Raw genomic sequence first — 288,358 nt, 5'->3', positions numbered from 1 at the left:
ATGACTGTGTGGCTAGGCATAGCTTAAATACCATCTACAAACTTGCTGACGATACAACTATTGTTGGTAGAATCTCAGATGGAGATGATAGGGCATACAGGAGTGAGATATGCCAACTAGTGGAATGGTGTCGCAGCAACAACCTGGCACTCAACGTCAGTAAGATGAAAGAGCTGATTGTGGACTTCAGGAAGGGTAAGATGAAGGAACACATACCGATCCTCAGAGAGGGATCAGAAGTGGGGAGAGTGAACAGCTTCAAGTTCCTCAGTGTCAAGATCTCTGAGAATTTAACCTGGTCCCAACATATCGATGTAGTCATAAAGAAGGCAAGACAGCAGCTATACTTTATTAGGAGTTTGAAGAGAATTGGCGTGTCAACAAATACACTCAAAAACTTCTACAGTTGTACCGTGGAAAGCATTCTGGTAGGCTGCATTACTATCTGGTATGGTGGGGTTACTGCACAGGACCGAAAGAAGCTGCAGAAGGTTGTAGATCTAGTCAGCTCCATCTTGGGCACTAGCCTACAAAGTACCCAGGACATCTTCAGGGAGCAGTGTCTTAGAAAGGCAGCGTCCATTATCGAGGACCTCCAGCACCCAGGGCATGCCCTTTTCTCACTGTTACCATCAGGTAGGAGGTACAGAAGCCTGAAGGCACACACTCAGCGATTCAGGAACAGCTTCTTCCCCTCTGCCACCCAATTCCTAAATGGACATTGAACCCATGAACACTACCTCACCTTTTATTAACATACGGTATTTCTGTTTTAGCACATTTTTAAAAAATCTATTCAACACATGTAATTGATTTACTTGTTTATTTATTATGTTTTATTTTATTTATTATTATTTTTTTCTCTGTCTGCTAGATTATGTATTGAATTGAACTGCTGCTGCTAAGTTAACAAAAATTTCACGTCACTTTCCGGTGATAATAAATGTAATTCTGATTATAACTCAGGTCCTCCAGACCCAGCAACATCCTTGTAAGTTTTCTCTGTATTCTTTCAAACTTGTTTACATCTTTCCTGCAGGTTGGTGAGCAAAACTGCACAGAATATTCCAAATCAGGCCTTACCAATGTCTGATACAACTTCAACATAACAACCCGCCTCCTGTACTCAATACTTTGATTTATGTAGGTTAATGTGTCAAAAATTTTCTTTATGTCCCTTTCTACCTGTGACAGCACTTTCAAAGAATTATGGATCCTGACCCAAATCCCTTTGTTCTACCACACTCCTCGGTGCCCCACCTTTCACTGCATAAGACCGACCCTGGTTGGTCCTACCAAAGAGCAACAACTCCCACTTGTCTGCATGAAATTCCATCTGCCATTTTCAGGCAATTTTTTCATCTGGTCCAGAGCCTGCTGCAAGCTCTGATAGTCTTCCTCACGTCACCCCCAGTCTTGGTGTCATCCGCAGATTTGCAAGCAAGCAGCATCTAAGGAAAGGAATAGACAGTTGATATTTCAGGCTGAGACTCTTCATCAGGACTGTAAAGGGGTAGGGGCAGAAGCCAGAATAGGATGGTTTTGAGATCTTGAGCCTTCTCTGATTGGTCCCCTCCGTGGTCCCTGCTGCTTTCTCACTCTTCGACCACGTACTCATCCAGAATTGCAATTTTTCCATCTTACTCTGGCTTTTGCCTTTTTCTTTCCACTCCTGATGAAAGGTCTTAGCCTGAAACATCAACTGTTTTTTCCTCCATAGACACTGCCTGACCTGCTGAGTTCCTCTAGCATTGTGTGTGTGTGTGTGTGTGTGTGTGTAACTCTGGATCTCTGGATTTCCTGCATCTCCAGATCCTCCCGTGCTTCCGCTCACGTAACTTATTTTAAATGATTACAAAAGGAGAAATGAAAGTATCCAAATCATTCTTTCTAAGTTTTGATGTAAGGTTGAAAGAGTACAGAAAAAATTTGCAGTGATGTTGCTGGGACTTGAGGACCTGAGTTATAGGGAGAGGTTGAATAGGTTAGGAATTTATCCCCTGGACCGCAGGAGAATAAGGTAAGATTTAATAGAGGTAGTATACAAAATTATGACATGTATTAATAGGGTAGGATTTTTTTCACTAAGATTGGGTGAAACTAGAGCTAGAGGTCATGCGAGTTGGATTTCAACATTTAAGAGAAGTTTGGATGGGTACGTGGATAGCGGTGGTTTGGGTACAGGTCGATGGTAGTAGGCAGTTTAAATAGTTTGGCACAGACTAGATGGGCCACTGTTTCTGTGCTGTACTGTTCTATGACTCTATGATTTTCATGCTCATGAACTCCTGCTGTCGTGGTGACCAGATCCAGAGGAAACCCGACCCCTGTGGACATGTACATTGCCCTCCTGCTGTGATGATAGAAAATTCAGGTTGGTAATAAAATTCAGTTTGCACCTTGCAGACAAGAGGTCCAAGCAGACCTCTTTAACACTGAATGTATTGTCCAACATTTGAGAACTTTGGATTTCAAATGTATAGAAGATATTTGAGTGAGGCTGGGAGAGGGTGGGAGAGAGAAATACTGAAAACAAAGAACAACATTGATGTTAAACAATACATTGAATGCTAGACTGCGTGATCCTTCACTGTAGAAAATGTGAACATAGACATAGATATAGACATAGAACAGTACAGCACATTACAGGCCCTTCGGCCCACATTGTTGTGCCAAACCTCAAACCCTGCCTCCTATGTAAACCCCCACCTTAAATTCCTCCATATACCAGTCTCGTAGTCTCTTAAACTTCACTAGTGTATCTGCCTCCACCACTGACTCAGGCAGAGCATTCCATGCACCAACCACTCTCTGAGTAAAAAACCTTCCTCTAATATCCCCCTTGAACTTCCCACCCCTTACCTTAAAGCCATGTCCCCTTGTATTCAGCAGTGGTGCCATAGGGAAGAGGCGCTGGCTGTCCACTCTATCTATTCCTCTTAATATCTTGTATACCTCTGTCATGTCTTCTCTCATCCTCCTTCTCTCCAAAGAGTAAAGCCCTAGCTCCCTTAATCTCTGATCATAATCCATAATCTCTAAACCAGGCAGCATCCTGGTAAATCTCCTCTGTACCCTTTCCAATGCTTCCACATCCTTCCTATAGTGAGGCGACCAGATCACAGATTTATATTGCTGCTTAAACTCACTCATAATTAGGATGAGGGTAAGAATAGGCAGATAAATATGTGGCTGAGGAACTGGTGCAGGGGGCAGGGGTTCAGATTTATGGATCATTCGCATCTCTTCTGGGGAAGGTACAAAAGGGATGGGTTATACCTGAACCAGAGGGGGACCAACATCCTTGCAGACAAATTTTCTAGAGTTGTTTGAGAGGGTTTAAACTAATTTGGCACAGGGATGGGAACCAGAGTGATAGTGCTGAAGATGAGATAGTTGGTTTACAAACAGAGGCACAGTGTAGTGAAACTCCCAGCAAGGACTGACTGATGGCAAATGTCACTCCACTCTTCACTCTTCCCTTTCTCTTCACCATTTACACCTCGGACTTCAACTACTGCACAGAGTCTTGTCATCTTCAGAAGTTTTCTGATGACTCTGCCATAGTTGGATGCATCAGCAAGGGAGATGAGGCTGAGTACAGGGCTATGGTGGGAAACTTTGTTACATGGTGTGAGCAGAATTATCTGCAGTTTAATGTGAAAAAGACTAAGGAGCTGGTGGTAGACCTGAGGAGAGCTAAGGTACCGGTGACCTCTGTTTCCATCCAGGGGGTCAGTGTGGACATGGTGGAGGATTACAAATACCTGGGGATACAAATTGACAATAAACTAGACTGGTCAAAGAACACTGAGGCTGTCTACAAGAAGGGTCAGAGCTCTCTCTATTTCCTGAAGAGAATGAGGTCCTTTAACATCTGCCGGACGATGCTGAGGATGTTCTATGAGTCTGTGGTGGTCAGCACGATCATGTTTGCTGTTGTGTGCTGGGGCAGCAGACTGAGGGTAGCAGACACCAACAGAATCAACAAACTCATTTGTAAGGCCAGTGATGTTGTGGGGATGGAACTGGACTCTCTGACGCTGGTGTCTGAAAAGAGGATGCTGTCCAAGTCGCATGCCATCTTGGACAATGTCTCCCAACCACTACATAATGTACTGGGTGGGCACAGGAGTACATTCAGCCAGAGACTCATTCCACCGAGATGCAGCACAGAGCGTCATAGGAAGTCATTCCTGCCTGTGGCCATCAAACTTTACAACTCCTCCCTTGGAGGGTCAGACACCCTGAGCCAATAGGCTGGTCCTGGACTTATTTCCTGGCATAATTTACATATTACTATTTAATTATTTATGGTTTTATTGCTATTTAATTATTTATGGTGCAACTGTAACGAAAACCAATCTCCCTCGGGATCAATAAAGTATGACTATGACTATGACTAGGAAGGGAGAGAAGCAGAAGAAAGGAAATTAATGGTCAATTAGTCTGACCTCAGTGATTGGGAAGATGTTGCAGTTTACTGTAAGGATGTGGCTTTGGGGTACTTGGAAGCACATGATAAAATAGACCAAAGTTAGCATGGTTTCCTCAAGGGAAAATCTTGCCTGACAAATCTGTTGGAATTCTTTGAAGAAGTAACATGCAGGATAGACAAAGGAGAATTGGTGGATGTTGTGGGCTTGGATTTTCAAAAGAACTTTGACAAGGTATCGCATCTCAGACTGCTTAACAAGATCAGAGCCCATGGTACTATAGGACATGGCTGATTGGCAGGAGACAAAGGGTGGGAATAAAGAGAGCCTTTTCTGGTTGGTTGTTGGCGGCTAGTGGTGTTCCACAGGGGCCTGTATTGGGACCAATTCTTTTTAAGTTATACGTCGATGATTTGGATGATGGAATTGATGGCTTTATGGCCATGTATGTGGATGATACAGAGATAGATGGAGCAGCAGGAAGTGTTGAGGAAGCAGAAAGGCTACAGAAAGACTCAGACAGGTACAATAATAGGCAAAGAAATGGCAATTTTTTGGAAAATGTATGGTCATGCACTATGGTAGAAGAAATAAAAGTGTAGACTATTTTCTAAATGAGAAAGAATTCTAAACTCTGAGGTGCAAAGGGACTTGGGATTCCTTGTGCAAGATTCCCTTAAGGTCAATTTGCAGGTTGAGTCAGTGGTGAGGATGTTAGCATTCATTTTGAGAGGACTAGAATATAAAAGCAAGGATGTAATTTTGCAGCTTTATTAGGCACTGGTGAGGCCTCACTTGGGGTATTTCAAGCAGTTCTGGGTTCCTTATCGAAGAAAGGATTTGTTAAAATTGGAGACAGTACAAAGGAGGTTCATGAAAATTATTCCAGGACTGAAAAGTGTATCATATGAGGCTCGTTATTTGGCTCTAGGGCTGTAATCACTGGAATTCAGAAGAATGAGGGGGAATTTCATTGAAACCTACCAAATGTTGGAAGGGTGGATGTGAAGAGAACATTTCCTATGGTGGCGAGTCTAAGACCAAAGGGCACAGGCTCAGAGTAGAGGGACAACTATTTAGAACAGAGATGAGGAGGAATTTCTTTAGCCAGAGAGTGGTGAATCTGTGGAATTCATTGCCACAGGTGGCTGTGGAGGCCAAGTCATTGGGTGTATTTAAGGTGAAGGCTGATAGGTTCTTGATTAGTCAGGTTATGAAGATTTTTGGTGAGATTGGGTCTGAAAGGGAAATAGATCTGCCATGATGGAATGGTGAAACAGACTTGACGGGCCAAATGGCCTAATTCTGCTCCTATATCTTATGGTCTTATAATTAGTGACAACATAGGTACAGTTAAAACATCAGCTAGAAAATACACTCCCTAAAACCTATAAAAATAGACATGAGAGTGTCCTGGATGAGACCTGCAATCTGCTGAGGGCCTGATCAGTAGTGTTCATGTCTGGCGACCAAGAGGGATACAAAAGGTCCAGGTATGATCTCCAGAAAGCCATCTCACGGGTGAAGAGGCAATTCCAGACAGAACTTGCATCAGTGAAGGATGCTCGACAGCTGTCGCAAAGGCTTGAATGCTGCTACCTCTTACAAAGTGACATAGGTGACAACAAGGCTTCACTTCCAAATGAGCTCAAAGCCTTCTAAGCTTCCTTTGACCATCAAAACATGGAGAAACCTTCAGGAGCTCCGACAGCCCCTGATGACCCTGTGATTTCAGTCTTTGAGGCCAACGTGACAGCATCCTTTAGAAGGGTGAACCCATGGAAAGCATTAGGCCCAGAAGGGGTACCTGACTGAGTATTAAAGACCTGGCTAACTAAATTGCTGGAGTGCTCACTGATATCACTTTGGCAATCTGAGGTACACACCTGATTCAAGCAGGCTTCAGTTATACTACGACGAAGAATGTGGTAACACCCCTCGATGACTTGAAAATCTGCACATGCTGGAAATCCAAGAAACACACACAAAATGCTGGAGGAACTCATCAGGCTAGGCAGCATCTATGGAAAAGAGTAAACGGTCGATGTTTCATGCAGGGATCCTTCATCAGGACAGAATGCAGTCCCCTCAGTGACTATCGCCCACTGTGATAAAGTGCTTCGAGAGGTTGGTGATGAAACATCAACTCCTGCTGAGAAGAAACGTGGATCTGCACCAATTTGTCTACTGTCACAACAGGTCCACAGCAGATGCCATTTCATTGGCTCTTCACCCAAACCTGGAACTTTGGGAGAAGAAAGATGCAGACATCAGGACGTCCTTTATCGATATCAGCTCGGCATTCAATACTATCATCCACTCGAAACTAATCATTAAAATTCAGGACCTTCACCTCAATACCTCCTTGTGCAATTGGATCCTCAATTTCCTCACTTGCAGACTCCAGTCAGTTTGGATTGGCAACAACATCTTCTCCACAATCTGCACCAGCACGAGTGCACCACAAGGCTGTGGGCTTAGCCCCCTGCTCTAGGTCTGTGAGGCCAAGCACAGCTCCAAAGTCATACTTAAGTTTGCAGACAACACCACTGTTAATTGCTAAATTAAAGGTGGTGACAAATCAGCATATTGGAAGGAGATTGAAATTCTGGCTGAGTGGTGCCACAGCAACCACTCTCTCAATGTTAACAAGACCACAGGACCAATTACCGTATTAGTTCAAGAGAAGAAAACGAGAGTCCTCATTGGGGGAATCAGAGGTGGAGAAGGTTAGCCCCACTTGTCTGGCTGCTGATGACTAGTGGTGTTCCACAGGGGTCTGTGTTGGGACTGATTCCTTTTACATTATATGTCAATGATTTGGATGATGGAATTGATGGTTTTGTTCTGAAGTTTGCAGACAATATGAAGATACGCGGATGGACTGGTAGTTTTGGGACAATAGAGAGGCTATAGAAGGACTTAGATTAGGAGAATAGGCAAAGAAATAGCGGATGTAACATAGTGTTGGGAAGTGTATGGTCATGCACTTTGGTAGAAGAAACAAAAGGATTGACTATTTTCTAAATGGAGAGAAAATACAAAAAACTGAGATACAAAGGGACTTGGAAGTCCTTGTGCAGAATTCCCTAAAGGTTAATTTGCAGGTTGAGTCTGTGGTGAGGAAGGCAAGTTCCTCAGGGTTATCATTTCATCGGGATTGCCCTAGGTTCAGCACCTAAGTGCCACTATAAAGAAAGCACGGCAGCACCCCTACTTCCTTTAGAGTTTGCGAAGATTCGGCATGACATCTAAAACTTTGACAAACTTCTATACATGAGTGATGGAGAGAATATTGACTGGCTGCATCACAGCCTGGTATAGAACCACTAGTGCCATTGTACAGAAAATCCTACTATACATAGTGGATACAGCTCTTCCCACCGCTGAGCACACCTACACGGAGCGCTTTCGCAGAAAAGCGGCATCCACCATCAAGGAACCCCACCATCCAGGCCATGCTCTCTTCACACTGCTGCCATCAGGAAGAAGGTACAGGAGCCTCAGGACCCACACCACCAGGTTCAGGAACAGTTATTACCCATTGACCATCAGGCTCCGGAACCAGTGTGAATAAATTCTCTTAACTTCAGTTGCCCCATCACTGAACTGTTTCCACAACCTATGGTTTCACTTTCAGGGAATCTTCATCTCTTTTTCTTGCTATTTATTGATTGTTTATTTTGTATTTGCACAGTGTGTTGTCTTTTGCACATTGGTTGTTTGTCCGTCCTGTTGGGTGCATCTTTTATTAATTCCATCATGTTTCTTGGATTTGCTGTGTATGCCCAGAAGAAAACAAGTATCAAGGTTGTATATGGTGACATATATGTACTTCGATAATAAATTTACTTTGAACTTTATTAGCTACACCTGTACACATGCTCAAGAATGGAAATATCTAATCAGTCAATCACACGGGAGCAAATCAAAAGATTAAAAGCATGGAGACATGGTCATGAGGTTCAGTGTTAACACCAAACATCGGAATGGGGAAGAAAAGTGATCCAAGTGACTTTGACTGTGGAATGATGATTGGTGCCAGACGAGGTGGTTTGCTGATCTTCTGGGATTTTCATGCACAACAGTCTCTAGAGTTTATAGAGAACGGTGCAAAACACAAAATCCAGTGAGCTACAGTTCTGTGGGTGAAATGCCTTGTTAATGAGGAAGGTCAGAGGAGAATGGCCAGACTGGTTCAAGCTGACAGGAAGGCGACAGTAACTCAAATAACCCGTTAAAACAGCGGTGTGCAGAAGAGCAACTCTGAATGCACAACATACTGAACTTTGAAATGGATGGGCTAAAGATGCAGAGGACCACAAACTGACACTCAGTGGCCACTTTATTAGGTACAGTAGATACCAAATAAAGTGACCACCGAGTGTGTGCATGGCAACTTCAAAACTTTCAGAGTAACTTCGTGTTACTTTCAAAAGATTACATCATTGAAATTTCATGTGGTGATACAAACGATTTTGAAGAATAAGGAAGACATTAAGAATATTAGCATACTTTGTCATGATTATATGGTGGGGTATTCATGGACCAACATATAGATCTAGATTAGATTAAATATAGATTATTTACACAGGTCTATGTTACGTTAATACCCATTGTAATCCACATCATTTAAAATGTTCCTTCAGCTGTTTACATAACTATTTTTTGAGTAAGCATTGGATACATTTTCAGAATGGAGGAACTTGCTTTCAGCAGCCAATAATAATTCCAATTCATAACTTGGAACATGGGTAAATCCTACCGACTGGTCAACACAATGCAGTCCGTAACTGTAGATGATGGCAAACGAAAGGAGGTAGTAATAAAATGGTGCACAAAACACTGGTTAAATTAACAAAAGAACGATATATTTAATACAATTACAGGCAGTTAATGCCCCTATTTTCTGGCAACACACAAGCTGGTGTCCTGTAATAATTCCACTTAATTTCTATGGCAATATGAACAAAAATCTTTAAAAATTCTCTGCCTTCCTGGCATTGTAGTAGTCGAACTCGTAGTAATCGAACCGGCACCGTGCATCCAAGAATCAAGAAACAGCATGACGATGCTGTCGATGCGTTTTTGCTGTGGCAAATGTTGATTCGGTGGAGGAATTTTTAAGAGTACATTGAGTCATAGATCACTACAGCACATAGACAGGCATTTCAGCCCACCTAGTCCAGCCAAACTAATAATCAGCCTCGTCCCATTGACTTGCACCTGGACCATAGCCCTCCATACCCTTCCAATCCACGTACCTATCCAACTTTCTCTTAAATGTTGAAATTGAACTGGCATCCACCAGTGCCGCTGGCAGCTCATTCCATACCCTCATTGACCTCTCAATGTCATGGTCCCATCTGGCTGTTCCCCCATCCTGCTTCTATCTCCTTGATTATGCCTTAATTCTAGTCGTTAGATTCCTAATTGCTGTTAGTTCACTTAATTACAGCACATCTGGTTTCCATCAAAGACTGCAGGATAAGAACTCTGGTGTCACAACCATGGGTCACCAGTCCGTTGGTCAATTCCCGTGTGTTAACCTTGTTTCCCGATCTCTTAGGACCGTTAGACCTAAGTTCAGCTCCAGTCTCTAGATATTCTACAAAAACCTTGTCTCTGGGTCAAGACTCCCCTGGTTATCTGTTCCACATTCGCGACTGTGCAAGCACCTCTCAACCCTATCTCCGTGTGGGTGTCCTGCACTTGGGTTCGCCTCCCACTCACTCCTTGTAACACTCAATGAAGAAGTTCCCCTTCAGTTTCCCCTTAAACATTTCACCTTTCACCCTTAAACCATGACCCTTAGTTCTACTCTCACACAACCTCAGAAGGAAAAGCCTGTTTGCATTTACCCTATCTGTGCCCTGATAATTTTGTATACCTCGATCAAATTTTCCCTCATCCCCCTACGGTCTAGGGAATAAAATTCTAACCTGTTCCAACTTTTCCCTGTAAACTCAGGTCCTCAAGACTTGGTAACATCCTTATGAATTTTATTTGCACTTTCTAGTAGTAATAGTAGTAGTAGAATTAGGCCTCTGCAGGCCAGATTCGGAGCCACCTAGCTGTCTAGATACGTAAGCCTGGGCAGTACGATATGGAGAGCAAGCTGTTGTCCATGCAGCAAGCTCCCCCTTTCCACACATCTGATGAACCCAGAGGAATGGCAGCTTAGCACCAGCAGTGCCACAGGAGTTGCCAGTCAATGTTGAACTCAACGTAGGACTGCCGTTGGGACTCCAGCTCCAGATTTATCCCTCGCGGCTTACTCCCAAAGCCTTCCCCATGAGTGGGTGCAGCGGCAAGGCAGCGGAAATTTGAGATCAGAGTTTTCCTTCTAGATGAGCTGCCAACCAGCGCTGACGAGCCCCACCCAAGTGGGAGCTTGTCCCCATTATAACAACCTTAAGGAACTTTTTGATTACTACCTCTTTATTTCATTTCATTGATCTCTTTAGACCATTGAATCTCGACCAGCGTATATCATCACTGATACACAATGATCACCTTATTAGGTATACCTAATAAAGTTAATGCAAATATCTAATCAGCCAATCATACGGCAGCAACTCAATGCATGCAGACAGGATAAAGATGTTTAGTTGTCATTCAGACCAAACAGCAGATTGGGAAGAAACGTGATCTTAAAAGTTACAGCACAAGACCACTCTTCTACCTAATAAAGGGTCATTGAGTGTATGTTGTCAAAAAATACGTGGCAGCGGTAAGGCATAAACAATACCATGTCACAATAAGAAATGTTTTTAAAAATGTAAACAGAGAGCTAATTATGGGGCAAAAAAGCGAGATGCATGATTCTCCAATCCACCTCACAGGCATCGGGTGCCTTCTTCTGGGAAGACACGCAAACACTTTGTTTAAATCTAGCGTTTATACCACCTCAGCCAGGGGCTAAAAACACAAAGCTGCATTCGGCGGCACCTTCCAGCATTGGAAAATCAATCGTGTCCATCTGTAGCAAGGGCATAAACTGTATTTATCTAACAGCAGCTGAATTTTCACATCTGCCTGTAGATGACATGAGGACGTGAGGGTGAATCTTTGCTAACGTCTGCAAACTAAAATGGAATTCAGATAAAGAGCTTTGCCGCTACTAAACCTGGCGGAACTGTTCCTACTGACAGGAGAAGGGACAGAGGTGGGTTACCGGTGCATTAAAACCAGTCGCTTCAGGCGGATGGGGCTCTTCAGCCATGGCAGGCAGCTCATCTAGGAGAAGGAAACTCTGATGTCAAACCTCTGCTGCCTCGTGGCTATACCTACTCGTGGGGAAGGCTTCGGGAGTAAACCCGGGGGGTAAAATCCGGAGCTGGAGTCACTCAGGCTGTCCTACATTGAGTTCAATGCTGACTGGCAACTCCTGTGATGCTGCTGGTACCAAACTGTATCAGTCTCTGATGTTCCTTTGGGTTCATCAGTTGCGTGGAGAGGAGGAGCTTGCTACATGGGCAACAGCTTGCTCTCCATATCGTACTGCCCTGGCTTGCCTATCTAGACAGCTAAGACGCAATATCTATGGTCAACTCTGACCGACAGGGGCTCTCACACCTCACACGGTCAAAAAGTAGTGTTTGTATTGGAAAGTTGTTGAGATTGACAGCTGATAAATTCCATAGATTCAAATTATTTCTCTCGCAGGGTTTTAAAAGAGATGCCTTTAAGGATAACGGTTACTCCAGTTACTACCTACCAAAGTTCCATGACTTGTTCCCATGGTCTGAAGACAAGTGAGTGTGACCTCACTATTGAAGAAAAGTTGAAAAGGGAAATGTCATAGTGCGGACACTGGTGGAGGACCCAAATCCAAGACACAGACACTGAAGTACTAGGAACAGGACCAGATGTGTCAAGAAAGCAAGGGAAGTGAGGAAGAAACGACGCTGGACAAGACACAGGCCCTGGACAAGGCCAGGATACAGGGCCTGGGCTAGGACTAGACTAGGAAAGCGGGACCTAGACAAGGACTCCGAGCTAGAGACTGGACAGGGACCCAGAACCTGACTTGACTTGACTTGACCAGGTCTTGACACGGGCTCGGACTCCAGATCTAGGCGAGGACAAGGCGTGGCAAGGCAACAGGACTGGATGTGGCGGCAGGACATGGGACTCCTGGGCAGGACGTGGGACCAGAACTGGATGAGACATGAAGCTGAGACTTGGACTTGGGAGACTGGAACACAGAGCCTTGGTCTTGGGAGACACGAATGCAGAACACAGAGCCTTGGCAATCTTGGGAGACAGAAACGCAGAACGCAGAGCTGGGACCCCTCCTTGGGAACAGGACGTAGGGCCGGGACTCATACACAGAATGTTGAACACGATGAGATGGTTCTCAACACAAGGTAGCGGCAAACGGCTGGACCTACCTGGTGAAGGCATGGACATAGCGACGGTTTCCAACGCTAGATAGTGGCAAATAGTCGGACCTACATAGCAAAGGCGTGGACATAGAGACGGTTCTCAACACAAGGTAGCGGCAAACGGCCAAACCTACATAGCGAAGGCGTGGACACAGAGACAGTTCCAAACAACGACAGACAGTTCCTTATCTGGACACAGCAAGGCTCTGGTCTTGCTCCGGTGGTAGAACCTGATGGTGATACAGGCAAGGACGCAGGCAAGGTTACAGGCAAGTCTTCAGGCCAAGGCTTCAGGCAAAAGGTAGCAAGCAAGGCTACAGCCAAGAGCTACGGAAGGAAGGGGAAGGGAAGGGAAGGGAAGGGAAGGGAAGGGAGCGGGAGGGGAGGGGAGGGGTGGGACGGGACGGAGAGGGATGGGACAGGACGCTGAAGCTGAACCCAGGAGCTGTTTATGTAGCCATCCCAAAATGAGAATCATGTGCCTCAATTAAGGCATCAACAGAACAAGGGACTAAGGTAGTCTCGTCATCACTACGCACCGTGTCCTATGACATGGTTGATCATGGTCTCATGGCCATGATTGTCCTTAGCAAATTTTTCTGCTGAAGTGGTTTGCCATTGCTTTCTTTTAAGCAGTGTCTTTACAAGAAGGGTGGCCCCAGCCATTGTCAATACTCTTCAGAGATTGTCTGCCTGGCATCAGTGGGAGCAAAACCAGGACTTGTGATCTGCACCGGCTGCTCATACGACCATCTACCGCCTGCTCCCATGGCTCTACATGACCCTGATCGGTGGGCTAAGCAGGTGCAACACCTTGGCCAAGCGTGGCCTCCGGGCTAGCGGAGGGAAGGAGCACCTTACCCCTCCTTTGGTAGAGAAACCCCGTCTAGCAATCCAAAAAGTGGGTCGGGGGGGGTGGTTATTGGTAACTGTTACTTCTTATGTTTTTATGTAAGAACAGTGGTGTGTACGTGGTATCCAGGAGGGAGTAGCACCTCTGGTGAAGGCAGTTGTTGTGTCCATTCTGGGGCAGCTCACTCACCTTTGGTCCCACCAGACAGTCAGTTCTCCCTGCAGACGCTGGAAATCCCAGCCACTCGCACAAAATGCTGGGGGATCTCAGCAGGCTGGGTAGCACCTATGGAAAAGAGTCCTGCCCAAAACATCGACTGTACTCTTTTCCTAGATGCTTCCTGGCCTGCTGAGTTCGTCCAGCATTTTGTGTGTTTTGCACCATTCTCACCTGTGGCTCCAAATAGCTGTTTGCGTGAGGCAGTGGCCGCGCCCCAGTACACCGCTTTGGCAGGCAGGATAAACCAGGTGAGGGTAGCCTGGGGGTCTCATACCCTGGTGAGACAGCTCCAGTTGTGACGACTACTCGTACCAGTGGACCCGAGCTTCCGAGCTCGCTAGAGTTCAGCCAGAGCAACCGCTCTTCCACTTCTCTCCCGCACAGGTCTCCTCGCTGTTGGATTCAACAGCCAGCCAACACGTAAGAACAGTAAATATGTTTAGGCAATCGAAGGCACCACTATACTGCAACGCGTTGGCTTCTAGCTGCCTACGTCTCCAACTACCCATCCCCTCCCCACACCATCCGATCGGACATCCACTCGCGCTGCCTGCAGATGCTAATGTTGAAGTTGTATAAGACGTTGGTGAGGCCTAGTTTGGAGTATCGTGTGCAGTTCAGTTCACCTTCCGACAGGAACCTGGCACAAACCCTTGTGGTTGGCTGGTGCTCCCCCATGCCTTCGGTATGGAGAATTTACCTCTGAAACTGAGGGACAGGTAGGCAATGCAATGAATAGGCGTAGCGGTAGCATAACCTATTACAGAGCCAGCAACGCAGATTCGACCCCTGCTCTGTCTGTAAGGAGTTAGTACGTTCTCTCCGTGAACACATGGGTTTCCTCCAGGTGCTTCGGTTTCCTCCCACAGTCCAAAGGCTCGTAGGTTAATTGGTCATTGTAAATTGTAGTAGCAGGCTGCTGGGTGGTGCGGCTCATTGGACCTGAAGGGATTATTCCACACTGTATCTCTAAATAAATAAATGCTGGGGGGAACTGTTCGGGCAAATAAAGAGATGGAGAGTCAACGGCGTCCATCGCTACGGTGTTCATCAAAATGAATCAGGACCCACTTCATTAGCAGCCTCCTGTACATAATAATGTGGCCACTGAGTGTGTGGTCGTGGTCAGTCTTCTGCTGTAGCCCACCCGCTGCAAGGTTCGACGTGTTGTGCATTCATAGACGCTCTTCTGCACATCACTGCTGCAACGTGTGGTTATTCAGTTCCTGTCGCCTTCCTGTCAGCTTGAACCACTCTGGCCATTCTCTTCTGACCTCCCTCATTAACAAGGCGTTTTCGCCTACAGAGCTGGATGTTTTTGTTTTCCCACCATTCTCTGTAAACTCTAGAGATCAGAACCTAAATCAGGTTTAATGGGCCAGCAAATGCCATGAAATCTGTTGTTTTCCGGCAGCATTTCATTGCAATACATAACAATAAAACTATGAATTAAATAAGCAGTGCAAAAAGAGAGGGAAATACTGAGGTGGTGTTCACAGGTTCATTGTCCATTCAGAAATCTGGTGGCGAAGGGGAAGAAGTTGTTGCTGAAACGTTGACTATGTGCCTTCAGGCTCCCATACTCCCTCTTGATTGCAGCCACGAGACAAAGGCATGCTCTAGGGGATGGGGGTCCGTAATGATGGACGCCGCCCTTTTGAAGCATTGCTCCTTGAAGATGTCCTCGATGCTGGGGAGGCTGGTGCCCGTGATAGACCCGACTGAGTTTACAACTTTCTGCAGCTTCTTCCATCCATAGCAGACAGTGATGCAACCAATAGAGACAGTTGTGCATGAAAATCTCATGAGATCAGCAGTTTCTATGATACTTAAACCACTGCGTCTTGCACCAAAAATCATTCCACCATCAAAGTAACTTAGATGACATTTCTTCCCCATTCTGATGTCTGGTTTGAACAACTAAACCTCTTGACAATGTCTGTATGCTTTTATGCATTGAGATTGACTGTGATTATATGTTTGCATTGACGAGCAGGTGTACAAGTGTACCTAATAAAGTGTTTTAATATGTGTTTTAATGATAAGTTTACTTTGAACTTTGAACCCTAATACTGTACACAGGGAGAAATGGAAGAATCAGAGCAATTTCAGTCTGTCCCATCAATAATCAGGCTGTAGCCAAGCCAGTCCAGCCAGAAAAGGGCCAGTAGCATCACGAAGAATCTCACCCACCTGCTCATAAGACCATAAGACATAGGGGCAGAATTAGGCCATTCAGCCCATCGAGTCTTCTCCACCATTCCATCATGGCTGATCCTGTATCCCACTCAACCCCATATACCTGCCTTCTCACCATATCCTTTGATGCCCTGCCCAATCAGAAAAATGATTAACTTCCACCTTAAGTACACACACAGACTTGGCCTCCACTGCAGTCTCTGGCAGAGCATTCCACAGATTCACTACTCTCTGGCTAAAAAAATTCCTCCTTACCTCTGTTCTAAAGGGTCACCCCTCAATTTTGACGCTGTCCTCTAGTTCTGGATACCTCCACCATAGGAAACATCCTCCCCACATCCACTCTATCTAGTCCTTTCAACATTCAGTAGGTTTCAATGAGATCCCACCGCATTCTTCTAAATTGCAGAGAGTACAGGCCCAAAGCTGCCAAACACTCCTCATATATTAACACCTTCATTCCTGGAATCATCCTCATGAATCTCCTCTGGACTCTGTCCAATGACAACAGATCCTTTCTGAGATATGGGGCCCAAAACTATTGACGATACTCCAAGAGCGGCCTGATTGGTGCCTTAGAAAGGTTCAGATTTATCTCCTTGCTTTTATGTCTTGTTCCCCTTGAAATTAATGCCAACATTGGATTTGCCTTCTTTACCACAGGCTCAACCTGTAAATTAACCTTCTGGGAGTCTTGCACAAGGACTCCTAAGTCCCTCTGCACCTCTGATGTTTGAACCTTCTCCCCATTGAGATAATGTTCCGCACTATTGTTCCTTTTACAAAAATGCATTATCATACATTTTCCAACACTGTATTCCATCTGCCACTTTTTTGGCCATTCTTCCAATTTGTCTAAGTCCTGCTGCAATCGCATTGCTTCCTCTGCACTACCTACCCCTCCACCTATCTTTGTATCATCTGCAAACTTTGCACAAAGTCATCAATTCCATTATCTAAATCATTGACAAACAATGTGAAAAGCAGCAGTCCCAATACTGACTCCTGAGGAACACCGCTATTCACCAGCAGCCAATCAGAAAATACCCCTTTTATTCCCACTTGCTGTCTCCTGCCTGTCAGCCAGTCTGCTATCCATGCCAGTATCTTTCCTAAAGCGCCACAGGATTTTATCCTGTTTTGCAGCCTCGTGCGTGGCACCTTATCAAACACCGGACTCTGACCAGGGAGGAGGCCATGTAACATCCACACCAGGGCCACCAGATTCAAAAGCAGTTACTTTCCACAAGCAGTAAGGCTGATCAACACCTTCTCCCATTAACTCCACCATTACTTTATCATTTCCTGTCAGCACCTTGTGTACAGACATTCCTGTGCCTAGCGTCACTTTATGGACATACCATCTATGTATATAAACTATCTTATGTATTTATATTTATTATGTTTTTTCTATTATTGTGTTCTTTATCTTATCAGGATTTTTTGTGCTGCATCGGATCTGTAATAACAATCATTTCGTTCTACTTTACACTTTTGTAATAAGAATGACATTAAACGTTAAACAAACGAACGAATGAAAGAAACAGTTCTCACAATGAGACTTTCTTAACCCGTTAGTTGCCGGATTTGTGCCAGGTTCCCAAAAGCCCATTGCCCATAACGCACCTGTCTGTATAAAATGCTATGGTTACCCACGTTAACGCTGATTCCATAAGCACTCTCTATTATTGGAACGTACCTGCACGCCAGGTAGGGCACCGGGGAAATAGGCGATGTCGGAGGCAGCGATAGTGGAATTATTCACAGATGCTCTTGATGAGCCATTCAATTAGTTATGAATGTGGAAAAAATAACTTCTTGGACAGAACGTGTAAATTATTTATTTTAATTGGAGATTCAGTGTGGAGCAGGCCCTTCTCGCCCAATGAGCCACGTCACGCAGCAACCCACCTATTTAACCCTAGCCTAATCACAGGACAATATACAATAAGAACATAAGAAATAGGAGCAGGAGGAGGCCATCCGGCCCATCAAACCTGCCCCACCACTCAACAAGATCATAGCTGATCTGTCTGTAAACTCAGCTCCACCTACCTGCCTTTTACCCATAATCCTTAATTCCCCTACTATGTTAAAATCTATCTAATTATATCTTAAATATATTTAGTGAAGAAGCTTCAACTGCTTCCCCGGGCAGAGAATTCCACAAATTCACCACTCTCTGGGGAAAACAGTTTCTCCTCATCCCCATCCTAAATCTTCTCCCTTGAATCTTCAGGCAATGTCCCCTAGTTCTAGCCTCACCCACCAATGGAAATTACTTTCCTACTTCTATCTTATCTATCCCTTTCAAAATTTTGTATGTTTCTGTAAGATCCCCTCTCATTCTTCTGAACTCCAGAGAGTACAGTCCCAGGCGACTCAATCTCTCCTCATAGGTTAACCCCTTCATCCCTGGAATCAACTTGGTGAACCTCCTCCGCACTGCCTCCAAAGCCAGTATATCCTTCCTCAAGTATGGAGACCAGAACTGCACACAGTACTCCAATTAACCTAATAACCATTGCGCCTTTGGCCTGCGGGAGGAAAACAGAGCGCCCAAAGGAAACCCACGCGGTCCATGGGGAGAACATGTAAACCCCCTTACAGACGTCGCCGGAGTGGAGCTTCGAACTCCAGAACGCCCCAAGCTGCAACAGCGTCGTGCTAACCACTATGCTACATCCGACGCTTCGTATCGGCTTCTTCCATACTCGTGCCATTTGTTTTTCCATCATCTCCCAGAATTCCATTGTTATCAATCTGTTTAAACCCTTTTAATTCATAACGGAATTAAAACGCGACACTTGGATCCATTAAGCACCAGGCCCAGGGAAAGCTCCTACCCTGCTATCATAAGATTACTGAATGGTCTGTAGTACAGTAAGACGGCCTCTTGACCACACAATCTAGCCCATTATCATCTTGCATCTTACTGTGTGCCTGTACTGCACTCTCTCTGTAGCTGTAATGGTTTATTGTGCATTGTTACTGCTTTATCGTCACTTCCTCAATACACTGTGTAATGATCTGATCTATATGACCAATATGCAAGACAAGCTTTTCACACTATCTCGGTACATGAAACAATAATAAACCAATTCCAATTCCAGTCAAAGTACTATTAGTATTAGCATGGATAGAGCATTGGTTAACTAATAGAAAGCAGAGAGTTGGGATACATGGGTGTTACTCTGGTTGACAATCAGTGGTGCGCGGTGTGCTGCAGGGGTCGGTGCTGGGCTCACAACTGTTCACAATATACATTAACGATCCGGACGAGGGGACCAAGTGTAGTGTATCTACGTTTGCTGATGATACTAATTCATAGTCATAGTCATAGTCATAGTCATAGTCATACTTTATTGATCCCGGGGGAAATTGGTTTTCATTACAGTTGCACCATAAATAATAAATAGTAATAGAACCATAAATAGTAATACGTAAATTATGCCAGTAAATTATGAAATAAATCCAGGACCAGCCTATTGGCTCAGGGTGTCTGACCCTCCAAGGGAGGAGTTGTAAAGTTTGATGGCCACAGGCAGGAATGACTTCCTATGATGCTCTGTGCTGCATCTCGGTGGAATGAGTCTCTGGCTGAATGTACTCCTGTGCCCACCCAGTACATTATGTAGTGGATGGGAAACATTGACCAAGATGGCATGCAATTTAGACAGCATCCGCTTTTCAGACACCACCGTGAGAGAGTCCAGTTCCATCCCCACAACATCACTGGCCTTACGAATGAGTTTGTTGATTCTGTTGGTGTCTGCTACCCTCAGCCTGCTGCCCCAGCACACAACAGCAAACATGATCGTGCTGGCCACCACAGACTCATAGAACATCCTCAGCATCGTCCAGCAGATGTTAAAGGACCACTGTCTCCTCAGGAAATAGAGACGGCTCTGACCCTTCTTGTAGACAGCCTCAGTGTTCTTTGACCAATCCAGTTTATTGTCAATTTGTATCCCCAGATATTTGTAATCCTCCACCATGTCCACACTGACCCCCTGGATGGAAACAGAGGTCACCGGTACCTTAGCTCTCCTCAGGTCTACCACCAGCTCCTTAGTCTTTTTCACATTAAGCTGCAGATAATTCTGCTCACACCATGTGACAAAGTTTCCTACTGTAGCCCTGTACTCAGCCTCATCTCCACTGTTTAGGGGTGTAGCTTTAAAAGATCGGCATAGGCTTCAAAGACACAAGTCGCACAGATTTCAAAAATGTGGACCTCAGCAATACCGAGATCACTTCATGGTCTCAGAAAGTGCTTTCTGTTATTTACAAAAGCTTCTTCGAATTGCTTAGTGGAGGATTCGAGATGGTTTATTTTAAATACAGTTATGGTACAGTCTATTAACATTTCTACATTGTGATTTATATAAAACAATATTACAATAATCTTAAATAACCTGTATTATTCTTTGGCCATGCAGGCCAGTGGGGTGGAAGGCCATAATTAGCCTATAAGCGGAACGAGCGCATTGTGACGCATTGGTTTAAAAGTTAGATTTTCATTGTTATCATTCAGAAACGCCAATATTTCTTTTATGATAAAGCTTTATGTATATAATTATACAATTTAAGATATATTTTATTTCTCACATTTCCGAGTATCTGATGGTGTGTGTGCGTGCGCGCGCGCGTGAACGTTTCCGTGTGTGTTTGTGGATGCGTGTGAGAGGGTGGCAGTAGTTGAAGGGGGGACGTGTAGAGTTCGGTGTGAAGAGGTGGGGCGGCATGGGGAATGCAGCTGGTTATTCCACCCCTGTGTCGAGATCAGGGGAAAGAGAAAGAGCATCACCGGACCGAACGCACAACACACGTCCACGCGTGTGGACAAGCTCCTACCCAGAGCCCGCTACAACTCGTCGCATGATGCTAAAACATTTTAAAATTACTCGATATTGTAACTTTGAAATAATGATTTTAGCAAAACTGAATCAAACAATCCACTGTCTAATACAACGGATGTGTTATTAAATGTATAAGTTACATCATTACGAATTGATAGTTGAAAGACTCTCTCGTTTTTTTTTGGTTTAGAGGCAAAAGATGTCAGGCTCACAATGAACAGAGGGAATGACTGTACAAAGTCCATCCATGACTCTGTCACGGGGTGCTCTCGAAGGGCTGGACCCAGGAACGGGGGAACTGCAGAATCCCCATGAAGAGACGGAAACAAGATTCTAGAAATAGGAATAACAACAGAGCCTCCGCGGAGCGACACTGCGAGGCAATTCATTCTCTCCATCACAATGGCTTTGCAAAGGCACTGAACGAGAGACTTTCGAAATAATTATAGCCTTCGGGAACCACAAGCCAGTCATAATTAACTGGACAAGATTAAACCGAAAGCACATGGGCTTACCGGCTTTAGTTAAGATAAGGAACAGTAAATACATGAATCCTAGCACCTCAACGCTCTATGGCAAGCTGAAAAGCTTATGACAATAACTCCCCAACTAAGGCAGGCACATGACCGCCCAGGGAACTTTCAAGGCAGGTTTGAACAACACAAGGCAGACCTGGTGCTCGAGGGAGCACTGGAAAATCCAGAACAACTCTGAAGCTCCCAAAGCAGTCTCCCCATGAAGAGATGGAAACAAGAGGCTAGAGATTGAAACCCCAACACAGCCACGGAGGAGCGACTGAGCGACACTGGAAGACAATTCATTCTCTCCAACAAAATGACTCCGTTGAGGTACTAAATGAAAAGTCCTCTTCAAATAATTATAGAATGCAGGAACAATTAACATGACAAGAGTAAACCGAAATCACAAGGGCTTAACAGCTCTAGTAAAGAGAACAATTAGTAAATAGAGGTGCTCAAGAACCCTAGAAGCTCAACGCTCTCCAGCTAACTGGGCTCATGACAATTTCGCAACTGACCAACACTTCATTTCAAAGTCCCATCATCTAAGGAGACTTCATGAAATGATCTTTGCTATCATTTGGAATCAGGCTGATCTGACCCTTCTTAACTGCCCTCAGGAGATAAGAGCGGTAAAATTCAATGGCAAATGAACAATGCAAAAATGCTTCATATCCGATATTGCATCATATTCACACCGGATATTTATAAATCACACTCCTGGATTCTCTCCCCCTAGGAATAATTACTTACTGTCATTTTAAAAAATGTTTTGACCTATTTAGTGTCAGGCCTGGCCTGCATATGAAGAAGCCTCCCAGTCTCCACTCAGCTAATAGGATTCACCTGCCCCTTGTTCCTGACTCATCACCTGCAGCCTATTTAACCCCAGTTCTCATCCGCAGTCTGTGTTCACTCATCGAACCGGCCAGCCTCAATCCATTTGTCCTTTCACTCTCCCCGCCTCAGGTTTACTGTGTTGCCTTGTGTTTAGTTTCAGTTCTCTCTTGCTTTGTTGCCTCTCATGGTTTGTTATTTTGTAGTATATTGTTAAAGATATCACTCACTGCTAAATTGTCTCCACCGCTCTGCCTTTGGGTCAAGGCTCCTCTATATTAACTGACAATTTGAACCGATGTATGTTACATGAATAAACAGGATGGAATGGCAGGGAAGATTTGATGGACTGAGTGGCCTAATTCTGCTCCAATACCTTATGGTCTTATGATTTATAATGTCACCTATCACTGATAAATTCAAATGCTTAATTCAACCTTCTAACAATAATGCCTCTCGTTTTAATGGATGGCCGTCTTTCTAAGCAGAGTACTATCATAGGAAGAGGAGGAAACTATTCAGTCCTCATAAACACAAGACATTCTGCAGATGCTGAAGGGCTTGAGCAAAACACACAAATGTTGGAGGATCTCAGCAGGTCAGGTAGCATCCACAGAGGCTGGGAAACAGTCGATGTTTCGAACCAAGGCCCTTCATCAGTACTAGAAAGGAAGGGGGAAGAAGCCAGAATAAGAAGGTAGGGGGAGGGGAAAGAGTAAAAGCTGGCAGATGATAGCCCGGGTGAGGTGGAAGCTAGATGGGTGGGAGAGAGGAGGTGATGTGAGAAGCTTTATTAGTAAGACCAATAATTTTACACCTGTGGATGTAACTTCCCAAGCATGTGCAGTTGTCTGAAAACAAGTTCCAGACTTCGACTCTTCTTCATGTGAAACAAGAGTATTACAATTTCAATTCCAAAAAGCTCACTTAGAACCATAGAACCATAGAAACTACAGCACAGAAACAGGCCTTTTGGCCCTTCTTGGCTGTGCCGAACCATTTTCTGCCTAGTCCCACTGACCTGCACACGGACCATATCCCTCCATACACCTCCCATCCATGTATCTGTCCAATTTATTCTTAAATGTTAAAAAAGAACCCGCATTTACCACCTCGTCTGGCAGCTCATTCCGTACTCCCACCACTCTCTGTGTGAAGAAGCCCCCCCTAATGTTCCCTTTAAACTTTTCCCCCCTCACCCTTAACCCATGTCCTCTGGTTTTTTTCTCCCCTTGCCTCAGTGGAAAAAGCCTGCTTGCATTCACTCTATATATACCCATCATAATTTTATATACCTCTATCAAATCTCCCCTCATTCTTCTACGCTCCAGGGAATAAAGTCCTAACCTATTCAACCTTTCTCTGTAACTGAGTTTCTCAAGTCCCGGCAACATCCTTGTAAACCTTCGCTGCACTCTTTCAACCTTATTTATATCCTTCTTGTAATTTGGTGACCAAAACTGAACACAATACTCCAGATTCGGCTTCACCAATGCCTTATACAACCTCATCATAACATTCCAGCTCTTATACTCAATACTTCGATTAATAAAGGCCAATGTACCAAAAGCTCTCTTTACGACCCTATCTACCTGTGATGACACTTTTAGGGAATTTTGTGTCTGTATTCCCAGATCCCTCTGTTCCACTGCACTCCTCAGTGCCTTACCATTAACCCTGTATGTTCTACCTTGGTTTGTCCTTCCAACGTGCAATACCTCACACTTGTCAGTATTAAACTCCATCTGCCATTTTTCCGCCCATTTTTCCAGCTGGTCCAAGTCCCTCTGCAGGCTCTGAAAACCTTCCTCACTGTCTACTACACCTCCAATCTTTGTATCATCAGCAAACTTGCTGATCCAATTTACCACATTATCATCCAGATCATTGATATAGATGACAAATAACAATGGACCCAGCACTGATCCCTGTGGCACACCACTAGTCACAGGCCTCCACTCGGAGAAGCAATTCTCTACCACCACTCTCTGGCTTCTTCCATTGAGCCAATATCTAATCCAATTTACCACCTCTCCATGTATACCTAGCGACTGAATCTTCCTAACTAACCTCCCATGCGGGACCTTGTCAAAGGCCTTACTGAAGTCCATGTAGACAATATCCACTGCCTTCCCTTCATCCACTTTCCTGGTAACCTCCTCGAAAAACTCCCAACAGATTGGTCAAACATGACCTACCACGCACAAAGCCATGTTGACTCTCCCTAATAAGCCCCTGTCTATCCAAATGCTTGTAGATTCTGTCTCTTAGTACTCCCTCCAATAACTTACCTACTACTGACGTTAAACTCACTGGCCTATAATTTCCCGGATTACTTTTTGATCCTTTTTTAAACAACAGAACAACATGAGCCACTCTCCAATCCTCTGGCACTTCACCCGTAGACAGCGACATTTTAAATATTTCTGCCAGGGCCCCCGCAATTTCAGCACTAGTCTCCTTCAAGGTCCGAGGGAACACCCTGTCAGGTCCCGGGGATTTATCCACTTTAATTTTCCTCAAGACAGCAAGCACCTCCTCCTTTTCAATCTGTACATTTGCCATGGTCTCACTAATTGATTCCCTCAATTCCATAGATTTCATGCCAACTTCCTTAGTAAATACAGACGCAAAAAACCTATTTAAGATCTCCCCCATTTCCTTTGGTTCCGCACAAAGCCGACCACTCTGATCTTCAAGAGGACCAATTTTATCCCTTACAATCCTTTTGCTCTTAACATACTTGTAAAAGCTCTTTGGATTATCCTTCACTTTGACTGCCAAGGCAACCTCATGTCTTCTTTTTGCCCTCCTGATTTCTTTCTTAAGTATTTTCTTGCACTTCTTATACTCCCCAACCACCTGATTTACCCCCTGTTTCCTATACATTTCATACAACTCCCTCTTCTTCTTTATCAGAGTTGCAATATCCCTTGAGAACCAAGGTTCCTTATTCCTATTCAATTTGCCTTTAATCCTGACAGGAACATACAAACTCTACACTCTCAAAATTTCCCCTTTGAAGGCTTCCCACCTACCAATCACATCTTTGCCAGAGAACAACCTGTCCCAATCCACGCTTTTTAGATCCTTTCTCATTTCTTCAAATTTGGCCTTCTTCCAGTTCAGAACCTCAACCCTAGGACCAGATCTATCTTTGTCCATGACCAAACTGAAACTAATGGCGTTATGATCACTGGAACCAAAGTGCTCCCCTACACAGACTTCCATCACTTGCCCTAATTCGTTTCCTAACAGGAGATCCAATATTGCATCCCCTCTAGTTGGTCCCTCTATATACTGTTTTAGAAAACTTTCCTGAACACATTTTACAAACTCTAAACCATCTAGACCCCTAACAGTATGGGAGTCCCAATCAATGTATGGAAAATTAAAATCCCCTACCACCACAACTTTATGTTTCCTCCAGTTGTCTGCTATCTCTTTGCAGATTTGCTCTTCCAAGTCTTGTTGACTATTGGGTGTTCTGTAATACAATCCCACTAATGTGGCCATACCTTTCCTATTTCTCAGCTCCACCCATAAGGACTCAGTAGACAAGCCCTCTAATCTGTCCTGCCTGAGCACTGCTGTAATATTTTCCCTAACAAGCAATGCTACTCCCCCACCTTTCATTCCTCTTGGAATTTTAAACACAAGAGATTCTGTAAATGCTGGAAATCTGGAGTCACACACACAAAATACTGGACCGAAACCCTTTGTCATGAATTTTAAGATGGTTTTAGCTGTGACCCAGTGGCACGCTCACCTGAGATGCCAGTTTACTGGCTGAAATTACATTACGGAGACTCACTGTCCTGCCAAAGTTCTGGTCAGCTTGTACTATTAGATGACCTTCTTTCAGATGACTCCTTCAAGTAGTGTTTAGATGGATACATGAATGAGCAGGAAATTAAGGATATGGACATTGTGTAAGCAGAAGGGATTAATATTATTACACCGTTCCAGAATCTGTCTCCTTGTCTGCTCCTTGATATCCCTGTTACTATTGGGTGGTCTATAAAAAACACCCAGTAGAGTTATTGACACTCTCCTGTTTCTAACTTCACCCACAAAGACTCAGTACTCCAGGACTTCCTCCTTTTCTGCAGCTGTGACACTATCTCTGATCAACATTGCCACGCCCCCACCTCTTTTGCCTCCCTACCTGTCCTTTCTGAACATCTAATGCCTGGCACTGTAAGGAACCATTCCTGCCTCTGAGCCATCCAAGTCTCTGTAATGGCCACAACATCATATCTCCAAGTACTGATCCACGCTCTAAGCTCATCTGGTTTGTTCATAATACTCCTTGCACTAAAATAGACGCATCTCAAACCATTGTTCTGAGCACATCCCTTCTCTATCACCTGCCTATCCTCCCTCTCGCACTGTCTCCAAGCTTTCTCTATTTGTGAGCTACCAGCCCCTTCTTCTGTCTCTTCATTTCGGTTCCCACCTCCCAGCAATTCTAGCTTAAACTCTCCCCAATAGTCTTAGCAAACCTCCCTGCCAGGATATTGGTCCCCCTCAGTTTCAAGTGCAACCCCGTCCTTTTCGTACAGGTCATGCCTGCTCCAAAAGAGGTCCCAATGATCTAGAAATCTGAATCCCTGCCCCCTGCTCCAATCCCTCAGCCACGCATTTATCCTCCACCTCACTCTATTCCTATACTCACTGTCGCATGGCACAGGTTACAACTTTTGAGGTCTTGCTTCTCAACTTTCTTCCTTAACTCCCTGTAGTCTGTTTTCAGGATCTCCTCCCTTTTCCTAACTATGTCATTGGTACCAATATATACCACGACCTCTGGCTGTTCTCCTTCCCACTTCAGGATATCGTGGACGCGATCAGAAACATCCCGGACCCTGGCACCCGGGAGGCAAACTACCATCCGTGTTTCTTTCCTGCATCCACAGAATTACCTGTCTGACCCCCTAACTATAGAGTCCCCTACCTTTTTTTTCCCTACCCTTCTGAGCCACAGGGCCAGACTCTGTTCCAGAGGCATGGCCACTGTTGCTTCCCCCAGGTAGGTCATCCCCCCAGCAATACTCAAACAGGAGCACTTATTGTCAAGGGGGGCAGCCACAGGAGTACTCTCTAGTATCTGACTCCTGTCCTTCCCTCTCCTGACTGTTACCCATTTATCTGTCTCCCCAGGCCCCAGTGTGACTACCTGCCTATCGCTCCTCTCTATCACCTCCTCACTCTTCCTGACCAGACGAAGGTCATCGAGCTGCATCTCCAGTTCCCTAACCCGGTCCCTAAGGAAGCCTCATGGACTTCCCACATCTGACACCCAGTGCAGAACACCGGCCTCACTACAATTTTTTCTATCTTGGCTCTACATATTTAATTTAATTTTTATGTGTTTGTGTATATATATATTTACTGCAATTTACAGTTTTTTTATTATATATTGCAATATACTGCTGTAAACAACAAATTACACAAAATATGCCAGGGATATTAAACCTGGTTCTGATTTTGATTACTGTGCTGTACTTTTCTGCATTCTAGGTTCAATGTGTTAAAGAATGGTGCTGGTAATATTCTCAAATGGATTTTAAATAACCTTGGTACTACTTCAAAGAACAAGGGAGTGCTCCCCAGTCAAGTTAATAGTTAGCCATCAGCCAACATTATTAAACAAATTATTTACTATTGCTTCTAACAAAGTGCAACTCCACTGTAACATTTTTAGACTCCAGCAGTAGTAAGTACAGCACATTATGGAAGCCCAGCTATACTTGCTGCAGAAATCGGGTTACCTTTTTCAAAACTATTATAGCCATTTGGAAACACGAGATTCTGCAGGTGCTGGAAATCCAGAGCAACACACACAAAGTGTCGGAGGAACTCAGCAGGTCAGGCAGCATCTATGGAGATGAATAAACAGTCGACGTTTTGGGCCGAGACCTTCCATGGGGACAGGAAACGAAGGGGGAAGATGCCAGAGTAAGAAGGTGTGGGGGGGGGGGCGGAGAGGAAAGGAGAACCATTTGGAATATTTTAAAATACCCTTTTCCATCATCAATAAACCATCTTAATTCAAGAGTTATCCACAAAAGCTATCCTCATAACTTAACTCTGGTATGGATGTGATAAATCTATACTTAGTTACCGTAATGGCAACACTGACAATTTCTTAAGGTGTTGCATTCAAACTTAACTTCACCCATCTGACACAGAATCTCCGGACCCACTTTCAATGGCATCTCATGTTCTTGATATTTATTGCTTATTTATTTATTTAGTCATAGAATATTTTGTATTTCTAACATTTATATTATAGATGTTGCCTTTATAACATTTTTCTGTATTTGCTCAGCTCGTTGCCTTTTGCACATTGCTTGTCCATCTTGTGTGCGGGGGTTTCTCGTTGATTTGTCTATACTGTGAATGCCCGGAAGAAAATGAATCTCAGGGTAACATATGGTGACGTTTATGTACTTCGATCATAAATTTCTTTGAGTGTTGAGACTACAGATAGGATGTGGAATGATCAAGGTTTTGAGGGTCTTCAAATCATGTTATGACAATTTTGATTTTTTAAGAGCTCTTATTATGATGTTTTTGTTTTATTTAGCAAATAGTTCTATTTTGTATCTCTTGCAGACCTTTTAGTTTGCAGTACAGTTGAAAAGAAAATGGCCAGATCTCCGCTTCTCGCTTTGCAACACCCAGGAAGTTCTGAAGTGGCCCGCCTGCCTTCTGCTACCATTGGGTCAGAGATGTGGCTAGAACGGGAGGAGCGCGGCCGCTCCGAGTGGTGAGGCGGTGCTGGGGCTGGACACTCACACACGGTGAGAGGCGCTGCTGGCAATATGATCCTCAAAGCGGGGCAGAACGAGGATATGCTGCCCGGGCTGCTTCTTGTCCCTTCAGTGAAGCCTGACCGTCTGCATTTTATCCCGAAGCAGCATTTTACCCTCTCCATGCAATACCAGAGCAGCGGAGACTGTTCAGAATGTTTGACTGGCGCTCAATTTTTGGGCGGGCTTTCACCCTCCATAATTGTCACGGACATTAAGGAGAACAGCAGTAAAGCAAAATTTTAAAATTATACTTTCAATCAATTAGCCGCTACATTGCTGTAATCACTGCCACCGAAGCGTAACTCCTCGGAAAACGGAGCTTGAATGCTACAGTAGATATTAAATAAACATATGGATGCATGGTTAAATGTAGTAACTTGATAGATGCCTTTGAATGACTCGCACAGATCGAAGAAGAGTTAACCAGCTTAAGAATTCGCATCCAATCTTCTGTCGTAAAAGTCAAATTGAGTTCCTTTCCCCAATCTTGTTTAATCTTAAATAAAGGATGCTTATCCCATTGTAATAGTAAATTATAAATTCTTTCAATGGAACCCTTCATCAAAGGGTTCATACTCATAATAGTATCTAACAGGTCAGCATCCAATATGTAAGGAAAATTACTTAAATATTTTTGTAAGAAATATCTAAGTTGGAGATTTTGTCAAAAGTGTGAGTATGAAAGAGAATATTTATCAACTAATTGTTCAAAGGACATCAGTCTACCTTCTTTAAATAAATCCAAAAAAGAATTAATACCCTTATTTTTCCAAAGTAAAAAAATTGGATTACTCAAAGAAGGCTTAAAAAGTAGTTTTGATAAATTAAACTACAAAGCTTTAAGTTTTTTAAGATTAAGAAAATTGTGGAACTGAAGCCGTTTGTAAAGAATGCTTAATCACAGGGTATAAATTTAAATTAGCAACTTTAGCTAATTGTATAGGCAAAGCAACTCCCAATAACGAAGTTAAATAAAACTGTTTCACAGCTTGCAATTCCAAATCTACCCAGATAGACCAATCCTTCTTATCAACCCAATATAACCAAAAGGACATCACTGTACATCATTACCACTTAACAAAGGAGAGATTGTCTAAAATATTCCCTAATGTTGATAGTTATTGTGATAGATGTAAAACTGAGATAGCTACACTGACACACGTTTTGGTCTTGCTCTATACTGGAACACTTCTGGAAGTCAGTTTCTTCGACAATTTCTAAAGCACTTAAAATTAATTCACAACCTAACAAATTAGATTAGATTAGATTATTAGATTATGAGGACACGCAGTCCCCTTTTATTGTCATTTAGTAATGCATGCATTAAGAAATGATACAATATTCCTCCGGTGTGATATCACAAAAACACAGGACAGACCAAGACTGAAAACTAACAAAACCACATAATTATAACATATAGTTACAACAGTGCAACAATACCATAACTTGATGAAGAACAATCCATGGCACAGTAAAAAAGTTCAAAGTTTCTCAAAAGTCCCGCATCTCACGCAGACGGGAGAAGGAAGAAAACTCTCCTTGCCCTGCCCGACCACAGTCCGACTCTGAGTTGTCCGAAAACTTTGAGCTCTGATCAGCCCTCCGACACTGAGCACCGAGCACCATCTCTGCCGAATGCTTTGACTTCAGCCTCGGTCGCTAGCAGCAGGCAAAGCTGGGGATTTTGGGGCCTACCCTGTGGAGATTCTGGATGGCAGCGAACTGGGCATTTCAGAAATTTCTCCAGATGTTCCTCTGCTTCTCACGTCTGTCTTCATCAAATCAGAATTGTCCATGGCCCCTATTTAACAGATACAATATCATTTCACCGGAGAGCTGCGCGCGCTGCATCACGCTGCACCTTCTCCTCCCGCCCATTAACTGTGCTCTTCGGAATAATTCCTCAAAATATCCATGGTATCTCTGTGTCTGACCAATATGCTATTGCATTTGTTACATTGATAACTAGGACGGTCATTTTGTTGAAGTGGAAGGGTACATCGGCTCCCACTTTGTCACAATGTTTCACTCAAGAGATGCTCCGTCTTAGTTCGGAGAAAATTAGAAGTCGAAGTTTTGAACCTATGTTTGATTTTGAGAAAAAAATGGGGTTCATTTGCTTGTCGTTCTCATTTGATTTAATTGATGGACTGTCCACAATCTAAACGTAAACTTTTTTGGTACTTTTTTTTGCTGGCGGTTTGATGTTTATCTTTAGAAGCTTTATGTATGACGCATGGCTCTAAAGTTGAGCACCTAATGGGATTTTTCTTCTTTCCCACTTTTCTTGCTTAGTAGGTGTTTTTTTTCATCACAAAATTTTTTCAATCTTTATATAATAGTTTTTTTCCTTGCGATATTGTAAGTGTTTACTTCGATGTACTCGTGTTTATTTTGGAAAAAAATAATAAAAAGATTTGAAAAGAAAAAGAAGATAAATGCCTCTTATTCGCTGCAATGTTTGTTTTCTTTAGAAATACTTTGTGTAGAAGATTTTACTAGTTATTACAACTGAGGCTAATTTGCAATCTACCTTCACAAAACATACAGGAGGGCAAAACTGATTATTCTTACTTTTATGAGATGTGAATATAAGCGCAGTGTGCAGAACGTGCTCTAATCTCCCACCGAATATCCAAAGTACAAGTACACAATAAATTTATTGAAGAAGTACGTATATGTCACCCTGAGGTACATTTTCTTGTGGGCATTTGCAGTAGAACAAAGCAATGCAACAGAATCAGTGGACAAACTACACACAAAGATCAGCAAGCAACCAATGTGAAAAATAAGACAATGTGCAAATACAAAATAATAAATAAATAAATACTGAGTCCGTGAAAATGAGTCCATGGATTGTGGAATCAGTTCTGAGTTGAGGTGAGTGAAGTTATTCACGCTGATTTAGGACTCTGATGGCTGTAGGGTAATAACTGTCCGTCAGCCCGGTGGTGTGGGGCTAGAGGCTCCTGTACCTCCTTCCCGATGGCAGTAGCATAGCCTGGTTGGTGGGTGTCCTTGATGATGAGATTGCTTTCTGGAGGCAGAGTTCCTTGTAGAAATCCTCCGTGCATTTAATCACTGGATGAGTTTCTTTTTATATATATATATAGGGAGCTCAAGAGAAAAATAATCAGAATTTGTATCAGTAGAGTGCGAAATGGTATCAAGTTTTGACTTTTGATTTCGGCTTATTATTTAAGCAGTGTTAAGCAACATTCATTACTGTCATGATCTGGTCCGTGAAGTCCGCATTTCGGTTCACGGTCCGGTCCATCGATCCTTGTTCCGGGTTTTCCTGTTTTCTCCCTTGTTCTGTTGGGTGCCTTAATTGAGGCACCTGATTCTCATTTCAGTCTGGCACATAAATACCTCTGCAAACCAGGGATTGTTTGCTGGACTGTTCCCTTCCCTTCTCCTTTCTTCTGAAGCCTTCACCTGAAGCCTTGCCTGCAACCTTCGCTTGAAGCCTTCGCCTGAAGCATCGCCTGCAACCTCGCCTGCATCCTCGCCTGTAATGCCGTCAAGTTCAACCTCTGGAGCAAGACCGGGGCCTTGATGTGTCAAGATAAGGAACAGTTTGTTGTTGTTTGGAATTGTCTCTTTGTGTCCTTGCCTTCGCTAGGTAGGTCTGGCCATTTGCCACTACCTTGAGTTGAGAACTGTCTCTGTGTCCTCACCTTCACGAGGTAGGTCTGGCCATTTGCTGCTGCCTGTGCTGGAGTTCCCTTGTCCTGTCCAGGAGTCTCACGTCCTGTCCTGTAGCCACGTCTTGTCCTAGCCTAAACTGATTCTAAGCCAAGACCCAGGTTCCTAGTCCCAACCAAGAACCAGGTTCTGGGTCCTTGTCCAGGTTCTAGTTCCAGAGTCCCGTGTCCCTAGTCCAGGTTCCTTGTTCCTAGTTCCTTGTCCGGGTTCCGTGTTTCTTGTCCATGTCCTAGACCAGACCCTGCATCCTAGTCTCGTCCAGGGCCTGTGTCAATGTCCATCATTCTTTCTTCCCCAGTTTCCTTGCTTTCTTGACACACTGAGTCCTGTTCCTAGTACTTCAGTGTCTGTGTCTTGCACTTGGGTCCACCATCAACGCCCCCCCCCCCCGTATGACAATTACGTGCAATGGCCATTTTATTAGGTACAGGAGGTACCTACTAAAGTGTCCGCTGAGTGTATGTGAGTGCCTCATGGAGCAGGCTCAATGGGCTGAATGGCCTAATTATGCTCCTATGTCTTTTGGTCTCTTATCTGTTGCTGTAGCCCATACTCTTCAAAATTTCAACGCGTTGTACTTTCAGAGATGTTGTGACGCATGGCTATTCGAGTTACTGTTGCCTTCCTGTTAGCTTGAATCAGTCTGGCCATTTTCCTCTGAGCTCTCACATTAACAAGGCATTTTCACCCACAGAACTGTTGCTCATTGGATTTTTTTGTTTGTTTACACACCATTCTCTATAAACTCTAAACACTGTTGTGTGTGAAAAACTCAGGAGATCAGCAGTTTCTGAAATACGTACTCAAACCACCCCGTCTGGCACCAACAATCATTCCACAGTCGAAGTCACTTAGATCACGTTTCTTCCCCATTCTGATGCTTGGTCTGAACAACAAATGAACCTCTTGATGATATCTGCATGCTTTTATGCAGTGACTTGCTGTCACGTGATTGGCTGGTTAGATATTTGCATTAACGAGCAGGTGTACAGGTCTACCTAATGAAGTGGCCACTGGGTGCATATTCACAAATTTACCAAAAGATGACTATATTTACTGCTCAATGAATCTCATTGAAACCGGCAAACTCCTTTTACGTACTACAAAAAAAACAAAATGCACATCTTGGAGGTAGAAAAATGCTGGATGCTGGATCTGTGGATCAAATCAGGCAACAACTGTGGGTGATACAGACGAGGAGGTTCCCCAGGATGTTGTCTGGATTAGAGGGTGTGTTTTATGAGGAAAAGTTGAACAAGCTAGAGCTTTTCTCTTTGGAGTGGAGGATGAGAGGTGATTTGATAGAGTTGTATAGGATGATAGAGGCATAGATCGAGTGGACAAGACAGAAACTTTTTTGGGGAAAGTATGGGGGATGTCAGAGGTAAATTTGTTTACACAGAGAGTCGTGGGTGCGGGGAACACACTGTCAGGGGTAGAAGCAGATATATTAGTAGACTTTTAAGAGTCTCTTAGATGGGCACATGGATATATGGGAGGGAAGAGTTAGATTGATCTTAAAGCAGGTTAAGACATCGGCACATCTCAGTGGACTGAAGGGACTGTACTGTGTTGTATTATTCTACGTTCAAAGAGTTGCTTTTGAGGTCTGAACTTTTCATGGGATAAAGAGATTTTTCACTACCAAAGCAGACAGTGGGAAAGGCTGTCTAATTCTGAGGAAGAAATCTGACTGGGTGAAATAGGCTTTGAAAGGATTATGTCAAAATCTCGTGAATACTCAAGAAGAGCCACTTGGGGTGATGATGGTGAAATCACTGAGCCGATGCATTGGGAGTGCAGAGTTGCCCTGGATAAGCTGCAGAGAGTTAGAATACCTGACAAACTATCCTATCACTCAACCCCTGCCAAATCTGGTTCAGATCCAGATTCATTTATTTGTCACCTGTACGTTGAAACATACACTGAAATGTGTCATTTGAATTAGCAACCAACACACCCAAGGACGTGCTGGGGGCAGCCCACAAGTGTCACCAAACTTTCCAGCGCCAACATGACGTGTCCACAGTGTTCAGTAGAACAACATAAGTAGCAACAACATCAACAACAAAACATCAAATGCAAAACAATTGTTGACACTCACACACCCAGAAAGGCCAACAAACCCAAGACATGGCTCCAACCATCAGTCCTTGGCCCTGGATTCTGAGACTTGGAGTGACACCTGGCCTCCAACCTCCCATTCTTCGTCCAGACTTGCAGACTCTGAGACACCAGGCCTCTGAACACACTAACCCAGGGACTTGGACCCTTGTGCCTCTACCTATGGACTCGCCAAGTCTGGTTTTTGACCTTCAGGCTTTGACCTCCAGACTCACCAATCCCTGGACTTCAAACTCCAGACTTCACTGACCTCTGGGTGTCGACCCCAGGAGCCGCTGATCATGGGATTTGACTTTGACCTCTGACATCTGAGGAAGAACCTGTGGCCTCCCACGGTGGCCTGACCTGCTGCCTCAGAACCTACTAAAGGAAATCAACCTCAGTGCTGAGATTCCCTAGAGGAAGATTAGGGCAGAAATTATGCAAAACTGTAGGGGGTCATGGTCGAGTGGTCAGCGACTTGGGCCGGCTCCCCCACCGGAATTAGTCTGGTGAGGAGGGTGTGAGGACACCAAGCAGGACTAAAAAAAACAAGACAAAGGGCGGATGAACTCCTTGTGAGCCAACGACCATCTTCCGTGGAAGAGATTAAAGCCTCACCACGTATCTACGAATCGAATGCTATGCACTTAGTTAAAAGAGACATGATGAATTTGGGCATTGCACCGTGTGCCTGGACCTACCCAAGGCCTCCGCCTAAGGAAAGGCCAAGCTTGAAGAAGCGGCCACGGCTGGAGGCCTTGGGCTCGAGTTCAGAGGGGGGCGGCAGCAGGCGGTGCCAAGGCGGCCAGTGAGAACAAACTGGAGGAGAGGTTGTACTCGGTGCTGTCACAAGATCGAAGAAGATGGAGGTGCATAGCCACCAACCCCAGATTTGGGATGGCACCCACTGACTGACTGACTGTAGAAGATTGAGATGTCTTTCCCGAATAGGCCACATTACATTTTGTAACTTCAAAACATTAAACTAATTTAAATGAAGACACAGGAGTCCAAAATGCAGGTCTAACTTTGAGTTTACTTTAAGCGAGGCGCCCACGTAGCACGTAGAAACTTGCTGACATATGCAATTAACAAATAACTCATAACTCATATAACATAATGAATTATTTAAATGAACAAGAATGCTGAATCAACATATGTATATTTACAAGGTGACTCAAATATTATTGAAATATTAAATACACAACACTCCTCCTTGCTTAGTTATAACTCCAACTCAATATAGGATGCATTTCAACTATATACACACTTTTCTATATAATACAACTACTATACAGACAGCAATTGTATAGACATCCACAGTATACAAAAATTTTAAATTGTCCCATTCAGGCCTACAGATTTAATCACTGTGGAGGATTTCTTACACTTGTGGGATACCATTTTTCCTGACGGGGGGTCACTCTGCTCAGCAGGTGAGACGTGTGGCTGTGAAACATTCTCAGGTTCTGAGGCCTCCCCTGTGGTGGTTGTAGGAGTTGACTCTGAGACTGCAGGAAGTGGTTCTGACAGCTCTGGACACCTTTCTTCTCCTTCCTTAGGGTTTGTGCATCTTGATCTTGGGAAGGTGCATTTAGTTCACTTGAGAATTCTCTTAATGATCCTCTATTGCTTCCTTTACGATCTGATCTCTCTCTCTCTCTCTCTCCTCTTGGTTTCCTCATCCACAACATCACCTGATGAATCCTCTGTTTTCAGATCTCCATTAACTCCTTTCTTATTGACCTTCCATACACCCAGCTGGCCTGTGGTCTTTGTATCTACTTTTACGAGCAGCTTTTTGTCTCCCACTTGAAGCTCATGCAATCACCTTAATGCACACAGAGTAGATTCTGGTTCTTCATACTCACAAAAGCCAAATGGTTACAACCTTCCTGAAATTCCTTGAACTCTCTTTCAGCTTAAAACTAAGTCACATTTTGCAATAACTGCCTGAATAACACATCAGAAGCTCACTCAGATATGTTGCCTACAAAAACTGTTGCAGTCAGACCAGTGCTTTCGTCAGTTTCACAATTCCTCTGAGCAGCATAGTCCTTCCTCAGTCCACGCTTTCCAGTCTGAGGCACAGAGCTCGGCACTAACACCTGTCTGGCCTCTGTTGGACAACAGTTCATGGTGTACAGCATGGAAGCAGTTGAGGCATCATCCAGTACCTTTCTTAGTTCACTTTCTGGCCACACACACAAAATGCCGGAGGAACTCAGCAGGCCAGGCAGCATCTATGGAAAAGAGCAAACTGTCACTGTTTCGGGCCAAGACCCTTCTTCAGGACTGATGAAGGGTCTCAGCCCGAAACGTCAACTGTTTCCCCTCTCCATAGATGCTGCCTGGCCTGCTGGGTTCCTCCAGCATTTTGTGTGTGTTGCTTGGATTTCCAGCATCTGCAGATTTTCTCCTGTTTGTTAATTCACTTTCAGTTGGCTTCATTGCAGATGATAAAACCTATTGAATATTGAAAGGCCTCGACAGAGTGGACGTGGAGTGGATATTTCCTATAGTCGGGGAGTCTAGGACCAGAGGGCAAAGGCTCAGAATAGAGGGGCAGCTGTTTGGAACAGAGATGGGGTAAAAATTTCTTTAGCCAGAGGGTGGTGAGTCTGTGGAATTCATTGCCACAGACGGCTGTGCAGGCCAGGTCATTGGGTATATTTAACGCAGAGGTTGACAGGTTCTTGATTAATTGGGGTGTCAAAGGTTACAGGGAGAAGGCAGGAGAATGGAGTTGAGAGGGAAGATAAACCACCCGTGATGGAATGTCGGAGCAGATTCAATGGGCTGAATGAACTAATTCTGCTCCTATGTGTTATGGTAATAGATAGATGGTGGGGAGCTAACAAGAATGGTTGATCAGATTAACTGCCTGAGGGGAAAGAAACTTTTAAAATGATGTGTATGTTTCTTCCTCTAGGCAATTAATCTAGATTTAAAGTGCTGTAAAATTCTCTATCAGGCAAGTGAGCTTTTAGTTTAAAACATATGCAGGGCCCTTAGCATTGTCAAGGATCTCTCCCATCCATCCCACAATCTCTTTGACCCCTTACCAGCAGGTAGGAAGTACCACAGCATTAGGACAAGGACTGTTAGGATGGGAAACAGCTTCATTTCCCAGGGTCTAAGACCACTGAACTCTCTGACACTACCTAGTTCTCATCATATATAAAGTGCCAGTAGCGTTATACTGTTTACTTTTTAACTGGAGTCATAAATGCACCTTATGCTAAATGTCAATCTGCTGGAACCTATTTTATTATTTGTTATTTATTAGCGGTACTATTACTTTAGCTGCTGTGTGTGAGTTATGTGTACTCACACCCTCAGACAAAGGAGCTGGTGTTGTGTGATGGACTGACCTCTGCCTTGCTGACACCTCCTCTTACTTACCCTTGGAGAAGATCCCACTCTAGACCATCAGCAAACTGTCTCCGACACCAGCACTGACTTCATCCACTCTGAAGAACTCCCATCCACCGCCACCAAACTCATAGTTCCCTTCCCCTGCACTGTTAATTTCTACCTCCAACCCAAGATCCCCAAACCAGACTGTCCGGATAAGCCTGTTGTCTCCGCCTGCTCCTGCCCCACCAAACTCATGTTGTCATACCTCGATTCCATTCTGTCCCCCTCGGTTGAGTCCCTTCCCACCTACATCCACGCCACGTCTCATGCTCACGATCTCCTCAGTAACTGGCCCTGTACACTTCTATTCCCCATCAGGAAGGCCTCAAAGCTCTCCGCTTCTTTCTTGACAAAGGACCCAAACAATTTCCCTCCACCAACATCCTCCTCCCTCTGGCAGAACTGGTCCTCACTCTCAACAATTTTTTTCTCTTCAGCTCCTCCCACTTTCTCCAAACTCAGGCAGCAGCCATGGGCACCCACGTGGGCCCAGCTATGCCTGCATCTTTCTTGGCTGCGTAGAACAGTCCATGTTCCAAGCCTCCCCAAGTAATGCTCCCCAACTCTTCCTCCTCCACGTGGATGACTGCATTGGTGCTGCTTCATTCACTCATGCTGAGCTCATCAACTTTGCCTCTAACTTCCACCCTGCCCTTAAATTCACTTGGTCCATCTCTGATACCTGCCTCCCCTTTCTCAAACTAACTGTCTCCATCTCTGTCAACCAGTATCTTTTATAATCCAACCAGATTCCATGGTTATCTTGAATATACTTCTTCCCACCCTATCTCCTGTAAAAATGCAATTCCCTTTTCTCAGTTCCTTTGCCTCTGCCACATCTGTTCCCAGGATGTGGCTTTCCTTTCCAGGACATCAGAGATGTCCTCCTTCTTCAAACAGTAGGGGTTCCTTCCCTCCACTATTGATGCTGACCTCAGCCGCATCTCCTCCATTTCCCAAACATCCGCGCTGGCCCCATCTTCCCACCACCTTAACAGTGATAGAGCTCCTTTTGTCCTTACCTACCACCCCACCAGTTTCCACATCCAGTGCATCATCCTCCGCAGCTTCCGCCATCTCCAAAGGGATCCTACTGCTAAACATTTCCTTGCCTCTCACCTCACTCCTCCCCCACTTTCTGCAGGGGTTGCTGCCTCCACGATTCGCTTGTCCATTCATCCCTTCCCACTAATCTCCCTCCTGGTACAAATGGCCCAAGTGCTACACCTGCCTATACACCTCCCCCTTCACCTCCTTTATTCAGGGCCCCAGACTGTCCTTCCAGATAAGGCAACTCTTCACCTGAGAATCTGCTTGTAGCGTATGGACCTATTTCTTTCAGCGCAGTGACTCCCCGTAGCACTAATCATTGACCGATAACTTACCCATGTGCAATGATTTGTGGTTCTCTCCATAAAGTGAATATGTACGTTAGCTTCTCCTCTGAGTGTGTGCCTTTATTTAGTTGATATGTATTTGTACAGACACAACAAATTGGTGACGAGTACGAGCAAATATCACCAACTGCACCGACAGTCACGAAATGACAGAATTCAGAGGAAGACAGACAGAGAGAGAGAGAGAGAGATAGAGGAAAGAGTGAACCGGTACAGAGAAAGCGGTCACAGATGCTAGAAACGGGCACATGAGTACCAGTGCACAGTGAGAGATGCACAACTAGCAAAGCTAAAGTACAAATAGCATGACAATGGCCTTAGTCTGGAAAGTTGATGAATTCAATAGTGATAATGAGGACTGGGAATCGTATATCAAGAGGGTTGAACTGTATTGTAATGATAATGATGTGAATGAGGTAAAGAAAGTCTCCACATTTCTTAGCTTAATGGGTGCTAGAACGTACAGTCTCTTACGCAACCTAGTAGCTTTTGAATAGCCAGCAAGCAAGACAGTCAACAAAGCTGTTGCAATTTTGCAAAATCACTTCAGCCCATTAGTAATAGCTGAGAGATTCAGATTTCACAAAAGGAACCAATCAAAGGATGAAAGCATTTCTGAATACATTGCAGAACTGTGCAAATTTTCCCAATACTGTGACTTTAGAGATGGACTTTCTGATGCATTAAGGTACAGACTTGTATGTGGCATGCATAGTTAAAGCACTCAGAAGAGGCTACTGTCAGAAAGAGGCCTAACCTTAGACTGCACATTGACCATTACAATATCATTAGAGACTGCAGCAAAGAATACAGAAGAACTAAAGAATAAGAGTTCATAATGTGAAATGCACAAAATGTCTCTAAATGGTGCAAAAAGCCAAAATTTTTATCAATATGGCAAATCCCCCCATGATGCAAATGATTGTTGATTCAAAGAAAAAGTTGCAGGAAGTGTCACATACAAGACCACATAGAGAGAGTGTGCAAGTCTGACAAACAAAACAAATGCTTGAAGTGACTGAATGTGAAACTGAATCAGACAACAGAGTCTGACAAAGGTGAGCTGTTATGCCTGGAAATGTATAGCATTACTGAAGCAGATTGCAAAATTGTATGGATTACAGCAGATGTGTCTGGTGTAAAACAGAAAATGGAGCTGGATATAGGGTCAGCTTCATCTATAATTTCAGAGGCTGACTTCAACAGACTGCTTTCTAAGCTACTATTAGAAAAGACCTTAGTGATGCTGAAGACCTATACAGGCAAAAAAGTGTCTCCCAAAGGCAAACTGAAAGGAGGACAACACAGCAGTTAGAGCTTTATGTGTTGAAAATTGAAGAGGCAGCACTTTTCAGACATGAATGGTTGAGAAAAATCCAACTGGACTGGCACACAAAGTTCTCAATGTGTCACCAACAGGCAGCTGCAGCCCAAATAGTAGTACTAACTGTCACAACTGCTGAAGGCCAAGGAGAAGGTGTTTGACAAGGGTATTGGTAAACTCAAAGGCATGAAGACCCGAATTGAACTGGATGAAGCAGCAACACCAAGATTCTATAAAGTATCTCACGCACTATGTCCTAAAATGGATGCTGAACTTCGGAGCTTGGAGGCATCTGGAATTCTCTCCAGGGTTGAGTGGAGTATTTGGGACACACCCATTGTCCCAGTGATCAAGAAAGGGAAGGCCGGAGCTGTTCGCATACGTAGGGATTTCAAAGCGAGCATCAACCCGGTGCTGTGCACTATGCAGTACTGTATCCCCTGCCATGAATAGAAGACATTTTTGCATCTTTGGCAGGTGGGGAGAGATATCCAAAGATTGACTTATCACAAATCTATCTGCAAGTGGAGATTGAGGAGTTAAGCAAGAAGTTCCTCACAATCAACACTTACAAGGGACTGTCCCAGTATAATTGTCTCATCTTTGGCATTGCATCAGCTCCAGCAATTTGGCAAAGAGCAATGGACCAACGGCTCCAAGACATCCTACAAAGACAGTGTTACCTTGATGACATCATCGAGACTGGCAAGAATGATGAAGAGCACCTCAGAACCTTGGTACAAGAGAAAATCGGAGCAGTGCTACAGGTCATACTTGGGCCTTGTAAACTACTACCACCAGTTTCTCCCAAACATGGTTACAAGCTGCACCCATTGAACGCAATTTGGCAGACAGGAGTAAAGTGGGAATGGTCAGAAAGATGTGAAAGAGCATTCAAGAAAATAAAGAGACTAATAACATCAGATGAACTGCTCGCTCATTATGACCCATCTCTGCCCATCAGACTGGCATGCGATGTGTCCACTTATGGCATTGGTGTCGTTTTGTCACGTATCGTGAAAGGGAATCTGAACACCCAGTTGCGTTTGCTTCAAGATCACCGATGAGCACAGAATACAATGACGCACAGATCGACTGAGAGGCCCTTAGTCTAGTATGGGGAGTAAAGAAGTTCCACCACTACCTCTACAGACAAAAGTTTACACTAGTGACAGACCACCAGCCCCTTGTGCCCACTTTCAATCCCAGGGAGGGAATTCCAGTGATGTCTGCTACCTGGTTGAAACGTTGCGCAGTTTTCCGAGGAGCCCACTCTTATGACATAGAGTTCAAGGGCACCAAACAACACAGCAATGCCAATAGCTTGTCACGTCTTCCACTGTTGGCAACTGAAGAAGAAAAATCTTCAGACTGTGACCCAGCTGAAGTGTTCCACACTGCTTTGGTGGACCAGTTGCCAGTAACAAATTCAGAAATACAAAGGGAAACAAAGAATGACCCAACATTGTCAAAAGTCTATGACATCACCATGCAAGGGTGGCCAGCTCATGATGATCCTATGTTTCCAGAGTTCTCAGTGAGATGAGACCAATTGTCCATATGTCAAAAAATGCTGATCTGTGGACCTCGTGCTTTGATTCCTTCTAACCCGCACCAGAGTGTTAGAGAATCTGTATGAAGGACACCTGGGTACAGTCAAGATAAAGAGACTTGCTGGGAGCTACATATGGTGCCCAGTAATAGATAGACAGATTGAGGACTTGGCCAAAAACTATTCAGGGTGCTATTAAGTTTGAAATGCACCCCCACAGGCACTGTTACACCTGTGCGAGTGGCCATCTTCACCAGGACAAAGAGTGCATGTCGACTTTGCTGGATTTCTTGTTTCTGATTGCTGCGGATGCTCACTTGGAGTCGCCAGAAGTCATACCAGTGAAGTCAACCACCTCATCAAGGGCTGTCTCTTCCCTCAGGACTACCAGAAATGGCTTACCCGAACAAATCATGAGCGACAATGGACCACAATACATGTCAGAAGGGTTCAGACTATTCATGAAGAAAAATGGCATCAGACATTTCAAGTCAGCTCCTGACCACCCAGCAATGAATGGTTTAGCTGAAAGGTTTATCCAAACCTTCAAGAAGTCCATTAAAGTAACGAACAAGGAGGACATTTCTCTGCAGTGTAAGGTGGACAACTTCCTTTTAGAGTGTTGGATCTCTGTTCATGCGATGACAAATCAAACACCTGCAATGCTGTTCATGAACAGGAATCTGAGATCTCACACAGACCTTCTGAAACCAGATCTACAGAGGGAAGTGCAGAATAAACAGTTCAGCTAGTTGCCAAGTAAATCAGCAAGGATCTTCAAGGTTGAACATGAAGTCCTAGCGAGTGATTACTGAGAAGACAAGTGGTCACGCGGTAGAATAGCTACAAGAGCTGGACTACTGATGTACACAGTGATGTTGGAGATCAGATATGGAGATGTCATGTGGACCAGATACTGGAGGCTCAGCAGAAAAACACACCTGAGTCAACTGCATCCAACAAGATGGACACATTACAGTCACTGGACTTACCTCTCAGTGATGACCATGTCACTGACAGCAACGTGACATCTGCAACAGAGAAAGTTGTCTTTGACAAGACACCTGCCAAACCTGATGCCACTCCACAGGTCCAGAGGCACCATCCTGAGAGAAACCGAGTACCATGTAAAAGATTGAATCTTTAGAACTATGAAGTGAGTTATGGACTGTTATTGTGAAAGCATGTTTATGTGGAATATGGGGTTGTGAAAGGGAATTTGAATGTTTTGTACATATATAGTTTTATGTTGCATTAATCTAAAGGGGGAGGAAGTATAATGTATGGATCTATTTCTTTTAGAGCAATGACTCCCCTTAGCGCTAAGTATTGACTGATAACTTACCCACGTGCATTGATTTGCTGCTCTTTCTGCAGCTTTTCAGGATGTATATTATATACATTTCTCTGACATTATATTGAACTTATTGAAGTGAATATACCTCTTAACTTCTCCTCTGAGCACGTGCTTTTATTTATTTGATACGTAGTTGTACAGACACAGCAATGCTGGTGTCGTCTATTGTGTGCAGTGCTCCCGGCGCAGCCTCCTCTACACTGGTGAGACCTGTCATAGATTGAGGGACTGCTTCACTGAGCACCGCCACCCCTTCTGCCAAAACTGGAACTTCCTCGTGGCCAAACGTCTTAATTCCGATTCCCATTCCCATTCCGACATGTTGGTCCCTGGCCTCCTCTTGCGCCACAATGAGGGGCCACCGGCCACCCTCAGGGTGGAAGAGCAATACATTACGTTCCATCAGAGTAGCCTCCAACCTGATGGCGTAAATATTGATCCATTCTTCCAGTAAAAAAATTCCCTCCCCCTCTCCTCTTCCTCTATCCTCCACTCTGGCCTCTTACCTCTTCTCATCTGCCTCTACAGACATCCTACCCTGCAAAAACTCATTTCAGGGAGGTAGCACCCCCGCAACCCTATATCCTCTTCCCCCCCCCCAAGGGTGTATGTAATACTTTGTTTAGTGGTTCGACCTCCAAGGGTGTATGTAATACTTTGTTTAGTGGTTTTGTCTAATCTGTAAACCAAGTTGGGTATATGTAGAAAATGTGACATTAAAATATGTACTAATATTATATTATCATGTTTATTCTATTACAGCTTTAAGCAAGTCTACAGGGAGTTTGGCCTCATCACGTAGGACATCAATAGAGTAGCTCCTTAGCAGTTAGCCAGCTCGTTTAAATAATGTTAGCTGTGCTAATGAACGAATGACACCCGTTAAACTCACTTCAACATGTCTTTTACATTTTAACCCACCATGGGCAATGGAAAAGTCACTGTTGCAAACAGTGCAGCGAGCAACACTGTCACTATTTTTGAGGTCGACTGTAAAGCCTGCCTACAGAGAAAACTGATAGGTGTACTTAGCATGAAGAGAGACCAATCCGGAAGCTCGCTCTCGCTCTCACTCTCCCTCTCGCTTTCCCTCTCAAAAAATTGATTTGTGGGATATTGTATATAATTTCCGGGTATCAGGGAGCCTCTATCAATATATGGGAGACTGCCTCTAACCTCCTCCAGTGCCCCTCCTCCTTCGTTTTCCCCTATGGTCCACTCTCCTCTCCTATCAGATTCCTTCTCCAGGCCTTTACCTTTCCAACCCAGCTGGCTTCATCTATCACCTTCCAGCTAGCCTCTTTTCCCTCCCCCTCCCCCTCCCCTCCCCCTTTTTATTCTGGTGTCTTCCCCCTTCCTTTTCCCGTCCTGATGAAGGGTCTCGGGCCCAAAATTTTGACTGTTTATTCATTTCCACAGATATTGCCTGATCTGTTGAGTTCCTCCAGTATCTTATATGTACTGTCTTGTGCATCTTGGTCTGGAGGAACATTGTTTTGTTTGGAGGTATACATATGTACAGTTGAAAGACAATAAACTTGAACTTCATTCCATTGTGTTTCTTTGTTTTGTGGCTGCCTGCAAGAAGATGAATGTCAAGGTTGTATAGGATGCCCATGTTTTGATAATAAATGCACTTTGAACTTTAATATGCTTGAATTCTCGTCTTTTGCATTTTGATGTAGGGTGGACATTTGAATGTTACTCTACTGGAGGAGAGCGGAATTTAGATTAAAGGGTATTATCAAACAAAGGGAGCGCATCTCAAACGTGCTATTGTACCCTTCGATTTGGGAATTATCCTGAGAGAAAAATTGCTCCCCCCTCCATCCCCTCACTTTGGGGAGAGGCTCTGCAGACCGCCCGGAAGCTTTGTACACGGGCCGTTTCGGCGTGACCTCAGGTTCCGCGGCGGAAACATTTACAAGTTACAGAGGAAGGGAGGGAAGAAGCCGGACTCCCGGAGTCGGCAGTGGCTGAGGAGATGGCGGGCAATTTCTGGCAGAGCTCGCATTAGTGAGTGTTTGATGCAAGGGCCCGACATGGGGAGGGCTCATAGATCCCGCCAGCGTCGGCCTGGACGTGGAGGGTGTTCACTCGTCCTCAGACCCAGTCCGTACCCCTCACCTCTCCCCTCCTGCACCCCAATCGGTCCCCCTCACTTACCCCTTTCCGTCCCCCTCCCGCAACCGATCCCGTCCCCCTCACACACCTTCCTGCATCCGAGCCCGCCCCCCTCCCGCAACCCAACTAGTCCCCCTCACATACCTTCCCGTCCCCTTCACCTCGCTCGTCCCGCAACCCAACCAGTCCCCCTCAGCTCTCTCCTCCCGCACCCCAATCGGTCCCCCTCACCTCGCCCCTCCTGCACCCCAACATGTCCCCATCACACCCCAATCGGACCCCCTCACCCCTCTCTTCCTGTATCCCGGTCCGTCCCTCTCCACGTTCTTTACATTCGCCGTACAGTAACTCGGCCTCCCCCTCAACCCAACCCGGATCTCTACCCCCTCCACTCCTCCTCTCCCACTTCCTCCCAAACCTGGCTCCCATCCACCCCTCCCCCTCTCACCAATCCCATACTCCTGCCCCCCATTTTCCAGAACCCCAAATTGTCCTTGTCCCTTCCCCTTCTCCCACTCCCAGCCAGCTGTGGGGGGTTCAGTGGCTGATCCTCATAACCAGCCAGTATCTCAATTTGGTCCCAACCATACCCACACCGCCTGGAAATGAGGAAGGTGTTCACTGGGTGATCTGGACAGGAGGAGGGGGTTTCACTGGGTGACCTGGATTCGAGGAAGGGGTTTCACTGGGTGACCTGGATACGAGGAAGGGGTTTCAGTGGGTGACCTGGACACGAGGAAGGGGTTTCAGTGGGTGACCTGGACATGAGGAGGGGGTTTCAGTGGGTGATCTGGACAGGAGGAGAGGGTTTCAGTGGGTGATCTGGACATGAGGGGGTTTCAGTGGGTGATCTGGACATGAGGGGGTTTCAGTGGGTGATCTGGACAGGAGGAGGGGGTTTCAGTGGGTGATCTGGACATGAGGGGTTTTCAATGGGTGATTTGGATACGAGGAGGAGTTTCAGTGGGTGATCTGGACAGGAGGAGGGGTTTCAGTGGGTGATCTGGACAGGAGGAGAGGTTTCAGTGGGTGATCTGGACAGGAGGAGGGGGTTTCAGTGGGTGATCTGGACAGGAGGAGGGGGTTTCAGTGGGTGATCTGGACAGGAGGAGGGGGTTTCACTGGGTGATCTGGACATGAGGGGGTTTCACTGGGTGATCTGGACATGAGTGGGTTTCAGTGGGTGATCTGGACATGAGGTGGGTGCTCAGTGTGTGATTTGGGCATGAGGAGGGGTTCACTGTTCTCTATAGTTGGTCCTACCCTCGTCTAGCATGGACACTGCCCGATTAACTGGGCACTTCCCTCTCAATCCCATTCTCTCTGGGGCTGGACACAATGAGACAGTTTACTGGGTTCTGTCCTTGTACTGATTCAAAGAACCTTCACACTTTGGACATCGTGACATCATGAAGGATCCCACACACTCTGCTCATGGAGGAGGCTGCATAGCATCCACACCAGACTCAAAAGCAGTTACTTCCCCAAGCAGTAAGGTTGATCAACACCTCCACCCACTAACCCACCCCTCCACACCCCCACCACCACTACTTCATCATTTCCTGTCAGTCACCTTCTGTACAGACACTCCTGTGCCTTGTGTCACTTTTTACAATCAGTCTATGTATGGAAGCTATAATATGTATTTATTGTGGTTGTGCTGCATCAGATCCAGAATAACAAATATTTCATCCTCCTTTACACTTGTGTACTGGAAATGACATTAAACAATCTTGATTTAATACAGTCCTGAATCTGCGTGGCTACCTGTTGAGTGATTTAGATAGTTGTCAGATTCAGTACCACACTTAATCATTCTGGGCAACTTCTTTACTCAACCCTGTTACTGGTATTGTCTGCCCAACATTGACTGACTGACAATCTCCTGTCTTGGAAACTTCATGGCTTTTAGTGTTAGACATTTTTTTTGTGATCCTAAACTGTGTATTTGACCGAATTCACTTTTCTTTTCTTTCTTTTTGAATGAGCTTGGTTTAAGTAAAGGAAGGGAAGATAGGGGCACAGGACTTTTTTTAAAGTTTGGGCTGTGGTAGAATATTCAGAATCTTCAAGGCTTGTAAGTGAATATTTTTATAAAGAAGGATGTACCAAAAGCTTAGTTCATCTTTGAAAATTACTATCTTACCTGAGGGGACTTCTTACAGAAAAATTTGTGGTTTTGGGATAGTAATGAGATTAAGGAGGTGTTGGATTCTGATGTATTTGATTGAAGGTTCTTTCAGAAGTCAGGAAAGAGGTACAAAATTTGTTGCTTCACGACCATTTTATTGAGAGTTGAAGGAACAAAAGAAAGTTGAATAGACAGTGATAGAGGTCTACTGAGCAAAGAGAGACAGGAGCAAAGACCCTAAGAAGATGCGCTGCTTTCTGTTTGGCTATTTTATATCCCTAGACCAGGAAAAATTCCATTCAAATATATAGATAAGAGTTAACCAATGAGAAAATCATTATTCAAACAATGCAGAACAGAGAAGCTTACAGAGCTGTCCAGAATTATACTTTGTATAACCCCTAGAGACACATTAAACTTGTGGGTACATATAGCCACAAGGAAATATAGTAAGCAGTTAATAAGTATACAAAATATAAGCAGATAATTGGGTAACTGCAAAAAGAAATCAACGAAACAGTCTAATTTAAAAATTAAAGAGTTGGATTCAGCAAGGGCACAAGAGGAATTTGTAGCACTTTGGTCTAAGACCTGCCATCAAAGAACAAAAATAACTGCCAAGACCATTTTGAAGTATCTACTGAATTGTGACATTTGTATATTTGCTGTTCTTTTAATTTTTCAATGCAATAATATAAATGATGTATTTAGATCTAGAAAGTAGCTTACAGTTACACTTCAGACATATGTTTTTAAACTTTAAATATATTTTAAATTGTAACACACACAAAAAGCTGGGGGAACTCAGCAGGTCATGCAGCATCTTTGGAAATGTTCGACATTTTGGGCCAAGACTGAGAAAGGAGGGGAAAGTCACCAGAATGAAAAGGTGGTGGGAGGGGAAGGAGGCTAGCTGGAAGGGAATAGGAGGTCATCTACTGTGTATGTCACAACTGTTAGCAGAGTTGTATTTGTACAGAAACAGAAAATTGAAGTGTGGTCATTGTTTAAATCGAACATGTATGGGTAACCAGTGGTTATGGAAATATGGGTGTTAGTGTCTTAAGAGATGCAGGCAATCATTAAAGGGCTGGCTGTGAAATTGATAGGGTTCTACATTGCCCTGAGAGAAATAAGAATTGCATTTTTACAGGATCTTTTGTGGTGTTGTGAATATAATTAAGGAGGCATGGATGGTTGAAAAGGATTACAAGTGATAGTGATGCAAGGGGAATAGGAAGCTGCTGAATCGTTTATCAGTAGGGTGGTATAATAAAAGAAAATGTTGCATTTAAAGTAACCTTGCTTAGAATGCTGCAGATTGCATTCCTGTCAATGGAAAGTTCTTAATGTATAAAATGTGGCATTGCTATACCGCATCTAAACAATATAACTACCTGATAATAAGATTTGGATGTAGTTCATTGCCAGGACACTGGGGATAACTGTCCTTATTGTTCTACTCAAGTACCACAGGATTTTTTGTGTCATTTGAGAAAGCTGGTAGTTTAATTTCCCATGCATTGTATCTATTGTTTGGTATAAGAGTGGAGCTTCTGACTTGGGCAAGGGTGATTCCAAATGAGCCATGGCCCTATAGTTTTGGAGAAGTGCCTTCAAGTTTAATTGTCATTCACCCATACACATGAATACAGCCAGATGAAACAGCATTCTTCGGGGGCCAAGCTGCAAAACACGGTAGCAGTAGTCGCACACAGCAGAAGGCACATATAGCACATATGATATCAGCAAAACATACAGTCACACTAAAAAAAAATAATGTAACCCAAATCCCCGAGAGTCATGGGCTGTAGATTGATGTGCGTGGAATGATGTCCTGGTGGTTGATCTTAAACAGTGTACACAATGCCCAAGGTTTAATGTTGTGAGTTAAATGCTCTCATCAGTTGAACTGAGAGTCATACAGCATGGAAACTGATCTCAGGTACATGGAGTCTGTACCAATCATCAAGGACTCATCTGTAGTTTTCCCATTTGTTCTCTCCACATTCCTATCTACCTCCAGCTTCCACTGCACACATGCTCACTGGGGGCAATTACAGTGGGCAATGTACCCATCAACCCATATTGGAGGAAATCACGTTGGGCCAAACTTATAACCGACTCTAACATCAATCTAGCCATTCCCTTCCACATAGCCCTCCATTTTTCTATCATCCATGTGCCTTTCTAAAAGTGCCTCTACCACCACCCCTGCAAGGGTGTTCCACAACTCACCACTCTCCTCTACTTTCCTCCAATTATCTTAAAATTACATCCCATTGTATTAGTCATTTCTGTCCTGGGAAAAGGTCCACTCGATCCATGCCATTTCCATTAAAAGAACATAGAACACTTCAGCATACCACAGGCCCTTTGCCCCACGATGTTGTGCCAGACTTTAACCTACTTGAAGATCAGTTTAACCCCTCTATTGTACTTATTTTGTGTAAATCCCTGCAAATGTTTGTTTTAAGGCAATAATAGTAATAAATGCAGGAAGTGTTGGAAACTTGCAGCAGGTCAGGCAGCATCTTGGAAAGAGAAACAGTTAATATTTTGAGTTGAAGACCTTTCTTCAGAATTCCTTGTAGCCATTGGTTTTGAAGAAATGTTACAGCTGTTTCTCAATACACAGTTGCGATCTTACCTGCTGAATGTTTCCATCACCAGATATTTTAGATTCAGATTTTTGACCTTTGAGTATTTAGCTGATGTAATAATCTATCTAATCCCTCTAATAATTGTACTTTACATTTAATTTCTGAGCTGTGCAATACGATTTCACCCGTTGTCTATTTGAAACTACAAGTTTGCTTGTTCTGTACCAGCCTACAGTGGATTCTTGACAAGCAAGATGTGATGAAAGAACGACAGAAAGACTTGAAATTTCTGGCAGAAGAAGAATATTGGAAACTACAAATATTTTTTGCAAATGGTAATATTATTTACTTGTATTTTTTGCAACTGTCACAACAACATATATATATGGGTTTCTTGGGAAAACTGAAAGATTTAACTTGTATTATTTTTATTGCTGTCATCTTGCAGGACACTTAAACACTGAGGACAAGAGCAGCAGTAGGACATTCAGTCCCACGATCTGCTTTGTCATTCAGTAAGGTCTTGGCCTAATTAGCCTATAGGTTTCTGCTTTCTGTCTCCCTATCGTGAACAGTGGTATTATATTTACAATTTTGCAACTCTCTTGGGCCTCTCTAGGATCCAGAGAAGTTCAGTAAATTACCACCAACACAGTCATTATCTCTGTGGCCACTTTGAGGAACTAGTATGTAGGCCAGCTTGCTAGTTCCATGGCAAGTTCCCTGAATCTTAGCCCTTATTAACTGAGTGTATGCCATGCTGGTAAAAATGCTACTCCAGTTATGGGAAGAGAGTTTTAAGCTATACCCACAGTGGAATTATAGTGTATAACATTTCACCTTGAAACTATTGTGATTAACAAACTACAAACTCATTTTCAAGGACTCTACAACTCGTGTTCTCAGTATTTATTTTTCCTCGTACAATTTGTCTTTTGCACATTTCGTTTGTCAGTCTATGTATAGTTTTTCATAAATTCTATTGTATTTCCTTATTTTTGTTATTGTCTGCAAGAAAATGAATATTAAGGTGGTATATGGTGACATATATTGCCAATAAAAAGTATTCACTCCCCTTGGATGTTTTCATGTCTTATTGTTTTACAACATTGAATCACAGTGGATTTAATTTGGTTTTTTGACACGGATCAACAGAAAAAGACTTGTGTCAAAGCAAAAACATCACTACAAAGTCATCTAAATTAATTACAAAAATAAAACACAAAATAATTGATTGCATAATTATTCACCCCCTTCAAGTCAGTATTTAGTAGATGCACCTTTGGCAGCAATTAAAGCCTTGAGTCTGTGTGGATAGGTCTCTATCAGCTTTGCACATCAGAACACTGAAATTTTTTCCTATTATTCTTTACAAAGCTGCTCAAGCTCTGTCAGACGGGGTCGTGAGTGAACAGCCCTTTTCGTCCAGCCACAAATTCTCAATTGGATTGAGGTCTGGACTCTGACTTGGCCACTTCAGGACATTAACTTTGCTGTTTTTAAGCCATTCCTGTGTAGCTTTGGCTTTATGCTTGTGGTCATTGTCTTGCTGGAAAACAAACCTCCCAAGTCACAGTTCTCTTGCAGACTGCATCAGGTTTTCCTCCAGGATTTCCTTGCATTTTGCTGCATTCATTTTACCCTCTACTTTCACAAGCCTTCCAGGGCCTACTGCGGTGAAGCATCCCCACAGCATGATGCAACCACCACCAGGTTTCACCGTAGGGATGGTATGGTTTTGATGATGTTTGGTGTTTGGCTTATGCCAAACATAACATTTAGTCTGATGACCAAAAAGCTCAATTTTGGTTTCATTAGATCTTAGAACCTCCTTCCAGCTGACTTCAGAGTCTCCCACATGCCTTCTGGCAAACTCTGGCAGAGATTTCATGTGAGTTTTTTTCAACAGTGGCTTTCCCTTTGCCACTCTCACATAAAGCTGCAACTGGTGAAGCACCCAGGCAACAGCTGTTTGTTCAGTATCTCCCACCTCAGCTACTAAAGCTTGCAACTCCTCCAGAGGCGTCATAGGTCTCTTGGTGGCCTCCCTCACTAGTCCACTTTTTGCACAGTCACTCAGTTTTTGAGGACAACCTGCTCTAGGCAGATTTACAGCTGTGTCATATCTTTCCATTTCCTGATGATTGACTTAACTGTACTCCAAGGGATATTCAGGACTTGGAAATTTTCTCGTATCCATCTCCTGACGTGTGCGTTTCAATAACCTTTTTGTGGAGTTGTATGGAGTGTTCTTCTGTCTGCGGGGTGTAGTTTTTGCCAGGATACTGACTCACCAGTGGTTAGACCTTCCAGATACAGGTGTATTTTTACCACAATCAATTGAAACACCTTGACTGCACACGGTGATCTCCATTTAAGTAATTATGTGACTTCTAAAACCAGTTGGCTGTACTGGTGATGATTTGGTGTGTCATATTAAAGGGGGTTGAATAATTATGCAATCAATTATTTTGTGTTTTATATATGTAATTAATCTAGATCACTATGTAGAGATATCTTTTCACTTCGATCAGTATAAAAAAAGCCAAATTAAATCCATTGTGATTCAGTGTTGTAAAATAATAAAACATGAAAACTTCCAAGGGGGGTGAGCATTGTACATACTTCGATAATACATTTACTTTGAACTTGGATTTTAAATGTAAAATTTGGATTAAGATATATGGATGAACCCAAACTCGGTTTAATAAATTTAAATAAATTTCTAAAGGGCAGGGGAAACTTGTGAATAAACATTTCTGGTTTTCTTACCAATAGTAATTCAAGCCCTGGGGGAGCACCTCAAATTGAGGCAGCAGGTGATTGCAACTGCAACAGTCTACTTCAAGAGGTTCTATGCCAGGTAACATTACATTTCCATTCAGTTTTATTCTAAACTGTTCATTAGTATAAAGTACCAATCATAATACAGCAGGCTATTTACACGTACTAAGATTTGCGAATGCTTTCTTGCTGTTCCATTAATACATACAACACTGAATGCATAAGCGGTATTAGTGCTGATGTACACTCAGTGGCCACTTTATTAGGTACAGGAGTGAAACCCGCTGTGGTAGCCCACCTACTTCACGATTTGACATGCTGTACGTTCAGGGTGCTTCTCTACATTGCCACTGTTATAACTCATTGTTAGTTGAGTTATTGTCATCTCCCTGTCAGCTTGAACAGGTCTGGCCATTCTCCTCTGACCTCTCGCATTAACAAAGTGTTTACACACACAGAACTGCTGCTTACAGGAGGTTTTTTTGGTATTTTGCACCATTCTCCATGAACTCTTGACACTGTGTGAAAATCCTAGAAGATCAGCAGTGTCTGAGATACTCATACCACCCCATCTGGCACCAGCAATCATTCCACAGTGAAGATCACTTAGATCACATTTCTTTCCCATCATGATGCTTGGTCTGAAGTACAACTGAACCTCTTGACCGTGTCAATATGCATTAAGTTGCTGCCACATGATTGGCTGATTAGATATTTGTATTAACATGCGGGTGTACAGGTGTACCTGATAAAGTGGTACTGAGTGTAATTGACAAGTAAAACCACCACCTAAAGGAAACTTATTTCTCCGTTAACTTTCTTAAAATTGATACTCAGCATCTACGTGTACAGTATATAAACATAGACTTATTTTCATATAAACTGTCAGTTATGCACATGAATAAAATTATGGCCTTGCTTGGGACTTTGTGTCAAGTGGCTGGCTAGTTTTATGTTGTATATTCCCTGATCTCCCAATTAGAGATTTATGAATAATTGTGATATTCTTCTGTTGCATTCTGTAAAATGTTTTTCTATTTTACCTATGGGGATAATATTTTATTAATTTTAAATTACCTATTTAAATTATGCTACTAGCATGAGATAGTTTTCTATTAATTTTAAATCATGTCTTTGTGACTATCTCGATTTCTGGTGTAATTGTTCCTGAATTAATTTGGACATAATGGCACCTGCTGTGAATTCAGAGTATTTCCAAAACTTCAACCAAAGAAATAATTGTTTTTTTTTGTAGTCCCGACACTGTTATTATGTGCAGTCCCAATCGTGCAGACAAATTAAAGCAAATGATCAGAAAATCTGTTTTGGTAATCTTTCACTGAACATACCTCAGGGAAATTTCTTTATTTTTCTTTTACTAGTGCTAGAGAGATGAGAGAAAACAGTCAAATTTCAATGACTCAATTAAAAGTATTCTGTTTTCAACATTTGTTGTCTTCATTCATTTATTCATTTAAACAAAATCTTTCTTCTATTATGAGCAAAATTTTATTGAAATCTTTTTATCATGTTAGGTACTCACTGAAGAGTATAGATCCAGTACTGATGGCTCCAACTTGTGTATTTTTAGCATCGAAAGTAGAGGTATATCAATAATTTTTATTACTGTTTAATATGAACCAGTTTTGATTTATTGCTGTACACACAACAGGAGTATCATGGAGGGATATTTAGGAGGGAAGGGTTAGATTGTTCTTAGAGTAGATTAAGAGGTCAGTATAGCATCATGGAGTGAAGGGCTTGTACTCTGCTGTAATGTTCTATGTTCTAATTACTAGAGGTTGATGGATTTATTTAATATATTAAGACATTGTGCATATATAGAGTTTTAGAGGGGACATTTAGTAATGCAAGATTGACCGTTAAGTACTACATGTGGAGACATTCAGTTGATACTTCAGTTTTGTTGTATAACTGAACCAACTTCGACACTATATCTGAACTTAATGCACGATTATGGTGATTTTGAGAGGTTTATTCCTTGTAACATGTGACCTAAAACAAAATGTAAAAAGATCCATAGATGTCCATATAAATATATCCAAAGATCCGTATAAATACCCATCGATGAAAATAGATGAGAAGTGTAATTTAAACCAAAACATTCAGTTCAGTTTATACCATGCCTTATATTGGATGAAACTTGACATAATTAATTCTTTTGTTTTTAGGAATTTGGTGTGGTCTCAAACACACGTTTGATTTCAGCTTCCACTTCTGTGTGTAAGTACAAAGTCTTTTTATTTGTTGTTTCTTGAAACTTTCCAGCTAAATATTCCATTATTGTTATACACTTAACAGAAGATTGGCAGAAGGCAAAAGTCAAGCAATCCCCTCATTATGGGATGTTGTCTTTCTAGAAAACTGCCTGCATCACCATGTTTTCCATAATACAAACCCACATAATCTGCACATGTCAAAAACACTAGATGGGGAAAATGTTCATTGTTTTTACTATTTTTCTTCACATAAATTCAGAGAGAGTAAATTATATTCAGTACCTCAAATTTTTGGGTAGTGATTTCTGTTACCTGAATGGCTATAATATGGGGTTCACTTGTATGTGAAGTGTTAATTCTTTTTATTGCATGAAGGAAGACAATGTCATCACTTTTTAACGGTAAACAAGGATAGGCCATGGAGGCAGCTGCTTAAGTTGAATAAATCTGCTAGTTTGTGCTTTCAGTGCATATTAGTTACTGTATGTCGAATTAGGGTGTACGTTATCCCTGTAAGTGTAAGTGTTACACCTGTCCCTAAACCTCCTCTCTTGCCACTATTCAGGGCCCCGAACAGTCCTTCCAGGTGAGGCAACACTTCAGTTGTGAGTCTGTTGGGGTCATCTATCGCATCCGGTGCTCCCAGTGCAGCCTCCTCTGCATCGGTGAAACCTGACGCAGGTTGGGGGACCGCTTCATCGAGCACCTCCACTCCGTCCGCGATAAAATACAGGATCTCCCGGTTGCCACCCACTTCAACTCTGCTTCACATTCCCATTTGGATGTGTCCATACATGGCCTCCTCTACCGCCATGATGAGGCTAAACTCAGGTTGGAGGAGCAACACCTCATATACCGTCTAGGTAGTCTCCAACCCCTTGGTATGAACATAGAATTCTCCAACTTCCGGTAATTCCCTCCCCTTCCCTTCCCCTATCCCTATTTCACACTGCCCCCTCCCCCAGCTGCCTATCACCTCCCTCATGGTTCCGCCTCCTTCTACTACCCATTGTGTTTTCCCCTATTCTTTCTTCACCTTTCCTGCCTATCCCCTCCCCCACCCCTTTATCTTTCCCCTTACTGGTTTTTCACCTGGAACCTACCAGCCTTCTTCCCACCTTCCCTCTTCAGTCCTGACGAATGGTTCTGGCCCGAAACATTGACTGATCTTTTCCACGGATGCTGCCCGATCTGCTGAATTCCTCCAGCGTGTTGTGAGTGTTGCTTTGACCCCAGCATCTGCAGAGTATTTTGTGTTTAGGGTGTACAATTGTTATTTTTTAAATTATTTTCCCTGCTTGACTTTCGTATGCCTGCTTATAATTTTTATACAATCACTTCTGTTTTATCTAATCTAATCTTGGAATAGTCCCCTCTGGCCCTTTCAGCCAAGCTGCCCAGCAACCTAATCACGGGACAATTACAATGAGCAATTAGCCCACCTGATATGTCTTTGGAGTGTGGGAGGAGACTGGAGCACCCATGCATTTCACAAGGAGGACGCCGGACTGAGCTCCAAACTCTGACTTGGCAAGCTGCTGAGATGTAATAGCGTAGCGCTAACTACTATGCTACCATGTCACCCTTTACATACAGTACTTGTGTAATTGTTCATAAAATTTTCCAGTAATTTTTATATCTTACCAGATCCAACAGTTACAACTTAAAACTGGGCTTCTGGCCTCTTACCTCTTCTCTCATCTGCCTATCCCCTCCCCCTAGTGCTGCTCCTCCTTCCCTTTCTCACATGGTTCTCTCTCTCTCTCTCTCTCTCTCTCTCTCTCTCTCTCTCTCTCACACACTCTCACTCTCTCTCACTCTCTTTCACACTCTTTCTCTCTCACTCACTCTCTCCCTCTCCCTCTCTCATTCTCTCATTCCGCGCCTTGTAAAAAGACATCATCACGGACACACACAGACATGCATCCACACGCACGCAGGCACACGCCGAAACAAAACATCCACTGTTTATTCATTTCCATAAATACAGCTTCACCTGCTGATTTCCTGAAGTATTTTGTGTGTATTAAAAACTGTTTGTTCATATTAGGAAGCTGCAACACACAAATGTTTGGGACCATTATTTTATCATCTGTATTTTGTATTTGCTGTTTGATTGCCCCAGTGCAAGAGTTCTTGTTAATTTTCGTAGAAATTTTGTTTGGTTCTCTGCAGAAAACACGAGAGATTCTGCAGATGCTGGAAATCCAAAGCAACACACACAATGCTGGCAGAGCTCAGTAGGTCAGGCAGCATCTATGGAAAGGAATAAACATTTGATACTTTGGATTGAGATCCTTCATCAGGACTGGAAAAGGAGGAGGAAGATGACAGAATAAAAAGGTTGGCGGGGGTGAAGTGAGGAGCTGGGAGGTGATAGGTGGAAAAGGTAAGGAAGTGGAGAGAAGGAATCTGATAGGAGAGTGGATAATGTGAAGAAAGGGAAGGAGGAGGGACACCAGGAGAAGGTAATAGGCAGGTGAGGAGAAGAGTTAAGAGGTCCAAGCGGGGAACTGAAGAAAAGAGGGAGGGGAAAAATTACTGGAAGGTGGAGATATCGATGTTCAAGCTACCCAGGAGGAATGAGGTCATGCTCCTCCATTTTGAGAGTAGCCTTGTTGTGGCAGAAGAGGAAGTCATGGACAAATGTGTTGGAATGGGATTGGGGATAGGAATTGAAACAGTTAGCCACCGGGAAATGCCACTGTTTGCAGATGGATCTTTTACTCAGTGCTTTTGCAGGTTTCTGAGTTAGCTGTGCACTGACTAGCAGACAAAAATTTGTGTATTCTTGGCAGCTGTTGAGGCTAGTCAATTTGAAGACATGCATAAATGATCGATATGTAAATGATTAGTAGCATGTGGCTGCTTTATAGTGGAATTTGTTAATATAAATGTAAATGTATTCCATAAATTCAAAGGTAGCATTTTGTTGACCATGTGTTGCTTTTGTTTTGCAATACATAAGTGTTTGAATTTAAAGTTTGCTAGCTTTCTGACGCAGTCAACTAACTTAACACTGTAGTTTACAACTGGAAATATTGTCTATAGAGCATAGAACAATACAGCACAGCAAAGCACAGGAATGGGCTTTCAGCCCGTGATGTTGTGCTGGACTAATTAAAGAACTAACTAAAATAGTCCCTTCTGCCTACACAAGGTCCATATCCCTTCATTCTCTGCATATACATGTGCAGTCTCTCGAACACCTGTATTGAATTTGTCTCCACTACCACCCATGGCAGCACATTTCAGGCACCCGACACTCTCTGTAACAAAAAAAAACTTGTCTTTCCCATCTCATTTGAACCTTAAATGCATGCCCTCCAGTATTAGCTATTTTGACTCTGGGGCTGGGGAAAAGATACCAACCACTTACAAACAAGAGAAAATCTGCAGATGCTGGATATCCAAGGAGTACACACAAGATGCTGGAAGTCCTACCGACAAGTCTCGGCCTGAAACATTGACTGTACTTTTTTCCATAGATGCTGCCTGGCCTGCTGAGTTCGTCCAGCATCTTGTGTGTGCTACCAGCTGTCTACTCTATGTGTCTCATAATCTTAAACCTCTTTTGGGTTCTTCCTCAACCTCCACTGTATTGGAGGTTGTACGGATACTGAAACTCATATAGTTTTTACAGTGGTTGGTTGACTTTCTTGAGTACAGGTGTCCCCCGCTTTTCGAACATTTGCTTTACGAAACCTCAGTTACAAAAGACCTACATTAGTTTCCTGTTTTCGCTAACAGAAGGTGTTTTCACTGTTATGAGAAAAAGCAGCGCGCGAAAAAAATCAGCGCCCGATAAAAGGTAGCGCGTGCCCCGAGCAGCCGCTCTCCCCCGGATTCGGAACTGCATTCTCGCCGGCATTGCTTAAACACGTGCCTGTGAGCATCCATTTGCAAGATGAGTTTTAAGATACCGGAAAAGCCTGAAAGTGCTCGTAAGGGTGTTACACTTAGCGTAAAACTAGACATAATTAAAAGTTTCGATCATGGTGAACGAAGTCAGGACGAAGTGAGTTTGGCTTGTGGAAGCTGACGAAGATGATGTTGAAGAGGTTTTGGCATCCCATGACCGAGAACTGATAGATGAAGAGCTGATGCAATTGGAAGAGGAAAGGATAACGATTGAAACCGAATGCAGTAGCGAACTGAACGTGAAGCAACTGTGTGAGATTTTCACTGCAATGATAAAGTATGACTTTAATTTTGAAAGGGTACGTAGGTTTAGGGGATATTTACAGGATGGTTTGAATGCTTACAAAGAACTGTATGATCTAAAAATGCGTGAGGCTAAGCAGTCAAGCAAGCCTTCCACATCAGCCACGGCAGACGACGAACCTCAACCTTCGACATTGAGGCGGGCGGTCATAGGAGAAGATGAGCTGCCTGCCTTAATGGAAACAGACGACGATGAGATGACACCCTAGTGTCCCACCACCCCAACCCGCAGAGCGCGGACAGATACCGATTCGTGGAGAATGCAGCGGTAGCCGGGAGGCACACAGCACATCTTTAAGAAAAAAGCCGAAATAAACATGCTAATTAATTAGGTGCCACCCAGCATGTAATTAATTAGCTTGTTTATTTCGGCTTTTTTCTTAAAGATGTGCTGTGCGCATTCCGGCTACCGCTGCATTCCTGCATGCTTCGCGGCAATGTATCGGTCGGCGGCCTGGAGGGTGGGGGCCACTGCACCACCCAAACTCCAACGACTCAGTCAACACACCATCATCAGTGTGCTCGGCGCTGTCCCAATTCTGGGAAGTGATACTACACTGTACATACATTATTTCTACTTTATATAGGCTGTGTATTTTTACGTGTTATTTGGTATGATTTGGCAGCTTCATAGCTTAAAGATTACTGAAGAGAGTGTTTTTGCTGAGAGCGCTTGCGTGAGATTTTCTGCCCACAGCGCTTGCGTGAGATTTTCGCTATAGAGAACAGTGCAGGCAATGATTATGGAAAAGTATTTCTACTTTATATAGGCTGTGCATTTATCGTATCATTCCTGCTTTTAGTATATGTTACTGTTATTTTAGGTTTTATGTGTTATTTGGCATGATTTGGAAGGTTATTTTTGGGTCTGCGAATGCTCACAAAATTTTCCCATATAAATAAATGGTAACTGCTTCTTCGCTTTACGACATTCCAACTTATGGACTGTTTCATAGGAACGCTGTACCTGCGGATGGCGGGGGAAACCTGTATCTGTTTATAAATTTTATTTACAAAAACAGCACAGTAACAGGCCCTTCTGGCCTAACAAGCCCAGACCGCCCAGTTACACGCATGTAACCAATTAACCTACTAACCCATACATCTTTGTGGGAGGAAATTGGAACACCCAGAGGAAACCTAAGCCGTCACAGGGAGAACTTACAAACTCCTTACAGACAATGGCGGGAATTGAGCCCCAGGTTGCTGGCTCTCCAATAGTGTTATGGTACATGGCACCCCCCAAAGGCATAAAAGACATCTGAAAGCCGTAAGTGTAGAAAATAGGTGTGGGCCATTCAGTCCTTTGGGTAGGCCCTACCATTCAACATGATCATGGTTGATCAGCCATTCCCATCTTCTTTGATCTTGCCATCCAATGGGAACAACCTCCCTCTATCTAATCTGTCTGAGAAGCACAGGAACATAGCATTTAGCATAACACTTTGCAGCTCCAGCTGTAAGACCGATGTTTAATTCCCACCACTGCAGAGGAGCTTGTACGTTCTCCCCTTGACTGCGTGGGTTTCCTCCAGGTGCTCCGGTTTCCTCCCACAGTCCCACGGTTAGGGGTAGTAGATTGTGGGCATGTTATGTTGGTGCACTGTATGTTTCAATGTACATGGAACAAATAAATTTAATCTTTTAATCTGCCTTTTCGGCCCTGTTAGAATTTTTATTTCCGGGAGAACTCTTTTCATCCATACTGACTAATATATGAGTGAGTGTAGATCTTACCAACAGAGTCTCTTCTCGTATGTCAGTCTTGCCAGTTTAGGAGTTAGTCTTCTAAAGCTTAATTGCACTCCCTCATGACGAGAATGTCCCTCCTCAGATTAGGAGATCAAACTCCACATGTAGTCTGATTAAGGCTCTGGATGGCTTCAGCAAGACATCTGAACGCACAGCATGTTGAACTTTGAAGTGGATGGGCTACAGCAGTAGAATACCACACCGGCTTCCACTGCTATACCTAATCGAGTGGCCACCGAATGTATAGTTTCATTTCTGAGTAGAGAAAACAAGCAAACTGCATAGTGTGTTGAACTTGGTTTAATTTTTTTAACATCTATTTTTTTACCCTTCCATGATATAGTGAAAACCAGGTTTTCTTATGCCTTTCCTAAGGAGTTTCCCTACAGAATGAATCATGTAAGTATTGAAGTTTTGTCTTTATTTAATGGAGTATAGTTACTCCATCCTTCATGATGCTTGTTTGTACAAAGGTAATTTTATAAGACCACCTATTTTCCTTTAGCTCACTGTTAAGGTGGTGGATCAGTATGAGAGATTTTCAGAATGTCAAAAATATTGTAGAATGTTGTTACATGCCTCTCAGTCGAGACTGGACATGGAAGAAACATATGTTAGATCATAAATTCTCCATTGCATTCCCAGCAGGAAAGAGGCTACACATCATCCACACCACGACCACCAAACTCTTGAGCTTTTACTTCTCCCAAGCCATCAGGCTGATTAACCCCACCACCACCACCACCACCACTTTATCATTTCCTGTCAGTCACTGTAAGTACAGATAGATACTCCTGTACATAGCGTCACTTTAAATGCATACATTCAGTCTAGGCAGATAAGTTAATCTTACGTATTTATATTTATTGTTCTTTTTTATTTTGTCCTTTATGCCTCTTTTATTTTTTTTTATGCTGCATTCGATCTGGAGTAACAATCATTTTGTTCTCCTTTACACTTGAGTACAATGATAATGGACAACCTTGAATCTTATCTGATACACTAGTGCAACATTCAAGTTCTCTATACATTTTATCACCCCCAGAAATTTTAGTAATTTCCTTTATTTTTAGCACTCCATTTAGATAATATTGTCCATCTTAACTTTTTATTTCAAAGCTTATGTTAAAAATACAGATTTCTTTTAAAAGTTATCATTTTAGAAGATTAAAAAACTCTGTATTCCTTTTTTTAATTAAATCGATTTGAAACATTTGTGGCATTTCTTTATAGTTCATTTCTAAAAAACCAGGGAAAACATTCAGCGGGTATCATTAACTCATCCTATTTCAGAATGCCCCGTATTTTTTTTAATATCCCCCTCTTCTACTGCAAGTGATCACTCAATGGTAAGTTTGCAACTCCATCTAATGCCATCAGCCTGATAAATTTTTACTGAGTAGAATATTGAGTCCTGTCTCCTTTCCCTCTGCTTCCAAAAACCACTGCTCTGGACAAGAATCTTGAATTTGCATTTTAAATCAATCATTAAAACTCCTCATGTAATTAGGACATTTCCCTCTGGCACCCTGTTCTTAAATTTTCCAAGGGGAAGTGCTAACTTGATATTGTTTCTCCAAGTGCTTCACTTACAGGCAGATTGTAAACATCAAGACATTTAAAAACATTTATTTATAGAATTTCTAAACGTAATTCTTAAAGCATGTTTCATAATTTGTTTTTTTTTAACAGATATTGGAATGTGAATTCTATTTGTTAGAATTAATGGTAAGTGGTTTTTGTGTGCTTTTATTTGCAACTAAAATTGATAGCTGTTGAAACTCCTATTTTGGGCACAATGTTTCCATGCCAATCACTTTCAAATTGGGTAATTTTGTGCTCTGACTCCACACTATAGTAGATCCCAACCCTTTGTTCACATAAATGAGTATTACAATCAGGAATTTTGATCAATTTAACTGAGAATTTTTATTTGTGAATCACATGTTCCTTTTTTTCAAGCCCAAAAAACAGAGAAAGTTGTAAAGCAGAAAAATTCTAAATCTAAAATGTCAGTAGTTCCAAAGTATTCATCCCCCTTTGCTCAGTACTTTGTCGAACTGTATCTTGCAGCTATTAGTCTTTTTGGATAAGTCTATTAGCTTTGCACAATATGATGGAGCAAGGTTTGTCCATTCCCCCTTGCATAATTGCTCAAGCTTTGCAAGGTTAGTTGGGGAGCAGCGGTGGACAGCAATCTTGAGGTCTTGCCAAAGATTTTCGATTGAGTTAAGGTCAGGACTCTGACTGGGCTAGTCAAGGACATTAATTTCTTTTATTTGAAACCACTCTGTCCATGAGCTTTGTGTCGTGTCTTGCTGAAAGATGAACTTCCTCCTCAGTTTAAACTTTCTGGCAGAGGTTAGCAGGTTTTTATCCAACATCTCTATATTTAGCAGCATTTATCTTCCTATCAATTCGGTCCATGTTTCCAGTCCCTACTGCTGAAAAGCATCCCCATAGCATGATACCTCCACCATACTTTACAGAAGGGATGGTGTTACTTGGCTGATGAGCAGATGTTGAGGCTACTTTTGTCTCATCCGACCACAAGATCTTGCACATCTTTGCAGCATCTTCAAAGTGACGCTTTGCAAAGTCTTTACAGGCAATGTTATGCTTTTTTTCAGCCAGTGCCTCTTCCTTGCCATTCTTCCATAACTACCCTTTTTGTACAAGGCCTTAGAGATTGTGGAGCCATGAACTTCATCTCTGGATATAGCCACTGAATTCTGCAGCTCACTCAGAGTAACTATTGGCGTCACAGTAGAAGTGCCATTCTTCTCCTACGACTAAGTTTAGAGGGGTGGCCTGACCTAGGCAGTGTGGCTGTGGTTTCATATTTTTCCCACTCTTTTATGATTAATTGCGCTGAACTCCAAGGTATCTTCACTGCCTTTGAGATGGTCTTGTATCCTTCTATAGGTTTCTGCTATCATTTCCCCATCTTGGCTTGAATGATCTTTTGTCTTCATTTTGGTTTGGCTTGTTGAAAATATAGCATACTGTTGGACCTTACAGAGAGAGGGGGTATTTATTCAGGTGGTCCTCCAATTTTTTATGTCAACAAATTGGGTGAGTTGGTAAGGTGACATACAGTATTGCACCTGAGGAAAGTTAGCATAGTAATTACAAAGGAATGAATATTATTTTGGCCTCACAAATTTGACTTTTAATTTTTAGTACATTTTGGAATTTTTCTTTTGATTTGACATGATGCACAATATTTTGTCGATTAGCTCAGAAAAATTCTACTTCAGTGTATTTTAAGTTTAGAAAATGAAACAGAATAATATGAAAATAGTTGTGGCTGATTACTTTTTCAAGGGACTGTAAATATTAATTTTTCAGATATAATTTAGTATATCCTTGTAACAACAGACATAGTAGTTCCGTTTAGGCTAAATTCAGATCCTGGATAGAGTCATAGACCACTAGGACAGAAACAGGCCCTTTGGCCCATCTAGCCACCTAGCCCATGCCAAAATGTTATTCTGCCTAGACCCATCGATCTGCACCTGGGCTATAGCTCTTCATACCCTTCCCATCCATGTACCTATACAAATTTCTCTTGAATGTTGAAACCAAACCCACATCCACCATTTCCACTGGCAGCTCGTTCCACACACTCACCCTCTTGAGTAAAGAAGTTTCCCCCTTTCCCTTAGATATTTCACCTTTCATCCTAACGCATGATGTCTGATTCTAGTCTCACCCAAGTGAAAAAAGCCTGTTTGTATTTACCGTATCTATACCCCTCAAAATTTTTGTATTGCTATTAAATCTCCCCTCATTCTCCCTTGCTTTCGGACAGATGGGGTTCGTCAGCCATGGTTGGCAGCTCATCTAGGAGAAGGAAAACTGGTCTCAAACCTCCACTCACTTGTGCCTGTACCCACTCATAGAGGAGACCTTGGGAGTAAGCCCCGAGGAAAAATCCCTCAGGCAGTCCTACCTAAGAGTTCAATGTTGACTGGCAACTCCTGCGACGCTGCTGGTACCAAACTGTATCAGTCTCTGCTGTTCCTTTGGGTTCATCAGATGCGTGGAGAGGGGGAGCTTGCTACATGGGCAACAGCTTGCTCTCCATATTGTACTTCCCAGGCTGGCATATCTGGACAGCTAGGATGCAACATCCATGGTCATCCCTGACCAACAGAGGCCAATTCTCCTCTGCTCCAAGGATAAAGTCCTAACTTATTCGACCTCTCACTATAACTCAGATCCTCAAGTCCGGGCAACATCCTTGTAAATTTCTGCACACTTTCGACCCTATTGATATCTTTTATGTGGGTAGGTGACTAGAACAGCACACAATATTCCAAATTTGGCCTCACCCAAAGTCTTACACAGCTTCAACATCCCTGAAGCAAAATGATATTTTAGTCAATGCCATACCATATGACTTTGGGTTTAATTGAAACTGTTTTAGAGATTTGTGTCAACCATTTAATACTACTTTACATTCTTTATGAAGGATTGCTGTCTGATAGTGTACCATCCATATAGACCACTACTACAGTATGTACAAGATATGGGCCAAGAGGACATGTTGCTACCATTAGCATGGTAAGATTGTCCAGAAATCAGCAATTTTTCTGTATGCTGTGGCATTTGTAGATTTAGATCATTTGTATTTATGTTATTTGTTGACTAAAGGCTAATTTTGTTTGATGTGCATAATTTCATATTGCAAAAAAGAAATGGTTTCTTCAGAACGAAGATTTACCAGGATGTTGCCTGGATTAGACAGCATGTCTTACGAGGTTGAGCGATTTAAGGCAACTTGATAGAAGATAAGACCCGGATCAAGTGGATACCCAGAGGGTGGAAATGATGGGGGTGGAGGGGGCATAATTTTAAGGTGATTGGAGGAAAGTATAGGGAAGGATGTTGGAGGTAAGTTTTTTTTACGCAGAGAGTAGTGGGTGTGTTGAATGTGGTAGAGGCAGATACATTAGAGCTTTTAAGAAACTCTTACAAAGGCACATTGATGATAGTAAAATGGAGGGATTTTAATGAGGGAAGAGTTAGCTTGACCTTAGAGTAGTTTAAAAGGTTGATACAGTATTGTGGGCTGAAGGGCCTGTACTGTGTTGTAGTGTTCTACGTTCTAAGATTTGCATTTGTGTTGTCATTATTTCCTGATGTTAAACAGATAAATTAAAATAGTCCTACAATTAATATAATATACTAATTCCTAGACAGTATATTATACACCCGGAGACATACGTTAACAGCTCCAATATAGTCGAGCTGTTCTATTTTTGAAACTACTTCTCTTGGAAGTTGTACATGGCATGTTTTTATATTAAGTATTTACAAACAACACTCATTAGCAATTTACCTGTTCTTTATGAGCAGACCTATCAGCAGGAGGAACAAAGTACTTGCATTTATATAGTACCTTGCACATCCTCAATGTACCCTCGAGCTTCAGAACCATTGAACTACATTTGAAGTGTGGAAATGTGGCAACTGGTTTGCACACAGTGGGAAGATGAGTGACCAATTAATCTGACTTGATGGTACTGGCTGTTCGGCAGGACAGTGGGAAAACTGCCAGCTCTTCTTTGGAAAAGTGCCGCAGGATCTTTTATGACCAGCTGAACAGAGAGACAGACAGAGCCCTGTCTGAAAGATGGCATCTGTAACAATGCAGCACTTCCTGTCCTTCAGTACTGCACTGAAGTTTCAGCCTAGATAATGTGAGCCAGTCCTTGAGGTGAGACCACTAGCAAAATGAGCCAAAGATAAATAAACTTGCCTCTCTTTATTTTATATGTCGGCTGGTGGCGTAGTGGCATCAGTGCTGGACTTTGGAGCGAAGGCTCCCGAGTTCGAATCCAGCCGGCTCCCTTGCACACTTTCCATCCATGCTGGGTTGAGCATTGAGCTAGCAACCCAGCCTCGTAAAAATAAGAAAGCCTGCTAAAAAAACGCCGTCATGACGGCGTCCCGATGACTCCACTAGGAGTTAAGGGCTTTCTTCTTCTGTTCTTCTTTATTTTATTGCTGTCCAGCAATAGGCGCCATGGTAGCATAGCAGTTAGAGCGACGCTATTGCAGCTCAGGGCATCAGAGTTCGGAGTTCAATTCTGGTGTTGTCTGTAAGGAGTTCGTACGTTTCTCCCCGTGACCATGGTCAATTTCCTCCGGGTACTCCGGTTTCCTCCCATAGTCTAAAGATGTACTGGTTAGTAGGTTAATTGGTCATTGTAAATTGTCCTGTGATTTTAAATTGGTGGGTTGCTGTACAGCACAGCCTGGTGTGACAGAAGGGCCTGTTCTGCGCTGTATCTTTAAATAAATTCATAAAAACTTAGAAAAACCAGAATTGACTGGTATGTAGGCTGCGTCAAGATATTCTAACATCAATGAGCTTTTACATTTAGGCTTACTGAGAATAACATTGTTTAGCTTTCAAGACAGATCTGTTGTAAATATGTTTATTTTCATTAAGAAGAGATATAATTTTAAAACTACGTCCCTTAATCTGCACAGGAGGATAGTGAATGACACCTACAGAACAGACCTTTGCCTCATGTATCCCCCGTTCATGATAGCCTTGGGTGAGTATATAGTTAGTGGACTTGAGATAAAGTTTGTTGAATATCACTCATTAAATTGAAGTCATCATTCTTATAAGCATTTTGGAGTTAATGTTTCTAACGTGAGTTAACAAATTAGAATGCATTGAGCATTTTTTCTAAACAGTAGGAAAATTCAAAATGTGACTTGGGAGTCCTCGTGCAGGATTCCCTAAAGATTAACTTGCAGGCTGAGTCAATAGTTAGCATTCATTTCAAGAGGTCCAGAATATAAAAGCAAGGATGTAATGCTTTGACTTTATAAGACATTGGTCAGAATATTGTGAGCAGTCTTGGGCCCATATCTAAGAAAAGATGTGCTAGCTTTGGAGAGGGTCCAGAGGAGATTCACAGGAATGAAAGGGTTAGCGTATGAGGAATGTTTGATGGCTCTGGGCCTGTACTTACTGGAGTTCAGAAGAATGAGGGGGGAATCTCACGGAAACCTATCAAATATTGAAAAGCTAAATGGAGTGGACATAGAGAGGATGTTTCCTTTACCTGGGGGAGTCTAGGACGAGAGGGCACAGCCTCAGAATAGAGGGACGTCCATTTGGAACAAAGATGAGGAATTTCTGTTGCTAAAGGGTGGTGAATCTGGAATTCATTGCCACAGACAGCTGTGGAGGCCAAGTCTTTATATTTAAGGTGCAGATTGGTGGGTTCTTGATTAGTAACAGTGTCAAAAGTTACAGGGAGAAGGCAGAACAATGGGGTTGAGAGGAATAATAAATCAGCCATGATGCTATGGCAGAGCAGACTTGATGGGCTGAATGGCCTAATTCTGCTCCTATGTCTTATGGGCCTATGATTAGCTAATGCAGAAATTTATTCAAACATAATTTTTCTTTATCAGAAGGATGATGAAGGGTGTATTTTTGATGTTTAACATATTTTACAACTTTTGTTCACTGAGGATGAGTGAATACACAGCTGTTAATGAATAGGTGGTTTACACAGTTTATTATGTATTCACACAATACTTTTACCTGTGATACTGCTAAACATAATCTATTAAAGGCAGTAGCTGACTGAATGCACCTCTATATCTGACCATTAAGCTCTTGAATCTGAAGGTTTGAGACCCAAGCTATAAATCACACGTCCAGTCCTGTAGCTTAGATTGCAAAGGGCAAATATTAGGAGAAAAAGAAAGACAAATTTCGAAGAAATTATCACCCTGGATACTCCACCCTCGGTATAAAGTTTGTGCTAAATCTGGAAGTCTTGAGCTTGGCTAAACTAACTTGGGTTGTGATACCTTAATGATCGGATGGACAGCCTCCAACCTGATGGTTCCATTGAATTCTCCGTTTTTGGAAATCTCTCTCCCTTCTTTCTTTTTCTGTTCTGTACCTGGTTACCCTCTAATCCTTCTTCCTCTTCTCCTCACCTCCCTCTGGTTCCCCCCTTCCCCTTTTTTCCATTGTCTACTGTCCTCCGCTGTCAGAATCCTCCTCCTTCAGCCTTTAACTCTTCCCACCTATCACCTCTTACTTAATCTCCCCCCCTCCCTACCCAATCGCCTTCCCCCTCTGGTTTCACCTATCACCTGCTGGTTTGTACTCCCCGCCCCCCCCCACCCCCCACCCCCACAACTTATCATTCTGGCTTCTTCCCCCTTCCTTTCCAGTCTTGATGAAGGGTCTTTATCAGAAATGTTGGCTGTTTATTCCCCCCTTAGATGTTACCTGTCATGCTGAGTTCCGCCAGCGTTTTGAGTGTGTTGCTCACAAGCTCTGCATTATTGACTAATGCCTGCACAAATGTGGCCTTTAAACTTCAAATAATTTGGGTGTGACCTTTCTGCTGGATACTTTGAACGATTAATTCTCTTCAATTATTAGCTAAGCGAGTGGACTATCTGTTTGAAAATACTAAAACAAGCTGCTGACTAGATCCTTTTTTTTAATTAAATAGAAAATTTAAACCTAACATTTTACTTGGAAAATTAGTGAATTATCACCACTATTACAATATGCGGATTATATTCTGCCTTCAGATACAGATTGGTAGATGTATCCCTTATTTCTGAGACCACATGGTCTCAACTCCTGATGAAGGGTCTCAACTTGAAATGTCAACTGTTTAATCATTTCCATAGCTGCTGCCTGACCTGCTGGGTTCATCCAGCATTTTGCGTGTGTTGCTCCAGCATCTGCAGAATCTCCTGTGTTTATGGTCTCAAATATTCTCTTTCTTAGTTTGCTCGCTTTTGTACCGGGGATTCTGTGTTCAAGAATGCTGCTGGCACAGTTGTATATGTTGTTTTTATAGAGAGCGAAACCTCTTAGAAAGTAGTATTTTGTAAACCATAACTAAATAGTAAGTTGAACTTGTTAATTTCTTGTTACAGCTTGTTTACACGTAGCATGCGTAGTCCAGCAAAAAGATGCCCGTCAGTGGTTTGCTGAACTCTCAGTGGATATGGAAAAGGTGATGTCTGCCTAGAAATCAAATTGATTGCTTGAACTAGTTTTTAAATTTTCCATAATTCCTTCCAACTTACAAAATTATTTTAGAAATATGAAACTAAAAAAGTATTGAATAGTAGTGTAGTGATACGTGCAAGGTAAGTTTGTATATTTACATGAGTTATTTAATTATGGCATTACATAAAAGTACAGTGGAAGACTAGATGACATTAAATTTTCTTAGATTTTTAATCTATCTCCCTCAAAAGATAATTGGCAGGTTAGCTTTTATGAACCATGCCCCTAAACTGTGGAAATCAATATGTAAACTGTTAAGGATGTGACTCAGTTGACATTTTTAAACACCTGTTTATTTAACCTTGACCATTCCCCATTCCCAGCGGATGAGCTTAGAGCATGGATCAGTACTTGGAGCTATGATGTTTTGACCATTACAGAGACTTGGATGGCTCAGGGACAGGAATGGTTACTTAGAGTGCCAGGCTTTAGATGTTTCAGAAAGGACAGGGAGGAGGGCAAAAGAGGTGGGGATGTGGCACTGCTGATCAGAGATAGTGTCAGCTGCAGAAAAGGAGGAGGTCATGGAGGGATTTTCTACTGAGTCTCTGTGGGTGGAAGTTAAAAACAGGAAGGGGTCAATAACTGTACTGGGTGTTTTTATAGACCACCCAATAGTAACAGGGACATCGAGGTGCAGATAGGGAGATGGATTCTGGAAAGGTGTAATAATAACAGGGCTGTCGTGGTGGGAGATTTTAATTTCTCAAACAGTGATTGGCATCTCCGTAGAGCAAGGGGTTTAGATGAGGTGGAGTTTGTTAGTTGTGTTCAGGAAGGTTTCCTGACACAATATGTAGATAAGCCTTAACGAGGAGAGGCTGTACTTGATCTGGTATTGGGAAATGAACCTGGTCAGGTGTTGGGTCTCTCAGTGGAAGAGCATTTTGGAGATAGTGATCACAATTCTATCTCCTTTGCCATAGCATTGGAAAGGGATAGGAACAGACAAGTTAGGAAAGCGTTTAATTGGAGTAAGGGGTAATGTGAAGCTATCAGGCAGGAACTTGGAAGCATAAATTGGAAACAGAAGTTCTCAAGGAAGTGTACAGCAGAAATGTGGCAAATGTTCAGGGGATATTTGTGTGGCGTTCTGCATAGTTATTTTCCAGTGAGACAGGGAAAGGATGGTAGGGTACAGGAACCGTGGTGTACAAAGGCTGTTGAAGATCTAGTCAAGAAGAAAAGAAAAGCTTACAAAAGGTTCAAACAAACTAGGTAATGATAGAGATCTAGCAGATTATAAGGCTAGCAGGAATGAGCTTAAGAATGAAATTGGAAGAGCCAGAAGGGACCATGAGAAGGCGTTGGCGAGCAAGATTAAGGAAAACCCCAAGGCATTCTACAGGTCTGTAAAGAGCAAGAGGATAAGACGTGAGAGAATGAGACCAATCAAGTGTGACAGTGGAAAAGTGTGTATGGAACCGGAGAAGAGAGCAGAGATGCTTAATGAATACTTTGCTTCAGTATTCACTATGGAAAAGGATCTTGGGGATTGTAGGGATGACTTACAGTGGACTGAAAAGCTTGAGCATATAGACATGAAGGAAGAGGATGTGCTGAAACTTTTGGAAAGCATCAAGTTGGGTTAGTCTCAGGGACTGGATAAGATATACCCCAGGCTACTATGGGAGGTGAGGGAGGAGATTGCTGAGCCTCTGGCAATGATTTTTGCAGTATCAATGGGGAGGGGAGAGGTTCCGGAGGACTGGAGGGTTGCAGATGTTGTTCTCTTATTCAAGAAAGAGAGTAGAGATAGCCCAGGAAATTATAGACCAATGAGTCTTTCTTCAGTGGTTGGTAAGTTGATGGAAAAGATCCTGAAAGGCAGGATTTGTGAACATTTGGAAAGGCATAATATGATTAGGAGTAGTCAGCATGGCTTTGTCAAAGGCAGGTCGTGCCTTACGAGCCTGATTGAATCTTTTGAGGATGTAACTGCACACATTGATTAAGGTAGAGCAGTAGATGTGGTGTATATGGATTTCAGCAAGGCATTTGATAAGGTACCCCAGGCAATACTTATTGAGAAAGTAAGGAGGCATGGGATCGAGGGACATTGCTTTGTGGATCCAGAATTGGCTTGCTCACAGAAGGCAAAGAGTGGTTGTAGGTGGGTCATATTCTGCATGGAGGTCAGTGACCAGTGGTGTGCCTCAGGGATCTGTTCTGGGACCCTTTCTCTTTGTGATTTTTATAAATGACCTGGATGAGGAAATGGAGGGATGGGTTAGTAAATTTGCTGATGACACAAAGGTTGAGGGTGTTGTGGATAGTGTGGAGGGCTGTCAGAGGCTACAGCGGGACATTGATAGGATGCAAAACTGGGCTGAGGGGTGGCAGATGGAGTTCAAGCCAGATAAGTGTGAAGTGGTTCATTTTGGTAGGTCAAATATGATGGCAGAATATAGTATTAATGGTAAGACTCTTGGCAGTGTGGAGGATCAGAGGGATCTTGGTTTCTGAGTCCATAGGACACTCAAAGCTGCTGCGCAGGTTGACTGTGTGGTTAAAAAGGCAAACGGTGCATTGGACTTCACCAATGGTGGGATTGAGTTTAAGAGCTGAGAGATAATGTTACAGCTATATAGGACACTGGTCAGACCCCACTTGGAGTACTGTGCTCAGTTCTGGTTGCCTCACTACAGGAAGGATGTGGAAACCATAGAAAGGGTGCAGAGGAGATTTACAACGATGTTGCCTGGATTGGGGAGCATGCCTTATGAAAATAGGTTGAGTGAACTTTTCTCCTTGGAGCAATGGAGGGTGAGAGATGACCTAATAGAGGTGTACAAGATGATGAGAGGCATTGATCATGTGGATAGTCAGAGGCTTTTTCCGAGGGCTGAAATGGCTAGCATGAGAGGGCATAGTTTTAAGGTGCTTGGAAGTAGGTACAGAGGAGATGTCAGGGGTAAGTTTTTTTACACAGAGAGTGGTGAGTGCGTGGAATGGGCTGCCAGTGACGGTGGTGGAGGCGGATATGATAGGGTCTTTGAAGAAGCTCCTGGATAGGTACATGGAGCTTAGAAAAATAGAGGGCTATGGGTAACCAGGGTAATTTCTAAAGTAAGTACATGTTCAGCACAGCATTGAGGGCCGAAGGGCCTGTAGGTTTTTCTATGTTTCTAAAAGGCATCTAAAACATTTCTGGGGGGCGGGAGGGGCGGAGAACAGCTCAGTCTTGGTTTGTTTTCTTTGGAGCAGTAGAGGCTGAGGGGAGATCATAGTGTTTTATAAGATTTTGTGAGACAGAGTAGACAAGATTGTATCTTTTTCTAAGGGTAGAAATGTCTTAATACCAAATGGCATACATGTAAGGTGAGTGGGATAATTTCAAGGGAGATGTGAGGGCAAGTTTTTATTTTACAGTGAGTGCCTGGGGTGGTGGTCAAGGCAGATATATTAGGGATTTTTAAGAGACGATTGAATAGATCCAGGAATCTTAGGGAAATGGAATGATATGGACATTGTGTCGGCAGAAGAGATTAGTTAGCAATGTGGTTGCTAGTTTAATTGTTTCAGCACAGCATTGTGTGCTGAAGGGCCTGTTTCTGTGCTCTACTGTCCTATGTTCTTAGTTCAGCAATTTCAGGAACGGTTATTACCCATAACCATCAGCCTCTGAAGCGGCATGAATAACTACTCATTTCAACTTTGAATCGACTTTACAGCCAGCAGACTCACTTTCAAGATCTTGCAACTCATGTTCTCAGTATTATTTATTTCTTTACTGCATGATTTATTGGCTTTTGCAGGTTGGTTGTTTATCTATTGTATACCTTTTCACAAATTCTATTGTATTTTATTTTCCTGTAAATGCCTGAAAAATAATGAATCATCAGGTAACATAGATGTACTTTGATAATGAATTCACTTTGAACTTTTGAGTTTGAAGTCAGGATTATGAGCATTCTCAAATTCTTCGTGGAAAGATGATCAAGAAAGGGTGAAAAAGTGGGTGACAACAAAACTGGCATGAAATAATTGTCGGCTAAAAGCTTTTAGAGATACATTTAGAAATATAAAGCCTTGTGAGGGCAAGTATTGATTCCTCACAGATCGACGGAAGAACGGATTATGGGCTGCAGAGTCCCCAAAAGTGAATCCACAGGCATGGAGCCAGTGCAGCCCTGAGGCGAGTACAGCCGGTCAAGTAGCCCAACGACTGCAGGCCATAGCTGCAGAGTCGGTTCAGTGCTGAGGAGAGTAAGACACAGAGTAGTGAGGTGAATACTGGTTCATCCTCTGCCTTGGGCCGCCACACCTTAATCTTTTCATCTGGCTTGGCGCTTAAATCGGCTAAACATTGGTTTCTTTTGCACTCTTGGGTTTGGGTTTGGGTTTGGGCCTGGGCCCCACTGTTCAGTCTGGCCCCAAGTCCACTCCAGCAATGGCCGTGGCCGTACCTGTATTGTCGAGAGTCCAGTTCATTGAATCCTTCAGATACCAGAAAGGTGACAGGTTGTACAGATGGGTCAAAAGGACAGCTCCCATAGGGGAACTGCAGTGATTGTGGTCCACAAAAAGTATATTTAGTAGAATAAAGTTCAAAGTAAATTTATGATCAAAGTACATAGATATATTGACTCCACCCAACAGGATGGACAAACAATCCATGTGCAAAAGACAACAAACTGCAAATGGATAAAGAAAGAAAAAAAGAAATAGAAAGAAGTAATCATAATAAATAAACAAATAAATATCAAGAACATGAGATAAAGAGTCCTTGAAATTGAGTCCGTAGGTTGTGAGAACAGTTCAGTGATGAAGTGAGTGGAGCTGAATGAAGTTATCCCCTCTGGTTCAATATCATGATGGATGAGGGGTAATATCTGTTTCTGAACCTAGTGTTGTGGGCCCGAAGGCTCCTGTACCACCTTCCTGATGTTGGCAGTGAGAAGAAAGCATGGCCTGGGTGGTGGGGATCTCTGACCACGATGGACTGGGCAGTATCAACTAGTTTTTGTAGGATTTTCTGTTCAAGGGTATTGGTGTTTCCAAACCAGGCTGTGATGCAACCAGTCAACATCCTTTCCACCACACATCTATAGAAGCAACACACACACAATGCTGGAGGAATTCAGCAGGTCATGCAGCATCTATGGAAAAGAGTACAGTTGCTGTTTCAGGCCAAGACCCTTCATCAGAAAAATACCCTCCATCATTTCCAAAGTATGTACTCTTCTCCGTTGATGCTGCCTGACCTGCTGAGTTCCTCCAGCATTGTGTGTGTGTGTTGCTTGGATTTCCAGTATCTACAGATTTTCTCTTGTTTGTGATTGAACACATCTATAGAAATTTGTCAAAGTTTTAGATACCATGCCGAATCAAAGTAGCTAGTAGTTTTGTTAATTGCCTGCAAAACATGGCCTTACATTGTCGGCACCATCTTGTTTGCCAAGGAATAATAAAGAAAGATAACTAGGTATGTTAGTCAATTTGAAAACTAGCAAATAGAGGACCTTATTATCTACATCTTGCAGTTTTGAATAAAGTGATAAGGAACAAATAAATGTTTCTGCTGTTCTTTTCTGAATGTTGCACATTCTGGGTTGGTTTCTGAAGAGTTGGGGGGGGGCATGGTTAGCAACATTTAAGAAAGGAAAGAAAAGGTAAAAGGGGAATTGTTGACCAGTTAACAATTGGGGTAGTTGGGGAAAGGCTCGAATCTATAGAGTTCTGAAAGATGCTTAGTAAATATCTATTTATAATACATGAGGGAAGTTCAAAATCAGTTTTATACCAAAGTACATTTATGTCACCATATTCTACCCTGAGATTCATTTTCTTGCAGACATTCACAGCAGGTACAAAGAAACACGATAGAAACAAAGGGAAAAACTAATCTTAAAGCCAGCCAAACATCCAATGTGCAAATAAATAAATAAATAACATTGAGAACATAAGTTGAGTCCTTGAAAGAGAGTTCATAGCTTGTGGAACCAGTTCAATTTTGAGGTGAGTGAAGTCATCATGTTGGTTCAGGAGGCTGATGGTTGAGGGGTTATAACTGCCCTGAACCTGTGGTGTTGGACCTACGTCCTTCCCGATGGCAGCAGTGAGAATAAAGCTTGGCCTGGATGGTTGGGGTCCTTGATAATGAATGACGCTTTCTTATGAAAATGTACTTGGCTTTTCTTTAAACTTAAGTTTTAATATTCTGGATTCTTTGCGTAGATTCTTGAAATAATCCGAGTCATTCTGAAGCTGTATGATCTATGGAAGAATTTTGATGACCGAAAAGAAATGGCTGGGATCCTTAACAAGATGCCAAAACCAAAACCACCTCCAAACAGGTATTTCACTGAATGATGCATTGCGGAGCTATTTGGGACACCAGTGTGTAATAATGAACATTTGAAACTATAGAAATGGAATTTTTAAGGTTGGACTCTATAGAAAGATCAGTGATACTTGGGTGTGTGTGTGGAGAGTGTCAAATATTAAGGCATTAAAAAAATGGAATTTGAATATTAGAGTGGAGCCCCAGTAGACGCACATGCTGGCAATATTGCAGAAGGTGAGTTTCTAATTACAGGTGCTGATGGATGGCTATAACATAGCAGCAGTGTGACTGGCAAAATCGGAGTTGGTGGGATGCAATGTACAGAGTACATTGTAGGGAATCATAATTATTACAAAAGAGGGTGACCGTGGTTGTCCCAGATTTCTGTGCAGGCGTTCTGTAAGATATTGTCCTAGGCCTAACGATCTTCAGATTTGTGAACATCATGATGGTGTCTGTTACTCACAGGTGGGGCGCCACGGTAGCGTAGCAATTAGCATGACGCTATTATAGCTTGGGGCATTGAAGTTCAGATTTTAATTCCAACTGCGCCTGTAAGAAGTGTATATCCCCCTTGTGGCAGAATTGGTTTCCCTGGGTGCTCCAGTTTCCTCCCTCAATCGAAACACGTACCGATTAGTAAATTAATTGCTCATTGTAATCTGTGCTCTGATTAGACTGGTGTTAAATAGGTGGGTTGGTGGGCAGTGTGGCTTGTTTGCCCAGAATGGCCTGTTCCATGCTGTAGCTCTAAATAAATAAATATTTTATGTACTGCTATGCAAAACAACAAATTTCATGATGTACGTCAGTGATAATAAACCTGATTTTGATTTTTTGTTAAAAATGAAGGAGAAAATGTTCTATTTTCACTGTTTTAATTCATATTCTTTACCTTTCCCATACAGTGAGGGAGAACAGGGCCCTAATGGTAGTCAGAATTCAACATACAGCCAGTCGTAAGAAACCGACAATTCCAACTACCAAAAGATGTAGCGCTGAGTGGATTTCGACTGTCTGATAGACAAGGAACTTCCTTACACTTCCTGAAGACTTTTCTGCTAGTAAGCACAGTGGAGGGAAGAGCCGTGGTATTGAGACTGAATGTGAATCATCACAGTTATTCAGATAAAAAGCTATTATTGGAAACTAAGAATTGCTGCTGTGGAAAAAAAACACTTGAGTTTCATTTATGTTTGTGACTTTGTCAAATGTTTTAGAGAGAACATTTTGTTTATTGTCCTACTCATGCTGCATTTTAGAACTGTGCTGAGTGAAACCTACACCGGGGGAAAGAATTTATGTAGATTTCCCATTTGAATTCTGAATTAAAATTTAAGGAAAAATCATTCTGTATTTGGGAGGATAAGGGGGAATGTGGTTCCATGTTTCTGATTTTCTTTTCCCTGGGTAAGGGTGTGTACCTTTTTAAGAAACAGCAGAATAATGTTTGGTACTTGAAATATGTGGAATTAATTATGAAATTGAATATATAAAGTTTGCAACAGAGATTTCTATTGTGAATTCAAGGTTCAGGTTTCCAGATGCATTAGGATTGACCCTTTCTATTTGCAAAGCTCTGGGGTAAAACTGTTATTTTAATCTTTAAACAAAGTAAAAGAAGAAAACTTGAAATACTATTTTTAAAGATGATTTTTAATAGGGTTACTTCTAGTTTGGTAGATAGAGTCCTATTGCAATGTTTGTGATATAACTGATCTTCGGGCTTGGCCGTAGCATCTGTACAAGGTGTATGGTAATATTTGATAAGGTTGACTTGTTTATTAACTTGAAAGTGGCTAGCTGAACGTAAAAAGCAAACGAAATGAATTGGTGCCAATGGCTGCTTTTTAACTGTCTTGATGTGTATGAGGAATAAATGTGCAGACTTTGTATTTTTCTCTTCATGCCTGTTTAAATAATTTCCTCTTGGAGGTTTTACTTCACCATTACTATTTGGATGTCAATTTTATTAAATCTGCCATCATTGAAGGGACATTCACATTCAACTTTGTGTAACTGAATATATCTATTACAAAAATTACAACACTTAAAAGTGTTTGTTAGGCTGTAACGGCCTTCAGGATGTCTATAAATAACAAAATAGAACACAATTCGAAGTCCTTTATTCGCTGACTGTTACAGAAAGGGACCTACTTGTAATGAACAGAAGTATTGTCATATTTGATACCTTTTTGAGCCATGCTAAAATATGACTAACATTTGTGATGTTTAATATTTTCTGAAAGTACAGTGGTTGAAACAATCAGATCAGTAGAGATTATTATACCAAACAGTGAAGAGCAACTTCTACTGAAATTCCTGGAAAGCACATTTTCAGATGTTTTTCCTATTAAAGTGAATTGTGAAATTAATGTTAAGAATTGTATTGCAATAAAGTGGACATTTTTCATTTTAGTATATGGCAACCAAGTGGTTTTGTTTCAGCCCTGCATTCCTTATTTTAAGCCTCAAACCGTCAATCTATTATGTTCTATTAACATGCCTTTATCTACATTCAGTGACCATTTTATTAGGTACAGAAGAACCCAGTGTCGTTTTCTGTTGTAGCCCATCCACTTCAAGGTTCAACTTGTGCATTCAGAAATACTTTTCTTCACACCAGTGTTGTAATGCGTAGTTATTTAAGTTATTAAAGTTACTATTGCCTTCCTGTCAGCTTGAACCCGCCTGGCCATTCTCCTCTGACCTCTCTCATTAAGAAGGCATTTTCACCCACAGAACTGCTACTCACAGGATGTGTTTTGTTTTTCACACCATTCTCTGTAAACTCTAGAAACTGTTGTGTGCAAAAATCCCAGGACGTCAGCAGTTTCTGAGATGCTCAATCACCCCCTGTAGTACCAACCATGATCAGTGTCATTTCAACCATATTTCTTCCTTATTCTGATGTTTGGTCTGAACAACAACTGAACCTCTTAACCTTGTCTGCATGTCTTTATGCATTGAGTTGTTGCCGCATGATTGACTGATTATATATTTGCATTGACAAGCAGGAATACAGGTGTACCTAATAAAGTGGTACTGAGTATATATTTAACCTACACAGCATCTAAGTTAAAATAGCTACATATGGGAGAGTACTTGTGATCTTCACCAGCATTTTGGGTGCGTTGACTTTATTTCTCCTTGAATCTGTGATGGGTTAAATAATGATCTAAGGGTGCTTAGGGTAGTTGCTTCTTATTAAAGATGAGGAAGAGGATGGTGGGCGGATACAGCAAGGTAAATAAATGTGAATCTAAACAATAGAATAAATATTTAAACTGAAATTCATATTAAAGCATCCACAAGCTATTTCTCCAATAGATTAAAATCAAGATTTTATACCTCTGTTTGGCAGATGTTAACAAAAAATGTGAAGATGTTCAAAATAAACTATTTGAATTATTAGTAATAGTTTTTTTATACATGTTCTATATTTATTAACAATTCAAATGCAGGAAGACCTCAAACGGATCAATGATCAACTTTATTTGCCATATACAATTACATGTATTAGGAATTTACTGTGGGTTGTTAGTGTGACATGCAACAAAAACATTCAACAATAAGAATAAAGAATTATAAAAAAAAACTTGGAGGTTAAAGTACAGATATGGAATAAAATGTGCACAAATACATAATTACCATTATGTATTTACAAAGAACCACATTATAAAGAGTGGTTTAAAGTGTTTACATTGCAGAGACTAAAGAAATGGGGAGGGTAATATCCTTGCTAGAACGTGAATTTATAATTGCCCACTTCTGGAAAAAGGGTGGACACTGTAGTGGACTTTATATGCCATAATCTGACCCATTTATCAATATTTTTGTTGCAATATTATACTTTACCTCCAATTTGTATTATGTTTTTGTGAAGTTAGTTTACAGAATGGCAAACTACTCTACGTCTGTTCTTGTGCTGCAGTATGCAGATGATGTGCACTTCTGGAATCCAAGTTCAAAAGTGCACATTTTAAAATGTTGTGTTCTATATGCTTATTGTGTGTTTTTTAAGCAACATTTGCTTCTGGAGTATTAACCATTTCATTCTTCTTAACACATGCACTGAAGAATGACAATAAACAATTGAGTCATCACTTTGCTCACTGAAGAGTATACTTTATACTAAAAATTTACAATTTTGTTACTCAACCGAACTGTCTGTGCTGTAATACCAAATACCACTGACAAGGACCACAAGAAAACAGAAAAACTTTCCATCTCCCATTAATCAACTCAGTAAAGGCAGATACTAACGACAACACTCTCCAACATGGGCTATCTTTGGTTCACTGAGCAAAATACTTAAATAGGATTTTAATAACCTGCAAATGCCAATATGGGAAAAGCATTTTATGAATAAATCTTAAGGCTTATAAACATGACCACATACTGGATATGGCCCTATCCATCATGAGTAAAGCACTCGCCATGTTGAGCACATCCACATGAAGCATTGTCGCAGGAAAGCAGCATCCATCATCAGGAAGGTGGTACAGGAACCTCAGGATTCATAGGATCAGGTTCAGCAACAGTTGTTACTCAAGCATCAAGCTCTTGAACCGAAAGGGATAACTTCACTTGTCCCCTCATTGTAATGTTCCCACAACCAATGGACTCACTATCTCATGCTCTCTATATTATTTACTTATTCTTTCTTTGTTTTGTTTTACAGAGTTTGTTGTCTTTTGCACATTGGTTGAATGTCCAAATTAGTGAGTGCTGTCTTTCATTGATTCTATTATTGATATTATTCTCATATGGATTTATTAAGTATGCCTGCAAAAAATGAATCTCAGATGTATACAGTGACATGTATGTACTTCCATAATAAATTTACTTTGAACTTTTGAATTTATGCTTGGCTTTCATGTGACTTGAAAACATTATTGTACTGACTTAAAAGACGGACTGCTGGAGGAACTCAGTAATGGGGAGGAACGGGCAGTCAATGTTTCAGACTGAGACCTTTCAGCCAGACCGGAAAGGAAGAGGCTGAAACCAGGAAGCTCAAAGGGACAGAAACCAGAAAAATGGGACGCTGACTTATGTAACCATATAACAATTACAGCACGGAAACAGGCCATCTCGGCCCTTCTAGTCCATGCCGAACTCTTACTCTCACCTAGTCCCACCGACCTGCACTCAGCCCATAACCCTCCATTCCTTTCCTGTCATAGAAACATAGAAAATAGGTGCAGGAGTAGGCCATTCGGCCCTTCAAGCCTGCACCGCCATTTATTACGATCATGGCTGATCATCCAACTCAGAACCCTGCCCCAGCCTTCCCTCCATACCCCCTGATTCCCGTAGCCACAAGGGCCATATCTAACTTCCTCTTAAATATAGCCAATGAACCGGCCTCAACTGTTTCCTGTGGCAGAGAATTCCACAGATTCACCACTCTCTGTGTGAAGAAGTTTTTCCTAATCTCAGTCCTAAAAGGCTTCCCCTTTATCCTCAAACTGTGACCCCTTGTTCTGGACTTCCCCAACATCGGGAACAATCTTCCTGCATCTAGCCTGTCCAATCCCTTTAGGATTTTATACGTTTCAATCAGATCCCCCCTCAATCTTCTAAATTCCAACGAGTACAAGCCTAGTTCATCCAGTCTTTCTTCATATGAAAGTCCTGCCATCCCAGGAATCAATCTGGTGAACCTTCTTTGTACTCCCTCTATGGCAAGGATGTCTTTCCTCAGATTAGGGGACCAAAACTGCACACAATACTCCAGCTGTGGTCTCACCAAGGCCTTGTACAACTGCAGTAGTACCTCCCTGCTCCTGTACTCGAATCCTCTCGCTATAAATGCCAGCATACCATTCGCCTTTTTCACCGCCTGCTGTACCTGCATGCCCACTTTCAATGACTGGTGTATAATAACACCCAGGGCTCATTGCACCTCCCCTTTTCCTAATCGGCCACCATTCAGATAATAATCTGTTTTCCTATTTTTGCCACCAAAGTGGGTAACTTCACATTTATCCACATTAAATTGCATCTGCCATGAATTTGCCCACTCACCCAACCTATCCAAGTCACCCTGCATCCTCTTAGCATCCTCCTCACAGCTAACACTGCCGCCCAGCTTCGTGTCATCCGCAAACTTGGAGATGCTGCATTTAATTCCCTCATCCAAGTCATTAATATATATTGTAAACAACTGGGGTCCCAGCACTGAGCCTTGCGGTACCCCACTAGTCACCGCCTGCCATTCTGAAAAGGTCCCGTTTATTCCCACTCTTTGCTTCTTGTCTGCTAACCAATTCTCTATCCACATCAATACCTTACCCCCAATACCGTGTGCTTTAAGTTTGCACACTAATCTCCTGTGTGGGACCTTGTCAAAAGTCTTTTGAAAATCCAAATATACCACATCCACTGGTTCTCCCCTATCCACTCTACTAGTTACATCCTCAAAAAATTCTGAGATTCGTCAGACATGATTTTCCTTTCACAAATCCATGCTTTGTCCGATGATTCCACCGCTTTCCAAATGTGCTGTTATCACATCTTTGATAACTGACTCCAGCAGTTTCCCCACCACCGACGTTAGGCTAACTGGTCTATAATTCCCCGGTTTCTCTCTCCCTCCTTTTTTAAAAAGTGGGGTTACATTAGCCACCCTCCAATCCTCAGGAACTAGTCCAGAATCTAACGAGTTTTGAAAAATTATCACTAATGCATCCACTATTTCTTGGGCTACTTCCTTAAGCACTCTGGGATGCAGACCATCTGGCCCTGGGGATTTATCTGCCTTTAATCCCTTCAATTTACCTAACACCACTTCCCTACTAACATGTATTTCGCTCAGTTCCTCCATCTCACTGGACCCTCTGTCCCCTACTATTTCTGGAAGATTATTTATGTCCTCCTTAGTGAAGACAGAACCAAAGTAATTATTCAATTGGTCTGCCATGTCCTTGCTCCCCATAATCAATTCACCTGTTTCTGTCTGTAGGGGACCTACATTTGTCTTTACCAGTCTTTTCCTTTTTACATATCTATAAAAGCTTTTACAGTCAGTTTTTATGTTCCCTGCCAGTTTTCTCATAATCTTTTTTCCCCTTCCTAATTAAGCCCTTTGTCCTCCTCTGCTGAACTCTGAATTTCTCCCAGTCCTCAGGTGAGCCACTTTTTCTGGCTAATTTGTATGTTTCTTCTTTGGAATTGATACTATCCCTAATTTCTCTTGTCAGCCACAGGTGCACTACCTTCCTTGATTTATTCTTTTGCCAAACTGGGATGAACAATTGTTGTAGTTCATCCATGCAATCTTTAAATGCTTGCCATTGCATATCCACCGTCAATCTTTTAAGTGTCATTTGCCAGTCTATCTTAGCTAATTCACAACTCATACCTTCAAAGTTACCCCTCTTTAAGTTCAGAACCTTTGTTTCTGAATTAACTATGTCACTCTCCATCTTAATGAAGAATTCCACCATATTATGGTCACTCTTACCCAAAGGGCCTCTCAAGACAAGATTGCTAATTAACCCTTCTTCATTGCTCAAAACCCAGTCTAGAATAGCCTGCTCTCTAGTTGGTTCCTCGACATGTTGGTTCAAAAAACCATCCCGCATACATTCCAAGAAATCCTCTTCCTCAGCACCTTTACCAATTTGGTTCACCCAATCTACATGTAGATTGAAGTCACCCATTATAACTGCTGTTCCTTTATTGCACACATTTCTAATTTCCTGTTTAATACTATCTCCGACCTCACTACTACTGTTAGGTGGCCTGTACACAACTCCCACCATATAGCTGTCCAATTTAACCATAAACGACAACATTGAACTCGCCTCAACCACTTCTGCTGGAAGCTCATTCCACACAGCTACCATTCTCTGAGTAAAGAATTTCCCCCTCATGTTACCCCTAAACTTTTGTCCTTTAACTCTCAACTCATGTCCTGGTTTGAATCTCCCCCACTCTCAATAGAAAAAGCCTATCCATGTCAACTCTATCTATCCCCCTCATAATTTTAAATACCTCTATCAAGTCCCCCCTCAACCTTCTACGTTCCAAAGAATAAAGACCCAACTTATTCAACCTTTCTCTGTAACTTAGGTGATGAAACCCAGGTAACATTCTAGTAAAGAGAACTTCTCTGTACTCTCTCTATTTTGTTGACATCTTTCCTATAATTCGGTGACCAAAACTGTACACAATACTCCAAATTTGGCCTCACCAATGCCTTATACAATTTCAACATTACATCCCAACTCCTATACTCATTGCTCTGATTTATAAAGGCCAGCATACCAAAAGCTTTCTTCACCACCCTATTCACATGAGATTCCACCTTTGGGAAACTATGCACCATTAGTCCTAGATCCTGGATCCTAGATCCCTCTGTTCCACTGCATTCTTCAATGCCCTACCATTTACCATGTATGTCCTATTTTGACTAGTCCTACCAAAATGTAGTACCTCACATTTATCTCATTTGGCTATTGGATATTCTGCTAAGCGGTCTGAAACCTTGATACAAAAAAAAAGTGAAAGCACAGGCAGAAATTGTGTTAAAAAGTGTGTGTTCTTTGGGGTGGGAAAGGGAAGTAGGGGATTTGGCGATAGACATACTGTAATTCTTAGTCTGTAACAACAAATATAATTTCTTGGCTAACTGGAAAGCCATCTGTAGGCTCCAAGAAGACACTCACGTTGAACAAAATTGTAAAAAAATCTAACCGTCACAAATATAGGATGTAACTGAAATGAAGCACAAGTGTGATTCATGAATCTAGTAAACAATGATGCAACTGAGGACCAATTTGAATTGAACAGAAGAAATTCCTTAGTAAGCTCTTTTGCAAAATACCTCTTCACATGAGATATTTAATTCTCATTGAATCTTATTGAAACCTATCAAATATTGAAAGACCTAGATAGAGTGGATGTGGAGAGGATGTTTCCTATAGTGGGTGAGTCTAGGAGAGGGCACAGCCTCAGAATAAAGGGACGTCCCTTTAAAACAGAGATGAGGAGGAATTTCTTTAGCCAGAGGTTGGTGAATCTGGAATTCATTGCCACAGATGGCTGTGGTGGCCAAGTCATTGTATATATTTAAAGCAAAGGTTGATAGATTCTTGATTAGTAAGGATGTTAATAGTTACGTAGTGAAGGCAGGAGAACGAGGTCGAGAGGGATAATAATAAATCAACCATGATAGAATGGTCTAATTCTACTCCTATGTCTTATGATCTTATATTTATCATATGAACACCAGCTTAGAACCAATAACACAAGAGATTCTACAGATGCTGGAAGTCCAGAGTAACACACAAGATGGTGAAGTAACTCAGCAAGTCAGACAGCATATATGGAAAAGAGTAGAGAGTCAACATATTGGTCCAAGTCCTGATGAAAGGTCTCAGCCTGAAGCGTTGACTCTTTACTCCTTTCCATAGATGCTACCTAATTTGCTGAGCTCCTCCAACATTTTGTGCGTGTAGTAAAGACTTCTGAAAATAATCTGCAAGCATAATAGTAAAAACAGCTGTTACACGATTATATGGCCACCTTGCTGTTTTGAATTTATGACATTAGGATGAGCATGGGAGGAAGATTGATTGTAATTGTGTCTTGTACCCATGCTCAGTAAAGTTAAAGATTTTAAAGATCAGCTTTATTTATGACATGTACATCAAAAGCTACAATGAAATGCATTGTTTGCATCAACAACCAACACAGTTCAAGGACATGCTGGAGGCAACCCGCAAGAGTCACCATGAATCTGTTTTCTGTGTGTGTTTTTTCATTTGTGTTTCTTTGTATTTAATGCGAATACAAGAAAATGAATCTCAGGCTAGCATATTGTGATGTATATGTACTATGAGAACAAATTTATGTACTATGAGAACAACTTTTGAATTTTGACTTCAGGATTTTATTCAAAAGAACACAAGAGTTTATGCCACCATTAGATTGTTAGTTCCATCAACTGATCGACCATGAACAATGCACAAAACAATGCTGTTTTCAAACAAAAAAGAACTTCAAAATTTATTAAATTTCAAATTTTGTGCTCAAGCATTGTTTACATATGTGGAAAAAGATCAGAATTAAAAACACACAGATACAACATTTGTAAATTCTCAATGTATTATAAACTAGAAAGAACATATTTCACTTATAGATTTAAGTCTCTCATACTCGTTTGGAATTCGTTCCATAAGAAATCCCTGAAATAGCTTATCCTTTTTTCTGAGAAAGTTCATGGGATTGCCATTCCTCCCAACCACCTGGGAAATGTACAGCTCTAAAACAAAAACATTTAAATTCAGTTATTTAAACACCTGATGTCGTGCCAAAAGAGATAATCTTCTAATGCATTCATGGCAAATATTTGAATAATACAGCATTACATCACATTAAAATCTCAAAGCAATACGCTGCACTGCGTCTGAAGAATGGCAATTATGGCAGAAGTGACATAATTATTTGCCTTTCATGAAGATTATACATTCCATACAGCTACTGAGCATTTCCTAAAATCACAGTCCATCCTCTTTATACATGACATAGTCCAGAAGTTACTCTCCACAGATGAGACAAAGTTACTGTTACCAAGTTAGTTATTTAACAGTTTTTTGGAATAGAAAACAGAAAAGGTAATGAATAAAAAAGCATACACAAACATGGATAAATACTAACAAAGTCAGGCAGCATCTGTTGAGAAAGAACCAGTTAACAATTACATTGATGATGCTTAATTAGAATTACGAAATGTTAGAAATTAAACTAATTGCAAGGAAGGGCAAAAAGATCAAAAGAGATGGTCTGTAATAGGATGGAAATCTATTGAACTCAAGAAATACACCACCTTCCATTTTGTGTCTTGCTTAAGATTTTCAGCATCTGCAGAACTTCTTGTGCTTTTACTACAAGTTGCTAGTATGGTACTCACCTACTGTAGCCTAAAGATGTAGCAGTATCTAAGGCCTTTTTACTCCTGAGTCCTCCCAAACATGAAAAAACAATTTTATCTGACATGCTTGGCATTTTTTCTTTGTACATTTCCATAAAACGTTCGGGATCCAGCTGCAAGATTTGTTCCACTTCACCCACTTAAAGCAAATGAGAAAAAATTGTAAACATTCCCACCAATATCTGTAAAATGGTGAAGGAATTTTTGTTTTAAAAATTGACACATATCCAAGATGACTTTTTTTGTGCTTACCACTATATTACAAAAAAATAAAGACAGTTTCATTTTACACACACAAAATGCTGGAGAACCTCAGCAGAACAGGCGGAGGAAATGAATAACTCCAGTGTGCCCCAAAGGACCTCAGCAGAACAGGCGGAGGAAATGAATAACTCCAGTGTGCCCCAAAGGACCAAATGTCACTATAGGCAGCATGTCCTACTGAGTTCCCCCAGCACTCTGTGTTACTCTGGATTTCCAGCATCTGCAGAATCTCTTGTGTTTAGGTTTCATTTTACGTATGTAGCTCTAGAGATATGAAATACTGCACACACTGAACATTGCAGATTAGTGTATGCATATACTTTGTAATCCAAATGACTGGTACCTGTTGAAAGGATAATATCCAGTGCAGATTAAAATCAGAATTACAGAGCCAAACACCTATTACCTCACAGCATTCCTTCAAATCTCAGTGTTGTAATTTACCTTTGAAAGTGACAAGCCTATACTGTAAAGTTAATAATTCAATACAATGCAGAGTTTCTGCCTGAAATAATGCAACTTATTCTCCCCACCCTCCCCCCAAGTGTCTCCAAGTCCCGATGAAGGGTCTTGCACTGAAACATTGTCTGTTTATTCATTTTGATAGATGCTGCATTAGCTGCTGATTTCCTCCAGCATTTCTGTGCGGTTTAATATAATGATCTGGTTTTGCAGGATAGCAGCCTAAGTTATGTCTGTCTTTAAAGAAATATGTAGTATTCTTTAGGGGGGTGGTGAGGTCTGGGCCTGATGTCCCGCTCACCCAGGGAAAGTGAACGCGCAATACATTGCAACACACATCAAAGTTGCTGGTGAATGCAGCAGGCCAGGCAGCATCTCCAGGAAGAGGTACAGTCGACGTTTCAGCCCGAGATCCTTCGTCAGGACTAATTGAAGGAAGAGCTAGTAAGAGATTTGAAAGTGGGAGAGGGAGAGGGAGATCCGAGATGATAGGAGAAGACAGGAGGGGGAGGGATGGAGCCAAGAGCTGAACAGCTGATTGGCAAAAGGGATATGAGAGGATCATGGGACAGGAGGCCCAGGGAGAAAGAAAAGGGGGAGGGGGGGAACCCAGAGGATGGGCAAGGGGTATAGTGAGAGGGACAGAGGGAGGAAAAGGAGAGTGAGAGAAAGAATGTGTGTATATAAATAAATAACGGATGGGGTACGAGGGGGAGGTGGGGCATCAGCGGAAGCCAGAGAAGTCAATGTTCATGCCATCAGGTTGGAGGCTATCCAGATAGAATATAAGGTGTTGTTCCTCCAACCCGAGTGCGGCTTCATCTTTACAGTAGAGGAGGCCGTGGATAGATATGTCAGAATGGGAATGGGATGTGGAACCAAAATGTGTGGCCACTGGGAGATCCTGCCCCCTCTGGCGGACAGAGCACAGGCGTTCGCAAAATGATCTCCCAGTCGGCGTTGGGTCTTGCCAACACATAGAAGGCCACATCGGGAGCACCAGACGCAGTATATCACCCCAGCCGACTCACAGATGAAGTGTCGCCTCACCTGGAAGGACTGTTTGGGGCCCTGAATGGTGGTAAGGGAGGAAGTGTAAGGGCATGTGTAGCACTTGTTCCACCTACAAGGATAAGTGCCAGGAGGGAGATCAGTGGGGAGGGATGGGGGGGACGAATGGACAAGGGAGTCGCGTAGGGAGCGATCCCTGTGGAAAGCAGAGGAGGGGGAGGGAAAGATGTGCTTAGTGGTGGGATCCCGTTGGAGGTGGCAGAAGTTACGGAGAATAATATGTTGGACCCAGAGGCTGGTGGGGTGGTAGGTGAGGACCAGGGGAACCCTATTCCTAGTGGGGTGACGGGAGGATGGAGTGAGAGCAGATGTGCGTGAAATGGGGGAGATGCGTTTGAGAGCAGAGTTGATGGTGGAGGAAGGGAAGCCCATTTCTTTAAAATAGGACATCTCCCTCATCCTGGAATGAAGAGCATCATCCTGAGAGCAGATGCAGCGGAGACGGAGGAATTGCGAGAAGGGGATGGCATCTTTGCAAGAGACAGGGTGAGAAGAGGAATAGTCCAGATAGCTGTGAGAGTCAGTAGGCTTATTTGTTTTCAATCTTTAAGATGGTTTTTTTTTGAGGCATTGTAAGTGTTGTTACTTCGATGTACTCATGTTATTTTTCATATATATACACGCACAATAAAAAGATTTGAAAAGAAAGTAGGCTTATAGTAGACATCAGTAGATAAGCTGTCTCCAGAGATAGAGACAGAAAGATCTAGAAGGGGGACGGAGGTGTCGGAAATGGACCAGGTAAACTTGAGGGCAGGATGAAAGTTGGAGGCAAAGTTAATAAAGTCAACGAGCTCAGCATGCGTGCAGGAAGCAGCGCCAATGCAGTCGTCGATGTAGCGAAGGAAAAGTGGGGGACAGATACCAGAATAGGTTCGGAACATAGATTGTTCCACAAAGCCAACAAAAAGGCAGGCATAGCTTGGACCCCTGCGGGTGCCCATGGCTACACCTTTAGTTTGGAGGAAGTGGGAGGAGCCAAAGGAGAAATTATTAAGAGTAAGGACTAATTCCGCTAGACGGAGCAGAGTGGTGACAGAGGGGAAATGATTAGGTCTGGAATCCAAAAAGAAGTGGAGAGCTTTGAGACCTTCCTGATGGGGGATGGAAGTATATCGGGACTGGACATCCATGGTGAAAATAAAGCGGTGGGGGCCAGGGAACTTAAAATCATCGAAAAGTTTAAGAGCGTGAGAAGTGTCACGAACATAGGTAGGAAGGGATTAAACAAGGGGGGATAAAACCGTGTCGAGGTATGCAGAAATGAGTTCGGTGGGGCAGAAGCAAGCTGAGACAATAGGTTTGCCAGGACAGCCAGGTTTGTGGATCTTGGGTAGGAGGTAGAAACGGGAAGTGCGGGGTGTGGAACTATAAGGTTGGTAGCAGTGGATGGGAGATCCCTTGAGCGGATAAAGTCGGTGATGGTGTGGGAGACAATGGCCTGGTGCTCCTTAGTGGGGTCATGATCGAGGGGTAAATAAGAGGAGGTATCCACGAGTTGTCGCTGTGCCTCGGCAAGGTAGCGGTCAGTGCGCCAGACTATAACAGCACCCCCCTTATCGGCGAGTTTAATACTAAGAACGCCTGCGCTCTGTCCGCCAGAGGGGGCAGGATCTCCCAGTGGCCACACATTTTGGTTCCACATCCAATTCCCATTCTGACATGTCTATCCACGGCCTCCTCTACTGTAAAGATGAAGCCACACTCGGGTTGGAGGAACAACACCTTATATTCCGTCTGGGTAACCTCTAACCTGATGGCATGAACACTGACTTCTCTGGCTTCCGCTAATGCCCCACCTCCCCCTCGTACCCCATCCGTTATTTATATACACACATTCTTTCTCTGACTCTCCTTTTTCTCCCTCTGTCTCTCACTATACCCCTTGCCCATCCTCTGGGTTTTTCCCCCCTCCCCCTTTTCCTTCTCCCTGGGCCTCCTGTCCCATGATCCTCTCATATCCCTTTTGCCAATCACCTATCCAGCTCTTGGCTCCATCCCTCCCCCTCCTGTCTTCTCCTATCATTTTTGGATCTCCCCCTCCTCCTCTCAAATCTCTTACTAGCTCTTCCTTCAGTTAGTCCTGACGAAGGGCCTCGGCCTGAAACGTCGACTGTACCTCTTCCTAGAGATGCTGCCTGGCCTGCTGCGTTCACCAGCAACTTTGATGTGTGTTGCTTGAATTTCCAGCATCTGCAGAATTCCTCATATTTGCGCAATACATTGCCTCTGCTTTCCCGGTGTAGTGATCGCCGAGTGGTCACTGTCTGGCTTGCTAGGCAGGAGGCCACTGCAAATGGCCTCTCCTACATTACTTCGTCCGTAGCAACACCTTCTCGTCAGTGCCCCCCGTTTCCACCGAGCTTGCTACATCATGGTTACTGAGTAGTAACCTTGCTACGTCATGGTTACTACGTTACCGAGTGTCTGGCGGTATAACTGGATGGGTAGGCTGGGCTCGTTAGCCTTGGTTGGCAGCCAGCCCGAGAGAAGGACAACTCTGAATCCAAACCTGGGCAGGTGGGGCTCGTTAGCCTTGTCAGACCATCCACCTAGGAGAAGGACACTCTGATGTAAATCCTACGACCCGAGGACCTCGCTGTCACCGTCCCAGCTTGCTAGGCTATGGCAGATCAACCCCGGGTATAAAGGGTGGGGCCAGTACTGCGCACACTACACTCCACCTAAAATGCCATTGCGCAGGCCGAAGGACACGCCCACGTCTACGACCATCCTTCCCGACAGCAGCCGCTGTGGCCGGGCCTGCAGCAGACGTGGGCAGCCCCCTTCCTAAATCTTTGTTCGCAAAGCCAAGCCATGAAAAAAATGAAAAAATATTCTTTACTTTAACCCTCACACATTGCATTGTTGTTCTGCCAGTACCTTCCTATGCGAGGATAAATGTGCAACATCAGCCACTACATCTGCTGACAATCTGAGGTCTGCAAAGATTGGGAATGAATTGTTTCAGCTCAATATACAATACCCACTGAACAGAATGCACTCTGCTACATAAGAGAGAAACAAACGAGCTTTATTTACTATATTGAACACTGTAGTTGGAAAGAGCGACACTGTCGTTCTAATGTTCCAATTCAATCCTCTATGGATCTTTCTGATGTCCTCCAATTATATTGTCAAAACAGAACACTGAACATTACAGCACAGTACAGGCCCTTTGGCCCACAATGCTATGCTGGACCTTTTACCCCAAGATCAATCAAGCCCTTCTGAACAACATTGCCCTCGTCCATTTGCTTTCGTCCATATGCATAAGTCTCTAAAATGCCTCTCCCACCAGCCCTGACAGCACATTCCATGTATCCACTGCTCTCTGTGAAAAAACTTCTCCCTTTTACTTTCCCCCTTAGAAATGGTACCCCCTCCTTTTAGCCATTTCTAGCCTGGGAAAAGGTCTCTGGCTGTTTACTCTATCAATGCCTCATCATCTTATACACTTCTATCAAGTGACCTTTCATCCTCCTCCACTCTATCTCAATCAAACTATTCTCTCATTAGATATGTCTCACAAGACATTGTGACAATGAAATTTGAGAAAATTCCCTTTAGTTTTCTTACCTCTCACCTTAAAACTATGCCCGCATTTTCCATATTCCCGTCATTTTGACTATCTGCATTGTCAACGCCTCTCGCATTCATGCACACTTCTAAGTGTGAACCCTCAGCATCCTTCAGTCCAGGTAAAACAAGCCCAGCCCATTCTCTCTCCCCACAACTAAGTCCTCCAATCCAGACATGATTCGTGAGAAATCTCTGCACTCTCTCTAGTGCAATTACATCCAAATATTTGGACAGGCGATTATCCTCCCCCCATCAATAGGGCAGCACAATAGCATAATGGTTTACAGTGTCAGCAATCGGGGGCTCAATCCCTCCACTGTTTTTAAACAGTTTGCACGTTCTCCCTGTGACTGTGTAGGTTTCCTCACACTTTCCAAAAAGGCATAAGGGTTAAGATTATTACATATGGGCATGCTATGTTGTCACCTGAAGCATGGTGTCACTTATGGGCTGCCCTCAACACTTCCTTGATGCAAACAGCACATTGCACTGTATATTTAGACGTACATGTGACAAACAATGTTAATCTTTATCTTTACTACTCCACAGCTACTGCACAAGTTTAATTTTTTCCTGATTTGCTCCTTACTACCCTTCCTAAGGATTGGTCATTCACGGCATAACCCCTGCAGCTTGAAAATGCCTTTATTCTTCAAAAGGCAAAGTACATTTATTATCAAATTATGTATATGTCACCATATACTACCCTGAGATCTGTTTTTTTCTTTAAAAGTCAACAAAAGCCTGGACAATTGAGCTGCACATCCAATAATGCATCATGTTGTTTCCTCCACTTCCCACCCTTCTATTGAACAATACTGTGTGAGAAACAACTGAGACAACAGAGCTTTGCTCATAGTTGGCGAAGTCTCATTTCACCTGGTTGACATCAGGGGCATTGCCAATTAGACTTTTGTTCCAATCTACAGCATCTGCAGTCTCCAGAGGGGAGGTATTCAGTATAAAGAGATGAGAGGAAGGGATGAAGCAGGGACTGGCAGGCAGCAGATGGAATTAGATGAGGAAGGGGATGCTGGACAGATATAAGATTAAGATTGCATCATTGTCTGGTATGGAAACACCAATGCCCTTGAAAATAAAATCCTATAATAAAACGCACAGAAATCCATCATGGGTAAAGCCCTCTCCACCCAGCACTGAGCACATCCACACAAAGTGGTGTTGCAGAAAAGCAACATCCATCATCAAGGCCCCCAACATCCAGGCAAAGCGCTCTCCTCACTGTTGCAATCAGGAAAAAGGTACAGGAGCCCCAGAACCCATATCACCAGGTTCAAGAACAGTTCTTACTCCTCGACCCTCAGTCTCCTGAACCAGTAGGGATAACTTCACTCACCCCATCACTGAACTGTTCCCACAATCTACCGTCTCACCTTCAAGGACTCTTCAAGTTTCTGTTTGCAGATTTTCATTGATTCTATTGTGTTTCTTGTACTTACTCTGAATGCCCACAAGGAACTTTGATAATAAATTTACTTTGAACTTTGAGATTTCAGATTCATTTATCACATGTACTTCGAAACATACAGTGAAATGTATTGCTTGCATTAACAACTAACACAACCCAGGGAATGTCACCACACATTCAGGCACCAACATAGCATGGCCCACAATGTTCAGCAGAACACCACAAGAAACAGCAACCAAACAACAGCAGCAGAACAAGCCCCTTTCCTCCTCATCTCGATTTCCACTGATTCCTTCCTTCAGGGTTGTTCACCAACCACCCAGGACTACTACCTTCATCAGCTGAACACCACTGGCAACCTTCTTCCACTTCCCCATGACACAAAACACTCATGTACAACAGGTACAATTTAGCTGAAGAAGTTGATCATGCTACAACCTGTGTGAATCTTTCACAACCTCACTTATTACAATATTCTTTCTTGCTCATACAGAAGACCATTTTCTCATGATAGCCTTGTTGTCTACGTTACATATCTTTGCATTTACCCTGACCTTCTTCCTCCCCAATCTTTTTGCTTTATATTTCACACATCTTTAAACCTTAAGACAACCCTCATGGAACTTTTTAAATCAAAATTGAGCAGATCTAGCCTGATTAGTTATTCTTCATGGAGTCAACATTCCTTATCCATTGTTTTTAACTTTTATACTCTGGTCATTGTACACAAATGAATCACACTGATAATTATTGTTCGATAAAATTGCTTATTTAACACCATGATCCACAACCAGTGGCCAGACCTGTACCTGGTACACAAGGGCATTAAATATATCATTAGCTCAGGATGTCCAAATAACAAACAATTTGACAACATACTCAGGTCATTTATTAATGCTTCACACATTTTGTGTTTTTAAACAACATCTTGGTTAACGTTACAATATACCAACAGATGAGTTATGTCCAGATCTGTAATGGTGTACTTACGTGGTATATTTATGGATCCAGGTATCTTCCCATGCTCCTCAAGTTCCCAGCGTTCTCTGACATCAATCAGAACAATTTTGTTCGATTTGAGCAACTGCTTTAATTCCTGGTAAGTGACAGTTTCAGATGGCGCTGTACATACACCGTAACAAGCTTTGGGTTGGCTTTGGGGAACAGGAGCTAAATAACAAAAATGAAAATAGCTTCATAATTTAAAATTCCATTTGTTGTTACATATATGATAGCAATTAATTGATGTAAAAGTAGAAATTTTGCCAAGCAATATCAAATCAAGTTTATGCTAACAATTTGTAAGGTAATGTTTCATTGTAGTCCTTGTAAACTACATGCCAAATGGTCTACCCTTTAGAAAATGCCTATAAAAAAGATAAGTACACTAGAAACAAATAAATATTGCAAATATTCAGCAGTCAGGTAGTATTTGTTGCACAGTCTGAACAGTTTCTTCAGACTCCTTAATATCCAGAGACTAGACTGACATCTACATCATTATTATATTGTAATTTGTCCTCTACTGTGCCTGTTGTCTTGTTTACTATTTACTGTGCTGCCCTGCACTGTTTTGTACACTTTATGCAGTCCTGTGTAGGTCTGTAGTCTAGTGTAGTTTTTGTGTTGTCTAAAAATAATCTAGTGTAGCCTTGTGTTGTCTCACTTAGTCCAGTGTAGTTTTGTGTTGTTTCAGGTAGCACCATGGTCCGGGAGGAACATTGCTTTCTTTTTACTGTGTACTGTACCAGCAGTTTATGGTCGAAATGACAATAAAAAGTGACTTGACTTGAGAATATTACAAAATCGAAAAATGTCATTATTTATTTATGTATGTAGAGATACAATGAGCCACACCACCCAGCAACCCACCTATGTCACCCTAGCCTAGTCAGAGGACAATGTACAATGAGCAATTAACCTACAGACAGGTACATCTTTAGACTGTTGAAAGAAACCTATATGGTCTCAGGAAGAACATACAGAACTCCTTCCAGATGGCGCCAGAATTGAACTTCAAACTCCAGTCATCCGAGCTGTAAGAGCATTGCTTGAACCGCCACCATTGTAAACTTAAATTCACCGGACCAATAACCACACCACAAATATTTCTTTACTTTATCCTTTTCACCAGTTTATTTGGTCAAACTCAGCCGGCGAGAGGTGCAAAGCCAAACATCAGGGGGACAGAATTCCTCTCCCCCTGGGGGCTCGTATCGGACCTCTAACTTAGTTAGTACAGCATTGGCCTTTATACCATAAAGAGTTGTTAATCATTACAGAACATGTGCAAACAGAAGGAAGCAGTCTTCTTTGTGGTTTTGACAGGTATGCAGAAATCAGCTGTCTTTGTCAATCAGGCAGTCACGCGGGGCGGGTATTACACAAATCAATCAGGCAGTCTCGTGGGGCGGGTATAAATCAATCAGACTGTCTTGCGGTGGGGCGGGTATTACACAAATCAATTAGGCCGTCTCGCGGGGGGGCGGGGGGTATAGACCAATCAGGCCATCTCATGGACGTGGGAAAGAAACACGGATGGTAATTTGCTTGCCAAGTGCCAGGGTCCGGGATGTATCTGATCGCGTCACGATATCCTGCAGTGGGAGGGAGAACAGCCAGAAGTCATGGTACATATCGGTACCAACGACATAGGTAGAAAAAGGGAGGAGGTCCTGAAAACAGACTACAGGGAGTTAGGAAGGAAATTGAGAAGCAGGACCTCAAAGATAGTAATCTCAGGATTATTACCTGTACCACTTGACAGTGAGTATAGGAATAGAGTGAGGTGGAGGATAAATGCGTGGCTGAGGGATTGGAGTGTCATAGTCATACTTTATTAATCCCGGGGGAAATTGGTTTTCGTTACAGTTGCTCCATAAATAATAAATAGTAATAGAACCATAAATAGTTAAATAGTAATATGTAAATTATGCCAGTAAATTATGAAATAAGTCCAGGACCAGCCTATTGGCTCAGGGTGTCTGACCCTCCAAGGGAGGAATTGTAAAGTTTGATGACCACAGGCAGGAATGACTTCCTGTGACGCTCAGTGTTGCATCTCGGTGGAATGAGTCTCTGGCTGAATGTACTCCTGTGCCCACCCAATACATTATGTAGTGGATGGGAGACATTGATCAAGATGGCATGCAACTTAGACAGCATCCTCTTTTCAGACACCACCGTGAGAGAGTCCAGTTCCATCCCCACAACATCACTGGCCTTACGAATGAGTTTGTTGATTCTGTTGGTGTCTGCCACCCTCAGCCTGCTGCCCCAGCACACAACAGCAAACATGACAGCACTGGCCACCACAGACTCGTAGAACCTCCTCAGCATCGTCCGGCAGATGTTAAAGGACCTCAGTCTCCTCAGGAAATAAGAGATGGCTCTGACCCTTCTTGTAGACAGCCTCAGTGTTCTTTGACCAGTCCAGTTTATTGTCATTTCGTATCCCCAGGTATTTGTAATCCTCCACCATGTCCACACTGACCCCCTGGATGGAAACAGGGGTCACCGGTACTTTAGCTCTCCTTAGGTCTACCACCAGCTCCTTAGTGGGGGCAGGGATTCAGACTTCTGGATCATTGGGACCTCTTTCGGGACAGGCGTGACCAGTACAAAAAGGACAGGTTGCACTTGAATCCCAGGGGGACTAATATCCTGGCAAGGGGGTTTGCTAAGGCTGTTGGGGAGAGTTTAAGCTAGAATTGTTGTGGATTGGGAACCCAACTGAAGAGATGGAGGAAGGGGCAGTTGGCTCACAAATAGAGAAAGTTTGGAGACAGTGCAAGAGGGAGGATGGGCGGATGATAGCGAAGGGACATGCTCAGACTGATGGTTTGAGATGTGTCTATTTTAATGAAGTACCATGAACAAAGCAGATGAGCTTAGAGCGCAGATCAGTTCTTGGAGCTATCGTGTTGTGGTCATTACAGAGACTTGGATGGCTCAGGGGCAGGAACGGTTATTTCAAGTGCCAGGCTTTAGAAGTTTTAGAAAGGACAGGGAGGGACTGCGCCTGTCTGTAAATGGAATAGCAGCAGTTTCGTGTTGCTCTTAGTTTTGTTCTTTTCCCCCAAGTTTAAACTTCCAATTTAAAATTTTTATTTACTTATTCTTGAGGGGGAACAATATGTCTATGTCTACAAGGATTGGGAAGAACTTGTCTGAACCTAGTGACAAAGGTAATGGGAAAGGAAAGATGCAAAAGGAAAGATCTGATGAAATGCCATCGTGAGCTGAAGATATGGTTCGGACACTGAATTCAATTAGAGATCAGAATGGATCAATTAAAGACCAACTGAAAAAGAATAGTAATGAAATGAAGTCACTTCTGGGAAAACTTAAAGACTTGGAAACTCAAGTTATTACACACAAAGAGGAATTGAAGATAACTAAGCAAAAATTGTGTGAAGCTACAACTCGTTTGGAAAGATATCAAATTAAGATTATAGTCCTGGAAACTCGGTCTCGCCGAAGGAATATACGAATCGTTGGGCTGCAAGAAGGAGCTGAAGATGGAGATTTAACTGCTCACTTTGGTAAGCATTTTCATACCTTATTTCCTACCACATTATCACAGCCGCCGACCATAGAAAGAACACACAGAGCTTTTACTTCGAAATTTAAAGATCCAAATAAACCAAGGCCTGTTTTGGTTTGTTTTCATCACTTTAAAATTAAAGATCAAATAATGTGACAGGCAAGAAAACAGAGAGTTTTTAGATTTAAGGAATCTGAGCTCCGTTTTTATGAGGATTATCCGAAGGAGGTAATGGAACAAAGATCAAAATTTGTTCTGGTAATGAAACAGGCATATGATAAGAAATGGTTTCCTTCCTTGTGTTACCCAACAAGAATTAAAGTTTTTCCTCCTAACTCTCCTCCTCGCACATTTTTTTGATCCAAAAGCTGCACTGGAGTTCGTTCAAACTATACCTGCCGCCGCTACCGAATGAACTGTCTGGAACCAACTGGAGTCTACTATAAGCCTATGGACTCTCACAGCTATCTGGACTATTTCTCTTCTCACCCTGTCTCTTGCAATTCCTCCGTCTCCGCTGCATCTGCTCTCAGGATGAGGCTTTTCATTCCAGGACGAAGGAGATGTCCTCTTTTTTTAAAGAAAGGGGCTTCCCTTCCTGCACCATCAACTCTGCTCTCAAACACATCTCTCCCATTTCACGCACATCTGCTCACCCCATCCTCCCGCCACCCCACTAGGAATAGGGTTCCCCTTGTTCTCACCTACCACCCCACCAGCCTCCGGGTCCAACATATAATTCTCCGTAACTTCCGCCACCTCCAACGGGATCCCCACCACTAAGCACATCTTTCCCTCCCCCCCTTTGCTTTCCACAGGGATCGCTCCCTACGCGACTCCCTTGTCCATTCGCCGCCCCCCCATCCCTCCCCACCGATCTCCCTCCCGGCAGTTATCCTTGTAAGCGGAACAAGTGCTACACATGCCCTTACACTTCCTCCCTTGCTACCATTCAGGGCCCCAGACAGTCCTTCCAGGTGAGGCGACAGTTCACCTGTGAGTCGGCTGGTATGATATACTGCATCCGGTGCTCCCGATGCGGCCTTCTATATATTGGCGAGACCCGATGCGGACTGGGAGACTGTTTCACTGAACACATACGCTCTGTCTGCTAGAGAAAAGCAGGATCTCCCAGTGGCCACACATTTTAATTCCACGTCCCATTCCCATTCTGATATGTCTATCCACAGCCTCCTCTACTGTAAAGATGAAGCCACACTCAGGCTGGAGGAACAACAACTTGTATTCCGTCTGGGTAGCCTCCAATCTGATGGCATGAACATTGACTTCTCTTAACTTCTGTTAATGCCCCACCTCCCCCTCGTACCCCATCCGTTATTTATTTATATACATACATTCTTTTTCTCTCTCTCCTTTTTCTCCCTCTGTCCCTCTCACTATACTCCTTGCCCATCCTCTGGGCTTCCCCCCTCCCCCTTTCTTTCTCCCTAGGCCTCCCATCCCATGATCCTCTCATATCCCTTTTGCCAATCAACTTTCCAGCTCTTAGCTCCATCCCTCCCCTTCCTGTCTTCTCCTATCATTTCGGATCTCCCCCTCCCCCTTTCAAATCTCTTACTAGCTCTTCTTTCAGTTAGTCCTGATGAAGGGTCTCGGCCTGAAATGTCAACTGTACTCCTTCCTAGAGATGCTGCCTGGCCTGTTGCGTTCACCAGCAACTTTTATGTGTGTCGCTTGAACTGTCTGGAAGGTTGTTTGGTTATCTGTATATTATTGGCATTTTAGAAAGAAGACATGAAAATTACTTGGATATTTCATTGAGAGACTTAATAAAAGAAGATATGGAGATTTGTTCATTATTGCATATCATTAGTTATTTTTGGAAAGAAGATCTATGGTTCAAGTATGTCTGTTTAAATGGTTACTCGGACATTCGACTGAAAAAAAGAAGATAAAGGGACTTGTTCCTTTAACCCAATATCTGGTTTGATGTCTTTTTTTGTTTCTTTCTTAATTAATTACCCTTGGTAGTTTTTCCTACCAATAGGGCTTCTTTTTTTATATATATATATATATATATATATATATATATATATATTCAGGGGAGGATTCAATTACTTATGATATTATTAATTGGTATTTTTGAAAATTTAGTTGGGTTAAATATGCTATTAGCTTTTTTTCTGCTTTATTATAGCATCTTATAACCAAATTTAAAGGTTTTTTTTAGGGATTTAATGTTAAATTTAAAAATGGCTCCGGTTTTTCTTTTTAAGAGATAACATTATTTTGGTTCTTTCTTGTTTAAAAAAAGATTAAATATAAATAGCTTGTAGATGCTGGAATGTAAACACTTTCCTTTGCTGAGACTTTATCGTTCCTCTTACAAAGTCAGTCGTTTATTTTTAACTAGGGGGAGGGAGAGAGGATCTTTTAAATTTTTTTTTGTACAGACAGAGCAGTCCCTGGCTTCGTATTCTATCATAGGGTGCCTGCCTTTTTTCGGGCTATAGGGGGAGGAGAGTGGGGTTAGAGTTAGGAGTTTTTTCCCATTGGGTGGTTTTCTATGTGGTTGTATTTTTCATCACCGCCATTTTTAATCATCCCGTATTGGTATGTGCTCTGCGCATGTGTAAAGTAGAATAAAATTATAGTATGGTATTTAAACGGATTAATGTAATAAGTTGGAATGTACGTAGTTGGAATAATCCTATCAAACGATAAAAGACTTTTAAAATCATTAACCGATTCCAACCTGATATAATTTTCGCCCAAGAGACACATATCAGGGCTGGAGATCAAAATAGATTTTTTGGATGGTGGAGAGGTTTGCAGTTTCACTCTACTTCTCTGAGTAAAATTAACGATGCGTTCATCTTTATTAAATCCAATATATTTACTCGAGGATATTGAGTCAGATTTTAATGGTAGATTTTTAATTGTTAAAGGAGTGATCTGTAACAGAAAAGTTGTTTTGGTCAATTTGTATGGTCCTAACTTAGATGATCCTTCCATTTTTAAAAAAGTATTTGCTTTACTGCCTGATTTAAATGAATATATGTTGATAATGGTGGTGATTTTAACTGTTGTTTAAATCCTTTGATTGACAAGAGCTCAACCAATCAGCAACTTCCAAATTGCTCCACGTCACTTATTAACTCCTTTTTGACTGATTTTGGATTGATTGAATTATGGAGGTATCTACACCCTGATAACAGAGAATACTTTTTCTTTCCACATGTTTATAAAAAATATTCCAGGCTTCTTGACTAGTATTAAAGATTGTGAATATGACCCTATTGCTATATCTGATCATGCGCCTCTGAGTTTGTCTTTTGAATTTGATGATGTCACTCTTGCCTGTACACCATGGCGCATGTCTCAGACATTATTGCAAAACTCTGACTTTGTCAGTTTCATTGAAACCCAGATGAAAGAATTTTTATTTTTTAATGATATAGGGGGTACATCCAAATCACTTCTTATTCAGCTAAGCTTAAAAAACAGATTAAAGTAGGATTAGATAAGATTTCAAAACAAATAAGGACTTAGATAATATTTATGCAATTTCTCCTAATATTCATTTATTCAAACAAAGAGTGGAACTTCAATCACAATATAACCTATTATTAACTCATCCTATTGAAGACTATTTGCTTAAGTTAAAGAGCCAATTTTATATGTTTGGAGATAAAAATAATAAACAGCTTGCATCTCAATTAAAAACGGCTAGAGCCAAAAGGCAAATTTTGAAAATTCGTAGGAAAGATGGTACCCTGGCTTGGGAAAATGAAGAAATTAATAAGATTTTTCAAGATTTTTATACTGAACTTTATAAATCTCAATGTCCAGTAGATTCTTCTAAAATGAATGCTTTCTTACGAAAGATTGCTTTTCCTAAAATTTCTGTTGAGGATCAAAAAACTCTTGATGCCCAGATTACTGAAGCTGAAATTCATAAAGCTATTTTTTCAATGCAATCTGGTAAGGCCCCTGGACTTGATGGTTATTTCGTAGAATTTTATAAAAAATTTGGAAAATTGCTTTCTCCGTATATGTTGGAAATGTTCAAGGATTCTTTTGTGAAAGGTGATTTACCCTCTACTTTCTATGAGGCTTCTATTTCTTTAATTCTTAAAAAGGATAAAGATCCTACTGATTGTGCCTCATATAGACTTATTTCATTATTGAATGTCGATGCTAAGGTTCTATCAAAGATAATGGCCAATCAGTTGGAGAATATTTTGAGTAAAATTATTTTTAAAGATCAAACAGGCTTTATAAAGGGTCGTTATTCTTTTTCAAATGTTCGGAGATTATTTAATATTATGTATTTGTCCTCTTTTAAAACTCCACAATCCATCGTCTCTTTGGATGCTGAAAAAGTGTTCGATCGAGTAGAATGGAAATATTTATTTAATGTTTTAGAGAAATTTGGCTTTGGTGTTAATTTTAATAATTGGATTAGAATGATATATAAAACTCCTACTGCTACTGTTATTACTAATAATTGTAGGTCTTTTTTTCAGCTTTCACGGGGGACAAGAGAAGGTTGTCCATTAAGTCCTTTGTTATTTAATTTAGTATTAGAATCCCTTGCTATTGCTCTTCGTGAAGCTAAAAATATTTATGGGATTTTTGTGAATGAGACCATTGATAAGATTTCTCTTTACGCTGACGATTTATTGGTTTATATATCTAATCCTGAGGAATTTATTCTTGCCTTGCTGAAATTATTTAATGAATTTGGAGATTTTTCAGAATATAAAATAAATTTTAGTAAAAGTGAATTGTTTCCTTTAAATGAATCTGCTTCTATACATAATAATACTTCTTTCAAAGTCGAGGAATTCTTTTAGATATTTAGGTGTTATAGTCACTAAAAAACATTAGGATCTTTATAAAGCCAATTTTGTTCCCTTAGTAGACTCTATGAAGCATTTATTTAGTAGATAGAGTCCACTTACATTTTCACTTGCTGGTCGCATCCATATAGTCAAAATGATGATTTTACCAAAAGTTTTATATTTATTTCAGAATATCCCTGTTTTTTGACGAGGAAGTTTTTTGATTGGACTGATTCCAATATTTTATCTTTTATCTGGAATAATAAAAAACCAAGAATTAGTAAATGTCACTTACTAAAGTTGATAAAGGATGGAGGTCTCACTTCACCTAATTTAAGAATGTATTACTGGGCTGTTAATGTGCGATACATGTCCTTTTGGTTATATTGGGTTGATAAGAATGATCAGCCAATTTGAGTAGACTTGGAATTGAAAGGTGTGAAACAGTTTTATTTAACCTCGCTATTGAGAGCTGCTTTACTTGTACAATTAGCTAAAGTTGCTAATTTAAACTTATACCCTGTGATTACGCATTCTTTACAAACTTGGCTTCAGTTCCACAATTTTTTTTAATCCTAAAAATTTAAACTTTGTAGTTTAATTTATTGAAATTACTTCTTTAAGCCTTCTTTGAGTGATCCAATTTTTTTTACTTTGGAAAAATAAAGATATTAATTCTTTTTTGAATTTATTTAAAGAAGATAGATTGATGTCTTTTCAACAATTAGTTGATAAATATTCTCTTTCATACTCACACTTTTTACAATACCTTCAAGTTCGACATTTCTTACAAAAATATTTAAGTAATTTTCCTTACATATTGGATGCTGACCTGTTAGATACCATTATGAGTATGAACCCTCCGACGAAAGGTTCCATTGGAAGAATTTATAATTTACTATTACAATGGGATAAGCGTCCTTTATTTAAGATTAAACAAGATTGGGAAAAGGAACCCAATTTGACTTTTATGACAGAGGAGTGGACGTGGATTCTGAAGATGGATAACTCTTCTTCGATCTGTGCTAGTTATTCACTGATTCAATTTAAAATTGTACATCATTACCATTTGACGAAGAAGGGATTGTCTAAAATATTCCCTAATGTTGCTAGTTATTGTGATAGACGTAAAACTGAGAGAGCTACACTGACATACATGTTTTGGTCTTGTTCTATACTGGTACAATTCTGGAAGTCAGTTTTTTCGACAATTTCTAAAGCACTTAAAATTAATTTAAAACCTAACAAATTAACTGTGCTTTTTGGAATAATTCCTCAAAATATCCGTGGTATCTCTGTGTCTAACCAACATGTTATTGCATTTGTTACATTGATAGCTAGAAGGGCCATTCTGTTGAAATGGAAGGATACATCAGCTCCCAGTTTGTCACAATGGTTCTCTCAAGTGATGCTGTCTTAGTTTGGAGAAAATTAGAAGTCGACCTTTGAACCTATGTTTGATCTTGAGAAAAGATGGGGTTCATTTTCTCCTTATTATCATTTGAGTTAATTGATAGATTTCCTCCGCGATCTAATTGTAAATTTTTGGTACATTTTTTTTCTTGCTGGCGGTTTGATGTTTATCTTTAGAAGCTTTTTGTATGACGCATGGCTCCGGGGCTGAACACCTAATTTCCCCTTACTTTTTCTTGCTTAGTAGGTTTTTTTAAAATCACCAAAATTTTTTCAATCTTTAAATTAATGTTTTTTTTTCTTGAGACATTGGAAGTGTTGATTACTTCGATGTACTCGTGTTAATTTTGGATAATAATAATAAAAAGATTTGAAAAGAAAGAAAGGACAGGGAGGAAGGCAAAAGAGGTGGGGGTGTGGCACTGTTGATCAGAGATAGTGTCACGGCTGCAGAAAAGGAGGAAGTCATGGAGGGATTGTCTACGGAGTCTCTGTGGGTGGAAGTTAGAAACAGGAAGGGGTCAATAAACTCTACTGGATGCTTTTTATAGGCCACTCAATAGAAACAGGGACATCGCGGAGCGGACAGAGAGACAGATTCTGTAAAGGTGTAATAATAACACAGTTGTTGTGGTGGGAGATTTTAATTTCCCAAATATTGATCGGCATCTCCCTAGAGCAAGGGGTTTAGATGATGTAGAGTTTGTTAGGTGTGTTCAGGAAGGTTGCTTGACACAATATGTAGATAAGCCTACAAGAGGAAAGGCTGTACTTGGTCTAGTATTGGGAAATGAACCTGGTCAAGTGTCGTATCTCTCAGTGGGAGAGTATTTTGGAGATAGTGATCACAATTTTATCTCCTTTACCATGGCATTGGAGAGGAACAGGCAAGTTAGGAAAGCGTTTAATTGGAGTAAGGGGAAATATGAGGCTATCAGGCAGGAACTTGGTAGCATAAATTGGGAACAGATGCTCTCAGGGAAACGTACAGCAGAAATGTAGCAAATGTCCAGGGGATATTTGCATGGCGTTCTGCATAGGTACGTTCCAATGAGACTGGGAAAAAGTAGGGTACAGGAACCAAAGCTTACAAAAGGTTCAAAAAACTAAGTAATGATAGAGATCTAGAAGATTATAAGGCTAGCAGGAAGCTTTAAAAATGAAATTAGGAGAGCCAGAAGGGGCCATAAGGCCTTGGCGAGCAGGATTAAAGAAAACCCCAAGGCATTCTACAAGTATGTGAGTATGTGACGAGCAAGAGGATAAGACATGAGAGAGCAGGACCAATCAAATGTGACAGTGAAAAAGCGTGTCTGGAACCGGAGGAGATAGCAGAGGTACTTAATGAATACTTTGCTTCAGTATTCACTACGGAAAAGGATCTTGATGATTGTAGGGATGACTTACAGCGGATTGAAAAGCTTGAGCATATAGACATTAAGAAAGAGGATGTACTGGAGCTTTTGGAAAGCATCAAGTTGGATAAGTCTCCGGGACCGGACGAGATGAACCCCAGGCTACTGTGAGAGGCAAGGGAGGAGATTGCTGAGCCTCTGGTGATAATGTTTGCATCATCAATGAGGATGGGAGAGGTTCTGGAGGATTGGCAGGTAGATGTTGTTCTCTTATTCAAGAAAGGGAGTAGATATAGACCAAGAAATTATAGGTCAATAAGTCTTACTTCAGTGGTTGGTAAGTTGATAGAGAGGATCTTGACAGGCAGGATTTATGAACATTTGGAGAGGCATAATATGAATAGGAATAGTCAGCATGGCTTTGTCAAAGCCAGGTCGTGCCTTACGAGCCTGATTGAATTTTTTGAGCAACACACATCAAAGTTGCTGGTGAACGCAGCAGGCCAAGCAGCATCTGTAGGAAGAGGTGCAGTCGACGTTTCAGGCCGAGACCCATCGTCAGGACTAACTGAAGGAAGAGTGAGTAAGGGATTTGAAAGTTGGAGGGGGAGGGGGAGATCCAAAATGAGAGGAGGAGACAGGAGGGGGAGGGATAGAGCCAAGAGCTGGACAGGTGATAGGCAAAAGGGGATACGAGAGGATCATGGGACAGGAGGTCCGGGAAGAAAGACGGGGGGGGGTGCCCAGAGGATGGGCAAGAGGTATATTCAGAGGGACAGAGGGAGAAAAAGGAGAGTGAGAGAAAGAATGTGTACATAAAAATGAGTAACAGATGGGGTACGAGGGGGAGGTGGGGCCTTAGCGGAAGTTGGAGAAATCGATGTTCATGCCATCAGGTTGGAGGCTACCCAGACAGAATATAATGTGTTGTTCCTCCAACCTGAGTGTGGCTTCATCTTCACAGTAGAGGAGGCCGTGGATAGACATGTCAAAATGGGAATGGGATGTGGAATTAAAATGTGTGGCCACTGGGAGATCCTGCTTTCTCTGGCGGTTCAGCAAAGCGGTCTCCCAGTCTGCGTCAAGTCTCGCCAATATATAAAAGGCCACATCGGGAGCACCGGACGCAGTATATCACCCCAGTCGACTCACAGGTGAAGTGTTGCCTCACCTGGAAGGACTGTTTGGGGCCCTGAATGGTGGTAAGGGAGGAAGTGTAAGGGCATGTGTAGCACTTGTTCCGCTTACACAAATAAGTGCCAGGAGGGAGGTCAGTGGGGAGGGATGGGGGGGACGAATGGACAAGGGAGTTGTGTAGGGAGCGATCCCTGCGGAATGCAGAGAGGGGGGGAGAGGGAAAGATGTGCTTAGTGGTGGGATCCCGTCGGAGGTGGCGGAAGTTACGGAGAATAATATGTTGGACCCGGAGGCTGGTGGGTGGTAGGTGAGGACCAGGGGAACCCTATTCCTAGTGGGGTGGCGGGAGGATGGAGTGAGAGCAGATGTACGTGAAATGGGGGAGATGCATTTAAGAGCAGAGTTGATTGTAGAGGAAGGGAAGCCCCTTTCTTTAAAAAAGGAAGACATCTCCCTCGTCCTAGAATGAAAAGCCTCATCCTGAGAGCAGATGCGGCAGAGACGGAGGAATTGCGAGAAGGGGATGGCGTTTTTGCAAGAGACAGGGTGAGAAGAGGAATAGTCCAGATAGCTGTGAGAGTCAGTAGGCTTATAGTAGACATCAGTGGATAAGCTGTCTCCAGAGACAGAGACAGAAAGATCTAGAAAGGGGAGGGAGGTGTCGGAAATGGACCAGGTAAACTTGAGGGCAGGGTGAAAGTTGGAGGCAAAGTTAATAAAGTCAACGAGTTCTGCATGCGTGCAGGAAGCAGCGCCAATGCAGTCGTCGATGTAGCGAAGGAAAAGTGGGGGACAGATACCAGAATAGGCACGGAACATAGATTGTTCCACAAACCCAACAAAAAGGCAGGCATAGCTAGGACCCATACGGGTACCCATAGCTACACCTTTAGTTTGGAGGAAGTGGGAGGAGCCAAAGGAGAAATTATTAAGAGTAAGGACTAATTCCGCTAGACGGAGCAGAGTGGTGGTAGAGGGGAACTGATTAGGTCTGGAATCCAAAAAGAAGCGTAGAGCTTTGAGACCTTCCTGATGGGGGATGGAAGTATATAAGGACTGGACATCAATGGTGAAAATAAAGCGGTGGGGGCCAGGGAACTTAAAATCATCGAAAAGTTTAAGAGAGTGAGAAGTGTCACGAACATAGGTCAGAAGGGATTGAATAAGGGGGGATAAAACAGTGTCGAGGTATGCAGAAATGAGTTTGGTGGGGCAGGAGCAAGCTGAGACAATAGTCAACGTTGAATTTTTTGAGGATGTGACTAAACAAGTTGATGAAGGTAGAGCAAGATGTAGTGTATATAGATGTCAGCAAGGCATTTGATAAGGTATCCAATGCACGGCTTATTGAGAAAGTAAAGAGGCATAGGATCCAAGGGGATCTTGCTTTGTGGATCCAGAATTGGCTTGCCCACAGAAAGCAAACAGCAGTTGCAGACGGGTCATATTCTGTATGGAGGTCAGTGACCAATGGTGTGCCTCAGGGATCTGTTCTGGGGCCCCTTCTCTTTGTGATTTTTATAAATGACCTGGATGAGGAAGTGGAGGGATGGGTTAGTAAATTTGCTGATGACACAAAGGTTGGGGGTGTTGTGGACAGTGTGGAGGGCTGTCAAAGGTTACAGTGGGACATCTATAGGATGCAAAACTGGGCTGAGAAGTGTCAGATGGAGTTCAACCCAGATAAGTGTGAGGTGGTTCATTTTGATAGTTCAAATATGATGGCAGAATATAGCATTAATGTTAAGACTCTTGGCAGTATGGAGGATCAGAGGAATCTTGGGGTCTGAGTCCATGGGACCCTCAAAGCTGCTGTGCAGGTTACTCTGTGGTTAAGAAGGCATACGGTGCATTGACGTCCATCAACCGTAGGATTGAGTTTAAGAGCCGAGAGGTAATGTTACAGCTATACTGGACTCTGTTCAGACCCCCACTTGGGAGTACTGTGCTCAGTTCTGGTCACCCCACTACAGGAAGGATGTGGAAACTATAGAAAGGGTGCAGAGGAGATTTACAAGGATGTTGCCTGGATTGGGGAGCATGCCTTATGAGAATAGGTTGAGTGAACTCAGCCTTCTCTTTTTGGAGCGGTGGAGGATAAGAGGTTATCTGATAGAGGTGTATAAGATGATGAGAGGCATTGATTGTGTGGATAGTCAGAGGCTTTTTCCCAGAGCTGAAATGGTTAACACGAGAGGGCACAGTTTCAAGGTGCTTGGAAGTATGTACAGAGGAGATGTGAGGGGTAAGTTTTTTTTCCACAGAGAATGGTGATTGCGTGGAATGGGCAGCCGGTGAAGGCAGATATGATAGTGTCTTTTCAGAGACTCCTAGATAGGTACATGGAGCTTAGAAAAATAGAGGGCTATGAGTAAACCTAGGTAATTTCTAAAGTAAGTAGATGTTTGGCACAGCACTGTGGGCTGAAGGGCCTGTATTGTGCTGTAGATTTTCTATGTTTCTATGTTTACAATTAAGGAGGCAGGAGTTTAGGAGAACAATGGCGCCTAATGGCAACTTTTTTATTTGCATGTTCAGAAACAGTTCTATTTCTGTCTTTACTATCTCTATTTTTCCCTCTCAGGTTCTTTTGAAGACCCTGAACTGGAGTTACACGCTGACTTCGGTTCTTTGTGGGAATCGGGCCTGCTCTTGGGGTCTCACGACTGGCCGCTGTTCAATATGCCAAGGACGCAACCTATAAGACTAGCGCGCCATCAGGGTTCCAGGATCTTGTGGCTCTGGAGGTGGGTGGACTTGAGGTCGGTGCCTCAGCAGGAAACTGGTGTGTTGTGGGAGACGGAAGATTGAAAGCAGCAAGCTGGCTGCTGGCTGTGCACCCAGAGACCCAAGTTCTTTGGGCACAGAGCTCGGAAGAAGTGACGCAACAGGCTTTTAACACCATAAATCAGCGAGTTGTTTTGTTATGTCTCCCCTCTCAATGTGAAATGGGGACACCTCTTTTTCCCTTATTAGGGGGAGGGAGCCTGTGGTATGTTGAATACCAGGTGAATGAGTAGTCTTTGGGGTACTGCAAGTCTCTTTATTGATGCTTTGCTGTACGCTTGAGTGCTCAGTGGAGGGGGGGGTGAGAGAGCTGATGCTTTTTTGCTGGCGAGGGGGTGGGTCACTGCTTTGCTGCTGCTTATGTGTGGGGGAGTGGGAGGTTGGGGGGGTAACTTTGGAGTTTTAACATTTAACTGTCATTCATTCTTTGGAGCACTCCTCTGATTTTGTGGATGTTTGCGAAGAAAAAGAATTCCAGGATGTATGTTGTAGACACTTCTCTGATATTAAATGTACCTTTGAAACTTTTAAAGAAATACATGTAAAAAAACTAAATTAAATCAGCGTAAAAAGACACTAGAAAAAATAGTGAGGTAGTGGATGTGAGTTCATTGCCCGCTCAGAAATCTGATGTAAAGAGGTAAAGAAGCTGTTCCTAAAACACTGAGTTCTACATATCACACGTACTGGGCTAAGTTAGACCCAAACAGAATCTGCAAGACATTCACATGGAAGCAGCATTTGCCGTTACGCTATTGCAACTCCACTGACTCGGGTTCAATCCCAACATGGCAGCCACTTTGTTCTTGTTGAGTCCAAGTTTATTGTCAGGTACACAGATACGTTTATGCACAGGTACAATGCAAAGCTTATTTCAAGTTTGTTCTCATCAGTCTGTACATGTATACAACCAAATGAAGCAACGTTCCTCTGGACCACAGTGCACCCTCAAAACCTCACACACAGCACATAAAACAAAATATTACTATAAAGTTAATAAAATATTATTTTTAACTGTATAGCATCATATAAACAGCATTAAGAAATTATACACTTTTTTTAAAACGAGAAAACAATTAGAATAAAACACAACAAAGTCCATTTTAATGCAAAGTGGTCACAGTGCTGCTGAACTCGAGTGATTAGGGTTGTGTGAGGAGATTGGCTGAAGGGAAGTAAATGTTCTTGAACCTGGCAATGTGGGATTTAAATCTTCTGTACCTCCTTCTCCATGGTAAGAGAAAACAATCAGCACCTCACTTCAGGCTGGGCGAGTAGGAACAGGACAAGCCAGCCTTGGAGTAAACAGTTGACATGCATTTTGAATTATATTTATTAACTTACTTGTGGTAATATTCTGTTCATTTGTGCTGTGTGCGATATATGCTTTGTGGGTGCACTGTAGCCCGGAGGAACGCTGTTTCGTTTGGCTGTATATAGGCACAGATGACAATAACCTTGAACTTGAACGATAGCAGCAGTTGTAGAGTGAAAACATGAAGACCCTACCAGAACCATCCTCTCCCCAGCCCACCCTCACAGTGGCTTTACAAATGTTAATCTAATTTCCTGATGTGAGAAATGGTCTCTGAGGCATTCACTCTACTCCTTTACTTATAGCTACAACCCAGCCTATTTCCAGCACCTTATCTACTTGCCTCAGTTACCATTTGCTGTCGACTTCATCCTCTTTAACTCACCCCAATACCTCCTCTGAGGGCGGCAGACTTCGGCGACCGAACTCCGGCTCGCCACCCGCAGCAACAGCGCCGACACCAAACCCAGAAACCGCGCCATGTCTCTCCTGCTGCCCGGGCGCCGGCCCGAATAGGCACTGCGCATGCTCATGCCGGCGCCGTCGAACACGCCGCATCCTGGGCTTCGGAACGGCACATGCGCAAAGGACGGGATGCCGGCGCTGCCCGCTCTGCGCACGCGTCCGAGACGCCGCCGGCTTCCGACTTCCAATCAGATCCGGGAATTCAGCTCAGTACGTGCGCAACCGACCGGAAGACGGCGCCGCCGCTCGGCTCGGTACATGCGCAGCCGACGGGGAGATGGGGTCAGCGGCGTGAATGCAGTATAGCGCAGGCGCAAACTATAGAGCGACGGCGCCGGCCCGAGTGACCGCGAACCTGGTGCTAGGTGTCCGGTTGTGCGCGTCGAAGCTCCTAGAAGGCTGTGGCGAGCGTAAGGGTCACTCGGTTCACCGTTCTGGAGCCGCGGTGGGTGATTCTTTAGCTCCAGGAACAGGGCGGCTGCGGCCCACTGAGTTCCGGGACACCTCGAAGAGGCTCAGGGGGTGACCGGCCCCCTGCAGTGGGCAGGTGAGTGAGTGGCAGCCGGTCCCGCTTGTAAGGCCAGGTCGGTGGCTTCATTCCAGACCGCACAGTTCTGTTCGCGGGCAACGCCGCTCATTAACCCAGCAGTGAATACCACTACCTGGTTATCCCTTTACACTGTATTTGGTGATTCATAGTAATTTCATGTACTGTAGCTCCAAAGCAAATTTCGTGTCACGTCAGACGGTGCAAATAAATCGGATTCTGATCTGGCTGTACCATTTGCTATGACTAAGTTGAATTGAATTCCGGAGTAGCACAAAATACTGGTGGAACTGAGTCTGAAGCATTGACCTGCTGAATTCCACAGGATTTTGTGTGTGTTGCTCTGGATTTCAAGCATTTGTAGAATCTCTTATGTTTATGAATTGAATTCCGGTATGTTTTCGTAATTTACCTTGGTTCTCTGATACCTTGATGTCAGCGTCCTTTTCTTGGCCCACATGACCTCTAATATGTTGAGTATCATTGGAGCTGATTTTTTTTAAAACTCTGATGTCGCTGTGAAATTTTATTACACTAGTGAAATATTATTCATTGTGGACCCTCACTAGTCTGTGTGGTATGCCCTGTTCTCATTGCGATCATCAGGGAGGAGGAGTCTGATGACCTATGTGCAATGATTAAGGAACTGTTTTATCTTCCTCGCTGTAGGATTTCTGAACAGTCCACAGACACTAACTCGTTTTCTTTTTCACTATCTATCTTGTAATGTAGAGCAATATTTTGTCTTTGCACTATAGAGCCAAAAAAAATGTTATGTCATTATAGGACGGTGATAATAAACTTTGTTCTGGACAGGCATGTTTTCTTTTTGCCTATATTTCAGAATCAGATTTAATATCACCAGAGTATGTCGTGAAATTCGTTCATGTTTCAGGCCACCAATTCGCTAATTTTAATCCTCTTTCAGCTAAATGTTTTTTTTGGGCTATTTCAGAAGCTGGGTAAGAATCTTCTGGTCCTGAGTTGCAGATTTTGTCCAATGCATGGACTGTGGACTGTGTGTGTGTGTGAGGGAGGAACGGGGCTGTTGTTTGTTACTTGCGTTCTGCCGAGCATGGTAGGCATGCTATGTTGGTATTGGAATATCTGGCAAAAATTGCGGGCTGCCCCCCCCAACATTCCCTTGGGTGTGTTGGTTGTTAAAGCAAATGACAAGTTCTACTGTACATGATATGCACATGATACGTAAACTTGAATCTTGACCTAGGTGAAGATTTCCATAAGACATAGCAGCAGAATTAGGCTATTCGGCCCATCAGGACCCTTCTGCCATTCCATCATGGCTGATTTATTATCCCCCTCAGCCCCATTCTCCTGCCTTCTCCCAGAAATCTTTGATACCCCAACTAATCATGAATCTATCTCCCTCCGCTTTAAATATACTCAATGACTTAGTCTGCACGACTGTTTGCAGCAATGAATTCCACAGATTCTCCACCCTCTGGCTAAACTAAAGAAATTCCTCCTCATCTCAGTTCTAAATGGATACCTCTCTATTCCGAGGCTGTGTTCTCTAGTCCTGGACTCACCCACTATAGTAAACATCCTCTCCAAATCCACTCTGTCCAAGCCTTTCAATATTCAATAGGTTTCACTATTTATTCAAGAAGATTCTACCCTGCCCCCGCCCATTTTTCTAAACACCATTGAGTACAGGCCTAGAGCCATATGTTTGCCCTTTCAATCCTGGGATCATTCTCGTGAATCACCTCTTGGCCCTCTCTAATGTCAGCACAGCTCTTCATAGATGAGGGGCCCAAAACTGCTGTCAATACTCCACGTGTGGTCTGACCAATGCCCTTCTTTAAAGTACATGAATGAACCAGATTTTCAACAGCCTGCTAGTTATAATAACCAGTCATTTACTGATCTGGCTTTTTTTTAAACCAGGATTTATTTGGGTTAGATTCATTCAGCAAATGACTGTGGATCACTTTTCCAAATGCCTTGATTGCTGAGCAGCATCTGAAATAGGCTTAGTTGAATGGGAATCTACATTGGTCAAATATATCAATTCAATGAACCTAAAAGGAAGTGTTTGACCACAATTTGTTAGTATCTGAGATACCTTCAACAAATTTAGTAACTGCAGTGAAAGAAGTTACTTTTAATTGGACAAATTGTCTTTGAATATAAGAGAAAGGAGTAGAATTAGGCCATTTGACACATCCAGTCTGCTCCCCCCTTTCATCAGGGCAGATCCATTTTCTCTCTCAACCCCAATCTTCTGCTTTCTCCTGTAACCTGACTAATCAAAAACCTACCAGCCTCTGCCTTAAGCAGTCCCCATGACCTGACCATACCCATCAATGGCAATGAATTCCGCAGATTCACCACCCTCTGGCTAAAGAAATTCTTCGTCATCCCCATACTACATGGATGTCCCTCTATCCTGAGGCTGTGGACTCTGGGCCTAGACTCCTCCATGATCCCATGATAAGAAACATCTTCTCTGCATCCCAACCTTTTTTATTCCGTGAACCCCTAACCATTAACCATGGGGTCCTTGCGCCCACGTTGGGAACCCCTGCACCAGACCTTTCAACATTCGATAGGTTTGACTATTTATTCAATGATATTTGATGGGTTCACTATTTATTCAATGAGACGCTGCCCTCATTCTTCTAAATTCCAGCGAATATAAGCCATCAAATGTTCCTCATATTAACCTTTTCATTCCTGGTATCATGCTCATGATGATTCGCTGAACTCTCTCCAATGTTATCACATCCTTTCTTAGATAAGGGGCCCAAAACTGCTCTCAATACTCTCAGTGAGTACTCACCAGTGCCTTGTACAGCCTCAGCATTGCATTCTTGCTTTTTTATCCATATGATTACAGTAGAACACATGGACATTTCTATATCAAAAGTGTAGCATTTTTCACCTAACTTTTTTTCTTAACCAAGTCAAGTTTATTATCATTCAATTATGTACATGTATGTAACATAACATTACAATGTTTCTCTGATCCAGGATGTAGTACACATAATGTAATAATTTATGAAGGTAAGGATAAAATCTACGGATGAATCACACAAAATAAACTAAAGTGCATAAATTAAATATTGATAGGTACAGAGCAGATTAACCAGTGACATTTCGAATACAATATGGCAGGGAGTTCAGAAGCCTAATGGCCTGAGGGAAGAAATCTTTTCCCATCCTGACTGTTCTTGTTTTTATACATTGTAGTCTCCTGCCTGATGGTAGAAAGTCAGAGATGCTGGATGTGTGGGATCCTTAATAATACCAAGGGCCCTGCGTATGCAAAGCTCCTGATAAATGTCTCCAGTGGATGGTGGGAAGACCCCTGTGATCCTTTCAGCTGTTCTCACAGTCCTTTGTAGTGACTTTTGGTCCGATGCTCGGCTGCTCCCGTAGCAGATAGACCACTTTTTTTTTCCAGAGGGATCTTGCAATGAATTTCAATTTCAAGATTCGTTTTATGTCTCAGTATCATCGTTATTCATTTATCTTGTTGTCATTTCCAGGTACATTAGCTCATATGTCCAGGTGAATTCCATTAGTCATTTTTGTTCCAACATAGTCAACACCAGATATTTGTCTATTGAAATATAATAGTGGTACAGTAATCAAAGTTCAGAAGTGAATTTATTATCAAAGTACATATAAGTCATCATATACAACCCTGAGATTTGTTTTCTTGCGGATATATACAGTAAATCTAAGGAACACAATAAAATCAATGTAAGACTGCACCCAGCAGGATTGGCAAACAACCAATGAGCAAAAGACAACACACTGTGCAAATACAGAAGAGAGGGAGAGAAAAATAAATAGAAATAAATATCGAGAACATGAGTTGAAGAGTCCTTTACAGTGAGTCCATAGGTTGTGGGAGCAGTTCATTGTTGAGTGAAGTTATCCCCTCTGGTTCAAGAACCTGATGGTTGAGGGGTAATAACTGTTCCTGGACCTGGTGGTGTGGGTTCGAAGGCTCCTGTATCTCCTGCGCCACCACCTGACAGATTCATCTATCAATCATATCAGTTTAAAGTTGGAGCAAAAAAAAACTACCAGCTAAGAATTCCAAACAAATATAGAAATGTTTTCTGTAGCTGCAAAAAGTTTCACATCTAATTTTTGGGTCAGGGTTTTCAAGGAAAGAACCAGATTTGTTGCAAACAAAAAATCCTCCTTAAATAAGCAACTCCTCCATCACATTGGTAAATTTACAAATGATGCAAGTCTATGACAGAGCTTCACTAAGATCTTTGTAGCTTTTTTGGTCCCATGCCACCAGGTTCAGGAATAGTTGCTACTCTACAACCACGATGCTTCAGAACCAGCGTAGATAACTTTACTCACCACAACTATGAATTGATCCCACACCTGTGGACTCACTTTCAAGGACTAATCGGGCAGATTATTATTTAGATGGGGAGAAAATTCAAAAATTGGAAGTGTAAAGGGACTTAGAGGTCCTTGTGCAGGATACCCTAAAGCTTAACCACCAGGTTGGATTGGCAGTAAGGAAAGCAAATGCTATGTTGGCATTCATTGCAAGAGGAATAGTGTATAAGTGTAAGGTGGTGTTGATGAGGCTCTATGGGGCACTGGTGAGACCTCATTTGGAATACCGTGTGCAGTTTTGGGCCCCCTATCTTAGAAGGGATGTTCTGATGTTGGAGAGAGTTCAGAGAAAATTTACAAGGATGGTTCCTGGAATGCAGGGGCTAACATATGAGGAGTGTTTGTCAGCTGTTGGACTGTATTCATTAGAGTATAGAAGAATGAGAGGAGATCTCAGAAACATTTCGAATGATGGAAGGGTTGGACAGAGTAGATGTGGAAAGGCTGTTTCCCTTGGTGGGTGAGTCTAGTTCAAGAGGCCACAGTCTTAGAATTAGAGGGTACCCATTTAAAACAGAGATGAGGAGAAATTTTTTTAGCCAGAGGTCGTGGATTTATGGAAATCGTTGCCACATACAGCTGTGGAGGCCCGATCATTGAGGGTGTTTCAAGAGATGATTGATAGGTATCTAATCAGACAGGGTATCAAGGGATATGGGGAAAAAGCCAGAACTTGGAACTAGATGGCAGAATAGTTTAGCTCATGGTGGAGTGGCAGAACAGACTCGATGGGCCGAATGGCCTACTTCTGCTCCTTTGTCTTGTGATGTGATGGCTCTGAAAATCAAGAGACAGCTCATGTTCTCAATATTATTTATTTTTTTATTTGTACAGTTTGTCTTTTGTACATTGCTTGTCAGTATTTGTTTATATATAGTTTTCATAAATTCTATTGTATTTCTTTATTTTCCTGTAATGCCTGCAAGAAAATGAATCTTAAGGTAGTATATGATAATATATATGTACTTTGACAATAAATTTACTTTAACTTTGGCTTTGCTAGCCAAAAGAAAGACTCTCGGTGAGAATCAGAGGTTTGCTATTGTGCAGCAAGAGGCCTTCTGTCCCGTTGAATCTATATGAATAAAAAATTGGCTTTTTTGTGCCAGTATTTTCTCTCAGCATAGATCGACTCTGTTGCTAAAACTGTTTATGAATAAATTGTATTCTTAAGCTACTTTACCAGTTGTATACAATTGAATTTGCTATCTTGATCAACTGGTTAAGTCAGCTGAGGATTTTCAACTGCCTTTCAATTTTGACATGTCAGATGTTGCATTTTGTGAAGTGATCCTTGGGGAATGTGGAACAGGGGGATTTTGGAGCACAACTGCATAGTTTGCTGAAAGTGGTGTCACAGGTAGACAGTATTGAAGGAGGTGTTTGCCATGCTGGCCTTCATCATCCAAGGCACTGAGTATAGGAGTTGCAGTTGTACAAGATGTTGGTGAGGCTGCATGTGGAGTGTTGTGTAGAGTTTTGGTTTCCCTGCTATAACAAAGGCATTAAACTGAAAAGAATGCAGAGAAGAGTTACAGGGATGCTGCCAGGACTCAAGCATCTAAATGATAGGGGGAGGTTGAGCAGGCTTGGACTTTATTCCTCAGAATGTAGGAGATTGAGGGATGACCTTACGAGGTGTATAAAATCATGAATAGATGGGGTGAATGCATGTTGCCTTTTTCCCCCAGAGAAGGGGAACTGAAAACTAGACGTCATAGTTTTAAAGTGAGAAGGGAAAGATTTAAAGGGGACCTGAGGATCAAGTTAACCATCTTTACAAAACCTCAAACATCAATCATCAGGCTATTGAACCAGAGGGGATAACTTCATTCACCCCAGCACTGAACTGTTCCCACAACCTATGGACTCACTTTCTGGGATTCTTAATCTCATGTTCTCAATATTTATTGCTTATTTATTTATTATATTTTTCTTTTTGTAATTGCAGTTTGTTTTTTTTTGCACATTGCTTGTTTGTCTTGTGTGTGGTTTTTCATTGATTCTATTGTGTGTTTACAGTAAATACCTGCAAGGCAGTGAATCTCAGGGTAGTATATGGTGACATGTATGTACTTGGATAATACATTTATTTTGAACTTCGAACTTTTGAACAACTTCACACAGAGGGTAGTGTGTACATAGAAAGACTTGCCAGAAAAAAGTGGTAGAAAAGTCCATGGAGAGGAGGGGTTTGAAGGGATATGGGTAAATGGAAACTGTAGGTACTAGCATGGACAAGTAGGGCCAAAGGGCCTGTTTCCCTGCTGCGTTACTCCATGATTCTATCAATCCACACTTTGAAAGACAATAATCCTGATTTGATGAGCCACTGTCCAAAAGAACTGCATACCGTGCCTGTTATTGGAGGACCAGTCAAACAGATCTTCAAAGCTAATAAATTATCCAGTGAGAAGCAATTCCCATTTGAAGAGTAGACAAACAGGCAGTATATTGCTTTTTGGAATGGTCAGGCTGTAGGTTCTGGAGGCTGTCTGTCAAAGGTTTTTGAGAGTTTTTAAATCTCATTCTGAAATAGGACACTGACAGATAATTATAAACACCAAGATACACTCAGTGTATTTCTGTATGTTTATGGTCTTCTGCATTTAGCCCATCCACTTCAAGGTTCAACATATTGTGCATTCATAGATGCTTTTCTGCACATCACCGTTGTAACGTGGTTATTTGAGTTGCTGTCACCTTCCTGTCAGCTTGAACCAGTCTGGCTATTCTCCTTGACCTCTCTCATTAATAAGGCGGTTTTGCCCACAGAACTGCTGCTCACTGGATGTTTATTGTTTTTTTTTTTGCATCATTCTCTGTAAACTTTGGAGACTGTTGTGTGTGAAAATCTCAGAAACAGCAGTTTCTGAGATACTCAAACCACCCAGTCTAGCACTAACAATCATTCCACAGTCAAGCTCACTTAGATCACATTGCTTTTCCACTCTGATGTTTGGTCTGAACAGCAACTGAACCTCTAGACCTTGTCTACATGCAGTTATCAAAGTTCAAAGTAAAATTGGTTATCAGAATACATTCATGTCACAACATACCACCCTAAAATTCACCCTAAAAAGTGACACAACAGACTTTTAACACCATATGTCGCCTCTCTGGCTTTGAAACGGACACCTCTTTTTCCCTTATTAGGGAGAGAGTGAGCCTGTGGTATGTTGAATTACTGGGTGGAGTAGTCTGTGTCTTTGATGCTTTGCTGCACGCTTGAGTGCTCAGTGTAGAGTGCAGATGCCGTTTTGCTGGTGGGGGGAGGGGTTCGTTGCTTTGCTGCTGCTTGTGCGTGGGAGGGGGGAGCTGGGGGGTTTTGGGGTTCTAACATTTAACTGTCATTCATTCTTTGGGGCGCTCCTCTGCTTTTGTGGATGTTTGCGAAGAAAAATAAATTTCTCTGACATTAAATGTTCCTATTGAAACCCATTGAAAGATTCTTTTTCCTGTGGGCATACTCAGCAAAACTATAGAACTGTGAACAGAATCAATGAAAGAGCAAGAACATAGAAGACAATAGACAATAGGTGCAGGAGTAGGCCATTTGGCCCTTCGAGCCAGCACCGCCATTCACTGTGATCATGGCTGATCATCCACAACCAGTATCCAGTTCCTGCCTTATCCCGATAGACAACAAACTGTTGACTATAAATAAATAGCAATAAATCTCGAGAGTGTGAAATAACAAGGTAAGTGTCCTTAAAGTGAAATCATTGGTTGCGGGAACACCAGAAAGAGAATGAGTATAGTTATCCCCTTTTGTTCAAGAGCCTGATGGTTGAGGGTGGTAACTGTTCTTGAACCTGGTGGTGCAAGTCCTGAGGCACTTGTAACTTCTACCTGATGGCAAGAACGAGAAGAGCATGTCCTGGGAGGTGAGGATCTTTAATGATGGATGCTGCTTTCCTATGATATTTATGCATTGAGTTGCTGGTACATGATTGGCTGATTAGATATTTGTATTAATAAATAAGTGTATAGGTGTAGCTAATAAAGTGGCCACTGAGAGGAGGATAAAATGAGTTAAGCACATTCTTAATAAGCTGTTAGCTTTTATCATGGAGTCAGTGGGACTACTCAAATGAATGCAGAATGCCCTTGAGGTAAAGCTGAGGATCGAGCATAAATTACATTTAGACCTTCTCTTCAGGACATCATTGTTCAGCTACTCCACTCATTGGTGAGTCGAGTAAAAGAACAGACCTTTGCATCTGATTTTCAGTTTGCAAAACTTCAGACAAACTGTTAGCCTTACACCTTCAACAGCCACTATCAGTGATATTTACCAGGAGCGCTGAGTATGCAGGACCCTTAACATTGTCAGTGATCCCTCCCATCTGTCCAACATCTCTTTGCCCCCCAACCCCCCCCCCCAACCATCAGGCAGGAGTTACCGTAGCATTAGGATAAGAACTATTAGGATAGGAAGCAGCTTCTCTCAGGCTGTGGGACTACTGAACTCCCTGCCACCACTTATGAATCATCATACGGTCGGTCTCATCACATATGAAGTGCCAATAACAATATACTGTTCATTTTTTAACTTGTATCATATATGCACCTTATTATTTGTTAATTTATTTGTGGTAATATTAATTTTTTGTGTACTGTGTGTGAGTTATATGTACTGTGTTGCACACCTTGGTAGGGAGGAACGTTGTTTTATTTTGGCGTTATACATGTGTACAATTGAATGACAATAAATTGAACTTTAACTTGAAAAGCAACTATCTGAAAGGACTGACTTTAACCTTGCAGACCTTTTTCATTTATTTTTTATTTTAGACTTGACCTACACTTAAGTCTTTTTAACTGCCATCTTTTATGGCGGTCATCAGGGTGTATTGTACTAGTGTTCTCCTGCTGAGATATTTATGAAGCATATTAAATTATCAGTGACAGATGCGGGTGAAAGATCCATCCTCCCAAGGTAATGGTGACATGACAAAGAAGAGCAGAAGACCTAAAAAGCCTCAAGATGATGAGTCATCTGATGAAGTGTTGAGTAAGTAGATTTTTTTTTGTAATCATAGTTCCACAGAGCAACCTTTTAGGTTAGGAAGATTTTAAGGGGGAATTGCATTGTAATACTGTGGGTAGCTGTCAGTAACAGTGACAAAAGTGCCAGTATGTTTTGGTGGAGATTGCTCTCCATTTAAGCAAATATAAGAAAATAAATAGAATTTTCATTGCAAGTACTGCTGTTGTTTCACATATTTAGACTACTGCTTGTTTTATTATAATAGTGTCAGTAATGTTACATTACACTGTTGTACACATTTCATCAACCTTGTCAGTCCTCAGCCCATGCTATGCTGGATTTGTGCTAATATTATATTGTGACTGTATGTGCAGGTTCTTAACTAAGTGTACTGAGTGTGACTACATGTTTTGTGTTTTGCACCTTCGTTCCAGAGGAATGATATTTCATTTAGCTGTATACATGTGCATTGTTGAATAATAATCTTGAACTTGAAGTACAGAGGGACAACAAGTTAAGCTGCATTTTAATAGCTCCAGCGACCCAGGCTCAGTCCTGGTTTCCAGTTTTGTCTGTATGGGCTTTAAGTTCTCCTGTGACACAGTGTTATTTCAGCTAATAATGCATGGATTGCTCAAGAGGTGAACTTAAGACTGAGTAATAAAGGTTTTGCTATATGGTTTAAAAATATGACACAACAAGATTTTTCACTTAGCCAGCTTATATAGAACTTGATGGTTGAAGTAGAATGCCCTGGCAATTTTATTTGTCTTCTAGTCAGCTTGTTCAGGTAATATATGAAGTCTGAATTTAAAACAAAAGCACAAATTAGAAATAAGTAGGTATAAAATGGAGCAGTCATTTTCACAGAGTGAGACTGTAGATTTGAAAGTGGTATTTAATGATGTAATGAGTGCATTATGACATTTACAAGTGTCCCATTTGTTTACTTGTGACATGTAGTAGACCAGTGCATGTTGTAAGGAACTTTTAGAATTGCCAGGTACACTTGGTGGCCACTTTATTGGGTACAGGAGTGGAACCCGAGTGATCTGCTGCTATAGCCCATCCACATCAAGGTTTGAAGTCTGCATTCGGAGATGCACTTCTGCACAACACTATAGTAACACATGGTTATTTGAGATACTGTCACCTTCCTGTCAGCTTGAATCAGTTTCCTCTGACCTCTCATTGACAGTGCATTTTCACCTGTACAGCTGCTGCTCACTGGACATTTTTTGTTTTTCACACTATTCTCTGTAAACTCATGAGACAATTGTGCATATAAGTGCTGGGAGATCAGCAATTTTTAAGATGATTAAACCACCCAGTCTAGCACTAACAATCATTCCACTGTCAAAGTCACTTAAATCGCATTTCTTCCCTATTCTGCTGTTTAGTCTGAACAACAACTGAACCTCTTGACCATGTCTGCATGCTTTTATGCATTGAGTTGCTGCCACATGATTGGCTGATTAGATATTTGCATTAACTAGCAGGTGTACCTAATAAAGTGGCCACTGAGTGTATGTTGACATTTGTGGCAGTTAGAACAGGGGTTTCCAGGCTGGGGTCCACAGACCCCTTGGTTAATAGTAAGGGTCCATGACATAATAAACAGTTTGGAAACTTCTGAATTAGAGGTTCTTCTATATCGCTGTTAATAAAGCAAGCAATGAAGATTGAGCTTCTAATAAAATTTTCCTTATTGATGTTAAACAATGTGCAATTAACATTTGTAGCTGATTTAACAATGTATCAGAAGTCCCATCACATGATACATGTTCAATTCATTAACGTTTTTAAGATGAATCCTTTGCACATTACTGTAATGTGCTTTAAGCAGTAGTTGGGAACATTACAAAGAAAAACTGCTATTGCTTAATTTATTTGAAATTAAATCCTGGGGATCTTACCTGGTCACTCAACACTACCTTTCTGGTTGTGCACAGCGGCACCTCTACTACCTGAGGAGATTGAGCCAAGTCAGACTCTGTCCCCACCCCCCACAATTATTACAGAAGCACCATCGAGGGTATCCGAACCAGCTACATCTCTGCCTGGTACGGGAATTGCAAGCAATCTGACGGCAAGTCCCTACAAAGGATTGCAAGGACTTTTGAGAGGAACATTGGGATCTCCCTGTCACCCATTAGAGGTATTTTCAGGAGGGCTGCATGTGCAAGGCCCTTAGTATTGTCAGTTGTCACTTCTATCCATCCAGCAACCTCTTTGACCCCCTCCCATCAGGCAGGAGGTACCATAGCATTTGGACAAGAAACAGCTTCTCCTTCCAGGCTGTAGTAAGAATATTGGACTCCCTGCCACCACCCAGGTCTCATCACATATGAAGCACCAGTAGCATTATAGTGTTGTGCTGTTTACTTTTTGACATCTATCATATGTGCACATTATTATTTTGTTAATTTATTTGTGGTAGTAATATTTTGTGCTGTGTGTGTGAGTTATACATACAATGTTGTGCACCCTGATCTGGTGGAACGTTGTCTTGTTTGGTGGTATATGTGTGTATGGTTGAATGACAATGAACTTGAGTTGTAATGCACAATTTGACTTGGTGTTTTACCTGTATATTTTTAGTTTCTATAAACCAAACCAAATTCAGATTTGCTGTTTTATTTTCCAATACGCTTAGGTTCTGCCTGCCAGCATGCGGGCAGAGGAGTAGATCTGATCCAGGTGAAGAAGGCAGTCACCCAGAACCACTGGTCAGTTTGTGAAGAATGTGCGAGAACTCTGGAAGCATCTCATGAAGACGCAGATATTTCCTCACTTATTTGGATGTGTCTGAAATGTGGTTATCAGGTAATCAATTGGCTCAACAGCAGCATTTCCTCTGCAGGAAATTGACTCAAGCACTCGAATAAAATTTAGAAGGAAAACTTGTGTGAAGCTAGCACATCAGACACTTTTATCCATATACTTTTATGGCCAATGATACTGTTTCATAGCCCAGTTTACACTTAGTTTCAGAAGGGAGTATTCAGATACTAGAACAAGAAATTATTCCTCTTTGTTTTTCCATCTGTGGTATGGTGTGAAGTTGTGTTTGAAGTATTACCATGATCATAAAACCCAAAGGTAAGGACAATTTAATGTTGTTAAATGATGGGGATATTATCTGTAGCAGAGAACTGTACGGCACAAGAACAAGCTCTTCGGCCCACAAATTTGTCTGAACCAATTAGTAGTCAAATGGCTGACTAAACTAATCCCTTATGCCTACACAATATCTGTATCCTTCCATGTTCCTCACATTCATATGCCTAACTAAACATCTCTTCAAAGTCCCTGATGTATGTGCCTCTACTATCATCCCAACCAGCTCATTTCAGGCACCCACCACTCTGCTCCACACATCTGTTTTAAAATTACCCCCTTTCACTTTAAATACATGCCCTCTGGTATTAGACGTTTCAACCCTGGAAGAAAGATACTGTCTGTCTACTCTGTCTTTTCACTATTGAATACTGGCATAATACACATTTCATTCTGGCTTCTGCAGACTTGAAGGATGAAATTTCCTAAGATTTTACTAATCTTGCAATTCCCATCAAAAAATTCACAAAAGTAAAACAGGTAGAAGTTTCCTTCTAGAATGTGTGCTCACAATCTAGGCCATACTTCAGTGACATGCTTAAAGAATGTTACATTGTCAGTGGTGCCCAGCTGTGTAGACAAAGATTTAATTTGGAGGGATGTTGCAAAATGAAAGCTGCTGACATCTGAGATCTTCAATAAACTCAGAAAATACTGGAGGCAGCATTTTAAATTGCATCAGTCCATATTTCAGGTTGATAACCTTTTTATCAAAATTGGGGATTAGAGATTCATGAGAATGATTCCGGGAATTAAAGGGTTAACAGGTAAGGAGCCTTTGAAAGGATGATTCCGATAATGGGGGAGTCTAGAACCAGAATATAGGGATGTCCCTTTAGAATAGAGCAGCGGAATTTCTTTAGCCAGAGGGTGGTGAATCTGTGGAATTGATTGCCACAGATGGCTATGGAGGCAAAGTCATTGGGTATATTTAAAGCAGAGGTTGATAGGTTCATGATGAGTCAGGGCTTCAAAGGGTACAGGGAGAAGGCAGGAGAATGGGGTTGAGAGAGTTAATAAATCAGTCCTGATAGAATGGCAGAACAGATTCAATGGGCCAAATGGCCTAATTCCACTCCTATGTCTCATGATCTTACAGACAAATGTTTTGTTTGAACTTAATGTAGTTGATAAATTTCTCACAAGCAATGATTAGCTAAAGTTGAAGTTTGTGGAATTGAAAGGAAATTATTGATATGGACAAGAAGTAAGCTGAGTAGCAATGTACAGAGCAAAGACAATCGATGAGTATCCATATTGGCAGGATGTAATATCTATATTTGGGCTGAAATAAAGAAGTCACATGTCCAAGTTAGTACTGTGAGTGATATGGATGGAAGTACAGAATTGCTGTGATAGTGAAGGAATAATTCTGCCTCATGGATTTTGCAATAGATAACTGACAATTTACCCTTTGCGTCCAAAATGCTTAGACTATTTTAGTAGTAGAAAAGGAAAAGAGGATGTTCAATCGAATATTGAAAGGCTTAGATAGAGTGCATGTGGTGAGGTTATCTCCTGTGGTGAGGGTATCTCCTATACTGAGGGGGTCTAGGACCAAATGGCACAACCTCAGAATACGAGGACATCCCTTTTGAACAGAGATGAAGGGAAATTTCTTCAGCCAAAGAGTGGTGAATCTGAAATTCAGGCCAAATCTGGAGTGCCATGGACAGTCTGAGACACAGGACCCAAGAATGGATGGATTGGGCTGGAAAAGAATGTGTTGTAGATTTAACAAATTGACAACTGCACTCCAGAACATAAATATGATATTACAAAAGGTATGATTGTAGATCCTGGAATTTAGAAGACATCAAGATGATTTGGTTGAAGTTCTCAAGTTTTTAAGGGCAATTGGCAACGTTGATGGAGAGAGAGACTGGTTCTGTTGGTAGAGTCCATAACTAGTGAATATTGTCCAAAAATATTAGAACCAGGGTAATGTTAGGAAACTTTTGACATGTAAAGGGAAATAAAAATGGGAAAACTTTTCATAAATATCTACAGTTGCTTGGTTTTATTTTTAAATCTGGGTTGATAGATTTTTAAAAGATAAGGTATGGAATCACATACAGTGATAAGCCAAATGGTTTTCTTCCCAGTTAATTTTCTATGATTCTCTAATCCCTGTCCTTATTAATCTATATTGGTTCTTGGGTCTCCCAACACTCCACATACAAGATGTTTATCTCTTCATCAGCTTGCCCTCAAAATCCTTTTAATCGTTCATTGAGTAGCCTCAACCTGGTTAAACATCTCCATCCTCCAATCCTGTGTTTTTATGCATTCCCCATTTCTTTTACAGAGGCTGTGCTTCCATGGTCTCAAATGGTCCAAATTTATCATACTTTTTTCCATGGTCTCAAATGGTCCAAACTGATCATACTATACTTTCTTCCATGGTCTCAAATGGTCCAAACTGATCACACTACTTTCTTCTTGAGGTTCTACTGGAAGATTACCTCTGACGAAACTTTAGTGACTTTTCCTAAAATCTGCTCATTTGACCTTTATTTCTGTCTGCTTGCACCTCTCTGAAATCTCCCAACATAAAAGGTCTTGTGTTAATAAGAATGTATTAATTATTGTGGTTCAGGTTTAAATAGATCATCTTTTTCATATTTAAGATAAAAATGTATTTGTGCAGTATTTTGCCTTGAGGAATTGTGCTGTTAATACTAAACTTGAGTAACAAATATAAAACTATTACATTTTTAGATTTGCCATTTTTTTGTAACTTAGGGTTGTGGTCCAAACTCCCAAGAGCAGCATTCCCTGAAGCATTTCTGCTCTACGCATTTGGATCCACATTGTATTGCAGTCAGTTTGGACTCCTGGACTGTTTGGTAAGCATGATCAAGTAATGAGCAGAATTTATTCATCAGAGTTTGCATTTTTGATGTATAATTATTGGCAAAGGTTGGATTTATAGAGCACATTTTCTAAATTTCTCTCCTTGCCATGTGTTGAATATACTGAATCAAATACAATAAAACTCCAATAGTCTGGCATCCTTGGGACTTTGGTGCCAAATTAGCAATATTTTTTCATACTATTGACTGTTGTTCTCCTATTAAACAAGGTGTCATCACTTTAAAGGCAGCATGGGATCCAGAGCACAAAGGAGCACAGGCAATGGCTCCCTGTGAGTGGGAAGAGAGCAGGGAAACTGGGGGGCAAAGTAATGGGACAGGGACAAGTCATTGGGCCTGAGGTGAGTGGGAACAGAGTGTGAGAACCGGGTTTCCCTGTGAACGTGGAGAGAGATTGGGGAACCTGTTCTGGTGAGCTAGATGCTAAACAGTTAGAAATTCTGAATATTTAGATAGTGGATTAAGAGAGTTCTACTCTCCTTGTTGGGTTATCCATAACTAATAACATTGGGTTAAACCACAACTTTATTGGGTAGATGTGTATTTCATTTGCAATTGTAAACCTCAAATATGTGAATTTTAACTTGTATTAGAGTAAGGTCTAAAGAAAAAGGCGGAAACGTAAATGTTATGTTCTCCTTGGCCAGTGGTTTGTTGGGATCAATAGTGGTTTTCCTGTTTAACTCATACCATTAATGTGGTACGTTTATGTGTATGTTAATGTGGGATGTGGCCATTTGGTCTATCGCAGGGGTCCCCAACCTTTTTTGCACCACGGACCGGTTTAATATTGACGGTATTCTTGCGGACCGGCCGATTGGGGGGTGGTGGGGGTGTTAATCACGACCAGAATATAGGTGATAAGTCAACTACAAGTCACTTATAGGTGGCTAATACACTCAATTTCATTTCTAAATGGGTTTATCTAATGAATTTAATATTAAACACAGTGCATGTTTTCCTCGCATGAATATAGTGATAAGTCAATTATAAGTCACTTAGAAGTCAATAGCATCGTAACATTTTAAGTAACGTTTGGATATTAAACACACAGCACATATTTTCCCCGTATGAACATATAAAATCATTGCAACACAGCAATATCGCCGAATCAGTGGAAGCCCTGGGCTGGTCCCATCGAAGGGTGATAGGAGACAGCGATACTTGAAGGGTGTTCCTTTATGTCCAGTCTATTCTGCAATTTAGTTTTTGTTGCATTCATTGCAGAAAACCCCGCTTCACAGAAGTATGATGTTGGAAATGGAAACAACGTTTTCAGTGCTTTCATGGCTATCTCAGGATATTCAGCCTTGACTTTGATCCAGAATGCCGGCAGAGATGTTATGTCAAACATACTTTTCAGCCCACCGTCATTTGCAAGCTCGAGGAGTTGATCTTCTTCCCAGGCTGACTTGGATGATTCACTGGGGACATTCACAAATGGGTCACGGATCCATTCCTTTACACGTCTTGGGTCATTTGTGGTTGGGAAGTAACGCTCGAATTCTGTCGACAGTGAAGATAGCTGATCGCGCACCAGTTGTGAGAAGGACAGTGCAGCCTCAGTCTCTCCCAGAATCCCAGCTAATGTTGGGAACGTGTCAAATATGCCCTGTCCACTCGCCGTCCCCACAGTTCCAGTCTGGCTTTGAAAGCAGACACTTTATCTGCCAACTTGAAGACAGTTGTCATTCTCCCCTGAAGTGACAAATTGAGTTCATTGAGCAGGTTGAAGATGTCACACAGACAAGCGAGTTTTGCTATCCACTCCTTGTCACTGAGGTGTGCTGCCAGTGGTGACTTTTTTCCTGAAAGAAATCTCTGTAGCTGCTCTCTTAACTCAAAAACCCTGGCCAGGGCTCTCCCCCTTGATAGCTACCTGACTTCAGTGTGTAAGAGAAGGCGTTTGTGCTCTGCATCCATTTCCTCACAAAGCTGCTCAAACAGATGTGAGTTAAGGGCTTTTGCTTTGATGTGATTGATAACTTCAACAGCGTCACTTAATATGCTGTTAAGATCAGGTGACATTTTTGGACTAGCCAGCATTTCCCTGTATATGACACAGTGTGTAGACTGGCATTCAGGAACAACCTCTTTGACTCAGGTAGTGAAACCAGACAGCCGTCCAGTCATAGCTGCAGCCCTCTCTGTGCATATTCCAACACAGAATAATCAGTCCAGTTTGCCTGACACGTAGTCATTCAAAGACTTGAATAGTTCTGCCCCAGTTGTGTTAGTTGGCAGCGGCAGTGCACACAACATATCTTCGTGCACATCGTCTTGAAATATATATCACACATAAACCAACAGTATTGCCTTGTTGTCGACATCGGTAGATTCGTCGACCTGGATAGCATACCATGGTGACTCATTAAACCGTTCCAACAGCTGTGCTTCGATGTCCTCTGCTATATCATCGATTCTCCTTGAAACTGTGGTAGCTGAAAGAGAAACCTGTGCCATCTTGTTAGCTGCAGCTTCTCCCAACAGTTCACGGCACATGTCCTTGGCAGCAGGCAGAATCAATTCTTCGCCAACAGTGAAAAGCTTCTTAGCCTTAGCATTACGGCTAGCCCCTAAGTACGATGCTCTCAGAGCAGCAGCATTTGTGGAGGTGGTGGCTCTCAGCACTTCTGTCCCACTTGCTCACGTTTTGTCTGCTCAAAAAACTCGGCGGGTTTGTCTTTAAGTGCAGGGTGCTTGGACTCAAGGTACTGAAGCAGTTTTGAGGGCTTCATTGCCTCATTAGACAGCTTGTCTCCACATATCACACACACAGGGGGCTTGGAGCGTGCGAGTCACTGGTCGCAATAAAGCTGTATTTTATGTACGACTCATCATATTTTCTGTTGAAGGAGACTTTTTTTTTGCAGTATCAGCCTCAGCTGTCTCTGCTATCACCATTAGGCCTTTTATGTCCCCTACCACCTCTTCCAAAGAAACTCTCAAGCAATGTTTGTTTTTTACTCATTGAGTAGTTGTAGGTTAGTGACCGACTGATGACCTCGCGTGGGTAATGACCTCGTGTGCGTTAAGTTCAATAGTGGGCGTGACAGGGCATGAGGAAAGGTGCAGCTGACTGCTATCGTTTCATATCGCCAAATCATATCGTTTCCTCATGGCCCAGTAGCACATGCTTTGTGGCCTGGTACTGGTCCGCGGCCCAGTGTTTGGGGACCGCTGGTCTATCGGGTCTGCTGTGTCAATCCATTATGGCTGATTTATTACCCCTCCAAACCCCATTCTCCTGCCTTCTTCCCGTAACCTTTGACACAATAGGTAGATAAGCCTACAAGAGGAGAGGCTGTACTTGATCTGGCATTGGGAAATGAACCTGGTCAGGTGTCAGATCTCTCAGTGGGGGAACATTTTGGAGATAGTGATCATGATTCTATCTCTTTTACCATACCATTGGAGAGGAATAGGAACAGACAATTTAGGAAAATGTTTAATTGGAGTAAGGGGAAATATGAGGCTATCAGGCAGGAACTTTAAGCATTAATTGGGGACAGATGTTCTCTGGGAAATGTACAGCAGAAATGTGGCAAATGTTCAGGGGATATTTGCGTGGAGTTCTGCATAGGTATGCTCCAATGAGACGAAAAGGATGGTAGGGTACAGGAACTGTGGTGTACAAAGGCTGTTGAAAATCTAGGCAAGAAAAGAAAAGCTTACGAAAGGTTCAAAAGACTAGGTAATGATAGCAATCTAGGTGATTATAAAGCTGGCAGAAGGGAGTTTAAGAATAAAATTAGGAGAGCCAGAAGGGGCCATGAGAAGGCCTTGGCGGGCAGGATTAAGGAAAACCCCAAGACATTCTACAATTATGTGAGGAGCAAGAGGAGAAGACATGAGAGAATAGGATCAATCAAGTGTAACAGTGTAAGAATGTGTATGGAACCGGAGGAGATAGCAGAGGTACTTAATGAGTACTTTGCGTCAGTATTCACTATGGAAAAGGATCTTGGCGATTGTTGGGATGACTTACAGTGGACTGAAAAGCTTGAGCATAAAACATATTAAGAAAGAGGATATACTGGAGCTTATGGTAAGCATCAAGTTGGATAAGTCACCAGGACAGGATGAGATGTACCCCAGGCTACTGTGGGAGGTGCAGGAGGAGACTGCTGAGCCTCTGGCGATGATCTTTGCATCATCAATGGGGATGGGAGAGGTTCTGGAAGATTGGAAGGTTGCGGATGTTGTTCCCTTATTCAAGAAAGGGAGTAGAGATGGCTCAGGAAATTATAGACCAGTGAGTCTTTCTTTAGTGGTTGGTAAGTTGATGGAAAAGATCCTGAGAGGCAGGATTTATGAAAGTTTGGAGAGGCATAATATGATTAGAAATAGTCAGCATGGTTTTGTCAAAGGCAGGGTGTGCCTTACGAGTCTGATTGATTTTTTTGAGGATGTGAGTAAACAGATTGATGAAGGTAGAGCAGTAGATGTAGAGTATATGGATTTCAGCAAGGCATTAGATAAGGTACCCCATGCAAGGCTTATTGAGAAAGTAAGGAGGCATGGGATCCAAGGGGACATTGCTTCGTGGATGCAGAATTGGCTTCCCCACAGAAGGCAAAGAATGGTTGTAAACGGATCATATTCTGCATGGAGGACAGTGACCAGTGGTGTGCCTCTGTGATCTGTTCTGGGAATTCTTCTCTTTGTGATTTTTATAAATGACCTGGATGAGGAAGTGGAGGGAGGGATGGGTTAGTAAATTTGCGGATGACGCAAAGGTTGGGTGGAGGGCTGTCAGAGGTTACAGCGGGACATTGATAGGATGCAAAACTGGGCTGAGAAGTGGCAGATGGAGTTCAACCCAGATAAGTGTGAATTGGGTCATTTTGGTAGGTCAAATATGATAGCAGAATATAGTATTAATGTAAAACTCTTGGCAGTGTGGAGGATCAGAGGGTTCTTGGGGTCCGAGTCCATAGGACACTCAAAGCTGCTGCGCAGTGGCCTTCATCAACCGTTAGATTGAGCTTAGGAGCCAAGAGGTAATGTTGCAGCTATATGGGACCCTGGTCAGATCCCACTTGGAGTACTGTGCTCAGTTCTGGTCGCCTCACTACAGGAAGGATGTGGAAACCATAGAAAGGGTGCAGAGGAGATCTGCAAGGATGTTGCCTGGATTGGGGAGCATATGTTATGAGAATAGGTTGAGTGAACTTGGCCTTTTCTCCTTGGAGCAACGAAGGATGAAAGGTGACCTGATAAAGGTGTATAAGATGATGAGAGGCATTGATCACGTGGATGGTCAGAGACTTTTTCCCAGGGCTGAAATGGCTAACACAAGAAGGCACAGTTTTAAGGTGCTTGGAAGTAAGTGCCGAGGAGATATCAGGGGTAAGTTTTTTACGCAAAGAGTGGTAAGTGCGTGGAATGTGTTGCTGGCGATGATGGTGGAGGTGGATACGATAGGGTCTTTTAAGAGACTCCTGGCTAGGTACATGGAGCTTAGAAAAATGGAGTGCTGTGGGTAACACTGGGTAATTTCTAAAGTAAGTACATGTTCGGCACAGCATTGTGGGCTGAAGGGCCTGTATTGTGCTGTAGGTTTCTATGTTTCTAACCTTTGACACCCTGACTAATCAAGAACCGATCAACTTCCTGTTTAAAGATGCCCAATGACTTTTCCTCCACAGCCATCTGTGGCAATGAATTTTACAGATTCACCACTCTGACTAAAGAAATGCTTCCTCATCTTTGTTTTAAAGGGACATCCTTGTATCCTGAGGTTGTGCCTTCTGGTCCGAGACTCCGGTGCAAGATTTATTTTTGATTTCTGGAAATGTAGAAGTTGCATAAGTGTTTGGCAGCTTACTTTGTTTCTCTTTATGCTTTGAACGTCATTTTCCTTTTGAATTCTTTGATGGTGAAATTACTTAACTGACATCTAGCATACTCAGAATCTACTCAGAGCTCAGATATATGCAGGGTACCTTGACTATTACTCTGAGGCTATTTCTCCTTGACACAAACCTAGACTTGACGAGGATGCCCTCAATGAAGGGATGCTAAGCCCTAATGAAAGGTTGTGGGATGAACGAAGGCAAATGCAATGTTAGCATTCATTTTGAGAGGATTAGAATATAAGAGCAAGGATGTGATGCTGAGGCTTGGTCAGACCGCACTTGGAGTATTGTGAGCAGTTTTGGGCTCATTTAAGAAAAGTTGTGCTGTTATGAGAGAGGTTTCAGAGGAGATTCACAAGAGTGATTCCAGGAATACACAGGTTTATGTATAAGGAGCATCTGATGACCTTGGGCCTGTACTCACTGCAGTTTAGAAGAATGATGGGGAGGTGAATCTCATTGAAATCTATTGAATATTGAAAAGCCTAGATAGAGTGGATGCGGAGAGGGTGTTTCCTGTGGTAGATGAGCCTGGGACGAGAGGGCACAGCCTCAGAATAGACGGATTTCCACATTTATACATAGATGAAGAGTCATTTATTTTGCCAGATGGTGGTGAATCTGTGGAATTCATTGTCACAGATGGCTGTGGGGGCCAAGCCATTGAGGTTGAAAGGTTCTTGATTAGTCAGGACGTCAAAGGTTAAGGGAGACAGCGGGGGAATGGGTTTGAGGAGGATAAGTCAGTTATGATGGAATGGCGGAGGAGACCCAATTGGTCAAAAGGCCAATGTTTTTATGAAACATCGACTCTTTATTCCTCTGCATGGATGATGCTAACTTGCTGCGTTCCTCCAGCATTATGTGTGTGTACCTCTCAACAAAGGGAACAAATTAGATATGTGGAAGTGCAGAATAAGTAGACCTAAAACAATAAATGTACACCTGCTTTACGATTACCAGGTCAGAGGTATTTTTTGTCCTGATCCTCACTTTCATTTTTCCTTCAGTAAATTTGGGGTGATGTAATATGTGTCTATTGAGGCAAGTGCTATAACTTAACATGGACATAAATTGGATAACTATTTGAAAAGGAAAAAGACTGAAAGAATATACAGTGGATTCAAGTTAATTGGGAAACATTGAGACCAGTATATCTTGGCTCAATTAAGCAGCTGCCCCAATTAGCAAAAGCTTCATGGAAATAGTTGAAAGGGTATAATAACGACAAACTAAGTAACAAATTATGTATTTAAATGAAATGCAGAACAAATTAGCGCACTACCAGTAGTACTACAATACTATCAAGCTGTATTAGTTCCTAACTGCTATCACTGGTGGAATTGATCCAGTGTATGCAATGAACAAAATCATTGCAGACATCTAGTGCAGATAATGGACTGCCTTCGTACAATGGTATAGATAATTGTAATCTCCAAATCTTCATTTTCATTGCAACATTCAAGATGATTGTTGATACTTTGAAATTTTTCATAATTTCTAACTTGTTGAAGTTAAGAATTTTCACTCCTGGCTGTTTCTAGCATCACCAAGCTTGAATGCTTGAAACTGCAGCAAGCAAAACAGCTTTGAATTGTCTTGCCGCTTATTTCTTGCCAATTATCAGTGATAAATATCACTGCTTTTTTAAGCCAAACATGCCCAACTGATGCTATTTGAGGACAACTTCTGTCCTATTAAAGCTCTAAGAATGATGTGGTATTTAACAGCCGCATAAGCTCGTGCGACTGACGCTGGTTAGAAACTGGTTGGCAATAGTCTCCTGTCCCGATTATGTGGCATAATGTCCCAAGTTAATAAAGAGATCCCAGTAATTTTCTTGTTCTTTAAGGGTTGTCCCAAATAAACGACTGAGGTGATTAACTAATTGTCCAATTAACCAAAATCCACCATATTGGAAATTGTAGCAAAATAGAAATTGTTTCATTTTAAGCTCATCAGTGCAATGAATAAACTAATTTTCCACTATTTAAAACAATTCCTTGAGTATCATTAGATTAAACAGCATCTTAATATTTATTTAGTTATTGAGATACAGGCCCTTTGAGCCATGACACCTAGTAACCCCTGACTGATTTAAATCTGGCCAATTTACAATGACCTATTAACTTACAAACAGGTACATCTTTGGACTGTGGGAGGAAACTGGAGCACCTGGAGGAAACCCACGCGTTCCACGGGAAGGACATACAGACTCCTTACAGTTGACGTTGGAAATCAAATCCAAACTCTGACTGTAATAGAGTCACGCTAACGGCTACGCTGTTATGGCGCTCAAAAATCAATAGATTAAATGGTATCTAATCAGATCAACATTTTAATTGTTACAAGTAATCTATCCTATAAAGCTACACAAATCAGTTTTCAGAGATTGCATGTAAACTGCATTCTGCTGTTTTTGCCTCAGGCTTTTTTTTGGTAAAGAAATTAAATGTTGTTTGCAGTTGAAGCCAAATTCTTCATTTATAGTGGTCTCTATGTGAGCATAAGTTATGTTCTTAGAGTCAGTTCTGCACAGTTTGCACTCCATAGAATCCATTCTTTTAATTTCATAGGTGCTATGAATGTGATGAGGAACTAACACCGTGCAATAAAAAGGTTCTTGCTCCTTTAATGGATTTTCTGCAAAAGCATGCAACAAGGACACATTCAGGTAATTTATTTTTATATTTATTGCTTCTGTACAGAGCTCAGCCATCTTCTGTCGTATTTAAGCAGGGATGAAGAAACTTCAGCATTTTAACTCTAATATCTACATTTTAGAGTTATAGCGAAAATACAAGGAATATACTATGATTATGAAGACAGGTAGTCCTCCTTTATTGTCATTTAGTAATGCATGCATTAAGAAATGATACATTATTTCCTCCGGTGTGATATCACAAAACACAGGACAAACCAAGACTGAAAAAACTGACAAAACCACGTAATTATAATATATGGTTACAAACAGTGTAACAATACCATAAGTTGATGAAGAAGTCCGTGAGCACAGTAAAGTTCAAAGTTTCTCAAATGTCCCACATCTCATGCAGACGGGAGAAGGAAGAAAAACTCCCTGTCATGCCGACCACAATCTGACTCTGAGTCATCCGAAAACTTCGAGCTCTGATCAGCTCTCCGACACTGAGTACTGAGCGTCATCTCTGTCCGAACGATTCGACCTCCTTCTCGGTCACCAAAAGCAGGCAAGGCCGGGGATTTTGAGGCCTACCCTCTGAAAGATTCCCGACCGCGCAGTAACGACAGCAGCGAACGGGCATTTCAGAAATTTCTCCAGATGTTCCTCTGTGCTTTCACGTCCATTCTCCATCAAATCAGAATTGTCCACGGCCCCTATTTAACAGATACAATATCATTTTTCACCGGAGGGCGTGCGCCGCCATCTTCTCCTCCTCCTACTACAGGGGTTGAATGAGAGTTAGTGTATTTTGTTGATGGGAATAAACTGCTCTGGGCATTGGAGGTGGAAAGGGAGGGTCCAAAAAGGCTACTGTACTTGTTGGTACCAATAACTGTAGCAGAGCTACCACCAGTATCTGGCCAACTTTGGGTGCCATGGTAGCACAGCAGTTAGCACGAAGCTATTACAGCTTGAGTTGTTGGAGTTTGGAGTTCATTTGTAAGAAGTCTGTACATCCTCCCCATGGAATGCATGGTTTTCTTTGGGTGCCCTGCTAGGGCTTGGATTAATCGGGGTTTGTGGGGTGGTGCAGCTCAAAGGGTCAGAAGGGCCAATGCCACGCTCTATTTCAATAAATACTAAAATAAAATCTAAGGTAATTGAATTATTATACATAGACATGTAGCTAGGGGCTACTAAGATCAGTTTAACCTCTCCGATAATGAGGGTGAGTGAGTCATGACTGTTCTGGGCCTCTCCTGAGAGGAGATGAAGCCCTCTCCTATGCAGTATTGTAGGGTTTGAGTGGGAGTCATTATCATGATCAATCATGATAAATGATCCCATATGTATTAGCATTAATTGTGTGTGGCCTCCTGGCTCACTTGCAAGTATCTTTGGTCGTTTGACCTAATTATTCAGTCGGATTTATGTACTCAGGTTTATTTATCACACGTATGTCGAACCATACATTGAAATGCATCGTTGCGTTAACAACCAACACCACCTAAGGATGTGCTGGGGGCAACCCACAAGTGTCCCCACACATTCTGGTGCCAACATAGCATATCCACAATGTTTAGTGAAATAACACAAGCAACGATAACAACAGCAACAATACAAAAGCAAAACAAGCCCCCTTTTCTCCTTCCTGAGTGCGCACATAACACGCACGCACACAACCCTGTCCCTAATCCCCCTCTTTGTCCCCAAAACCATCCATATGAGCCTAAAAAAAACCCAAGTCTGAGCCAAGATCTCGATAGAGACCAAGGTTGGATGCCATCTTGGACACAGCAACGTACAGCCCAGAAACAGGCCGCATGGTATCAGTTCTAATGACTTCCCTTTCCAAGTATTTGTGCAATCATCTTGTGTATGTTTAAGATGATTCATGATTTGTTTCATTCCCTCTTCTTTGCAGTTGCAGATGTTATCAAAGTTTAGCAATCTTTCTTATTGTGTGCTTTCAATTTAACCCATAGAGCAATGTCAAAACAAATCAGAAACAGAGTTAATATCACTGGTACATGCCATGAAATGTGTTGTTTTATGGCTGCAGTATATTGCAATACATAATAAAAAAAACTATAATTTACAATAAAAATGTATATTAAAAATTAATTAAGTAGTACAAAAAGAGCAAAATAATATACAGGTGGTGTTCATGGGTTCTTTGTCCATTCAGAAATTTAATGGTTCTGGAAATGTTGAGATTGTGTCTTCAGGCTCCTGTACTACCACATTGATGGTAGTAATGAGAAGAGGGCATCATTGGTGATACACAGAATGTTTTAACATTTATATTTGTGTTGTACACTACATTTTATATTCTATGGGGAATGTTAAACGTCCCTGCAAAAAAGTGCTGGAGAAGGGCAACTTTTTTTTTGTGTGACTCCCAAGGGAATCATCAAGTTCTCCCATTTGCAGCTATTATAGCAGAAATGCACAGACTGCAGTAAGTAAGGTTTAAAACTATTTACAAGAACTAACAAACTTAAGGCCAAACACTCAGGTCTCCAGATCACCGAGGGAACACATGTAGTAGCTGGAAACTCAGGGGAGGTCTCAGGTAACATGGCCGCCAGGAGGACTGCAGGTAAAACAAGTTCCGGCCCTTAGCCCCCACCCCTACCTTCTATTCCCCTGGCTAATGTACAGTCTTCGGAAAATGAAACTGAACACCTCAAAGCAAGTCTGTAATACCAGAAGGACATCAGGAACTGTTGTGCACTGTGCTTCACAGAAACATGGCTCACTACACAGCATTCCAGCCAGAAAGGCTTCATCTTTCACTGCAAGGAATGGATAGTAGCATCGGGTAAAGATTGAGACAGCAGCATTTGCTTCATGATTAATTCATCATGGCAATTCTGTTACAGTCCTTCTCCTCCAACCTGGAACATCTGGTGGTTAAGGAGCTTCAGTTCTATCTGCTGAGGGAATTCTGCAGTCATCCTAGCAGTGGTGTACATTTCACCTCAGCAGATGCTAAGCTGACATTGGAGTGGCTGAGGACCCGGATCAACTTTCACAAGGCAGTGCACCCTGATGCCTTCCCAATCATCATAAGGCGAAGGGTGAAATGCAGGGGGAGGGGGGCTTCAACCAGAATAACTTGAAGCAGTCTTTGGCCTTTTTATGTCTTCTCTGTCCAGATGAAGTGCCTTTTCCTGAAACGTCAACTATTTATTCCTCTCCATAGATGCTGCCTTATTTGCTGAGTCCTCCAGCATTTTGATTGTGTTATTTTGCCAACTGACACCAACATGTCACCTGCAGAACCAGAGGAGGCAACACACTCACTGTTAGACCACCATCAAGGATGCCTACTGTGCCATCCTTTGCCTGGTATGTCCGATCACCTGGCTGGGCTTCTGCTCCCGGCATACAGGTAGAGACTGAAGACCACAGCACCAGTGGTGAGGACAACAGAAGTGTGTTCAAGAAAGGCAGAGGAGCGTCTACTGGACTGCTAATTCAGGGATTCATCTTTAGATCTGAATGAAGAGACCATAGCCGCCACTGACTTCATTAAGACCTGCTTGGAAGAGGACATGCAGAATTTTCCCAAAACAGAAGCTCTGGTTAGATGAACCAGGGGATTCACAGTCTGCAGAGGGTGAGATCTGTGACGGTCAAGACCAGAGGCCTAGACCTCTATAAGAAGTCAAAGTACAACCTATGGAAGGCCATTGTGAGAGCAAAAAGGCAAATCCATGTCAAGTTAGAGACAACCAGAGGCACAATAGCTGTGGCAGGGTTTGATGCCATTATTTCCTATATAAGGTGAAACCTAACTATATTTGCCAAGCTTTGAACTATGAGCTATATGGTGGTGATGCTTCACTCTCCAATGAGCTCGACTCATTTTATGCATGCTTTGAAAGGGAAACTTAACACCTGTGCGAATCACCACAGTGTCCAACAACCTTGTAATCTGTCTTGGTGATTGATGTCAGAACAATCTTCAAGAGTGAGTCCTTGCAAGGTATCAGGCCCTGATGTCTACCTGTGTAGGTATGAAAACCCTGCGTAGACCAACAAGCTGGGGTGTTCAAGCACATCTTCAACCTTGCTGCTGTGGTGTGAGTTTTCCACTTGTTTCAAAAGAGCAGCAGTTATACCAGTGCCCAAAAAGAGCAGGGTGAGTTGCCTCAACAGCTTTTGCCTGGTAACACTTAGATCTATAGTGATGCATCACATCGAGAGGTTGATTATGATTGAAATTAACTCTGCCTGAGCAAGGGCGTGAACCTGCTGTAGTTTACCGACTGCCACATCTGGTTACAGTGGATGCAATCTCACTGGCTCTTCACTCAGCTTCGGAGCAATTAGCAGCAATATATACATTAGACTGCTGTTTATTGATTGCAGCTTAGCATTCAACACCATCATCCTCTCACTATCAATTAACACGCTTCAAAACCTGGATTTCAGTGCCTCCCTCTGCAACTCGATCCTTGTCTTCCTTATCGGTGACCACTGGTAGTGCTGCTTGGTAATAACGTCTCCTCGCTGACGATCAACACAGGTTTGTCAACACAGGTGACAATCCCAAGGATTCATGCTCAGCTCGACTCTCTCTAAACATGATTGTGTGGCTAAGTACAGCTCAAACACCCCTTAGGAATTCTCAGATGACACTGCTGTTGTAAGTAAAATTTCAGATGACAACGAGGAGGTGTACAGGAGTAAAATAAATTAGCTGGTTGAATGGTGTCACAAAAACAACCTCTCACTCAACTTCAGGAAGACCAATGAATTGATTGTGGACATCACGAAAACTCACATAAGTCCTCTTTGAGGGGTCAGTGGTGGGAAGGATGAGCAGCTGCACGTTCCTGCGTCGATATATTGGTGCAGTGATGAAGATGACGCACTGGTGAGGAGATTTGGTATGTCACCAAAGACACTTTCAAATTGCTGCAGATGTACAGCAGAGAGCCCTCTGACTGGTTGAATCATAGCCCAGTATGGTGGCACCAAGGTGCATATCACAAGAGACTGCAAAGGGTTGTTTATTCAGCCAACCCCATCACTTCACAACCACTGAAGACATCTTCAAGAAATGGTGCCTTTTTGAAAAAAAAAGTGTCATCAGTCTTTAAGGACCCTCGCCATCCAGGACCTGCCCTTTTCATGTTACTACCAATGGAGAGGAGGTTCTAGAGACTGAAGACTCACTCAACATTTCAGGAACTGTCAACATTTCCCTTCCACCATCACATTTCTGAATGGGCCATGAGAACTGCCCTGTTTTACCCTTTTGCACTATTTATTTATTTTGTAATTTATAGTAACATAAATTTTATGTCTTTACATTGTACAGCTGCCACAAATAATTTCACATCTTGTGTCAGTGATAATAAAGTTGATTCTAATATTCCCATTCCTGGAAATATCAGAATAAATTCCACTTCGTTTGGATATTCTGGATACTTGTGTGTTAATGTTTGATCTTTAATTATGTAACAAGCATAATAAACTGAAATTTCCCAAAGCAACTATTCAAAAACAAAATTTCATGGCATCTGCTATTAATATAAGGGAAGTAGGCTCCTGGTTTCCCATGTGATCTCTGCTGTAGTTGGCTTCAGCTGCAAAAATGTTCTAATTACATTATTCGTACGTGAATGATTGCGGTAATTACATTAATCGGTTGAAATCATCCCTTCCATCTCCATGCTGAGATCCCAAAAGAACGTAAACAGCTGCTAACAATGCATTGCCAATTCAGTGACTTACTATAACTAGCCCTGTTCCGTTTAGGGAAATTGTCAGGGAAAAAAGAGATCTCATTAGCTATGTAAAAAGATGAGGCCAAGGGTTTTGTTTCCCAAGATGTGCCACCCAGAATGTTATACTCGGGGGTAGGATAGGAGACCAACTGTAGCTTTATAGGTTGTAGTTCACAAAATCTGTGACTATCAGAACAGGTGCAGAACTGGCATGGCATTATTTTCTAAACTATATTGTAGTGTACAGTATTAAATTGTTAACTCTCCAAACACCAGCGGTTCATCTATATAACAGAAGTAGCGTAATGCTTATACAACACCAGTGGTCACTGATCAGGGTTCGATTACTGCCCTTGTTTGTAAAGAATTTGTATGTTCTCCCTGTGATCACATGGGTTTCCTCCAGGTGCTCTGGTTTCAACCTACATTCCAAAGATGTACAGTGTTAGGGTTAGTAAGTTGTGGTCATGCTACTTTGGCACCAGAAGCATGGAGACAACTTGGGGGCTATCCAGCACGAACCTCACTGATTTGATTTGACATGAACGACACATTTCACTGTGTGTTTCAATGTTTTAATCTGCATGTGACAGAGAAGCTAATTTTTAATCTTTAAAACTTTGTTAAATTATGTTAAAACATATTGAAAAGTACTTAATTCTGAAAATTTATAATTTTTAGAATTTTAAGATTTGTATGAAAATCTATTTGTTGATTTCATCTTTTACTTTCCTACAATATGAAAAATAGAACTTAGTTAGTCCTGAGGAAGGGTCTCGGCCTGAAACGTCAACTGCACCTCTTCCTACAGGTGCTGCCTGGCCTACTGCGTTCACCAGCAACTTTGATAGTTATTTATTATAGTCAAGTTTATGGGTGAACAACTGAGGTAGACGACTCAACCGAGCACTAACCTACATCGTCGGTAGGGAGGTCACATTCATCAAGGCAACTATCTCAGATGGTTTCTCCTCCAGCTGTTTGTTTGAACCCATCAGAGTGGGAAAAATATGAAGTTTGCAGAACAGTACCACTTAAACAGTCTGTTGATACAGTACTCAACCAATGCTACAAATAAAATAACAAAATATAAGCACTGCAATTGATGAAGTTCAGAGTAAATTTATGATTAAAGTATATATGTCACATTCTACGACACTGAGATTCATGTTCTTGGGGGCCTTCACAGTAAATTAAAAGAAGCACAATTGAATCAAGGAAAAACCACACAAGATGGGCAAACAACCAATGTACAAAAGACAACAAACTCTGGAAATACAAAAAGGAAAAAAAAATATTGAGAACTTGAGATAGAGGCCTTGAAAGTGAGTCTGAAATGATTGTGCGAACATTTCAGTGATGGGGCAAGAGAAGTTATCCCCTTTGGTTCAGGAGCCTGATGCTTGAGGGGTAGTAACTGTTCCTGAACCTGGTGATGTGGATCCTGAGGCTGCTGTACCTCCTCCCTGATGGCAGCAGCGAGACGAGAGCAAAGCCTAGATGGTGGGGGTCCTTGATGATGGACGCTGCTTTTCTGCGACAGCACTTGTGCTCAGAGGTGGAAATGCCTTTACCCATGGTGGATTGAACGGTCTCCGCTACTTTATGTAGGCTCTTTCAAGGACCAGGCTGTGATGCAACCAGTCAGAGTACTCTCCACTGCACTTCTATAGATGTTTGTCAAAGTTTCAGATAACATGCGGAATTTTTGCAGACTTCTAAGTCAAGGTGCTGCCACGCTTTCTTTGTAATGACACTTGAGTGCTGGACCCAGGACAGATCCTCTGAACTGATCACGCCAAGGAATTTAAAGTTACTGACCCTCTCCACCTCAGATCACCCAATGAGCACTCACTCATGGACCTCCGGTTTCCTCTGCCTGTAGTCAATAATCAGCTATTGCACACAATATTCTGTGAAATTACTTGAGGCATGATATATAATGTGGCAAACTATAATACACTCTTAGGACCTCTGCCTGCTGTACCTTAAACATTTTAATCCTCGGATACGGCTGCTGATCTCTCCTACACGTGGTTAATCCTGTTTGCCTGTAAGGAGCGTCTTGGTAGCATAGTGGTTGGCGTGACGCTATTACAGCTCGGGCATCGGAGTTCAATTCCTCCATCCTTCCTGTGAGCGTGTGGGTTTCTTCCCGGTGTTCCCGTTTCCTCCCACAATCCAAAGATGTTCTGGTTAGTAGGATAATTGGTCTTCATAAATTGTCTTGTGATTAGACTAGGGTTAAGTAGGTAGGTTGCTGGTGGCACGGCTGGAAGGGCCTGTTCCACATTGTATCTAAATAAAGCTACCCCTTTAACTGTATATATTAGTTATTCTCTACCTGCAGATGATTTTGACAGCACTCACCATGATGGCACTCGGGTAATTCTGCCTCTGACTTCATGCAAGGTGACTTTGGAGCACTCTGATTTCTTAGTCTCTCTGTCTCTTTACCTTTGCCGTCAATTCTGGCACTGATTTTCCACAGCATCTTTAGACTGGAATATTAGTCCACTTTTGGTTCATCATGTGCTATGGCTGCTTGCAGCAGCCATCTAGCTGCAGCATTTTGTTTTGCACATTTTTTGAAAGGAGTATTAGTACCACAATAGTACGCTACACTGTAGTAAAAACTTGGAATGTTTTTACTAATCAACATTAAATGTCCATAAGACATAGGAGCAGAATTAGGCGTTTGAGTCTACTCTACCATTCCAACATGGCTGATTTAGTATTCCACTCAACCCCATTCTCCTGCCTTCTCCCCATAACCTTCGACGCCCTGACTAATCCAGAAGCTCCACTTTAAATATACTCAATTACTTGGCCTCCTCAGCAGTCTGTGGCAATGAATCCCACAAATTCACTACCCTCTGGCTAAAAAAATTTCCTTCTCATCTCTGTTCTAAATGTATGTCCCCCTATTCTGTGGCTGTGGTCCTGGACTCGCCCACTATAGGAAACATCCTCTCCATATCCACTCTACCCAGGCCTTTCAATATTCAATAGTTTTCAATGAGATCCCTCCTTGTTCTTCTAAGCTCCAGTGAGGCAGGCCCAGAGCCATCAAACACTCTTCATGTGTTAACCCTTTCATTCTCATCAACCTCCTCTGGACCTTCTCTGATATCATATCATATATACTTATAGAGTCATGAAACATTAGACCAGTACATTCTATTAAGGAGTGATCCAGATGTTTTTTTTTGGGGGGGGGGGGAGAAAACACTGGTTAGAAACATATGCTAGCTATTGAGTAACCTGCAGTTCATGACAACCCATGGAGTTATCCCATTGCCAAGACAGACACTACTGACGGCACAACAGAAACATAACATGCCACTGAAGGCTTAATTAAATGTTATTATTTTAAAGAAAATATTTATTGGTACCAATGGACGATAGGTGCAGGAGTAGGCCATTCAGCCCTTCCAGCCAGCACCACCATTCACTAAGATCATGGCTGATCATCCACAATCAGTACCCTTTTCCTGCCTTCTCCCCATATCCCTTCACTCCGCTATCTTTAAGAGCTCTGCCTAACTCTTTTTTGAAAGAATCCAGAGAATTGGCCTCCACTGCCTTCTGAGGCAGAGCATTCCACAGAACCACAACCCACCTAGATTATTCTGAAAAGTAATAATTTGCATGCCTTATAATTTGCTTCCTGTTTATCAGTTGACCTTTTTTCAATGATATACATATTTTGAATTCAAGGTTTTATGAAATATTAAGCAAAGAAAGTGATTTTGCTATATTGACAACTGTAATGTAAAAATTGTTATTTTGTGATCAAATGTTGCATTAAGTTGGATGTAGAATCGCTGAGGAGTGCAGTAAAAATCGAGAACAACTGCTTTCAAGGAATTTTCTCTCCAGTATTTGTGCCTGTTGGAAAATAATTAACTTTTATTTCTGAATTTAATACTGTGTTAATAAACTAGCAATACCGTGGATTCTGATTAATTGGGACATATAGGGACCAGTACATTTTGGCCCAATTAAGCTGCTGCCCCAATTAGACGAAGTTTCATGGAAATAATTAAAACACACAAAAAAAGACAAATCATTATTTAAACTAAGGAACAAATTGTGTATTAAATGAAATACAGAACAAATAAGAACACTAACTACACTACTAGAGTATTATAAAACTGTAGTTCCTAATAATTATCAACAGAGGAATTTGTCCTGTGTACACAGCCATGTTCCTTTGATTGACTGTAAATGAACAAAATCAGCGCAGACACCTAGTTCAGATACTGGGCTGCCTTCTTATATTGCATCCTCCAAATCTTCATTTTCATTGTAACATTGAAGAGGGTTGTCGATTCCTTCAAATTCTTTGTAATTCCTTACTTGTTGAAGTAGTGAAATTATTTTATTTCTTCAATAATCATTGCTTTTTGAAGGCAAACACAGGCAACTCACACTACTTAAAAACTATTCGCTCTAAGCACAATGTAGTGTTTAATGGCCACACAAGTTCAGCAACTGTCTCCTGTCCTAGTTAAGCGGCATAGTGTCCCAAATATACAAAGGAAATCTCAGCTATTTTCTCAATTAATTTTTGTTCTTCAAGAGTAGCTTCAAATAAATGGCTAACCTGATTAACCGATGGCCCAAATACTCAGAATCCACTGTATATCTTTAGGGATCATAAATTTGTGTGCTTTAAAATATCTGTAGCTTATATTGTGTATATATTTTGTATTATATGTATATTTATATTATATATTTATGTGTATATGTACACACATTTGTATTTCATGTTTGTGTGTGTGTGTATATATGTGTATATATATATTTTATGTTTAGATGTATAAAATATTGTATGTATTATTTAGAGAGTTAGGTTCATGGCCTTCTGCAATGGGGTGGGGGGGGGGTACTGCACAGGATCGAAAGAAGCTGCAGAAAATTGTGAACTTAATCTGTTCCATTATGGGCACTAGAGTCCATAGTATCCAGGATATATCCAAAGAGTGATCCCTCAAAAAGGTAACATCCATCATTAAGGACCCACATCACCCAGGACATGCCTTCTTCTCTTTGCTACCTTCAGGAAGGAGGTACAGGAGCTTGAAGACACACTCAACAGTTCAGGAACAGCTTCTTCTGCTCTTCCATTAGATTTCTGAATGGGCATTGAACCCATAAACACTACCCCACTACTTTTTATTTTGCTCTATTTTGAATCTCTCTCTCTCTCTCTCTCTCGCTCTCACACACACACACACGCATTCATTCAGTTTTTGTTACTATGTATTGCATTGTACTGTTGCTGCAAAAGCAAAAAAAATCATGACATATGCCTATGATATTAAACCTGATTTTCGCTTGCTTATCATTATTGGAGCAGCACGGTAACATAGTGGTTAGCATAATGCTTTTCAGTACCAGTGACCTGGGTTCAATTCCCGCTGCTGCCTGTAAGGAGTTTGTATGTTCCTCCTGTGACCATCTGGGATTCCTCCAGGTGTTCCAGTTTCCTCCCACAGTCCAAAGACGTACTGGTTGGTGGGTTAATTGGTCATTGTAAATGGTCCTGTGATTAGGCCAGGATTAAATCAGGAGATTACTGGGCAGCACAGCTCGAAGGGCCAGAAGGACTTATTCCATGCTGTCTCACAGATGGATGGACAGACACCAGATTTGAGAAAGATATTTTGTAATCCTTTGCATGATAATTAAAATATGTGTTTGTTATATATTGTGCTGAATTATCCTTTTATTAACTTTGGAAAATTAGGTGGTGTGCGTAATGGCCAGCCAATTCTATATCACTTCAATTCATCCCATTGCTAAAATTTAATTTTGCCTGATATTGTATAAAATGTTTTCCCCTTAATGTGTAATATGTTTATGATTGGCAGGATAGTGCTATTATATCTATATATACTAGATCTTGACATGCATTGAACCTTCCGCTCGCTATTACTAACTGAAAGCTGTAAATGCACAAGTAATTAAACATTAAATGGTGAGAAGATCCAAGTTCTTTTATAAGGTCCTTTATTATTTTAGGATGTGTTTCTTGAGCCAGTAATTTGAAAGACACTCTTATTTTAAAAAGATTGACAATTCCTTTATGATTAATTGAACTTATATGTCAAAGCAACAAAATTAGAAAATTATTAAAACAATTTTTTTTAGTTATGTAAGCTCAAACAAAGTATGAAGATGTGAACTTGCATGTCTAAAGAGGTTGATATGAAAGTGTTAGCTTAAGACTGCATTAGGAAGAGTATTTCATATTTAATGTCTACTAAGGGAAAGATAAGGAAGATACAGAGAAAGTTAGGGTGAAGCGTATAAAATTCCATTAAGTTCAACAATTATCAACCCCAGTGAAATGGAAATTAAGATATGAAACTGCTGGAGGCTGAGAAGCTTAACAAATGTAGTAAGTTTGGATTTCAACATTTACTAAGGTACAGTGAATTTGAAGACATGGGACTAAGTTTTAAGTGATCTGAAAAAAATTCTCTTTTTTTAAGTAAATGTAAAAATATGGATAACAGAAGAGGGATATGAATGTTGGGCTCTTCAGTAAGTAATCTCAATCTTAGCAGATTCCCTACTCTCATCTTACTTACTCCCCGTGTCCCTTGATCCCTTTAGCACTGCTATAAAATCAGTTAAAAAAGTTTCTTCCGATTTTATTATCATCTAGTCTTGTGCATTCCGTAAGACCAAGCAGACTTGGACTCCACAGCTGCCACTGCCAAAGAATTCCATGGATTCACACTCTCTAGCTAAAGAAATTCTTCCTCATCTCCATTCTAAAAGGATGGCCCTCTATTCTGAGGCTGTGTGCCCTGGTCTTAGACTCTCCCACCATAAGAAACATCCTCTCCATAGCCATTCTATCAAGGCTTTTCATCATTCGAGAGGTTTCAATGAGCTCACCCCTTATTCTTCTGTGAATTCTAGTAAATATAGGCCCAGAGCCATCAAACATTCTTCATATGACAAGCCATTCAATTGGGAATCATTTTCATGAACTTCCTTTGAACCCTGTCCAATTTCAGCACATCCTCTCTTAAACTAAGGGGATCAAAACTGCTTACAATACTGCAAGTGAGGCCTCACCAGTGCTTTATAAAGTCCCAACATGCATCCTTACTTTTATATTCTAGTCCTCTTGAAATGAATTGTAGCATTGCATTTGCCTTCCTCACCACAAACTCAACCTACAATTAGCCTTTAGGGAATCCTGCACAAGGACTCACAAGTCCCTTTGTGCCTCAGTTTTTTCTGTGTTCTCTCCATTTAGAAAATAGTCAATCCTTTCATATGTTCTACCAAAGTGCAAGACCGTACCCTTCCCAATCCTGTATTCTATCTGCCATTTCTTTACCCATTCAACTAGTATAAGTCATTTTGTAGCCTCTCTATTTCCTCAAAGCTATCTGCCCCTCCACCTATCTTCATATTGCCTAAAAAAGCCACCAATTCCATCATCCTAATCATTGACATATGACGTAAAAAGAATCGGTTCCAACACAGACCCTTGTGAACACCACTGGTTACTGGCAGCTGACCAGAACAGGTTCCTTTTATTCTCACTCTGCCTCCTACCAATCAGCCACTACTTTATCCATACTCGAATCTTTCTTGTAATACTATGGGCTTGTAGCTTGATAAGCAGCCTCATGTATGCCAACTTGTCAAAGGCTTTCTGAAAATCCAAGTACACAACATCAGCTGATTCTCCTTAGTATATCCTGCTTGTTATTTCTTCAATGAATTCCAACAGATTTGTCAGGCAAGATTTTCCCTTGAGGAAACCATGCTGACTGCAGTCTATTTTATCATGTGCCTCCAAATACCCTGGGACCTTATCCTTAATAATCAATTGCAACATCTTCCCAACCACTGAGGTCAGATTAACTGGCCTATAGTGTTCTTTCTTCTGCCTCTCTCCCTTCTTGAAGATTGGGATGATACTTGCAATTTTCCAGTCTTCTGCAACCATTCCAGAATCTAGTAGTTCTTGAAAGATCATTACTCATGTCTCCACGATCTCTTCAGTCACCTCTTTCAGAACCTGGGGTGTACACCATCTGGTCCAGATGACTTAGCTGCCTTCAGACCTTTGTTTCCCAAGAACCTTCTCTGTAGTTCAGAGGTGATAACATTGTGGAACAGAATATCTGAAGTTCATTCAACAGAAGATCGTGCCAGGTGTTAACAAAGTACTTTAATCCTTGTTAGCAAGGGTAAATACAGGGGTATTGGCTCTATTACAATAATTAGAAAGATTTTTATTGTTATTTATTTTGAGATACGGCATCAAACAGGCCCTTCTGACCCACTGAGTCACGCGGCCCAGCAACCCACTGATTTAACCCTAGCCTAATCACAGGAGAATTTACAACGACTAATTAACCTACTAACCAGTAAGCTTGACTGTGGAAGGAAACGGGAGCACCTGGAGGAAACCCATGCGCACACAGGAAGAATTTACAACCTTTCCCTCAGAGAACTGTGGAATTGAAGTGACACCAGAAGCTGTAATAGCGTCATACTAACCTATACGCTACCATGGTGCCCTATATGAACAGGTATAATAAATGTATATGCCAATAACATCAGCACCAGGGGGAAATCACAGAAAGACCTCAGGGTACAACAAAAACACATTCCTGGGAACTGCTCATAAGCTGAACTGTTCCCAAGTCAGAAATGAGCTATGAGAGAGGATCACAGAAACAGCAGTGATGTGAGAGTGAGCAGGCTCAGGAAGAGTCCGCTCTGTGTTTCCAGATCTGCTCTGCACGATTCAGTCCTGGAGTAATGTAGCTTAGAGATAGCGTGGAAGGTGGGAAGGTGGGGGGGGGGGCAGGGGCAAGGCATGCAGAAATACCGTTATCACCCAGCGGAAGATGCCTGCAGCCCACAGCAGCAGGTAGATTCATCCCCATCCTTCCCACTGGTCTTTCAAACCCTCGTTCCTACGTATAGCTTGTTCATTAGCTGGGTGCTGTAACTGGGGACAACCTATACTACTGTTGCTGGCTTGTCACTTGACAGTGCTAAACTTATTTCTGCAGTTCACTGCCATCCTTCACATCTTCCTCTGAAGTGACAGTTTTGAAGTTGTAAAAGGCTGCCAATCATTTAATTGTGATTTTGAATAATTACATTTCTTTGAATTTATTTAAAATATTTCATTAGGAAACTAGAGCTTCAGAATTTATTATTACCTCAGAATTAATATGCTGCACAAAAACATATGATTATCAGACTGTCACCTCTGTGAACAGTACAGGACAGTTGCAGGCCCTATGACCCACAATGTTGTGCTGATCCAATTAAATTAGTAATCCAATGGAATAATAATCCAATTAATCTCTTCTGTCTACACCATGTCCATATCCTTCCATTTTTCTCACATTCATGTGCCCATCTAAACATCTCTTAAAAGTCTGAAATGCTTCTGCCTCTAGCACCACCCCAGGCAGTGCATTCCAGGCACTGTGTTTAAAAAAAAAAAAAAAAATTGCTCCTCACATCTCCTTTGAAATTACCCCCTCTCAACTTAAAATGCATATCCTCTAATATTAGACATTATAACCCCTCGAAAAAAGGTGTTGTCTGTATCTATGTACTCAATCTGTGCCTCTCATAATTTTATAAACGTTTGTCAGATCTCCCCTTAGCCTCTGCCGACCCAGAGAAAACAACCCAAGTTTGTTCAACCTCTTGTTACAGCACAAGCCCTCTAATCCATACTCTACTCTGCAGTATTTGTTCCTATTGCCAAGTTGTTTTCTAATTATTCTAATTAACTTTAATTCTTACTGAATAGATAACATGCTTATGCGATTTGACAATTGTGAATTAAATTGTTCCTTTTTTGTTTTAATACTCAAAGGAACAACTGTGGTCTATGCTACTTGTGTTAAGATGTCATTTAGCTATGAAGCTGAATGCATTTATTGAGTTTGCCCTGTGGATATGCTCCGCAGCGCCAGGACAATCCATATTTGGTGGCTGAGCAAGAACCAGGTGGTGCTGTAAAGCTTAGCACAGTGAAGCGTAGACAGATCCAGGCTTGACATTTGCCATTCTGTAGTGCTGCAGGGAAGAGAAAAATCTGCTTTTCCATATGTTTCTGGTTTATTTTTTGCCTGCAGTTTGGTCCAGATGGCAATGTGAACATTGTTTACCTTGCAATGCTGCCCCAGATGTGGGATTCATCCATGGGCATTTCACAGCCGCCTGCCTCTTTCTAAGAATATGTTGGCATAATAAATTTTTAACTTATTAGATAATTTTACATGCAAATACTGTGGTTTAATAAACTAAATATTGCTTGCAGAGTACTTCCATATCAGCATCAGAATCAGGTTTAATATCACTAGCATATATAGTGAATTTGTTGCTTATGACAGCAGTACATAAAAAAACAACCTATTAATTACAATAAGAAATACATTAAAATATGTGATGCAAACAAGGAGCATAAAACACGAAAGTAATTTACGAGGGTTCACCGTCCATTTGGAAATCTGATGGTGGAGGGGAAGAAGCTGTTCCTAAAATGTTGAGTATGTGCCTTCAGGCTCCTGTACCTCCTCTTTGATGGGTAGCAATGAGAATAGTGCATGTGCTGGGTGATGGGGTCCTTAATGATTGATGCCGTTTAATAATAAATTAAGTCAATTCAAGTCACTTTTTATTGTCATTTCGACCATAACTGCTGGTACAGTACACAGTAAAAATGAGACATTTTTCAGGACCACGGTGCTACATGAACAATACAAAAACTACACTGAACTACATAAAACAACACAGAACTACACTAGACTACAGACTGACCCAGGACTGCATAAAGTGCACAAAACAGTGCAGACATTACAATAAATAATAAACAAGACAATAGGCACAGTAGAGGACGTTAGGTTGGTGTCAGTCCAGGCTCTGGGTATTGAGGAATCTGATGGCTTGTGGGAAGAAACTTTAGATAGTCTGGTCGTGAGAGCCCGAATGCTTTGGTGCCCTTTGCCAGATGGCAGGAGGGAGAAGAGTTTGTATGAGGGTGCGTGGGGTCCTTCATAATGCTGTTTGCTTTACGGATGCAGCGTGTGGTGTAAATCTCTGTAATGGCGGGAGGAGAGACCCCACTGATCTTCTCAGCTGACCTCACTATCTGCTGCAGGGTCTTGCGATCCGAGATGGTGCAATTTCTGAACCAGGCAGTGATGCAGCTGCTCAGGATGCTCTCAGTACAACCTCTGTAGAATGTGGTGAGGATGGGGAGTGGGAAATGGACTTTTCTCAGCTTTCGCAGAAAGTAGAGACACTGCTGGGCTTTCTTTGCTGTGGAGCTGGTGTTGAGGGACGAGGTGAGATTCTCTGCCAGGTGAACACCAAGAAATTCAGTGCTCTTAACGATCTCTGCAGAGGAGTCATCGATGTTCAGTGGAGAGTGGTCGTTCCGTGTCCTTCTGAAGTATAGATAATGAAGTAGAGATTAAAAACATAATGGAAATTTGTTTATATTTTTCGATGTTTGGTATTTAGTGTTCTGCATGTACAAGACTACTTCAGTTTGAGTAACAATCCACACTCAGAGTTTCAAATGTTAAAAGGTACATTTATTATCAAAGTATTTATACAGTGTACAATCTTGAGATTCGTCCTCCTGCAGGCAGCCACGAAACAAAGAAACATCATGGAACCATACAAAGAAAACATCAAACACCCAACACACAAAGAAAGGAGCAAATCATGCAAACAGCAAAAAGCAACCACGTACCACACAGAACATTGCATTGTAATGGTAATTGAGTGGGAAGATGGGGCTGAGTCCTCCTAATTCATTTGGACCAGTGTAAGGAGTTATCCCTATGATCATAGTTATTTTTACTGGTGTGACACCAGTACTATGTTGCTGCAAATATAGATCTGGTCTGACAATTTACCCTCTTTGAGTGCCTAAAGGCAATAAAAGATTCCTTTAAGAAACTTGAAACCACTCCTTGTCTATGTAATGGATGGATCTTTTGAATCTGCAGGTATTACATTGGTTTTGGGTTGATTTTTATTGGTATTTTGGTTCTGAATATAAATGAATATATGATCAATAAAGAAATGTGCCAGGTCTAAATATACATTACCCTAAATATACATTACCCTTTGATCACCCTTAGTCCCTGGTAAATGTGGATCACTTTCCATAATCTCAGGGGCCCTATCTTGCTGAGGACAGAAGTTGATGTTGAAGTCTATCATTACTTCAACATTAACTTCCTCAGGACTCTCACTGCCAGGTTCAGAAACAGTTATTACTCCTCAACCAGGAAGCTCTTGAACCAGAAAGGATAACTTCACTCAATTTCACTTGCCCCATCACTGAACTGTTCTTACAAGCTGTAGACTCACTTTCAAGAATTATTCATCTCATATTCTTGGTGTGTATGTATGTGTGTGTGTATTTATTTATTTATTATTTTCTCTTTTGTATTTACAATGTTTGTTGTCTTTGCACTTTGGTTGTTTGTATTGTTGAATGCAGTCTTTCATTGATTCTATTGTGTTTCTTGGATTTATTGTGCGAGAAAATGAATCTCGGTTGTACAGTATATGATGGCAAATATGTACTTGGATAATTAATTTATTCTACTTTCAATATGATACCACAGCCTATGGCTGTCTGACCAGGAAAAAGGACTCTTCAAACATCAGGATCTGAAAAACTCAGCACAAATTCATGGTCTGCTGAACAACAGGTATCCTTACCTTCCTGAAAAATGCATTACATACAGCAAGCACTGCGGAATGTTATTGCAACATCCATTGGCAAGATATTCCCTTCCTCAGGCCAACATCCCAGCTGATTGTGAAGCTGTTTTGGGATCATGGGGGAAAACAAAATCAAGTTGTACCTAAAAACTGGAATGAGCATTTACCTAAAAAGTTTGAAAGTTAAAGGTTGGAGCAACCACATTTCATCTAGTTTATAATATTGGAACTGTAATTGAAGCAGGTTCTTGTACTCTGTCAGGTTTGTCAGAGATGTTGAAATAAATTGCCTAGATACAGGGACGTGTAACCGTTCTGGTTGTCCCATTATAGGGAGGTTATTAAGACTTTCGAGAGGTTGCAGAAGTGGTTTACCAGGATGCTGCCTGGATTAGAGGGCATGTGCCATAATGAAGGGTTGGACAAACTTGGATTGTTTTCTCTGGAGCAGCAGAGGTTGTGGAGAGGTTTATAAGAATATGAGAGGCATAAATAGACTAGGCAGACAGTATCCTTTACCAAGGTTGAAATATATAATGGCAGACTGCATGCGCTTAAGGTGAGGGAATAATTTTAAAGGAGATGCAAGGGGCAAGTTTTTTTTTAACATAGAAGGTGAGTGTTAGGTGCCTGGCGTGGTGGTTAGAGGCTTTTAAGAGATGTGTGGATAGGCACACGATTGTGAGGAAAATGGTAGGATATGGACAATCGTGTAGGCAGAGGGGATTAGTTGGCCATTTGGTTACTAGTTTATTTGGTTCAGCACAGCATGGTGGGCTGTAGGTCCTGGTCCTGTTCCTGTGCTGTACTGTTCTGTGTTCTATGTAATACTGATGTTTTTGACAGAATTTGACTTTGTGTAGTTTAAGGGAAAATGAATGCCTGGCATTAAAGCATAATCCAAACTTGGTAACTTCAGCAATAATGAAATTGTGAGATACATTATTATGGTGAGATAAAATAAAAATGCTAAAAATATCAAAAAGTTTTTTTAAGAGTGTATTTCTGGAGGGAGAGGAGAACTTATATTTGTTCGCATGTCAAATGAGTCTTTGAGAGGCTTATAAGAAACAATTTTAAAAAGCTAATCACTTTCAAAAACTCTACTTATGTTCTCAGTATTATTTATTTTTTTATGTACACAATTTGTCTTATTTTGAACATTGGTGAACTGTCAATCTTTGTTAATATAGGTTTTCATAAATTATATTGTATTTCTTTATTTTTCTGTAAGTACCTGCAAGAAAATGTATCTCAAGGTAGCATACATACTTTGATAAAAAAAATTTGCTTTGACTTCGACTTGAACATTTGACAATTAGCACTATGCTACCATACCAAAGCACCTTATTCTCCTGTACAAGTAAATTTTATGTTAATTCAGCAGGATAAATGCGTAGAATTAACTGGCCCAAAAACTTTCTACATAAGTACGTTCTCTTATGATTAGATTCCTACCCTTAACATGCAAGAGAATGTTAATATAAGGCAAGTCGAATATGAGCCATTAATCCACTCATCCACTGTGTTTTCTGTTGTCTATCAGTTAGATTTTAACATGCTATCTACATTATCTTTGTACTGCTCATTGTTGCTAAACTCCAAATAGGTCAAATGTCTTTATTTGCAGAATCTTTTGCCAAATGAAAGTTGGAATATAGTGGACTATGGCAGTCAGGTCTATGCTATTCCTGTAGGCTAGAAATTAACGATGCTCGTCTCTTCCCTGCCCTCTCGGCTCTTAAGTGATACGGCAAATAGATTTACAAGGTCTCCATGCTGGTTGCACTTCCTATTGGGACATTTTGGACATCTGTTTTGCTTTCTAGTATGATTCAAGCACTGCTTCCTTTTGCAGCTGCACCCTACCCAGCAGATCTTGGTGCTCGCGGCAAAAAACTTTCAGCTGTTATCTGATGACAGAAACTATGTTCATATTTGAATGTATAATATTAATCCTATTAAAGCTAAAACTACTTGTGCACAACAGTCTGTAATGTGTGTGTGATTGCATAAAATTTAAAAAAATAAATGCAACTTATTAGATAATTTTTCCCAATTGAAACAGTAATCGCGATATATTTCAAGTAATCAAGGCTGTAAACCAAATATTATTTGTCATTTCAAGCCAACTTTTGTTAGGATAGATTGAGATTCTTAGGAATCCGCATTCTGTGAGATTTATTTGTGACGAAAACATACTTTTTATTTTGTAATACATAAAATTAAAGAAAAATGCATTCTTTGTGACTTCCTAGATTTTTGCGGGAGATTTTTCATTACTAATTGGTTCAGCTCAGCATTGTGGGCCAAAGGGCTTGTTCTGTGCTGTACTGTTCTCTGTTCTATTTTTTGCTACCAATTTGTTTAGAATTTTGCTAGCAGGAAAGTTTTATGTGCACTATTAATACTTGCCTATTTTTTTAAATAAATTGATTTAAATGCAGGGTTACAAGTTATATTAGTTTGTATATCTCTCAACATAATCACTTTCCAAGTATATTTTAATTTTGCATGTTCTGTAGGTATTATTTTTCAAGGTAACATTAATTTGCTTCTTGCTACCTTGCACCAAGCACTTTCTATGCAAGCATAATCAATATGACACAACTCCGCACCAGGTTCCCAAAGCACTGTTTAGTTAAGAAAGCAATTCATTAGTTTCAAACTCCTAGCAGTGCACAACTCGCACAACCATCGCATAGTCCTAGAACAAATCTTACGCAATCAAGAAAAATTACCAGGGCCTCTTCTTTCTGACGAGACTGAAGAGAGCTGGACTTTTACATAGAAACATAGAAAATAGGTGCAGGAGTAGGCCATTTGGCCCTTCGAGCCTGCACCGCCATTTATTATGATCATGGCTGATCATCCAACTCAGAACCCCGCCCCAGCCTTCCCTCCATACCCCCTGACCCCCGTAGCCACAAGGGCCATATCTAACTCCCTCTTAAATATAGCCAATGAACTGGCCTCAACTGTTTCCTGTGGCAGAGAATTCCACAGATTCACCACTCTCTGTGTGAAGAAGTTTTTCCTAATCTCGGTCCTAAAAGGCTTCCCCTCTATCCTCAAACTGTGGCCCCTCGTTCTGGACTTCCCCAACATCGGGAACAATCTTCCTGCATCTAGCCTGTCCAATCCCTTTAGGATCTTATACGTTTCAATCAGATCCCCCCTCAATCTTCTAAATTCCAACGAGTACAAGCCCAGTTCATCCAGTCTTTCTTCATACGAAAGTCCTGCCATCCCAGGAATCAATCTGGTGAACCTTCTTTGTACTCCCTCTATGGCAAGGATGTCTTTCCTCAGATTAGGGGACCAAAACTGCACACAATACTCCAGCTGTGGTCTCACCAAGGCCTTGTACAACTGCAGTAGTACCTCCCTGCTCGTACTCGAATCCTCTCACTATAAATGCCAGCATACCATTCGCCTTTTTCACCGCCTGCTGTACCTGCATGCCCACATTTTCACATCCATACTCACGTCCTAACATGCTACATCACTGCATGCTCTGGAGACTGTACTTCAGCAGACAGAAAGGCTTTATAATGGGTCGTCAAAACTGCCCAGTGCATCAACAGCATCAGCCTACCCACTATCAAGGACATACAGTGTATACGGAAAAAGGCCAGCAATATCATTAAGGATGTCACCCACTCTGCTCATGGACATTTAGTCCCGCTCCCGTCAGGGAGGTGGTTATGTAACATCACACCAGGACCACCAGACAAGAACAGTTATGTTCTCTAAGCAGTAAGGCTGATCAATACCTCCACCCACTAACCTACCCCACCATATCCCCAACCACCACTACTTTATCATTTCCTGTCAGTCACCTTATGTACAGACACTTCTGTATCTAGCATCACTTTATGCACATATAATCAATCTACGTATTTGTATCTATATTTATTTTTTATATTATTGTGTTCTTTATCTTAGTGTATTTTTATATGCTGCATCAGATCTGGAGTAGCAATTATTTTGCTCTCCTTTTCACTTGTGTACTAGAAATTACATGAAACAATCTTGAATCCTGAATCTTGTTTCCTTGAATTTGTCATGGTAGGTTGACGTCACAAAGTGTTCTCCCCTAATCATAATGCAGAACCACTTCTCAAACTGTTTATAAATATAATCCTGCTTGCTTGGCCTAGGGTTAAAATCATTTAGTGCTTATTTGGTTGCCTCTTGGATAAATTCGTTATTTTCTTTTGCTGCTTGAGGTGGAGAAGTGAAAACCTTTAGATCCAAGTTGTGCCTCTTTAAGTTCATCTTCTTTGCCTTCATAGCATTTCAGAATTGTTCTTGATTATAGCCAATTCAAACCATAAACTAATGTATGAAAATACTTAAATTGGTAAGCAAATAGAAGTATTGCATTTCTGGACATACTTCAGAATTGAAGATATATTGGGTTTTAGGCTGATATGTAGGTTGAAGGCCAAAAAATGTGAACAGTAACTTTTAAGATGGATCCTGGATAAGGGGGAAATCCATATATAACATATAATAAAAAAGAACATTTGAAATATTCTTAAATATTTTCCATTACCTGAATATAAGCACACAAGATTCTTTAGCTGCTGGAAATTTTGAGCAACATACACAAGATGCTGAAGGAACTCATGAAATCAGGCAGCATCTATGGAAAGGAGTAAACAGTCGACATTTCTTACCGAGACCCTCCATTTCATCAGGAAATATCAACTGTTTTATTCCCCTCCATAGATGCTGCCTGATTTGCTGCTTTCGTAAGCATTTTGTGCGTGTATTGCACTTTGGCTGAAAATGACTGTTTTGTTCATAAGCATTTTTTGGTATATATCATGAGTGCTATATTTGTAGCTTACCAACGTTCTTGAAAAAAATCCTTTTCTCCTTTAAGGTTTAAGTTCTAATTCGATGAAAGTTCAAGATGAAAACTCAGATGGTGGTGAAACAGTGAGAGGAAAACATACAATCAGTAATGCAGCCGTTCCTGTCAAAGGGCTGAGCAATTTAGGAAATACTTGCTTTTTTAATGCTGTTATGCAGGTAAGCAACTGAGACTCAATACTGCTGTTTTCTCCACATTTCTAGTCTGTTCGCTTTCCATTTCCCTTTTGTTACACATCTACACAGTAATGAATTTCTGGAAATAATTCAAAAATATTTTGCATTTGCAAAGAGGAAAATATACACAAAGCACTAAGGGGGAATCAAATGTTGTTTCGCAAATATATTTAAATTGGTATATTTGAAAATGGGATTATTTCACTCATTTTATAGATAATGGTACTCCTGGAACTCGAAGCAGTGTTAACAAAATGGGAAGTATAAAAACTTTGTAATAATTTGGAAACTTAGTTTCAGATATGATAGGGAATAAGGAATGCCAATCCTGAAAGGTCTCGGCCCAAAATGTCAATTGTTTATCCCCTCCATGGATGCTGCCTGACTTGCTGAGTTCCTTCAGTGTTTTGTGTGTTACTTTGGGATTTGCAACATCTGCAGAATCTCTTGTGTTGCATGTGTGATACTTAGGTTTCTTCATTGCTATTGCATATGTGATACAACAAATTATGTTTTAACTTTTTTTTTGTTTTAGAACATGGCTCAGACCCATATACTCAATGATCTTATGCATGACATGAAGGAAAAGGGAACAAAATTAAAGATCTGTCCACCTATGGAATCAAATTTGGTAGGTGATGCGACTTCTCCTGGTTAAAATTAACTTCAGTTTCCAATTCTAATTCTGGAGTTGAGCCAAGATGGATTCAAAATCCTGACTCGTAATTGGAATAAAAAAAATCATTACTAAGTGAATTCAGTTTTGATTTATTTCTGCAAACAAGAATGGCAGTTATACTGGAATACTAATTTCTATTTAATATATCATTTGTGCTCAGGATCCGTTGATGGTGATACTTCCCAGCCCTGGATCTTTGACCTCAGCTGTGCATTTACTTCTTCATAGTATGAAAGAAGCAGGAAAAGGGCCACTCGTACCAAGAATTCTTTTCAATCTGTTATGTCAGAGGTAATTGTATTTTTGCGGCATCTTGAAATATTCAACAACTTGCAATCTCTAGGATATAAGGGAGGAATTTGGCCTGCACAGTAGCGTAGGAGTTAGTGTATTGCTAATGCAGCACCAGCAACCAGGGTTCAATTCCCATCACTGTCTGTAAGGAGCTTGTACGTTCTCCCTGTGATTGTGTGGGTTTCCTCTGGGTGCTCCAGTTTCCTCCCACATTCCAAAGACGTCTGAGTTAGTATGTTAATTGGTCACATGGGTGTAATTGGGTGGCATGGGCTCATTGGGCCGAAGGGCCTGTTATCGTGCTGTACCTCCAAATAAAATGTGTTTTGGGGTTTATGTACTGCAAGGTCACGCACTCACCAAAAGCATATTATGAAGACACATGTTTTGTACAATATAAAGTACTCTTGCTAGAAATACAAAATAAAAATAGAAGTACTGAAAATGTGCATCAGGTTATGTCTTAAAGCTGAAACAACACAATTTATTTTTTGTTTGTCCACCACCACATTCCCTGTTCTTCTGATCTCCCACTGTCACTAGACTCCTCCCTCTGTAAGTTTGGCTGTGGCATCATGTAAGGTAGACATGAAAAATTATGTCTAAATATTTTAAAAAATCACTTCACTAACAATAGTCTCCTTTATTAACAGTAGCTAAAAAGAAAATTTTCACTAAAATATGTTGAGCCAAACATATTGTTGTAGCTTCATAGGCCTAACATTTTTAAGATTATTCTGTTTTTTTTATGTTTTTATGCCTAATTGCTTAACTCTTAAATATCACAATGTAACTTTGCATAAATTTCCATGTGTTTTGATGATTTTTCACATAAAATCTACCATCCATGCTTTCTTCATGCTGCTGCCATCAGGAAGAAGGTACAAGAGCCTTGGGTCCCACACCACCAGGTTCAGGAAAAGTTATTACCCCTCAACCTTCAAGCTCCTGAACCAGAGTGTATGACTTCACTCCTCTCAACACTGAACTGTTCCCACAACCTATGGGCTCACTTCTGGGACTCTTCATCTCATGTTCTCGATATTCATTGCTTATTTATTATTATTATTATTATTATTTTGTATGTCTTTTTTTCATTTTGTATTTGCATAGTTTGTTGTCTTTTGTACATTGGTTGTTTGTCCGTATTGTGAGGGTTTTCATTGACTCTATTGTGTTTCTTTGTATTTACTGTGAATGCCCACAATAAAATGAATATCAGGGTTGCATATAGTGACATATACTATATGTACTTTGATAATAAATTTACTTTGAACTTTGAAGTAATGGCAAAAAAGGCATAGGGGAAAAAAAGTTATCCATTAATACTTTATAATAATGAAGTATATTTAAATTAGTTTTTAATAAATATCTACATAACCATTGATGAGTATTCCAAAGATACCATCACTTCCTGCTGCTTTGTAAGTTATCTATTTATGTTATTAAACCCTTGAACTATAAGATGTTTAATTTTAAGTCACTAGTAAATCTCAAAGCGCAAATTTTACAGAAGTGAGAGTACACCCCAACGCCAAGCAGAAGTATGTGATCCTCAACAATTTTTTGCATTTCTGCATATATTTTCTTCATTAATTAATGTCACTCCTTCCTTCTGTGCAGCAAGGACATCTGCTGCCTTAGGATCTGTGAGTGTAGCAGTGAAAGTAACTAGTGTTTGACATCAGCTGAGCAGTAGTTCTGAGTGGATGTCATCCTGAGCCAATAGTCAGTGGTGTCTTCCACTTGAGACTTTTGCCCTTGAGAAGGGAATTGCACTTGCAGGCAACAGTCTTTCTGGTTTTGTGACAAGAGTCTGTGAAAGTGAAATCAAGAGAAGTCTAAATGTAAAATTATTTAGTTCTAGCAATGTTTTACTGTTGCAGGCAGTACCACAGTTGTCAGTTACAACTTACATTTAATTTGCAGTCTAGATCTTAACCTATTAGGTTGTCTACCTATTAAATGATGCCAATGGCTTGCGTCTCAAATAACCTCTGAAAACCAAGTCCATCTCTTGGCCTTCGTAGGTGGCTTAGCTACCAAGCTGGCAGAATCATTTCTACTGACACGAGAGGAGTACGGTCATGTTACTGGTGCCTTCAGGCAGATGGGGCTCACCCGCTGTGATTGGCAACTTCTCCAGGAGAAGAAAAACTCTGATCTCAAACTTTTACTGCCTTACAGCTATATCCAGTCATGGGAAAGGTTTTGGGAGTAAACCCGAGGGAAAAATCCAGAGTTGAGGTCCCCTAAGACAGTCCTGCATTGTTCAATGCTGAGTGGCAACTCCTATGACACTGCTGGTGCCAAACTGTATTGGTCTCTGCCGTTCCTTTGGATTCATCAGATGCACGGAGAGGGGGAGCCTGCTGCACGGGTAACAGCTTCCTCTCCATGTCGTACTGTCCTGGCTTGTATACAGCTAAGACGCAACATCCATGGTTGGCACTGACCCACGGAGGGCCTCTCTCCATTTGATCTTGTGAAGATGAGTTAACTGTTCTCCCTTGTCTAGTTGTACAGAGCTGCACATGGGATGGGCAGACTGACTGACATCTTAGCTCGTAGGCACGAGTAAAATAGTGATATCATCATATCACAAAGCAGGAAATGTGGTTGTGAGATGATGCCATATGAGTGACATTTAGATGCTGACAACAGATCAGTGCTCTCACTGGATTCAAGAAGATGGACAACAGACAAGAGCAAATAGCAGCCCAAATGCATGTTTTAAATTTAGAAGTCTTGGTGTAGCAGTTAACCAAGGTGGTTGTTGGAATGGAAGCTCTAGACCTTTCTTCCTTCAATGTTCTATTGTCTTGTTTCATCGAGAGCAGGTGTTCCTAACCTTTTTCATGCTGTGGACAACCAGTAATAAAATACTGGTCATATTTATCTATTTTTGTTTCATTTGAAAGATCACTAAGTGTTCTTTTTAAATAATTCCTTCTGATCTATTAAAGCAGAACACCAGAGAGTAACAACAACACTACATAATATGTGTACTACATAATACTCCCTTTACTGGATTATGTTCTCAGGATGGAAGGAAAATTGAAACTAAGAGGCTGAAGGAACTCATCAAGACAGGCAGTATTTATGGAGGGGAATTAGATCTAAGATTGTTTTATGTTATTACCAGTACACATTTTTAAATTCTTAGAAAATGTTTCAAAGTTTATAGTCAGGGATTTAAGTCGTTCCAAGCTTCGCTAATTCAGCACTGCTGAACTCTTAGAGAAAATTACTTTTAATCTGCCAGCAGCAGAGTTAATTGTAGTGCTCAGCGGAGTAGAGATTCTGTGAACTACCAACACCACAACAGCAACCTGGCCTTGGTGGCCCAGCCGAGGAAACAGCAGATACAGGCAGCGTGGGAGGAAGCAGAAATGTGGCTAGAGAGCCGAGGCACCAGCTAGGGTCAGAAGTTAAAAGTAAATTTACTATCTGAGTACATGTGTATCCGCCATATACTACCCTGAGATTTATCTTCTTGCAGGCATACGCAGTAGATCCAAGAAATACAATAGAATCAATGAAAGACTGCATTCAACAGGACAGAATGTGTAAAAGACAACAAATTACAAATATAAAAGAAAGAAAAAATAATAATAAATATCGATAAAATTAGATGAAGAGTCCTTGAAAGTAGGTCCATAGGTTGTGGGAACAGTTCAGTGTGGGGCAATTGAAGTTATTCTCTCTGGTTTAATAGCCTGATGGTTGAGTGGTAATAACCGTCCCTGAACTTAGCAGTGTGGGTCCCGAGGCTTCTGTACCTTCCTGAAAGCAGCATCAAGAAAAGAGCATGGCTTGGATGGTGGGCGTCCTTGATGATGGATGCCGCTCTCCTGCGACAGCGCTTCGCATAGATGCACTCAGTGATGGAGAGGGCTTTATGCATGATGGACTAGGTCATTTCCTGTACTTCTTGTAGAATTTTCGATTCAAGGGCTAAAAGCTAACCTGACCCAGGCCAGCGGTACCATCACCATTCCTGGACAATGTCCACTCACTTGAATATGAAATGGAGTCACTGAGAATGAAGGCACAGAAAGAGATAATAAACTGCTCTGATTTGCACTGAAATATGGCTAAACAGCATCATGCCCGACTCAGTCAGCGTTTCAAGCAGAGGCCCTTTATCAGGACTCTTATCTGTCAAATTATAAGGGAACTCATTGTATTTCATCTGGCAGAAATGTATCCATTTCTTCCAGAATGATTACCTTGTTTTATATCTTTCCTGCTGTGCTTTGCCATCTTCCAAATTTTGGTTGTGATTTTACTTGGTAGGTATTTCGGATGTACCTTTTCATTGCCAGTTAATGATAATTTATGTATGTTGCCTTGTTGGGTAGAAAAATGTAATCTTGGCATTTGGATAACATAGGATAAATCGTTCAAGTTGTGGAGCCCATTCACTCATTATTCATGAGCTGCCTGTTTGGAAATTTTGCTTGTGAAGTGATTAAGTGTCAAGTGTCATTAGTCATGCCCTCTTCTCAGTTCTACCACCAAGGAGAACGTACAGGAGCCTGAAAATACATGCTCAACATTTCAGGCACAAACAAGAGAAAATCTGCAGACGCTGGAAATCCAAGCAACATTTCAGGAGCTGCTTCTTCCCCTCTGCCATTAGATTTCTGACAGACAATGAAACCATGTACACTATCTCACTACTCTTCCTCTCCCTTTGTGCACTACCTATTTATTTTTTAAATACAGTTTTGATTGTAATTGATATTTTTTATTATTATGTATTGCAATATACTGCAATTTCTATAAATTTCACAACATATGCCAGTGACAGTAAACCTAATCCTGATTTGCTTAGATATGTCTAAAGCTGATAGTGAGTTAATTCCAGATTTATCACAAGGATGAGAAACTTTGTATTAGTATACAGCTCTATCCCATGCCTTGTGTCATTGATATTCTATCCTACCTGAGGATTATTGACCTTGTGTTTTCATTCTAAAAGCAATACTGTGAAATAATTAGTTCACAAAGTAGTTTTTGCAAGTGACAGAATAAGAACAGTTTGCCGATATTTTATGCTTATTATTTTATACTAGGATGATGCCGCACCTTTTTTCTTTAATAAGCAACATGCCCCAATGTACTTCTATTGAAGAGACCATCTTCAATGTTGTGCAACATTTCTTTGGATGTGGTCAAGTTTCTGCTTTAGGATAGGTTGCTTTTGTAATAGGCTGCTTAGAGTCTGGTACCAATCCATCCGCTGTTAATTTAGTTAGTGTTACAGCTGGCAAACATAATGTTGGGGCAGATTGTGTATATTGCTGCAGGGCCCTTCAGTTTTCCACTATACTGAATTTTAGGATTGCTGACTTCTGACTGATCAGATGAGCAAGTGATTGATACATCAATTAGTCATTAAACACATTTATTAAAGGTTACACATATATTTTGTTGACTGTGATTTCTTGTGACTGCTAGATTAAGAGAATTCCTTTTAAATAATTGCTACTAAACTTTGAATACATCTTGGTTACTATCTATTGCTAATATTTCCTGTTTTTTTTTACTCGTGTCCCATTTTCTGTTTACTTGTTTCCTTGTCCTTCCCATTTTTGTTCATTTTATCTTAAAGGCCATTTTTAATTGTTTAGGCCTAGTTTTAGTATATTTTAATCACTAGTGCTTTTTGAAATAAATGTACAGGAACTAATAGACACAAACTGGAAAGATTAGGTACTTTTATTTATCCGTTTTCTGGGATCTAGGCATTGCTGGAAAGGCCATATACAGTGAATTCAGGTTAATTGGGACACTTTGGGACCAATATATTTTTGCCCAATTAAGTGGCTGCCTCAATTAGTTGAAGTTTCATGGAAAAAGTTAAAAGGGTATTAAAAAAAGACAAACTACCATTTAACTGAGTAACAAATAATGTACTTAAATACAGAACAAATTAGAAGACTATCAATACTTCTACAGTACTGTAAAACTGTGTATTAGTTCTCATAGTTATCAACGGAGGAATTACACTGCTGTGTTCTTTAGATTGACTGTAAATGAAAAAAATCAGTGCAGACACCTAGTGCAGATATTGGACTGCCTTCATACAACACTTCAATGCGAAATGTTCATTTTCAGTGTAACATTCAAAATGATTGTTCATGCCTTCAATTTCTTTGTAGTTCCTTACTTGTTGAAGTAGTGAATCGTTTCATTTAAACTCTTGGCCGTTTCTGGCATCTGCAAGCCTGAATGCTTGAAACTGTAGTGAGCAAAACAGTTCTGAATTGTCTTACTGCTGATTTCTTGCCAACTATTAGTGACAAAAATCATTGCTTTTTGAACACAAATACACTCAGCTGGTGCTACTTATAAGCTGGAATTTCTAATTTTGTAGTGTCTAATAGCCACACAAATGTGTGCGACTGGTGCTAGTTAGAAACTGTTTAGCAACAGGCTCCTGCCCCAATTAAGCAGCATATTATCCCAAATAAACAAAGGGAACCCTGGCAATTTTCTCGATTAGTTTTTGTTCTTTTTAGAATTATCCCGAATAAACGGCTAACCTGATTAACTGAATCCACTATATATAAGCCATCTCTAATTGTCCTGGAGAAGATGAGAAGTGTTTAGAATCACTGCAAGACTGTCGTAGTGCTGTTGCATAGCAAGTTCTAGCATTAAGATATATTGATGATTAAGGATAGATGATATATTTGTAATTCAGGATGTGTGTGGGCCACTTGTTTAGTGTTGAATTTCTTGAGGGTTGTGGCCAGGATTCTGTAGTGTTTCTGCCTGCTGTCTTGATGATGGAAAGGCTTTGGTGCTTCAGGAGGTGAGCTGCATGCTGCAAAATGCTCAACATCTGACTTGTTCCTGTAGCCCTAGGATTTGCACGACTCGTCCAATTGAGTTTCTGGTCAATGGTAAACACACAGAATGATGATAATGGGGGATCCTGCAATGGTAATGCCATTGAATTCAAGAGTGAGTATTAAACTCCTTTTGGTTGGAGGTGGTTATTTCAAGGCATTTAAACCTGCATTAAAATAGCAAATGTCAGGATCTTGATTTATGAAGGCTTTGGCAGCTTCAGTTGCTAAGGAGTAGTGAATGGAATTGAATATTGTCTAATCTTCAGAAAATGGTCCTTGTATGGTGAAATTTCTTATTTTGTGACAGCAGAACTGTGCAAGACAAATCTATAATTTACAAAAATAAGTAGTGCAAAATGGGCAGAGGGAAAAAAAGGTGTTTCTAAATCATTCAGTGCAGATCTTCAGGCTCCTGTGCCTTCTCCTTGATGGTATTAATGTTACTACCATCAGGAGGAGTTACAGGATGGTGAGGGTCCTTAAAAATGGATGCCACCTTTTTGAGGTACTGCTCCTTGAAAATGTCCCTAATGGTGGGAAGGGTGCTATTATTCAAATAAACTGGACATAGTCATTTTGCATATGACAAAAATAGGTTGACTATTATTGGACTCGGTGTACACTAACCTACACTAACTCCAAAAGAAAAAAATTACTGCAGGTGGTAGAAATTGGGAAGGAAAACAAAAAAAGCATGTTGGAAATACTTAGCAAGCCAGGCAGCATCTTTGAAGAGAAGAAGCATTCACATTTCTGATCAATAATCTTTCAACAGAAGTAATTTCATCTATTTGATGGCCAAGAAGATTTTATACCCATACGTATATACCCCACCAAAGTTAGATCAACCATACCTTCATCTGTGATCTTGTCATCGCTAATTAACTGGACTCTGAATATTCACACTTATTCCTCAATCATACTTTATTTTACTTGTGTGTAAAGAGACCAGCATGGCCTCTGTCACCATACAGTTCTTAAGTCTGAACAGGGAAATGCCACTTTTACACAGAATTGGCTAGCAGTTGCAGGTTTTGACCATTTAGTAAACTGTGTGTATTTGAATCTCTTACTTGCAAGATAAATCACCTCAACAGAGGTGTTAAAAGTGAATAGATATTCCAAGCTAACAACCAATGATATTTTAAAGATGGTAAAGCAATTGTTCCCGAGTTGGTGTGGGTGTTTTGTATCCTTTCACTATATTTTTATCTTGTCTCCAGTATCTGAGCCTGCTGTGCTCTTCAAAGACTGTCTGTACCCTATTTGCAATCTATCCTTGCCTGGAGATTCTGTTAGTTCTTGCCTTACCACAACTTCCACCATCTTTTTTAATAAACAAAGTAAAAGCAGAAATATTACTGGATCACAATCACCTCCATTGCTGGTTCAGATGCATCCTTCTGCTTCTTTGCTGCTAGGATGTTAACATGCTGGAAACCAACATAATGATGGGAGAGATGCTAGAATTGATGTGACACTGATGCCAGTTCCAAAAATCTTACTTTCATGCTGAACAACATACTTTTTAATGCTGCAAAAAGTAACATTTTAAACCAAAATAAAGGATGTATATTTGTTTTTATGTCACTAGAACATCGCCTGTGATTAAATTATTTGTGAAGTTTATTCATGGTGAAATTATATATCTCACAAATATGTATATGCACTTGTTTCTCCTTGAAAAACTTGCTGGAAGCAAGATCATTGCTGTGTTTGAGGACTTTTGGATGCTTGATTGACTAGAACATACACAGATGTGCTGACATATGGAAGCCAGTGCCAGTGCACCACAACCTGTTGTATCATTGCAGAACAGGTTGGGACTGCTGTTTGTAGCAATCAGGATCTATGGTTAACTCTCTCAAATATACCCTTTTATCAAGACAGATTTCATTTGCTTGTATATGTAGTAGAACATAGAAGAGTACAGCACAAGAACAGGCCGTTCACTCCACAATGTTGTGTCAAACCCATTAAATTAGTAATCAAATGGCCAACTAAACTAATCCCTTCTGCCTACACCATGTCCATATCCTTCCATTTTCCTCACATTTCTGTGGCTATCTAAATACTTCTTAAAAATCTCTAATGCTTCTGCCTCTACCACCACTCTAGGCATCTATCATACTATGTAAAAAACAATGCCCCTCGCATTTCCTTTGAAATTTTACCCCCTCTCCTCTTAAATGCATGCCCTCTGGTATTAGATAGTTCAACCCTAGAAAAAGATACTGTCTGTCTACTGTATCTATGCCTCTCATAATCTTATAAACCTGTATCAAATCTCCCCTCAGCTTCTGATAGTTTGTGAGCTTCCCACAAAACATTGCCGTCTATTGCCTGCACCATTTTGGTTGCCTGCTTGATCTGACCTATGTGTAGGGTGTGCAAGCCAAGTTTTCCATTGTAAATTGGTACTTGTGACAATAATAAACCAATTCCAGTTCCAATTTTGACAGTATTAGAACTGTGCTGTGTAAAAGGCTGAGGAACTCAATGCTGATCAATTGAGACAGTGCACTAGTATTGCTGGCATAGAATAGTTACAGAGGCACATGGGTGCTTTACAATGTGTTTTGCTTCTCTGCCCAACAGAGCACCACGCTTTAAGGGTTTCCAGCAGCAGGACAGCCAGGAACTGCTTCACTATTTACTCAACGCAATGCAGATTGAGGAAACTAAGGTAATCATATATCTACTATGGAAACATTTGCACATTGGTTGCTTGTCAGTCGTTGTTTGCATTTACAGTAAGGGTACCACGGTAACGCAGCAGTTAGCACTATAGTATTACAGCTCACAGTGTCGGAATTCGGAGTTTCGTTCCAGTGCTTCCTGTGACCGCATGGGTTTCCTCCAGGTGCTCCAGTTCCCTTCCATAGCCCAAATACAAGCAGGTCAGTAGGTTAATTGGTCATTGTAGATGTCCTGTGATTAGGCTAGGGTTAAATAGGTAGGTTGCTAAGTGACGCAGCTCGTTGGGCTGGAAGTGCATGTATCTTTAAATAAAATGAATCTCAATGTTGTATATAGTGACACATATGTACTTTGCTAATAAACTTACAAGGGGTGATTGATAAGTTTGTGGCCTAAGGTAGAAGCAGTCAATTTTAGAAAACCTAGCACATTTATTTTTCAACATAGTCCCCTCCTACATTTACACACTTAGTCCAGCGGTCATGGAGCATATGGATTTTGGACCTGCAGAAAGTGTCCACAGCAGGGGTGATTGATAAGTTTGTGGCCTAAGGTAGAAGGAGATGAGTTATACCGCTCTCGTTACATGCACATGCAGTTCATCTTTGAGTGATTATGCAGGAACTTTGAAGTTAATAACTCATCTCCTTCTACCTTAGGCCACAAACTTATCAATCACCCCTGCTGTGGACACTTTCTGGAGGTCCAAGATCCGTATGCTCCACGACCGCTGGACTGAGTGTGTAAATCTAGGAGGGGACTATGTTGAAAAATAAACGTGCTAGGTTTTCTAAAATTGACTGCTTCTACCTTAGGCCACAAACTTATCAATCACCCCTCGTACTTTGAACATTAAACTTCATTAAAGGAGGGCAATTAAAGGGAGTTTTAAAACTATCATTTGCAGAATATGGATACAGGACATTCTTGCATTAACAGGGACTGAGTGTGGGGGGAGGGGTGTGGGTTAGTGGGTTGCTTTCCTAGAAAATGATCCATATTGTAAACTTTCTTTAACATGGGTGCCTGGAATATTCCCATTACTGGGCCACACCATTGATGTCTAAGCAGAAATTCTAATATTATCTACCAGCATGAAAAAAAATGTACATCAAGAACTTTAGATCAGTATGTGCAGTCAGTAGTAAATCATCCCTGGTGCAGAAGTTGAAGAAACTCCCTATATAAGTTGAAGAGAGAAAAATGAAAGGGAGTTGATGTAAACCCTGGGCCTCTGTTGGACAACTTGCTGATACCATACAGAGACTTTCAAGCAGTTCTGCTTTCTGTCGAAGAACAGAAGTAGCATAAGACATTCTAATGCAGGTGAAGAAAGTTGGATTAAAAGGTTCTTGGCAACTTTCTGAAGTTCCTTACAGTATAATGTTCATTAAATAATTAAATATATGATAAAGTTCTATTTCAATTCAAATCATTTACTCACTTTCAAGTACTCTACATCTCATTCTCAGTATTAATTATGTACTTACTATTTGTATTTGCAGAGTTTGTTCTTTTGTACATTGGTTGTTTGGCAGTCTTGTGTGTAATTTTTCATTGGTTCTATTGTATTTCTTTGTTCTACTGTAAATCCTTGCAAGCAACTGAATCTCAGCGTAGTATATGGTGACACATATGTAGTTTGATAATAAATTTACTTTGAACTATTGTGCTCATTTACTGCACCAAAATAGATGCTTAATGCTGTGTATCATGCGATGCGTGTTTTCAATTTAAAATGTAAATTATTTTTGACTGTCATTGTATCTCCTGAAGCAGAGTAGTGAGGGAGACGGCTAGCAGGGCAAAAACATGATTGGAAGGACTTTAGACGGTGTGACAAAATTAGACTGTCAGGTCTGTGGATCTATTCAAACTCAACAGCAGTGACAGTTGTGCCAGTCAGAACCGCGGGTACCCGAGTAGCAGAGCATTGTCCGTCCTGGGAACACCACAGCTGTTAATCGAGTTATTGTTGTGGAGTGTCACAACCATGTGGTGTCGAGAGAGGGAGAGAGCCTGCAGCGACGTGCCTGCCACCAGAATCCTTTAGCAGGATTACCACCACGAGCATTCTCTTGTTTAGAAAACTCCATGAAGGATATGTTGTAATGGGCATGAATTACCCTTGCCAGTGATCTTAACAAAACCCTTCAAACTTGATGACTGTGTTTGTCTCCCAAGAAACACGGTTTAAGACGTAGCCTTTTCAGGATAATTCAAGATAGTTTAATGTCATTTCCTGTACACAAGTGTAAAAAGGAATGAAATAATTGTTACTCCGGATCTAATGCAGCACAGAAAAAAGTAAAGAGCACAGAAATACTAATAATATGAACAAAACACACTAAATATAAATACATAAGAGAGCTTGTATACATTGACTGTATGTCCATAAAGTGTCGCTGGGCACAGTAGTGTCTGTACAGAAGGTGACTGACAGGAAATGATAAAGTAGTGGTGGTGGGGGGTGTGGAGGGGTGGGTTAATGGGTAGAGGTGTTGATCAGCCGTACTGCTGGGAAAGTAACTGTTTTTTGAGTCTGGTGGTCCTGGTGTGGGTGCTACATGTCTCCTTCATGAAAGGAGAGGGATCATGAGCAAGATGGGTGGAATTCTTCATGATGTTACTGGCCGTTTTCCAGCACACTTCTGTATATATAGGCTGGTGCCGGAGGTGTGTTGGGCAGTTTTGACTACCCGTTGTAGATCCTTCCCATCCTCAGCAGTGCAGCTGAAACTCTACAATTTTGAGCTGTATAGTCCCACTTCATTGTGAGAGCATAATTGCAAATTGACTGTTTTGCCAGGACCACCATGCTCGAAAACAGTTACCTTTCCCAAGCATTAGGCTAATCAACACTTCAACTCACTCACCTACCCCTTCACACCCCTCTGCCACCACCACCACTTTTATCATTTCCTGTCAGAGTCACCTTATGTAAATGCACTCCTGTGCCAGGTGTCACTTCATGGACATACAATCAATCTACGTATGTAAGCTACGTTATGTATTAAGAGTTATTTTGTTTTTTTATTATTGTGTTCTTTATATTATTGTGATTTTTGTGTTGCATCAAGAGTAACAATTACTGAGTTTTCCTTCACACTTGTGTACTGGAAATGACATTAAACAATCTTGAATCTTGAGCAGTCTTGAATCTTTTGGAGAAGAATTTGGTAACTTAAAGATGATGGAGGGAATAAGTCAATAAGTCCTGCAGGGCAGTTCTATTTTTCCAATATTATCTTTAATGGATTATTTAGTACAGTGGCAGGAGAAGTAGTTGAAGCCTGCTGCTAATTAATTAGTGTCTTTCACCACTGTCACTAGCTCCCTGACCATGCAGGGGTGATGCCTTTGTCTGACCTAAATAAATGGTTCAGTGCTCAAAGCTTCACTAATGGGACTGTTGATAAAATCCTAAACCTATTTCAGGGTATTCAGCCAAGCAGTTACGTACTGAATACTTGTGTGACTCAACCATTGCTTAGTTTGGAAAGGAGTTACCGACCAGGTCATATTTGCAATGGACATATGTCACAAGCAAAGGATAAAACTTGTTTTAATTGTATCCTGCACGATTTTTAAAAAAGATTTTCAATACATTATTTATATTTTAACACAAATTTCGATTTAAAGTGATTGTAAGACTATATCATAAACCGAGAGATTTTGTTATTTGTAATAAAGATTCAGTCATGTAATGTTTTATCAGACATTTTACTGTATTGGACATGAGTCATGAATATTCAGCAGGAGTAAGTGAATAGCTCCTTCAAGCCAAATTCCCTGCTTTATTCCCATTTTCCTTAGTACCCAAGAATCTGTTCATCATTGCCACCCCTAAAGTGAGCAATTAAGCAGCCACAGCCTCCTAGGATGGAAACTTCTGAAGAAGCTGTTTTACTATAATTATAAGGGCCTAAGTAGAACCATAGCTGAAGTACTCTGTACAATTCTGATCTCCTCACACAAGAACAAAAATAAAAGGGAGTTGCTCCAAAAATTCACCTTTCTGGTCCCTGTAGTGGCAGGTGTTAAGTCAGCTAGGCTTTTGTTTTCTAGAATTTAGATGGAAGAAGGATAATCTCAAGAGAAAGTACAAAATTTGTAAAGGCATTACAGGATAACTGTAGAAAAATGTTCATAGTGAGGAGTTGTGAACTATACAAATCCTTAAGATGTAGACCATCCTGGGTTGATGAGGGTGATACAGGGAAAAAAGTCAAGGCTTTGGAGAGGATGCAGAAGAGGATTACCAGGACATTGCCTGGATTAGAGAGCATGTGCAAAAATGAGAGGTTGGACATGCTCTCTTTTCGCTGCTGCCATCAGGAAGAAGGTACAGGAGCCTCAGGACCTGCACCACCAGGTTCAGGAAAAGTTATTACCCCTCAACCATATGGATTTTGAACCAGAGGAGGATAACTTCATTTGCCCCATCATTGAACTGTTCTCACAACCTATGAGCTCACCTTCAAGGACTCTTCATCTTGTGTTCATGATATTTATTGCTTATTTATTATTATTATTATTATTATTATTATTTATTTTTTTCTTTTTTTTTTGTATTTGCAGTTTGTTTTCTTCTGCACATTGGTTGTTGTTGGTCCTATTGGGTGTGCTCTTTCACTGATTCTGTGGTGTTTCTTGTATTTACTGTGATTGTCCACAAGAAAATGAATCTCAGGCTTGCATATGGTGGCATATATATATTTATATGTATATATTTTGATAATAAATTTGCTTTGAACTTTTTGAACTGAGAAACTTGGATTGTTTTCCCTGGAGCGACAGAGACTGAGGGGGGGTCTGATGGAAGTTTATGAGATTATGTATGTCAACCAATACATTGTTGGGTCTGAAGGCTGATAAGTCCCCGGGACCTGATGGCCTACATCCCAGGGTACTTAAGGAGGTGGCTTTAGAAATCGTGGACGCATTGGTAATCATTTTCCAATGTTCTATAGATTCAGGATCAGTTCCTGTGGATTGGAGGGTGGCTAATGTTGTCCCTCTCTTCAAGAAGGGAGGAAGAGAGAAACCAGGGAATTATAGACTGGTTAGCCTGACGTCGGTGGTGGGAAAGATGCTGGAGTCAATTAGAAAAGATGAAATTATGACACATCTGGATAGCAATAACAGGATCGGTCCGAGTCAGCATGGATTTACAAAGGGGAAATCGTGCTTGACTAATCTTCTGGAATTTTTTGAGGATGTAACTGTGAAAATGGACAAGGGACAGCCAGTGGATGTAGTGTACCTGGACTTTCAGAAAGCCTTTGATAAAGTCCCACATGGGAGATTAGTGGGCAAAACTAGGGCACATGGTATTGGGGCAGAGTACTGACATGGATTGAAAATTGGCTGGCTGACAGAAAACAAAGAGTAATGATTAATGGGTCCCTTTCGGAATGACAGGCGGTGACCAGTGGGGTACCGCAGGGTTCAGTGCTGGGACCGCAGCTGTTTACAATATATATTAATGATTTAGATGAGGGAATTAAAAGTAACATTAGCAAATTTGCAGATGACACAAAGCTGAGTGGCAGTGTGAAATGTGAGGAGGATGTTATGAGAATGCAGGGTGACTTGGACAGGCTGGGTGAGTGGGCAGATGCATGGCAGATGCAGTGTAATGTGGATAAATGTGAGGTGGTAAGAACAGGAAGGCAGATTATTATCTAAATGGAGTCAAGTTAGGAAAAGAAGAAGTACAACGAGATCTAGGTGTTCTTGTACATCAGTCACTGAAAGCAAGCATGCAAGTACAGCAGGCTGTGAAGAAAGCTAATGGCATACTGACCTTCATAACAAGGGGAATTGAGTATAAGGGCAAAGAGGTCCTTCTGCAGCTGTACAGGGCCCTGGTGAGACCACACCTGGAGTACTGTGTGCAGTTTTGGTCTCCAAATTTGAAGAAGGACATTCTTGCTATTGAGGGAGTGCAGCGTAGGTTCCCAAGGTTAATTCCCAGGATGGCAGGACTGTTATATGTCAAAAGATTGGAGCGACTGGGCTTGTATACTCTGGAATTTAGAAGGCTGGGGTGGGGGGGTGGGGAGATCTTATTGAAACATATAAGATTATTAAGGGATTGGACACGCTGCAGGCAGGAAGCATGTTCCCGCGGATGGGTGAGTCCAGAACCAGAGGCCACAGTTTAAGAATAAGGGGTAGGCCATTTAGAACGGAGTTGAGGAAAAACTTTTTCACCCAGAGAGTGGTGGATATATGGAATGCTCTGCCCCAGAAGGCTGTGGAGGCCAAGTCTCTGGATGCTTTCAAGAAAGAGATGGATAGAGCTCTTAAAGATAGTGGAATCAAAGGTTATGGGGATAAGGCAGGAACTGGATACTGATTGTGGATGATCAGCCATGATCACAGTGAATGGCGGTGCTGGCTCGAAGGGCCGAATGGCCTACTCCTGCACCTATTGTCTATTGTCTATAGATGTACTGTGGAGAGCATTCTGACAGGCTGCATCACTGTCTGGTATGGGGGCGGGGGGTGAGGTGGGAGGGAGCTACTCCACAGGACCAAAAGAAGCAGCAGAGGGTTGTAAATTTAGTCAGCTCCATCTTGGGTACTAGCCTACAAAGTAACCAGGACATCTTCAAGGAGCGGTGTCTCAAAAAGGCAGCGTCCATTATTAAGGACCTCCAGCACCCAGAGCATGCCCTTTTCTCACTGTTACCATTAGGTAGGAGGTACAGAAGCCTGAAGGCACACACACAGCGATTCAGGAACAGCTTCTTCACCTCTGCCATCCGTTTCCTAAATGGACGTTGAACCTGTGAACGCTACCTCACTAATATATATTATTTCTGTTTTTAGCACGACTTTAATCTATTCAATTTATGTATACTGTAAATTGATTTACTTTTTTTTTTCTTCTGTATTATGTATTGCATTGAACTGCTGCTAAGTTAACAAATTTCACGACACATGCCGGTGATAATAAACCTGATTCTGATCCTGATTATGAAAGGCATAGATAGAGTGGTCAGACAGTATTTTTTTCCCAAAATTGAAATGTCAATTACCAGAGGGCATGCCTTTAATGTGAGAGGGGGTAAGTTCAAAGGAGATTTGAGGGGCAGGTTTTTTGCCTGGCTTGTGCTGCCTGGGGTGGTGATAGAGGCAAATACAAACTGGGGGTCCATGGCATTAAAAAAAAGATTGGGAACCCCCTGCATTAGGGGTTTTTAAGATATATTTGGATAGGCAGATGAATGTGAGTAAAATATAAGAATATGGACATTGTATAGACAGAAGAGATTAGTTCCATTGGCCATTTGATTACTAATTTAATATGTTCGGCACAACATTGTGGGCCAGAGGACCTGTTCCTGTGCTGTACTGATCTATGTTCTATGATAAACCTTTGAAATTTTCTATTCAAGATGACAATGGAGGATCAGTCATTGTTTGCATCTGAAGACTTGACGATGGGTTTCAGGAGGTTTGAGGAATTGAGAGATGTCAGTGGAGGTCTTGGAGGCTGATTGATATCCTGCTACTATTTATTTTGTAAATGAAATTTTCCATTTGGGACCTAAAGTGGAAAAATGACAGTAGCCGTAGAACTGTACAGCACAGTGAAGGTTCTTTGGTCAACTGTGTCTATGACACCATGCTAAACTAATCCCATCATAATCCATATTCCTGTCTGTCAATAAATTCCAGGCACCTAAACAAAACTGTCTCACTTTAAAGCACCTTCCTGCATTTGACATTTCTACTCTGTGTAAAAAGATTCTGGTCATCTACACTGTCTGTGTCTCTCATAATTTTACTTGATTTAACTACATTGCCTATAAAAAAGTATTTCCCCCCACCCCCCAGAAGTTTTCATGGTTTACTGTTTTACAACATTGAATCACAGTGGATTTAATTTGGCTTTTCGACACTGATCAGTAGTAAAAGACTCTTTCGTGTCAAAAGTGAATACAGATCTCTGCAAGGTGATCGAAATTAATTATAAACATAAAACACAAAATAATTGATTGCATAAATATTCACCCCCTTTAATATGACATACCAAATCATCACTGATGCAGCCAATTGGTTTTAAAAGTCACATAATTAGTTAAATGGAGATTGTGTGCAGTCAGGGTGTTTCGATTGATTATTGTAAAAATTCAATTGATTATTGTAAAAATAGTCCTGAAGGTCTAACTACTGGTGAGTCAGTATCTTGGCAAAAAACTACACCATGAAGACAAAAGAACACTCCAAGCAACTCAGCGAAGAGGTTATTGACAAGCAGGTCAGGATTTTCCTTGGGTTCGGTTTTAGGAACTTTACTTCCTTTCACTTCTTTTAAATCATATAAACAAATGAACAACCCAATAGTTAAGCATACTTTACGTATATGGTTTCAATTCCGAAGATTTTTTGGGTTTAGTCAATTTATTCTAGCAAGTCCCATTATATCAAATTTTCTTTTTCAACCTTCCACGATGGATCATGCTTACTTTGATTGGAAAACCAAAGGTATAATATCTTTTCGCGATTTATTCTTGGATAACTGGTTTATGTCTTTTGATCAACTCTCTAATAAATATAACTTACCCAGATCTCACTTTTTTAGATATCTACAGATTAGAAATTTTTTAATTACTGTCTCTCCTAATTTTCCACACCCATAGCCAATGGACACTTTGGAAAAAATCTTAGATTTAAATCTCTCTCAGAAAAGTGTAGTAGCAATTATATATAATATAATTATGAATCTATGTCCTGATGCTTCTAATAAAATTAAAGCTGACTGGGAAAGAGAACTTGAGATTAATATACCGACTGAAAAATGGGAAAAAATTCTTCAGTTGGTGAATTCATCCTCTGTATGTGCTAAGCATAGGTTGATACAGTTTAAAGTAGTGCACAGGGCTCATATGTCCAAAGATAAACTATCTCGTTATTACTCTTATATTAATCCAATATGTGACAGATGCCATTCCGAGATAGCTTCTTTAACCCACATGTTTTGGTCATGTCCCTTGTTGGAGAAATATTGGAAAGATATTTTTGATATTATTTCAATGGTCCTAAATATAGACTTACAACCTCATCCAATTACTGCTATCTTTGGACTACCAATGATAGACTTAAATAATTTAACCTCTTCATCACGAAGGATGATTGCATTTCTTACTTTAATAGCTAGAGGGTCCATTTTGTTGAATTGGAAAGAGATCAACCCTCCTACTGTATTTCATTGTTTTTCACAAACTATGGTGTGTTTGAATTTGGAGAAAATTAGAAGTGCAGTTTATGACCCTTCCATTAAGTTTGAAAAAACTTGGAGGCCATTCATTCAGCATTTTCATTTGATGTAATTTGATCATTTCCAAACTTGTTTTATCTCTCTGTACTGTTGTTGGAGGGGAATGGAGTCATCGACACTGAGGTTTTCTTCTTTTCCATTTTTAAGTTGTTAGTTTTGCCCAAGTCTTTTAGTTTAGTTGATTAATTTGTTTTTCTTTGGGGATGGGTTTTTTTTTGTTTTGTTTTTTTTTTCTTTTTCTTTTTTTTCCAGTTTTTTTTTGTTTTGTATTATCCGTGGTTAGCTCTACATGTTTGGGAGCTTTGTTAATTTCCACTACTTGGTTTTGCAATTACTTTTTTTAAGTGTAACAATATATCTCCTTCTATTTGTATTATGGCTATGTTTTGTCTCTGTATTTTGAAATTAATAAAAAGATTGAAAAAGAAAGAAAGAAGTCAGGAGATGGATACAAGAAAATTTCCAGGTCACTGAATATCCTTTGGAGTACAGTTAAGTCAATCAAGAAATGGAAAGAATATGACACAGCTGTAAATCTGCCTAGAGCAGGCTGTCCTCAAAAACTGAGTGACTATACAAAAAGTGGACTAGTGAAGGAGGCTACCAAGAGACCTATGACAACTCTGAAGGAGTTGCAAACTTCAGTGGCTGAGGTGGGAGAGACTGTACATACAACAACTGTTGCCCAGGTGCTTCATCAGTTGCACCTTTATGAGAGAGCAGCAAAGAGAAAGCCACCATTGAAAAAAGCACATGAAATCTTGACTGGAATTTGCCAGAAAGTATGTGGGGGACTCTGAATTCAACTGGAAGAAGGTTCTGTGGTCTGATGAAATGAAAATTAAGCTTTTTGGCCATCAATCTAAACACTATGTTGGTATAAGCCAAACTCCTCATATAATCAAAAACACACCATCCCTATCGTGAAGCATGGTGGTGGCTGCATCATGCTATGGGGAAGCTTCCCTGCAGCAGGGCCTAGAAGGCTTGTCGTGGTAGAGGGTAAAATGAATGCAGCAAACACAGGGAAATCCTGGAGGAAAACCCTTCAGGTTTCACCTATCACCTTGTGTTTCTCTCTTCCCTCCTCCCACCTTTTAAATCTACTCCACAGCTTTTTTTCTCCAGGCCTGCCAAAGGGTTTCAGCCTGAAACATCGACTCTTTTCCATAGATGTTGCCTGGCCTGCTGAGTTTCACCAGCAATTTGTGTGTGTTGCTTGAATATCCAGTGATGTTCCTATACGAAGGAAGATGGAGATAAACCAGAAATTATAGACTGGTGAGACTTACATCACTAAGACGTAAGTCTCACTAGTCTATAATTTATTGGAGACGATTGTTGTAGAAGATTCTTAGTGACATGTTTACTTGTATTTGGAAAAAGCATTGACTTGGGGGCAATCAAAATGTGACTGATTTTTTTGGGGAAGTGACAAAAATGATTGGCGAGAGTAGGGTAATGAATGTTGTCTACATATATCTTAGTAAAGCATTGATCAGTAGGCTGGTCCAGAGGATTAAATTAGGGTTAGGGTGGTTAAGTTGCTTCATTTAGATGACATGCATTATTCAGAGAGATTGCACTCAGCTATGAAGAGGGACATGGTTAATTGATATTTTAGGGAGGGGTGTTTTGATATTATAGGTCATGTTGCTATTAGGGATGAGAAAATGTCTTGAGAAACATTAAGGTGATTAAGTTCCCAGAGCATTTTGGGATCTCTCTCATTATAAGAACAGGATGCTACTTGATTAAATCTGATCAGGTTATATCAGATTAGATCTGTGTTTGAGTGCTCTCTCTCCCTTGATGCTCTCATAGGATGGTGCCAGAGTTCTGGATCTTGGGCAAGGTTTAATCGACACGGTTTGTGGATTGGACTCTGTAGATGACATTATTTCTGGTTTCTTCTCGCTCCTTTTGTTGTCGCTATTTTGAGCAATTTTGAATCAGGACAGCCTGCAGATAATAAATACTAAGATGAACTGAAGATGCCTGGACTGATCCAATTTTGTGCTTTATATTATGTGTTTTGTGCCTGGGGTTGATGTTTTTCTCTGAACGGGTTCCATGGATTTCTTTGTTTCATGGCTGTCTGTGGGGAAGACGACTCTCAGGGTTGTATACTGCATGCATACTTGGATAAATATACCTTGAATCTTTAATTTACTTTAAAAATATTTAAGTCTCTACTTCCACTGCTCTATGTGGCAGAGACTCCAAAAGACTTGGAATTCTCTGAAAGGAAACAAAATAACTTTACTGCTTCTTGAATGGATTTTTTTTGAACAGTGAACCATGGCTCTATTTTCTTCTATAAAAGGAAACCATTTCTTCGCACCAGCCCTGTCAAGATCCCAAAGAATCATGTTTCAATGAAGCTCTCTCTGCTGAACAGCACCCCATAGAAACGGATTATGTCCAACCTTTTGTCATTTAAGACAATACAGTTCTTCAGGGTATCAGTGCAGTAAATCTATTTTGAGCTGCCTTGAATGCACATACAGTAATGCTTCCTTAAATAAAGACAAAAATATTGCACTTATTATACTACGGTAATACATTTTGTGTTATGCCCCAGATGTAGTCTCACCAATACCCCATTTAACTGAAGTACTACCTCATACTTATATATTCAATTCCCTTCGTGACAAACAGCCATATTATATGAATTTTCCTAATTATTTGCTACATCTTTGCTATCCCATTGTAAAGCACTTTGAACTATATCACCTGTATGAAAAGTGCTCTGTAAATAAGTTATTATTTTTATTTTTTTCTCAGCTCAAGCTGGTAAAACCTGAGGTATGGGCATAGCGCATTCATTTCTCAATTGCTAGGAACTTTCGGACTATTCTAGTGGTGTTTAGTATTGTGGCTCTCTGGAGATTTAAATAAATATTGCTCTGTAGGCTTAATTGTTTAATACTATTTTGGGTAGTGACTTCGGGATGATAGCAGTTGTAGATATTACTATTGGGACAATTTTAATATTCATGTTGCACAGTGTTTCAATTTCCTCTTTTAATTCAGCATATTTCTGGTGTTTTTCACTTATTGATTTCAATATGTTTCTATAGGTACATTTAATGTCAGAGAAATGTATACAATACACATCTTGAAATTCTTTTTATTCGCAAACATCCATGAAAACAGAAGAATATGCCAAAGAATGAACAACAGTTAAATGTTTGAACCCCAAAGCCCCCCCCCGATCCCCCTCCCGCACAGAAGCAGCAGCAAGGCTATGACACCCCCCACCAGCAAAAAAGCATCGGTGCCCCCCCCACCAAGCATGCAAATGTGCAGCAAAGCATCAATAAAGACACAGACTTGCAGTACCACAAAGACTACTCATTCACCCTGTAATGTGACATACCACAGGCTCTCACTCTCCCTAATAAGGGAAAAAGAGGTGTCCCTGTTTGACAGCAAGAGGGGTGATGTAACAAAACAACTTGCTAATTTATGGTGTTAGAAGTCTGTTGCGTTGCTTTTTCCAAGCTCTGTGCCTTTGGGCACACGTGCAGCAGCAAGCCTGCTGCCTCCAATCTTCCTAGTTCTCCCGCGACGCATCAGTCAGCGGTAGCGGCGGCACCAACCTTGAATCCGCCCGCCTCTAGAGCCATGAATATCCGACACCCTGAAGGCACGCTGGTCTTCCAGGCCACATCCTTGGCATATCAAAAATCAGCCGGTCATGAGGCCCTGAGAGCGGGTCCCATTCCCGCAAAAAACCAAAGTCAGAGTGCAACTCCTGGTCAGGATCTACAAAGGAACCTTGAAAGGGTAAAAAAAAGATATCAAAGACAGAAATCAAGCTGCTTCCAAAGATGCAAGCAAAGGAGTCGCCGTTTAGCTCCATCTTCACTCAGCTTCACCTCTCCTCTAAGTTGTTTGTGTTTGGAATGGCTATATCTATTAAGTCAGTTGTTCTTGTTTGTCCTGTAATACCTGGACGATTATTATAGATTGTCCTATCTCTAATAATTTGTAGGACTCTGACTCTAAAACCAGATCAGGCTTCTATTTATAGTAAGGTATGTCTTTTATGAGTTTTTATTTTAAAGCAAGATTTTGGTGAATGATGTTTTCCACTTGATTGTGCCCATGTAAGTAATCAGATTGAGTTAAACTACTGCGGGATCCTTTAATGTGTTGGATTGTTCCTCGTTTCTCAGCATTTTCAACATTTATCCTCTTAAATCTATTGGTCTTTAATTATGTATTTTTGATAAGTTTTTGTGTTAACCACCTGGTCCTGAATTGCCCCTCTGTTTCTAGGAAGAGGTCTTTAAAGTTCAAATTAAAGTCTAATATCAGAGTATACACATGTCACCACATACAACACTGAGATTATTTTATTCTCTGGGCATACTTAGCAAATGTATAGGACAGTAACTGTAAACAGGATCTGAAAGCTGTAAACTTCGGGAACTGCAAACTGTGCAAATGCAGATACAGATGAAAAGCAGGTAAATAATGAGCATGAAATAACAATATAAAAGAGGCCTTAAGTGAGTGTTGTTATCCCCTTTTGTTCAAGATCCTGATAGCTGAGGGGTAGTAACTGTTTTTGAACCTGGTGGTGTGAGTCCTGGGGCACTTGTACCTTCTACCTGATGGCAGCAGCGAGAAAAGAGCATGGCCTGGGTGGTGAGGATCTTCGATGATGGATGCTGCTTTTCTATGACAACATTTCATGTAGATGTGCTCAATGGTTGGGAGGGTTTTACCCATGATGTACTAGGCCAAATCCACCGCTACCTTTTGTAGGATTTTTCGCTCAAAGACATTGTTGTTCCCATATCAGACCACAATGCAGCCAGTCATCACACTTTCCACACACATCTATAGAAGTTTGCCAAGGTTCTTGAAGAAATACCGAATCTCCGCAGACTCCTGAGGAAGTAGAGGTGCTGTCATGCTTTCTTCACAATTATATTTATGTGATAGGTCTAGGACAGGTCCTTTGAGATAGTGACACCCAGGAATTTAAAGTTACTCACCCTCTTCACCTCCGATCCTTCGATGATTACCGGCTCACGGACCTCTGGTTTCCACCTCCTGAAGTCTACAATCAGTTCCTTGGTCTTGTTGACATTGAGTGAGAGGTTGTTGTTATTACACCACTCAGCCAAATTTTCAGTCTCCCTCCGGTATGCTGATTCGTCACCCCATTGATACAGTCCACAACAGTGGTGTCTCAGCAAACTTGTATATGGTGTTGGAGCTGTACTTAGCCACACAGTCACAGGTGTAAAGAGAGAAGAGCAGGGGGCTAAGTACACATCCCTGCGGTGCTCCTGTGCTGATGGAGATGGTAGAGGAAATGCCTTTGCCATTCCAAACTGACTGGATTCTACAAGTGAGGAAACCAGGATCGAATTGCACAAGGGGGTATTGAGGCCCAGGTCTTGGAGTTTACTGATTTGTTTTGAGGGGATGATGGTATTTAATGCTGACCTGATCTGATAAAGAGCACCCTGATGTATGCACCTTTGCTGTCTAAATGTGCCAGGGTTGCATGAAGAGCGAACAAGATGGTGTCTACTGTAGACCTATTGCTTCAGTGGGCGAATTGGATCGGATCCAAGTCACCACTCAGGCATGAGCTGATATGCTTCAACACAAGCCTATCAAAACACTTAATTGTGGATGTAAGTGCCACTGAGCAATAGTCATTTAGACAGGTCACTACACTCTTCTTGGGCACCAGTGCGATTAAAGTCTGCTTGAAGCAGGTGGGTACCACACACTGCCGAAGCGAGAGGTTGACTATGTCTGTGAACACACCAGCCAGTTGGTTGGCACAGGTCTTCTGTACTCGGCCAGGTACTTCAGCTGCACCAGATGCTTCCCTTGGATTCACTCTCTTGAAGGCAGCCCGCACATCATCTTAAGATACTGAGACCAAAGGATCATTGGGAGACATGGGGGTACATAATAGTTCCTCCCTGTTCTGGTGATCAAAGTGAACATAGAAGGCATTGAGCTCATATGAAAGTGAAGCTCTGCTGTCCCCTGTGGTGCAAGGTTTAACTTTGTAGGAGGTTAAACTCTGAGCCAGGTATTCAACATTTCATGGAAACATAGAAAATAGATGCAGGAGTAGGCCATTTGGCCCTTCGAGCCTGCACCGCCATTCAGTATGATCATGGCTGATCATCCAACTCAGAACCCTGTACCAGCCTTCCCCCCATACCCCCTGATCCCTTCAGCCACAAGGGCTATATCTAACTCCCTCTTAAATATAGCCAATGAACTGGCCTCAACTGTTTCCTGTGGCAGAGAATTCCACAGATTTCCTTGTTGACATCTAGTCTGCTCAGATTGTGGAGATGTCTTATATGGAGGGTCATGCTCGTCCACTGGTTAACTTTCTTCTGTAGTGTTTTTTTCTTCATTTGGCTGGGTCGTGCTTTCATTTAAATTTAGTGGTCTGTACTTTTTATCAGAATTGCATATGCTCACGTGGAGTGCTGTATTCTGTTTTGTTGATGAAAATATTTCCTTAGAAGTTTTATCTGACTTATGTAAATGTATTATTTTTGATACTGCCTTTATACTGGCCTTTGTAATAGGCACTAGGACATCCAAATATCTACATTTTTAAGCTTTGCAATCTTTGAACATTTACATAATGTGTATTTTTACTCTTCCTAACGCTTTGGATAATCATGTTTTCATATTTCATTTTCCAGATCTTTGCAACCCACTTAACCTATCCATGTCCTTTTGAACCCTCCTATGTCCTCCTCGTCTTACTTTCCTACCAGTCTTTATGTCATCAGCAAATCTGGCCCCTCTACCTTTGGCCCCTTCATCCAAGTCATTTATATAAATTGTAAAGCTTGAGGTCGCAGTATTGACCTTATAGTATTACAATAATTAGTGATAATACAGAGAATTCATTATCAGTCAGAAAGCAAAAAGTGGGAATAAACGATCATTCTCTGCTTGATCGGCTGTGACTAGTGGCGCAGTGGGGTATCTATGCTCAGGCCCAAGCCATTCACAATCTATATCAATGATTTGGCTGAAGAATCTAAATGTGATATTTCCAGTCTGACATTGTCCACAGCTGCCTGGGATCCAAAGCTTCACCATTTGCTGAGAACGGTGCATTAAATAAATTAAACGAATGTTGAAATGGTCTTCTTCTGTCACCTGTGAAATAGCATATGTAATCCAGAGGAACACATACAAAATGCAGGAGGAATTCAGCAGCAAACACCTTCGAATGACAGGTCTCAGCCTGAAACATTGACTGTGTATTCCTTTCCACATGCTGCCTGACTTACTGAGTTCCTCCAGTTTTTTCTATTTGTTACTCTGCATTTTATTTTCCTTTGGTATTTGTATGGTATAATAGATGCCTCAGAGAGGATAAGTAATAGATATAGACATACTTTATTGATCCCGAGGGAAATTGAGTTTCGTTACAGCTGCACCAACCAAGAACAGAGCATAAATATAGCAATACAAAAACCACAAACAATCAAACAATAATATGCAAACTATGCCAGATGGAAATAAGTCCAGGACCAGCCTATTGGCTCAGGGTGTCTGACCCTCCACGGAAGGAGCTGCAAAGTTCGATGGCTGCAGGCAGGAACAACCTCACATGATGCCCAGTGTTGTATCTCGGTGGAATATGGCCAGGGTCCAACAGCAAAAAGTTCAAAGTTAAATACAGCATTCATATTGTGACCCGGTTAATCTGAAAGGAGACCAATCCTGACAGCGCCAGACAAGAATGGCTGACTGGTGCGACACGATAAAAAAAATGATAGAAAAATGGTTTACCCTGTTGTGATACATTTCTAATTTTTATGGCTTGTGGATTTTTTGCATGCATTACTTATGCATGCCTTTGACAAGATGTGGAATATGATTACTTGTATGTTGTGCTCAGTATTACCAATTTGTTACATATACTGTAAAAGATTATAAACAATCTCTTCTCCTGATGCAGCGCATACAGAGTGCCATCTTAAAAGCCTTCAACAGCCCTACAGTCAGAACTGCTGATGAAGAAACAAAACGAAAAGTGAAAGGTGGGGATGTTACACAGTTCAAGGGCGCCATCTACTGTATTTATGGTCATCTAAACTTGAATCTTCCCAGCTGCAATAAAGCAGAAAATCTTCACATAGTGCAGCCTGGGCCAGTTACGGTTCAAACTCACAATTATTAGCCTTTAGAGATTTTAACAAATAATGTGAATGAAAATGTTGTAGACATTAATTTTTTTTAGCATATGGCGTCTAGAAATTATTGTGAAGCTTTAAAGTCACGAAATTGGAAAAAAGTGTTACTGGGGAAACCTGAGTTAAATTTATCTCAAAATATAATGTTACAGTATATGGAAGAGAAGGTGTGAAGATGAATTTTATCAACCAGATTTTTGTCGGAGAATTGATCAGTACCGTCATGTGTGAAGAGTGTTTGCATGTGAGTATTTAGTTTTTTTTTGTTGTAATAAAAATAATACAATTGTACTTCAGTTTCTTACTTGTCTTCATGGATCACAATTAAAAGTAGTATGTACCTGAATGTGTAATGTAGAAATTATAGAATTGTTTGGCAAATGTATATGTTTTTAAATAGCCTCAGTTGCATGTGCTTGTGTTCAAAAAGCAGCAATTTTTGTCACTGGCAGTTGGTGGGAAATGTATATGTTTTAAGCACAATGATTTTATCTTGAGTGGAGCAAATACTTTCACACCCTTTTGTCCTCTACCTAATGATTTCTGTAGTTGCAACGAAGAGCAACATTACTGCTTATGGAATTTTGTTGCTAAATTGCTAACATGTCTAAAACAATAAAACAACAAATGTTAGAAATAGCAACTATGAAGCAGTTCATAATTGTAAAATTATTGGAGGAAGATTTGCTATAGCAGAGCATGGTGTATCTGTGGAATTCATCGCCATAGATGGCCGCGGAAGCAAAGTCATTGGGTATCTTTAAAGCGGAGGTTGGTAGGTTCTTCTTTAGTAATGGTCTCAAAGGTTACGGAGAGAAACAGGAGAATGGAGTTGGGAGGGATAACAAATCAACCATTATGGAATGGCAGAGAAGACTCGATGAGCCGAATGGCCTCATTCTGCTCCTATATCTTAAGCTTGGTTTTTATTATAAGACCATATGTGTATGGCAGAAAGGACCATCATAAGTAGCTGAAAACATGGTCATTAGAGAAAAATGTAGTACATTCCAATTTCACTCCCTGATTTTGACTAAGTATGTTCACAATAAACAAATGTTTGTAATGCTTTTTAGAAGTTATTTTACATAACTGATACAACATTGAATCCTTTTATAACCTAACAAAACATTAGGTTCTTAGACTGTGGGTGTACATTAGGGTTAAATAATTGTCAAACTTTATAAATCTACGACTTCCTTCAAAATTTCACCCTATATATACTGCATCTCTCTCTCTTGCTCTGTCTTTCTTTCTTTTAATCATTACACATAAAAATATACAGCTGAACCTGAGAAGAAAATTTGGAAGTTTGCTGCAGTGGTAACCATCATCCACAGTTTAATTCTGAAAATAATGACTGATACAATGACCGTAAGTTTAATTTTAGGCTTTCTGTTTATATGATGTGCGAATGCTGTGTATTTTGAACTGTGTTATGAACTGTGCTTTTTAATATAGTTCTAATTATCAATTATTTACAATCTTTTGGATTTTTTAGATTTCATCTGTTAGAGAGCCATTTATCGATCTTTCACTTCCTATTGTTGAAGAAAGGGTAAGAATTTTTGTTTTTTTGTGTACAAAGTATTTAAAACATTTATCATCTGTATACTGTGTGTAGGTCTTTATAAGCATTATTTGCAGTTGATTTACTCAGCATTAGTTACCACTTGGGTTTGGCCTCCATTTAAACCTTCTTCACAGCTTTGGAACAAACCAAGTACAGTGGTTAATTAGAGCATCAGTTAATTGAGGCAGCGCTTATTTGAGACAACTCTTAAGGGACAAAAAGCTTGACGTACAGCGTAATCATTGAGGAAGTCAAGAAGAACAAGCTATCAGCCGTGCTTACTTTCATTGATTTTCGCAAAGCTTTTGAATCCATTCACCGAGGTAAAATGCTGAAGATCCTGAAAGCTTACAGAGTGCCAGACTGTCTACTGAGAGCAATAGAGTCCAGCTATACCAAAACCATGGCGAAAGTTGTATCACCAGACGGAGAAACAGCAGTGTTCGAGCTCCTAGCTGGTGTGCTGCAAGGAAACACTCTGGCACCATCTTTATAATCTTTATAATTGTCCTTGATTTATAGTAGTGCTCTAGTATTGTTAGTGTTAAATTTGTTATCTGTTTCCCCAAAAAACATTCAGCGTATTCCCCAGCCAGAAACCCTGGTTGAGCCATGAGATCCACAATCTGCTGAGGGCCAAACCAGAGGTATTCAGGTCTGGTGACCAAGTTAGATACAAGGGGTCCAGGTATGATCACCAGAGAGCCATCTCATGGGCAAAGTGGCAATTGCAGACTAAACTCGAATCACTAAAGGATGCTTGACAGCTGTGGCAGGGCTTGAATGCTATTACTTCTTACAAGGTTGAAATCAAGCAATGTAGGTGACAACAGAGCTACACTTCCAGGTGAGCTCAATGCCTTCTGTGCTCACTTTGATCGGAAAAACACATAAACTCCAATAGCCCCCCATGACCCTATGATTTCAGTATCTGAAGCCAACATGAGAACCTCCTTCAGGATGTGAACCCATGGAAAGCATCAGGCCCAGATAGGACACTTGATAAAGTACTAAAGACCTGTGTTGATCAACTGGCTGGAGTGTTTACCAAGATCTTTAACTTCTCACTTTGACAATCTGAGGTATCCACTTGCTTCAAACAGGCTTCAATTTTATTGGTTAGAAGAATGTGGTAGCCTGCCTCAGTGTCTATTGTGCAGTAGCATTTATGTCCACTGAGATGAAAAATATCAATGCTTGGCTGAGAAACGACTTGGTTCTGCTCTAATTTGCCTAACAGCACAATAGGTCCACAGCAGATTCCATCTCATTAGCTCTTCACTCAACTCTGGAACGTCTGGACATCAAAGTTGCATATATTAGGATGCTCTTTGTCGACTACAGCTCAGCATTGAATATTATCATCCCTTCAAAACTGATCCGTAAGTTTCAAGACCTTGGCCTCAATACCTCCTTGTGCAATTGAACCCGCGATTTCCTCACTTGCAGACCCCAGTCAATTTGGATTGCTAACAATATCTCCTCCACAATCTCCATCACCACAGGTGTACCACAAGGCTGCGTGCTTAGTCCGCTGCTCTACTGTCTTTACACTTATGACTGTGTGGCTAAGCACAGCTCCAATGCTATATTTAAATTTGCTGATGATACCACTGTTGTTGGCTGAATCAAAGGTGGTAACGAATTAGCATTCGGGGGGAGACTGAAAATCTGGCTGAGTGATGCCACAACAACAACCTCTTACTCAATGTCAGCAAGACCAAGGAGCTGATTATTGACTTCAGGAGGAGGAAACCAGAGGTCCATGAGCCAGTCCTCATCGGGGGATTGGAGGTGAAGAGGTTCAGCAACTTTAAGTTCCTCGATGTTAACATTTCAGAAAACCTTCTCCTGGGCCCAGCACGTGAGTGCAATTATGAAGAAAGCACACACAGTCTCTACTTACTTAGGAGTTTGTGGAGAATCAGCATGACATCCAAAACTTTGACAATCTTCTATAAATATGTGGTGGAGAGTATATTGACTGGCTGTATTACGGCCTCGTATGGAAACACCAATGCCCCTGAGCCGAAAATCCTACAAAGAATAGTGGATATGGCCCAGTCCATCACTGGTAAAGCCCTCCCAAACATTGAACACATCTACATTGAGCCTGGTCACAGGAAAGCAACATTCATCATCATGGACCCCCAACATCCAGCACATCCAGCTCACTTCTATCTGCTGTCATCAGGAGCAAGGTACAAGAGTCTCAGGACTTACACCACCAGCTTCAGGAACAGTTACTACACCTGAACCATCAGGCTCTTGAACCAAAGGGGATAACTTCACTCAGCTTCATTTGCCCCATCATTAAAATGTTCCCACAGCCAATCGACAAACTTTCAAGGTCTCTCCATCTTGTGTTCTCGATATTTATTGCTTATTTATTTGCTATTATTATTGTTCCTTCTTTTTGTATTTGCACAGTTTTTGCCTTCTGCATTCTGGTTGAACTCCCTAGTCTTTTATCGATTCTGTTATGGTTATTATTCTACAGATTTATTGAGTATGCCCACAATAGAATGAATTTCAGGTTGGATATGGTGACATATATGTACTTCGGTAATAAATTTACTTTGAACTTTAGTACACCATGTCTGAGTGCAGCTAGTTATTACTGAGTCCTTCCAACCAAACATGGTCTTTCAGCAACTGGCATATCACTCCTTGTGGTTTTTAGCAACTTCCAGAAAGAATTAAACCATTGTTATAACGAAAGGTTGGACTAATTTGGGTTTTCTCTGGAACAGCAGAAGCTGAGTAGAATTTTATAAGATTATGAGAGACATGGATAGAGTATACAGACAGTAACTTTTTCCAGGGGTTTAAATGTCTAATACCAGAAGCATACATTTAATGTAAGAGGGGGTAAATTCAAAGGAGATGCAAGGGGCAAGTTTTTTTCCCCCCCAGAGTGGTAGGTGCTGCTTGGGGTGGTGGTAGAGGCAGATACATTAAGGACTTTTAAGGGACATTTTGATGGTCATGTGTATGTGAGAAAAATGGAATGATATAGATGTTTAGGCAGAAGCGATTAATTTAGTTGACTATTTGATTCATAGTTTATTTGGATGGGCACACCATTGTGGGCTGAAGGGACTGTTCCTGTGCTGTACTGTTCTGTATTCAAACAAGCTCCTTCAGCTATCTCCATACAACTCCCTATGGTTTTAGTAACTTCCCGGTAAGAATTAAACCTTTGTTCCACTGGATAAACGTCCAGTTAAATTCCACCAGCAGCTCAGTGCAAATCACTGATAGTCCTTTTAAACAAATGTTTAAAAAAACAGAAAATAGTGCAAATCTCTGGTTGACTAATCCTGCCCCTTGAGCCTTTTGTTCTTGTCAGAAGCTGCACTAGCACTTAATTTACTCAGTATTGTTTGGTTAGATTAGGCAGCCTTATCAATGTGCTTTTTCTATCATTTATGGAATAAGTTAGATATTCCATAGCTGTCTATTATTTCTATGTCCACAGATGACCTTAATTTTCCAACATTTTTATTTCTTATTTCAGATATCCAGCATTGTTAGATCCAACTGTTTGTTATTTTCTTGGTTTAACAACTGATTGTCTGCTTGTACTTTAAGTAGTTTTGATATACATGTACCTGCTAACTATGCTTCCTGGTAGCCACAGTATGTATACAGGTTTTCAGTGTGTCCCCTAGTGGTTATCTTGGTATGATTCCGAAAGGTTTTGGGAGCTTCCCTGGTGCTGCGTTATTTGAATAGGGGGTATCTCATTGGTTAACTTTTATCTACAAACTTGAATGGATTTTTATCATCTATGGAGTATAAAAATAGCTAACCACAAGGCAGTGCCATGTTAGACTCTTTGTCTTTTTTCTTCTTCATCTCTCCCTTCTGCTGCTAGCCTCTGCTTCCTGTTTTTAGCTTTCTTTGTTCTACTACATTTAATAAAATAATCATGAAGGTACAAGTTTTCTACCTCTTTCCTGACTTCTGAAAGAACTTTGGATTAAGTCATTAGAAACCAAAACTAGCATCTGCAATATTTTACTTTTAAATGACATTAGATTTTCAAATTATAATTTAACATTGCAAAGTAAAACATGATGTCAGCTGGCACAGAAACAAGGAACACTGGAAGCAGGTGAGGGAGACTGGCATTCTAAGTCTTTCAGCATTGCGGAAGCCTAGGTTTTTAACAGATCTTTCATTTTGATGAAGAAATAATCTGAGACTGGCGGTTTTTTTGTAAGGAAGCTTAGATCTAAGGATACTAAGATATCAATAAGATTGAAAGGGTGCAGAAAAAATTTACCACGATGTTGCTAAGACTTGAGGACCTGAGTTATAGGGAATGATTGAATAGGTTAGGACTTTCTTCCCTACAGCTTGGGAGAATAAGGCAAGGTTTGAGAGATGTATACTGTAAAAGTTATGAGGGGTATAGATAGGGTAAATGCAAGCAGGCTTTTTCCACTGAAGTTGGATGAGACTAGAACCAGGGGTCGTGGGTTAGAGGTTCAAGGGGAACCTACCGAATGTTGAAAGGACTGGATAAGATGGCTGTGGAGAGGATGCTTCCTATGGTGGGGGTATCCAAAACTACAGGGCACAGCTTCTAAATTGAGGGGCGACCTTTTAGAACAGAGGTAAAAGAGAAATTTTTCAGAGGACGGTGAACCTGTGGAATGTACTTCCACAGACTGCAGTGGAGGCCAAGTCTGCGGGTATAGTTAAAGCGAAACTTGATAGTATCCTGATCGGTCAGGGCATCAAGGGATATGGCAAGAAAGCAGCTGTATGGGGGTTGAGTGGGATCTGAGATCAACCATGATGGAATGGCAGAGCTGACTCAATGGGCTGAATGGCCTATTTCTGCTCTCATGTCTTATGGTCCTATAAGGGGAACTTTTTCATTCAGACGGTGGTGAGAGTATGGAAGTGGTTTGCTTTCAACATTTAAGAGAGATTTGGATACGAAAATAGATGGGAAGGGCATGGAGGGCTATGGTACTGGGCAGGTTAATAGTTTGGCAGGGTCAATGACTATCTGATTAATACCAATTCATCTGTTAAATGGCCCTCTTATCAGTTGATCTCAAATATAGGTCACCCTGACATAGTGAACTAGATGTGAGACTTAACCAGTTCATGACCTATCTTTCTAAAGCAAAAGAGTCTCCCAACAATTTAATTTCCCAGTGTTCTTTATATGGTACCTAGGTCTTCATAATCTGAGATATTCTCAGGCAAAGATTTTCCACACAATATGCCAACATTTTTCACTATTGTATTTTTAGCAGAGTTACGTGAACAAGCAAAGGATAAAGGGAATGAAGAAGTCAACGGATGATGAGAACAGTTGGCAAGCTTCTGCAGAACAAAGTAATGGACACATTGAGGAAGAGAGCAACCAGGCACTTCATTGCTCTAATCCGGTAGAAGGCAATATATTAAGTCAGTCTGAAGGTAGCGATAAAGATGGAAATCAATCAGACAGAAGCAATCAATCAGACCGAAGCAATGATGCAGACACTGAAGCATCAGATCCTGAGAACCCGACAAAGCCAGTGGAGTTCCTGAGTCGCAGCACTGATTCCAGCGTTGGTTTGGCAACTGTCAGCCACAAATTTTTGAACAGCAATTCAGTGCAACTCAAACATGCTGACTTTAGCTGTAATGATTCTCTTTCCAGTGGGATATCAAAAATCAACCTTGGCAGTACTAAAAAGGAAAATCTAATTATTGATTCTACTTATGAGGATCAAACCGACAGCGTTCAAGACACAAAAGAAAAATCTGTTGTTTCAAAAAACACACATATGGCTTTTCAAACACTTTCACGGAGCTACAGAGCCAGACCTAAGGAATGTTCTCTTCAGTCCTGTCTTGCCCAGTTCACGTCCATAGATCTACTAATGGGTAACAACAAACTGTTGTGTGAAAAATGTACAGAGAGAAAGCAGAAGCAGCACAAGAAGGCACAGTCAGCAGGTGGGTAATGCAGAAGTGCCAGAAACATCCTATAGATGTCCATTGATAGATGAATGTTGCATTCTACCTGCCTTGATGCCAACCGACTTTTGCAATCATTTTCCAGATATGGGTGTCACTGTCAAGGCTTAGATTTTGTTTGTTCTTCATTCCTAATTCCTTCATAACATGATGCTAGCCTGCTTTCTTCAGTGGATTTTGACCGGGGATAATAAAAGAATAGCTATAGCTGGGGCTTTCTAAGGCATAGGTCAGACTGAGCAAAGTATTGTGAGCAGTTTGGTCCCCTTATCTAAGAAAGGATGGTGCTGCATTGGAGACGGTCCAGAGAAGGTTCATGAGAATCCTCCTCGGAATGAATGAGTTTGAGTATGAACAGTGTTTGATGGCTCTAGGCCTGTACTCACTGATTTTAGAAGAATGTGGGAGACATCTCACTTGACTACTCAATAAGTGTCAAAGGCCTAGATAGAGTGGGTGTGGAGAGGACGTCTCTTATAGTGGGGGAGTCTAAGACTAGAGGGCAAAGACTGAGAATGCAAGGACGCCCCTTTACAACAGTTAAGGAAGAATTTCCGTAGTAAACAGCTGGTGAAACTATGAGTTTCATTGCCGTGGACTGCTGTGGAGGCAAAGTCATTGGGCATATTTAAAGCAGAGTTTGATAGGTTATTGATTTGTAAGGGTGTCAACGGTTGTGAGGAGAAGGCACGATTAAACACTGGAGGTGTTGGTCCCCAACCCTGCATGGACACCGCACTAACTCAGTAACCTAGGCTGAGTAACCTCATCTTGCTCCAAGTCTTATGCGTGGTTCCTCCCACAATCCAAGGACATGCCCATTGGTAGGTTGATTGGTCATTGTAAGTTGTCCTGTGATTAGGTTAAGGTTAAGTTGGTGGGTTGCTGGTGGCATGGCTCAAAGGGCCAGAAGCACTTATTCCATTCTATATAGTAAAATAAACAAACAAACAAACGGGATGATGTGTGTCATAGGGAGAGATCTAGAGGGAGATCACAAGTGAAGCTTCAAGGTGTTTCATATTCCTGCTGAATATCTAGTTGGCATGATCATAAACTAAGCACATCCCCCTAAAAGAAGCCTTAGTGAATTACAGGTGGCCTTCCTATTGATAAAAGCCATCTTCTCCCAATGCTGGAGATATGCTTGAACTGTTCCATGGTTCTTTACTGTCTTCACAATGTGTCAGCTGCATTACCAACATAACTACAGTATGTTCTGGTTAATTGGGCCATCAGTTAATTACCATCATACATTGCCTATAAAAAGTATTCACCCACCTTAGAAGTTTTCATGTGTTATTGTTTTGCAACTATTGTAAGTGAGGAAACAGATTTGATAGGTCTCAAAGGCAAGGACTCTGGACACAGTCTTGGTAGTAAAGGATTTTATTTAAAGAAGGCAAACGTGGGGAAATGGCAACAGAAGCAACACGCACAATTTACAGTAGTCGGATCAGCAATAAAACACACACGGACAATTAATAAAATCGCGTGGGAACAAAGTACACGCACACACACATACAACCAAGGGAAAAGTCAATACCCTTGACTTTGTGCGGGCATGGCTCTTCTGCTTAGGGACAATATACACACCCCTAACCCTATTCAGTGCACAACTCAGCAACGGCAGGGTGGTTCCTCGGATGTAGCAAAAAAGAAAAAGAGTCAAGCACACATGGTATCTTTTATAGTGCAGCAGGGCTGATGAATCCAGCCCAGGTGATTCACAGGGAAGCCAATGGCTCGGTGCCAGCAGGGTTAAGTTGATTACAAAGGCCAATTGCCCAAGGTCAAGTACAAGGCTAATTGAAAGAGCTAATGGTTAGGTGTGCATTGATGGGTGAGGAGGGGTCAAACCTTGATTGGCAGGTGGCGTGTCTTTTGACCAGGTAAATGGACAGTGCTGTCACGTGACAGTCACGACCCCTCCAATACAGTAAGATTGAATCACAGTGGAATTATTTTGGTTTTTTTGACTCTGATCAACAGAAAAAGACTATTTCATGTCAAAGTGAAAACAGATATCTACAAAATGATCTAAATTAATCACAATTATTAAACACAAAACAATTGATTGATTGCATAATTACTCACCCCCTTCAAGTCAGTATTTAGTAGATGCACCTTTGGCAGCAATTACAGCCTTAAGTCTGTGTGGATAGGTCTCTATCAGCTTTACACATCTGGACACTGCAGTTTTCCCCATTCTTCTTTACAAAATTGCTCAAACTCTGTCAGATTGCATGGAGATCATGAGTGAACTGCTCCCTTTTCAAGTCTAGTCAGAAATTATCAGTTGGATTGAGGTCTGGAATCTGACTTGGCCACTCCAGGACTTTAACTTTGTTGTTTTTAAGCCATTCTTGTGCAGCTTTGGCATTATGCTTGGGGTCATTGTCTTGCTGGAAAACAAATCTTCTCCCAAGTAGTAGTTTTCCTCGAGAATTTCCCTGTGTTTTGCTGCATTCATTTTACCCTTTACCTTCACAAGCCTTCCAGGGCCTGCTGCAGTGAAGCATCCCCATAACATGATGCAGCCACCCCCATGTTACACGGTAGAGATGATGTGTTTTTGATTATGTGCGGGGTTTGACTTAACACCGAACTTTGTGTTTAGTCTGATGTCCAAAAAGCTCAATTTTGGTTTCATCAGACCACAGAACCTTCCTCCAGCTGACTTCAGAGTTTCCCACATACCTTTTGGCAAACTATTGTTGAGATCTCATGTGAGTTTTTTTCAACAGTGGCTTTCTCTTTGCCACTCTCTCATAAAGCTGCAACTGGTGAAGCACCCAGGTAACAGTTGTTCTACGTGCGGTCTCTCCCATCTCAGCCACTGAAGCTTGTAATTCCTTCAGAGTTGTCATAGGTCTCTTGGTGGCCTTCCTCACTAGTCCCCTTCTTGCATGGTCACTCAGTTTTTGAGGACAGCGTGCTCTAGGCGGATTTACAGCTGTGTCATATTCTTTCCATTTCTTAGTGATTGACTTAACTGTACTCCAAGGGATATTCAGTAACTTAGAAATTTTCTTGTATCCATCTCCTGACTTGCGCTTTTCAATAACCTTTTTGCAGAGTTGCTTGGAGTGCTCTTTTGTCTTCCTGGTGGAGTTTTTGCCAGGATACTGACTCACCAGTAGTTGGACCTTCCAGATACAGGTGTATTTTTACCACAATCAATTGAAACACCTTGACTGCACACGGTGATCTCCATTTAACTAATTATGTGATCTCTAAAATCAATTGACTGCACCAGTGATGATTTGGTGTGTCATATTAAAGGGGGTGAATATTTATACAATCAATTATTTTGCGTTTTATATTTGTAATTAATTTAGATCACTTTGTAGAGAGCTGTTTTCACTGCGACACGAAAGAGTCTTTTTCTGTTGATCAGTGTCAAAAAAAGCCAAATTAAATCCGCTGTGATTCAATGTTGTAAAACAATAAAACATGAAAACTTGCAAGGCACTGTAAGTAGTATGGCTACAAGAGCAGTTTAGAATCTGATTATTCTGGGCGAGTGAATCATATTTAGGCCCTTCATAACTTTTTTTTACCACATAGAACTCCCACCAAAAGTGTGATGGAATACATTCAACAAGTTTTGACCTCAATGAGAGAGCCTTGGGTCCCACACCACCAGGTTCAGGAAAAAGTATTACCCTACAAACATTGGGCTCCTGAACCATTGTGGATAATTTCACTCACCTCAACACTGAACAGATTAGAACATAGAATAGTACAGCACAGTACATGCCCTTCAGCCCACATTGTTGTGCTGACCCTCAAACCCTGCCTCCCATATAACCCCCCACTTTAAATTCCTCCATATACCTGTCTAGTAGTCTCTTAAATTTCACTAGTGTATCTGCCTCCACCACTGACTCAGGCAGTGTATTCCACGCACCAACCACTCTCTGAGTAAAAAACCTTCCTCTAATATCCCCCTTGAACTTTCCACCCCTTACCTTAAAGCCATGTCCTCTTGTATTGAGCAGTGGTGCCCTGGGGAAGAGGTGCTGGCTATTCTGTCTATTCCTCTTAATATTTTGTATACCTCTATCATGTCTCCTCTCATCCTCCTTCTCTCCAAAGAGTAAAGCCCTAGCTCCCTTAATCTCTGATCATAATCCATACTCTCTAAAGCAGGCAGCATCCTGGTAAATCTCCTCTGTACCCTTTCCAATGCTTCCACATCTTTCCTATAGTGAGGTGACCAGAAATGGACACAGTACTCCAAGTGTGGCCTAACCAGAGTTTTATAGAGCTGCATCATTACTTCGCAAATCTTAAACTCTATCCCTTGACTTGTGAAAGCTAACACCCCATAAGGTTTCATAACTACCCTATCTACCTGTGAGGCAACTTCCAAGGATCTGTGGACATGTACCCCCAGATCCCTCTGCTCCTCCACACTACCAAGTATCCTGCCATTTACTTTGTACTCTGCCTTGGAGTTTGTCCTTCCAAAGTGTACCACCTCACACTTCTCCAGGTTGAACTCCATCTGCCACTTCTCAGCCCACTTCTGCAACCTATCAATGTCTCTATGCAATCTTTGACAATTCTCTACACTATCTACAACACCAACAACCTTTGTGTCGTCTGCAAACTTGCCAACCTGCCCTTCTACCCCCACATCCAGGTTGTTAATAAAAATCACGAAAAGTAGAGGTCCCAGAACCAATCCTTGTGGGACACCACTAGTCACAACCCTCCAATCTGAATGTACTCCCTCCACCATGACCCTCTGCCTTCTGCAGGCAAGCCAATTCTGAATCCACCTGGCCAAACTTCCCTGGATCCCATGCCTTCTGACTTTCTGAATAAGCCTACTGTGTGGAACTTTGTCAAATGCCTTACTAAAATCCATATAGATCACTTCCACTGCACTACCCTCATCTATATGCCTGGTCACCTCCTCAAAGAACTCTATCAGGCTTGTTAGACACAATCTGCTCTTCACAAAGCCATGCTGACTGTCCCTGATCAGACCATGATTATCTAAATGCCCATAGATCCTATCTCTAAGAATTTTTTCCAACAGCTTTCCCACCACAGACGTAAGGCTCACTGGTCTATAATTACCCGGACTATCCCTACTACCTTTTTTGAACAAGGGAGCAACATTCGCCTCCCTCCAATCCTCCAGTACCATTCCCATAGACAACGAGATCCTATCCAGAGGCTCAGCAATCTCTTCCTTCGCCTCGTGGAGCAGCCTGGGGAATATTCCGTCAGGCCCCGGGGACTTATCCGTCCTAATGTATTTTAATAACTCCTGCACCTCCTCTGCCTTAATATCAACATGCTCCACAACATCAACCTCACTCATATTGTCCTCACCATCATTAAGTTCCCTCTCATTGGTGAATACCGAAGAGAAGTATTCGTTGAGGACCTCGCTCACTTCCACAGTCTCCAAGCACATCTTCCCACCTTTATCTTTAATCGGTCCTACCTCCACTCCTGTCATCCTTTTGTTTTTCACATAATTGAAGAATGCCTTACTGAACACGATCTATCGACATACTTTCAAAGACTCTGCAACTCATGTTCTCAGTGTTGTTTGGTTGGTTGGTTGTATTGCCTGTGAGATTGACGTTAGTGGTGGGTAAATTGATGGAAAGTATTCTTAGAGATGGTATATATAAGTATCTGGATAGACAGGGTCTGATTCAGAACAGTCAACATGGATTTGTGCCTGGAAGGTCATGTTTAACAAATCTTATTGAATTTTTTGAAGAGGTTACTAGGAAAGTTGACGAGGGTAAAGCGGTGGATGTTGTCTATATGGACTTCAGTAAGGCCTTTGACAAGGTTCCACATGGAAGGTTAGTTAGGAAGGTTCAATCATTAGGTATTAGTATTGAAGTAGTAAAATGGATTCAGCAGTGGCTGGATGGGAGACGCCAGAGAGTAGTGGTGGATAACTGTTTGTCGGATTGGAGGACAGTGTCTAGTGGTGTGCCTCAGGGATCTGTACTGGTCCAATATTGTTTGTCATATATATTAATGATATGGATGATGGGGTGGTAAATTGGATTAGTAAGTATGCAGATGATACTAAGATAAGTGGAGCTGTGGATAATGAAGTAGGTTTTCAAAGCTTGCAGAGAGATTTAGACCACTTAGAAGAGAGGGCTGAAAGATGGCAGATGGAATTTAATCCTGATAAATGTGAGGTGCTACATTTTGGTAGGACTAATCAAAATGGGACATACATGGTAAATGGTAGGGCATTGAAGAATGCAGTAGAACAGAGGGATCTAGGAATAATGGTGCATAGTTCCCTGAAGGTGGAATCTCATGTGGATAGGGTGGTGAAGAAAGCTTTTGGTATGCTGGCCTTTATAAATCAGAGCATTGAGTATAGGAGTTGGAATGTAATGTTGATATTGTATAAGGCATTGGTAAGGCCAAACTTGGAGTATGGTGTACAGTTCTGGTCACTGAATTATAGGAAAGATGTCAACAAAATTGAGAGTACAGTGGAGATTTACTAAAATGTTGCCTGGGTTTCATCTCCTAAGTTACAGAGAAAGGTTGAACAAGTTGGGTCTTTATTCTTTGGAGCGTAGAAGGTTGAGGGGGGACTTGATAGAGGAATTTAAAATTATGAGGGGGATAGATAGAGTTGACGTGAATAGGCTTTTTCCATTGAGAGTAGGGGAGATTCAAACAAGAGGACATGAGTTGAGAGTTAAAGGGCAAAAGTTTAGGGGTAACATGAGGAGGAACTTCTTTACTCAGAGAGTGGTAGCTGTGTGGAACGAGCTTCCTGCAGAAATGGTTGAGGCAGGTTCGATGTTGTCGTTTAAAGTTAAATTGGATAGATATATGGACAGGAAAGGAATGGAGGGTTATGGGCTGTGTGCAGGTCGGTGGAACTAGGTGAGAGTAAGAGTTCGGCGCGGACTAGAAGGGCCGAGATGGCCTGTTTCCGTGCAGTAATTGTTGTATGGTTATCACCTCATATGGTTATTGGCATCATTTATCTTTGGACATTGGTTATTTGTCAATATTTGTAGTTTACATTGATTCTTTTGTATTTCTTTGTTTTACTGTGAATGCCTGCTAGAAAATGAAAATGTGCTTTGGTAATGAATTTTATACTTTTGAACAATTAGCACTCTATCCACTGCGTTAGACATTTGCTACTTCCACCAGTAGCTTCCTGTAGTAACCGTGTATATTCTCCACCGTGTATGCTCTACCACAGTTACTCACTAGGTTGGTGCAAGCGTAGCATTAGCACAATGCCATTTCACCTCAGGTCATTGGTTACATCTTCCCCGTTTCTTCAGTTCTCCAGTATCTCCTACAGTCTAAAGATGTACCAGTTAGTAGGTTAATTGGTCATTGTAAATTGTCCTGTAGTCCTAGAGTTAAATTGGCGGGTTGCTGGGCAGCATGGCTTGAAGGACCAGAAAGGTCTATTCCATGCCATATCTCTAAATAAAGCACATCCCAGAGCCAGGACCTCCACCACTAAGGGGGAAAAGGACATTGGTACAAGGGAATACCAGATGCTGATGGTTCTCCTCTCATGTCTTTGAAATGTATCACCGTTCCTTCATTGTCATTGTGTCCAAATCCTGGCCAATGGTGTCAGGGGAGTAGCAGTACCATATCAATTATAATACTGTAAAGTAGTGGCTCACCACCACCTCGAGCAATTTGGATGGACTTGCCAATGATGGCCAAGCCCTGTAAATAAACACACCTCAGTCTTACTCCAAGCAGCAAAGGAAATACTTCTTCCACTTATGTGGGGAGGGAAAATGACAATATAAACAGTAACCTGCAAAAGTTGAGGATAAATTAACATAAAAGGTAAGTAAATGAAATGAACCTTTATAACTTATACTTGGAGACCATTTTTATTAAATGCTAATCATGTAGCTACCTTGAGTAATTTTTTTTATTATTCACATTAATGCTTATTTTTACTATGTCTTTTCTTTCAAAAGAAAAGAAATCAGAACATGTATATACAAATGCTCGGAAGCAAATGTTGATCTCTGCTGTTCCACCAATATTAAATCTTCACCTTAAAAGATTCCACCAGGTAATTATCAGTAGGATGTTACAAAAATTTATTTGTTATTATTTTCATGTTAAATCATTTTGAGTCATCAGTTCTGTTTTGTTGGTCGTTGTGTTTTGTGTTGTTCAGCTGAGCGTTGTGGGTGTACTGCGCTGGACCCCAGCTGACCCTCGGGTGTGTTGGTTGTTAAACAATATATTTCATTGTATATTTTGATGTACAAGTGACAAATAAATTTGAATCGAATAGATAAACATGCCTTTTGATCAAAATTATTTACTTAATTTATTTTTATTATTATTTTCTTCTATATTATGTATTGCATTGAACTGCTGCTGCTAAGTTAACAAATTTCATTCTACATGCCGGTGATAATAAACCTGATTCTGATTCTGAAAGTTTCTCAAGCACTTCCATATATAAATGTATTTAAAATCAAATATTTGTTTAGTAATTGAGTGCTTAGTCTAAATCTTCTTTATAAATTATTTTAAGATAGTTCTGACATTAAGTTTTTTTTATTCAAGGCAATAAAATATAGTTTGTCCATTATAAATTAATGGTTTAAAATTAAACTCTTTCCACTAATAAAATCAAAAAAATTGAATCATCACATTTTATAGCATGGAAGAAAGCCATTAAATCTATCGTTGCTATGTACCTTATGAAGAACCCATTTAATCCCATTCCCTCATTTTTCATTCCCAAGAAATAATTATTTTTCAATTATTTTATCTAATTGCATAATTCTGCTGTTACTGTTTCCTCTAGTATTCTATAATGTAATGTCCCTCTGCTTAAATATGTCAGTTACTTCAGGACATTCCTGGGCAATCTCTGTTTCTCCTTTGTAAATCTAAGTCGATTTAAAACTCATGTCCACATTTTAATTTGCCCTAAGCCTCTTGTACCTTTCAGCTCCCTTTCTTGATGCTCTTTCAAGCAATACCTCAATTCCCAGACTGGCTCTTTCTCATTGATATAATCTTCTCCAGCCATACATGTCTCGAAGATATTGGCTCTCCTCTATATCTGGCCATTGATTAATTTGGACTTTAATAAGTGGCCATGCTCCGTTGATTATAAAATCTAGAATTACCTCCCTAAACTTTTCTGCCTCCTCACCACTTTTTCCTACCTATTACTATCATAAAACCTAACCATTTTACTGAGCTCGTTGGGTCATCTTCTATAATTTCAAATTAATAACAAGTGTGAAACATCCTCCTATATTTAAAGTGCTTTAAAAGTTTTAATGTTTGCAGAAAAAAATGATTTCTTTCAATTTTGGTGATAACCTTGAAGTGTCATTATTTGACGGGGCTTTATTTTTCAATATACCTTTATGAAAATTTTACAACATGTGTGTTTGATTGCCTCAGTCTTGTTCTTAGAAACACTGATTTATCTACTTTCTTTCTAAAACCTTTCAGCTTTAAAACTATGTTAATGAATACCTTCTGCACATTCGCTGTTCTGTGGTTAGCTTTCATTAGACTATTATGCCTGAAGTGCACTGACTGGGTGGTAGTAGAGACAGAGAAATTAGGGATTTTTAAGAGACAGTTAGATAGGCACATGAATGTGAGGAAAATGAAAGGATATGGATATTGTGTAGGTAGAATAAATTAGTGTAGTTGGCCATTTGATTATTAATATATTTGGTTTTGGCACTACATTGTGTGCCAAAGGGCCTGTTCCTATTCTGTACTGTTCTGTGTTCTCTACCAGTGCACACTACTCTGTTCTATATCACTAATATTTCTAAAATCAAGGATCCCATATCAAATTCAGGACTACGACCACAGATATCTTTTGAATAAGAAAACAATTTTTAACAATTTTTACACGATGGTTGTAATCACACTGGAATGTAAGTTGATAATTCAGTTACTTTAAAAAAGATTTATGTTCCTTGCCAGGCAGGTTTGAGTTTACGAAAAGTCAATAAACATGTGGACTTCCCTTTGGTTCTGGATTTGGCACCATTCTGTTCCTCCACCTGCAAGGTATGTTCTATAATCACAAAGTACTTAAGGGTATATTTTTACAAAACGTTTTAAATTTGTTCTTCAAGCTATCAAAAAAAATCCATAAATATTTTCGTTGATTAATCAAGTGAGGCTCAACTTGTTGGGTCTGTATTGCTGGAGTTTAGAAGATTAAAGGTGTATCTTACTGAAGCATTTGATCTTCTCTTGGCAACGGGGTAGATTTTGATCAAGAGAAAATCCAAAAATCTGCAGATTCTGGAAATTTGAAGTTAAAGGAAAAAATGCTGGAAACACTCAGCAAGTCAGGCAGTATCTATAGAAAGGAACGCAGTCAACGTTTCAATTCTGCAAACCTTCACCAGAACTGGGAAAGAGAGATGGAAGTTAGTAGGAAAGAAGATGGGGGAGAGATGTGCAGAACAAGGAATGCCTGTGATGCAATGGTCAAAGTGATTTATTCAACACAATTAACAGCACATTCAACTCAGCTTCAATGAGTTTTTAATGTTAAGCTGTTGGCACTTGCCCAGTTGGCTATCCAATGTGTGGGATAAGGAAAGAGAAAGTGAAAAATCAGATTTATTCTGAAAGGTGTTTCTGAATCATTGTGAGTGGGCTTTCAGGCTCCTGTACCTCCTCCCTCATGATAGTATCAAGAAGGAGTCTGAAGACCCACTCATAATGATTCAGAAATAGCGTCTTCCCCTCTGCCATTTGACTTTCCACTGTGCTCATCTCCTATCCTGGACAGTGAGGGTCCTTAATGATGGATGTTGCCTTCTTGAGGCACCACCTCTTGACGATGTGGTGGGGAGGGTTGAGCTGGCTGAGGCTAAGACCCTCAGCAGCCTCTTGTGACCCTGTGCCTCCTGAGGGATGTGATAGATGGACAGAGGGACCAGATTGGGCGGATAGGATAGATGTTGCGAAGGACAAGAAAGCCGGGTAGAGAATTATATACGTGATAAAGATGGAACCAGGTGGTGAGGATAATGAGTCTAGGTAAGAGGAAAGGAAGTGATGGAAAAGTTGATGGAGATTCTGGATAAACAGGTGTGATTGGAAATAAAACACAGTGAGAGTGGGTTACCTGAAATTAGGGAAGAGCCAATTTCAATCAAACGGATGCAGATCTAACCAAAGTGAAATAGAATTCAGGCTTGACAGACAAAAATCTAATTGAAGAATGGAAAACCTTTAAAGTGGAAATGTTTCAAGAAAATAGGTGCATTACCATATGAAGAGAAAGAAAGGGAAATTAAAGCTAAAAAGATATTGACAGAACAGAGGAATAAAAGACGGATGCAAAGTTGTTAACCTAAGATTACAGAACCTTTCGAACAAAAGGAACGAACAAAGAAGAAGGGCACAGAATGGAAATGAAAAAGATATGTACAAGAAGCAAAAAGGAATCTAAAAATACTCATATGCATGAACAGGAAATGGATTGTAAGAGGAGAAGTGGGTTGATCCAAGACCCAAACATTAAAAAAGATACATATATGGAGAAAAAAGAGGGCACAACTGAAGAACTTTATATTAGACTTAATGAATAAAAGTGTTTATGCTTTAAGCCTCATCAAAGGAAGATGCAACTGAGATTCTGGATGGGCAAAGTTGACAGAAATGGTGCTAGAACAGTTAACTGCACTTTTATCAACATCTTGTTTGCTTTATCAATATCAATGACTTGTTTGCAGAGACTCTATCCATCAATTTCCAAACATCTACAACAGCAGAGAATAGAACTAGAAAATTAGACCTTAAGACACAGGAGCAGAATCAGGACATTCGGCCCATCAAGTCCACTCCACTTTTCCATCATGGCAAATGTATTATCCCTTTCAACCCCATTCTTCCACCTTCTCCCTGTAACCTTGATGCCCTGACTAATCCAGAATCTATCAACCTCTTCTTTAAATATGCTCAATGACTTGGCCTGCACAGGCAACTGTGACAGTAAATTCCACAGATTTACCACTCTTTGGCTAAGGGAATTCCTTTTCAACTCTGTTCTAAAGGGACATCCCTCTATTCTGAGGCTGTGCCCTCTGGTCCTAACACTCCTACAACAGAAAACATCCTCACTATGTCCACTCTATTTAGGCCTTTAAATATTCAAAAGGTATCAGCTCTTATCACAGTTTTGAAAAGGAGCTCAAGAATTGAGGCTTAAAAACTGTAAACAGGAATAAGCTTACTTTCACACTCTATTTTTCCAATTATCTTAACCTGAGATTGTTTAAGATAAATGAGTTGTTCAGTGAAGCAAGGCTGGTAGTAGCATTCATAGTCATTTGGGTAACTGTTTCAGGAAGGAAGCAGTGGTTGCTCGTGTATAAAGGAAATGTGTCAAAGTTAAGTGAAGGCCTGAAAACAAAAATTGTCTAAAGTTGGGTTAAAAGAAAAATTGGAAATGATATAAAAGGAAATAGGTTTCATGAATAGATTATCTATGACAGGTCTGATTGTGTACCTGGGGGAAAGAAACATCCTAATGAGTGCATGTTAGATGTTGTGATTAGTTTCTGTAGTGTGAATATAAAAAATTATTTGTATGTTATTGGTATATTGAAAATCTAATTGTCATACCATGAAAATAACCTGCCAAATTCTGATGGCTGTTTGTTCACCGATCATTTTAGAATGTTGGAGACAAAGGCAAAGTGCTCTATGGACTTTATGGAATAGTTGAACACTGTGGCTCAATGCGTGGTGGACATTATGCAGCTTATGTGCAAGTCAGAACAGCCAACAAAAAGCTCTCTGAACAGCCCTCAGCAAACAAGAATATTTCAGGTAAAACGCCTGAATTGTGGCCGGGTTGTATTAAATATTTGCATTCTAATTGTCGTAGTTTTCTTGTGTTCTTTGCGCACAGAGAATCCAGTACCCACTCTCAAAGTTCAAAGTAAATTTATTTTCAAAGTACATAGCTGTCATCATATACAACTCTGAGATTCATTTCTTTGCAGAAGACCAAACCCAAGAATGAGAGGAGATCTTATAGAAACATATAAAATTATGAAAGGGGTTGATAACATAGAGGCAGGAAAGTTGTTTCCACTGATAGGTTGGACTAGACATAGCCTCAAGATTCAGGGGCGTCGATTTAGGACAAAGATGAGGAGGAACTGCTTTTCCCAGAGAGTGGTGAATCCGTGGAATTCTCTGCCCAGTGAAGCAGTGGAGCTACCTCAGTAAATATATTTAAGACAAGGTTGGATGGATTTTTGCATTGTAGGGGAATTAACGGTTACGGGGAAAAGGCAGATAAGTGGAGATGAGTCCATGGTCGGATCAGCCATGATCTTATTGAATGACAGCCCAGGTGGCTGACTCCTGCTCCTATTTCTTATGTACTTGTGTACCCAAAAGTACGGACAAACAATCAATGTGCAAATAAAAAGCAAACTGTGCAAATGCAAGAAGAAAGACGAAACTAATAATAATAAATACATAAATAAGCAATAAATATCGAGAACATGAGATAAAGAGTCCTTGAAAGTGAGCCCATTTAGTGGGAACAGTTCAGTGATGGGGTGAGTAGTGAAGTTATGCCCTCTGGTTCAAGAGTCTGATGGTTGAGGGTAATAACTGTTCCTGAACCTGGTAGTGTGGGCCTTAAGGCTCCTGTACTTCATTCCCAATGGCAGCATGGACTTGGATGGTGGGGGTCCTTGATGATGGATGCTGCTTTACCGTAACAGTGTTCTGTATAGATTTGCTCAATGGTGGCGAGGACTTTATCCATCATGGACTGGGCCATATCCACTACTTTTAGTTGGTTTTTCCAGTTCAAGGGTATTGGTGTTTACCAGGCCATGATACAACCAGTCAATTTACTCTCCACCACATATCTATAGAAGTTTGTCAAAGTTTTAGATGATCCTAATGCATGCACTCTTTAAGGAACAGAATGTTTTCTTTTATTTGTTCACTAATTACAGTACTTGAATTGTCTAGTGTTGCTAACATTGCTAATGTTAATTTCAAAATCAGAACTGGATACAGGCCAGTCCATCATAGGCAAAGTCCTCCCCACCATTCTGTACATTTACAAGGAGAGCTGCCACAAGAAAGCGGCATCCACCATCAAGGATCCCAACTAGCGACTGCCATTGGGCAGGAGGTACAGAAGCCTAAGTTTCCACACCACCAGATTCGGGAAGTCCTGAACCAGTCTGGATAACTTGAAATTACCATTACCCTGAACTGAATGGATTCTACAACATACAGACTCACTTTCAGGAATTCTTTGTAACTTATGTTTTCAGTATTATCTTTGCACATTGTCAGTCTTTGTTAATAATTTTTCATAAATTCTATTGTATCTCTTGCAACAAAATGAATCTATTTATCATTTTATCAGTTTTCTTTGCAGTGTATTTGACTCTTTAGGTATTTGATCTACAAAGCTTATATGGGTATATCAAGCAACCCTAATGTTAGGGGTGAGAGCGATTATATTGATAATTGCGATAAGATGATATTGAAATCCCAACAAAAGTTGTGTCAAAAAAGATCACTATGTGAAAAGCGGCTGCACTTGAGTAGATAGTTGCTTCACTGACCTTTAGAATAAGTTCCCCTTGATCCAATTGGAAATGCACTTGTGGCCACTTTATTAGGTACGGGAGTGGAATGCAGTCTGGTCTTCTGCTTCTGTAGCTCACCCACTTCAAGGTTCAACATGTGCATTCAGAGATGCTCTCCTGCACACCACTGATGTAACGTGTGGTTACTTGAGTTACTGTCACTTTTCTGTCAGTTTGAACCAGTCTGGCCATTCTCCTCTGACCTCTCTCATTAACAAAGCTTCTTCACTCACAGGACTGCCACTCACTAGATGTGTTTTGTTTTCTGCACCATTCTCTGTAAACTCGACTCTCTTGTGTGTGAAAATTCAAGAGGATCACCATTTTCTGATGCAAAATATCCAGATATAAACAGGAAATGATGTTCCCATCAAACTGTGAGGCCTAACTTCAAATGTATTCTTCACTTATCATTATTTTGAGAACCTCGACTTTGAATCATTTTGAATGAAAAAGATTCTGATTATCCTGCTGTAGCAATGTGGTGTTGTTTTGCATTTGAATTTAATGGAACTATTAATGATGATTTTTGCTTTCCAGGTTTCAGGGATGTTGGAGCACCACCAGGTCAATGGGTTTACGTCAGCGACACCAATGTACAAACAGTGTCTGAAGCTCGAGTACTTAATGCTCAGGCCTACTTGTTGTTCTATGAACAACTTCCATAAAAATATGGGCTTTAATGTTGTCTAATTTATACCTGCTCATGTTGGTTTTACAAACTTTTTGCGCTATCTTTAATTTATCAGATAAAGTTAGAAGTTCATCATGATAAAAATTTGCTATGACCAGCAGAAATTAAATGCACTTTGAGTATGAATGTAATGAAAAGCAGTCAGAGGTTTACTTATAAAATTATGCCTTTGAACCCTGTTATATCCCACCAATACCACCCTATCCTCTCCCAGACTGATAGAAATACACATATTTTCATTATGGCTATTTACATTTAATATATATTTTTCAACTTCAGAATAATCCTACTTTGATTGTACTTAATAACACAATGACTATTTACATTCAAAAAGAGGAAGTTTAGTCTCTGGTCTTAGAGATTGTTATAACTTCCTATTTTTGTGACTGACCTTCATGTAAAGAACGATATCAAAGAATATTGAACAAGTTATTATCTGATAGATTTATATATATATATATATATATATATTTTTTAAAAAGAATAAAATTTAATTCTTTGGAAGCTCATCTCACTTCATCATTGTTACCTTGGCATCACGTTATAAAATTATTATGTCACAAATTCTGGACTGTAATGCATGAACTGGTATTTGCGTGTTAATTTACTCAAAATATGCCAGTAAGGTGCACTGAGTTCTTCGTTAACAGTTTCACAGTATCGTTTAATTTATGTATTTTATGTTGCAAGGCTTTATTGATGCTCAACAATATCTTAATAAACAATTATTGCCTAATATGTGTTTTTTTGAATTATTCAACAACATTAATAATTCTATTTTGAAATGAATTTTTAATTTGGAATAAAACATTTGTAATATATTTACAAACTATACTCATAGCTTAAGTAAAGTCAGACTATGGTACTAATTCAATTCTGGAACAAATACAATTATCTTCAGTACGTTCTTGTTGATGTTTTGGAGTGGGTGCTGGATGCTTCATGGATGAGAGGGCTTGTGCATTTAGAGAGGTTGAATAATCTTGGGATGTTTTTCTTTGGAGTGGCAGAGGCTCAGGGGGAGATCCGATAGAGGTTTATAAGATTATGAGAGGCAAAGATAGAGTTGACAGACAGTATCTGTTTCCCAGGGATGAAATGTCTTAATACTAGAGGGCATGCATTTAAGGTAAAAGGTGGTAATTTCAAAGATGTGAGGGGCAAGTTTTTCTTTATGGAGTGTGGTGGGTGACTGGAATGCGCTGCCTGAGGTGGTGGTAGAGGTAGGTACAGCACAGACTTTTGGATAGGCATATGAATATCTGAAAAGTGGACATAGTGGAGGCAGAGGGGATTAGTTAGTTGCCCATTTGATTACTGATTTAATTGGATCAGCACAACATTTTGGGTCAAAGGGCTTTTTTCTGTGCTGTATTGGTCTCTTTTCTATTAGCAGTTTCAATATCTTGTTGCATAGAATTTCCAAAAATTGTAAATAATTTGTCAAAATCAAATAAATGCATCTAAAATTGATTTTAAAAGCAGAGCAACACACTCAAAGCGCTGGTGGAACTCAGGACAGGCAGCATCTATGGAAAAGAGTACAGTCAACGTTTTGAGCTGAAACCGTTTAGCAGGACTGGAGAAAAAAAAGGTGATTAGATTTAAAAGGGGAGGGAGAAGCACAAGGTGATAGGTGAAACCAGGAGGGGAGGGGTGAAGTAGAGAGCCGGGAAGTTGATTGATGAAAGAGATGCAGGGCTGGAGAAGGGGGAATCTAATAGGAGAGGACAGAAGACCATGGAAGAAAAGAGGGGAGGAGCACCAGAGGGAGGTGATGGGTTGGCAAGGAGATAAGCTGAGAAAGGTAAAAGGGGATGGGGAGTGGTGAAAGAGAGAGTGGGTCATTACTGAAAGTTCGGGAAATTGATGTTCATGCCATCAGGTTGGAGGCTACCCAGACAGAATAGAAGGCGTTGTTCCTCCAACCTGAGTGTGGCTTTATGGTGACAGAGGAGGAGGCTACGGATAGACATTTCAGAATGGTGAGTGGAATTAAAATGGGTGTCCACTGGGAGATCCCGCTGCTCCTGGCAGACGGAGACTGTAGTCTTTTCCACAGATGCTGCCTGGCCTGCTGAGTTCCTCCTGCATTTTGTGTGTGTTGCTTGGATTTTCAGCATCTGCAGCTTGTATCTTGTTTTTGATTAAAAGCAGAGCTAGCCTTTGTCTTTAACCGACTGGAAACTGAAATATTTAATTATTTATTTGGTCACAATAGATTAATAACCCTTATCAAATGGACATGTCCCTACTGTGTGCAAACCTGCTGATTCACACCCTCACTGAAAATATGGAATCCAGCATTTGAAATGAGCTGATTTTCTAAATGATTGGAAACAGAATTGACTTAATTAGTTGCCATTACAGTATCTTTAATTATAATGTGTATTTACTGCCATGTTTGGCTGGATTATGCTGAATGGCTAGGAAATCCATTCATAGAGCCCATCATTCAGCTGTTGACATTTGAGTAAGTTCTGAATTTCCACACATGCACTGTGAAATGTAGAAGTCTCAGGTAACATCCATCTGTTCACACTGCGTCTGGACATCATGCTGAGTCTCAGAACCCAGCCTGGCTGAGAAAGCAAGACTTTTTAAAAAATATTTCAATGGGGATTGTAGACTAAAGACAAAGGTAATCTGTTCATTTTGCAAAGAAGACTATGAATACTTTTTTTTATTTCTGTTGTTACTACATCTTTAAACTTTTATTGTTTGTCATCTTTCAACTTGTAATTTTAAGTATGCCCAAATGCCAAAGCTATTAAAGTTAATGGCAACTCTTCTCATTTCTACTATCAATGAGGAGGTACAAGCCTGAAGACAGACACTCAACGTAACAGGTACAGCTTCTTCCCCTCGCCGTCAGGTTTCTATCTAATTATTGTAATTTATAGTATTCATGCATTGCACCTACTGCTGTGGCAAAACAACAAATTTCATGATATATGTCAATGATAATAAACCTGATTCTGAACTCTTATATTTGGCAGAGGCGGAATTGTAATTGTACCTCTGTCAGAGGAGTTTTGGGGGAGAGTACTATTATATAGTCTGAGGATTCTAGTTACACTGTTGGACTTTGGAGTACAGAGGTCCCATGAGGTACGTGAGTCTTCAGCATGCAGTCTAGGTTAGTGGGTATGGGAAGACAACAAGCAGTTATTCTGGGGGAGTAGGCCAGCTCAGTCTATCCATCTTTCTCAGAGTTTACTCCCAATTTCTGTGTAAAATTATATAAAATGCTATGAAAAGCGTGCAGAGAGAAAGGTAGCAAAAATACTTTGGGCTTTACTAATCAAAAGGTCATAGACCTGAACTTTTAACTTAATATTCCACATTTCAAGAATCCAATTGAATACTTCTAACAAGTAGATTTCCAATGTCTTCAGTACATTGTTGCATAAATATATGTAGGTTCATGCTGTAAAATGTTTATTAGGTTTGCAATGGTGACAAGTATTCTGCCCAGAAGGGTAACAGTTTATCTTACTGTTAGGAAAAAGTTAAATCTGATTCTTCCTTGGTGATGGTAGAATAAAATGGAAATATGTAAGACAAAATGATAGAACATAGAAAATCTACAGCACATTACAGGCCCTTCGGCCCACAATGCTGTGCTGAACATGTACTTACTTTAGAAATCACCTAGGGTTACCCATAGCCCTTCATTTTTCTAAGCTCCATGTACCTATCCAAGAGTCTCTTAAAAGACCCTAATGTATCCGCCTTCACTACCATCTCTGGCAGCCCATTCCATGCATTCACCACTCTCTGCATAAAAAACTTAACTTACCCCTGACATCTCCTCAGTACCCACTTCCATGCACCTTAAAACTGTGTCTTCTCATGTTAGCCATTTCAGCTCTGGGAAAAAGCCTCTGACTATCCACATGATCAATGCCTCTCATCATCTTATACACCTCTATCAGGTCACCTCTCATCCCCCATCACTCCAAGGAGAAAAGGCCAAGTTCACTCAACCTATTTTCATAAGGAATGCTCCCCAATCCAGGCAACATTCTTGTTAATCTCCTCTGCGCCCTTTCTATAGTTTCCACATCCTTCCTGTAGTGAGGTGACCAGAACTGAGCACAGTACTCCAAGTGGAGTCTGACCAGGGTCCTATATAGCAGTAACTATATGTTAGCCTGGAGTGGGATTTTATGAAAAGTTAATTGAGTGCAAGCCCTGAGAGTAGATAATGATGAATACATGTTTGTCTAGAGAAGGTTAGGTCATTGTGCAGGTGCAGGTACCAAATGGTGTCTTATTATGAGAAAGTACTGGGGTAAGAGTTACTTTTGAGTTTTGAAGCGATCTTCGCTTTTCCTACCAGTAGATTTGGAGAATTCTGCAGAGTCAGCATTTAGTATTTTTGTTCCAATATTTTAAGATGTTTGTTGTAAGTAGTTCAAATTTAAAGATGGTTAATTACAAGGAAAAATTAAAATTACAAAAGGGGATTTGTAAGTTCCATTCAGCTTCTTGAGTTTGGCAGTTTGGCTCAAGGTAAATTTACTATCAAAGTACATATGTCACCATATACAACCCTGAGATTCATTTCCTTGTGGACATTCACAGTAGATACAGAAAAGCCAATAGAATCAATGAAAAACTACACACAAAGATGGACAAACGACCAATATGCAAAAGACAACAAATTGAGCAAATACAAAAGAAAAACAACAATAATAATAAATAATACTGAGAACGTGAGTGGCAGAGTCCTTGAAAGTGAGTCTATAGGTTGTGGAATCAGTCCAATGTTGAGGTGTGTGAAGTTATCCAAAGCCTGATAGTTGAATTTCCTGAACCTGCTGGCACTAGGCCTTCAAACAGTATAGCCTGCCCATGGAGCCTATAATCATAATGTAATTAACCTTTTAGTGTTGGGAATTTTGGTCTGGGGAAAACTTTTAGTTGATTTACTTTTCCTACCAGTGGATTTGGAAAATATTGCAGAGTTAGCATTTGGTGTTTTCTTTCAAAATTTTATGATGTGCATTGTAAGCAGTTCAAGTTTAAAGATAGTTAATTTCAAGGAAAATTGAAAATTACATTGCTGACATCGAAGATAAAGTAGCCTTTACAGATGAAGATTCAGATTATAAGGCTTGCTTCCATCAAGGCTCAGTATTATTTATTTATTTATTGGATTTATGTATTTGCAAAGTTTGTCTTTTGCACATCAGTTGTTCGTCAGTATTTGTGTGCAATTTTTTCAATGATTCTATTGTATTTCTCTGTTTTACTGTGAATGCCTGCAAGTAAATGAATCTGAGTAATAGATCAATAACAAGAGAAAATCTGCAGATGCTGGAAATCCAAGCAACACACACAAAATGCTGTAGCAACTCAGCAGGCCAGGCAGTATCTATGGGGAAAAAAAGTACAGTCAACCTTTCAGGCCAAGACCTTTCAGCAGGACTGTCGACTGTACTCAACACATATTTTGTGTGTGCTGCTAAGTAATAGATGGTGACGTGGTAGCTTGTGGTTGAGCCCACTAGAGGAAAGGCAATTCTGGACTGGGTGTTGTGTAATGAACCAGATTTGATTGGGGAGCTTAAGGTAAAGGAACCTTTCGAAGACAGCGATCATAATATGATAGAACTCACTTTGCATTTGAGAGCAAGAAGGTAAAGCCAGATTAGTATCACAGTAGAGTAAAGGGTATTACAGAGGCATGGGAAAGGAGCTGGTCAAAATTAGTTGGAAGGGAACACTATTAGGATGACAGCAGAACAGCAATGGCTGAAGTTTCAAGGGGCAAATTCAGGAGGTGCTGGAACCAACATCCCAAAGATGAAGGAGTATTCTAATAGGACGACAAGGCAACCATGGCAGAAAAGGGAAAAGAGAGGGCGTATATAGCAAACATTAGTGGGAAGTTAGAGGATTGAGAAGCTTTTAAAAACCAAGAAAAGGCAACTACAAGAGCCATAAGGAAAAAAAAGATGAGATATGAAGGTCTGCCAGCCAATAATATAAAAGAGGATACAAAAGGCTTTTTTTCCCCAGATATATAAAAAGTAAAAGAGAGGCAAGGGTGAGTATTGAATATTAAATGATACTGGAGAGATAGTAATGGGGAACATAGAAAAGGTGGGTTAATTTAAGTACTTTGTGTCAGTCTTCCATCACTGTGGAAAACACTGGCAATATGCCAGAAGTTCAAGAGTGTCAGGGGGCAGAAGTGAATGCAGTTGCTATTACTAGGGAGAAGGTGTAAAAGTGCTCGGGAAACTGAAAGGTTTGAAGGTAGATGAGCCACCTGGACTAGATGGACTACACCCTAGGGTCCTGAAAGAGATAGCTGAAGGGCTTATAGAGGCATTAGTAATGATCTTTCAAGAATCACTAGATTCTGGAATGGTTTTGGAGGACTGGAATATTGCAAATGTCGTCTCCACTGTTTAAGAAGGGAGGAGGGCAGAAGAAAGGAAATTATAGGACAGTTAGCCTGACTTCAGTGGTTGGAAAGATGTTAAGAGTCCATTTTTAAGGATGAGATTTTGGGATACTTGGAGGCACATGACAAAATAGGCCAAAGTCAGCATGATTTCGTTAAGGGAAAATCCTGCCTGACAAATCTGTTGGAATTATTTGAGGAAGTAACAGGCTGGATAGACAAAGGAGAGTCAGTGAATGTAGGTTACGTGGGTTTTCAGAGACCTTTTACAAAATGCCACACATGTGGCTGTTAAATAAGATAAGAACCCATGGTATTATAAGGAAGATACTAGCTTGGATAGAACATTGGCTGACTGGCAGGAGGCAAAGAATGGGATAAAGGGGGCCTTTTCTGATTGGCTGCCAGTGACTAGTGGTGTTCCACAGTGGTTAGTGTTAGGACCGCTTCTTTTTATGTTTTATGTCAATAATTTGGATGATGGAATTGATGGTTTTGCTGCCAAGTTTGAAGATGATACAAAGGCCTGTGGAGGGGAAGGTAGTGCAGTTGCAGATGGACAGATAGGGAGAATGGGAAAAGAAGTGGAAGATGGATTTTGATGAAAGGAATAAAGGGTAGAGTATTTTCTAAACAGGAAGAAAATTCAAAAATCATAGGTGCGGACTCCACTTGAAGAATTCCTTAAGGATAACTTGCAGGTTGAGTTGGTGATATGGAAATATAGAAATCTACAGCACATTACAGGCCCTTCTGCCAACAATGTTACTCTAGAAACTGCCTAGAGTTTTCCTACCACTTAGCTCTCTATTTGTTCTACACTCCATGTACCTATCTAAGAGTCTCTTAAAAGACCCTATTGTATCCGTCTCTACAACCTTCGCTGGCAGTGCATTCCACGCACCCATTGTTGTGTAAGGCAGATGTAATATTATCATTCATTCTGAGAGGACTAGAATATAAGAACAGAGGCTTTATAAGGCTTTTGTCAACCCACACGAGGTATTGTGGGCTTATTTAAGAAAAGATATGCTGGCGTAGAAGGTCCAAAGGAGGTTCATGAGAATAATTCTGGGAATGAAAGTGTTAATATATGAGGAGTATTTGATGGCTCTGGGCCTGTACTCGCTGGAGTTTAAAAGAATGAGGGGAGATCTCATTGAAACCTATTGAATATTGAAAGGCCTAGACAGACTGGATGTGGAGAGGATATTTTCTATGGTGGGTGAGTCTAGGACCAGAGGGCAGTCTCAGAAAAGACGGACATCCACTTAGAACAGAGGTGAGGAGGAATTTCTTTAGCAGAGGGTAGTGAATTTGTGGGATTCATTGCCACGGGCCTGTGGAGACCAAATAATTAAGGCGGAGGTCAATAGTTTTTTGATTAGTCCAGGTTATGGAGAGAAGGCAGGAGAATGAGGTTGACACAGGTAATAAACCAGCCACAGTGGGAATGCAAAGCAGACTCAATGGGCCAAATGGACTAATTCTGCTCCTATGTCTTATGATCAATACACAAAATGCTGAAGGAATCCTGATTAAGGGTCTCAATCTGAAATGTTGGCTGCTGTTTGATTTCAATAGATGCTGCCTGACCTGCTGAGTTCCTCCAGCATTTTTTGTGTGTGTGTTTTGCTCTGAATTTCCAGCATCTGTTCAATCTCTTGTGTATGTGGTGACATATATGTACTTTGATAATAAATTTACTTTGAACTTTGGCTTCCAACAATTACAGGGGAATGTTTTCTGTTTGTTACAGCTTCCTTGGTGATGAAAATGATGATAGACAAGTTAATATTTATGAGGCTACTTGTACAATGGAGGGAGGCACACTGCCTTTTAACACCTCGATGGAAAACAGAACCTGGAGCTTCTGTTTTATGTTTCAACGTGGTTTAACTCAAATTTGGTCTTCATATTTATTGTTTAATATGAATTCCATTTTTTTTGCATTGCTCATTCACATAATGGGATTTTAAAAGAGAAACTGGTCACAATATTGTTCACCATAAAGCTATAGAATATTATACAAACTCATATTGTCCTGTAGGGTGGTATGGTCACATAACAAACCGTGTAACTCTATTACAGCACCAGCTCTAAGTTCGGGATTCACTGCCCACCACTGTATGTTTTCCCTGTGACCATGTGAGTTTCCTCCAGGTGCTCCAGTCTCCTCCCACATTCTACAGACATACAGGTTCGGGTTATTAAGTTCCGGTGCTGTGTTAGCACCGGAAATGTGGTGACACTTGTGGGCCGGCCCCAGCAGAACCCTCGCTGATTTGATGCTAGTGACATATTTTGCAGTATGTTTCAATGAACATACGACAAATAAAGCTAATCTATAATTTTTACAATTTGTTGTTCTTGCTTGGCCTGGCTTGTACAGTTCCAGACCCACAGCTATGTGGTTCACTCTTTATTGCTGTCTGACATGGTCTAACATGTTTGTCATGAAAGCAGGAATGCACAATAAAGGTTGGTCTCACTATCAATGATCACACACCTTGAACGTACCTCCACCGTCGTGATGAGGCCATACTTAGGTTGGAGGAACACCACCTTATGTTCCATTTGGGTAGCCTCCAACCTGATGGCACGAATATCGATTTCTCAAACTTCCAGTAATGCCTCCACCACCCCTTCACCATTTCCCATCCCCTTCTCCCTCTCTCACCTTATCTCCTTGCCTACCCATCCCCTTCCCCTTCCTCTGGTCCTCCACTCTTTTGTTTCTTCCATGGCCTTTGGTCTCTTTCACCAATCAACTTCTCAGCTCTTCACTTCATCCCCCCCCGCTTCAGGTTTCACCTATCACCTTGTGTTTCTCTCTCCCCTCCACCTTTTAAATCTACTCCTCAGCTTTTTTTCTCCAGTCCTGCCACAGACATCCCACCTCTTCCGGAAGTTCCGGGAGTCTCCCGCATATTAATAGTGGCTCCCTGATGCCCACAAATTATATACAATGTCCCGGAAATTGAATTTTTTGAGAGTGAGCGTGAGAGAGCGCGCAAGAGCAAGAAAGCAAGCGCGAGTGAGAGCGACCATGAAAGAGAGAGACCAGGCAGCATCTGTAGGAAGAGGTACAGTCCACGTTTCGGGCCGAGACCCTTCATCAGGACTAACTGAAAGAAGAGCTAGAAAGAGATTTGCAAGTGGGAGGGGGAGGGGGAGGGGGAGATCCAAAATGATAGGAGAAGACAGGAGGGGGAGGGATGGAGCCAAGAGCTGGACAGGTGATTGGCAAAAGGGATATGAGAGGATCATGGGACAGGAGGCTCAGGGAGAAAGAAAAGGGGGAGGGGGGAAAACCCAGAGGATGGGCAAGGGGTATAGTGGGAGGGACAGAGGGAGAAAAAGGAGCATCAGAGAAAGAATGTGTGTATATAATTAAGTAATGGATGTGGTAGGAGGGGGAGGTCTGTGTCCCCCCTCCCCCTTTTCCTTCTCCCTGGGCCTCCTGACCCATGATAACGTTATTTAATCTAGCTGGCTAGCTGCTAAGAAGCTACTCTATTGGAGACATCCCACCTCTCCCATAAGTCTCCCGCAAATTGATGGTGCTACCTCCCTGAAATGAGTTTTTGCAGGCTGGGATGTCTGCTGCCAAAGCGTTTCGGCCCCAAACGTCGATTGTACTCTTTTCCATAAATGCTGCCTGGCCTGCTGAGTTCTTCCGACATTTTGTGTGCGTTGCTCGAATTTCCAGCATCTGCAGATTTTCTTTTGTTTGAAATTTTTTAAAAAAATGATTGCAATAGCTATTTCTTTCTCACCTGGAGGCATTAATTACTTTCTGTCGTTTTTTGTTTGTCAGTCTTTGTGTGCAATTTTAATTGATTCTACTGCATTTCTTTGTATTTACTGTAAATTATTCTCAAGGTAGAATATAGTGACATATATCTGCCCTGATAATAAATTTACTTTGAATTTTACTGTGGTTTGTATGGCAACCAGAAACCGTCTATGCTTCTACTGCGTGGAGGCACTGATGTCAACCATCATGAAGTCACGTCATGTACAGGCCCTCCTGTGCATAAGCATCATGTTATGGACATACAATTAATCTACGTATCAGAATCAGAATTGGGTTTATTATCATCGGCATGTGTCGTGAAATTTGTTACCCTTAGCAGCAGCAGTTCAATGCAATACATCATATAGAAGAAAATAATAATAAAGTAAATCAATTAAGTATGTGAATATTGAATAGGTTAAAAATCATGCAAAAAAACAGAAATAATATATACTAAAAAAGTGAGGTAGTGTTCATGGGTTCAATGTCCATTTAGGAATCGGATGGCAGAGGAGAAGAATCATTGAGTGTGTGGCTTCAGGCTTCTGTATCTTCTGCCTGATGGTAACAGTGAGAAAAGGGCATGCCCTGTGTGCCGAGGGTCCTTAATAATGGATACTGACTTTCTGAGACACTGCTCCTTGAAGATGTCTTGGGTATATAAGCTATTATGTGTATTTATATTTATTGTTTTTAAATGTTATTGTCCTCTATCTTATTGTGCTTTGTTTTAGAAACATAGAAAATAGGTGCGGGAGTAGGCCATTCGGCCCTTCGAGCCTGCACCGCCATTTATTATGATCATGGCTGATCATCCAACTCAGAACCCCGCCCCAGCCTTCCCTCCATACCCTCTGATCCCCGTAGCCACAAGGGCCATATCTAACTCCCTCTTAAATATAGCCAATGAACTGGCCTCAACTGTTTCCTGTGGCAGAGAATTCCACAGATTCACCACTCTCTGTGTGAAGAAGTTTTTCCTAATCTTGGTCCTAAAAGGCTTCCCCTTTATCCTCAAACCGTGGCCCCTTGTTCTGGACTTCCCCAACATCGGGAACAATCTTCCTGCATCTAGCCTGTCCAATCCCTTTAGGATTTTATACGTTTCAATCAGATCCCCCCTCAATCTTCTAAATTCCAACGAGTACAAGACCAGTTCATCCAGTCTTCCTTCATATGAAAGTCCTGCCATCCCAGGAATCAATCTGGTGAACCTTCTTTGTACTCCCTCTATGGCAAGGATGTCTTTCCTCAGATTAGGGGACCAAAACTGCACACAATACTCCAGCTGTGGTCTCACCAAGGCCTTGTACAACTGCAGTAGTACCTCCCTGCTCCTGTACTCGAATCCTCTCGCTATAAATGCCAGCATACCATTCGCCTTTTTCACCGCCTGCTGTACCTGCATGCCCACTTTCAATGACTGGTGTATAATGACACCCAGGTCTCGTTGCACCTCCCCTTTTCCTAATCGGCCACCATTCAGATAATAATCTGTTTTCCTATTTTTGCCACCAAAGTGGATAACTTCACATTTATCCACATTAAATTGCATCTGCCATGAATTTGCCCACTCACCCAAACTATCCAAGTCACTCTGCATCCTCCTCACAGCTAACACTGCCGCCCAGCTTCGTGTCATCTGCAAACTTGGAGATGCTGCATTTAATTCCCTCATCCAAGTCATTAATATATATTGTAAACAACTGGGGTCCCAGCACTGAGCCTTGCGGTACCCCACTAGTCACCGCCTGCCATTCTGAAAAGGTCCCGTTTATTCCCACTCTTTGCTTCCTGTCTGCTAACCAATTCTCTATCCACATCAATACCTTACCCCCAATACCGTGTGCTTTAAGTTTGCACACTAATCTCCTGTGTGGGACCTTGTCAAAAGCCTTTTGAAAATCCAAATATACCACATCCACTGGTTCTCCCCTATCCACTCTACTAGTTACATCCTCAAAAAATTCTATGAGATTCGTCAGAGATGATTTTCCTTTCACAAATCCATGCTGACTTTGTCCGATGATTTCACCGCTTTCCAAATGTGCTGTTATCACATCTTTGATAACTGACTCCAGCAGTTTCCCCACCACCGACGTTAGGCTAACCGGTCTATAATTCCCCGGTTTCTCTCTCCCTCCTTTTTTAAAAAGTGGGGTTACATTAGCCACCCTCCAATCCTCAGGAACTAGTCCAGAATCTAACGAGTTTTGAAAAATTATCACTAATGCATCCACTATTTCTTGGGCTACTTCCTTAAGCACTCTAGGATGCAGACCATCTGGCCCTGGGGATTTATCTGCCTTCAATCCCTTCAATTTACCTAACACCACTTCCCTACTAACATGTATTTCGCTCAGTTCCTCCATCTCACTGGACTCTCTGTCCCCTACTATTTCTGGAAGATTATTTATGTCCTCCTTAGTGAAGACAGAACCAAAGTAATTATTCAATTGGTCTGCCATGTCCTTACTCCCCATAATCAATTCACCTGTTTCTGTCTGTAGGGGACCTACATTTGTCTTTACCAGTCTTTTCCTTTTTACATATCTATAAAAGCTTTTACGGTCAGTTTTTATGTTCCCTGCCAGTTTTCTCTCATAATATTTTTTCCCCTTCCTAATTAAGCCCTTTGCCCTCCTCTGCTGAACTCTGAATTTCTCCCAGTTCTCAGGTGAGCCACTTTCTCTGGCTAATTTGTCTGCTTCTTCTTTGGAATTGATACTATCCCTAATTTCTCTTGTCAGCCACGGGTGCACTACCTTCCTTGATTTATTCTTTTGCCAAACTGCGATGAACAATTGTTGTAGTTCACCCATGCAACCTTTAAATGCTTGCCATTGCATATCCACCGTCAATCCTTTAAGTGTCATTTGCCAGTCTATCTTAGCTAATTCACGTCTCATACCTTCAAAGTTACCCCTCTTTAAGTTCAGAACCTTTGTTTCTGAATTAACTATGTCACTCTCCATCTTAATGAAGAATTCCACCATATTATGGTCACTCTTACCCAAGGGGCCTCTCATGACAAGATTGCTAATTAACCCTTCCTCATTGCTCAAAACCCAGTCCAGAATAGCCTGCTCTCTAGTTGGTTCCTCGACATGTTGGTTCAAAAAACCATCCCGCATACATTCCAAGAAATCCTCTTCCTCAGCACCTTTACCAATTTGGTTCACCCAGTCTACATGTAGATTGAAGTCACCCATTATAACTGCTGTTCCTTTATTGCAAACATTTCTAATTTCCTGTTTAATACCATCTCCGACCTCACTACTACTGTTAGGTGGCCTGTACACAACTCCCAGCAGCGTCTTCTGCCCCTTAGTGTTACGCAGCTCTACCCATATCGATTCCACATCTTCCCGGCTTATGTCCTTCCTTTCTATTGCGTTAATCTCTTCTATAACCAGCAACGCCACCCTACCTCCCCTTCCTTCATGTCTATCCCTCCTGAATATTGAATACCCCTGAACGTTGAGCTCCCATCCTTGGTCACGCTGGAGCCATGTCTCTGTGATCCCAACTATATCATAATCATTAATAACAATCTGCACTTTCAATTCATCCGCCTTATTATGAATGCTCCTTGCATTGACACACAAAGCCTTCAGGCGCTCTTTTACAACTCTCTTAGCCCTTAAACAATTATGTTGAAAAGTGGCCCTTTTTAATGCTTGCCCTGGATTTGTCGGCCTGCCACTTTTACTTTTCTCCTTAGTACTTTTTGCTTCTACCCTCACTTTACACCCCTCTGTCTCTCTGCACTGGTTCCCATCCCCCTGTTGTGAACTAACCTCCTCACGCCTAGCCTCTTTAATTTGATTCCCATCCCCCAACCATTCTAGTTTAAAGTCACCTCAGTAGCCCTCGCTAATCTCCCTGCCAGGATATTGGTCCCCCTAGGTTTTGTGCTGCATCAGATCCGGAGTAACAACTATTTTGTTCTCCTTCACATGTGCGCTGGAAATGACATTAAACAATTTTGAATCTTATATATTCTGATCAGTTTACTTGAACCTCATTGAGTGAGCCATGTCCAATTCAGTCAAGCCCAGGCCTACTTATAGTTACACACATGAAAGTTGCTGGTGAACGCAGCAGGTCAGGCAGCATCTCTAGGAAGAGGTGCAGTCGACGTTTCAGGCTGAGACCCTTTGTCAGGACGTCCACTGTTAACTCTTTTCCATAGATGCTGCCTGGCCTGCTGTGTTAACAGTCGACGTTTTGGGCTGAGACCATTCATCAGGACCGGGTCCCAGCCCAAAAAGTCAACCATTGACTCTTCTCCATAGATGCTGCCTGGTCTGCTGAGTTCCTCCAGCATTTTGTGTGTGTTGCTTGGATTTCCAGCATCTGCAGATTTTCTTTTGCTAACAATCAATGAAATATGTCCTGTTTTCGATGTGAGATCATTCCATGTAGCAAATAATTTCTGGTACAATGTGAAACCATAGGAATGTAGTTTTTCTGTTTCGTGTTATTTTGTGTTTCTGTTCGCAATAGATATGATTTTGTAGCAATGACATTGAATTTTCCTGTTTACAAGCTTCGCAGTTTTAAAGATAATCCCTCTGAGAATATGAAAACTCAATTTAAAAAATGCTTCAGAGAGGTTAATTGAGGGTTAAATATAGTTAAAATTAAGTATTATAAGTGCAGACGACACTACTGGAAAACTCCAGTCCTTTCCCTTTTCCACCTACCTGCCAACTTCCTCATTCCCTTCCCCATCCACCTGTCACCTTCTCCACCTACCCCCACCTTCTTATTCTGGCTTCTTCCCCCCACCTTTCCAGTCCTGATGAAGGACTTCAGCCCAAAACGGTGACCGTTTATTCCCCTCTGCCTGACCTGAAGAGTTCCTCCAGCACTTTGTGTGTGTTACTCTGGATTTCCAGAATCTCTTGTCTTTAAACTCTGTCCTTTCTCAGACTGTGCCACATGAGAGCAAATGAGGCACAAACTTAACACCTCATCCCAGAGGCAGATTTTCCATCTTTTTTTTAATTACACTGAAACTTCTCTACATTTATTCCAAAACTTTCTGCTCCAATGTAAAGATAAATACAGTATAAACTTTGTCACACGTATAGTGAAACATACTGTGAAATGCGTCGTTTTAGTCAATGACCAGCACAATCCAAGATGCACTGGGGGAAGCCTGCAAGAGATGCCATTCTTCCAGCAGCAACATTGCAAACTCCTTACAGGCAATGGCAAGAACTGAACCCTGATCTTACTGCTGCCACTGTAGTGTGTTATGCTGTGTTACCATCAGAGTAAAACTAGCAAACAACAGCTAACATTTCTGGCTGGATTCTTAAATTTTGTTGAGTGCGCCCCACACATTCAGGCATCGCTACCAAACTACGTGCTGCACAGACAGAATGCAAATTAGCCATTATGTCAAGAATTCTTCAAATTGGAAAACTGACACCTATTGCTGCCCAGGGTGACTGTCGAGTCACCGGTGTCTTCCTGGCGGAAATTTGCACAGCTATTACAGATGTAAGCTGTTTCTGATAGTATCATAGGTTTCTGACAGGCCCTTCAGCCCATCTAGTCAATGCAGACCACATGCTCTGTTAGCTAGTCCAACCTTCCTGCCTCTTGGCCCTATTCCTCCAGGCCCCTCACTCCATCTACCTATCCACCCAAGAGCTTCATAGACCTGTCTCAACCACTCCTTCTGGCAGCTCAACCTATATAACCGTCTCATTTTGCACGAAAAATTTGCTCCTTGGGTCCCTTTTAAATATTTCCCTTCTCACCATAGACCTATACACCTTAGGTTTGAACTCACCTAATGTGGAAGAAAAGACTGTTATCATCCACCTTATTTATGCCTCTCATAATTGTAAACACTTCTATAAGGGTCACCCCTATTCCCCTATGCTGCCCTCACTCTTGTCCCCATCCTCCTCTCATAACTCAGGCCCACCGAGACTATTGAATGGTTCCCTCGGATGGATGTCTGGCCTCACTATCTACCTCTTGGCGATCTTGTACCTTATTATCTCCCTGCACTGCACTTCGTAGCTTTAACGCTTTATTCTGCATTCTGCTATTGTCTATCTTGCATGATCTTGTTGCATCGTGTCAAGATTTGATCGATGTAGAGATTTTCACTGTGTCTCAGTACATCTGACAACAATAGACCAATTCCTCCAGTTCTGGTATCATCCTCCTAAATCGTCAATCAGAATCATCACTGGCAAATGTCGTGAGATTTATTGTTTGTGGCAGCTGTACAGTACAATAGTTCTCTGCACTGTTCCCAGTTCAGCTATATCTTTCCTATAACACAGTGAACAAAACTTGCCCACTCACTCCCTCCCTTCCCTTCTACTCTCTACCCTCACTCCTGTCCCCATCCCCTCCCTTCATTCCCCTGCTCTCTCCTCCACCCCCTCCCATCTCCCTACCCTACACTTCTCTCCCCACCCTCAATCCCCCCACATCCCACCCTCCACCTCCTCCCACCCACCCTCCCCCACCTACCCCTCCCCTCTACTCTCTACCCTCACTTCCCTCTCCTCCCCACCCTCAATACTGCCTCATCCCACCCTGAATCCCATCATACCATCCCCCCACTCCTTTTCCCCTCTCCTCCTTTTCCTTTTACTCCCCCCACCTTACCCTTCCCCTCACCTTCCCCCTGCTCCCTCTCCACCCCTACTCCCATCCTCCTCCCCATCCCCCCTACCCCCCCTCTCCAACCCTACTCCTCTATCCTCTTCCCCCCACCCCTTCACCCTCACCTCCTCCTTCCATCACCTTCCCCTACACCCTTCCCCATCCCCACCTCCCTTCCCCTTACTCCCTCACCATCCCCTACACCTTACAGCTCTCCATCCCCTCTTCCTACTTCCTCCCCCTTCTCCCATCTCCACCTCCGCCCCAATGCTCTTCACCCCACCCATATAACCATATATCAATTACTGCACGGAAACAGGCCATCTCGGCCCTTCTAGTCCGTGCCGAACTCCTACTCTCACCTAGTCCCACCGACCTGCACTCAACCCATAACCTTCCATTCACTTCCTATCCATATATCTATCCAAATTAACTTTAAATGACAACATCGAACCTGCCTCAACCACTTCTGCTGGAAGCTCATTCCACACAGCTACCACTCTCTGAGTAAAGAAGTTCCTCCTCATGTTACCCCTAAACTTTTGCCCTTTAACTCTCAACTCATGTCCTCTTGCTTGAATCTCCCCCACTCTGAATGGAAAAAGCCTATCCACGTCAACTCTATCTATCCCCCTCATAATTTTAAATACCTCTATCAAGTTCCCCCTCAACCTTCTATGTTCCAAAGAATAAAGACCCAACTTGTTCAACCTTTCTCAGTAACTTAGGTGATGAAACCCAGGCAACATTTTAGTAAATCTCCTCTGTACTCTCAATTTTGTTGACAACTTTCCTATAATTCGGTGACCAGAACTGTACACCATACTCCACATTTGGCCTTACCAATGCCTTATACAATTTCAACATCACATCCCAACTCCTATACTCAATGCTCTGATTTATAAAGGCCAGCATACCAAAAGCTTTCTTCACCACCCTATCCACATGAGATTCCATCTTCAGGGAACTATGCACCATTATTCCTAGATCCCTCTGTTCTACAGCATCCTTCAATTCCCTACCATTTACCATGTATGTTCTATTTTAATTAGTCCTACCAAAATGTAGCACCTCACATTTTTCAGCATCAAACTCCATCTGCCATCTTTCAGCCCACTCTTCTAACTGGCCTAAATCTCTCTTGCAAGCTTTGAAAACCCACTTCATTATCCACAACACCTATCTTAGTATCATCTGCATACTTACTAATCCAATTTACCACCCCATCATCTAGATCATTAATATATTTGACAAACAACATTGGACCCAGTACAGATCCCTGAGGCACACCACTAATCACTGGCCTCCAATCTGACAAACAGTTATCCACCACTACTCTCTGGCGTCTCCCATCCAGCCACTGCTGAATCCATTTTACTACTTCGATATTAATGCCTAATGATTGAACCACCCTAACTAATCTTCTATGTGGGTCCTTGTCAAAGGCCTTACTGAAGTCCATATAGACAACATCCACTGCTTTACCCTCATCAACTTTCCTAGTAACCTCATCAAAAAATTCAATAAGATTTGTCAAAGATGACCCTCCACGCACAAATCCATTTTGACTGTTCCTAATCAGACCCTGTCTATCCAGATAATTATATATACCATCTCTAAGAATACTTTCCATCAATTTACCCACCACTGACATCAAACTCACAGGCCGATAATTGCTAGGTTTACTTTTAGAACCCTTTTTAAACAATGGAACAACATGAGCAATACGCCAATCCTCTGGCACCACCCCCATTTCTAATGACATTTGAAATATTTCTGTCAGAGCCCCAGCTATTTCCACACTAACTTCCCTCAAGGTCCCAGGGAATACCTTGTCCGGACCCGGAGATTTATCCACTTTTACATTCCTTAAAAGCGCCAGTACTTCCTCTTCTTTAATTATCACACTTTCCCTAACTACCTTTCGTTTCCTTACCTTACACAATTCAATACCCTTCTCCTTAGTGAATACCAAAGAAAAGAAATTGTTCAAAATCTCCCCCATTTCTTTTAGCTCCGCACACATCCGTCCACTCTGATTCTCTAAGGGACCAATTTTATCCCTCATGGTCCTTTTGCTATTAATATAACTGTAGAAACCCTTTGGATTTATTTTCACCTTACTTGCCAAAGCAGCCTCATATCTTCTTTTAGCTTTTCTAATTTCTTAAGATTCTTTTTACATTCTTTATATTCCTCGAGCACCTCATTTACTCCAAGCGGCCTATACTTATTGTAGATCCTTCTCTTGAAAACCATGGCTCTCTCAAACTTTTAACCTTTCCTTTCAACCTAACAGGAATATACAGATCCTGCACCTTCAAAATTTCACCTTTAAATGACCTCCATTTCTCTATTACATCCTTCCCATAAAACAAATTGTCCCAATCCACTCCTTCTAAATCCTTTCGCATCTCCTCAAAGTTAGCCTTTCTCCAATCAAAAATCTCAACTCTGGGTCCAGTCCTATCCTTCTCCATAATTATATTGAAACTAATGGCATTCTGATCACTGGACCCGAAGTGCTCCCCAACACATACCTCTGTCACCTGCCCTATCTCATTCCCTAACAGGAGATCCAACACTGCCCCTTCTCTAGTTGGTACCTCTATGTATTGAAATATCTATGAAATATCTATCATATTTCCAGGTATCAATCCATGCTCTAAGCTCATCCACCTTTCTTACAATGCTCCTAGCAATAGATGCATTTAAGACATTTTCCACCTCTTACTCTCTGTTTATCCTTAATGGAGCAGACAACTTTGTTATCTTTTTCTTCCTTCTCCCCTACATCTTCGCTCTGAGTGCTCCCGATCTCTGTCCCCTGCCTATCTTCCCTCACACACTGTCTACTAGCTTTCTCTATTTGTGAACTAACCTCCTCTCTCCTAGTCTCTTTAATTTGATTCCCACCCCCCAACCATTATAGCTTAAAGTCACCTCAGTAGCCCTCGCAAATCTCCCTGCCAGGATATTAGGATTCAAGTGCAACCCGTCCTTTTTGTACAGGTCACACTTGCGCCAAAAGAGGTCCCAATGATCCAAAAACTTGAATCCCTGCCCCCTGCTCCAATCCCTCAGCCACGCATTTATCCTCCACCTCATCGCATTCCTATGCTCACTGTCGCGTGGCACAGGCAGTAATCCCGAGATTACTACCTTTGCGGTCCTTCTTCTCAACTCCCTTCCTAACTCCCTATATTCTCTTTTCAGGACCTCTTCCCTTTTCCTACCTATGTCATTGGTTCCTATATGTACCACGACCTCTGGCTCCTCTCCCTCCCACTTCAGGATATCTTGGACGCACCACTTCTCCTCTATCCTTTTCCCTCACCACCTTCCCCCATTCCTTTCCGCCTCCCCTCCCCAATTTCTCCTAATCCCTTCCCCTACCCATCACCCGCTCCCCCACCCCTTCTCCTCCCATCACTATTCCTACTCCCTCCCCTTCCCCTCTATACTATTCCCCCTCCCTCCCCTTCCTTTCTATACTATTCCCCCACCACCTTCCCCTATCCCTCACCTCCCCTTCCCACTGCCCTCCTGCTACCCTAAGCCCCTACTCCCACTCTTGCACCCCTCCCCCTTTCATCCCTTACCTCTCCCCACTCGTCCCTACCCATCAGCCCTCTCACCCCTTGCCCACTGCCACCATCCCCCTCACCTTTTCCCCGGCCCCCCGCTCCCTAACCCGCTCCACCCCTCAATCCACCCCCTCTCGCCCCTGCCCCCTCTCGACCCTCCCTCCCCCTCGCCTCACCCCCTCCTGCCTTCCCACACCCCCTCCCCTCTCCTCACCCCCTCCTCTCCCCCTCCGCTCTCCCCCTCTCTCCCTCCCTCCCCCCTCCTCCTCCCTCTCCCCCCTCCCCCCTCTCCTCCCCTCCCTCCCCCCTCTCCTCCCCCTCCCCTCTCCTCACCCCCTCCTCCCTCTCCCCCCTCACCCTCCTCCTTACTCTCCCACCCTCCCCCCCCCTCCTCCCCCCTCCCTCTCTCCCTCCTCCCCCTCCCTCTCCCCCCTCCCCCCCTCCCTCTCCCCCCTCCCCCCCTCCCTCTCCCCCCTCCCCCCCTCCCTCTCCCCCCTCCCTCTCCCCCTCCCCCTCTCCCCTTCTCCCCCTCCCCTCTCCCCCTCCCCTCTCCCCCACTCTCTCACCCCCCTCCCCCCTCTCCCCCACTCTCTCCCCCCTCCCCCTCTCCCCCACTCTCTCCCCCCTCCCCCTCTCCCTCTCCCCCTCTCCCTCTCCCCCTCCCCTCCTCCCTCCCTCTCCCCCCTCCCTCCCTCTCTCCCTCTCCCCCCTCCCCTTCTCCCCTCCCCCCTCTCCCCCTCCCCTTCTCCCTCCCCCCTCCTTCCCCCCCTCTCTCCCCCTCCCCCCTTCCCCCCTCTCTCCTTCCCCCCCTCTCTCCCCCTCCCCCCTTCCCCCCTCTCTCCCCCCCTCCCTCCCTCCCCTCTCCCCCTCCCCCCTTCCCTCCCTCCCCTCTCCCCCTCCCCCCTTCCTCCCCCCTTCCCCCCTCTCCCCCCTCCCCCCCCTTCCCCCTCCCCCCCTTCCCCCCCCTTCCCCCCTCCCCCTCCCCCCTTCCCCCCTCCCCCTCCCCCTTTCCCCCCTCTCCCCACTCCCCTCTCCCCCCTCTCCCCACTCCCCCTCCCTCCCCCTCCCCCCCCTCCCCCTCCTCCTCCCCCTCCTCCCCCCCCTCCCCCTCCTCCTCCCCCCCCCTCCCCCCCCCTCCCCCCCTCCTCCCCCCCCTCCCCCCCCTCCCCCTCCTCCTCCCCCCCCTCCCCCCCCTCCCCCCCCTCCCCCCCCCCTCCTCCCCCCCCTCCCCCCCCTCCTCCCCCCCCTCCCCCCCTCCTCCCCCCCCTCCCCCCCCTCCCCCCCTCCCCCCCCCCCCTCCTCCCCCCCCTCCCCCCCTCCCCCCCTCCTCCCCCCCTCCCCCCCCTCCCCCCCCTCCCCCCCTCCTCCCCCCCCCCCTCCTCCCCCCCTCCCCCCCTCCCCCCCCCCTCCCCCCCTCCTCCCCCTCCCCCCCTCCCCCCTCCTCCCTCCTCCCCCCCTCCCCCCTCCTCCCCCCCTCCCCCCTCCTCCCCCCTCCTCCCCCCTCCTCCCCCCTCCTCTCCCCCCTCCCCCCCTCCCCCCTCCTCCCCCCTCCTCTCCCCCCTCCCCCCCCCTCCCCCCTCCTCCCCCTCCCCCCTCCTCCCCCCTCCCCCCTCCCCCCTCCTCCCCCTCCCCCCTCCTCCCCCCTCCCCCCTCCCCCCCCTCCCCCTCCCCCTCCCCCTCCCCCTCCCCCCCTCCCCCCTCCCGCCCCTTGACCCCGCACCCTACTCCACCTTCACCCCTCAATCCCTTACCCCACTCAACCCCACACCCCACACCCCATTACACCCTCTCCGCACGTCGACCCTTCGCCCCTCCCCTTGACCCCTTGCCCCCACCCCTCTTCCTTTCCTTTGTCCCGACCTCTGGGGGAGAGTGGGGTCACGGCGTCAGACGGACGTGTCGGAATCGCCAGCGCTCCCTACCGTCCCGATCCCGGCCGGAGTGATGGGCGGCGGATGGGCCAAGGCCCGGGGAGGCTGAGGCTGAGGAGGGGGAGGAGGCGGTTTGGGGCCTGGGGCCTGGAGACTGGGTTTTGCTTCCGGGTCGGTGGTGACGGCGCCATATTGATCAGTTGGAGCGCGGAGCGGCGGCCGAGGGTGGTGAGTGAAAAGCTAAAGCTGAACCCTCGACGCGACGCGCTCCCCTTGTGCCCCTTCTCCGGGGAGGTGAGTGAAAAACATCCTCAACGCTCACTCGCCGTCGCGGAGCTGAATGAACCCCCTTCCCCGCCCCCCCATCTCTCGATGCCCTCACGCACCGTGACCGTGGAGCTTGTGGAAAATATTAACCCCCACCCCCGTGACCGGCGGGGGAATGAAAAGCACCCGTCTCCCTCACTCTGACGGGCTGGAGATGAGAGTGGAATATTCTTCCCCGCACTCCTGCTCAGCGTGATCGGCGGCGAGGAGTGGGGCCCCGAGTCTCCCTGGAGCTTTTGCTGCTCCTGTGGCCGCGGGGGTCGGCCTTTCACTCGGGACAGGAGGCTGCGTGTTTAGTGGGATAAGGGCTAATGGAGGGAAGGAAATGATCCCCAGTAGTTTAATCAGTCGGGGGGGGGGGTCTCAGCTCCCTGCGGTGAGGAGAGGTTCCAGTTCCGTGGAGGAGGGGGTGCAATTCTCCTAGAGATGGGAGGGGGGAGGAGGAGGAGGTGCACCTGCCCCGGGGTTGGTTAGAGGGAGGGAAGAAGGGGTTGCATCTCCCCCAGGTGAGAAAGGAGGGAGGAGTGGGGGGTGCATCTCCCCCAAGAAGAGGAGGAGGATGCAAATCTGGAGGGGGTGGAGCGGGGAGGGGGTGCAACCAGCCTGGAACTAGAACATAGCGGTGGCGTACAGCTTCCTGAGCTGAGAAAGGAGGGGAAGGGAGGACTGAGGTGCAGCTCCCCAGGGAGGGGAGGAAGTTGCAATTCCCCAGGAGGTGGAGAGGAGGGAGTGCAGCTCCCTGAGGGGTAGGAGGGCGTACAACCAGCCTGGAACAGGAACACAGTAGTGGGTACAGCTACCCGAGGTGAGGAGGAAGGTGCAGTTCTCCAGGGAGTGGAGAGGAGGAGGGTGCAAATCACCAGGGTGGGGGGGGGGGATGGAGAGGAAGGAATGCAGCTCCCTGCCGGTAGGAGGGTGTGCTACCAGGTTGGAACAAGAACATGGTAGTGGGTCCAGCTTCCCGAGGTGAGAAAGTGGGGGGAGGATTGGGATGCAGTTCCCCAGGGAGAGGAGGAGGTTGCAATTCCCCAGGGGGTGGAGAGGAAGGAATACAGCTCCCTGGGAGTAGGAGAGGATGCAACCATCCTGGCACAGAAACACGGTAGTGAGTGCAGTTTCCCGAGGTGAGGTGAGGTGGGAGTTGCAGTTCAGGCCTGCCTTCCCTGTGATGATTAAAGCTGTGGAGGTCATCGCCTGAGACCAGCATAGGGCCAAAGGAGAATTGCCTGCCTTCTTTCTGGTTGGGTCCGTTGTAACGGTGAGATCAGATAGAAGAGGATGGCAGGAAGGGTGGGTCAGTTCCTGATCTACCTTTGGCAACAGGATGCGTGACCCTAAGAAATGTGGCCAAGTTATAAACATCACACCATTGAGTTGCAAATGATGAAAAGAAGTTGTCTTTACTCTCAGTGTTCCTTCTGCGAAGCCGAGGAAACTCGAGAGTGTGAAATGTAATCAGGGTTCCCACCATGTGCCAGAATGAAGGTTATTAATAAAAGTGCACCCGTTACACTTATCTGGTTTAAAATAGTCTTGATAGAGACATCTACTTCAGAGTTGTTGATCTGTGAAATATTTAGTTCATAAACATGGCATACAGAGAAACGCTAAATGTTTTTCATTTTTATTTTGAAGTATCCTACTTAGATAACATTTTTATTTTTAAGAGTAGAATACGATGTTGATATTTCAGTACCATTGACTGGTTAATTATGGCACAGAGCCATTTGGCCCAACATTTCCATAATTGTTCTGGTAGAAAGCAGTTTAACTAATCCCACTTCCCCTCCCCTGTTGCAACAATTCTACAAAATCTTTTAGTTTTACACTCAGTTGCCACTTTATTAGGTACACCTCGTTAATGTAGTATCTAATCAGCCAATCGTGGCACAACGGTCATAAAAGCATGCAGAAATGGTCTGGAGGTTCGTTGTTCAGGCCAAACATCAGGATGAGGATGAAATATGATCTAAGTGACTTTGACCATGGAATGATTGTTGGTGTCACACGGGATGATTTGAGTATCTCAGAAACTGCTGATCTTGTGAGATTTTCATGCACAACACTCTCTAAAGCAGGAGTTTCCAATTTTCTTTTAATGTAAGGGTCCGTGGATCCCAGCTTGACAACCCCTGCTCTAGAATGTATAGAAATGGTGCGGAAAAACAGAGGAATATCCAGTGAGAAACAAACCCTTCCTAATGAGAGAAATCAGAGGAGAATGGCCAGACTGGTTCAAGCTGACAGGAAGGCGACAGTGACTCAAATAACCATGCATTACAACGGTGGTGTGCAGAAGAGCATCTCTGAATACATGACATATCAGACCTTGAAGTGGAGGGGCTACAGCAGCAGAAAACCACCGCGTTCCACTCCTGTACCTAATAAAGTGGCCACTGAATGTATGCTGCTTTATCTAGAATGCCAACATTGACCTTTTCCTCCAGTGATGCATTCCAGACCCAACCTGCTCGCTTTGTACTCATTTTTGGCAGCAGTGTTATTCTGTTTCAGTTGATTGTTGATGTTGATATGCAGAGATTCTCTCCATGAATATATAATTTGAGATTTGCTGAGATCATAACTACTACATGTTATATATGGGCACCGCTTGGGGTGTCGGAGGTCAGAGTTCAATCCCAGCATCCTCTGTAAGGCATCCCTGTCGTCCTCTCCATGGAACATGTGAGTTTCCTGTGGGTGCTCTGGTTTCCTCCCACATTCCAAAGACATCCCGGGTTTAGTGGTCATTATAAATAATCCTATGATTAGTCTGGGGTGGTTGGAGGTTGCTGAGCAGTGTGTCTCGAAGGGCCTATTCCACGCTGTGTCTCAAAATAAAATACTTATAAATGCACATTTTTATTTTATAGCTCGTCCGTTTAACATTTTCATTCTGTTAAGTTGTGGAATTTGCAAGGTTAGTTAGAGCTCACTGCAAAGAATCCAAATCTAGGTTTAAACTTCCAGATCTGAGAAACAAATGTGGCAGGTACTTTGAGTGACGTATGGCAGTGTGACCATAAATAAAGCAGTGACTTCATTTTGATTCTGTCTCATTAGTTGGGCAGTTCAGTGGTTAGTGTAACACTACTACAGCACAGTGACCCAAGTTCAGTTCCCACTGCTGTATGTAAGGAGTTTGTACCTACCCCCATGACTGCTTGGGTTTCCTCCGCAAAGACCTACGGGTGAGTGGGTCATTTGGCTACGTGTGCGCAATTGGGCAGCATGAGCTCATTGGGCTGGATGGACCTGTTACCTGCTGTATCTCTAAATGACACAATCGTTATCAACTCTGGAATAGACCCCTCTGTACCATAATCCAACTTCTATCTTGTCTCAGCATGTTTAGCATGCAACAGGGAAAGCATTGGTAGAAAGTGCCTCCACCTTAAATTTTGCCATTTTAATTTTTTTTTCCAAAAAAAACCTAAAGTCCAGGGCTAAAGTGATTCAACATTTGTAACAAATATATCTTATATTTTCTAATTATTGTGTAACTGTAAAACATCTTCATTCTCATTGGTTCCTTGGTTCACCTGCCTCCCTCTGCACTAAATCTGATCCAAAAACCCATTCAAATGTAGATAGTCCAATCAGTGTAATGTAAAATGGCTAACATTTCTATTATTGTCCTCCATTTGTATTTTTGGTTCTGTAATAAGTACACTCAAAAGCAAGAAACTTAAATTTGCGGAGCTGCATCCTTTGACTTAATTTCAGATTTTTTTTAACTTGCATAAGCAATTTAGGAGAGGTGGAATCTTGTCATTTCCATATGATTGTGCTTCATGTTAATAACATAGTCATGAAAATAAATATAATGGAAAATAATGTGGGAGGCAGGAGCACATGTGGGTTATCAATCCCTTAGAGACTCCTTCACATTCAGCCAGATAGTGCCTGATCTAAAACACAAGCTGAAAATGCTGGAAGGACTCAGCAAGTCAGGCTGTATCTGTGGTAAATGAAACTGCCAATGTTTTACCCTGTGAAACTTGGTTAGAACTGCTTGTTCTACATCAGCACCATTTATAAAAATCAGAAATTGGCCATATGGCCCTACAGGCCTCTTCCCTTTTTTAAAAAAAGATTAGCTATATCTGTCACATGTACATCAAAACATAATCATGGCTCTTCTTTGGTTCTGATTTCCTACTAGAGTTGATTTCATCATCATTCAAATATCTTTCCATCTCAGACTTGAACGTAATGAACATTCACAACTTTCTACGGATAGAGAGGAACAAAGGTTCACAGAACATGAAAGAATCATTCCAGATTACTGGTCCAGGACAAGCATACTCTCAGCATTAACCCTCTGTGTCCTTCAATATTTTACTAAGATAACCTCAGTTATAAATTCCAAAGAAGGCCGATTCTGCTCAATACTTCCTCAAAATACCCTCTTCATTCCAAGAATCAGTGTAATGAGCTTTACCTAAGCCAAAATATCCCTTTAAGTAAGACCATACCTTAAAGCATCCCTTAGCTCCTAGGAAGTGGTTTCAGGTGAAGAATATTATAGTGGCTGGGGTCATCCATCTTGTAAAGACACTGCCCAGAAGAAGGCAATGACGAGCCACTTCTGTACAAAAATTTGCCAAGAACAATCATGGTTATGAGACCATAATCATCTGCATCATACAACATGAGACACAATGATGGTGATGGTTTAAAGTGATCAAAAGGGGAAACAGAAACCTCTTATTTTTACTCTTTAGGTTAAACCTGGAAGATTTGTTGTAGCTAAGATCCCATAAAACACTTCTGCTCCAATGTGATTCGGAGATGACTATTTTCAGAAAGTGACAATAGCATCTAGTTGTATGTGATCTACAGAGGGAAAATTCTACATTGATTTTTTAAAAATGACCTTTTTCATTCTATCATTCAAGAGTTTGGAAATGCAAGATGTATGGCTATCTCTGTAATCATTGCACATTTTAAAGTTGAAGTCTACAGTTGGATCTGGTGGGTTAGAATAACACGCAAGTAGGAGATGATTGGAGGTGAGGTGAGCTGAGCTGGTCAGTTAAGAAACATGGAATAGTTGCTATGGTGATAGAGTTCTTAGAAGATGGTGACAGATATAGATGACAAGGGTAAATGGAGCAGATCAAATTGAAAGACAGTAAAAGTAGCAGAAATGAAGGTGGACATTATGAAGAATAAAAAGTTCCACACAGGATTTAAAAAAAAGAGTTGGAAGCATAGAAAGGAATTAATAGTTTGAAGGTAGAGTGGATGACAAAAGAATTGAGTTATTTTGGTCAGGGGAGCCATAACATTATAGCATAGTCTGGGTGGAGTAGGCAAGAGGGACATAAATGGCAAATTACAACTAAACAAGCTAAATTTCAAAGCTAGAATAGCAGTGCAATGATCCATAAATTGATTGTGAATGTCAAAGGCTTTGTTTGTGAGTTAATAAGCATTGTAGAGGAAAATAATTGGATTCCCTTGTCCTTGGGGGCAGAAAGGAGAGTGTTGTAACCTGCTAGCAAAATGCAACAGGTGTTTTTAAATTTCACCAATAATGTAGAGTGTCATTTTAGAGTCCACAATATGAAGGTATGAAATTCTGGGATTTTAATTGTATATGGAAAAAAGGATATGACGATATGAGTGAGAAGTAATGCCACATTAGGAACACTATACACACTGTGGCCACTATTAGATACCTCCTGTACCAAATAAAGAGGCAACTGAGTGTTCATGGTCTTCTGCTGCCGTAGTCCATCCACCTTAAGGTTTGATGTGTTGTGTGTTCAGAGACGTTCTTCTGCACACCATTGTGGTAATGCATGGTTATATGAATTACTGTCGCCTTCCTGTCAGCTTGAACCAGACTAGACATTCTCTTGTGATCTCTCTCATTAACAAGGCGTTTTCACCCACAGAACTGCAGCTCACTGGATTTTTTTTTCGCACCGTTCTCTGTAAACTCTAGAAACTTGTGAGTAAAAGTCCTAGGAGATCAGCAGTTTCCAAGATACTCAAATCACCCCATCTGGTAGCAACACTTATTCCACAGTCAAAGTCACTTCAATCACATGTCTTTCTATTCTGATGTTTGGTCTGAACAATAGCTGAACCTCTTGACCAAGTGTGTGTGCTTTTATGCATTGAGTTGCTGCCACTTGACTGGCTGATTAGATATTTGCATTAACCAGCATGTCTAAAGTGGCTACTGAGTGTACATGATAGGAATAACCTTTAGCAATTTAGCCAATTGAATGTACTGAGGAATTGTATATTTTGCATTCCAGGATATGATCTCACTTTATGGAGTTTCTCATCCATTGAGGTAGATTGGAAACACTACAACCTTTTATTTTTCTGTTGGTAACTTTGAAACGTTTATTGTTGGACCTCTGAGGATGTGGGACCAAGGTAGTCAACCTTGGCAGCAGTGGCCTTTAAGCCAGCAACAGTGGATGCAGTCATTTCAGCAGCAACAGGATCCAAGTAAGTTTCCATAACTGAAATTCTCACAATGCCTAACCTGTTCATCAGAAGCATGTATTTGATATTAATTGATGCAGGCAGTGTTAGAATTGTTAACCTCAATTGGTTATACTTGCTACATAAGTCAGGCAAGTTTCCAACCAATGGATTCATGAAGGAGCCAATGCCAGCATAGTCTTCTCTGGCTTCACCTAACACCTTCTAGCTTGTACCCTTCCCCCACCATCTTATTGTGGCTTTTACCCTCTACCCTTCCAGTTGCGATGAAGGGTCTCAGCCTGAAATGTCAATTGTTTATTCATTTCCGTAGATGCTGCCTGACCTGCTGAGTTCTTCCAGCATTTTGTGTGTTGCTTTGGGTTTCCAGCATCTGCAGAATCTGTTGTGTTTGTAATCTTCTCTGTCTCTTACATCAGTATTGCATATCAAATCCAGCAAGTTTTCAGCTGGAGTGGAACTAATCTACACAGAAAATGGGAATGTGCAACCTCTGTTACTTCCACTCCAGAACCAGGTCATTTCAACCTCTGTTTCATCAAGATGCACAATGCAGATGATGCATACTTATCTGTTTAACAGACAATGCATCCCAGAGTGCTTAAGGAAGTAGCCCAAGAAATAGTGGATGCATTAGTGATAATTTTTCAAAACTCGTTAGATTCTGGACTAGTTCCTGAGGATTGGAGGGTGGCTAATGTAACCCCACTTTTTAAAAAAGGAGGGAGAGAGAAACCGGGGAATTATAGACCGGTTAGCCTAACGTCGGTGGTGGGGAAACTGCTGGAGTCAGTTATCAAAGATGTGATAACAGCACATTTGAAAAGCGGTGAAATGATCGGACAAAGTCAACATGGATTTGTGAAAGGAAAATCATGTCTGACGAATCTCATAGAATTTTTTGAGGATGTAACTAGTAGAGTGGATAGGGGAGAACCAGTGGATGTGGTATATTTGGATTTTCAGAAGGCTTTTGACAAGGTCCCACACAGGAGATTAGTGTGCAAACTTAAAGCACACGGTATTGGGGGTAAAGTATTGATGTGGATAGAGAATTGGTTAGCAGACAGGAAGCAAAGAGTGGGAATAAACAGGACCTTTTCAGAATGGCAGGCGGTGACTAGTAGGGTACCGCAAGGCTCAGTGCTGGGACCCCAGTTGTTTACAATATATATTAATGACTTGGATGAGGGAATTAAATGCAGCATCTCCAAATTTGCGGATGACACGAAGCTGGGTGGCAGTGTTAGCTGTGAGGAGGATGCAGAGTGACTTGGATAGGTTGGGTGAGTGGGCAAATTCATGGCAGATGCAATTTAATATGGATAAATGTGAAGTTATCCACTTTGGTGGCAAAAATAGGAAAACAGATTATTATCTGAATGGTGGTCGATTAGGAAAAGGGGAGGTGCAACGAGACCTGGGTGTCATTATACACCAGTCATTGAAAGTGGGCATGCAGGTACAGCAGGCAGTGAAAAAGGTGAATGGTATGCTGGCATTTATAGTGAGAGGATTCGAGTACAGGAGCAGGGAGGTACTACTGCAGTTGTACAAGGCCTTGGTGAGACCACAGCTGGAGTATTGTGTGCAGTTTTGGTCCCTAATCTGAGGAAAGACATCCTTGCCATAGAGGGAGTACAAAGAAGGTTCACCAAATTGATTCCTGGGATGGCAGGACTTTCATATGAAGAAAGACTGGATGAACTGGTCTTGTACTCATTGGAATTTAGAAGATTGAGGGGGGATCTGATTGAAACGTGTAAAATCCTAAAGGGATTGGACAGGCTAGATGCAGGAAGATTGTTCCCGATGTTGGGGAAGTCCAGAACGAGGGGTCACAGTTTGAGGATAAAGGGGAAGCCTTTTAGGACCGAGATTAGGAAAAACTTCTTCACACAGAGAGTGGTGAATCTGTGGAATTCTCTGCCACAGGAAACAGTTGAGGCCAGTTCATTGACTATATTTAAGAAGGAGTTAGATATGGCCCTTGTGGCTACGGGGATCAGGGGGTATGGAGGGAAGGCTGGGGCAGGGTTCTGAGTTGGATGATCAGCCATGATCATAATAAATGGCGGTGCAGGCTCGAAGGGCCGAATGGCCTACTCCTGCACCTATTTTCTATGTTTCTATGTAACACCAGCCTTCAGCTATGAAGATCCACAATGAAATTCTGCAAATTATGGTCAACTTTCCAAATCTTCAGAAACCACAGGGAAGGCTGAAGACAATGATGAAATTCCCAAGCACTCCCACTGTGTCGCTACAGTGTTTCACCATATTTTAGGGAAATTTTAAAAAATTGAGATACAGCATGGAATAGGCCCTTGTGGCCCTTTGAGCCATGCCTCCCAGCAGTCCACGGATTTAGTCAGCCTGATCACAGTGTGATCTTACATCACCAATTAGCCTACCAACCGTCTTTGTTTGTGCGCAGAAACTGGATCACCTGGAAGAAACTCAATATGGTCATGGGGAGAACGTATCGTCTTCTTACAGGCAACGGTGGGAATTGAACCCGGGTCACTAATACTGTAATGTGTTGTGCTAACCACTACACCACTGTGCTGCTATCTGGGGGAGGAAACATTTAAGATGGCATGAAGCTTTTTATTTTCATAGCCCTGTAACACTTTCCAGAAGGAACTTCTGGAAAAGCAGTTTGCTGGGTGGGTAGTGACCGCAATGATTTTCCCTGTACTTTTCTTTGTCCTGGACACATACTAGTCCTCCAGTGATGGGAGACTGCTGACAATGACCTTGTCTGCTGACCTGACAGTTTGCTGTAGTTTTTGTATATTGTGGCAGAATTCTGCACCAAACCCGATGCGGAATGTCTGATGTCAGGATGTTTGCTATGTTGACAGTATAAAATTGCAAAAGTACGTGCTGGGGAAGATGCCTTAAAACAATGAAGAGTGCTACATATGCACAGAGCAACAACTACAACCGCCCAGAAGAGAGTACCTCTGTCATGTAGGAGGCCCAATCAATTCACCGTGCAGTTGATTGGCCACATGCGTACTTGCCACATTCTCACAATCAATCTGATACAATATAAGAAGTTACCACCAACGTTGTCTCTTCCAAAATCTAAATCCATCAGTGGGATACCAATGTCCGTGTCCCCTCTCAGACTACTACTTCTCAGAGGCTCCTTGGGGTGGGGAAGTGATATCCTTGCCATCTCAGGAGACTATGGCCTCTGATGGCAAAGTGGCGTTCAGAATTTCTTCCAGGTGTACTGTAAACAGCGTGAGGAAAGTGTTACAGGAACAACTCAGCAGCATCTGTGGAGGCAAATGGTGAAAGTTGACATTTTGGCTCAAGCCCTTCCCGCTCTCGTGAATGGCCTTTCAAGTACCTCCTGCCACACCTTGGTGAGTCTATGGATCCCACATTATCGCACCAACTTCCTCAGAACCAAAAGAATTGGACTGGAAATAAGTCATCCTTGATCCTAAGGTACTCTCCATGAAAATATTTTCCTTTAACCTCATCTTCAATTAATAATTATCACAGGTCACCAGATACAGGCCAACACATCAGATACTTATTACAAATCCTACCGATAAAGCTGCATTTTCTCAGTTGACAAAATGCTCACAATGGTGTCTCAGTTAGCCTCTGACAACCAAGTCCAGCTCCTGGCCTGCATGCGTGACTTAGCTACTAAGCTCGGCAGAACTGTTTCTACTGACAGAAGAGGGGGCAAGGGCAGGTTACTGGCATCTTAAAATCAGACGATTTGGGCAGATGGGGCTTGTCAGCCGTGGCTGGCATCTCATCTAGGAGAAAGAAAACGGATCTCAAACCTCCACTGTCCACTCATGGGGAAGGCTTTGGGAGTAAGCCCCAAGGAAAAATCTGAAGCTGGAGTTCCAAAGGCAGTCCTACTTTGAGTTCAACGCCGACTGGCAACTTCTGTAATGCTGCTGTATCAATCTCTGCCATTCCTTTTGATTCATTAGTTGTATTGGCACCAGCTTACTCTCCATATCATACTGCTGTGGCTTGTGTTATCTCCATGGTCAACCCCAATCAACAGGGGGCTTCTCAGTTGAAAAGACATATTGTTCATTAAATGTAATAAATGTTAATATACTTATGAAAAGTTACAAAGCTCTGCATCCAGTGTGATATTATCTTTATAATAACCTTTTTGTGCAGGTCAGATTGACTGGGCGGCATTAGCACAAGCCTGGATTGCTCAGAGAGAGGCCTCCGAGGAATCTGCAGCACCGCAACAGCCAGTGATAATACCCAATGGACAGGCGGTACATGGTATTGAAAATAGTCAAGAAAATCATGGAAGCTTTCCGGGAGATCCTAATTTCAACAGAATGTGGGAACAGGGTTTGTATTTATTTACTTTCAGAGATGTTTGTTAATTTGAGATGTTGTCAGTTGGAACTATACTATAATTGAGTTATTCCCTTATTCAAGACTGTTTAATGTCATTTCCAGTACACAAATGTAAAGGAAAATGAAATAATTGTTACTCCGGATCCAATTCAGCACAAAAAACCCCCGCTAAGATAAAGAACACAATAATAAAAAAACACAATTAATATAAATACATCACATAGCTCATATACGTAGATTGATTATATGTCCGTTAAGTGACATGAGGCACATGAGTATCTACGCATAAGATGACTGACAAGAAATGATAAAGTAGTGGTGGTTGGGGGTGTGGAAGGGTGGGTTAATGGGTGGAGGTGTTGGATCAGCCTTTCTGCTTGGGGAAAGTAACTGTTTTTGAGTCTGGTGGTCCTGACATGGATGCTACATAGCCTCCTCTCTGATGGGAGTGTGACAAACAGTCCGTTGGTGGGGTGGGTTGGATCTTTCATGATTCTACTGGCCCTTTTCCAACACCTTTCCATATATGTGTCCTTGATAGCTGGTAGGCTGGTGCCCGTGATGCATTGGGCACCTCTTTGCCATTCTACACTATCCTCCACTCCACCAATCTTGGTATCATCCACAAATTTACTAACCCACATATCTACATTTTGAAGGGACTTATTCAAGCTGGAGATCTGTAATTAGTGGTGTTCTGCAGGGATCTATGCTGGGACCTCTGCTGTTTATAATGTATATAAATGACTTCCATGAAAACGTAGATGGGTGGGTGCAGAAGAGGTCTACCGGATGCTGCCTAGTTTAGAGGGTATGTGCTAACACAAGAGGCTGGATAAGCTTGGGTTGTTTTCTCTGGAGCACAAGAGACTGAGGGGAGATCTGAGAGAGGTTTACAAGATTATGAGAGGCACAGGTAGAGTGGACAGAGAATATCTGTTTTCCAGGGTTGAAATGTCTAATACCAGAGGGCATGCATTGAAGGTGAGAGTGGGTGGGTTTAAAGGATGTGAGGGGTAAGTTGTTTGCTCAGAGTTGTGGATGCCTGGAATGTACTACCTGGTGTGGTGGTAGAGGCGAATACATTAGAGGCTCTTAAGAGACATTTGGATAGGCACATGGATACAAGGAGGCTGGAGGGATATGGACATGCAAACCTTCTATCTGATCTATCTGCACCAGTAAGTAATTAGCACAGTGAAGTATAGAATAAGAATGAGCAAGTTGGGCATCCAGTTATTTTCTTTGATCAGTCATATACTGTGTTACCATTCAAATGCTTTAACCTACTTATTTTTCCCATGGGCAAGATTTGCAGAAATTTTCCTCCTTTATGGAAAATTGAGAGAAGATTCAAAACAATATATTCCACCTAGGGGAGTATTGGGGGAAAAAAGGTGGATAATATTGTGGCAAAATATGTGCACATTATCATTGTTTTTGTCAAAAATATTCCCTTTGTGGTGAAAAATACATAGGTGACTTCTTTAACCAAATTACCTTTCTTTAAGACTGGAAGACATGGGAGCAGAATTAGGCCATTCAGCCCATCAAGTCTGCTTCGCCATTCCATCATGGCTGTTTCATTATCCCCCTCAACCCCATTCTCCTGTGTTCTTCTCATAACCTTTGACAGCCTGTTTGATGAAGAACCCATCAACCTCTTCTTTAAATATACCTCTGGAGCTATCTATGGCAATGGATTCCATGGGTTAGTCACCATTGGCAAAAGAAATTCCTTTTCATTACTGTTTTAATTGGGTATTACGAAGTTGTGCCCTTTGGTCCTAGACTCCCCTACTATTGGATATATCTTTTCCACATTCACTCTATCTAGGCTTTTAAATATTCAAAAGGTTTCAAGGAGATCCCCCCTCACTTTTCTAAACTTCAGTGAGTACGGGTCCAGAGCGATCAAATGCTCCTCATACCCTTTCATTCCTGGAATAATTCTCATGAACCTTCTCGACCCTCTCCAATGCCAGCACGTACTTTCTTAGATAAGGGGCCCAAACTGCTCACAATACTCTAAGCGCAGTATAATCAATGCATTCTAAAGCCTCGGCAATACATCCTTGCTTTTATATTCTAAAAGATTATTGTTAAATAGTTCTCTCCTCATCATGCTGCATCTTATTTCCCCAATCCCTTTTATTAATGACACCCTTCCTTAGGCTATCAGCTTGTCATTTGTAGCATTCGCACAATTTTTTGCCCCGTTTCCAGTTGATGCCTGCTGCCATGTTCCCAGGTTTCATAAACACAATTTCTCCCCGTCTTTGTAATTCATGGAGCCAATTGTCCTTAATTTCTTCCTCATGTTTACTCTTAAGTCTACCTGATGGAAAACACTGCACACGGAATTAAATATTCCCTCAAAAATGTTACCATATTTCCCAAAAATATTGTGTGCCTTAATTCAAATAAAGCTCCACAGTTACTTTTCTGTAATGTATTCATTTTAAAACTTAGATTCCAATTATAATAGAGAAGTGTACTTGTTCTGCAGTGATAGATGCCATGGCAGCACAGTGGTTAGTGCAATGTCATTGCAGCTTACGGCAGACTAGAGTTCAGAGTTCAGTTTGAACGCCATCTGTAAGACATTTGTACATTTTCCTCGTGAGCGCACGGGTTTTCGCCGAGTGCTCCAGTTTCCTCCCACAGAGCAAAGACGTACCAGTTAGTAGGTTAATTGTTCATTGTAAATTGTCCTTTGATTAGGCTAGGGTTAAATAGGTGGCTTACTCTGCCGTGTGGCTTATTGGGCTGGAGGGGCTGTATCTGTAAACAAAGAAATTGACAATTGCCAGTTTGTTAGACTCTGCAATGTGTATTGAATTTCTGTTTGTGTGTTTACTAGACTGGGGAATGCAACATCATCGACCACCTCCCCCACCACCAGACCAGCAGTGGATACCGACCCCAGCTCCCATGGACATAGTCCCTCCATCAGAGGACAATAGCCAGGACAGTGGTGAGTTTGCTCCAGACTCTAGGCGTATGTTCAATCAAGTCAATAACAACAATTTTGGAGGAGCACCAGAAAACTTTGGAATGGGATCTGTGCCCGTCAGCCAGTTTGATTATCAGGTAAATTTGTTTAATGCAGTTTCATTCTTGGTGTATAAGCATTCATGCCATCGTGACACAGACTTCAAACCAATATTGGTTTTGTTTACGTGAGATAAACAGGAAAACATTTTTACCTTTCAAGATGCTTACTTCCTTATATTCCTCAATTATATCAATCAACAGCAACATCACCTATTTAAGTTCCGTATTTGCTGTAATGTGAGGCAACTCTTATGTCGCTTGACTTGATTGTGAGGTCCACAGATGGATTTCGTGTCTTTTAATTAAGAATGACCAATTTGGCTGCAAAATATAATGGTGCTCGTGTAGTATTTGTCCCTTAGTAATTATCCATAAAGATTTATAAAGCTTCAGTTTATAAATCAAAATATCAAAACATGGTAAAATGCATCAAATCAAATCATTTGGGCAGTCCACAATTGTTGCCAACATTATATGCCCACAGCTCACTAACCCTAACTGTACATTTTTATAATGTGGGAGGAAACGAGAGCACCCGGAGAAAACCCACACAGTCATAGGGAGAACCTTGTAGACTCCTTACAGTGGGAAGAATCAAACTTCAGTCGGTAAAAGCGATGTGCTAACTTCTACGCTATTGTGCCACCTACAAGCAGCGAAACAAAATATACTGGATGTTAGAAGTATCTCCCTCTCATCATGCCATCCTGCTCATCGATAGCCTTGATTTCTAAAGGTTCAGAATAGATTGTCAGAGTGACGATCCGTCATCCCAATTGTTTGATGCGTGACTCAAGGACATAAAGTATTGCCTGTCATAGTACCATTCTGGAAGTTGACTGAAATTGTTATTACTAATAGCAAAGACTTCTAGTGGTACTTTTCTGGGTGGCCCTTCTCTGTTGATCATATAGAATGTGATAGCTTGACATCGGTGGTTGGGAAGTTGTTGGAGTCGATTGTCAAGGATGAGGCTACAGAGTACCTGGAGACATATGACAAGATAGGCAGAACTCAGCATGGATTCCTTAAAGGAAAATCCTGCCTGACAAACCTATTACAATTTTTTGAGGAAATTACCAGTAGGCTAGACAAGGGAGATGCAGTGGATGTTGTATATTTGGATTTTCAGAAGGCCTTTGACAAGGTGCCATACATGAGGCTGCTTAACAAGAGCCCATGGAATTACAGGAAAGTTACATACGTGGATAGAGCGTTGGCTGATTAGCAGGAAACAGAGAGTGGGAATAAAGGGATCCTATTCTGGTTGGCTGCCGGTTACCAGTGGTGTTCCACAGGGATCAGTGTTGGGGCCGCTTCTTTTTACATTGTACATCAACGATTTGGATTATGGAATAGATGGCTTTGTGGCTAAGTTTGCTGACGATACGAAGATAGGTGGAGGGGCCGATAGTGCTGAGGAAACGGAGAGTCTGCAGAGAGACTTGGATAGATTGGAAGAATGGGCAGAGAAGTGGCAAATGAAGTACAATGTTGGAAAGTGTGTGGTTATGCACTTTGGCAGAAAAAATGGGCGGACTATTATTTAAATGGGGAAAGAATTCAAAGTTCTGAGATGCAACGGGACTTGGGAGTCCTCGTACAAGATTCCCTTAAAGTTAACCTCCAGGTTGAGTCGGTAGTGAAGAAGGCGAATGCAATGTTGGCATTCATTTCTAGAGGAATAGAGTATAGGAGCAGGGGTGTGATGTTGAGGCTCTATAAGGCGCTGGTGAGACCTCACTTGGAGTACTGTGGGCAGTTTTGGTCTCCTGGTCTCCTTATTTAAGAAAGAATGTGCTGACGTTGGAGAGGGTACAGAGAAGATTCACTAGAATGATTCCGGGGAGGAGAGGGTTAACATATGAGGAACGTTTGTCAGCTCTTGGACTGTATTCCTTGGAGTTTAGAAGAATGAGGGGAGACCTCATAGAAACATTTCGAATGTTAAAAGGCATGGACAGAGTGGATGTGGCAAAGTTGTTTCCCATGATGGGGGAGTCTAGTATGAGAGGGCATGACTTCAGGATTGAAGGGCGCCCTTTCAGAACAGAAATGCGAAAAAATTTTTTTAGTCAGAGGGTGGTGAATCTATGGAATTTGTTGCCACGGGCAGCAGTGGAGGCCAAGTCACTGGGTGTATTTAAGGCAGAGATTGATAGGTACCTGAGTAGCCAGGGCATCAAAGGTTATGGTGAGAAGGCGGGGCAGTGGGACTAAATAGGATAAAATGGATCAGCTCATGATAAAATGGCGGAGCAGACTCGATGGGCCGAATGGCCTACTTCTGCTCCTTTGTCTTATGGTCTTATGGTCTTATGTTAGATTCAAAACAGAATTCAGTGTTAGATTCAGAAAACCTTCTCAAGTTTAATTATTATTCAACCATGCATGAATACTCATGCACACAGCCGTACAAAACAGCATTCCTCCATGGCTAAGGTGCAAAGCACTGTCATACACAACACTGGCCACATACAGCATATATAAGGTAGCAGTAAACATGTAGTCACATGAAAAAAAATGTTATAGCCCAAATCCCTAAGTGACATGTCCCGTAGATTGATAGAGCATGAATGTTATGAGCAAGAACAAGCCCTCGTCAGTGCTCAGACGAGCATGTGCACAAATACGACCCAATTTGTCTTTCACCGAGTATACACTCGAGAGCAGCACCAACAGGGGTGAGAGCCCAGTCCCCAATCCAGCCTGGATTTAATTATCCTCTGATCTACCATGGATGCAAATAAACCAGATCGAAGGTAGTAGCTGCCACGGATGTGGAATATTTTCACTACCTTGCATTGTGAATCTAGAAATGCAAAAATATGTGTAAGGATACAAAATAGTACCTTGCTACAGGATAATACATTTGTTTAAATTTATTTATCATGAGCATTGCTTATTGATATGTATTTTGTGTAAGAATGTCTATATATCCAGTGAAAGATTAGGATAAATTTGTGATAAGCTCATGAGAAGTCTTGGCGAAGATAACCTTTTAAACGTGCACAACATTTTAACTTACAGCATGGTGCAGCTTTTGGTCCCCCAGGAGGGTTTCATCCACCTTACTGGCAACCTGGTCCACCGCCAAACCGTAGAGACAGGCCAGCTTACAGGGATCGTCCACGGTCACCCATAACAGTAAAACAAGACCCTCCTGCACTCGGTGAGTTTGTGCTTCTGGCTTCTGCCACTTACAACTTTCTGGATAAATATGTTTTTCCTGGCAAAATTTAATTTGTCATTCTTGGCACAGAATGAATGTTGTCAGCAAGAAATTTTATGAAATATATTTTTGATAAAATTTCCTTTAGTAGTATTTCATTTGTATGTTTTTGTTTATATTACTAAAGAAATTTGGCTAATCTGGCCTCAAACTGAGGAAAATATGTCCACAATTTAAAAGAATTTTAAAGTTTAACTTTATTTGTGAATTATGTCTTTTGCATCAATGACCAGCACATTCCAAAGATGTAAAAGTTTCACCTTATTTCTGGTGCCAACGTAGCATGCCCACATCTTTGGATTGTGGGGGAAAACCGGAGCACCTGGAGGAGTCCCACACGGTCATAGGAGAACATGCAAACTCCTTACAGGTAGCAACGGGAATAGAACCCAGGTCACTGATACAAAAGGTGTTATGTTAACTGCTACACTACAGCGCTGCCCTTACTGATTGTGATATTGCAAAGTTTAGTTTCTGTGATTGTCCACTGCCATGTTCACACGTTGCAGGGATTACAATCTGGTTCCTTTAAGGTTATCATTTAACAGTTGTGATCTCATGTTTGAGAAGCTTCATGAATTGATGCCTCTTGTTTTCTGAGACACTGAACCTTCCAACACAAAATATTGTTGGAGATTGTATATGAACAAAATACTTCAGTGTGTTTAAACTTTTTAATATGTTTATTATGTTACAAAAATAGTTCTATGTTAGTCAGTAGAGCAAGAAAGCGGCAATCAAAAGTATTTTCCAAAATGTATTTGAAATTACTCTGTTCCTTACTGTTCATTGCTGCTTTCAGATCATCTTAGAACCTTAGTGGTTTTGAACATGAAGAATTGGTATAAAATTTGTTTAGATTATCTGTTGGCATGTTGATATGTTCTTAAGCTTTATCCATTTAGAAAAGTTCACCCAGTTACTTGCAAGTCTAATGTAAATTACTTAATGAGTAAAATCTAATGATATTACTAATTTAACTGCATCAGCACAACATTAAAGGTTAAGTCCCTGGATGCTGAGACAACTTGGGAAAACGTGGGCATAAAAAAACTGTTTCATTCTTCGCTTTATTTGAATATATTGTAAATAATGACAAGAAGTATCTGAGGTGGGGTTAGAGAAGGGAGTTTGATAGGGTATAGTGACAGAAAGCAGGAATCTTATGACAGTATTTCTTGGAATTTTCCCATCTCTCTACAAAAACAGCTACAGCAATCAATACAAGAATCCCCTTATAATATTTAAGAGTATTTCCAACTTACAGTCTACAACACCGAATATGACTTCTTCATCCAAATGGAATTTTCTTACTCTCCAATTATATATTGCTGTCCATTTCCCAAGCTTCCATCCTTCTTCCCAAGTTTCTTTTCATAATGGCAATTGCTTTTTTCATCCAGTTATGGAATCATACCGCACTACAACACCGAAATGGGCCCTTTCGCCTATCTAGTCCATGCCAAACTGCCTAGTCCCGTCAGCCCACACCTGGACTATACCTCTCCCTTTCATGAACTTATCCAATTTTCTCTTAAGTGTTGCAATCAAATCTACATCCACTACTTCCACTGTTCACATGGTATTGAATTTTGTATTTTTTTTCCATTTTATGTATGAAGAGATTCCTCTAAAATTCTTCTTGGGTCTCTTGACGGCTTTCCAATAATAATAATTCACCTTGTCAAACTCCTTAGTAATTTAAAACACTTATCCAGTCTAATTTGGTCCCAGTGTCCTTGTATAATCACTTTTTTAAAAATGGGTCCAAATTGAAACGATGCAGTTATCCAGATATCCCACCTGTTAGTTCTCTATTATATATTACGATTGCAACATTTCTTTTTGGTATGGCTGAACTTTGCTTCATTTCATTTTGGACTAATAGGTATGCCACGCATGAAGTAATAATAGCCTCTGACACTTTTTCACCACCTTGTATCTTCCCAAAAGTACAACCCCAATAACAGTGGCATTTGTTTCCAAACTATGACATTTACACATTCCACCTCTGCTATATTTGCAGTTTCTCTACACAAGATAAATATTTGTGTTGAATCTTTAGGTAATTTTCTGGTATGTATTTCAGCCCTAAGTATATTGAGTTGAGAGCAATGTAATTTAGGTTCCTGCAGGTCCTTTAGTAGTTTTCATATAAAATAACTAGTTTTCATTCTGATTGTTCTGGCGCTTGTTGTGGTATTTTTCCATTTTGTTTCTTTCTTTTCAGGAAATAACTAATCCATAGTAGTGAGAATTTCCTTTTACGTTATAGCTGACATTAGGAAATCTGGTCGAGAATTCATTTCATAGTATTGTGAATAACATCAGTTATTTTACTACCTGCTTGCTATATGCATAATGTGCTCATGTGACATTCGTGTCGGTACTATTTTATAAAGCAATTCCCAATTTTGCGCACACGTCTTACCTGGAATGTTCGATGACACCTTGTTGCAGATGCTGTGAAACGCAGAACACTGCCAGCTTGGATTCGCGAGGGTCTGGAGAAGATGGAGCGGGAGAAGCAGAAAAAGCTTGAGAAAGAACGATTAGAAAAAGAGCGGGCTCAGTCATCGAAGCACAAAAAAGACCCCGAAGATGTGCCTGAAGAAACTGATGGACCAAGGTTGCCTCACAAAAGTAAATTTGTAAGTACATGCATTTTGCTTTTCAACAGAGAATGGTTACAGGTTTTTGCAAGTCTTTTTAATGAGAGAGACTTCCACTAACAATATTGCCTGTGCTTTGTGAAAGTTGAGGTGCGGAGCAACAGGGTTACTGGCTTGGAGGGTTTACTATTTACTATTCAAAATTTTTTTATCACTTTGAGAAGAGAACCTTAATGCAATGACATGAAACATTCTGCTGAATTACCAAAGGTCAACTTATGGATCAGCTTTATTTGCCATTTGTACTAATGAGCCACTTTATTGTACACCTGTTTGTTAATGCAAGTACCTAATCAACCAATCATGTGCCAGCAACTCAATGCAGAAAAGCATGCAGACATGGTCAAGAGGTCCAGTTATTGTTCAGACAAAATATCAGAATAGGGAAGATATGATCCAAGTGACTGTCTATGGAATGATTGTTGGTGCCACATGGGTTGGTTTGAGTACACCCTATCCTCGTTATATGCGTCTTCAGACAATGCGGATTCGCAGTTATGCGAGGAATCTATTTCTACCAACGTCTCATTATACGCGTCCAAAACTCACAGTTATGCGAGGAGCACTGCCTTCCCGCCAATACAAGTTACGTGCGCACACTTCAGTGTCTCACTGTTGGGATGAGAAGCACCGCTTTCCCGCCAATACAAGTCAGGTGCGCACGCCTCACAGTCTCTCTCCCGCCACTCTCACATTGGTTTTGGCAAGGTGTGGATGCGCGATCTTAAACTTCTGTTGGTTTTACCTACAGTGCAATGATTTTGCGCTTGAAATATTTAACTATGCCTCCTAAGTGTCCGATGTCATGTCCTGGGCCGTCAGTCGAGCGGCAGAGAACCGCTTTAACACTTGAAAAAGAAGTTGGAAATCATAAACAGCGTGGCATCAGCTGAAGGTAACACAGCTCTGGGACGCTACTGCTGGGAACAGAATCTTGCCTTTAAAGTTCTTTTGTTGCTTGACAATGCGCCAGCCCATCCTAAACATTTGGACAGCATTCATCCTAACAGAACAGTGCATTTCCTGCCGCTTAACACAACATCGCTGATTCAACTACTCAACCAAGGTGTAATCCACGTTCAAGGCGTACGTATTTTTTTTACCGCGAACTATCTTAGATGCTGCAAGCAACAGACGATTTTGAAAATCCCGGGAGTTTACCAACAGTGAGGGAATGGTGGAAGTCGGAACACTTGGCTCAAATGGCGATGGACGTGGACCCACGTATAGAACGGAGTCAGCATTTCAGTCATTCCCTGCCATCAACCCTTCTTCCCTACAAGCAAATTTAAGACAAAATGCTGCCAAGCAAACAACCCTCACCACTTCATTCAAATCAGTAACACCTTCTGCTGCCGGCAGTTCTAAGAGTTCTGTGAGTCTTCCTTCACCCCTTGCTGTGCTTGATATGATCCTGACGACCACAACCATCCACCTTATCTATGTAAAGCTGCCCGACACCACAACAACCACTTACCTCCTGGAGCGAACAAACCTGCCACTGTTGGTGAGTACTGTACACCCTCAGATGTTAACTTTCTATCATTTATTACATTGAATATGACCTTAAATTGATGAAATATAATACAAATGTTGTCTTGTGGTACTGCTTTTGTGTCGTATTGGTATGAAAATGTGAATAAATTACAGATAAAACATACTTAGGAAGCCCTCTGGAACGCATCCCTATTTTCTCAATTTAAATAATTATTCATATTATGCAATTTCACATTATGCGTCAACTTCAAGGAACGTATCCCTCGCATATAACGAGGATAGGGTGTATCTCAGAAACTGCTGATCACCTGGGATTTTCATGCACAACAATCTAGAGATTACAGAGAATGGTGTGGAAAATAAAGAGTGACAGTTCTGTGGGTGAAAATGCCTTGTAAATGAAAGAGGTCAGAGTAGAATAGCCAGGCAGGTTCAAGGTGACAGCGACTCAAATAATCAAGCATCACAGCAATGGTGCGCAGAAGAGCATCTCTGAACACACAACATGTTGAACCTTGGAGTGGATGGGCTATAGCAGCAGAAGACCATGAACGTACACTCAACGGTAAGGAAGTAACTGATAAGTGGGCATTGAGTGTATATTCACATATATTAGAAATTTGCCCTGGTGTTGGTCAGAGCATGACATGCAACAAAAAAAAAATCAACAATTATAAGGATAAAGAATTATATTAATGATCTCGATGATAATGTGGTTAACTGGAACAGCAGATTTGCGGATAACACAAAGATTGGGGGTGTAGTGGACAGTGAGGAAGACTATCAGAGTTTGTATTGGGACCTGGACCACTGGAAAAATGGCTGATGGAATTCAATGCAGACAAGTACGAAGTGTTGCACTTTGGTAGGACCAGCAAGAGTCTTGCACAGTGAACGGTAGGGCACTGAAGAGTGTGGTAGGACAAAGGAATCTGGGAATATAGGTCCAAAATTCCTTGAAAGTGGTGTCACAGGAAGATAGGGTCGTAAAGAGAGTTCTTGGCACATTGGCCTTCATAAATCAAAAGTATTGAGTACAGGAGATGGGATGTTATGTTGAGATTGTATAAGACATTGATGAGGCCTAATTTGGAATATTGTGTGCAGTTTTGGTCACCTAACCACAGGAAAGTTGTAAATAAGGTCGAAAGAGTACAGAGAAAATTTACAAGGATGTTGCCAGGTATAAGCAAAGATAGAATGGGTTAGGACTTTATTGCTTGGAACATAGAAGATTGAGAGAAGATTTGATAGAGGTTTACAAAATCGAGGGATATAGATAGGATAAATGCAAGTAGGCTTTTTCCACTGATGTTAGGAGGGATTATAAACAGGTCATGGGTTAAGGGTGAAAGATGAAAAGTTTAAGAACATGAGAGGAAACTTTTTCACTCAGAGGGTCGTTAGAGTGGGGAACGAGCTGCCAGCGCAAGTGGTGCGCACAGGCTTGATTTCAATGTTCAAGAGAAGTTTGGATAGATACATGGATGGTAGGTTTTATGGAGGGCTATGGTCCTGATGCAGGTCAATGGGAGTAGGCAGATTAAATGGATCGGCATGGACGAGATGAGCCAAAGGGCCTGTTTTTTGGTGTACTTTTTTGTATGACTGTATAAAAAAAATATGGGAAATAAAATCACATGAATACTTTGTCCAGTGGTCCAACTTACTTTTGCATGAGGACATCCTTTTAGCGCAGAGATGTAAAGGAGAGTCTTTGCCAGAGGATGGTGAATCTGTAGAATTCATTGTCACAGATGGCTGTGGAGACCAATTAGAGGTTGATGAGTTCCTGATTAATCAGGGTATCATAGGTTATGGGGAGAATGCAGGAGAATGGGATTGAGAAGGATAATAAATCAGTCATGAAGCAATATCAGAGCAGTCTCGATGGGCCGAAAGACATAATTCTGCTCCTATGTCTTATTAGTGTTTATTTTTCTGATAGCAATGTTATTATCAAACATTAAAATAAGTCCTTATTTTTCTCTTGTGTACTTTCAAGTTTAAATATTAACTTATTGGGTCCTGGTTTATGTTTTAGGACAGTGATGATGAAGAGGAATATGAAACGACTGAAACCAAAAGCAGTGACAAACAGAGCAGGAGTCCTTCACCTGTAGCCCAGGAAGAACAGAGCGAACCTGAAATGACTGAAGAAGAAAAGGAATTTCAGATGGCATGTTGATCTATTACCTTTTTTGCGCATTGGGTTTGACATTAAATCTTACAAACTAGGAAACAAAGTTAACCCCAAAAAAGTAAAAATTTGTCAACCGTTGGGGAGTAGTCCAAATGGAAAAGAAGCAAAGACATTATAGAATTCAGACCAAGGGAAATTAATGTCTTCACAATTATGGAAGTGAAGTGTCACTGCATCATAGCTGTAAAATCTGATGTTATATTCTTTAAACCTTATAACTGTTGCACCTCCTACAATATTAGTCATGCTTTTTTCTTCCTTGCAACTTTGTTTTAATTAATTTAATTTTAATGCATCCAATCAATCAAATTCTTTACACTCGCAAAATTTATACTATTACTTACTTCCCTGTGTGGGTCATAATGTGATCAACTATCCAAAATATTTAAAATCTCTTTTCATAGCAATTATTAATTTTTAAGTAATTTACATACTTGCTAAGTAGAAACAAAATGTTTCCAAATTGCAATTTTGTAAATTGTCATTTTGATCCTGTTTATGGCACACATGAAGAGGTTCATGAGAATGATCTGGGAATGAAAGGGTAAATGTATGAGGAGTGCTTGATGGCTCTGGGCTTGTACTTGCTAGAATTCAGAAGAATGAGGGGCTTCTCATTGAAACCTATCAAATATTAAATGACCTAGATAGAGTGGATGTGGGAGGATGTTTCCTATAGTGAGGGAGTCCAGGACCAGAGGATTCAACCTCAACACAAGGATGTCCTTTTAGAATAGAGATGAGGAGGAATTTCTTTAGCTAGATTGTGGTGAATCTGTGGAATTCATTGCCAAGAATGGCTGTGGAGGCCTAGTAATTGAGTACTTTTAAAAACGGAGGTTAATAGGTTCTTGATTAGTAAGGGCTTCAAAGGTTATGGAGAGAAGGCAGGAGATGAGGTTGAGAGGGATAATAAGTTAACCATGATGGAATTGAGGAGCAGGATCGATGTGCTGAAAGGCGTAATTCTGCTCTTGTGTCTTATGGTCATTTTGCTAGTTATTGTCAGTGCAACTTAATAATTAGCCCATTGATAGCACAACTACCACCATTCATCACTGTAATGCTGTGAAGCTGCCAGGCACTTTAGGCACAGTTAGTGCAGAAATAAAAAAAGGTTGCTGTCAATAATTTGCTGTTTATTTGTAGGGTGCACGGTGTTAATAGTCATTCAGCATGGAAACTGCCCCTTGGCCCAACTTGTCCTTGCCATCTGGGCTGCCTACATGAGCTAGTCCCATTTGCATGTATTTGATCCATTTGCGCCTGAACCGTTCCTACCTACGCCTTAAGTATCGTAATTATACCCGCCTCTACCACTTCGTCCGTCAGTTTGTTTCATATGTGGGCAGCATTGTAGTGTAGCTGTTGCTGTCTCTAAGGAGTTTGTACGTTCTCCCTTTGACCACATGCATTTCCTCCAGGTGCTCTGGTTTCCTCCCAAGTTCCAAATATGTACTGGCTAGTTGTTCAGTTGGTCACGTGTGTAATCAGGCAGCATAGGCTTGTTGGTTGAGAATGCCTTGTCACCATGCTGATTCTCTAAATAAAATAAAAACTAAATATAACCACCACACACTAGAAATATTTGTCTCGCGGGCCCCCTTTAAATCTTTTCCCTCGTCGTATCCAGCTTCAACATATCTTAGAAATTAATGTTCTGATATGAGCTTCAGTGTTGCAAATAATCTTTACTGTAAATTATCCAAGAATATTGCACCTTGTTGCATGAGGAATTAATTTTTAAATTGCCCATTAAACCATAATTGCTGCATGGGAAGCTGCCTTGTGGAAATGTACAGACATCATTTGTAAAGGTTATAATTACATCAGGTGAATATTTTAGAAATATTTTGGAATTTGCTTGGCTGAAAGTTGTTCCTGGAAACAGTTTGGATGTATGCGTGTGAAAATTCTTTGTGATTGGGATGCTCAGCCGGCATGACGACATTATAGTTGTGCTCTACCAGGTGTCCCTTAAAGCATAGTCTCAGCAACAACATAGGTTGAGAATAAGGCTGTCCATGTCATAGATATCACCAAAGAAAACTCGTCCAGGTAAGCAACAAACACTGTTGCTTCACTGGCAAGGTTCAGGTGCATCTACATAGAATTGTTAAATGAAAAGTTTGATGTAGTACACTGATAATTACCAAATCTCTAAAAATTATGGTTGTTTTCTGCTTTAGAACATAGAACTCTACAGCACAGTAGAGCCCATGATGTTGCACCAAAATTTAACCTACTCCAAGACCCTTCCCGCCTGCATAACTCCTCATTTTTATCTTCCATATGTGCCTATCTAAATGTTTCTTTAATGCCTGTAATGTATCTGCCAATGCCACGATCCCTGGCAGGGTGTTCCACACACCCACCACACTCTGTATATAAAAAAAACAGAACTTACCTTTAACATCCGCCCTATACTTTCACCTTAAAATTATGCTCCCTGGTATTAATTATTTTTGCCCTGGGGAAAAAGCCTCTGGTTATCCAACCAATTTAACCATCTTAAACACCTTTATCAAGTTTCTTATGCTTCTTTCTGAGCCCGTGTTTTAATGTGGTGTCTATTTAAATCTTGATCCCAGATGATAATGATGAAGATGCTGCTTACAGAGGTACTTTTGGAAGTAACAAATGAAGAGATATATTATGTTGCCAGAGAAGCCCACCGTAAAGCCACTAAAGGTACTTGAAATCTTTGAGTATTTTTAATTAAATGAATTGTATAATATAACAAAAGTTGAAGCATATTGTCTGGAACAGGTGTTAATTCCTTAAGACATGATGTATTTTGCAATTTACATTTTTTATTTTGCTTGACAGTAGATTTAAAATGTTAAAGAAAGTTGAAGAAAATTGCATTTATTCCTAAGAAGTAATCCACTCTCAAATTAACATTTCTCACATGTATTACACACCCTATGATATAGATTTACAATTAAAATGGCAGATGTGAATAAATGTTACAGTAAAACCTCATTAAATCAAACATTTGTGGAACATGGAAGTGAAGCAAACAAGGATTCTGATTTAGTTTCAGTGTTCACCAGTTGAGACAGACCATTGTGGACTGAATTCCCAACAAAGCCACGGTGGTGTACCAGTTAAATGTAACGCCATTACATCTCGGAGCATGAGAGTTCGGCGTTCAATTCCGGCCTTCTCTGTAAACAAGTTTGTACATCCTCCCCATGTGTGTGTGGAATTCCTCCGAGCGTATGTCCTCCACGTGTGTGCGTGGAGTTCCTCGGAGTGTACGTCGTCCCTGTGTGTGCGTGGAGTGTATGTCCTCCTCGTGTGTGCGTGGAGTTCCTCCGAGTGTACATCCTCCTCGTGTGTGTGTGGAGTTCCTCCGAGCGTACGTCCTCCTCGTGTGTGCGTGGAATTCCTCCGAGCGTACGTCCTCCTCGTGTGTGCGTGGAGTTCCTCCGAGTGTACGTCGTCCTCGTGTGTGCGTGGAGTGTATGTCCTCCTCGTGTGTGCGTGGAGTTCCTCCGACTGTACGTCGTCCCCGTGTGTGTGTGTGTGGAGTTCCTCCGAGCGTACGTCGTCCCCGTGTGTGTGTGGACTTCCTCCGAGTGTACGTCGTCCCCGTGTGTGCGTGGAGTTCCTCTGAGTGTACATCGTCCCCGTGTGTGCATAGATTTCCTCCGAGTGCTCTCGTTCCCTCCCACAGCCCAGAGACGTGCAGTTAGTAGGTTAATTGGTCATTGTAAATTGTCCTGGATTAGGATTGGGTTGACCGGTTGTTTTCTGGGCGCGGTTCGAAAGGCCAGAAGGGCCTATTCTGCGCTGCGTCTGTAAATTTTAAAAAAATGAGAAATGCAAAATGTGTCAGGCTAGAATTTAGAAAGATAGAGTGAAATATGCCTGCAGATCTGCTGCTGTATTAGTTATTCCACTTTGAGCTAATTTTGTTGGCAAAGGTTGATAAGAAAAACTAAGAGCTAAGGAAGCTAAGAGCAATAAATTTAACTATTAGGAATATGTAATTTTTCCATTGACTAAATAGAATATTTGACCTGTTTATGCATCAGTGAGCTTCTTCTCATGCTTCTTTACCTTATTCCATGAATTGACAATTATTTTCCATTCTCCATCATAACTTAATTCTTCAGTAAATAGAATAACAGTTAGTCAATGTTTCAAGAATAGCTTCTTCCCCTTTACCATCACATTTCCAAATGGACAATAAACTCATGCACCTCACTATATATTTTCTTTTTGAGTTCTTTTTGTACTAAATTAATTAAATTTTGAAATATATTTCTTATTATAATTTATAGTTTTTATTATGTATTGCAATGTACTGAAGCCGCAAAACAACAGATTTCTTGACGTGTGCCGGTGGTATCTACTAATGCTAGTGGTGGTGGAACGGTTAGTGCAACGTTACTGCAGCTCAGGGCATCAGAGTTTAGAGTTCATTTCCGGTGAAAAGGAAGTTTGTTCCCCCGTGAACCACATGTCTTTCCTCCAAGTGCTCTGGTTTCCTCCCACAGTCCAAAGACGTACCAGTTAGTAGGTTAATTGGTTATTGTAAATTGTCCAGCGATTAGGTTAGGGTTAAATCCGTGTGTTGTTGGGCGTTGCAGCTTATTGGATCAGAAGGGCCTGTTCTGTACCGTATCTCTAAATGAAACAAAAATATTAAACTTAATGCTGAATTCATAAATAGTTTTGATATCTGAAATATGTGTGAATACACAATTGATGGAATGGATGAAATTATAGCCTACAAATGAAATTAATAACTGTTTATTTAAAGGTACAGTATTTTTAAAATTTTTAGTTCTTTATAATCTGTAAAGCTGATAAATGATTTCTGAAAATTATTTTTTTAAAAACTGCAGGTGCCAGAATTCTGAAACAAAACGCCAAAATGCTGGTGAAATTCAGCAGTCAGGCAGCATCTGTGAGGAGAGAAACAGTCAAGGTTTCAGGCCTGTGACTCTGTCAGAAGGGGAAATATAAAGTTGTAAGATAGTTTTCAGTGAGAGAAGGTGGGTCGGGGATGTGTAGAACAGAGTCAGAATGAGGTTTATCATCACTGACATATGCCGTGCAACGTGTGCTTTGCAGCAACAGTACAGCGCAAAACATTAAAAAATATTGCTTTACCCTGAGCGTTTTCATTAATGGTTTACAAACTAAATTTTAATAATAATAACTTATTTATGGAGTACTTCTCATACAGATGGTTCAAAGTGCTTTACAATGAGATAAAGTGCAACCATTAAAATGAATAAAAATTCAAAATAAAAAGATGTTAGTTAAAAGCAAAGTTAAATATGTTTTGAGCCGGTGTTTAAAAGTGTCAACTGAGTGTATCCTTTATTAGTTTTTAATTACTTAATTCCACAGTTTTGGAGCATAGTTCAAAAGTTTAGCAGTTTAGTAGATTAATGATCGGCCTAGATGTCAGGATGCAAATCTGTCTGTTGGCAGGGAGTCTTGTAGGAATTCCTTTGACTACATGCACCAGTAATGTGAATACATTCCTTGGCAGCAAGATAGCAAACTAAAAGAAATATGTGTGAAATTCACAGATGCCCATGCATTGTGTATTTTAAATAGATTACAAATTATTTAGGGTTGATCACTGATCTCTTTAATTGTTTCAGAAGACATTCAGGATCTCTATTAGTCAAATGATATTTCATGGTTTGTTTTTTTTTAAGTTACAACTCTCTTTGTTTCAAGGGTTTGGTTAAATGGGATTTTACTGTACACAAAGCAAATACTTTCAGTTAACAAAACTAATACTCTCACCAAATTTGAAAATCTAAAATTTCAAAATATCCCAATACTTGAAACACCAATGATATTTGTCTAAAATGCATCACTAAACAGGTTTTCAGCTGTTGTGATCTGAAAATTATGTCCATAGAAGGAAGTTTTGGGATCTCTGATATTTCTGACTGTTATTAAGTGTAACCATTCAAAAAGAAGCTTGGATTTATTATAATATTATTTCAGTAAGTGAATAGTTAAAAAGAATGCATTTCTTTTATTCTGGTAAAACTACGGCAGTTGTCCTGATAGTTCAGGAATTAATGCAATTTCTTATACAGTTTTTTTTTCTTGGTTACAAATGAGAATAAATTGCAGGTCCCTTTACTGAATTTAGCAAATTTGGAGTCTGTTTTCAATATCCATTAAGATTTGATTGGTTTTATCATCACCATGATGGATTTAAGTTTGTCGTGTTCCACAATAGTGTAATACATTTACAGTGATCTATCTCTATTAGTGCACAATCACAGTGCAATAGTTCAGTAGTAAACTCTGAACTGTGTTTCTTGGATTATAAATGCAGTGCATATTTTTAAGATGTACACACTTTTGACTTTAAGGGTCAAAAATTGATCTAATTTCAGTTTAATGTGATATAATCATCCTACTCTTTAACAATTTGCTATATATAGTATTTCCACATTGAGATGTAAAACTTATTTTTAATGTCAGCATTTCACTATATTTTCAGGTCTTGCTTCCCTAAATGCTGGAAAATTATCAGAAGATTTATTTTTGAAAAGTGTATCTCCTACCATATTTAAAATACCACATGAGATAAAAATCCTTTTATTCCTTCTTAGTTGATGGTGCATTATTAGAGAAGCACGCCTTACATTTCATGTTCGTAGATGCTAACTAATTTTGTTTTAGGTAATATAAAATTGTTTTAAAAATGTGCCTGTTATGTGAAGGACTGTGCTCTTGAATGGATCTTTTTGTTTATAATGTTTCTTCTCTCCCTTGCAAAGCAGCTGTAGTAGTACAGTTTTGCAATGCCATAGAAAATCATGACTTTGAAAAAGTGTTAACATGTTGTTCCTGTTGTTGATGTGATACAAAGCTCCTGCAAAACAGCTGGCGCAGTCCAGTGCACTGGCTTCTCTAACTGGACTTGGTAAGTAACATCATTTGTAAGAAAACAGGGGTAATGGGAGAAAGGGGGTTTGTTCACAATTTAAACCTGAATATATATATGTGTGCGTGTGTGTATGTGTATGTGCGTGTGTGTTCCTTTGTACTTTTTAACTGTCATCATGAACATTATACTGATCAAAAGGTGACAATTATGCATTTTTGAGTCTGTTTTCTTATCCAGGTGCAGCTTCCTGTATAAACTTATGAAAACATTGCTTGTAATGTTTCGACAATGCTAGCAACCAAGCGGTCTGGCTGACATTCCAGAACAGATTAATTTCCCAACATGTATTCTTCCCCTCAGTGCATGATGCAAATTGTCCCATCTGCTCTCAAAAGAATGCAGAGGGGATTCACTAGGATGCTGCTTGGATTGGAGGACTTGTAGGGAGAGATTGGTTACGTTGGGCTTGTTATCCCTGGAACAAAGGAGACTAAGAGGTGACCTGATAGAAGTGTATAAAATTGTAAGAGGCATTGTTAGGAAAGAGTATGCAAGGTAAAGGTATCAAAAATAAGATGGCATAGGTTTAAGTAGAGAGGAAGGAATTTTCAATGGGATTTGAGGGTTATATAGTAAGTGGTTGACATCTGGAACTAACCAGCAGAGGTGATAGTGATATCAGATACAATCGCTGCATTTAGAATTGCACTTGAATAGGTAAGGCATAGCAGGACCAAATTCAGAAAAATGGGATTAGTGTGTGTGGACCTAGTTGGGGGAAGGGCCTGTTTATATGCTGTACAACTCTGACTCTACAACAGTGCCAATTACTGTGGGGGAGCCAAGAAGCTTTAAATATCTAATACCCTTATTTTTGGTGGCAATACTACTTTTGTTGTGAATAGTGTATTACAAAAGCTATAACTTTCACAGAGTAAGGTTGCTGAGACAAATTAATTGTTGAATTGTGTTATTTAAAATATTCACCACTAAGGAAATAATGACTTAATACCTCAACTGTCCCAAAATAAAATTTGGGAATCTGTGTCTGCATTTGTAATTGTATATTGCAGGGAATGAACTGCTTTTCATAATGTTAAGCATTTTCCAGGATAGTCTACCTGTATTATTGATGTTGCCACTTCTCAAAATTAATAATAATTCAGTTTTCTTTTTGTTAATGGTGTATTACAGTGACTCTTGTCTGCATTTTTTATGTTTACCAGGAATGTTTATTTACAAAAAAGTCTCAGAAGAAATAACATTCCGTTACTGAAAAATAGGAAATCTTGTCAAGTAGTGCTTTTTATTTCCCTTCTTTGTTAGCAAATATGGCCCACCTCAAACTTGAAAAAATGCTTCAAATTAATAAATAATATTCACTGAACCATTTTTATTGAAACTATCAGGAAAAAAATACCTTTTTAAAAGGATTAGCCAAGCTTTGAAGAAAATGTATTTACTTTGCTTTAGTTAGGATAAAGTTGAACATAATTTTAATTGTTTAAGAGGTATTATTTTGTGGTTGACTTTGTTTTCTTTCCTTAAGCTGAGTTGTGACTGGTTGCAGTTCATAGGGACTTGCAGCCCATTTCTACCTTTACCATGAAGTCATGAGTCTGATCAAAGACTCTCTCATTTGTCCTCATGCATGGTTTCCTGTGGAAGAGTAAATGATAGTCAAGGTTCAAAAATATTACTGCTTTGTTTCTCTTCCCAACTAATCCATAAATAACTTCCCAGGAGCTGCTGTGCAATTCAATGACAGCAGACTGAGTTAAAATTGGGGAAAGTTGTCATCTGAGAAGCACAGTTGGATTTATATATTAAGTCATCAGGAGATGCTCCAGACCTGCAGAGCTTAAATGTCTTCAAATAAGCTATTACTTGTTGGATTCTAGAAGAATTGGGTGGGGGGGTGGGGAAGGAATCTCATTCAGACCTACGAAATATTGAAAGGCCTACATAGAATGGACGTGGAGAGAAAGTGAGGGAGTCTAGGACCAGAGGAATCAGTCTCAAAATAGGGAGTTGTCCATTTAGGATAGAGAGGAGGAGGACTTTCTTTAGCGAGAGCGTAGTGAATCTGGAATTCATTGCCACAGACCACTGTGGAGGCCGATTCATTGAGCATACCTAAAGCTGAGTTTGATAGGCTCTTGTTTAGTTGGCACATCAAAGGTTACTGGGAGAAGGCAGGAGAATGGGGTTGAGAGGGATAATAAATCAGCCATGATGGAATAGCAGAGCAGACTTGGGGGGCTGAATGGCCTGATCTGGCTTCTATGTTTTATGGTCTGTTAAAAATACAAGATTGCCACAGATTAATGCTCACAAGGGTTACGCAACTGCTACATGACCACGCTGCCCCAGTTGAGTTGTTACTACCCCAGTTTAGCTACATCCCCATTCTAAGTTTTCTTTCCACAATGTTAAATTTAAACTTTTATATTTTAAATTACTGTCAGGAGCTCCGAACTGGATGTTTTTGTTCAGATTTTTTTTGGATAATGTGGCTTTGATTGTGTTATTGAAATCTATTATGCCATAATGTAGAAAGACTTTTGGTGGTTCAGGATTTGAATAAATCAAACAAAGTACATAATAAACTAAATGTACAATGTGCTTAAAAGCATGTGTTTGATTTCCACTGTGAAAGAAACTGGGGTTTTTATGTGCAGGTGGACTGGGCGGGTATGGATCTGACAGTGAAGATGAGAGAAGTGAGAGAGCCTCTGAATCCTCAGATACAGATGACGAAGAATTGCACCGTAGAATCAGACAAAAACAAGATGCCTTCAGACGCAAAGAAAGGGAATTACAGCTGTTGCTGCAACAGCAGCAGGAGAAACAAATGGAAGGTATGACTGCTGCCCAGAGTTACATTATTTAAAAATCTTTAATTTTACTACTTAGCTTTTTCTTGATCTCTGCTCAGGATTCAGAATCAAATTTTTGATCACCGACTTTTGTTGTCAGAGGACTTTTGCCAGTTTTGATGTGAGAAAGATAACTGTACTTCCTCTCCTCGATGTGTCCTTCTGCTTCTTGCATTAGACAGTGAGACTGCGGACTTCTGTGGCAGTCCGCTTCTGCTTGAAATTCGTTTAGTTTAGAAACTGAATGCAGCATATTCCCAACCTATCTGCTTTTAGGCAGGTTTAACTTTGCAATCTGCTACTTACAAAGGAATCTGATCAGAGTTCTGGATTAATGCAATTTTTATTGGGATGTGACCTTTCTAATTAATGTTTTGATACCATTAGCAGTTTGAAAAATGGTTCATGCAGGGTCTTGGCTGTAAGAACACCCCAGCATATTGTGTTCCTTGTTTAAGCTTCGCACAACCATTCATTGCACTAATGCAAGTTATTTACAATGTGAATTTACAAGGCTATATCTGTACTCCCACTAAAGCAAAAGCATTTTATAATGTTGCGTTCTTTATAAGACAGGAAATGCTCAAGTATATCATGTTAATTATATGGGTGGTTAGCTTATGAATAAACTATGTGGAATGTGGTCTTTTAAATATCTTCATAAACAGTACATAGTCAAAGAAAAATACACCAAAGAAACAGGATCTTCGGCCCATTTAGTCTATGTCGAGCCATTTAAATTGCCGCTCCCATCGACCTGCACTGGGACCATAGCCTTCCATATCCAACCATCCACGTGTCTATACAAATTTGGTGTAATCCACAAATCGCTGATCCAGTTTATCCCATTATCATCCAGATAATTGATTTCGATGACAAACAACAATGAACCCACACCGATCCCTGTAGCACTCCACTAGTCACAGGCCTTCAGTCAGAGAGGCAACCATCTACTACCACTCTGGCTTCTCCAACAAAGCCAATGACTAATCTACTTTACTACATCATCTTGAATGTCGAGCAACTGAACCTTTGTGACCAACCTTCTATGCGGGACCTTGTCAAGTGCCTTGCTGAAGTCCATGTAGACAACACCCACAGCCCTGTCTTCATCAACCTTCCTAGTAACTTCCTCGAAAAACAGGATAAGATTGGTTAGTCATGACCTACCATTCACGAAGCCATGTTGACTATCCCTATTTAGTCCATGTCTATCCAAATACTCATATATCCCATCTCTTAGAATACCTTCCAGTTACTTTTGCAATACTGATGTCAGGCTCATTGGCCTATAATTTCCTGGTTTATCTTTAGATCCTTTCATAAACAGCTATCCTCCAATTCTCCAGTACCCTACCTGTTGCTAAGATTAATTTATATTTCTCTGCTAGGGCCCCTGCAATTTTTGTACTTGCCTCCTACAGGGTCTGAGGAAACATCTTATCAGACCTTTGGGATTTATCCACCCTAATTTGCCTCAAGACAGCAAATGTCTCCTCTGTAATCTGTATCAGGTCCATGAACTTGCTGCTGCTTTGCCTCGCTATATATATATCCATTTCCCAAGAAAATACATATGCAAAAAATCCATTTAAGATCTCCCCCATCTCCTTTGGCTCTACAAATAGATTACCATTCTAATCTTCCAGAAGACCGACTTTATCTCTTGCAATCCTTTTGCTCTTAAAATATCTGTAGAATCCCTTGGGATTCTCCTTCCCCTTCTTTTAGCCCTCCTGATTTTTCCAAGTGTTTTCTTGCATTTCTTATACTCCATAAGCATCTTATTTGTTTCTACCTGCCTATAGCTTCTATGCACCTTAACCAGGACCTCAATATTGTTTGAAAACGAAGATTCCTTAAAAGTTCTGCCTTTTATTCTGACAGGAAATTACAAGCTTTATACTCTCAAAATTTCTATTTTGAAGCCCAGTCACTTACCAAGTACTGTTTTGGCAGAAAACAGCCTTCCCTAGTCCACACTTGCCAGATCATTTTTGATACCATCAAAATTAGCCTTTCTCCATTTTAGAATCTTAACCTGCAGATCAAACCTATCCTTTTCCATATTTACTTTGAAACTAATGGCATTATGATCACATTCTTTCATTGGGACTTCTATGTGCTGGTTAAGGAAACTTTGTCCTGAACACATTTGACCATCTCTATCCCATCTAGTCCTTTTACAGACTGGGAGTCACAGTCAATACGTGGAAAGTTAAAATCATCTGCTGTAACAACCTTTTGTTTTTTGCAACAGTCTGCTATCTCTCTACATTTTGTTTCTCTAAATCCCGCAGATGGTTGGGTGGTCTATAATATAGTACCATTAACATGGTCATACCTTTCTTATTTTTCAGTTCCACCCATAACACCTTACTACACCAGTTCTCCAGTCTGTTCTGCAGAGCACTGCCATGACATTTTCCCTGAATAGTAATGCCATCCCTCTTCCTTTAATCCCTCCCCCTCTATCGTGTCTGAAACAACAGAAGCCCAGAATAATGAGCTGCTAGTCCTGCCCCTCCTGCAACCAAGTCTCATAATTTTAGGTGTAGATCCATGCCCTGGGCTCATCTGCCTTTCCTACAGTACTTCTTGCATTGAAACTTACGCAGCTCAGGAACATTAGTTGCACCACACTCAACCTTTTGATTCCTGGCTTTATCTGAGGTCTTAACAACATCTGTATCCACAACCTCTCCAATATCTGCTTTGGCACTCCGGTTCCCATCTCCCTGCAACTTTAGTTCAACCACACCCTCCTATGTGCAGCACTATCAAACCTTACTGCCAGGATATTAGTCCCCCTCCAGTTCAGGTGCAATCCGTCTCTTCGGTACGCGTCCTACCTTCCCTGAAAGACAGCCCAAAAAACTTGACACCTCCCTCCTACATCAACTCCTTAGCTAAATGTTAAACTGTTCCTATTTCTGGCCTCACTAGCACATGGCGCTGTTAACAATCCTGAGATCATAACCCTAGAGGTCCTGTCCTTTAACCTAGAACCTTACTGCCTGAACTCACTTTGCAGAACCTTGTCACTCTTGCTACCTACGTCATTGGTACATACATGGATCACATTGACTGCTCACCCTCCCATTTAAGAATACTGAGGATCCAATCCAACATGTCCCAGATCTTGGCACCTGGGAGGCAACATACCATCCAGGAATCTCGTTCCTGTCCACAGACCTCTTTTCTGTTCCCCTAATTAACGAATCCCCTATCACCACAGCTCACCTCTGCTCCCCCCTTCCCTTCTGTATCACAGAGTCAGACTCAGTACCAGAGGCCTGACTGCTGCGACTTTCCTCTGGTAGGTCATTCCCTTCAACGCTATCCAAAGTGGTATACTTGTTTTTGATGGGGATGGCCACAGGGGTACTCTGCACTGGCTGTTTAACATGTTTTTCCCTTTTTAACTGTCACCAAGTCTTCTGTGTCCTGCACCTTGGGTGTAACTACTTCTCTATATGTCCTATCTATCAAACCACCCCCCCAGCCTCCGGAATTCATTCAGTTCCCATTCCAGCTCCATCTCCTGAACATGGAGTATCAAAAGCTGCAGCTGGAGTCGTCAGACACTGGAGATCCCTGCCTTCCCACATCCTGCAAATGAGCATTCAGTTATCCTGCCTGGCATTGCTGCTGTTCCAACTGTGCAAATATAAAGAAGGAAACAATATGCAAACGGGGGGGAGAAAATCTACCGACAGTTTTACCGCCTTTTCTCACCCGCGTCTCCCAAAGCTAAAGCCTCAAATAACTACTCTAACACTGTCCGCTCCAACAATGGCCTAATGGTCTTTCAAATATCTTCACATACTATACTTCCCCACAGAATGTGGTCTTTTAAATATCTTCACATACATCCACACAGCAGATTAATTCTTGTACTTAAAGTTACGGCAGCTATCAGTTCAGTAGTCTTCTGCCTTACTAGAAAATAACAGGTGAGAGGGGGCAAAAATCTATGCTGACAAAGTAAACACTCTTTCTCATGACAAGATGGTATGTGGAATTTACAACAGTTTAAGCTGGTGCTAGTGAAGCACAGCAACTTTTGTCAGTAGCAAACAAAATTACCCTATTCACACTTTTTTTCTTGGATGCGATTATTGCAATCAGTAGCCTGTAACTTCCCTTTCAGAGTTGAGTTTTTGAACAGCCTGTATGACCTGGCATTTTTGTGGTTGTGAACTGAAGTCTTGGTGCAGGACGGTTCTGGCATGATGTTTACAGGCTGAATTGAGGTGTTGGGGCCTGGGCCCAAGAGTGCGGATTGAGCCAATACTTGGGGCCATTGCTGGAACGGACTTGGAGGCTCTTTGATGTGCAGAACCAAGGCAAGACCGAATTGAGGTGGTGAGGTCCAGGCACGAGAGTGTAGCGAAGCGGCAGGGCCTGGGTCTGAGAGCGAGGAACAACCCGAGGTTGGATGTTTTTGGCGCTGGGCCAGATTGGAAAGATCTCGGTGTTGGGGCCAAAGTCGAGGGACAGGCTGGTTCAGCTAGCTGCTCCGTGAGATTTACTTGTCACTGCGCTGAACTGAGGCTGTGGCCTACAACTAATGAGCAGCTGGATTGGCTCCAGTGATGATTGGTGTTGGGCAGTGGACTTTCCTTCATGAACTCAGTTCTTTGAAACATAGAAAACCTACAGCACAATACTTTATTGTCACCAAACAATTAGTACTAGAATGTACAATCATCACAGCGATATTTGATTCTGCGCTTCCCACTCCCTGGATTACAAATATTAAATAGTAAACATTAGTAAATATTAAAAATTTAAATTATATATCATAAATAGAAAATAAGAAAATGGAAATTAAGATAGTGCAAAAACACCGAGAGGCAGATCCGGATATTTGGAGGGTATGGCCCAGATCCGGGTCAGGATCCGTCCAGTAGTCTTATCACAGTTGGAAAGAAGCTGTTCCCAACTGTGGCCGTATGAGTCTTCAAGCTCCTGAGCCTTCTCCCGGAGGGAAGAGAGACGAAAAGTGTGTTGGCTGGGTGGGTCGTTTCCTTGATTATCCTGGCAGCACTGATCCGACAGCGTGCATCCACGGACGGAAGATTGGTTTGTGTGATGTGCTGCGCCGTGTTCACGATCTTCTGCAGCTTCTTTTGGTCTTGGACAGGACAACTTCCATACCAGGTTGTGATGCACCCTAGAAGAATGCTTTCTATGGTGCATCTATAAAAATGAGTGAGGGTTTTAGGGGACGGGCCAAATTTCTTTAGTTTTCTCAGGAAGTAAAGGTGCTGGTGGGCCTTCTTGGCAGTGAACTCTGCTTGGTTGGACCAAGTCCAGTTATCTGTGATATTGACCCCAAGGAACTTAAAGCTTTTGACATGTTCCACTTGCGCACCACCAATGTAAATGGCGTTGTGTGGTCCGCTGCTCCTTCTGAAGTCAACAACCAATTCTTTCGTCTTGCTGACGTTGAGGGATAGGTTATTGTCTTCGCACCATGCCACCAGGTTCTTAATTTCCTCTCTGTACTCAAACTCATCATTACCCAAGATACGGCATACAATTGTTGTGTCATCAGCAAACTTATATATTGAGATTGATGGAAACTTTGCTACACAATCATGGGTGTACAGTGAGTACAGCAGGGGGCTGAGTACACAGCCTTGTGGGGCACCGGTGCTCAGAGTGAGTATAGAGGAGACCTTGTCCCCTATTTTACAGCCTGGGTCATATCTGGCCCTTTGGCCCACAAAGTTGTGCCGAACCTGTCCCTACCTTAGAAATTACTAGGGTTACCCATAGCCCTCTATTTTTCTAAGCTCCGTGTACCTATCCAAAAGTCTCTTAAAAGACCCTATCATTTCCGCCTCCACCACCGTTGCCGGCAGCCCATTCCATGCACTCACCACTTTCTGCGTAATAAAAAAAAACTTACCCCGACATCTCCTCTGTACTTACTCCCAAGCACCTTAAACCTGTGTCCTTTTGTGACAGCCATTTCAGCCCTGGGGAAAAGCCTCTGACTATCCACATGATCAATGCCTCTCATCATCTTATACACCTCTATCAGGTCACCTCTTATCCTCCGTCGCTCCAAGGAGAAAAGGCCGAGTTCACTCAACCTGTTTTCATAAGGCATGGTCCCCAATCCAGGCAGCATTCTTGTAAATCTCCTCTGCACCCTTTCTGTGGTTTTCACATCCTTCCTGTAGTGAGGTGACCAGAACTAAGCACAGTACTCCAAGTGGTCCGACCAAGGTCCTATATAGCTGCAACATTACGTCTCGGCTCCTAAATTCAATTCCACAATTAATGAAGGCCAATACACCATATGCCTTCTTAATCACAGAGTCAACCTGCGCAGCTGCTTTGAACGTCCTATGGACTCGGACCCTAAGATGCCTCTGATCCTCCACACTGCCAAGAGTCTTACCATTAATACTGCCATCATATTTGACCTACCAAAATGAACCACCTCACACTTATCTTGCTTGCTTTTATTTGCACAATTTGGTTTTGTTTTTGCACATTTGCTTTTTTTTAATGGATTCTGTTTGGTTTCTTTTTGTGCCTGCTTGTAAGGTATCCCAAGGTTGTGTATAATACACAAAATTTGATAATAAGTGTACTTTTGACTTCGAACATTTGAACTTTGGTAATTGTTGCAGATAATCTGTGCAAGTTTCAGAACGTTTCATTCCGCTGCACCAAGGTTATGAAGTGTTGGTTTGTTCTGTTTTTTTGGCTGCAAATTTACAAAAACAGTTTTCATGTTTGCCAACATCATGGGTAAATCCTCCCCTGAGAAGCTAGGGCTTCTAAACAATCCATGGCTTCAGTCGTACATAATGGGAAAATGCATATCATATGTAGTTTCCAAGGCTGTGGTGCAGATCAAGTAATATAGAGTTAAAAGTTTGTCTGTTCTATGTTAGCATGTCTGTTTGGGCTCATTAAATAGTTGTTGTAATGTATGATCAAAAATGGCCCATGGCTTTTATAGTAGTGTAGCGGTTAGTGCAACACTATTGGGGCTTGGGACATCTGAGTTCAAAGTTCAATCCCGGCATCCTCTAAGGATTTCCTGTGTCCTCCTGTTGAACATGTGGGTTTCCTCAGTGTGCTCTGGTTTCTTCCACAGTCCGAAGATTTACTAGGCAGGAGGTTAATTGGTTATTGTAATTTGGTTTGTGGGTCGGCTGGTGGCGCAGTGACATTGGTGCTGGACCCAGGAGCGGAGGTTCCCGGGTTCGAAACCAGTTGGGTCAGCTCTCAAGTATGCTTTCAATCTGTGCTGGGTTGAGTGTTGAGATCGCAACTCGACCTCGTAAAATAAAAAAGGGGGGATAATACTGTGGAAATGTCTGTGTGAGGAGTGGCGTGCCACACAGTCTCTCTCTCTCTCTCTCTCTCTCTCTCTCTCTCTCTCTCTCTCGCTCCGCGCCTTGTAAAAACCATGAAAAAGACATCATGACGGACGCAGACACACATGCACAGACTCGCAAGCATGCAGGCACACCAAAAAAAAGTAATTTGGCTTGTGATTATGCTGGGGTTAAGTCAGGGTTGCTGCAGCATGGCTTGAAGGGTCTATTCCATGGTTAAATAATAAATAAAGAAATACATTAAGGTGCAAATCATAAACACAAGATTCTGCAGATGCTGGAAATCTTCAGCAACACGTACACAAGTCAGCATCTATACAGAGGAATAAACAGCTGACATTTTAAGCCAAGTCCTAATGAAGGGTCTCAGCCCAAAATACTGAATATTTATACCCCTCCAATACTTGCTAAGTTCATCCGGCATTTTGTGTGTGTTGCACTTATCACGTACCCCGTGACGGGAATAAAGAACCAGCAGAAATGGAAAACACTTCGGAGTCTGGTATTGCTATAAACTAATGGTATTTATTAGTAACTACACAAAACAGTAATATGAATGCAGATATATAAAACAGGTTAGCAATGATTTTATATATATGTGTGGAAATAGAAAAACCAAGCTTCTTTAAGCCTAGGGGTAGATGGATACAGTTTTACAGTGATGAGTAAGGTTCAGTTCAGTTCGTGGTATTGAGTTGAGTAGTGATGGAGAGAGAGAGGTGTTTAGTTCTTCAGATGAGCTGATGCCATCGATCTTCCCATTGTCCTCTAAAACTTCCAAGTTAGCCAAACTTGACCAACTTAAGAGCACCATCTTTGAATGATAATCTACCAACCCAGGCGAGGGTTAGACACACTAGTAGACTCCACAAGGTCACTCTTTCACGCACTAACAATCACAGATTGATACCTTGTAATGGATCCACGGCCCCACACTCGTGGGCACCTGAACAGGATAGTGGTAATTTCACCACACCCTTGTGCGTCTGTGTGTCCTGTGTCCTGTGAAACAAGCAATTACGCTGGTTTAAATACCGTTGTGCTGAACACCAACTGTCCATCAAGTAACTCCTCCCTTCTCTCTCTGTAAGAACTTAGAAGCTGCCAGTGTCCTTGCAGAAGTATAAACATGCTGCAGAGAAAACATAACACCATCCCCAAGCAATCTTCACCCCTCCCTCTCTCTCTCTCTCTCTCTCTCTCTCTTTTCAAAAAGCACAGTTCATAAGGGTAATTCAGGACCCCATCACACACTAAAGTGTAATTTCTTTTTCAGTAACTTGTTTAACTCTGATATTCTATGCTCAGTCTCAAATTACTTTGAGGCTAATTAAGGTAGTCTTCTCATTAAAATTTATGAATAACTTTTCAAGTGTTAGCGTGTTAAGAAAATGTTAACTTTTGAAAAGTAATGAATATTTTGTAAATTCAAAATATATTTTATCTTTCTGTTTTCCCAGATACAAAGCATCATCAGGAGGGCAAAGTTTTCAGGGAGGTGGATACTAAAGAACAGAGCAAAGAACATGGTGGTGCAGTAAAGCAGGAAGGGAAGGAAAGGGATTGTGAGACTATTCCTGAAAAGAAAAGAACTCACAGTGAAACTGAACCCAACTCAGAAGTGGGCAAAAGTTTTAGTGAGAAAGGTTTGAAGGAAAAGGCCCCCAGAAACCGAAGCTCATCCAGCAGTAGCAGTGTGAGCAGCAGCAGCAGTGGCAGTGGCAGCAGCAGTAGCAGCAGATCTAGAAGCTCGAGCTCCAGTGCCAGCACAGAGAGCAGCAGTAGCTCAAATTATTCCCTTTCACCTAAAAGAAAGAAAAAGTGGAGCCATAGCAGGTCCCCTTCCCATAAAACCAGGCGCCGGAGCAGAAGCCAGAGTTACTCCCGCAGGCACAGGAGGGAGAGGAGCAGGAGCAGGAGCCGCGGTCAGCCTAGGAGGAGCAGTCGGACTGGGAGTTGGGAGAAAGAGCGGCATAGGCACCGCAGTGTGTCCCGGAGCAGAAGGAGCAGGGACAGGCACAGGAGCAGAAGCAAAAGCAATGCTAAGCGTGTCAGTCGCAGCAGGAGCAAAGAAAGACGGAGGAGTCCCGAAAGGCGCAGGAGCCGTAGTGGAGGCAGAGTGAAGCAAAGGGGCAGCAGTAAAGACAGGGACAGGAAAAAGGTTAGGAGTGGGAGTGCAGAGAGGGTTAAGAAGAGAGAGGAGAAGAAAAGGGATAGGGAAAAGGAACAGGACAGAAAGAAAGAAAAACAGAAGAGTAAGGATAAACAGAAAGAAGATAATGACAGCCGCAAGTCGAGCAGTCAGGATGAGAGTAAGCTGAAGCGCAAGAGGGAATTGGACCGGATGTACCCAGGTGGTACCTGCAGTAAACTTCCACAGCAGTATTCTAGGCAGGATAGCAAATCCAGCAAGAAAGGATCTGCAAAGGATGTCAAAAAGCACTCAGACACTGAATCTAGTGCAAGGAGCAGCTCTCGTTCTCCAGATAGCAGGGAGAAGAAGGCAAAGAAATCAAAACGCAGTCGCTCAAGATCAGTGGAAAAACCTCAAAGGTCTGGTAAGAAGGCAAGCCGCAAACACAAGTCTAAATCACGATCAAGGTAGTATACATTTTATACAATTTTCTTTCGTTTATCTGTAAAGTTGTAAGGCCAGTAATGTTAAAAGGCACGAACATATTGGTCTTTTTTATGTATGAATGTATAAAGATAAAATTTGCAATTAAAAACTTAAGTCGAAATACTACAATTTTAATTACTCTAGCTAGTGAATGAAGTGGAATCTTGTCTCTTATTAATTTATTTCTTTCTCTCATTTCTTCTGCAGGTCGCGAACACCCCATAATCGTAAGCATTAAGGGGGAAAGCTCCAGCACCCTTGCTGTGATCAGAAATTCCATGAGTTTTGGAGGATTGTCTCATTATAGAGGCATATATGACAACTGTGTAGGTGTTTATATGTATATAGGTGTAAATTTTTTCCAAGTGCTGTCTATAGTTCAGTACTTGCTTAGGGTTTTATTTGTATTGCATTCTTCAGAGATTATTCACACTGTAAACAGTTTGCTTTCAGTTGTAACATTTTAATATAATCTGTAGTCGGCTGTCAATAAACTTTTCAGGTTGGTTTTGTTAAAACATTTCCTACTGTTTACTGCTGATGTTAATGGCGTTTTAAAAGGTATGTGAATCAAAATCTGAAAGATATTGAATGAAGAGCACTTGAATGCAAAGCCGTAATGTCCATTGTAAGGCTACACAAAAACAAAGAGTCATTTAGATTCTGAGACCGGGTTGCAGTCTTCAGTTAATTCCCACCTGTAATCTGTGCATATGTTTAAAGCTGTATATTAAATTCCTTCAAATTTTCTCTGGTACAGATTAATGTGGAGTTCTCATTTAAAATAACTTGAGGGAGTAATTTATAGTCAGAGTTGTATACATTTTCATTAGGAAAATAACCAAACTTCAGTTCCTTTTTACCAGCCTTGCAAGTCACGGCAGTTGCATTTTTTGGATGTCAGCTTTTCAATGAAATGTTATTTAATGTCAATAATTGATACATTATTTTTAGTAGGACAAATTGAGACTTCTCTGCAAGTTAACCTTTTCTGCAGAAGAATTACAAGTAGCTGTACTTGTAGGAAGGAAGCGGTGTGGAGCCACCTAGAAGTTAGTGGTGTACGGAGTGGAGTAAAGCCCAGTAGAGTTTCAAATTTGGTGTTTAACTATGTTTGCCAGATCCTTTAGCCTTCTTGGGGACTTCCTTGTTTAGTCAGAATCAGTGACATATGTTGTGAAATTTGTTGTTTTGCAGCAATAGTGCAGTGCAATACATAAAATATACCATAAATTGCAATAAGAAACACTGTATATGTTAAAAATTTAAATTAGTGCAAAAACAGAGCTAAAATAGTGAGAGTGTTCAAAAACCATTGAGAAATCTGATGCAGAGGGGAAGAAGCTGTTCAGTGTGTCTTCAGGCTCCTGTACCTCCTACCTGATGGTAGCAATGAGAAGAAGGCATGTCCTGGGTAGTAGGGTTCCTTAATGATGGATGCTACCTTTTTGAGGCATCGCTTTTTGAAGTTGTCCTCGATGTCGGGGAGGCTAGTGCCCATGATGGAACTGGCTGAGTTTACAACTTTCTGCAGCTTTTTCTGATTCTGTGCATTGGCCTCTCCATACCAGACAGTGTTGCAACCAGTCAGAATGCTCTCCATGGTACATTCTGATTTAAACAGTAAACCTACAGGGAAACATTTGATGGAATGAAAGCTACAGATTGGTTGAAATAATAATTGTAGGATGTGTGTGTTATAATTAACATGGAAACAAATGTTTCCAGAATTCAGTGAGGTGAAGTGATATAATTTCAAAAAGTCCATCAATTTCTTTGGTTTTAGTACACTTTGGGGCAAGGTGAATTCAACAAATTATTGAAACTTGAGCCATCCTTGTCAGTGAAGTACAAGGGTAAAATATATTTTATCTATGCATTGTCACTGATTTCAGGCCCCTTCATTGAATTTTTCATTAGATGTAAACTCTTCTGGAAAGGTACAAATCTTTCAAAAATTTTCAATTTTGTTCTACACATTTGCATTCCTGAATTAAACAATTATTAATAATCTGGTATTAGCTTTCAAAAAAAGCAAAATAATCCATCTTGATGCTCAACACCTAATCTCAAACAAGTATATTTGCATCAATATTCAGAATTAAATGTGAGATTTTAATTTGAAATCCAAACAGTAAATCTACAGATTTTAATAAACATTTTTGTTCAGAATATTTGTGTGTATGTTGTAACTGGTCATAAGACATTATTAAGCCTATTAGTTTGCACTTTCCATATGAAAAAAAGGACAATTACAAATGTACTCCAGCAAGCATGGAATATGATGCCATAAAAATACGATCATCATGGACCTGGACAGTTTAACCATTCAAGCAGAAATATTTTTCAGGTCTGAAACATGAAGGATGGTGGGTTCAGAAATCTTTTTTTAACAGCGCTTCCAGTACTCAGTAGGTTCTCGGATCTGGCTCAGATAAGAAAAAATACATACTCCACTTATTGACTTAGAACTACAAAACTACATTTATTGTAACAGGACAGAGAAAGCATTAAAACGCTTACCGAGGTGTGCGCAGGTCCCTTCCTACAGCACACCTCCCACTCGATCCTCGACATTGTTCATGACAAGCCCATTGGTGAGGCCTCAAAGAACTGCTCCAAACTCCCCAACCACTTTACTTTTATACCCTTTCCACTGATACAAAAACAACTGTAATAAGTGGACCAGTGAGTGCACCATCCTCAAACCACTGAATCAGAACCAATCATAACTTGTCACCACTCTTCACGAGTTCCACCCCTGTATTCAGCTAACTTTCATGTTCCTGTGGTAGTATTGCATTCTCATGGTTGTATTTCCATAGTAGTAATCAAGGTTCTGTTACGCTCAGGCCACAGTGGTGGTGAGATGCTCGACAAGCACAAAGGTTAACCTGTTCACAGCTAATAGCTGGGAAGAAGCAGTAAACCTTAAATCTGTTTTATGTGGCACCAGAATAGCGTAGTGATTAGTAGAATGCAATTACAGAGTTCAATTCCGACAACATCTGGAAATGTTGAGTGGGCAGAAGGGCCTATTCCCCAATGTATCTCGATAAATAATCGAGGGGTTGTGAATTTCTAATTTTGTAAGAAGTTACAACAATTTTGTGACATTTACGTGCTGGTCGATGTATAACTAGTGGATCTTAAGGGTTACATTCAGCAAGTTAAACTGAGTTTTTAACTCGAAACTTTAATACATTTCCATCATCTACTAAGTGTGACAGTGGCAAAGTGTGTATGGAACTGGGGGAAATAGCGGAGGTACTAAATGAATACTTTGTGTCAGTATTCGCTACGGAAAAGGATCTTGGCGATTGTAGGGATGACTTGCAGTGGACTGAAAAGCTTGAAATGTAGATATTAAGAAAGAGGATGTGCTAGAGCTTTTGGAAAGCATCAAGTTGGATAAGTCACTGGGACCAGATGGGATGTACCCCAGGCTACTGAGGGAGGAGGTTGCTGAACCTCTGGCAATGATCTCTGTATCATCAATGAGGACGGGAGAGGTTCTGGAGGATTGAGGGTTGCACATAATGTTCTGTTATTCAAGAAAGGGAGTAGGGATAGCCCAAGAAATTATAGGCCAGTGAGTCTTACTTCAGTGGTTGGTAAGTTGATGGAGAAGATCCTCAGAGGCAGGATTTATGAACGTTTGGAGAGGCATAATATGATTAGGAATAGTCAGCATAGCTTTGTCAAAGGCAGGCCGTGTCTTACGAGCCTGACTGAATTTTTTGAGGATGTGACTAAACACATTGATGATGGTAGAGCCGTAGATGTAGTGTATATGGATTTTAGTAAGGCATTTGATAAGGTACCCTATGAAAGGCTTATTGAGAAAGTAAGGAGGCATGGGATCCAAGGGGACCTTGCTTTGTGGATCCAAAACTGGCTTGCCCACAGAAGGCAAAGAGTGGTTGTAGATGGGTCATATTCTGCATGGAGGTCGGTGACCAGTGGTGTGCCTCAGGGATCTCTTCTGGGACCCCTACTCTTTGTGATTTTTATAAATGACCTGGATGAGGAAGTGGAGGGATGTGTTAGTAAATTTGCTGATGACACAAAGATTGGGGGTGTTATGGATAGTGTGGAGGGCTGTCAGAGGTTACAACGGGACGTTGATAGGATGTAAAACTGGGCTGAAAAGTGGCAGATGGAGTTCAACCCAGATTAAGTGTGAGGTGGTTCATTTTGGTAGGTCAAGTATGATGGCAAAATATAGCATTAATGGTAATACTCTTGGTAGTGTGGAGGATCAGAGGGATCTTGGGGTCCGAGTCCATAGGACACTCAAAGCTGCTACACAGGTTGACTCTGTGGTTAAGAAGGCATACAGTGCATTAGCCTTCATCAATCACGGGATTGAGTTTAGGAGCTGAGAAATAATGTTGCAGCTATTATAGGACCCTGGTCAGACCCCCCCCCCCCCCTTGGAGTACTGTACTCAGTTCTGGTCGCCTCACTACGGGAATGACATGGAAACCATAGAAAGGGTGCAGAAGAGATTTACAAGGATGTTGACTGGATTGGGGAGCATGCCTTATGAGAATAGGTTGAGTGAACTCTTTTTCTCCTTGGAGTGACAGAAGATGAGAGGTGACCTGATAAGAGGTGTACAAGAAAATGAGAGGCATTGATTGTGTGGATAGTCAGAGGCTTTTTTCCAGGGCTGAAATGGCTAGCACGAGAGGGCACAGTTTTAAGGTTCTTGGAAGTAGGCACAGAGGAGATGTGGGGTAAGTTTTTTTACACAGAGAGTGGTGAATGCGTGGAATGGGCTGCCGGCGGGGGTGGTGGAGGCAGAAAGTATAGGGTCTTTTAAGAGACTCCTGGATGGCTACATGGAGCTTGGAAAAATAGAGGGCTATTGGTAAAGCCTAGGTAGTTTTAAGGTAGGGATATGTTTGGCACAGCTTTGTGGACCAAAGAGCCTGCATTATGCTGTATGTTTCCTATTTTTCTATGTAATATGAGGTGTTGCTCCTCCAACCCGAGAGTGATCTACCAATCTGTTTTAACTCTGAACCTCCACAGCTCTCTGTGCTAGAGAACTCCAGTTTCACCATCCTGTGTGTATGTGAGAAGAATTAATTCATTTCAATACTAAATGATTTTCTTATCCTGAAACTGGACTAATTCTAGGATCCAGCTAGCGGAAACCTATCAGGCCAGTAACAATGTTGTATGTTTTAGTGAAATTTTCTTTCATTCCTCTGAACTGTTGTAAATACCAGGCGATGCATCGGGGCAGCGCAGTCGCATAGCTGTTAGTGTAACGCTTTACAGCACCCCAGCTGTAAGATCGGGGTTTAGCTCCCACCGCTGTCTGTAAAGGAGTTGGTACGTTCTCCTCTTGACCACATGGGTTTTCCCTCACATTCCAAATATGTACAGGTTACTAAATTGTGGGCCCATCAGCCTCCTTAGGATAGAAACAGAAAACCTACAGCACAATACAGCCCCTTCGGTCCACAACGCTGTGCCGAACATGTACTTACTTTAGAAATTACCTTGGGTTACTCATAGCCCTCTATTTTTCTAAGCTCCATGTACAAACGTTGTAACTATCCGGAAGTCTCTTGAAAGACCCTATCGTATCCAACTCCACCACAGTCGCCAGCAGCCCATTCCACGCACTCACCACTTTGTGTAAAAAAACTTACCCCTGACATCCCCTCTGTGCATACTTCCAAGCACCTTAAAACTGTGCCCTCTTGTGTTAGCCATTTCAGCCCTGGAAAAAGCCTCTGACTATCCACACGATCAATGCCTCTCATCATCTTATACACCTCTATCAGGTCACCTCTCATCCTCTGTCGCTCCAAGGAGAAAAGGCCAAGTTCATTCAACCTATTCTCATTAGGCATGCTCCCCAATCCAGGCAACATCCTTGTAAATCTCCTCTGCACCCTTTCTATAGTTTCCACATCGTTCCTGTAGTGTGGTGACCAGAACTGAGCACGGTACTCCAAAGGTGGTCTGACCAGGGTCCCTTTATAGCTGTAACATTACCTCTCGGCTCTTGAAGTCAATCCCGATCTACAGAACGGAAAGCTTGAGTTGACTGTGAAATTTTACTTTTTATTCATTCATGTTAAAAACATATTCTTTAATATTGAATATATACATACACACACATACATAGACTCAAAGTCACTTTAGTGGGTACCCCTGTACATAATAAAGTGGCCACTGTGTGCACAGACATGGTCTGCTGCTTCTGTAGTTTATCTACGTCAAGGTTCAGCAAGTGCATTCAGAGATGCTCTTCTGCACACCACTGTTATAACATATGGTTATTTAAGTTATTGCCACCCTCCTGTCAGCTTGAAGCCGTCTGGCCATTCATCTACAAAGTATTTTTGTGCACAGAACTGCTACTCGCCGGATGTGTTTTGCTTTTCACACCATTCTCTGTAAACTCTAGAGAACTCTTTTGCGTGAAAATCTCGAATCAGTTAATGAAATACTCAACCCACCCTGCCTGGCACCAATAATCATTCAACAGTCATTTAGATCATATTTCTTCCCTATGTATATATAGTAATTGTTTTCAGTTGCCTCTGAATACCTTGCTGTGCAGCCACAGAGCTACTCAAACCCCATGCCATTTGAATTGAAGAAACTGAATTTCTGAGCTCAAGACAGAATGCAAACACAGCTCATTAACTGCTCTTCCAATAAAGTTTTAAGTAAATATCTGCTCCATTAGGACTACTCTTCAAATTTGATGGAACTATTTTTATGTGATTCTGAAGTACTAATTCACATCTTTATATCGAGTAGGCTAGGTTACTGCAGTGCACTTTTTACTGACCTTCCAATGCAATTTATTGACAAACATCAACTCATTCATAATGCCACTGCTTGACTTTTAACTAAAACTACGATGAAGGAGAATATCACTCCTGTCCTGGATTGGCTTCCTGTACCTTTTAGAATTGATTTCAAAGTTCTCTTACTTGTTTTTAAAACCTTTAATGATCCAGGACCGAAGTACACCATAGAATCATTTTCATTTTATAATCCAGCTTGAGCTCTCAGGTCATCTTTTGCTGGTCTCTTAAGATTAACCAGTCTCCCTCAAAAGATACTTGGTAGATCAGCTTTTTTGAACTACTCTGCTAAACTGTCAACTCAATGCCTAAGACTATAATGCATTCAGACTCAGTTGACACTTTTCAACTTGAGCTCAAAACCTATTTATTTTTACTTCACTTTTAACTAACATCTTTTTGTCTTTTATGTCATGTTTGCACTTTATCCCATTGTAAAGTACTTTGAACTACGTCGTTGGCATGAAAAGTTATAATGTAAACTAGTTACTCTAGTAAACACAAAGGAAACTGGGAGCTTGTATCATGGAATGTTTACAACTCTTCCCTTGGAGGGTCAGACACCCTGAGCCAATAGGCTGGTCCTGGACATATTTCCTGGCATAATTTACATATTACTATTTAACTATTTATGGTTTTATTACTATTTAATTATTTATGGTGCAACTGTAACAAAAACCAATTACCCCCTGGGATCAATAAAGTATGACAATGACTATGTGTTTCAGAAAATGCCCTGTGGAGATGGTGAACTGGAATGATCCTAACATGCTAGGAAGCCTTTAAAGATTCTCATGCAACAAAAACTGTACTCAGTTTTGTGCACAAGAAATCACTTCACCATATTCCACACAAGTAATTCTTATCTAACAGATTTAATTTTGAATTATAAAGCGGAGGCTCCAGAGGGCATTGGTCAAGCCTCACGTGGAATGTTGTGAGCAGGTCTGGACCATCTAGTCCATGCCAAACCATTAATTGGTCTAACCCCATCGACCTGCACCCAGACCATCACCCTCCATAACCCCCCCCCCATCCATGTACATAAATTTCTCTTAAATGTTGAAATCAACTCTGCATCCACCACTCACGTTGGCAGCTCATTCCACGCTCTCACAACCTTCTGAGTGAAGAAAATTCCCCTCATGTTCCCCTTAAACATTTCACTTCAACCTATGACCTCCAGTTGTAGTCCCAACCGACCTCATGGTAAAAGCCTGCTTGCATTTACCCTATCTGCGCCCTTATAATTTTCTATACCTCTATCAAATCTCTCAATCTTCTACATTCTAAAGAATACAGTCCTAGCCAATTCAGTCTTTACCTTTAACTCAGGTCCTCAAGTCGGGGCAACATCCTTCTAAATTTTATCACCACGCTTTCAATCTTATTTACATCTTCCCTGTAGGTAGGTGACCAAAAATGAACACAATACTCCAAATTAGGCCTCACCAATGTCCTAACTCCTGCAACACACACAAAATGCTGGTGGAACGCAGCAGACCAGGCAGCATCTATAGGAAGAAGTGCAGTCAACATTTCGGGTTGAGACCCTTCGTTAGGACTAATGGAAAAAAGAGATAGTAAGAGATTTAAAAGTGGGAGGGGGAGGCCGAGACCCAAAATGATAGGCGAAGACAGGAGGGGGAGGGATGGAGCTAAGAGCTGGAAAGTTGATTGGCAAAAGGGATACGAGGCTGGAGAAGGGAAATATCATGGGACGGAAGGCCTTGTGTTACGTACCCTGTAACTGGGTTGCCAAACCAGCAGAAATGGATCACTCAGTTGGAGTCTGGATTACTGGAACTAAGAAAGTTTTATTAAAGAAATAAACAACACAGTACTCTAATCAAAAGGATAATGAATGCAACAGTTCAGCAACGATAAACACACGTGTACACAGAATTAGGATAACAGGATCAATCAAGCTCTATCGTCATCTAGGGGTAAATGACCAGTTTCAAAGTGATGCAAAGTTCAGTTCAATTGAGTTCAGTTCAGTTCACAGTAATCACTGCTGTGGGAGAGAGACAGAGAAAGCGAATGAATATTCAAAAACGGCTTCCACACAGACCTTCGATATTCCTCGTAGTCAGCTTTCGGGCGAGCCCTTTGTAATGTCTTCTGAGGTCACTGACTGTGACCCCTCCATTCCTCTACAGTGAACCTGGCACCCAGGCAAGGGCGGACACACACCAGGTTCCCGCCGTTCGTTCCTTTCCACCCTGTGCGTCTATGGCTTGGTCCCGCGACCAGCCCTCCAAAAACTCCCACCAACTTGTGGGAGACGCACCGCTTCCAGGGTCTCGTTACCTCGGGGTGTCGTGTGTGTCTTGCCTTAGCGAACCTGTCCCTTTTTATCCCCCTGCTGGGGTATCGCCTGTCTATCACTTCAAACAGTTCAGGGTTCAAAGAGGAGCCGATCTTGACAGCTCTCAGACCATGTCTCCTTCCGTTAAACTCTCCCGTCCCTTCATTAACATCTCCAAATACTGCTCCATTGTTTTCCTTATCTCCCTTTCTCCTGAAGACAGATGGCAGACCAACTGCTGATCCACTGGTGCCAGCACAGGACAGCTAACATCTTAGTCTATGTGTACTTTCGTCACACTTGGAAGAAAGAAAGAGGGAGGGGAGCACCAGAGGAATATGGAGAATAGGCAAGGAGTTATTGTGAGAGGGAAAGAGAGGAAAAAAATAATAAATTAGAGATGGGGTAAGAAGGGGAGGAGGGGCATTAATGGAAGTTAGAGAAATCAATGTTCATGCCAGCAGGTTGGAGGCTACCCAGACGGAATACAAGGTGTTGTTCCTCCAACCTGAGTGTGGCTTCATCTTTACAGTAGAGGAGGCTATGGACTGACATATCAGAATGGGAATGGGACGTGGAATTAAAATGTGTGGCCACTGGGAGATCCTGCTTTCTCTGGCAGACAGAGCGTAGGTGTTCAGCAAAACAATCTCCCAATCTGCGTCGGGTCTTACCAATATATAGAAGGCCACACCGGGAGCACCGGACACAGTATATCACCCCAACCGACTCACAGGTGAAGTGTCGCCTCACCTGGAAGGACTGTCTAGGGCCCTGAATGGTGGTGAGGGAGAAAGGGAGGGAGGGAGGCAGGTGTAGCACTTGTTCCGCTTACAAGGATAAGTGTCAGGAGGGAGATTGGTGGGAAGGGATGGGGGGGACGAATGGACAAGAGAGTCGCATGGGGAGCGATCCCTGTGGAAAGCAGAAAGTGGGGGGAGGAGGGAAAGATGTGCTCGATGGTGGGATCCCATGGTAGATGGTGGAAGTTACGGAGAATTATATGTTGGACCCGGAGGATGGTGGGGTGGTAGGTGAGGAGAAGGGGAACCCTATTCCTAGTCGGGTGGTGGGAGGATGGGGTGAAAGCAGATGTGCGTGAAATAAAAGAGATGCGTTTGAGGGCAGAGTTGATGGTGGAGGAAGGGAAGCCCCTTTCTTTAAAAAAGGAAGACATCTCCTTCGTCCTGGAATGAAAAACCTCATCCTGAGAGCAGATGCGGCGGAGATGGAGGAATTGAGAGAAGGGGATAGCAGACGGAGGAACTGTACTGAATACATTGATTTATCAAGGCCAATGTCCCAAAAGCTTTCCTTACGACTCTATCTACCTGTGATGCCACTTTCAAGGAATTATGGATCTGTATTCCCAGCTTCTTACATTCTACCACACTCCTCAGTGCCCTACCACGCACTGTGCTTGTTTGTCCTCCCAAAGTACACCACTTCACACTTGTCTGCATTATATTTCATCTGCCATTTTTCAGCCAATTTTTTCAACTAGTTCAGATCCTGCTGAAAGCTTTGATAGTCTTCCTCATTG

The 288,358-nt window shown here is 41.6% G+C and overlaps 4 protein-coding genes across 11 annotated transcripts; 3 read left to right on the top strand and 1 right to left on the bottom strand.

Annotated features, from left to right (window-relative positions):
• Nucleotides 1-45,938: 45,938 nt before the first annotated feature.
• On the top strand, nt 45,939-79,646 carry ccnc (cyclin C). The gene is made up of 12 exons (XM_072245740.1): nt 45,939-46,015; nt 51,086-51,192; nt 53,636-53,720; nt 55,177-55,246; nt 55,834-55,885; nt 62,201-62,256; nt 63,550-63,585; nt 66,335-66,426; nt 68,362-68,429; nt 70,804-70,883; nt 77,120-77,238; nt 78,137-79,646. The coding sequence occupies exons 1-12, from the start codon at nt 45,984-45,986 to the stop codon at nt 78,189-78,191; spliced, it is 852 nt and encodes a 283-aa protein (XP_072101841.1). The 5' UTR covers nt 45,939-45,983; the 3' UTR covers nt 78,192-79,646.
• A 7,461-nt stretch (nt 79,647-87,107) lies between these two features.
• tstd3 (thiosulfate sulfurtransferase like domain containing 3) lies at nt 87,108-112,862 on the bottom strand. The gene is made up of 4 exons (XM_072277602.1): nt 112,728-112,862; nt 95,972-96,151; nt 88,153-88,312; nt 87,108-87,504 (listed from the first exon to the last, which is right to left on the bottom strand). The coding sequence occupies exons 1-4, from the start codon at nt 112,822-112,824 to the stop codon at nt 87,438-87,440; spliced, it is 504 nt and encodes a 167-aa protein (XP_072133703.1). The 5' UTR covers nt 112,825-112,862; the 3' UTR covers nt 87,108-87,437.
• Nucleotides 112,863-113,049: 187 nt separating this feature from the next.
• usp45 (ubiquitin specific peptidase 45) lies at nt 113,050-212,502 on the top strand. Of its 3 annotated transcripts, none has more exons than XM_072245717.1 (17): nt 113,050-113,354; nt 122,661-122,769; nt 125,402-125,571; nt 128,611-128,714; nt 137,179-137,276; nt 160,644-160,792; nt 161,346-161,441; nt 161,650-161,780; nt 171,248-171,335; nt 188,626-188,707; nt 189,013-189,104; nt 190,362-190,418; nt 195,713-196,403; nt 204,404-204,501; nt 206,403-206,489; nt 209,120-209,273; nt 211,613-212,502. In XM_072245717.1, exons 2-17 carry the CDS (start codon nt 122,667-122,669, stop codon nt 211,738-211,740), a joined length of 2,328 nt encoding a protein of 775 aa, XP_072101818.1. In that variant the 5' UTR covers nt 113,050-113,354; nt 122,661-122,666; the 3' UTR covers nt 211,741-212,502. The 3 variants fall into 3 exon arrangements, with proteins under 3 accessions (XP_072101818.1, XP_072101810.1, XP_072101827.1); XM_072245709.1 differs by having other exon boundaries at nt 195,710-196,403; XM_072245726.1 differs by lacking the exons at nt 209,120-209,273; nt 211,613-212,502 and having other exon boundaries at nt 195,710-196,403; nt 206,407-206,489.
• A 21,567-nt stretch (nt 212,503-234,069) lies between these two features.
• On the top strand, nt 234,070-278,419 carry pnisr (PNN-interacting serine/arginine-rich protein). Of its 6 annotated transcripts, none has more exons than XM_072245668.1 (12): nt 234,081-234,314; nt 240,689-240,887; nt 245,055-245,240; nt 248,113-248,342; nt 251,337-251,478; nt 253,999-254,189; nt 257,752-257,886; nt 260,502-260,601; nt 264,776-264,829; nt 267,475-267,654; nt 276,503-277,643; nt 277,870-278,419. In XM_072245668.1, exons 2-12 carry the CDS (start codon nt 240,800-240,802, stop codon nt 277,898-277,900), a joined length of 2,478 nt encoding a protein of 825 aa, XP_072101769.1. In that variant the 5' UTR covers nt 234,081-234,314; nt 240,689-240,799; the 3' UTR covers nt 277,901-278,419. The 6 variants fall into 6 exon arrangements, 3 of the variants coding, with proteins under 3 accessions (XP_072101777.1, XP_072101769.1, XP_072101762.1); XM_072245661.1 differs by having other exon boundaries at nt 234,081-234,380; XR_011883431.1 differs by lacking the exons at nt 276,503-277,643; nt 277,870-278,419 and having other exon boundaries at nt 234,074-234,380; nt 264,684-264,829; nt 267,475-267,520.
• Nucleotides 278,420-288,358: the final 9,939 nt, after the last annotated feature.

This window comes from Mobula birostris, chromosome 2 (genome assembly GCF_030028105.1).
Source record: "Mobula birostris isolate sMobBir1 chromosome 2, sMobBir1.hap1, whole genome shotgun sequence".
NCBI classification, from domain to species: Eukaryota; Metazoa; Chordata; class Chondrichthyes; order Myliobatiformes; family Myliobatidae; genus Mobula; species Mobula birostris.
This window is presented reverse-complemented; position numbering and strand designations above follow the sequence as displayed.

What these genes read in the sequence shown, in the direction of transcription:
- ccnc (XM_072245740.1), top strand. Translation starts at nt 45,984, where the DNA reads ATGGCGGGCAATTTCTGGCAGAGCTCGCATTA. An exon ending in TTCTGGCAGAGCTCGCATTA is followed by an intron (nt 46,016 to 51,085) that starts GTGAGTGTTTGA and finishes GTTCTGTACCAG; the next exon opens with CCTACAGTGGATTCTTGACA. An exon ending in TTCAGCTTCCACTTCTGTGT is followed by an intron (nt 55,886 to 62,200) that starts GTAAGTACAAAG and finishes TCCATGATATAG; the next exon opens with TGAAAACCAGGTTTTCTTAT.
- tstd3 (XM_072277602.1), bottom strand. Translation starts at nt 112,824, where the DNA reads ATGGCGCGGTTTCTGGGTTTGGTGTCGGCGCTGTTGCTGCGGGTGGCG. An exon ending in CCCTCAGAGGAGGTATTGGG is followed by an intron (nt 96,152 to 112,727) that starts GTGAGTTAAAGA and finishes TTTGTTATTTAG; the next exon opens with CTCCTGTTCCCCAAAGCCAA. An exon ending in ACATCTTTAGGCTACAGTAG is followed by an intron (nt 87,505 to 88,152) that starts GTGAGTACCATA and finishes TTTTTGTTTTAG; the next exon opens with AGCTGTACATTTCCCAGGTG.
- usp45 (XM_072245709.1), top strand. Translation starts at nt 122,667, where the DNA reads ATGCGGGTGAAAGATCCATCCTCCCAAGGTAATGGTGACATGACAAAG. An exon ending in GTCTGAAATGTGGTTATCAG is followed by an intron (nt 125,572 to 128,610) that starts GTAATCAATTGG and finishes TTTGTAACTTAG; the next exon opens with GGTTGTGGTCCAAACTCCCA. An exon ending in TTGGACTCCTGGACTGTTTG is followed by an intron (nt 128,715 to 137,178) that starts GTAAGCATGATC and finishes TTAATTTCATAG; the next exon opens with GTGCTATGAATGTGATGAGG.
- pnisr (XM_072245668.1), top strand. Translation starts at nt 240,800, where the DNA reads ATGTGGGACCAAGGTAGTCAACCTTGGCAGCAGTGGCCTTTAAGCCAG. An exon ending in CAACAGAATGTGGGAACAGG is followed by an intron (nt 245,241 to 248,112) that starts GTTTGTATTTAT and finishes TGTGTTTACTAG; the next exon opens with ACTGGGGAATGCAACATCAT. An exon ending in AAGTCTAAATCACGATCAAG is followed by an intron (nt 277,644 to 277,869) that starts GTAGTATACATT and finishes TTTCTTCTGCAG; the next exon opens with GTCGCGAACACCCCATAATC.